The sequence below is a fragment of the Apiospora phragmitis genome (genome assembly GCF_038363925.1).
Source record: "Apiospora phragmitis strain CBS 135458 chromosome Unknown utg000008l:1.0-3514335.0:1.0-3519231.0, whole genome shotgun sequence".
In the NCBI taxonomy this organism is placed as follows: domain Eukaryota; kingdom Fungi; phylum Ascomycota; class Sordariomycetes; order Amphisphaeriales; family Apiosporaceae; genus Apiospora; species Apiospora phragmitis.
In genome coordinates, this window is record NW_027117407.1 from 3,185,808 (window position 1) to 3,460,172 (window position 274,365).

The window sequence follows — 274,365 nt, forward strand, 5'->3', positions numbered from 1 at the left end:
GAACACTCAACATTCAAGCTGCATCTCGACCCAATTGATAATACTCGAGCGTCATGATTGGCCTGTGAGCACTCCTTCAATAGATGAATAAAGTACGGGCTGTCTAAAGTTAACCTGCACTTTCCTATTACGTACATGATGGAAATAGCAATGGTTGCGTCTTTGCGCAGTAGAAAGCGACGCGAAACATGATCTTCCGAGGATCGATACAATCAACAGATCTTACCTACTACGTTAGGTACATGTAGTCATATTAGCGGTCTCGGATCTACACCGGCTCTATCCGTGCCTTTAACACCGAGACAACGATACATAAGTTGGCGTCATATATCTATCTAACACTAGGTCATGCAAGCTGTTTAGGGCAATGAATGCACTTCATATCATGTTAGGCCCATCTCTTCCATGTTCCCATCAATGCTATCATTAGAAACCTGCCCTTCATGGCTTCCATCATGCTTTTCGTATCGTCACCCTCTGCCGCCCCTTAGACATCTGCATACCTCCATGTACTTACTAAGCTAGCCTCAATAGCCTTTTCCAAGACGGCTAAGAACTCCTGGATTTCCATTCATGCCACGGGTCGGCCATGATTAATCCAGAGCATGACTGGTCCCATACACTCTATCATCCAGCTTCATTCAAGGTAGGTACGATGGGAAACCTTCTGGGAGCCTTTGTGGCGCTGCCTGTCAAGCTCCAATGCCTCGACCGTAGAATCTTGCACAGCACATGTTTGGCGTCCGTATAGAGCTTGCCCTACCGCTCCTCTTGAGGAAATGAGACGAAAACGCCATGGACCATCTCTTATCGGCTAGTTCGACAGTGCAGCCCTCGCCGGCCATCCGACACATCGGACAGTTTGCGTGCTTGCTGCCCTATTAGTACGCCCCCCCCATGTCTTTAAGTGCCTATCCCAGACAGCAGAACTATCTAGCGGGCCATGTAGAGGTGTCTTGGAAGGGCGAAGAGAGTGTTTGGGAGCCCAGACGGAAGTGTTGCCGCCGAGTATGAGCTCCGGTATCGCTGGCTTGGATTTCGGTTCATCCTCATGAAGTGTCCATGGCGATTTCACTTTCAACCTCCCGCGTCTCCCTTGCGATCTCGGTTTGTACGCCGGCATCGTCTAGCATGCCGCCCGCTTCCTCAAGATCCTTGACCAGTTTCTCAAGCAGGCCAGTCAAGCTCGAGAGTTCGGCGCGCTGCTGTTGAATATCTGCCCAGAGGCGCGCGTTGTGCGATTGCGTCGTCTGCAGCCGCGCGTTGAGCTGCGACTGGGATGCAACGAGGTGCGGCTGTAAGTGCGCGGCTAGGATAGCTGATGCAGGCAGGAGATGGGGCCTGTTCTTGGGATTAGCATCGCATCCAGTACACTTGAGGCAAACAAAGCAAGTAATCCATCGTGAACCGGGGGGTAGCAATGCATAGAGGCCCAACAGTAGTAATAAAAGCCAGATGAACGTACGGTGTGGGCGTATTGTTCTGGTCAGAACGTCCAGCCTCGTCGCGACGCAACTCAGCTTCGCTTACTAGCCCTTCAAGCTCGTTAAGCTTGTTGACAACGTTTCGACTCGTTAAGATTGAGTCAAATTCTTTCTGTTTTTCACATGTCGTTGTTAGCCTGGCCCTTGTCCCGGGTCTCAAGTATGGGGGCCCGGATACGAAGAGCATACCTTACAAAGCATCGTTAGGCGATCCACCATTTGTCGCTGCGCCGCCTTCAGCGTCGCCGGCGCACGCTCTGCAATCGTCGGATAGCAGCTGGCGAAGTTGTCCCACGTCACCTTCCCCAGCGTATGTTTTAGCGAGTCATCGAGGACCTTCTGGAAGCGGGCGGCGCGGGGCCCCGGGGCTTGTGGGGTGTGTCGGGTCGGTAAGGGTGGTGATGCCGGTGCCGTGGTAGGCCGTTGTGCTTGTGTGGACGAGGTAGCAGCAGTAGACACCGAATCTGTCTGTTGTGTGGCGCCATTGGAGGTCGATGCTGACTCTGGTTGCGCCTGCGACTGCTGGGATGTTGCGGTAGGCTGTGGTGTTGTCGTCGCGACTTGCTCTTGTTGTTGGTCGGCCTCCATGTCGAGTGCAGGTTGCGCGTAGCGCGCAATGCAGTCAAATGGGTGTGTACAGGTAGTTGTCGAGATGCCAGCAGCGCAGTGCCAGAACTGTCGCTTCACTGGGCCAGATTGGTGTTCTTGTGAATGGACTGTTGAAGATGGACGCGTTGAGTTGTTCGCGTTCTTGCGCTTATCGATAATTCTTAGGTGTATTTCTCCCTCTCCCTAGAGCTGTGCCCCACTAAGGCGCCTATGTATTACCCGCTCAACCGCTGTACAGATGTACATCAGACCCCTGAACCGTCTGGGCTAGTTTATACACTTACATGCCTTACCTATTCAGCCTACATCGTACCTGCATGACCGACTGCACCTATCTCAGGGACTCCGCGTTCTCTATACCAGTTCCCAGCTCCTATATGCGGCCAGGCCTGGTTCGGACAGGCACTACAGCAATATCCCGGCATCTAGAAAAGTGTGAGATATCAGTTTCTAGCATGTTTGGCACGTGGGACGCAACTTGACGGATTCTTCAAAAGCGAAAACGTGTGTATTGGCATTTTGATCATATCTAATACAGTACATAAATCCAGCGTGGCCTCCAATATCAACATTCCGCCCTCGGGGCCGTCGTATCTACATATCCCATAACTCTCTTTTTGTTGCGTGCGTCATTAAGGTAAACAAATCCAACAGATGATGAGAAGGTGCACCTATAGGTGCTCATCTAAACCCGGAAAATGCTGCATCAATGCAATCCAATGCCCATATCAAACGCCTAGCAATGATGCAATCTCCTGCCTGTTGTATCGGAATTCAAAAATAAACCGCCTAGGCCCTAGTCGAATTCGACTGTACCCGACGGCCGCTGCGTCCTCCTTTCCATCCTTCTCTGCTTACGCCTGTCCGCTGCCGATGTGGTGGTGGAAGCCCCGGGTGCGCCGGGCGAGGGGCTCATTGCGCTCCACGTGCCATGACTGCCGATACTAGAGACAGTGTTGTTATTGTGCAGGGGCGTCATGGGAGGAGGGGGTGGAGGGTGGTCGGGCCCGGAGTAGTATGCCGAGTCCTTTGCCGCTCGCCTCCCACCTGCGAAAGCAGGAGTTGGCGGTGACAACGGATCATCACCCTGTCGCCCAGAATGCAGGTCTGTGACTGTCCGGTTCGCGCTGGAGTCTCTGCGGTAGCGTCGGCGACCACTACTCTCCTCGCCACCTGATACGCTGCTGATCGAATTAGATCTGCGCCTCCGGTGCTCGCGTGCTGCCTCCTCCTCTGTCAACCGACGCAATGTGACGTTGCGGTCCCTATCGTCGTGGTATTTGACCTTGACACTGACGGGCTGGCTGCCAGCGCGTGTTGCGCTGCGTTCACGACGTCGTCGGTCATGTCGGTCGTCCACCTCGGATGCCAACAGACTTGCCGATGCGGCGGCCGCCGCAGCACCGCAGCGCTCCCGTCCCTTCGGCGGCGGGAGGAATGACGCCTCTGGTGCCTTCCACTTGCTGACGTGTAGCCGTCATTGACTGATTCATCCCGATGAAGAACACCGTGAGAATCAGGCGGAATAGGCGGCATATCTACTGGCATGGGAGGGCCTCTCGAATGAGACCGCGAACGAGACTTGTAGTGTGATGCGAAGGGAGCTGCGGCTGCGGCACCTGTTGGCCCCAGAGGTGGCATTGGCGGTGGCATTGGCGGTGGTGGCGGACCACCTCCGTGTCCAATGACAGTCGGACGTGACTCAACAGCGGACGAGAAATCGGAGCTGCCAGTCATGGTAGTCGCCGTGCCAGCTGGTGCAGTGTACCGGCGCGAAGGTCTTCTGCTCGGCGAACCATAGCCATCCCCGGTATACCTGGACCCATGACGACCGTCTCTCCTCTCTTCTTCATAACGAAGACGGTCTGCATCTGCCTTGGCTTCCCTCCTATCTTTCAGCTTCTTTGCAAACCAGCCCAAGCCAAGTCCCGCCAGCAGGCCCTTTCCAGCACTTTCACCAGTATCACGCTCCTCCCGTGCTCGTCGTGATGGGCTAACGTAGGATGAGTAGTCAGAATCCAGGGTACTTTCCAATCTCGAGTCGCCAGGACGTGCGTGCGATGGTCGTGGTGTAAGTGGCCTGTCAGGACGGTCGGCAGCACTCATGGCAGCAGCCATAGCTGTCGGGTTACCGGGGCCGGGGAGAATGGGTTTACCACCCCTATGGCTTCTTGTGAGGTTGGTCATCTCGTCACTGAATTCGCTTTCGGTGTACTCGGATCTGGCAGGCCGCCTATTTTTGTGGCGGTTGGGTGTATCTGTTGCCACCGACTGATATTCTTCGTCTCCATGCTTGCGACTGTCTCTGCGATCCAAGAACTTCTTAGCTAGTGCGCCAGCACCCACAACCCCAGCAGCGCCGATCAGCTTGTCCATCAGCCCGCCACCGCGCGGTGCCTCATGTTTTTCAGTGAATTTCTCGTCGACGTAGCTTGTTGACCCTCTTCGTGACGGGATAACCTCGGGGCGCCGGCTTCGGCTTCTCGAACGAGACCTACTCAAGCTTCGTTCGCGCTCTTTCCGGTCCTTTCGTCCTCTCATGAGAGCAAAGATACCAGCACCGGCTGCCAAGGGGCCCAGCCATCCGTCCTCTTTCTTTTCGGTCCGGTCTGAGGTGGTATATCGGCTCCTGCTCCTGCCGGTGCCGGCTTCTGATCTCCCCCCATAGACGGTCCTTTCATCCCAATCTCCCTCATGGCGGTAGCTCAAGACGAAGTATGTAAGCAACAGAATGGCCATCCAGATCGAGTACAAGATGAAGGTGACCTTGGGCGAGCCATATAATGTGAGGCCAAGCGGAATTTGGATCATGCCGAGGAGGGTGACGATGCGTCCACACCAACGATGAAGCATGAGCCGTAGCGAATGCTTTCGGATACTCCTGATGAGACGGCCGCCGACAGCTTGGACCAATACCAGGGTGTAGATTGCGACACCAATGCCGTGATGGGGATTGGTCAGGCTGCGGTTTGGTCCAACGGCAAACCAACCGGTTACAAATACGACGGTGGCCAGGAGAATAGCGAATATCTGCAGATAGGCGTGGTATCGAATATTCGCACCTGGCGCCCCTCTGTGAAAACGAGCCATCATAACCCCAATAGGCACAATGAAGAGGAAGACTATAGCAGCGATCACTCCATGCGCCAGGATCAGGCTGTGATACTGTGCCACTGTCGAGAACCGATTGCCCATGCCTAGTAGAGCGATGTTAGTGGCCCGATATGCCTATATGAATGGTCGGGTGGACCATGCTTACCATTGTATTGCATCATGTCGAATGGCAGGCCTTGGAGATTGGGAAGCAAGAAGTCATTCTTGCTGAAGTCCCAGGTTCCGTCGCCGACGACCATCTTGTCCGACGAGTAAGCAACAGCTCCCGGCGCCGACAGCGCATCGGTCGGCGCCATAGAGGCGGCGGCGATGAGATGTTAGGCGTCAACGTGGGTATTGTAGTGAGTGAGCCTGCTCTCTCCGGAGAATGCGGAATGCTGGCTCGAAATTGTGCCTGGAGAATTGGAATGCGTTGCCAGGTAAGTTATGCAGTGGATTCACTCACTCACTCAACAAGTCAAAGTCGGGTGTTGAGAGAGCCTGTCGGTGTGTCGGTGTTGGACTGTGGGGTAGGCAACAATTATTTGCACATACCTGCAGACAGCTGCTCTGGCTGTGTTATACAAGCTTCTTGTTATTGACGTGCCTGTCTCTGGTCGAGAGACGGCCAACTTGGAGGAAATCGATGGTGTCTCAGCCGGAAACTAGACACACAATATGCAAAAAAAAAAGATGTCGTATCCAACCTCGCGCCCCAGACTCGCACTTCTCTCTCTGCGGCCTAAACTACCATGGCGGTGGCACCCAGTCGATGGGTGGGCAGATGAATTGGATGGGTGCTACAGGGGTGCGTCTTGTGTTTCCGGGTGGTTGACACGGGAACGCGTGCCGGGGCGCTCGGCCGGACAACTCTGCCCACCACACCGCCTGCTATTTCGAGGGCCAGCACGCCAGGTCGTAAGAAAGATATGACGAGCCCAGAAGCGAAAGAAACCCTGCTCAGCATTTGCAGGCATGCCTTCCCACTTCTCACCAGCAGTCCGATGCGCGGGGGGCACCTCTGAGCTGTCAATGCACGTGGATCTAACAAAAGACCCAGCACCACACACTACTAGCCCAGCGCCGTACCTAACCGTACCTACATTTTGGCTGATGTGGTTCTGGCCAGCTGGGAAATGACGCCAAAGGGGCCGGTTTTAGGGCCCCCATCTCGACAACTGGAACTCCTAGGTTGAGTCCCTCAGTCGCTCCCAGCTGTAGCAATCATGACCTGCCCTTGACGGAACAAATCCCACACTTCAAATCGACGACGCTCTACTAAATAGTAGTTGTATTATGATTCAATAACCGCCCCTTTTTTTATCTTGCTCGAAAGTCGACACACCCCGTGTTTGCAATATGCCGCCGCCGCCAACCAACATGCGCTTACCTTTTCTCTACCCGCACCTCTTCCGCTCCTCCGTTCGGCGGCTCAGCAGCGAGTCGGCGACGGCGCGCACCGCGAGGCGGCAATGCAGTCGCAAAGGCCAGCGTAGGAGCGGCCACCTTGTGTCGCCCTCCTTTTCCACCGCGGGTCGGATACGGCAGGCCACTTTTGAGAGACATGGCAAGGCCGTCGGGCCTCTACCCGTACCTCCCGCTACCGGCGCCGCCAAATTGCCGCATCCGGGCGGTGGGCCTAAGGGGTCGACGACAAGCGAGGGCGAAGTGAACAGGAAAGATGCTCGCGTCGGCGACGCCCAGGCTCAACCGAAGAAGCCGCAGCAGCAAAAAAAGCAGAAAACTAAGACGGAGAACACCGCCAACGGATCCTCGGCGGCGGCAAAGCTCAACGAAAACAACCAAGGGGAAACGTCACCAGACAGGGCGGTAACCTAGCCGAGTCTGCGGCTGCAGCAGACAGTAACGCCGAGACTGGGAAAATCCATAAGGCAGGGGCAACAACAACGCCGCAACAGGCGGCCGCGGAAGAGACGATGCAGTCGGCTGGGCCGATGGATGCAGTGCTGCACATGCCACCACCAGGCGAGATGCACCACCCACATATTTCGACGCCACCGTATCTGCACCACTTCGACAGCTATACTTTGGTCAAACAGCTGCAGGAGAAGGGTACACCCAGGACCAGGCGATCACGCTGATGAAGGCTGTGCGAGCGCTCCTGGCAAAGCACCTCGAGACTGCCCAGGAAGGGTTGGTCTCCAAGAGCGACGTCGACAACGAGACGTACCTGTTCCGCGCCGCCTGCTCCGAGCTCAGTACCGAAGTCATCAACAACCGCAAGGCCGCTGATGAGAAGTCTCGCCAGCAGCGTACCGTACTGCAGCACGAGGTGGACATCCTCGGCCAGAAACTCAACCAAGATCTGATGACGCTTCGCGACGATGTGAGGGGTCACTTCAACGACCGAAAGATGGCCGTTCGCGAAGAGCAGAAGCGAATGGACAATGCCGTAAGTCCCCTCATCCACCAACGAACAATATTGCTCTCGAAGGGAATGGATCCAAAAACTGACATAATTGGCAGATTCAACAAGTGAACTTCGGGATTAGCGTCACGCTGACCAGCGACGCCAAATCCGAGATTGAGGGGGTGCGATGGATCCTAATTCGCAGGGCCGTCTTGGGTATTGCGTTTATGGTGTTCCTGACCCTGTTCACTTTACGGTATGCCACCTACCTGGGGCAACAGAAGCACAAGGAGATGGAGAGAAAGAAGCAGGAGGAGGAAGAGGCCAGGAGGAACGCAGGCCGCGTCGATAACGCCGATGGGCCTAATGCAGCCCAAATTTTGGCAGCGAACTGATGAGGGATCGATTTAAGTCATGGAAATTGTATGATACCCCCGAATAGACAGGAGAACATACATAGAGACATAGGGACATATTCTAGACTTTCATTTGTCATTTGTGTGCTGAAGAGCGCGCCAAAGAGGCCGCAGCGGATCATACAGAGAAGCCTCTAGCGCTTATCCAATAGAGGTATCAATCCTAGAACAATCGTCTCGTGAAAATCCAAAGTGAACATTTCCATATGATAGAAATCAAACCTGAACGCCTTCGCCAAAACAATGCAGACAACCCAGTTCCCACCGACTCGACACACATAGGTACCTACCAGCGTCTTTTCATATGGCCTGCATAGGCCATTTACATGTGTAATTAGCTAATAACCGCCTTCCCTGTCCCGATCGGCAGCATTGTCCCTGTCCACGGCCTTCCGCAGCCGCTCCTCCTGCCGCTTCCAGTGGCCGCCTTCCTCGTAGTCCTTGCTGATCTTGAGCGCGTTGCGCAGCCTCTCACTCTCTTTGATCTTGGCGTCGGCAAGCTCGTGGACCTGGTGCATCTTGAGGCCCTTCCGGGGCTCGGTGCCTTGGTTCTTTTCTTGTTTGGCGAGGAGGTCTTTGCGCAGAGCGTTGCACTGCTCGTCGATCTCGTCTTCTTCCACACTGCAGGGAGGGGGTGTTGTCAGCATCAGCATCAGGAGCAAAATAAAAACTATTGGAGGGTGTGGTCTGGGAGACCCGGCAAACTCTTACCCTTCGTCCTCTAGCTTGTCCCGCAGCTCAAATACTTTGACCTCGACCTCGCGCTTGCGCTCGTGCTCGAGAATGCCCTTGTCGGGCTGGCGCTGGCGGTGCCGCTCGAGGTCGCGTGCTGCGTACGGGGCGCCTCGGTCCCTGTCGCGCGGCTTGAGGTGTGCTAGGTTGCGCTGCACGTATCCCGAGGTGCCGCTGCCGCGCGGGGTGGAAAGGCCTACGTTGTCGGACATGGTGTCGGTCTTTGGTAGAAAGAGAGAACTGTGTAAATAATAGATAGTAAGATGTCGTCGTGGCTTCACTCCTCTGAAGCTCTGGAGTGATCAAGGTAGCGGTCTAAATTGGCAGTAATGGACGGGACTTGATGGGACATACAAAGCAAAGTATAGTGGGGTTGCAATGATGTGGTAGCGCCCGTTCAGGCCGGTTTCTTTTTTGTTCAGAAGTAATTGCCCCGCGATGACTCGCATTTGCAGGGTCTCTCGCTCTAATAAGTGAAAATCGACATGTGAGTCAACGTTCGGAGATACATAACTTGAAGCTTTCCTTGTCTTTATAAATCAGGAATCAGTCTCACTTGATCGTACTTGGAGGATATCTTCGAGAAACGAAGCAACAATAATATCCGAAAGCGGATAAACCATCCCGTTCTTTGCGAAGATGCCGGACGCAACTGGCACCACCACATCCGGCGCAAACAGTAGCTCGGACGCCGCAGCCCAACTCGAATTTCCTCCCATAACTCGGGACCACATCCTCCATTGCTCCTACGACTACTGGTTTCCCAAGTACCGCACATCATGCATCAAGTCGCGCATCATCCCACTTACACCAGACTTCATCAAGTACATCCGCGAAGACGGTATCGTGCTCGGCGACGAGGATGACCAAGACGAGGATGAGGACGAGGTGGTTTGGGAGTCGGGACCCACCAATCTGTCTACGGCACAGACGAGGTCACGATACGAACAGGCGCCCGACGAATCAGACTCGGACAGCGACGACGAGTCTCCCGAGCGCCTCCCGCCGAACAAGCGCTTCCCGGCCCTCCATCAAACCATCAAAGACACAATCGCCGAGCTCGATGGCGCCGTGGCCCCGAAGCTGAACTGGACCGCCCCCAAGGACGCAGCCTGGATCTCGACGCACCAAAACACCATCAAGTGCACGACGCCCAACGACGTGTACCTGCTACTGAAGAGTTCCAACTTCATCACCTACGACCTCGAGCACGCCTTCGACGACTGCACACCCGTTGCGGGATCGAACGGCAGCACGACGACAACCACAGCTCCAGAAGCCACCACCACCACCACCGGATCATCATCATCATCATCTCCGCCACCGCAATTCAAGCCCGTGCTCGTCCTGCGCTCCTTCTTCAACCCGCACACGGCGCTCGAGTTCCGCTGCTTCGTCAAGCACCGCTACCTGGTCGGCATCACGCAGCGCGACCTGAACTTCTACGAGTTCCTGCAGGACCTGGGGCCCGCGCTCGTGGCCAAGGTGGCCCAGTTCTTCAACCACAAGCTGCGCTACACCTTCCCCGACGCCAGCTTCGCCTTCGACGTCTACATCCCCGAGGGCGAGGGCGAGCCTCTCGGCCGCGTGCGCCTCATCGACATCAACGCCTGGGCCCCGCACACCGACTCGCTCCTCTTCGGCTGGCACGAGCTGAACGAGTGGTCGGTGCCGTCGGGCCCCATGCTGGGCACCGCTTCGGCGGCCGAAGGAGAAGGTGCAGCCCAGGACGATGTGGTTTCGGACGACAGCAACACGACGGACGAGGATGACGAAGACGAAGACGACGACGTGGTTCCCGAGCTCCGCCTCATAGAGAAGGAAGACACGGCGGCCTACAATTTTAGCTCGCCGGCTTACTCGGCTCACAAACTACCAAAGGACGTCGTCGATGCAAGTTTGGCCGGCGAGGGTGGTATGCGCGAGTTTGCCCAGAAGTGGAAGGAAATGGTCGAGTACCGAGGGAACATCGCGTCCTGGGAAGAAAAATAGCCAACCTCATTTTCTGGTAGATAGAAAAAACAAGTAGAAGAACACGAAATAGTCTTCACTAAAGAAAACAAAATTACAACAAGCTAGCTTACGCGCTGGACTCAGCACATGAGGACTTTCAATGATTTGTCTGGCAAGTGGTACTGAATAGTGCGAGGTCGCCTGTGGTTGAATGTCCTCCTTTCGAGACGGCCGTATATTAATTATAACAGAGGCGGGATGATTATTGTAGACTACACCACAGTTCCACTTCACGTGATAGGCATCGAAGGCTATAGTATTTCAGATCAATGTCATTGTTCTTATCTTATAGACACATCCATCTAACAGACCGACCACCCCAGCCAGCCGCTGCCGTCGAGGAAGAAATCAGAACCAGTCCCCTGGCTTTCACTGGCAACGGAAGAGGAAACAAGTTTCCGTCCGAAGTATCAGTTCGACCAACTGTTGCGTTCCTTCCAAGCTCGCAGGCTCCCACAGGTTCTTCGCACACAACAGATAAACTCTGTCCATGGTATACTTTCAACGTCTCGATATTTCTCTCACGTCCTAAACTCTCCCTCAATAGTCGGGCGACTTCTCAACCATGTAGATGCGTGGCTGTTCACTAGCCTCCATCCACTGCGCTTCGCCCCTTCTCCCCCGCAATAACAAACGACCACCTCCGCCAACACATGTCGGCCCATCGTTCAGCGTGAGCTACCAGATACTACAAGAAGAAAGAAGAAAGGAAAAGGAGATGAAATAAGGAACCAGTTGACTCCACACAAATTCATAATTAAACAAGAATATGTAACCCCGCCATGCCCGTAGATGCAAATGGTCGCAACTCGACCTCGCCAGCTCCATTCCATGGCTCTAACTTTTTCTTCCGCATCGGCACCAGCCCATGGTCCTAGGGCTCTCAACGCGGGCACCTACAGGGCTAGGCCCAGTTGGGAAAGTATGCGGTACTGGTAGAACATGTGTGGTTGTAGAGAACTTATTCGATGTGTTGATGTCGCAAAATGGCAGAACGGGAACACATAGCGATAGGAAATCCGTCGGGCAACATTGCCCACGCGGTGGTGTATGAGGCAAAATCATTAGCCAGATCCGTGACATTACTGGCAGCCCATACAACGGAGTAATCGAGAGAGAAATGGGTATTCATCGTATAGCATCGCATAATAATCAAATGAGTCCACAGAGACGCAAGTTCTCTTGGATGATTATATCTGTAAAACGTCAGTAAGCCAAGACCCCAAACCAAATGATACGGGTAAATGCAAGAACACTTACCATTGACGGCAGCCATGACGAAGCGAATTTGTGTTGTGTCGGTGGCGCATGTGAAATGAGTGTAGATCTGTTTCGTCTCGTGCTGGTTCAAGCTGACGAAGCGGTTCAGGATGTAGTCGCAGGCAGCGGCGTAATCATCGCCTCCCTCGTAGTCGGGGAAGTAGTTCTTCATGGGGCTGACTGGCAGCTTCTCCTTGAAGCGATCGATCTTGTTCAGGAAAAGAATGATGGATGTCTTGATGAACCACCGCGAGTTGCAGATGGAGTCGAACAGAGTCAGGGCTTCTTGCATACGGTTGACCGTCTCGTCCTCGAAAAGAAGTTGGTCGTACTCGGAGATGGCGACCAGGAAAAGGATTGTCGTGACATTCTCGAAGCAATGAATCCATTTCTTTCGTTCCGAACGCTGACCACCGACATCGAACATACGGTAGGTCAGATCGCCAATAATGAACGTCGTCTCTGTGATACCAGTTGTCTTGACACGAGACCGCAGGACGTCTTGGTCGTTGGGCATATAGTCGGGGGCGGCAATTCTTGCAATGTTATCGAAGTAGCTGGAATTCGCGTTAGTGAGGTAGTCGCCACAGCCATGATTGAACGCGACTTACTATCGTGCCGAATCGTTCAGTTGGTATTCACGCGACCGCTTGAAACAGTCCTGGACACCACGGTCTTTCCACAGCGCCTCAATGGCGTTGCCGACCTCTGGTGGCAGAACATCTCCCTCAATCTGGGCGGGTTGCATGAAGATGGTTTGTACGTGGTACTCCATTCGTTGATCCTCGAGAGGAAGTTCTAGCGACTCCATTGCTTCGAGAATGACACGCATGGACTGGACGGTGTTGCTGAAGATGATTTCCTTGAATGATTCCCTCTCGTCACGCGAGTATCCGCCCTCGTGGATGAGCTTCATCTGCTTCAGAATTGTCGACTTTCCGGATTCACCAGCACCTGTTGGACAATCGTCAGACCAAGTTCGGCAGCGGGGATGTTGACGCAGAGTATATCTTACCCAGAAGAAGCATCTTGATCTCATTGCGCTGCATCATCTTGTCGCGCTTAAGCTGGTTCTCAATCTCCTCGTTGCGGGCCTTGCCCTCCTTCTCCTCTGTGCTCATTCCGCAACCCATTTTGACGATGTGTTCGCGCTTTCGCGATGGATAAAGCTATTGCGTACGAATGAAGTAACGTGGTGGGTGATGGATAGGGCCGGTAGACTATGGCAAACGTGGAGTTAGTTAAGCAGAACCTAGATTGAAACTCGTGTCTCTTCTGCAGGATCGGGCAAGTCGATGTGTATTTCGTAGTAAGCGCAGCGAGAGTCCGGGCAACGTCGCGCCTCCGTTGTGCTGGCCAACACCCCGACTTGGTGAAAAGGGTGGTAGAACAATTCAATTGTTTCACCGGGCTGGGTTCCAGAAACTTGGCGATGCGGTTCCGAAATAGATCCGTTGTCTTGAAAGAGAGAGATTATGGTGTAGTGTAGATGAATGTGTCCGCAGCATCGAGAGTTGAATGGTCGAGGTTGGAGGCTAAGTAGCGAGTCCCGATGCGATTATGACGGGTCGCGGGAACAAGGTTTGAGGAAGGAGAGGAACGGAGGGACGGATGAGACGCTTCAAACTCACCAAGCTTGCGGCAGTCTTCTACCACTCGTTTCCCAGTAGCCGGTATTGCTCTTCAGTTGGCTGGTGATGAGCCCGAGTCAATGATGGAGGTGAGCAGTCAATCACGATAGTCGTCGACTGTTGGAACAGTAAGGGACAAGATGCATACAAGCGAAGACACACAACAACACGCAGGGGGCAAGAAGATAGAACTGCGACCAACGGACCAACCGTGAGAAAAGGGAAAAAGAAAAAAATTGGGTGGTTGAAATTGTGACGGGAAGGCCTGTCTCCCGTACCTAAGCTGGAAGGGGGGCGTGGACAGAAGGTGGATGGGTGGATGGATGTATGGATAGGTGTGGGTGGACGTGCGGACGAGCGAGGGAAGAACCAGAAGGGCAATGCTGGGCAAGGCAAGGCCAGTTCTGGCCTGGAGCAGCTAGCCAAAGGCGAGGTGGAGCACGAATTTACCTAGTGCGGATGTGTACGGAGTGTGTCCTGATTGCTAATTGCTCAGGTGCTAACCACACGAACCATCCAGTAAGGTACAGTAGGTACTGGTAGCAGTGCAACTGGCAGTGCAGTGTGCATACAGTACGGCCACTCCAATCCGGTACGGTATGTACATACACCTTGTTTGAGGCCCGGGCAGTATGCAGCGCTCAGCACGGTGTTCCTGTGGCGCGGTTACTATTGCTTGGGGGAGGGGGCGAAAAAAGAAGTCGGCATGGAAAGATTGAAACACCCAATTGATTGTTGACCTGTACTGTACGTGGACCGGAGAACGACGCGGGGCCACGCAGGTGCGATCTCCCTCAAACTGCAAGTCTGAAGTACCTGCCTGCTTCTACGGATACAGGCTAAAAGTATGCAGGCAATGTTAAAGCACTAGGTACCTACATTTGGTAGCACTGGGTGGGCGCATCTGGGTCTGTACCTGACTGACTACCGTAGCAGTTGCCGCTAAATCACGAAATTCATTAGGGGAGCTGGGTCTCGTCGGTTGCTAACCTACATGCGTTGTAGCATATTGATCAAAGATTTGGGCGAGAGTTGACAGATCGAGGGAATAAAAGGGGTCGTCTGGCCGGGGTTGCAGCTGCAAAAGTGGAGGGTGGAGGGGCGACCAGACTCAAAGCAGGCAAGGCTCACGAAAAGAAATGATGCGTGGTAATAGAGAACCCATGCTCTTATTCCAGTCGTTAGTAGCATTAATCAATACACTTGACCTCAAGTCGACCCCATCCTACCGTCCAAAGTTTTATTACAGCAGCCAAAGTCCTCCATTAACCTATCAAGCCATCTAACCCGCGACGCCTGGTCGCCTACTTGGCAAAGCTGACAGACAAGGCAGACACAGCTGACAGCTGTCGAATCTTAGCGGCCGCGATCGCTTGCGTCGTCTGGCCTTGTGGCAGCGGCTCCGTGTTGCTAATGCTCTCGCCCATGGCCGCTAACCTAGTCATGAAGCGTTGCGCCGTCGTCGTGGTTACTTACGGGAGCAAATGTGCACTTCCCGTCGCCGTGGTGAACCTGCCTTCTATGGACTGGACTCAGCTGGATCCCGTCACAAGTTAGTGCTGTGAGATACACGAGTATACTCGTGTCGTATGAAATACATCCATCTAGAGTCACATTTCCCCGGTTTGACTCGCGGGCTCTCCGTCCGTATCATTAAGGTTGGTCAGATTCGTGCGAGCTCGCAGACAAGAATAGCATATCATCGTCAGTCTACATGTATGTAAGACAATACTAAACCTTACGTATACTGGCTGGCTATATTTGGGTGCCTCTTGCCTCGGCTTTTTGGTCAGATAAGCGGAGCAAGCAAGACATGTTCTGCAAGGTGATGATTGCTTACATGGTGAGCCTCGTTTCTGCAGGAAGACTGTGTCTCTCGGGCTGCTATACAATCCAGGCGAGGATATGATATTAACCAAGTGCCCACCTATAAGGTGCTTACCAGTGACCAGAGGCTGCCTCTCGGATCTAGTAGTAAGCAAGCGACTGGGGGTAGCTCCTCAGATTTCGCCGTTGTGTTCCCAAGCTGCGACGATAAAGCCGTCCTGCAAAGCAAATCTTTTACTTGGGTTAACAACATGAAGTAGGACTTCCAGAGTGGTCCATCCACTACCTGACCTATCCTACCTAACTACTGTCTACAATATCTACTCTACTGCAGAACGTGCATCTCGGCATCTTACTACCTTAGAAAGGTTGACGAATGACGAGCCAGAAACCGGCCGCCCTGCCAGCTCGCTCGTGCCTTTCTAATAGAAGTGGTGGGGAGCTGCTGGCCTGTCAACTAACGGCTGGAGCTAACATGACAACTCGAAGGCGCCAAACATTGTGAACACACGACTGTGACTGTCCGGTATTATAGGTACACACGCGTAATAGCCAGACAGGCTGAGACAATGGCGGCGGCCGACTTTGTTGTACCTTCTTCATGCGCTGCATGTCCCCATCAGCCCCAAGGCGAGCCCACCTGCTGTTCAACGGCTGTTACTTACATGTCCAGCGCTCCAGCGACATGTTTCTGGCCAACTCCGAGTCTCCAGGTCCTCGGGTAACCTTTTATGTAGCGATTTGTCAGGGATGGAATTGAATCATTGGGACATTCAGCAGTCAGGTCCCATCGGCTATTAGGGCCACTCCATGCCAATGGTAGTCCCACCTCCAATGAACATTTTCATCCGCACGGAGACGTTGTTTATGAAATCATTCAGAGCAAGAGATACAATTGGCCGGGTCTCCGGCAGAGGCCACTTGCGTCGTGATGTCGGGTTTAATACGTGCCATCTAAGTCGGCCCATCACACTTTATTTCCGGGCTTAAACATGGCTTCGACGACGAGAATAATTCATCATCAAACGTCCTCTCCCACGTGCAATAGGGGGATGGGTTGGTTGATAAGGGATCGTCGTGATCTGAGCCCCGGGCAATCTACCGTCCTCCGTGTGATCTACCTGCTGAAGAACAGGCTTCCACTCCTCCCACTCCCCGCTCGCATTCCGCACTTGCAAGATCAGACAGGGCGTTTCATGTCTACTACGGATCATCGTGCATGTCTACGAACATCGAGCCCCCCTTGCCAATCTGACTGCTGGGGGACGTAAACCAGTCTTGACTCTTAGCGTTGCATGCGCACCTCTCCCATCTCGGCTTAGGCTAGCCAACTCTGGTCTTTCTTGAGATGAAGCCCACAAATCGGCCAGTGGGTTCTGATAGACCCCCCCTGACTGGCAGTGACACCACCGGTATTGACCAGTTTGGTCAGAAGAGGAAAGAGAGGAAAAAGAAGAAAAGAAAGAAAAGGCTGCCGCTGCCCTTGCGTGCATGGCAGGAAACGGTTCTGATAGGACAGGCAGGCCCATCTCCTGATTCTGGGACAGGTTGGCCTTGTATCAGATGTCAAGACAATGGAAGGAAATATCGGAACCCAGTACAGTACGCATGAGATTAACCGCCGCTCCATCCCGAATCAAGTAAGTACCCCTGGGCCGCCCGATGCGGCGATGCCATCCCTGACGAACATCAGACAAAGCTGGACTTTGCTGAGAAAGGGTATGTGGGGTGTTTCCCCCGGCGCAACGAAGCATTCGATTCGTGTTCTAGAATGGCCAATTTCGCTTCGCCCGTTCTGACTGGCCATTGACGCCATTGCTGTCGAGCCCGAAGCTATTCCCACATCGGCCCTGGATAATCGCAGACGGCTCGTCAGGCTATGAGGCTAGTAGTCTTTTCTCTTTTCTTTTTTACTGGAGACCTGCCAATAACTCGCTTTACTCTAATCGGGCGCGCTCTTGTCTTCTGGCTTGTCTGCCACATGGCAGCAAAAGCCTGGAGCCCTCTCTACCCGGCTCCAGTACCCGGCGTACCAGCACCGACCTAGCCGTAGGATCTCCAGCGCCGTCTCCTTAGGTAATGCCGGTCAGTCCGGAGGTGGGTAAATCAACAGCCAGTTCCTGGAGGTCCTACTTTAGTAAGTGGTCTGATGTCCAATGTCTACCATCAAATCTGCTACTCCCACAATAGTAGTTGAAACCCCCCTGTCTTCCTTCCCACTAGACATCGGGGCCGTTTCCGCTTCATCTACGCTCGAGATACAGATCGTCGTCTTTTCGTTCCCGCACACAAATGCCTGGTTGTCTTTCAGATGTCCCGAAAGAATACATCATGCGTACCTACCATTGCAGCTCCTGGCCATGCACCCATCTCCTTGTGGTACCGTCTTTTCTCAGGCAGCCGTTGCCGGCTAACGTGAGCTGAGCGACGGTTACTTGACTCAGTCTGCAAAACTTGTCAAGAGATCTCCCGCAAACAGGCGACGGGGATATGCATTCAACATCGTCCAGGTTGACGCCAGCAATATCACAAAAGATGAAAAATGATCGGCCTACATCGATACGATCCGGGGTCTTCTGTGCTAGGGCTAACGAACCGTTTGGGAACCGGCGTCGTTGCATCTCGACATTGACAAGCAATTATGACAGATCCCAAAACAGTTCACCGGTAAAGACGTCATCCTAGATGTTGACTCAGGTTGATTACTGATGCGACAAGTTGAGCAACGCATCCGGCTGTCATGCATCTTCAATGATGGGTGTTGCAGCATACGTCAAGCATTGAGGAATGGACATTACAAGGCATATCAGAGAACGACAGGTTCACATGGCTGTCCCTGTGGCGTGTTCCGAGTACATTTGTGTTGCAAATAAGGGCGACGACAGGTAAAGAACATTCAATTGGGCGAAAGCGTTCATGTCGATATCGGCATCGCGACATCGTACAAGGCGCTTATATACATGGTCAGAGTCAACAATATTGCGCCCTAAAGAGCCATATGTCCTATGTAGGTGCTTACTGAACAGTGGCACGACCCCAGCATATGAACTCGACATCTCGGGTCGCGGAACCACCCCATGTGCGCAGATACCTGTATACAACCAACACGAGTGGCATGGCCAAACGGCTCCAGCCACGCTGTTCCCGAAACCCTTTTCCTCGACGCCGGACTGTACCGGGAGCAATTGTCCGCCTCTGTGGCGGCGGCGGCGGCGGTTTCGGCCATGGCAGCTTGACTCGCCATCGTCCCAGCGAACAGGACGTTCGTTCCACACGCACTCACTCTTGCATATGGCTAATCGCCCATGGCTGACACAGTGGCGCCTTAGCCCGGACTGCCGGGGTCGTTGTACGGCAACAGTCTCGTGCCGCAAGGCTGTTGTTGGTGGGTACCTGGACAGGGTCCGGCGGGTCGGCCTTTCGAGCCTATCACCTCATTCAGATACGCAGAGTAGCTGCGGTAAAGGGACGGAGCCAGGTCCGTTACAATCGCAAGAGCCGTGCTCCACTTCAGCGTCCGCCTCCGTGTAGGCTTTGGCCGGAAGGCTGTATAGGCTTACTGTGATGGTGTCTGACAGGCTGGTAACGGGCTTTTAACATAGGTGCTCACCACTATTCCGGCTTCTGGTCAGGCCTCAGCGTCCCGGATAGCTGCGTAGCACACCGGCCAGGGCTGTCTCTTGCTCCAGTAGGAAGAGATGACCCGATAGGGAACAGGACGACACTCTCGGGAGTATGGGCTACTTCTCAATGGCATAATTAATCTATTTACCCAATCACTAAGCTTTGGTGTGGACTTCGAGCGTTTAATTAGCCGGAATGGGAAACAAGAGGCGGAATAGCCCCAGCCTTACGAACCTATCAAGTATAGTCACTCAAGAGTGACTATAACGGATGCATCATTTATACACGTTGTTATGGGTACTGGGACAACAGGGCATCTGGAGCTCATAATGTGCTAGATAGCTATTGGCCCCGAGTACATATGTATGTACATAATGTAGTTAGACGGTGAGACCCAAACGCCATGACCTAAAGACCCTCTCCTCTCTTCTGGAGCTCCAGCGCTTATGAACAGTGACGTCGTACCTGAACCGACTGATGAACAGAACCAGACTGGTGAAGGCGTTTAGCCACCAGCAACTGGGTAAGGCTATGTTTCGTGTTATTGGATCATCTACTAAAAGGTTTGCAGATCTGCCGCCGTATGACATCCTTGCATCCAGGATTAACCTATGGTAGTGGGATGATTGATAGGTTGGAAACTTGGCAGCTATTTTATTTAGGCCTAACCTCACTGGAGAATGCCAGGTACTGCTACTAAAAACAAGGAAGTAGGTTCAATGTTGTGTGTATTTATTAGTTGTGCTGCATGTGCTCAACTCCAGGCACCGTCAACACCTCGGTTTCGTGATGTTCTAACAGTTCCTCCAGGGTAATAATACTTCATCCTTATTCTCGTTGTTTTAGTTTTAGCTGTGTGGTTTGCCAATTGCCCGCACAATGACTGGAAACTCCATCCCCATGACCCGCCTGGGCGGTAACGGTGAGTAATTCCATACGATATGCTGGATTATGCAACTTGCGCTGTGCTATGCCATGACGCAATTCCAAATTTTTTACTCGGTATTTCGAAAATGATACAAGACGGGCAATCCCCAAAGGCACCGCTCATGGCATTGGAAGATACTCCTGCTGACAACCCGGCGCCGTCGCCCACCCCCATGCAGCCTTCAGCCACAGCCCCAACAACGATGCCGAGAAGGAGTACGACCGCCTGCGCGACATGGCGCGCGAGGAGGCCCAGAAGCGCAACGCCTGCTTCGACCGGGCGCACCAGGCCTACGAGCGCGGCGACGGCGCCGAGGCCAAGCAGCTGAGCAACGAGGGCAAGCGGCACGCGTCGCAGATGGAGGTGTACAACAAGCAGGCGTCCGAGTACATCTTCCGCGAGAACAACGCGACGGGCCGCGTGGCCGACGACACCATCGACCTGCACGGCCAGTTCGTCGAGGAGGCCGAGGACATCCTCGAGGCGCGCATCCGCGACGCGCGCGCCCGCGGCCAGACGCACCTGCACGTCATCGTCGGCCAGGGCCACCACAGCGCCGGCCACGTCCAGAAGATCAAGCCGCGCGTCGAGCAGGTCTGCCGCGAGCTCGGCCTACACTATGCCACCGAGGACAACGCGGGGCGCATCTACGTCGACCTCCAGGGCGGCGAGGTCGGCGGCATGCCCCCGCCGCCGCAGAAGCCATCCGGCGGGCATGCTGGCGGTGGTAGAGGAGACCACCAGCAGCAGCCTCACCATGGTGGACAGCAACAACCTGAACATGGCGGGCGGCAGCAGCAGCAACGGCCTCAACACGGCAGTGGCCGACATGATCAACCGGAACAGAAACCGGACGATGCAGCCATGGACAAACTCTTTGGAAACGTATGCAAGAATCTCAACAAATTCTGCTGTGCGGTCATGTAATCGGAGGTGTATTCCAAAGGAGAAGACACTGTCCCCTCGATTGCTCACTGGCCGTGTGGTGGGATGGTTTATAGGCCACTTGAATGATCAGATTACGAGATGTTACGGTGGTGGGAACATACATATTGCCCATGTCACAGCATAAACGGAAGTACCGCGTTTGTTTCACGATACGGCCTGTTGTTGGCAATCAAGGGAATACAATGCGTGGCGTATCTTGGCTTGGTATACCAGGCAATTTCAGTTGGAATAAGTTCCAAGATCTTGGGTATAATATATAAATCACTCATGAAAGCTACAACGCTTACAACACCGGAATGAATAAGAGAAAAAAACATTCAATGTATCGCTGAAAACTAATGGACAAATATGCCATTGGCATAGTCCCTTCCTTGTACCCTCCAAATACGCCCGACCCTTTATGGACCATCCTGGTTGTCCAGCATGGACTGCGGGGGCGGTTGACCCGGGACATCAACTTGTGTCTGCGCCTGGACTTGGTGATCCTCTGGCTGTGTCTCCTCGTACTGCAGTATGTTCCAAGCCAGTTGTTTGGCGGCAACCTCGATCATCAGCATCTGCCGCGTGCGCTTGTCGGCTGCGCGGAGGTCAGCCATGGCACGCTCGACCGTGTAGCGCACGACAGGATCCGACGACGACGGCACCGAGGCGTAGTTAAAGCCGGTGAGGGCGGCGGATGGTATCGGGGGTAGCTGGAAGGCGCCGTCGGGGGCTATGACATTGGCGTGGGCAGGAGGGTTCCTCGTTTCTGTAATGCGACCGTCAGTCAGTACGAGCGCGATCTATCAAGCAGGATGGTCGCTACTTGCCATGGAAAGAACATCTTGCGCCAGAAGCGTTGAACCAGCAGTTGGCGCAACTTCCACACATCTGACCATCGACCACGACGCACGTGGTCCAGGGACCATGGCCTTTGTGGCAGTTCTTACAGGGCACAGGCGCCATCTCTCCGGCGATGTGCGCAAACAGGGCCTCGACATTACTGCGTCGTTGCAGGTTTAGCGACTGTTCTGGCCTTCGCTGGGTAGCGAGGCGCATGCCGGGCTCGCGCGACAGTCGCTTGGCCAATGCGCTTTCCACGACGACGTTCTGGTAGCCCGAGTCGCGAGCGAGCTCCTCGGTCGTCGGCATGGAGGGCTCGGCACCCTCGAGATGTTGGTCGAGATCAGGATGCTCATGGGGGTCGACCATAGGGTTCGTGCCATTGCTAGTGAGTATGTTGGCAGCAGCACTCAGGTCCATCTGTTGCTGTTGCGCTTGCTGTTGCTGCTGCTGCTGTTGGACATGATGCTCTGCGGCTACGGCGGCGGCAGCGGCAGCAGTCTCGGCATCGAAATCATCGTGATGGTCATGGTGGTCGTGATGTTGTTCGTGAGGGTCATGAGAGTCGTGGGAGCCGTGGTGTTCATGGTGATCAAGCTGCTGTTCTTCGGGGGCTAGGTGGTGCCCTTCCTCCTGTGGTGATTGTTCATGGTGATCATGTTCGTGGTGTTCGAGGCCGTCGGGCGCATCGGGCAGATCGGGATCCAAGCTGGGGTCCTGGTTGAGGACGGCGTCATTGGGGCGACGGTTGGGACGACGAGGTGTGGCAGAAGGTTTAGTGACTCTGGCCGGTTTACCTCCACGAGGATTGTAAACCACGCCTCTATTAGTATTATTGCTCGAACTCATCGTGATGATGAATGGCAGCTGCTTGACACCTGGTTGATGTGCAATGGATTGCCAGTTGCGACAAGGGAATTTTTCGGTTGGGGGCACCTGTTGAAATCGGATAGTAAGAATGCCAACTGGAGATTGATCAGTGCTGGAATAATCCCCCCCATCACTTGGAAAGCGGGGCTGCTCCAGGAATATGCAATGGGCTCATGTAGTAACCAGGGTTAACCTTCGCATAATGGAATAATAATACCTTATTATAGCGAATTGCTGGGATAACTGCATCGTACGGGATTATCTAACGTTACTGGTTGTGGTGACTGGGGACGCCTCATCCTCCAGAGGTCACTCCATCAAGGAACAATTACCAGCGTATAAGTAGCGGCTCCTGAGCAATCATGTCCCATTCTTAACCTTCCGACTCTATAAAGCTCCTATATATATGTCCAGACCATCATCTATCACATTAGGGTCCGTCTTTATGTGTACCGTAACAGCTGATATAGAATCAATTTCGCGGAATCATTTTCAGACCGTCTAAGCCATGATCTGCAACGCAACATAAAAGAGCTTTAAAAATAGAACAAGAGTGCCCACCCGAAAATGCAGAATGCCAGCCCCAGAAAAATGAATGCAGATGTCTACAATAGTCCCGAACACGAAACGCCAGCCATCAATTCCATGACGCTCGAAAAGATATAATGATTCGCAATCTCTGGTATACATACCTAAATAAGCCCACTCCTCATGAACCGCGTTGCTCCTCTTCCAGCCCTCGCATGTACTTTACGAATTGCTTCTTATGAGTCTGTAGTCGTGGTCAGAATAAACGAATAGTATGGAGGAAACGTCAAAACCGCACAAAACGTACCATGCCAGCATAGCGTCCATCCTTCAGGACACAAATATATCGCAGACCGAGTTTGACAAAGCATTCGTAGACCAGATCCATGGGCGACTTGATGTCCAAGGCCACGGGGGCCGGGTCAATATAGGGCGTGAAGTTGGTCGGGTCACGACCTTCCTCGTCGTCATCATCATCGATAGTTGGGATATCTGCCATGAGACAGAGACTTGTGCTCTCGTCCTCAAGCTGGTCCAGAGCATATTCCAGATCTGGAGCAGGTATCAGACCCACAAGGACGCCGTTTCGGAGAATTGGCAAGCCACCATCGAGCTCGCCTGTTCGGTGCAAAGTTTCCAGCTTGGCCCGCAGACTGGATGCTGGGACCAGGGGCGAGTTGGTGATATCCACGACTCGGTGGGATCGGACTCGAGGGACAATGTCAGCGAGGTCTGATGTGAAAATGGGCTTGTGCTTGTTATCCAGGAATGGATAGGAGTTCATCTCAGTCAAGAGATCGTAGATACTGAGGGGTTCGATGGCATCCGCAGTCCACTTTGCCACAAGGATGGCCAGAGAGAACGGCAACACGTAGTCCAAGCTTCCGGTGAGTTCAAACAAGATGACGGCCAGTGTGACAGAGAGCCTCGTCACTCCGCACATGGTCGATCCAGCCGCAATCAAACCATAAACCCCCGGTTGGATACAGGAGCCGTCGGCATAGATCGGGCATGTGCCCCATAGTGCCCAATGTGGAAACCTGAGCACGATCCATTGGACGACGTGACCAATGATTCTGCCCAAGAGGCCGCCGACAACCATAGACGGCACATATATACCGGCGGGAACCTTGATACCGAAAGTGATGGTAGTTAAAAAACTCTTGATGACGAACGCGGCGAGCAATGTTCGCAGTATAGCTGGGATTTCATCGATGCTAGTTGGGCAAAGATCCAGCTCATCTCTAGTCTCGTCGTCGCAGGGCGCAGCGAGGTTGAGGAGAAGCTTAGCAACTGGAAGTTTTGTCAGAACGTTCCAGTAGCCAATGAGGCCTGTAACAAGAGCTACCAGAACGACCTCGACCATCGGATACCGTTTAATGACCGGAATCTTGCGGAAAGTCACAGCCCAGCTCCTTGAAGCTTTGATGAACAAGGCGCCAAGAGCACCGCCAAGAATACCGCACAGGACAAAGCTTACGATCTCGAAGTATTCCCACTCGGCGGTGTAACGAACCTCGAACATGACAATCTTATGAGTTCCGTATGGGTTGAGGAACTTCAAAGACAAGGCAGCAGTAATGCAGCAAAAGAACGTCCGGAAGAGCGTCTTGGCGGGAAAGAAGTAGGCCACCTCTTCCAGGCCAAATAGAACACCGCCAAGGGGGGCGCCAAAGGCCACCACCACGCCGGCAGCGGCTGCAGCGGATAACACTTCTCGTTCTTGCCATCGTTGCGGTCATATTTGGAAAACATTCGGCACGCAATATTGCCAATGCATGTCGCAATATGCACATACGGACCTTCCTTTCCCAAGCTGAGACCGGAGGCCACGCTCAACACAAGACCAGCCGACTTGATGGCCAATGTTTTGAAACCCAGAAACCCGTGCAGCACGAAACCACTGAGGATAACACGTACCTCGGCGACACCACTGCCAGCTGCTGAATAGTAGACCATTGGCGGAACGACCTCTTCCTGGGCCACATGCCCTGGGCTGGGGTTCTCATCGGAATCGTCGTCGTCATTCTCGCTGTCATCTTGTTGGCTGGGGTTGACGGCGGCCAGGTTCTCGTCAAGCGTGGTCATACGATAAGCAGACGGCACCACCGTCTTCGTGGTCAAGGTTAGCAAGCAAGCAAGGACCGAGAACAGTACAACCCCGATGAGATAAACGCCGAATTCGGTCCATTTCTCCCCGAAAGGATGGCCGCCCAAGACCTCGGACCATGAGCGCCAGTCCGTACACGGGCCGTGCGGGCAGCATCTCTACAGAACGGTCAGTAATGATTCCCATGGCCAAAATCAAAGCATGGGCAAGGCCTAGTTAGAGTTTAGCGCTGCAGCGACTTGCCTTTTCTCGGAGATACCAGCCCATTGTACAGTAGCCGTCCTTGTAATCGAAAATGGTCGTCTCGGCCACGTCGACACAGTACGCAAGTACGGCCACGAGGAAACCGACCACTGCACTCAATATCCAGCCCTGGGCGCCATCAAAGAGCACGAACAGCCGGCCCCACAAGTCCTTCCGAGCCCTCAGAGCCTTGACTCTGTAGGCGTCTGCTATGCTGTCATGTACCCAATCGGTCGAAGTAAACTGATCGTACCACACTCTTTCGTCGGGAAATAGCGAGCTTTTGGATTCGGCCATAGAGTCATGGCGGCTATCCCCCAGAGCGTGCACTAGGCGTTGGCCCCACGAGCCGTGGCGGCTGTGATGCCGCGACTTCACACTCCCCGCATAGCTGTGGTTTCTCGACAAGAAAGGCGGCCTCGGCGATGCGGCGGGGCTCTGGATGCGTATGCGCGACCTCGAGGGTCGCCGCAGCAGTGCAGTCCGCTCATCTGGCTGCTCGGACGAGGATTGCCTTCGGGACCGTACACCGCGCCGACGCTGGTAAGTGGGAGAAGCTGGGACGGAGAGGTGCTGTGAGGACTGCTGTGAGGGCGGTACCGAGTCGTACGGCCCAACGTCTTCGGACATCTTTGGGTTTGCTAACGGCTGCTTGCGTCTTAACTTGATGTGTCCTCGTTGATGGGACCAAGGGAAAGTTCAGGTGGTACCCGAGTAGGAGGGCTCGTCCAAGTTCCAACTCGGCCGCCTGCGCTCGGACGTCGAAGATTGCAGGTGTGGTGGTGGTGCAAGATCAGATGGTGATGCTGACAAGAGTTGTCTAGCGGTCTCGTCGGTTTGAGGATTGGGCAGAGAGGTTTCGGGCAGAGCAATTGATGATAGTCGCGGCCGAGACCCGCTTGAATGGGCAGATCGTGGGACCAAAGCGATAGAATGGGTATGTAGCTCAGGAATGGCAACGATCAACGAATGGCACAATCGCAATGGCGTGCTTCCGTCTATGAGCGAAGGTGTGCAGACACGATTACTGCAATTGACGGTCGCTTCTGTCTATGTAGCTTGCTCGCATGTAAAACCAAGGATACTACAGCTTACGAGTCATTGTCATTCGGAAGCCATATGTCAGTCAGGTGAAACGACGATGACAATATCCCCCCGTAAGACTATCGGATAAGAGAGGGTGTATAATCCACACGGGCAACGATAGCCGGTAGCGGGAAATAGTGGAAGGGACGATGGGGAATGTCAGATTGATGGTTGATGGACGTACTTGAGAGGACTTGAGAGGACTTGAGATGCTCTCTCTCTCTCTCCTTCGGTGCGACTGCTTGATCGACAAGTAGTGGTATGTATGTATGTCGATGTCGCAGATGCAGGCAAGTGGGATGCTATTTAGGGTAAAGGAGAAGGAGGGATTATATCATTGCTTGAGCTTGTGACGCACCCTCGAGAATTGGGGGACAATGTCGCGTTTCTCTGTCCAGCCAGATCGAAAAAAGGTGGGCTGGGACTGATCCCAAGACCCCTAAAATGCAGGCAGGTAGCACCTGGCACCTTCTGGCAGCACCGCAGGCAGGGAGGGGAGGCAACCAGGATGTGTGGGGGGTTGTTCAAGGGAAACAAACATCCCATTAGCGCATCCACCCCAAGTGCTCGCCTCGTCCAATGAGGCCTGATCCCGATGCTGCTGCTTGCCCAACTCGAGCCTAGATTCCTGCAAGTGCAAGCCCGCGCGCTCTCCGGCTCGGGATCCTTATTCTAGCTTTAACGCTGCATGCGCCCAACGCATTGGAGAGTTCACACAGGGCTTGCTTTCATCCTTTGTGAATTGCGTGACCACCTGAGGCATTTGATGTTGAGCTGAAGAGGTTGAAGGTTACTGCCGTCTACTCTGTCCTCGAGAAACGATCGGCAAGTCGGTTAGCAATCCTTCCAGGTTCCCTCCAGCCAAACTGTCTCGGGTCGAAAGCCAGTGACTAGACTGAGCCGGTCGCAAGGTGGGGGTTTGGCGCCGCCCAGCTGGTGGACGGTTGAACTCGCTGAGACACCAGACCTCTCTCTAGGACTCTCGTGCCAGCAGGCCAAGAGGTCTAGGTTCGTACGTGTAGTAGAGATCAAGGACGTCTCGAGTCATCAAACATTTCCCCAGCTGCATTTTCCATTATAACCATGGATACGCGAGCTATTGGTTGCCGAACCGTTCGCCAGGCTTTGTCCTTCGCAGGTCATATGTTGTCGAGCGACTGGCTAATATTACTGTAGCTACTTGACGCCACGGACAAACCATAAAACGCCGCTTTTTCTTGTTCATCTCTGGGTCAAACCTATTTCTACATCGACGTTTGAATATTCGCATATCAGCCATCGATTCAGCCTCACTACCCCTTATTATGTCATCGCAATCGTATGTATGTCAATTGTAGTATTGGATCTGTCGGTAATGCAGGCAGGCACCCATTGATGATGGGCCTATGGGTATGTGCGTGCGATCCCAGGCTGCACACGCCTTGTGATGCAGCTTCACACCTTACCATGTCGTATGCATCACCGCAACTTCGTTCCTGCAGCATCGCAACAAACTTGCAAGAGAAGAAAACCGCAGGAATAGCTCAAGATGGATGCCGTATCAGATTGTCTGCTTGTGTCGGTACCTCCTTATATGAAAGGTGGAAGGAAGTGCCTAGCCCTAGGTGCGGAATCACGGGTTTCTTACTCTCCGGAAAGTGGCCTGGAAGACCGGCGTTTTTTAAATGCGCAGAAACTTGATTGGTCGTACCAGTTAAAGGGCAATCCAGGGACAGCTTGGAGGTTTCATCATACGACACTGGTGCCCTCTTCGTCGTAAAACCATAACCACCCGCCGTACGGTCTTTATAGCCTGGATACGCCAGTAATACCATTGGTGTAAAATCAGAGATGATGTTCAACCTCCCCCGCACCGAATACGGGCTACCAGGGTTCTCTCCGCATCATGGTTACATTAACCAACGGAGCAACAGAAACGAGGAAGGCCGTGGTGTCACTTATTCGTGCGAATCTTTCTGAATGCCACTCGTCGCAGGCTCGGTAAGAAAGCCGATTGCTGCGGCCACACAAGCTTCTCTTACGAAACTCGGCAGCCAAGGGCCGTAAATCGTTTCCTTGCCTAGATCCCCGGCTTTTCTAAAAGGTGGGTTGACATCAACTGACTGGCGATTGGTGCGCTAGAGTGGTTGAGTGAGTATAGAAACTTTTATATAAAGTCTGGTTTGAGCCGTAGTATACAAGGAGCTTCATGCTATGACTTTCGCTTCAACACCATCCGTGAGACTGACTACTTGCCTCGGACGTTCTTTGACTTTGGAAGACTGTGCGTAGGCTTCCCTTTCTGCCTAAGGATAAACTCTGCTCGTTGTCAGATCTGAATATCCTGTTATTGTCTCTCTTTCTTTTTCGCGAGGAACTTGGTATTGCACCAGATTGAATAAGAGTACATACAACCAAATCGAACGCCAAACATGTATATCCGAGGACAACTTTCCCTGCTGGCTCTGCCCGCTCTTGCCTTGGCATCACCGGTTGCAGAGATCAACAAGCGGCTCGAAAATGGTCTAGGGAGGACCCCTGCGCTGGGTTGGAACTCTTGGGTAACACACTCACAACCCCCAATATATTCTCTTCTTCGCTCGCCATACTAACGGCAGTATCACCCGCAGAACGTTGGTGGCTGTACGTATGCAAACGCCGACACGGCCCTCAAGACCGCCAAACTCTTCGTCTCTCTCGGCCTCAAGGATGTCGGCTACCAGTACGTCAACATTGACGACTGCTGGAGCACCATGAACCGGAATTCGTCTGGCTACCTGGTGCCCGACCCCAACAAGTTCCCCAAGGGCATGAAGGCGCTCGCGGACGAGATCCACAGCATGGGCCTGAAGCTCGGCCTCTACGGGTGCGCTGGCACCAAGACCTGCGCCGGCTACCCTGGATCCTGGGGCCATGAGGCGCAGGACGCCAAGGCGCTCGCCAGCTGGTCCGTCGACTACTGGAAGCACGACGCCTGCTATACGCCTTGCAACGGGCAGAACCCCCAGACGTGCTGGGACCCCAACGTGAACCCTCGCGCCTGGTACGAGACCTTCCGGGACGCACTCTCGGACGCGGGCGGGGAGATCTTCTACTCCATGTGTGAGTGGGGACGCAACAGCGTCTGGACCTGGGGCAGCAACGTGGGCAACTCGTGGCGCATGTCGGGCGATATTGCCAACAACTGGAACTCGGTGGCCGGCATCGCCGCGACTGCGGGAGGCATAGCTCAGTACGCGGCACCGGGTGGCTTCAACGACTTGGATATGATGGTAAGATGTCCTGCTTTGGTCACCAAGGCGGAGGCGGGAGCGATCGGAAAAGTAGCTTGCTAACGTGGGACAGGAAATCGGCAACGGCGTCCTAACTGAGAACGAAGAGAGAGCCCATATGGGTATCTGGGCTCTGGCCAAGTCTCCCATCATCCTCGGCAACGATTTGTCCAAGATCAGTACTTCTTCCCTGAACATCCTCAAGAACAAGGTACGTAATAACCATGATCTACTTCTTTCTGAATAATGTGATCTCTGATACATGTGCCGTGTGAAGGCCATCCTCGCCATCAACCAAGACCCCCTGGGCAAAGCGGCCGGCTACTTCCGCCCCTCGGGCGCCGCCGCCCCCGTCAACGGCCAGCTCTACCCCTACTGGGCCGGCCCGCTCAGCGACGGCGTCGTGGTGGGCGTGGTCGCGGCCGGCGGCGCCGCGTCGCTCTCGTTCAAGTTCGCCGACGTCCCCGGCCTCGGCGGCTCCGGCTCGTACAGCTGGACCGAGCTGTGGACGGGCGCGACGGGCAGCGGCACCGCCGTCACGACGAGCCTCGGATCGCACGACATGCGCGTCTACAAGGTGGCCACCAAGACGGGCACCAGCCCCGAAGCCACGGCCGCGGCCAGTGTCTGAAACCCCATGGGGTGTGGAAGTGGAATACTACCATGATACGAATCTCAACTTATAGAGGATACCCAAGTCCTCGCACGTGGCTCAGGGAAGATTGATTCTTCATGGAATCAATAATAGGTACATAAATATGTGCGATAGGCTACCTAAGGTATATACCTCGTCAATTGATAATCATGTTGTGTGTTCAAATCCTCTCTTATATATGCGCACAAAATACGGGCTCATCGCTTCACGATTCACGATCCATTAGTGGGTAATACCTTCTGGATGGGGCAAGTGGAATCCGCTGGTCACTGCATTCCTCCGAATGATCCTTGTTCTTAGCCGGTGAACATTATGTAATAATCCAAACGCTGGATGAAACGCCACAGTACATAGCTGTTTAGCCCTTCAATGGTGAGTAAATTGTTTATCATTTTGACCCCTCTCAACTCATAAACCCCGGTTTCTCCCTCAATATATGTCCTGATTGTTGTGTGTGTACACAAAGAAGCACGATGTTGAAACTAGGGTTAGCTGCTTGGCTGGCCGCCACCAGCGTATGCGCATGGGACCATGTGGCACCATCCGACTTGGAGAGCAGTATTAAGAGCCATGATGTCGTGGTTGTAGCATGTGAGTACCTACCCCTCATACCTGGCACTGCCGTGGGCACTATTGCGAAAGGTGATACTGACCAACTACTACTAGTTGTTGCGGTATACTAGTATCCTTCACGGACCCTGCCTTTGAAGGGCATCCACACACACCACTGCGGACGCTAACAAGAAGGGCGTGTATTGCGTAGCCATCAGAGTGAGATAAAGACCAAGCCCCTCCACAGCCATCGATGCTGCTGCTGCTGCATGGTCGGATTGTACTAGGTTAACCTTTGAAAACAGGGAGAAATCCACGGCCCTCGAGCTTGAGTGGGCGCCCGCCGTGGCCGAGCTGACCGCCATCTCTACCCTGAGCGTTGACTGCTCGCAGGCAGCAGATATCTGCCAGCAGCACGGCGTAACATCGTACCCAAGCCTGAAAGTATTTCAGGGTGGCGAACCCAAGTCGACATACCTTGGTCCGCGACGGGCTTCGGCGTATGTTTTCGTACTCTTCTCACCTGCCTTGGAGATGTGCTGACGAGACTGCATAGGATCACCTCGTGGATAAAACGCGCCCAGCGACCTTCTGTATCCGAGGTTTCCTCCGAGGATCTCGAAGCTTTCAAGTCGGGCGACGAGACGGTGTTCATCGCCTATTTGGCTGCGGATGACCAGGAGTCGCGCAAAGCCTACGAGAACGTGGCGTCGCAGTTCCTGGATGAGTTCACCTTCGGCGTCAATTTCGATGAGGCAGCAAGACAAGCGGAGGGCGTGAGCTCTCCCGGTTTAAAGTGCCACAGGCACCTGGACGGCGATGTGGTGACCTTCAAGGGCAGCTTCGACGTCGATGCCATGAAAGCGTTCGTGATCGAGGCTTCGGTACGCGTCTCTCTCTCCACACCAGCCAAGCAACCGGCAGGCTGACTGCTATTATACAGCGCTCCATCATCTCCGAATTAACAGTGCAAAACCAGCAACGCTTAGTGAATGTGAGTACCACGAGAAAGAGATCTTCTCTTTACCTCCTCTAAGAAAACCCCTCAACTAATACAAAACCCCACAGCGCGGCTGGCCCATGGTCTACCTCTTCGTCGCGACGGAAACCGAGCGGGCCGAGTTCCGCAGCACGCTCCAGAAGATAGGCCGGAGCTACTACGAGTCCCTGACCATGACGACGGTCGACCCCCTCGACTTCCCCCGAGCTGCCCGCGCGCCTCGGGCTCGCGTCCTCCTCCTCTGCTTCCGAAGCGGTCAAGTACCCCTGCGGCGCCGTGCACCAGCTCTCCAAGGACCGCATCTACCACTACCCGCGCGACTACCCCGTCACCCCGAGCGCGCTGCAGAAGTGGGGGCTGGATGTCTGGCAGGGGCGGGTGAAGGCCTGGAGCCCCGACGGAGCAGACGCGGCGGCGACGGCGCAGGGGAACGAGATGCCCGGGCGCATCCGGGCCACGCCCCGGGTCTCGATTGCTAGCTTCCCGGGGCTCAACATCAGGATTGGCCGCGATGAGCTGTAGTTCTCTTCCGTCATACTCACTGCGCCGCCAGTAGGGTTCTCTATTCGGCTACTAGGTTAGAAGATGCCAGGTAGGGGGTTCCGGAGTTTAACTATTCTTGTATTGCTTCTATGACTCTTTCGTGAGCGTATGCTGATAAAGGCAATGGCGTATAGGATAAACCATTGCCTTCATCACATACGCTTATAGAAAGTTATAAAAGCAATACATAAACAGTTAAACTCCAGAACCCCCTACCTGGCATCGTCACTTTGGGCCAACGATGTCGACGATGACGTGTCCAAGGACCTCATCCTGGGTACGAATGACGAAATGGGTAGGCGGCGTGCAGAACAATGGATGGAAACCATCAAGCATCCTTTGTATATATACCGTGTATCAAAGTTAGATAAAAGCCACCTATTTGAACATTATCCGAACGAATCACTCGAGTGAAATCGTTGTGCACTTGAGCGAAACATAATTATTTTGATGCCAGACTATTGGAAACGCCGACCAATGCTCCTTTTTGATTGATCTCGCCCGCTATACAAAACCAGAGGGTATCCAAGTCTAAGTCTAATATATATATATATATATATATATAGATCCCTACCTACCTACATCAGTGTAGCAGGGGGTAGGTAGGTAGTGTTGCCGCAGAAGGCTTTCTTTAATATTAAAAAAGGGAGCAAAGCTTTCTGTTACGAGGAAAGCTTCTCCTTATCATAAGACTCCTCCGCGCGTCCACCATCGGGGTTGTTCAATGTCGTGCAGTCGTCATCGGAGCCGGACATGTTGGTGGTGACGACGACGTCGTCGTCCTTCTGGTCATCCTTCTTCTCCATCGGCTGCGAGGACGGCTGCTCCTCGCGGCCCTGCTGCATGGCGCGGAACTCCTCGAGCACCTTGGCGGCCTCGGCAGCGTACTTGCACTTCATGCGGATCCCGCCGCCGTACTTCCAGAAGAGGAAGGGGAACGGCAGGCAGGCTAGCGACAAGAAGGCCGGAATTGTGCTGGCCCAGTGGATGCCCAGGTTGCGGTACATGTCTGTGGTAAAGAGAGGGAAGGCCGCGCCGAGAAGGGATCGCAGAACGGCATTGGATGCGAGGACGGAGGCGGCGTAAACGACATACTACAAGTTGTTAGTAAAGTGTTGGCTGGATCCGAGCTGCGATTGAGGGGGAAAAATCTTACAGAATCAACCAAGTAGTTCATGAGACTGAGGAACACCAGAACCAGACCCGCGCTAAAGAAAGCACTGCCAATAATGGGAACAATCCAGTGCACGTCGAGACCATTGGTCCAGGCAAACCAGAACAGACCGATGGGAAGTAGTATGGAGCCGATGATAGCCGGAGGTAGACGGGCCTCGGCGGCGCGTTGCCCCCGTGAGCCTCTGAGACGCGCGCGTAACGCTTGTTGTCGAACATGCTATAAGTGACGGACGCCACCATGCCGACGAGAACACCGAGGAAGGCGAGGCCGGATACGCCGGCCGACCAGCCGCGCTGCTGCCGGAAGACGATGGGGAAGGCGGCGAACATCATGTAGAGGGTGCCGTAGACGATGGCCATATAGAGGGCGGTCAGCAGGACGATAGGCTCGCGGAACAGGAGCTTCCAGGGCCGTAACAGGGCAACCTTGAACTCCTGCGTGACCGTCTTCTTGGGCTTGCCGGCGTCCAGCATAGAGATATGGACCTTGCCGGTCAGCTTGGTCAGCTTCTCGGCGCGGCGGCGCAGGATGACGGGCGTGTATGTCTCGGGTACGGTGAGCGAGACGATGATCCAGAGAAGGCCAGTGAAAGCGGCCATGAGACCCTCGATCCAGCGCCAGCCGGCAGCCTCGCCAAGGAATCCGGCCGCGATGGGGCCAATGGAAGGACCGAGGAAACTGTAGTAGCACGCCAAAGTCAGCTATCGAGTCCACAAGATGACAAGATTCGCTTGGTGTAGAAGACATGTATACTTACGGTGCAGTTGCGAATACAGCCGTTGCCATGCCACGTTCGTGCGCCGTGAACATATCAGCAATGACACCACCAGCGTTGGTCATGGGCGAAGCGCCGAAGGTACCGGCGAGGAAGCGCAGGATGATCAGCGTCTCAATATTCTTGGCACCGGCCGCTCCAGCGTTGAACGCAGTCAAGGCCATGTACGTTCCGAAGAACAGGAATTGTCTGCCGTACATTTCGGATAGCGGAGCCCAAATGAGGGGACTATATCAAGTAACGACTGAGTCAGCACATGTGCCCAGAATTTGCTCTGCTACTACAACGTAGCAAGGCAGCGCAACGATGTTGTTGAAGGTTACTCACCCAACAGCGAAACCGGTAACGAAGAGCGAAACTCCGAGGATGGCGATAATGGTGTCGATCTTGAACTCGCGGATAATCTCGACCACACCTCCACTGTAGGCCGTGCTGACAAAGGCTACGGCCAAGACGGCGACGGCCTGGACCATCATGATGGACCACCTCTTCAGCTGGGAGAACCTCATGGGGTTCTTCGGGTCGTTATCGATGTAGTCGACGAGGAAGGGGTCGTCCTCGGTTCCCTTGCCGGCCCACCGCCAGGCGACGACTTCCGGGGTCACGCCGCCCTGGTCCAACAGGAGCTTGAAGTGCGATATTATGGGAGACCGCGACGTCGAACCCTGGGCCTCCACATCTCCTTGTCCGTTGCTCGGCTCCATGGCCGTTATAGATGACGACGCCGAGTCCGAGGGCGGTAGCGTTGACGGCATGGTGCTGTCGTTGTCGTTGCTCCTGCTGTGGCCTGTGTCTTCGCTCCGTATATAGAGATATCCCTTGCTTATACGTATATGCTAATGTGTGAGCGGCAGCAAGAACTAACTTGATGTATTAGGAAAATTGTATATAATAAATACAAGATATATCGGTTTGATACCAAGAAACGAAAGACAGGCCTAGAACAAGGCAGAGTGGTGCGGTACGAAGATCGGATCTCGACCAGGGAGGGGGAGGGATGGCCTCGCCATATATATCTACGGACCTGCTGACTGCCACCGGGCCTGGTATCTTCTCCCGGCTTTGCGGCGTGTTTCTTTCTTCATATCGGCGTTACCTTCCTCGCCTGAAGGGCCTGGCCTCCTGTCAAGGGTAGTGGCCCCATCTTCCATTCATAAGCAGAGTGCGGGAAGGCCATTGGGATCCATTCCGTTGTGGGCCGCGACTAGCAAGAACAGTGACCAAGATAGCACCACAAACACCAGATTGGGCTGGTTTCTGGGGCCAGAGTCAGGGCAACGGGCGGCGGGGTTGTCGTCTTGTGCAAGGAAGTTGTGCAAGGACACACCGACGACTCGAACCAACGGCCCGCTCCCTCGGCTCTTGGCTGGATGCAGCTCGAATGTCCGGCCAGATCCATGCCACAGAGGCTGCCAGGCTTGGCTACTGAGTACTAGTCGAGCCGGAGCGGCGTTCGGGGCCATGCTTTAATCCCCGTTGCAGACACAGGACACGGCCGACAGACATGGTTCGTTGGCTTATTCACGATTCAGCCTCAAACTCATCTCCATGTTTTAAAGCTGTACCACCCTCCTGGGAAACGCCGATCACTGATATACTGTATCATGTCATGAACCTTATCGACTTTTGGTCCCTTCCTCCCGCTATGCTGCAACGAGAAGAACAAGAGTGAGGAGCGAGAGCCCGCAGCAGGACATGCCAAGCCTATTCCGCCGTTCGACTACTGCATACCCAACCAGGTATTTTGCATGCAAGGATCGACATGAAAACAAGCTTGCCGGTAATCGCTATCCAGCTATACTTCGTAATTGTTTGAATGTTTTTCTGTTGTTAGTCCTCGAGACTTGAGAAAATTACTCGAGAGTTCGAATGTGTTGTGTCCTTTCCAGTATATTTCAGCTCGAGGATGATAATCAATTGAATCAGTGTACGTTTTATTTTGAGGAGCGTTAAGGTTAGCTGGCAAGCTGGTTGTCAGTGTCAGTGTCAGACTCAGACTGGTAGGAGAGTGCAGGGGTAGAAAGAGATGCTTGTGCTCTTCCTTCCCTCTTGTCCAATTTTCCCATAGGTTATCGAAGCTTCCATAAAAGTTCTATTGCTGAATCCTCCCCACTTAGTTCGGAGCATTATCCACAGTCGTGTCCTTCCCTAAATTCATGCCGAGGCACGTCGGTCTTGGAAACCACACTAAATGGAGACGAAATATTATTGAAAAACAGTGGCAGGAACTACAGGCCGAGGCACGATTTGTCAGATTCATGCTACTTGTATTTATTGATGAATGCTGTCTGTCTATACACAACAGTAACAGCAACAGCAACAGGAACAGGAACAGGAACAGGAACAGGAACAGGAACAGGAACAGGCCCGCTTCCGTCTCCGTCTCTAAATTCGCTTCGTCATCTAGTCGACTCGTCATGACTCGGCATGAACACTGGCACTCCATCTCGATCACTTTTCACTGGATGTTTGTAGATAGATAGTATGGCGGTTCGAATGAAATGTTATTATCCTAGTCATTCGTGGTCACACATTCCTCTAATCACCAAACCCGTCCCATTCGTCGTCTCCAACATCGTCCGAGTCCACTTCACTGTAGCTCTCATCTGCCGCCTCTGCGTTGTCATCTTCTGCTGCTCGATTCGTGTTATCCTGCGGCTTCTCGTGCGAGCCCTGGCTGAGTGCACGCTGCCCATACTTCATCGTTGGCATACCCACTTTGTCCCGAACGATGCGCCCATCATCGTCCCGTAAATATGGCCCGTCACCATCGTCCTCAGCTTGGTCCGGGTCCCTTGTGAATGCAGCCACGAAGAAACCCATGACCCCACGCCCGTCGTCCTTGTAGGACCGAATGCAACCCTCTGCGACATCCTCATCGCCCTCGGCGCCCTCCAGCGAACCTCTGACGGGCCATTCGTGCATGCCACGGACCTGCTGCTGCCGCTTCAGTATGCGCCAGCCGCGGCGCCTGGCCACGTCAGATTGCAGCGCTTTCAAGACCACCTGTTCGTTTTCTTGTGCGTGTATCGAACAGGTCGAATAGGTGATCTTCTTCGCAGCGGGAAACTCCATGGCGTGCTGAAGTAGGATGAGCTGGAACGAGGCCAGTGCCTCGAGGCGTGCTGACAGCTCCTTCTCCGAAGAAAGCACCGTCTCCTCGCCATCATCGTCCACCAGAACAGGCTTATCGGCATCTTTGCCGCCATCATCTGTCCGTTTGCGCTTGCGGTTCTGCTCCTTGCCCGCCTTCGGAGGCTGGGGATTGGCACCAGCGGGCTCAGGGAGGTACAGAGTTGGCAAGGAGTCTCGGCTGACGATGCCGCTGCCCGAGCAACTGGGGTCCAGCAGCAGACAGCCAACTTCTTTGTACACTGAACCTGCAGGATTTACCTTCAAGAAATCTTGACCAAACCCTATCCGTGTTATCTTGTCTCCTCCAGCGAGCTTGACCATCTTCTCGAGAGTCTTGGCCCGGCGCGGGTTCTTTTCAAAGGCAAAGACTTTCGGCTGCTTTACTGGAGCATCCGGGATTCGAGAGCGGATGATGGCTGTAAGGTGAGTGGTTTTGTTGCCGGGTGCGGAACAGGTGTCAATGGCGTCGCCATCCTCGGGCATGGCATCCAGTAAGTATGCTGGGAAGCAAGAGGCCTTGTCCTGAAGAATTACCTTGCCGGATTTGTAGGCGTCGGTTTTGGTGATCTCGAAACTAGGTGACACGGCGAGTAGGTTTGGCACGTGCTCATCTATGTAGAGACACTTTCCCCTGCCAGATATCACATCCTTGGTCGAGTGTACCCTAGTAAAGTCATTGAAGGTGCCATCAAGCTGATCTTCGAGCGTGGTCAAGAGAGTATTCACTCGCACCCAGCGGGGATACAGGTTCTCCTTCTCGGCGAAAGCTGCTTCCACCTGGTCTCGGAGAGCATCTATTGACACTGCTTTCCTCCTTAACCTCGCTCTTGTGAGCTCGGACGATAGGCGAGCCTTATGGCGCTCGACTGCGGCGCGGAGGCCATGAGTACTAGGGAGTGCAATGCCCTTCTTCGCCAAAAGGTAGTCGTGCACCAGCAAAGATGCAAGGATTGGTGTGAGCTGTAGACAAGTCAGCCAGTTATCTGAAAGTGTTAGATTAATGCCGACAATATGCAGCCACATACTTTGCGCTCAAGCTTTAGGATGCCTGCATTCTCGATGACCTCCTTGAGTACGGCACTCCACTTGCAGGTTTCCAGAGCTAGAGCATAGATTTGCTGTTGCGGCGATTTGAGATCCTTGCGGTTGAAAATGCGTGTTTTCAGATTGCCGCCAGCCTCGGGCGAAAGCGACAAAATCTCTGCCGCTTCGTGATAGAGGGACATCTCTCCAATCTAACAATCAGGTAAAGGAATGAGGTAATTGCCCATGCATGTTGAGCCTCGAGTAAGCCTCAATGCTAGCCAATCGATCGTTGCACAATTCGCAAGTAAGAAGCTTTTTTTCTCCTGATAAAGTATGTACATATGCACGTATGCAGCTTTGGTCACCTCTGCTAGACTAATATGGACTTAGATGGAGTCCTACTGCTCGGTAAAGTGATATAGCCCCGCTTTAGTATTCACCTCGATAACTAACCTCAGCCCGTTAACTCGGTGAGAGTCAACTGGAGGGACTTGGTAATCCCCAGCACGAAGTTAACGTCTCTGGAGGAATCACTTACCTTACCACATTCTGCAAGCGTACCTATTTATTATAAATTTCTGATCGAAAGGGACCTGTTTTACGCACCGGCTGATGACTCGAGGCGATCAGCACCGATCAGCACCAACCAGTTACGAGTCAGAACTGAGCTCAGCCATCCTCTATATATGCCTTTCAGATCAAGTGACGGCCTTCCATCTTATGGCGGTCAACGGCATTAAATAGGATGTGCCATGCATCCCCTCCTAGTCCTACACAGTCCTGACCGTGATATGCGAAAAGGAATCCAGCGCATGCGTTTACTCTCCAGATCTCGGCTAGGGACCGGAGCAGGCCAATATACCATGGCTTGCTGATCTTGATCTGCAGCTTCAAGATCTGGAGAGGCATTTGTTGTCCAGTGGCACATCGATCACAAGGCTGGCGAACTAGTCAGCGGCCAGACATCCTCATGCGATACCGTTGAACTAGCCACCGCCTGCATTATGGTACTACCCTACCAGTCTGATTATGAAGGCTTCTTTGAGCTTTTACTGGTTCGATGACTGACCGTTCTCCTGTCCTACCTTCCCCATCCAAGGAAACAAATTCCATTATGGCTAGTAGCATTGCTGGGCAAGCTCTTACGGTGTGATGTATATGATTTGTCACAGATCTGTCCTTTTTCCCAGTAGACAAAAAGAGACACTCAGCATAACCGGCAAGCCATTCGTAAGCTCACAAGTTCTACAGCGCAGACTAGATAGAGCTGCAGGGACCCAGTCGATATAGAAAGAGGCAGTCCTCAGTCCGAGTATCAAAATCACGGCCACTTGCTCTGAACTCCCTTGCTTTCGGGTTCTTCCTTTCTCGAACACCTACAGCCGCCGTGATGAGCAAAAATGCGCCCAAACAGTCCACTCCAATGACGACCAGGGGCGGCGTTCTTGAACACCCGCTGGGGCAAAGGTCGACCGCAGAAGCGAGCATTGGAAGAAGTCGTTCAGCAGGCAAAATACCACTTCAACCGCAGGTCACTTATGTTAGCGAGAAAAGTCAGAGAGTAGACGATCTGGAACGAGCAAAACGACTTGACCAAGAAGACTTGGATAATGGCAATGCGCAGGTAATGTCATCATCACTACCCAGAGACACATAGTGCCGCAGCTTACATGGAAAGATAAGAAATACCATGGAAATATTCTCCTCTGGCTTTCGTTTCAAAGCATTGGAGTCATATACGGCGATATTGGGACTTCTCCCCTATATGTCTTCTCCTCGACCTTCGACGGCCACCCCTCCTGGGATGATGTAGGTGGATTGATGATTCTGCATACATACACCAAGAAGACGATGGCGAAGTAGCTAATCTCTCGCTAGCTTGTCGGCGCACTCTCCATCATAATCTGGTCTCTGGTTCTGATTGTGACTTTGAAGTACTGCTTCATCGTCCTGGCTGCTGGCGATCATGGCCATGGCGGCACCTTCGCCCTCTACAGCTTATTGGCACGATCCATGAACATCACGCCGGAAGATCCGTATAACCCGCGGCATGCATCAGTGTCAGACCCCTGCCGGACAGGCAGTACCAGGTCCACTAACCAGAGACTCCGGAGTTATCTTGAAAATTCCTCTCGTGCTAAGTTTGCTCTGCAGATAATCGGTATTCTAGGTGTTTCGCTCGTCATAGCTGACGGCATCTTGACCCCGGCCCAATCGGTACTAGGCGCCGTCCAAGGAGTCTACGTTATCAACCCTGAATTGGGTAGACCAACTGTCACCGCCATCGCCTGTTGTATTCTCGCGATATTCTTCCTGATCCAACCTTTTGGGACATCTAAGCTGGGCACAGCCTTTGCCCCGATCGTGACGATCTGGCTGCTGTTCAGCTTGGGGTCGGGGATTTACAATCTCATTGTGTATGATCACACGGTCCTGAAAGCTTTCAGCCCCTACTTTGCCTTTGCTTACTTGGCTCGCAATGGTCATGAGGGCTGGAAGTCACTGAGTGGTCTGCTGCTTGCAGTCACGGGAGCCGAAGCTATGGTGAGTCCACCATAAACCACTGTGTGAAGCAGTCTGCTACCTATTTCTGCCAAAACAGTATTGCTAACGGCCCAACAGTTTGCGAATCTAGCTGCTTTCAGCAAGAAAGCAGTTCAGATATCGTGGCTAGGGATAAGCTTCCCCTGTTAGTCAATCCTTCTCCAATGCCTCACCAATCTTGCCAGCTAATCGTTGCGTATGGCAGGCGTGCTTTTCGCCTATATCGGCCAGGCAGCCTTCATATCTATGGACACAACGCGGACCGCGTATAGCAACCCATTCTTCTACACAGTACCGCCAGGAACCCTGTATTTCAGTCTGGTAATCGCCATACTTGCCGCCGTTGTCGCCTCCCAGGCACTGATCACCTCGACCTTCCAACTCTTGAGCCAGGTGATGCGGCTGTCTTACTTCCCCAATATCAAGACTGTCCACACCTCCAAGCTTTTCCATTACCACATTTATATTCCTGCTGCCAACTGGCTGTTGATGATCTGCACAGTGGCTGTGACAGCTATATTTGATAACGTAAGTTCTCCGGGCGAACAGTCGACATCTGGTGTGTTGATCAGTACGATGCTGAATTGTTACTCTCTATATAGACTACGTCTCTTGGTAGCGCCTATGGCGTTTGTGTTATTCTCGTTACGCTCTTCTCGACTTTCATGGTCGCACTGGTAGCCATATTGGTATGGCAGATTCAGTTTTACTTCGTTCTGCCCGTATTCTTACTATTTCTTGCCCTCGACGCCACGTATACCTCCGCCGTCCTCACAAAAAACCCCAAGGGGCTTGGTAACACTCACTTTCCCTCCTTTTCTAATGCTGCCCCTCCCCCCCCCCTCTCTCTCTCTAAGTATAAAACTCGATTTGCTAACACGCACATGTCCCCTCTCTTTCAGGTTCACGCTTGTATTCGGCTTTGTCCTGTCCTCGATCCTCATGCTATGGCGGTACGGCAAGGAGGCGCAATGGGCTGCCGAGTCCACCAAGCGGCTGCGGCCCGAGAGCCTCCTGAACCTCAAGCGGACGCCGCCGCACCTGGCGCGGCAGTGGGGCGGCGCGCGCATCGGCACGGTGCCGGGCCTGGGCGTCTTCTTCTCCAAGTCGGACGACGCGCGCGTCGTCTCGACCTCGTTCGCGCAGTTCCTCACCAAGTTCGCCGCGCGCCCGCGCGTCGTCGTCTTCTTCCACGTGCGCTCCCTGCCCGTGCCCCACGTGAGCCCGGCCGACCGCTACATCGTCGCGCGCGCGGCCCCGGCCAACGTCTTCGGCCCCCACAGCTACCGCGTCGTCCTCCGCCACGGCTATGCCGACCACGTGCTGCGGCCCGGCCTCGACGCCGCCATCGTCCACCAGATCGAGCGCATCCTCTCGGGCGGCGACCCGGGCAGCCTCGCCGAGCTCGACGCCCTCCGCGCCGCCTACACGGCCCAGACCGTCTACGTCGTCGGCAAGGAGACGATGCGGCTCCAGCGGGAGCAGGTCGGCTTCCGGGTCTGGATCCGACGGATGCTGCTGACGGCGTTCTTGTGCATTCTGGATAACTCGCGCGCCAAGATGGCCGACATGGATCTCGATGCTGATAGGATCGTGGAGGTGGGCTTTGTTACAGATCTTTAGCCACCCTATCAGGGGCCGTTTCCCTTTGCTCCATCGCGAGACGTACAGGTGCTACCGATTATGTTTGATGCAGAAACTCGTTTGTATATACGTGATGACGTTCAGCTAGTAGTTAGTGGAGGAAAATGGAATCTGGCTCTCGATGCTCTTTGTTGTTGACGAGGGAGATTCAGGGCTCCTGACGATGGCTCAATTGCATCTTGAACGCCTTTCTGCACTAGTATGTAATAGTTTTCGTCCATACGCGCCGTCCATTTCCAAGTCCAAGAAGTTACATGTTGACCCCCAACAGGGTTGACAAGGCGATTCGAGTTCGAAACGCCACAAAAGCACCAACGGTCGCTTGGCTTTGCTTGACCGCGCCAAAGACCGTAAAAAGATGGTTGATGAGCAACTTGGCTGCGGGCAGGACCTAGTACCTGGAACGCATATATAGCCGAGCATCACTCGAAACCACCATTTCGAACTCATGTATAATTTGCATTGAGTGATAGTTGCCAGAATCTTCTTCATTCTTATACACGCAAGTTGATCACCCATCATCATAAGAGGACGTCAAAATCTATCTATATCTATCCTACCTAGCCAATGTCTATAGTTTCCTCGGAAAAACTCCATATAAGCCCATTAATCCTCAACTCGGGGCCACCCATAAATTACCGTTTCGCTAAAATGCAACCATCGCCACAGGCACGATACCACCGCCGCGGCACCTAACCTGACGATACGGACTTTGCCCCTTGGGCAGCAGAAGGACCAAGCCCAATGCCCTTCTTGCGACCCCGTGTGATCGCCTCCAATGCCCGGCCCACCGCGTTCAAGTCGCCCAGTATAGTGATGTGCCCCCGGTCGGTGCTGATCCGGCCGCCCTTGACCAGGTCGTAGCCCGGAGGCAGCATCGCCTCGCGCGCAAGCACGACACCGTCGCCGCTGCGGAACATCAACTCATCGTAGCAGTCTGTGGAGGCAATCGCTTCCCGGCACGTTACATGGGCAGCGTAGACAGTCGGAATGTCCTTTCCGTACATGACGGCAAACGGAGGATACGAGTTGGTCTCGACCAACTCCGGTTTGTGAGCCAGTTCAGTGCGGAACTGTTTCGTATCGCTCAGCGTTCGAATCAAGTATTCCATGTTCCGCTCCTTCGACCCCATATCTCCGTTTTGCTGAGTGCTCTTCGCGTCCGGCTGCCCACTGCCCATCTGGGGTGCGATTGTTCGATCTTGCGTGACTTCGTGCCGGGCAGTTTCCGCTGCGTGGTTGTTGCGTGTCTGCGGTCCACGAAGATCACTAGCGCTGCTGTTGCCACGGCTCCTTCCGGGCATGGCCGGTAAGGAGGCAGAGAGATTCAGGAACGAGCCGAAGGGGCTTTGCCTAGTATTCCAGGCCGGCAGCGGCGTTTCGATGCTTGGACACAGGCTGTACCGGGCCCATGACTGAGGGTCGTAAAAGTCAACTGGATACTCGTCGCCAGTGTGCTTGTTGACAAAGCAGAAGCCATCCTCTGGCAGAAAGACGAACGAGGTCCTGAGCGTAAAGTTAACATGAGCCGTGAGAACCTTTTCGTTGAGCAGGACAGCATCGCCATTCCGCAACGGCCCCAGAATGTTGATGCATCTCTGAGGTGTGCCGGCGTAGATCACGCCAGCGAATAACTCCGGCCTTTGGTTCACAGCATGACGCGTAATCAGGCCTCCCAAGCTATGCGCGATCACCGTGGCACCTCTTGCCTCCGAAATGCCAGCTTGATTAGAAGGAAGCTTCTCTAGGAACGCGAGCAACTTCCTTGAGAGAAGCTTAGGACTCAATCGCCAATCCCAGCCGAAGTCCCACACCCTCAACTTTCCGTTTTTAGCATTTTCACACTCCCGCAACTTCTTGAACAGCCGCTTGGAGATATCGACGGGGCCAATGTTTTGTAGCATGCCCGAAGGGTAGATAGTTTCCTCCATCTTCTCTTCGTCCTCGGGGTCCAACCCAACCTCCAAGTTCACCTTTCTTATATTCAAGCCCACTTTGACTGGGACCCAGACTTGCCTGTTTGTCTTGGTCGACCTCAGCACAGATCCGCGGTAGCCACCCATGATGACAATATCGCCCGTTAAGGACTCCATAGCACGATCAAGCTCGGGGAACTTGCTGTCGAGCGCTGAGTTGAAACCTGGACTGGGCATACCCGGAGAGGGCGCAGGACTAGTACCCTCTAAGCCGAATATCGAGTTGCGCTTCAAAGGTGCCGGTATCATGTTGGGAAGCTGCGGCATCTTGAAGGTAGGTCTGTCCCAGCTGTCCTTGATGGCTTTTAGTCTCGAGTTAGTCTGCTCTCGGACATGTCCCCATCTGTCATCGTCTCCATAGGATGAAACCCGCGAAAGCGTAAGGTAGGGCATCGAGTCGTGCGAGGTTGATCTGCGGATGGGCCTTGGTCTATTTGACACGGCCGATGTTGGCCTGGAGTTCGGCTCCAAGCCGTTCGGGCTCTTCACGATGGGAGGACTTGTTATCCGATCTTCCGCCTGCCCACTTTTTGCGCCATTCGAAACTGACCCATCTCCCGCAGCAGCGGGCCGCGACTCTGCATTACCGTCAGTGGAAGGGAGTGCACCCTTTTCCGAAACCTGTTGTTTCGGAGTAGTCCCAGAAAGAAAAGAAGGCGAAGTTATGTTGGAGAAAAAGTTAGTAGGCAGTGTGATGCTAGGGAAAGCCCCGCGGATCCTTCTAAAGGTCTCGGCACCGGTGGTTGTCGATCTCCGTTGAGGGCTCTGGCCGAAGCCCCCGTACCGGAAAGGTTTCGACGACGATTCGCCCTCGACAATGTGCGTCCTAGGTCCAGCTTGCCATGGGGAAGGGCGCTTCTCAATCTCTGTTGGCTGGGATGGTATTTGGCCAACGGAGAAGCCTCTGTTATGACGGTTGGGCGCCTTGGCCAAGCCCGTCGGTGTGGCGCTTGGGTCCGAATGTGCGGGTCCCTCTGAGGTAGCTGCTCGAACCTCTGGCGCCGAGTCCCCTTCCATCATGCTGAAAAGCCCACCGCCCTCGAGCCGATCCATGGCAGCCGCCTTTTCCGCGGCCGGAGTCTTGGGCGAGGTCAAGCGGGTGACGGCGGGGCTCAAGGCAGGCTGTATCATGGACTGAGCATCATCGGGGTCAAAGAAAAGAGGATCGTCCTCGCCGCCGCTATCCGACGACGAGGACTGAGGAGGCGGTCCCCTCGAGGGGATAGCCAGGCCTTGCGGCTCCCTGCTGTGGTTCAGGTTGGCATTGGCATTGCCATTGCTATGGGGCGGCAATGCCAGCGAGGCGTCGATGGTGGACATGGTGGCCATGATGCCGGTTTGTTTGCATTCCTCCTCCCTAGACAGCGATGTTGCGAAGCCAGGCAAACCCACGGTGTAGTTGTTTGTCAGAAGGACAAATTGGTGATTGATGGTCAAGAATAGGAATCCATTGGCAATCTTGCCAATAGTTGGTCCGTTGTGAACCCGAGGCAAAGCAAGCTCTGGCCGATGGAGGGTGTCCACTGGTAGACAGGCGACTAATGAATTACTTGTGGTTCGGATATGCCGGGGGGATTGGCAGATAAGAAAGCGTCTCTTTATAGAAGGAGGGAGTCAGGGGAGTCAGGGACGGTGTCACGAGTGAACAGAGCCAAGCCAAATAATCCAAAATACACCTTGTTTTGTTCATTAAAAGAGGAGGGTAATAGCCATGGGACTCAAATTAGAGGAAGAAGTACTTAGTGTGTGTGTAGTTAAGGCAAGGTAAGTAAGCAGGCCGGTAGACGAGCAATGGAACATGAAGGAGTAATGAGAAAGTCAGACCTGCCATGGCAACTGCCATGGCAGCAGCTACCGGGAAGTAAATAAACAGAGTTCCCAGAGGCCTGAGCTGAGAAAGAGATGTACTTGTCGATTGACGGCATTCTTCCAGGGTACCGTATGGTATGGAATACAGCTGATTCATATTCCTGTCCGTCTGCCTGTCTGTCTGCCTGTAAAAGATACATGTCTGTAGGTTCTGGATGCGAGGAACCGGGTTGTGCTCTCTTGCATTGCCCCCACGTTGCAGCAGCTAATAGTTAACGAACTAGTCAGCAGTTGCTTGACTGGCGACAAGCAATGCCACAATCCCCGTCGTAGCGCATAGCCGTATTCTACTAGGTTAATATGTAGTAAGCTGAACCAAATCCCATCAATTGCTTTCAATTGGATTCTTTTGGCCGGCTCCGCGCCCCCTCCCTTTCTCTTGCACTTTCACCTCGCACTACATTGCTTGCTTGTTAGAAAAAAAAAGCGCTACATGATGGACTCGGGCAATCCGGGGTCTAGTGTCGATATAACCTCTCTCATCTCTCTAAGCAATGTACATGCATACCATACTACATACTGGCGGCCCTGAATCGAATCAATCGGACAACAAGGAGAAGAGGCCAGGGTTTCCGTACTTGACGTCATTCTGCCGGTACCTACCTAGTCTCACACCGCACTCGCTCGCGTCCCTCGCCATCGGTCGCGCGCGCCTCCGCTGCATAAGGGATAATAAATAAGACACATGCAAGGCCGCCACCTGCTCTCCCAAAAGCCAGCCCCTTTGCCGCGCCGCCGGTACGGTAGCGGACAGATCATGACGCCAAGACTTCGTCGTCCCTCTTTGAGGCTCGATGCATGGTACGGACTATTGATTGATGATGTGTCGGAGGACAACGATCTCCCACACCCTCTCCCCGCAAATATGCATCCTGCAGCCCTTTCAGTCTTTCCAATTGGCTTTCGTTTCTTGCCATTGGATGAACTAAGCAGAACCGTTACATGGACTGGGCAGTCTCGCAGTGCAGGCAGACTGACAAGCTCAGCTAGCAATTAATACTGATGCCTGGCGAAGCAAACCCTGTCGAGACGTCAGACCGACCGACCGAGGTGGGGGGCGATCTCGGGCGCTTCTAGAGTTTCCTTTCGTCCCTGGCAGCTGAGCGATCCTACCTTGATTCCTTGTTCAGAGCACATCCAAGTATGCAGGAACATACGGTACATTACCAAATCCTAAATATAGCGTGCGTGCTTGTTTGCATAAGTCAAAGGTATACTATTACTTGTATGTGCAAGTAGCTGTTCTACATAGACCATTCCGGGTGTCCCCAATCTCCTCATTCCATGGGGACCACACCACCGGCATAAAAGACCACCGTGCTGGCGTGGCAGAGCAAGCATCCACCGTCCGTGGCACAGGGGCCAGTGCATCTTCAATTCGCCCATTCTACGGTCCACTCGGATCCATCCAACGGTGGATTGAGACGTGTTAGTTGCTCAAGTCTAAACGCCGACGGTCTTTTACACAGAGTACATGTATTCGTATTCAGCAAACGATGGCAACGAGGGTATGTGACTGACAGCACGATGCAGTTCATGAGAGTGATACGGTTGAGGAGATTTGTAATATCTTCTTGTGCGATTTTGTACTATGTACGGAACACAATGGGGGCAAAAGTTTTGCGTCGCAAGCACGACGAATGCGGCATCTCTAAATAACGCAAAGGCAATGAATGCAATGCAATGCAACGCAACTCAACGCCGTGCCACGTCAAACGCAGGAAAGATAGAAGAAGCTGTCCTCCTTCAGCTTCGTGAATCACCTGAGCGACAAAACTGTTCGTTCCGCCGCCATATGTGCACTTTTGTGTCTCGAAAAGACCTCGCTCGCTTGCCCAATGCACCTTAATGTCTGAATCCTTTCATGCATGCCACCCTCCCAGAAAGTTTTGCGAAGAACGCCAGTCTATGTAACAAGAAAGTACCTTATCGTGTGTCAAATTTCAATATCGTAAAAGTCGAAGACACCAAGAGCGGCTTTATGGCCCCCGACGAAAGCTGAGACTCGGCATAGCCAGCCAAATGAATATTGGCTGTATATATGCATCGTAGAAAAGGCTCTGAGATGTTTTCTACCTGAAGCCAAAGGCTCCAGGTCCATCGTCGTCACTCGCTTTAGCCTCGAGACTTGCGAGCTCCCTTGCCCTTTTTGGGTGCCGGTGGCGGCGGAAGCTCACTGTGAAGGTGGCCCAGCTCTTCCATGGCCATCGTATTCGTCCAGTTCTGGCACCGGAATGCCGCCGGCTCGGGTGAAGGCTGGTTTTTGGCGCGAGTGCTCATGCGCTTCGACTCTTTAGGAGGCTCCTCCTTCTCTGCCTCCTTCTCTGCCTCCTTCTCCTCGGGCGGGGGTCCGAGATACTTCACCCTGCTTTCCATGTTGGCCACGATTTTGTCCTTGAAAGCCATGATCTCCTTGCGCAGCTTGAGCTCATTGTAGCCACGGGGATCAAGCCAGTTCAGCAGCTGGTCCACATCACCGGGATCCGAGTAATAACCCCATTGGGCGGCGTTGAACACGCTGGTTCTGCCCTCTTCCATCTTCTTGCGCTGGGGCACCGTCACCTTGAACTGTGCTTTGTACTCGGCCTGTAACTTGGCCGGAAGGTCGATATAGCCTTCCCGCTCCATGTCGTCGGGCCCTTGGACCCATATGCAACCGTTGGCGTAAGCGGCCTCGGCCGTGGAGCTGTTTGGTAGACCACCGTACGGCATGCCGTTGCGTTCAAACCAGTAATACCTGTTCCAGAAGCGATCCTTGCCCAGTACCCGCGTGCGCCCGCAGTCGGCCTCGCGGAGATCGTTGTCCAGGGTGGCGATCTCCTCCTCGCACTGTTTGATGTACTCCTCTTTCTTCTGGATGTCCTTGGTGACCTTGATGAATTGCTTCGACTGTTTCGGCATCTTGGCGGCCAACTCGGCCTCCTTTTTCTTCTTGGCCTCTTCTGCCTCGCGCTTGCGCTGACGCTCAGCAGCTCTGTCGCCGCCGCGCCGGAGACTCCGGCGACCGTGGGCCTCCTCGTCACTATCGACTGCCTCCTCACTAGGCTCCGCTGCGGACTCATCGACATCTACCACCTTAACATCTCCGTTTGTCTTGGTGTCTTCTTCCGCCTTGGGCGACTTCGGCATGTTGTTAGGGAGCAGAATCTTCCGCTGGTCATTGAGTGGCTTAAGATCCTCAATACTAGAAGGGCGTCAGTATAAGATAATAAATACCGTTTTTATAAGAGGGGAAAAAAGAGTTGGCTTACGCTTGTTTTCTTTTCCTCTGCCAGTCGATCTTCTCTTTCCGGTAGGTCGTCATCGTCTCGGCGCATTCTTCCATGTACTGGCGCACGGCCTTGGTCTGGATTGTCAACATGCAAATGATCTGAAGTGCCTGTATACGGAGATTCAAGTCGAGACTGCCGTAGTGCTGGCGCACTGTATCTGAGACGGCTCAACATCGGCAGGGACAAGATGACTCAACAGCTCCTCGCAGATTTCGGTCTCGCGGGGTGCTTTGGATAGTTGGTGCAGTAGGCCAACCATGATCAGCTGCCAGCCGCCGTCTTGGAAATCCCGGTTCTTGAGGTGCTCGACCCAGTCGAAGTCAGCCAAGGCTTGGGTCGCACGATGCTTGATGGCGGGCTCCTTCTCCTTCTCCTTTTCTGCAGCAGCTGCCTCGGCTTGTATCCTTTCCGCTTCGGCTTTAGCCAGACTACGTCTTGTAGTGCGACCAGACGGTTTGGGTTCCGGCTCGGGCTCGGGCTCCGGACTCGGAGCCGCGCTCTCGTCTTCATCCTCGTCCTCGTCCTCCTCATCTTCGTCGAGTTCCGGGAGGTTCACTTGGACTTTTCCACCATCGGCCTCGGACGAGACGATATGTTTGAGAACGGCACAATGGACCTCGGTAAATAACTGGCAGGGTGTCTCGTCGCTAGCCACCTCCATTGCCTCCACGAAATCATCGAACGTGAACGAGTCGAGCTTGAAGATTTCACAGTAGACGTTAAGCGTGTCCCAGGTTTCCAACAGGGGCCCAATAGACTTCATGAGGATCTTGTCATTCCGAGCACCACTGTCCACAACACCCTCCGGTGGATCGTTGCACAAAAACTTGAGCGCGGGTCGGACATAGTCGTCGCGAGGCTCGAGTTGCAGGTCTTCGATGGGATACTTGGGCGGAGGAGGCGGCGGCGCCGGTTCGGGCGGGATGAAGACGGGAGGCGGCGGCGGCGGCATGTTGGTCCGGAATGACACGGGGAACTGGAAGGGATTGTTCCGGCAAGTAACCTGGCTCCCTACCAACAAATACGCCCTGCCTGTTGCCTTTCGCGGGAGGCAAGAGTGGCATCTCGGGAGACGGATGGCCATGCGTGTGTTTTGTCGCCTTGGTAGTATGGCTCTTCGGGGCGGGCTTGAGTTCGGGTAGGCGCGCAGGGCCAAGATTGTGGACCGACCCATTGCCGTTGGTCATCTCGGGCCAATGGTTGGGGATATGCGCCTTCTTCTGCGCCTGGTTCTGTTTCCGTTCGAGGAGCTTCATATCGTAGCGCAGATGCGGAGGAACACGGGTATCGATGTGGTACTGTTGCGCAACGTCATGCTTGACGAGCCAAGGTGCGCCGTTCCATGCCTCCCGTGTGACTGTCTTCTTGATGAAGGATCGGATAACCGACTTGGTGAAAGCCTTCTTATCCCGGTGGCAATGTTTGTCGTCTACGACAGCCTCTTCGTTAGGTCGGCCATCAATGCTTGCAATATATCGTATGTAGGGAGGAATAAGAGTTCCGTCTGGCGCAAGTCTGCTCCCGAATCTTGTTTTGTCTCGGACCACGCCCGTCACTCGCTCTCCGTTCATCAAATGGATCGTCACAGGCTCGCCGGGGTAGTAGTCGTCTTTGAACTCTTCGTAGATCATGTCGACGAGATGGTCGATCCTCGAGAGGGTCTGGAACTGAATGCGCCGGAGGACAGGACCCTTGATCGCTTCGGGGAAGGCCTGGTCGACCTCTTGTGCGCCGGCGAGCTGTTCGACGCGGTTAGACGGTCCCAGTCGCGTATCCCAAGATTGGCCGGTTGGAGTAGATAGTTGCGCTGGGACTGAACATACCTCACTCTGGAGCGCCGCAAAGAATGTCAGCCCGGAGTGGCCAGTGATCTGGCAGATGAATCGCGGCTATGGAGGTTGTCAGTATCGTCATGCGCGGCGCTTCGAACGAGGGTTCTATGTACTTGGGTGTAAAAGTCCAGGCTGGGCGCCAGTTAGCAATGCGTATACCTAGACTGCACTCGATGCGCAATGGAGCAAATGCAACTCACCGGTTCAGGTAATCTTCATACGAGGTGAAGATCTCCCCCGTTTGCGCAATATGCCAAACCTGAGGTTGCGTTAGTCCTGGCTCCCGGGTTGTACTTGGCTCCCAAAGTATAGAATTAAAAAGGTACCTCTGTGGACTCATCTTGGAGAGTGGGCGTCTGTACGAACTGCACCGGTTTTCGTTTGAAAAGCACCTTTTTGATCAAGTTAGAAGCAGTCACCGTGGGCGATCAGAGAGAGTCGCGTCGAGACATACCATGTTGGTGACAAGGAGTGGTGGCAGTCGCGACCCCGGAGGGCAACTAAGTTGCAATTTTGAGCTGCAAGGCTGAAAGTCAGCCTTGTGACTTATAAGTCACTTTGGTAAGTAGCTCGGAATGGATGTCTTGGGAGGTTGTAGAGGTAAAAAAGTGCAAAGGGCATGGGCGTGGGTGGAAAAGCCGGTAGCAGTGTTTTGGTCAGGAATTTGCGGATCTCGGGAGCGGTCCAACCAGGGTGCTAGTAGGTTGTGATGTGTGTGTTCTCCGGGTGGGAGGGAGGATGGGGAATACTCACGAGGCCGGAAACGCGGTCAGGACGAATCAAGACGCGTCTAGACCGGTGTAAGTGGGCTAAATCAGGTGGACGATGGCCGCTGCAGAGGTTCAGGGGACCGGCGGGAGTCGCATTGGACTTGCTGGCGGGTTGGTCGGGCGAGAATGTTGGTTTGTGGGAAAAATAAAACTATGTAAGTAGGGGAGAAGTAGGTAGGCAAGGTCGGAAGTAAGTAGGTTAAAGAAGAAGAGGTAGACAGAGACAATGCCGGGAGCCAATACCTTAGCCCTTTCATCCCTACCCCCCCTGCTAGTGGGGCGGCTTCTTCTCTTCTTCTCTTTCGTCCCACTTAATACACCGAGACCACCTCCCCATCTCCTCGAGCTCCTTCTAAGCATCCTGAACCCCCTCGTCCGCTTTTCACCCACGTTCTTATAGTCGATCGACTCGCCAACTCCCGGGCATTCGAACGAGCCTTGAACCGTTCCTTTTGCTCCCCGTTTGCCTCAGCAACCCTTCATATCTGGTAGTCAGGACTCGGGGGTCCATCAGAGGTCCCTCAATCCTCGACAGGCTTCTCCTCCAGGGGGCCACCCCATGAGTAGGTAGGCCCTCTTCGACTTCATACGCGTCGGGATCGTGTTGGAATGGGCTAGGTACAATATTCAGCATCCGTGACTATATCTACTGCAGCTTCTATCGCTTCCGTCACCACCTTTTGGAGGGTCTTGCGGCATGCTATAGGAGTAGCCTATACATTCATTTCACCACCCTCCCTTGCCATATGGTAGATGGGATCATGTGCAGGCCATTTACTGTCTGTCGATGCAAGTTGAGGCTCGTTAGGAACCCCCATCGTGTGGATTGCATTGATTTTGTTTGTTGTTTCCGACATTTCTCGACATGCGCCTGCCTCCCTTGAAAAGAATTGGGGCCTCTCGCGGGACTGGCAAAGCTGGTGCTTTAGTCAGGCAATGAGGGCCCAAACCTTGACCCTCCCTAGCAGCAGGCCTGCTCCATACGAAACCTGCTGCAACCCATGCCCAGATCCAACTCACCATGACTCTCTCAACGGGAGAGATCAACACCATGATATACTCGAGTGTCAATCTATACAGAGGAGTTCACATATTCCATTAGCTCCTATATCACCTTCCGTATCACATTATCCCCTGTAAGCAAACAAGGAGCTTTGGCGAGACTGGTTTGTGTCCGTGTTTGATGACACTGGAGTACCAGGAACATACCCATTTCCCCCAGGTACTCATATCATTGAATGCACGTTCTATTGGGTATGAGTATCTACTTATCTATGCAGTCTTGCCGAACCGCCATGATGATGTCTATGATGTGAAATACACTCCCATGAAACCCAGCCAGCTCCCCACGACTCCCACGGCAGAGTAAGAGCTCATGAACATTAGAGGCAGGAATTCGTAGCGATTGCCAAAGACAACCTGATGGATCAGGGAGCAGTAAACAATCAACGGGATACTTATTGCGATGTAAAGCGTGCTGAATCGGTCAAACAAAAAGAATCTTTGCCGGTTGGAGGCGGGCGCCAGACGGTCAAACATGACAAGGAACAACATCAGCCAGAAGATTGTGTACACGGTCTTGAGAGGAAACTCGGCAGGGGTAAACAGCAGCGGGAATAAGGAGACATGGCCCGCGACGGCTAGAGGACGAAAAGCGCTGAGATGGCGGCGATCTCTCAGCGCGATGAGACTGAAAGGAATGATGACGAGAAGGATGGCCTTCTCGTGTACATGCCATCCGAACAGGAAAGACGCATAGCCGCATAGGGTGACCGCTCCGATGAAAGCCTCCCATGTCGGCCGCAGGAACAGTTTGGTAAGCGGAATAGCTTGGAAAAGGAGAGTGAGGGCGAAGCATATGCGCGGCGTGACTTCTGGAAGCACGGCAAACGAGGTATCACCGACCAGGCCTCTGGTGACGCTCTTCAATGCTTCTTGATTGACAGAGAGCCCAACTCGTGGCGCAACTAAGGATGCCCCGTTAGAAATGGTTTTCTTCTGGAAGAAAGCTGTACTTGACGATACTTACCGGTGATCAGAAGTCGATCCATGAAAGAATACATGGCCCACACATTTGGCGCCCAGTAGGCATGGCAGAGACCTCGGGAGAAAGGAAACAGTCTGCTCAGGATCTGAGGCATTTGCCCCTTCAAGGCAAATGGCCCGAAGCTAGCCCGAGGATGGCGGCGATACCAGATCCTAGCTTGACACAGTTGAAGAACTGGATCTTGTAGATAGATCTGGGGGACAGACAATAGGTCCTGAGCAGGAAGGCAAAGTATGCCGGAGCCAGGTAAGCATATATGTGCTTCATACAGAGCAGCGCCGCGAAGACCAGGCCGCTGACAAGGAGACCTGACTTGTGCCGAGCCAGAACCAGGGATGCAATCAGGACCCCATACATGCAGCCGTTGTACTGGAAATGGATGTGATCAATGATGAGAAGCCCGGGCGACAACAGAATGGAGATGGCGGCCGCCTGTGCAGCTCGCCTCGAGATTCCATGGGCTGAGTCGATAAACCTTGGCACACTGTAAGTCGTAGCTTTTCGGAGCAGGCGGGGATATGCTTACATCTGGAGAGCATATAGCAGAACCAGCTCGGATACAATGACGGTGAATCTCTGGAAATAGATGGTCTGCCAGCTATCGTATTCCAGGTTGTACACCCGAAGCATCGCGGGGTGGACCAATTTGGCGACTTGGGACATGGCCCACTCGAAGTAGGCGAAGAAAGGGGGATAGTCCAGAGTCCATTCTGAAGTCTTGTCATAATACCAATCCCAAATTGGCAGGCTATGGGTGATGGCTAGCCAGTTTCGATGGACCTCAAAGTCAGTAGATTTGCTTTCGAGTATAGCGAGTCAGCTTGCTTGTGTGCTTAAGAGGAGGAAGAGGTGAACCTACTAGGCAGGGAAGAGTAGGATCTTCAATGCGGCTGCGACAACAGCGCATTGCCCCAAGGACGGATGAATCTCAGTCATGATGATAGTGTCATTGAAGAAGGCGCTATCTAGCCAATGGACTCTGCTCAAGGAGCTGGGCACAATTCGATCAGTCAATCAACTGAGGCAGGGCGACTTGGCTGGGCAACTTCTTTTTTCTGGAGAAAGCCCCCAAGTGACACTCGTCGTGGGTTTGTGGGTGGTGTTGAACAATTCACAGCTGGGACTGGAGGTAGGTCGGGATCAATAATCGCCGACCGACAGGGGCTGGATAGGTAGCCTGCAGGCAAGGGTACACTTGTTTGTACTTGCATTAGGCTGGAATTGGAATTGGAACATTCCAAACTTGGTGCATGTGCTTCCCAAATTTGGATCACAGCTACTAAGTACCTCTTATTTACCCCAGATAATCGATCAATCAGGCCAACTGTCTCAGCTCCCAGCCAGAAAGTACTTCCCTGTGCTAGTCCACGACGGTTCCTGACAAGGAGCAGGTTAGGTGAAAAATATATTCAACAGCTTTAACACTCATTGCCTACCTAACTGTCCTTTAGGTAGGTAATCTAGAATTTCAAACGTATCTTGCATTTCCACATATATGTAGGTACCCAGGCCATCAAAGGCAACAAACAACTCGATCTGCTTACTGGAGTGTACATCAAATGGCATGACAAGCTGGGCGCTTCGGTTGAGGTCAGACCAGTCAGCTACTCGGCTCAATTACGAGCAAAGTGTCCTCAGCCCATCCACCTTTGCTACATACAACAAATAAATATCTTGCAGGGGTCTAAACATAAAACTGTCCAGTCCTTGGGATTCAACACCACCACCACCCACTGTTCCCAGAAGCGATTTGTTGTCGTTTTTTCAGTTGCTCTTCTTTTCCTGCAGCTTCTCCCGAGCTTCATACTTTCCCCCCTTTTCTTCTTAGACGGTGCTGGATCACCATAACCATGCGCCCAACAGCTCCCTCGGTGCTAGCTGCCTGCCTGGCTGTAGCGGCAGGCTCAGCAGAGGCCGCACAGAACTTCCTTGTAGACAGCCTCAGTTTCGGCTATAGTGGAAGGTAAACAACAGAACGCAGAAAATGCCTGTGAAATTCTTTTTTGGACGTCTCGAGCTTACCATTAGTGCGCGCTCAGGATAAACCCCCAAGGCCAGCAATCGGTACCCGGCTTCTCCTTGCAGGGACAACCTAACACCCCCGAAATCCTCTCCAACAAAGTCATCCTCACCCAGCCCTCGCCAGGAAACGCCCGAGGAGCCGTGTGGGGCGATAACCCGAACCAGTACACCCAATGGGTTGCCGACGTCGACTTCCGCGCCAACGGGCCCGAGCGAGGGAGCGGAAACTTCAACATCTGGCTCGTCAGGCGCGGGGCGCAAGATGTGGGGTCGGCGAGCATCTACACTGTCAACCGCTTCGAGGGTCTGGCTCTGGTGGTGGACCGCTACGGAGGAGGCGCGGGCATGATCCGGGGGTTCTTGAACGACGGCATCACCGACTACCGAACACAGCCCAGCGTCGACAGCCTGGCGTTCGGCCACTGCGACTACAGCTACCGCAACCTGGGCCGGCCGTCGCAGATCAAGCTGCGCCAGAGCCGCAACAGCTTCAAGGTCGAGATCGACGGCCGCCTCTGCTTCGAGACCGACAAGGTCAGCCTCCCGACGGGCTACAACTTCGGTCTTACCGCGGCGAGCGCCGACAACCCGGACTCCTTCGAGGTCTTCAAGATGGTGGTCATGACCGAAAACTTGGGCGCGCAGGGTGAAGCTCCTCCCGCCCAACAAAACCAGGGTCAGCAGCAAGAGCAAGTCGTCGTCAACCGGGGCGGCTACAACAGCGAAAAGAACATGCCTCGGGGAAGTGGCAACGGAAACGAGCCCTTTGACGATGTCATCCCGACCAGTCGCCCGACTCGATCACCAGCACCAAGGCCCAGTTCGCCGACCTCCACAACCGCATCCAGAGTATCAACCACCACCTGTCGACCATCTTCCGCACCGTGGCGTCGCACGGCACCATCGGCGAGACGCGCCACGAGGAGACGTCGAAGTCGATCCACGACGTCAAGATGCTCCTGGCCAAGCTCGACCGCCTGGATGGCCTCCAAAACCAGCTGAGCACGTTCGAGCGCGACATGAACAACTTCCGGAACGACATCTCGCGCAAGATCTCCGACTCGGAGGCCAACATTAAGCGGCTCCTGGGCGACTCGCACGGCACGATGCTGGAGCACGTGGCGGTCCAGACCACGCCGCGGCACGGAACCCTCATCTTTGTCATCATCGGCACTCAGATCATGTTGGTCGCGGCGTACATCCTGTACGAGCGAAAGAAGACCTCGCCGAAGAAGTACCTGTAGACTGGTAAATGATACCCCCCTGAGAAGCTGGGCAGAGAGATAGACAGAGCACGAGAAAAGAAAGTCGCATGCAGGTCACAGCCTAGAGATGTTGTTTGTATATTTGAGGATGTGGACGAGACGATGTTTTATGGCAACGAGGACAACTCATGATCTATATTTCCTTCCCTACATGAGCACAATCGAACATACAAATTTCAAATCTGGTCCACGTGCGCGAAAGCGAAAGTCTGCTGTAAAATGAATGCTGGGTTGCCTTCCAATCTGTGACAAATGTGATCACCACCGACTATAGAACTTCTGCATGCCGAGATATGACAACGTTACAAAATCAATCAGACAATGTGCCCAAACCCCGCGTGATAACAATAAGGAGAGCTGCAAACCATAGCAATGCCCCCCTGCCATCCGTCCTCCCCATCATTTCCCATTGATGATCTTCAGCATCTCCTCCCCCTTGGGCGCCGTCGTCAGGTTCTCGTACCCGTCCTCGGTGACCAGGATGCAGTCCTCGATGCGCACGCCGCCGACGCCCCAGTAGCGGTCGAGCACGTCGGTGTCGATGTAGCGCGCCAGCTCTGGCTTGTTCAGGTAGTACGCCTCGATATACTCGCGGCAGAAGTAGATGCCGGGCTCCACCGTCACGACCATGCCGGGCTCTAGTGGCCGACCGAGGGCCGCCGTAGTTGTAGTAGTAGTAGTAGTAGTAGTAGTAGTACCTGCGGTGGCGGACGACTTGATCATGTAGACGAGGTCCTCGCGCAAGACGATATCCCGCTTGTTCTTCCTGCCGCTGCCCACGGTCCAGGGGGAAACGGTCGACATCAGCCTCTGCTTGCCGGCCACGTCGTGGACCTCGAGCCCGACGTGGTGGCCCAGCCCGTGCGGGAAGAAGGCGCTGCTCACGCCGCTCTCGAGGACCCTCTCCACCTCCTCGGCGGTCGCAGCGTCAACGTTGTCGTCGCCACCGTCGCCGCGGCGCAGGATCCCCAGCTCCAGGAGCCCCTGGGTCGCGACGCGGTGGGCGTGGAGGTGCATGTCGCGGAAGCCGGTGCCGGGGGCGATCATGGCGATGCACTCGTCCTGCATGCGGGCGACGACGTCGTGGACGGCGCGGCCCTCGGCCGTGAAGCGGCCGCCGACGGGCAAGGTGCGCGTCACGTCCGAGGCGTAGCACGCCCACTCGGCGCCGGCGTCGAGGACGAGGTGCTGGCGGCCCGCGATGGGCTGGTCGTTGGCGTCGTAGTGCAGCGTGGCCGCGTTGGGGCCGGCGCCGGCGATGATGGGGTACGATTGCATGTGGGCGTTCTCGGCGACGCACGCCCGCACGAAGGCCGCCTCGGCCTCGCACTCGTTGGCGTACTGCCGGAGCCCCGCGCAGACGGCCCGGTGCGCCGCCGACGAGATGTCGTTGGCGCGGCGGATCATGGCCACCTCGTAGTCCGACTTGACCACGCGGGCCTCGGCCATGGCCGGCATCAGGGAGCTCGTGTCGATCTTAATGGTGGGCTTGAGCAGGCCGAGGCTCAGGGACTTGGGGATCTGCTCAGCGCGTAGCACATAAAGAGAACAGACCTCGCCCACTGTAGAATTTAGATAGTTGGGCAGATCTGCAATGTACTTCACATTGTCCAGGTCGGACTTGTCGAGGCATTCCTCCGGCGTTGGCGTCGTGCCGAACCAAAGGATCAATGAAGGGGGTGTGTAGGGTATCCAAAGGGTGAGGTTGTCTGCCCCGATATCGTACGTGACAGCGCAGCCCGGGAAGTTAGCGCCGCTCATATAATAGAAACTGTTGTTGTCTTTTCAGTATCCGAATTGATGAGTCCTTAGGGGGGGACAGCTTACAATCGACGCTGCCGGAATGGAGGGCCCATGTCAGAGTCCTCCCATTGCGAGACGCCCTTGCCAGGCAAGTAGACGAGGCCATTTTTGACGCCTAGCTGTCTGGTGACCTTGTTCGCATGCTCCTTGGCTACAGTAATGAACAGCCAAGACGCGTTAGTTGCCTGCAATGATGAGACCCGGGGAGCATAGCAATACCGGCAACTTACCTGGATATTTGGTACTCAGTGGTGTTCTGAGTTCAATGGCACTAGACAATGTGTTGGTTAGATCAGCCAAGCTTCGTCGATGCTGATGTTTTCTGTATTGCGCAACCTACAGGGCATCGAACTCGTCGATGGAGACAACATCGTAATTAACAGCAGCCTCCATTCTTGATACCTACCTGTCGGAAGAGGGTGATGGGGTGAAGGTTGACTGAAGGGTGGCCCGCCTGACAACACAGAAGCTCCGTCTGTCCGATCCAGTATCCGCAAGCAAGGAAAGCAGCTCTTCCTTTGGTGATGGATAGTAATTGAAGTAGATAGAGAACGGGAAATGCCTAGCCAAAGGACTATATCGATGTAAGATTCTGGATTGGGAAGGTGGCTTTGCGATTGGATGCTTTGGTTCAAGTGCTTACAAGAAGCCCAGGTCCGCTTTGGAGACGACGTTCAATGTTAGGCTTACCTAAAGTACCATCAGACACCTGATCGGCCGGGGTAAATCGATAACATTAGTACAGTATCCGTACCTGCATTTGTATTCCAGGTAACCTCAACTAATAATATATTAATAATGAGCATTATACCTTAAGTAGTTACGTATTTAAGTATAAAGAAAGATTAATATAATATAATAAATATATCTATAAGTTTCATATCGTCTCTATCTACTATATTACATAAGTAACTTATATAAGGTCGCGGATTATGCCGGCCCCAATGCTTGAATCGTCTTCTCGTACGCATGGGTCGCTGCTACTATCCCCTTCACTTCCAGAGGCTCGCAATCAAGAACGCAGTGACGGTCTGAGAAGGCTTATATTTCAAATGCCAGGACTCAGTCTCGTTAATTAGATGAAAACCAACCAAATGGCTACAAGACAAACAAACCCGGACTGCCAGCCATGATGCGATGCCACCTATGCCTTTATCAGCCCTTGAATCGGCCGGCGCGGGTCTATGGTACACAGTATTACATCGTTCTTAGCAATCCACACCGAACGAGGCGCAACTTCCGGTCGTCGCCGATTCTTGATGTTCAGTCCCCAAGACCGTCTTCACAGTATTTGTCGGGGGCCATTCAAGCAACGTACTGGTAACCGTGCTTCTCTTTATGCCACGTATCCTGCGCACGCAACCGCCATTTATAGATCGTCAACCGTTGACGATATCGTGTATGCCCTAAATAAAATGTACATTGGCCCCGTTTCCCCGAGGTGTCGTGCCGGCCATATCAACCGGTCAAGCACCCCAACGATCCGCCCGGGTTGCCACCTAACTCCAATCCCCGTTTTTGTCAAATCGCTGAGGGTATCTATATGCGCTCCATTCTAGTCCAGGTGTGGGAAAATGCCAGACCATGGTGTGTTTGCAAACGTCTCCAGCGTCGTGTCATGTTGTCGGTTTTGCGCTGCCAGCTGCCGTTGCTGGAGGCTGGATAGGCGCTGCGCTGGCGGGGCTGGGGGAGGTGGCCGGCTGGGTTGCATCGGTACAAACATCGGATCGGGATACATCTGCGAGGGAAAGTCGAACATCGACTGACTCTGCGTCTGCATGAGGTAAGGGGAGTGGGCCCATTAATTGGCCCTCGATGCCGTCATAAGGACCCGCGGTGTTGAAGTACTGGGACGGATCTGGGGCGTGGCTGACAACCGGATTGAGTGAGGGGCTCATGTGTTGTTGGAAACCAAAGTCGGCTCTTGGCTGATGGGGGTACGCAAGAGGGTCCTCCGGAGGAAAACACCATACCTCCCAGTCTACTCAGAGAATTCATGTCGCCAGGTGTTCCATGGTGCATGTTGTGGTGCGTTTGCTGATGCATGCCGTTGGTAGAAAATGCATCCACAGTGTTACTAGTCGCCGATGCCAGTTCCATGGGCGACATGGATTGAATCGTTGGCGAGAAGTTCGATGAACTGAGATCCTGCGTTTGGATACCCCCCATGACGTCGGGGAACATGTGAGATGAGCCCGGTCCAACTGACGATCTAACTGGCTTGGCCGAGCCACTTCTTGATCGGCTGGTGTCGTCTTTTCGACGGTGTGTTCTCGTATGCAGGACAGGTGGCGACGGGGTAGCAATAGCACCGCCTTTTACGCCAGGAGCCGAACGCTTCTTCGAGGGCACCGAGGGCTTAACTCTGACCTTCTTCAGATCGTCGGGAAGACCATCGAAAAGGATCTGGGACATTTAGTAGAGGCCTCCATGAGGACACCAAGAAGAGACAAACTTACATTCAGCGCATTGCTAATACGATCCGCCGCCATGCTCTTCGGTGCAAGCTTGCTGATCATCTCCCTTCCCGCCGTAGCGTCGGCCATAAGATCCACAACACCGGGCTTCTCCTTGTTTTCCAAAATGAAGAAAATTAGGGATATAATGGCAAAGAACTCGGTGAAGAACGTGAACCAGTAGGGCCCAACTAGGGAAACCTGCTTCCGCATCTCGGTTCCTATCTGCATGATATTGCGGGCAACACTGATGCCAGCTGCGCCGCAGGCATATGCGCGGTCATCGACCTTCTTGCCTGCCGAGATCCTCGGGGAAACGTAGTGTAGGAACGGTCGATATAGTACCATCTGTACGTGCGCGTAGGCAAAACGAAGCAGGTTTCGGACCCGCAGAACCTCTTCCGTACCCGAGGAATTCGGCCGCCAGGCAACAGGAAGTTCCTCGTACCATTCTTGGAGCTTCTTTTCCATCTCTTTGATTTTGGAGTATTTGATCATATAGGATGCACTGGATTGAGTTCCGTCTTCAACACTGTCCGTTCCTATTCCCTTCAAAGGGTAGACTTGACGTATGATCTGGCTCAATATGTCCATCAATCGGGCATGTGCGTTGAAAGCCTCGAAGAAAGACGGCGTTCCAGGCGGGACGGGAAGGATGCCATCTTTCGTGATATACTCGTCATTAACTGCCGTCGGTAGTAGCTGGTCAACGTCGTCGTCATTGAGAAGCATGGGAAATCCGAGCAGTGCAGAAACATAGATGTCCAGCTGTCGGCATACGTAAAAGACGCGTCGTCTTGATTCTGTCTCGATGGGATCGAATTTACGATTGGACAGATTGCGATGTAACCCCATTCGCAACGCGGACCGTAATGCAATCCCAACAAAGCCATAGCAGGTGCTCAGATTCGACATGGACTGTATGAAGAAGATCTGGAACAGGAGCGCCTGGAGTGATGCCAGGTCCCGACACTCCGTAGGATCATTCAATAATATTCTGGCTGAGGTATAGTATTTCAGGCTGTTTAAATTGGGTTAGCAAAGAACAGGGAAGATACTGCAAGGGGTTCCCATACCCTTGTTCTATAGCCAGCTCATAAGGCGCAGGTTTTCCTTTCGAATCCTTCCCGTCCGGCACATTATACAGACACCCCAGAGCCATGACAGAGTACGCAAGCGCCAGATTTTTGTTGTCCTCGCGGTCGTATTCGTGAGTAGGCTTGGCGTACAGACTCTCCAGCATGGCCAAAAATGATGGTATGTGAACGATGCGCAACAGGCATGTCGCGTAGTTCAGGGAATAGTTGCATAGAGTCCTCGCAACCTCGAGTGGAGGCATATCGTATATATTGGTGCTTGTAGTCGGCATATCCCAACGCGAACTCATCGACGACCTCGGAGAATCGAGCCCAAGTATATTACCGGATCGCCGGCCGCGGGCATGCAGAGGGGCTTGGTAGTCGCGGCCCAGAAGCGTACGAAAGTGATCCTTCATTCTTCGAAAGAATACCGCGCCCGAGGAAACACCGTGGAAGTCGTAATCACCTTTATCATTGAGGTCAAGCGAGCCCAATGTAGGAATCATGGACATCAGCTGTCCGCTCAGCATCGACGAAGAGCTCGACGACGTGTCGTCCAGCACAAGCCGTTGCCGCTGTGTTCTAGCCTTGTCTCGCATCCGAAATTCCTGTTGCACCGAAGGATCGAGGCTTGGATCGTTGAGATCCACATCGGGCATGAACTTGCGAAGCAGCATTTCTGCGCGCTGTAGCTTGCTCTCGAGGGCCTCAATGTATTGGGGCGCGGGATTCCTCCGCCGATTGGAGGGCTTGTCGTAGGTACATTCTGCAGCCGGGGTCAGCGAACAAGCTACAGGAGAAATAGACTCAGAAATGGAAAGCAATCACCATAGCTGTAAACCTGACAGTGTGTACACGGCTGCTTGCCATCGCATCTATGCAACCAAGGTTAGTATATGAGTGCTCATGGCGTTGGCATTTGGCGCGTAAGCTGGAGTGTGCCGCGCATCGAGCGCATGGCCCTCCTCCGAGCCGCCTCCGGGCTGTGCTGGGCCATTTCGTGTTGACGTACTTGATCTTCTTCCTCCGACACTCGTCACAGGCTCGTGTGACCCTTCGCCGTTTCTGCAGTGGTGCTGACGGGGTTTCGCCGGTATCGACGCCTTTGCCCTTCTGGGCAGACTCATCTGCGGATTGGCCATCGGAAAGATCCTCGACATCGGACAGGTCGAGATCCGGGACATCGACATTCTCGCCTTTAATGGGGGATTCGGGGACAGAGGCGAGAGTCTGCGAGTGTTGCGATGAGGGAGGCATGACTATCGTCGGTTGGGTGGGGGTAGCCGTCTCCCTCGAATGACGGTTGGTGGGGTTGTTGGATCGTCCTTGGGAAGGCGCGTCCTTTGTGGGATGCTTGACTTCGTATAATCGACATGAGATGCCTCCCTAGCATCATGGACAGGAGTGCCGCGGGCCTACAATCGCAACCTCCCGCTCATGAGAGAGGCAGAGGAGGACCGGACTGCGATGGTAGGTACCCAAATGAATTAACCGGGGCCGATTACCCGAGACCACTGTTCAGTCAGGTAAGGGAATTACTGGAGACGGAGAAGTTTTTGGCTGTTTTAAACTGACCCAACACCGCCGCACATTGCAAAGAACGCCCCTAAAGAACAAGCAGATATGAACAGGGTACAGTGTGTGTTTGCGTGAGTGAGTGAGGGTGTGAGTGTGAGGAAACTAGAGGTGTGGTTGGGTTTGGGTGGTAGCGGAACAGGTGCCGGTACGAAAGAAGTGTCGTCGATTGATTGAGAAAGAAAGACAGTAGTGTGGTAGCGGTAGGGGTAGGTTCGACGTTAGGTAGCAGGTAGTGGAATGAATAGGCCAGGCCAAAGTTGGTCCCAATGGGCGCGGCTTCGACGTGTGGGCGGGATTGGAGACAGGGGGGATTGGAATTGAGATATGGAGCGGACGGTAGTAGCGCAGGTCAATGTGCGATTACGTAGGTAGAGAGGTAGGAGTTAAACAAACCCCTTGTCGGCAGGAAGGGGATCAATCGAATCTAACGTATGGGCGTAGATACAAAAGCCAGGGAGATGGGAGATTCAGGGCCTTGAAACAACTTGCGAGGTACGTAGGTAGACCACTTTCGACCTTGTAGGTTAGTAGACCCAGTTCATCTTGCAGGGGGGTTTGTGCAAAGAAAAGGGAAGAATGAATAATAAGTCCAATGAGTGCAGTGGTATGCAGAAGAAGTGGTAAAATGGTATGGATGAGGGATGGAGAATTGGAGGTGCCGTATCAATGGCCCAACATCCACGCCACAGACCACAGGTACATACATACCCAGCTACCTACATACCTCACCTGCAGGCATGGAGTCGACAGCGTACCTCCTTGCAAGCAGAGGATGTTGCTGGCCCTGGCACCTGGAATACGAGTCAAGACGACCAGTCCAATCGATACAGTGCAACTGATCGGTTACGCAGGCTAGTGGCGGATATCCCACCGTAGCCCTGATTCAAACGTCGATTCGGGGGATTCAGGTACGCTTAGCTCCAAAGTGCCCGGCTTGTCGATCGGCATTGATGTAATGAATTCTCTGTGGTAGTCTCAACTCTCAAGAATACATGTATCCATTGAGCAACATGGACCGTTTTTGAAGCTGGTCCTAGCCATATCCATTATCTCCGCGGCGCCGGGTGCTGAGAAACCCGCACTGCCGCACCGTATATGCACTGTCGCGCGTTCGCTCCCCTACTGTACATACTTGGAGTGCGGTGGTGGTGGACCAGAAGGGGTTCTGAGTTCTGGCCTGAAAAAAAAAGATAGCGGGGGAGAACAAGGAGTTTGGAGTCTGGGAGTCCGCCGCCTCCGCCTGTGTAAGCCGCCCAAAGAGGGGGGCACCCATCCTGAACTGAAATCCCCAGGGGTAATTTGTGGTGCGTCACTGTCAGACTGTCCCGTACTTGGTCGGTTTGCAAAGGTCATCTTCACAGCCTCACCATCCATCTCGGTCCAGTCTTTTGAGAAATGGGTTTCACGGTGACAAGAGTTGGTCCAGTCTTTCTAGGTAGATATGCATATGGGAGTATTTCCGGGCAGACTCTTTAACGCAGAGAGAGCCCCCAGCTATGGCAAAGCGAAGCTAATAATCAAAGCACGACATTCTTCACTTTGACTTGGTATTACATTTCGTCACTACTACTGTCGCATTTTAGGCTGGCAGGAGTGGCTTCTATTTTCGGTGGCTCTGCCGCCGATAACAGCGCTCGCGTTCGCTAAAATGTCGAACCTGTTCCCTTTCCTATCACGCTTTGCGCTGGCCCGTAACCTAGGTTATTTCCGTACGCCTGTCAGAATTTACTTATGTACTGTCGAGCCGCCAGGCAAACCATCCATCATATTAGTGGCAGTTAACTAACTCGGTCTATCGAACTCGCTGTACTTTGCCTCGCGAACCGCAAAAGCCCAACACGTTAGGGGCGATAACTGCCGGATGCCAACCAATGCTTGTGTCGTAATACGCTCGTCAATACCATCATGGTAAAGTGGATCTACGACACGGAGGCCTCGAAGCTCCGAAAAGCAGATCGATCTCATCAAGACTTGACCAGTATTGACGAAGATGCCAAACCTCATGATAATACTCGAGCGGTGCTGAATACGCGATGGCCGACCTCAGTTATAAGCGAGTGGCGTCCCCAAAAGCTAGGGAGGCAGCTGCAGCTGAAGACTGGCTGACTGGGCTTATTGTATTGCTTTTGTCACCTACTGTATGCCACTACTGTACTACTATGCTACGGGGCAAGCGTCAATAATGAGGCGCAGATATGTGAAGTTGGTATGTAGCGCGTCCTCCAATGTTAGGAAAATATCAAGCCAAGACTTTACCTGCGTGCTTCTGCGTGCCTTGGCGCCATCTTGGTGTGGGCTATGGACCAGGGTGGTGTGTGCCGGATAGCCGGATTGTAGTCTCATCTTTCGGTTTCGGTGATCCGGTTGGAATAGTGGAAATCCGGCGCATCATCGCAGCATCTCACAGTCGGGTGGCACGCCGCTGTCCGCCTGTGACCATACGTACAACATCAACGGGCGCCGTGTCTGATGAGCGTTGGAAAGCGGATTAACGGCCCTGGCCATAGCCAGAAACTCTGGAGCTTATCGGCCAGGGCCGGGCCAGCCAGCATCGGAACAGCTTTTTCCTGGCCGGTTCGCCTTGGCTTCGGATATGGCATACTGCAGGTCATGCCTTGGTTATCCGACAGTTGCCATTGGGCCAACCAGAAGTCAGAAAGCTGACGCAAGTCTTGAGACGACGCTCAAACCTGCCGGAACTGACAAACTGTACTTGTACGCGCTATTGCTTGGGACGACTTTCCTCCTTACTGGCTTTGCAGAAGACCCCCAAGTCTGTCCGTCCACCACATATTAACTGGGGCTTCTTGCTCACAATCATACCACAATATTTTCCCTAATTTGAACTGGGACTCTAGCTAGAATCATGCAGGTGGTAGGCGACTCGAGAGTTCACTCTGCTGCAGTGGCATCATCGGGTTTGAGAGGGTTCTGTGCGCTTAAGCGCGGAAATCTAACTCGCTCAGGGGATGCATGTATGTGTCAAGAGAGCTCCCACGCCAGGTCTTGCTCTACTATGTAGCAACACCAGAAGCGCCTAGTATCATACTGAAACTGAAGAAAACGAGGCAGTATTGTGAAACTAAAATTGGATTGCAAGTGCTCATGGCAACTAGATGACTAAGTGTGTAACCATAGCATTGATAGGTAGGGTGCTAAAGGCAGCGGCTGTGACATGAATGAAAGTGATTCGTGAGGGGTTATGGTCAAACCGCTGGCTGCCTTGTGAATGAATGGCTTTTCTTTTTCTTCTTCTTCTTCGCCTCAACAACATGTCTCAAGTCGAATCTTCACAGTCGTCGCCGATATGTGAATTCTACGTGCAGTGAAGTACAACTCAATGGTGTGGCTGAGAAGAAAGCTGAGGTTGACTAATCCCCCACACATACCTGCCTAGGCTGCTGGGCTAGGCAGTCGAGAGGCTGAAGCTACCCCTCCATCCCGAAGGCGTGAGGCCGCATCGGCATCCTCCTACGCCTCCAATCCCCACCTCAGCTTGTCTGCCTTGCAGTCTGTCAATTAACTAATACTTCCTACATACGAACATAGCAACATTGTAACACCTTGAGGTGCAGGCCAAACACCGACACCAACATTTTTTACTTTGTGACTCCTTTCCGACAGAACTCCGACTGTTTCCAGCAAGTCGATTCGCATCTGACGACCCATCTCCCAACCCAACTACATCCATCCCGACTCCACGGTTTTATGATAGCTGTTTGGCAGTGACCCCGTCGCGGGATTGTCTAGTAAAAATGGCGTCCGCTGATCCTATCCTGCACTTCTTCACCATTATCGAGAGCCAAGGTGGCGTCATTGTGAAGGGTAATTTCTATCCCACTACTCTTCCCCGGCAACCTCTGGACGACTTGAGCTGACACCACCTAATAGAGACACCGAAGCTCGACCTTGACCTTTACATCGCCAATTACAAAGGTATGTAGATCATCAATGTGCGCCAGTCCAGTACCTCGCCCTATGCTAACATGCCTCATCTTAGGACGAACTTGCTTCGACCGACTGCTCCTGATTGGACGCAGCTCTGTGCCACTATGCGTCGACGCCCTCAAAGCTGCCATTGCCGAGGCCAAGAAAGGAAAGGATGTTCAGAGATACCGCGACGCATGGGAATGCATTCGAATCGCTGCCCCCACTGAGCCCGAGTCTCAATGGGATCCAGCATGGGTGAGAAGACAGACAGGGCGAACAAGATGGAGACCGCTCGGTTGGAGGCTGAGCTCAAACAGTACAAGAACAATCTGGTGAAGGAGAGCATCCGGGTAAGAAAGTGCTATTGTGGATTGGAGCGTCTAGTGCATATGCTGATATAATGAGCAGATTGGTCTGTGTGACTTGGGAGAGCATCTGGAGCAGATCGGCGATTTGGGAGCTGCATCAGATGCTTACCTCCGTATGCGTCCTGAAGCCAGCACGCAGGCTCATATTGTGGGTGTTGCTAAGCACCTTATTGGCATAGTCCTCCAGAGACGCGACTGGCCGAGTGTGCTAGCAAACGTCGGCAAGATGCTGACCGGTGGCATGAGCGACGAAGAGCAGAAGGCACACCAGCCGTTCCAAAAGCTGGTGACGGGCATCGCAAACTTGCACTCCGACAAATTCTATGAGGCTGCCAAGAGCTTCCTTGAAGTCGGCGATCCCTCTATCTGCCAGGGTTGCAATGACATCGCAAGTCCGAACGATGTAGCCACATACGGTGGCTTACTGGCTCTTGCCTCGATGGACCGCTCAGAATTGCAGTCCCGGGTTCTTGACAATTCCAGTTTTAGGAATTACTTGGAACTGGAGCCTCACATTCGTAAGGCAGTCTCCATGTTCGTCAACGGCCGATACTCGGCATGTCTCGCCATCCTCGAGAGCTATCGTGCCGACTATCTACTGGATCTTCATCTCCAGCCGCATGTACCTGCGATCTTCTCAGCCATTCGCAACAAGTGCATTGTGCAATACTTCATTCCCTTCTCCTGCGTCACATTGGACAGCATGAACAAATCTTTTGCCAAAACTGGCGAATCTCTGGAATCAGAGCTCATCACCATGATTCGAAGCGGGGTGCTCCGGGCCCGTATCAATACCATTGACAAGGTAATCGGACCCAAGCACCATTTGTTCCTAAAGTAGATACTGACTTATTCTTAGCTCTTGGTTGCTGTCTCAACTGACGACCGAGCTGAAATGCAAGCGAAGGGGCTTGAGATGGCTAAGAATTATGTGAGAGAGGCCCTCGAGCGAATCCGTCGAATGAACATCGCTGCCGCCGACCTTGAGGTGAAGGGAACGCGAAAGGGTGTGGGTAATATGTCCAGTATCAGTGGTGAGACCTGGTTTGATGATACACGGCGGCAGTTGAGCCAGGGCGAGAGTGCCGCCGGGTAGAGAGTCCTGGGCCGATACAAAGGTTCACCATTGGATTTGGTATTTGGCAGTTAGCGAGGCAGTACGGGCGTTCAGGGGCGTGGATAAACAAGGCTTTGTGAGAATCGATTCACGTATGCGAGACTTTGGCCAGCCAGTACTCGGGACTTGAACTCCATGGGCCAAGTCCGCCTGTTGGGCTTCACAAGATGGAGCATGAATACATCTAGTAATATGAAGTTCCGCCATGACTTGTGGCACTTGGAACACCAACTTCCCCTATCATCGGACAACACAATAAACTGTGATTGCGTCTTTCTCCCTATCGTTGAGAGACAATTGGGTCGCCATTCATCAGTGCTAAGGAAGTGATACTATGTGGTCAACGAGTCCTGGGACCAAAGATAGCTTTTTGTGAATAACCAACCCAGTCCGACTTGTTCTGTGATCAATATCTCAAGATATCGAGCCGATTACTGAATTTCGTCGGCACCTTGTCAAACACTTATCAAGATCACACACGAGCTACATCAGATAGTCCTCCGCAGCATCAACCGGCCAGCACGTCGCCACCAGATCGCCTTCTCGGTTCTTCTCGAAGGACAAGACGACCGAGGCGCCAAACTGCAGCGGGTTGTTCTCCCACAGCACCACATCCTTGCTAGGCCGCAGCCCTAGAATCTCCTCGGCGTTCTTCGAGACCAGCCGGACGGCCTCGTGCTCGCTGAGCCCGGCGTACTTGGCCGCCCAGGCCGCCTCGAGCGCCAGGCTCTGGATTCGGGAGTCGCCTTGGGGTACTGTTTTGGTTTCAGTCAGTGGAGCGAGAATCACTAGAAATGGGGCTTGACCAATGAAGACTTCATGGCACCTGAGGTATCCAGGATGCCTTTGGGAACGAACGGCGTATGAAATGGAGACGGATTTGACGGTTATGGGAAAGAGAAACATACCATCTCCCTTCACCGCGACGGCATAGGACACCTGCCTCGCTCAACACGCTCGCGGGGCTGCGTGTCAGGGGCGGCCCTACGAGGTAGTCCTTACCCTCCCAGGTCGCGAAGCCTGGTCGTGTGTCCGAGAGGATGACAGGTATCCCAGCATCGGCAAGTTCGCTGACGACCTGTACAAGAGATAATGGTATGTTTGTCAGGTCATCATTTCATAAGTAGATGCTATGCTGCCTTCTTGGGATGCTAGGAGCAGTATCTCCCGCATGTACACTTACAAGAAGCGCTGCGTGTCCGCCGTTCAGAACGATGTTGACGCCTGGAAAATCCCTCTTGATCGCGATGATTTGCTGAGTAGCGGCCTGCATAATGCGAAGAAAGCCGTCAAAATCGACGTCCATCCCCATTATCGGGGTTTCCAATCTGGAAACGTGCGATGTGAGCACTTACCAGATTCACCACTGATACAAGTAATGACATACGCCCCTCCGCCACAAGCCCGTACGCGCTCTCATTAGCCTTCCCCTTGTTCTCCAGTAGAATCCCCCTAAGCGTCTGGATGGCCTGGCTAACGCTCCCCTTAGCTTTGTTTGCGTCCCCAATGACTACATGCAAGCCTACGTCGTCGCGGAATATCTCACCGTCGAGAAAGGTCCGTGTGCCACTGGTCTTGAGGCCGGCCGACACGCCTTGCAGGATCCCGTCCGATCCCAGCTCGGGTGGCGTGATCACTCGCGTGACACCCCCAATGCGCGCACGTGCGAACCCCTTGCCGTCGAGGTAGACACCATATTTGGCGTGGTCGATGGAGGCCGGATCCCGCACCTCCTTGACCGAGGGCGCCCCGTTTCCAGTTGACTCTTGGGCGGCGATCTCCTTGAGGCCGATCAAGTCAGCCAACGCCGTTAGGCCGGGAAGAAGATGCCCGTTCTGTAACTGCACGTGCATGGGGCGGTCTTCAGCAGTGGCGACTGAAGCCACGGCTGTTTTGCAGGTGTCGTGGGTGTCGAGACAGGACAGTTGGCCCTTGTCAATGACTAAAGTAAGATTCCCTACTTCCCCCGATGGTGAAACGCCCCTGGATAGCTGAGGGTAGTTGTCCAGGAAGGACTCCCGGATGCCTTGGATGACGAAGCTCCGGCTCTCTTTCTTTGCCGAAGTGCAGAAGTCCTTAGCTTCCCTCTCTGACTTCCGGATAGGCATCTGCGGTACGTCAACAGGAGCTAACGGCGCTGCATGCACTTCCATCGACGACCCAGTAGCCTTTTCCACGTCTTCGGACTTGAGTGTGGCAACACCGTCGATAAATACCTGCTGTGGAGTGGCGCCGATGGATAATGGATGGGAGTCCCACTATAGTCAACGTTAGGATAGATATCGCTTGCGTTCATGTATGCTTGAATATCCCCTGATATTGGATCTGGCCACGGTTTATAATGATTATATCTGGAACCGGCCGGATGCTTGTATGATGGATATCGCAGGAATGTACTTACAACAGCTATGTCGGCATCATATCCTTTGCGTAAATAACCAACCCGGTGCGCTACATCAATGGCCTTCGCGGGACTGAAGTCACCGCTTGTAGTGCTTTCTCAGCTGGGAGGTGAAATGCGTGACCGATAGCTGCTTGCGACCTGTACAGCTGTGAGCGTAACATCCCCAACATAGACGAGTAATCAATCATACAAAACGTATTTTGCGTTGGTGCTTTCGAAGAAGTGATCCTACTTGGAGTCAGGTCCATGTGCTACAAACAATAAGCAGCTGCAACTGTTTCCTACCGACTTATACGCAACAGGAACTCCATGCTTATCAAGGATCGCACCAGCGTAGAGGTTCGGGTAGTACGCTTCCTGTTTGTATAAGGAGATCTCCGCGAAAGTTGCGATTGTAATGTTACTGTTATCAGTCTGTCAGCACGTGTACCGTCACCTCCTACAATACAGCTTGCAGCGTGGAAAACTCACTCTCCGTATGCCTTCAGCATCTCGGGAACTCGCCACGCCTCGATGGCGTGGTGGAACGCGCGAACCCGGACGCCGAACTCTCGCGTGACCCGGAGCATGGTCTCCATATCGTCCGACTCGTAGCAGTGGTTGTGCATCGCGATCCGGCCGCGCAGGAGACCGATGGTGGACTCCAGCTCGAGCTCTTCGGGATAGTCTCCTACGTGCTCCCGGAACTGGGTCTGCTCAGCCGTGGTGCGTAGACGCGCCGCCGCCTCGCACCACGCATCCTGCTTCTCCATCATCTCCTTGGCCCGGCTCAGGTGGCGGCGTAGGATGTAAGCCAGGGTGAAGCGCGCGTGGTCGTACGACCGCTTGGGGTTCTCGCCGCAGGCGAACTTCATGTACCGGTGCCGGTCTTCCATGGGGACACCACGCTCCAGCATCTCCTCGACCACGTACTCGCCCGTCTCTCCCGACTTCAGCACATTCTTGACCACGGTCCCCTCTCCGCCCATGGTATTGGCTGAGCCGGGAAGTATCAAGCTGGTGGTGATTCCACCCGAGGCAATGGCTTCAGTTGATTTGTCGAATGCCTTCATTGAGTCGATGATTCTCAGAAATGGCGTAAGTGTCCCGAACATGGAATTGATTGTTAAATAGGGTTTTAGTTCACCGCGACGCCAACTTATCCGTGATGAGCCTGGCAATTAGACGTACCAGTATTATCCTCACTGGCTGACGTGCCCGGCCACGACCCGGTCGTGTGACGCGAGTGCATATCCACCAAGCAAGGCGTCACATATCGACCCTGAAGGTCAAACTCTTTGCCCCCCGGGGCCCTCGAGTCTGTACTGGAGGCCGGTGTGACCGAGTTAATGAGACACTTGGAGAATCTAATATCGACAGGGCCCGAGACGAAAGATTCCCCGTCGAAAAGAGTCGCGTTGCGCAGGACGATAGTCTCGCCTTGCCCTCGGATTGCATTCCATCTCGAGTTCGTCTCCCTGGTCTCCGGAAGGGGCTCGGCTGGTTGGCCATGGCGGGCAGCACATGCCTTCAAGGCCGCCTCGAAGTTGATGGGCGTTGGCGGCGAGGTCAACCCCTTGACCGGCGAGTGATTGTGAGCCCCCCTCTTTCAAGCAATACATAAAGATATGAAATGCCGAGAGTGAGAATCAAGGCAATCAAGACCGGGACCGAGCAGGCTTTGTGCAATCTACGTCTGAAGCGCGGATGGCGATGATGTGCATAGGTTTCTGCCTCGTACGGCGGCGGTGATACAGACAGGCACTCTTCATTCTTGGTTGCCATGAATTCGCTGGCCCTTTGGTCTCATTCGAACGTTAAACCCGAGGGACGTATAGTTGTGTATTTCGTAATTGGTCGAAACTTAAGCTGCCAAATCAGTATTCCCAAAATCAATAGATTAGGCGTCAATAGCAGTGCCTACAATGTCTCCCGTTGTATGAAATCAAGATGTCTCAACACATACTCAGTGTAAGTGACAATTGTGTTTCTTCGATACGTGCAGAGCCCTGTGAAATAACCAACAGGCTGACGCACGCCATCGCCCGATACTCTGAGTAAATCACAGCCCGAACAAGTAGGAGCTAATGATTCCCTGCATACACCCATGTACATGACCACGACGAAAGTGCGTACCGCAGTTATGACACGAGCTGCACTGAAGACCAAATAGTGATTATAAGGGGAATCGCTGGTTACGAGTATGAACTTGGTATCAGAAAGGTGCATAATTCATGTCGTGGTGATTACAAGTCCTCTCACGAATCCATCGCTCAAATGACTTGATCCAGTCGACATACGTGACTACATACGTATATGGGCCAATAGGCATTGCCCATGCAAGCCCAGCGCTCATCACCCTACGCTTGACAGGTTCCCATACCTAGGGGAACTTGATTCCATAGCTGCTATCAATAGTCTTGATTTTCTCTACCGACCTCTGGTAGCCGGGCTCCTTTTCCATTCTGTCCATCCAAGCCCAGAGCTTGGGGTACTGCTGCTCGGGCGGCTGATCCCATCGGCCAAACGTGCTGAACTGGTCCTTGGCCGTGACGAGACCAAATGCGAGCACGATGTCCGCGGCGCTGAGCTGGGTACCGCACATGTAGTCGCCGCCAGAGGTCGTGATCTGCTGCTCGAGGAAGGCAAGATGCGTCTTGGCATTGGGGAAGATGAAGGCGGAGAAGATCTGGTTCGCGATCATGGTGGTGAGTGGCCGCACGAAGAACGGCACCTTGGGGCCTTTGAGATTACCCAGCACCATGGCCATGATCAGCACGGGCATGAGGCTGCCTTCGGTGTAGTGCAGGAAGTACTGCCAGCGCATCCACTGCTCCGTCTCGCCGCCTGCTTTGCCCTCCTGGCCCTCGCGGTAGCGCGCCGGCATGAGGGTGCTGGCTTTGCTGTCCTGGGCGAAGTGCTCGCAGAGGTATTGGGTGATGAAGCCCGTCTCTGCCAATACAATGGGCTCGGCGCCTGTGGTGGCGGCATCCGCCGGCGTGATGGAGATGACGGGTGACTTGCCCAAGGCATGGATCTGTTTCAGCTCCGGAGGCGCAAGCATGGTATCCTTTTTACGGTGGAAGAGCTCAAGCTCATAGTCCAGCTCAAGCTCCTCCAGCAGCCAGAGGATGCTCTGGGCTCTAGACTTTTCTAGCCTGCCAAGTGTCAGTTCCTTTTCCAGGCTTGACGACAGGGATCCATTACCAGTAAAGCTTGATCTTGGGCTGTGCCATGTTGTTAATGGTGTCCTGTATTAGTTACAGACTATGTGATGTGGTTCAAGTTGACAAGGAAGTTCTACCAATCCTATGATATGCACACATAGAGAGGGGAAAAGATGTGATGTTACAGAGACCTGAAGGTCAACACCTAGGGCGTAAGCAAGTAACCAAGCCGGAGGAACTCAGCAGATCATATGAAGTTTCGCAAGAGAGACCCACCAAAAGTACTAACTTACAAACAAGCCTCGGTAGATATCTGCATCTAGCTAGGCGGCGGCTGCTCCGTCCGCACCTAGGCACCTGTCGATTTTGCTTTTTGTCTATGATGTAGACTTACATGCCGATCATACGATTTTGAAGAAATGGCAAAAGGGCCAAAGGGCACGGAGGCGCCTGCTTGCTTGCCAGCCGAGCGACCTGTGTTGCACTCCTCCTGGGCTGTGCATCAGAATCAGATCCGATTAGTTGTTGAAGTTGTCGCATGCTTCCATGATCAGATCGAGTGGGGAAACCGCAGGCCTGCAGATAGATGGGATGGATTGAGATTGACCCGTCTTACACATACAACTCTCAGGGATCATTTAGCTTAGTGCAGCACTATTCTGACGATATGTCAATCAGTACTCTGTGCACTGATTTTATACTGATCGGTACTGGCAATCATATCACCTGATTTTTGGAGGTGTACCGGCCCTGGTTTTCACACTCAGATTATCCATGTTTTATCCAGTTATACAGTTGCTCTGTGGAGGCCACTAAGCTAAATGATCCCTGAGTATTGTAAACTTGTACCTACCTAGCTGAGTACTTAGCTGCGCCACCGACACCGACACCACCTGTGGCTAACAGCGAGGCTGAGGCTTGATCCGAGCGCCTACCAACCACCACCACCAAGCTTCAACCCGAGCAGCTGCGGAACCTCGCAACGAAGTCGTCGCAGTTCACGAAACCGCATAGCATAACACCACACCCAGTGCAAGACGATCAATCAAAGTTCGTCAAGATGGCTGGCCTCAAGCACTACAGTACGCAACAACATGTCCATGATCTCCAATTGGACCGTACGCAGACAAGCTGACAATGCGCCTTTACAGAGATGTCGATGGACCCGGCCATCCAAAAGCTGGGGAGTACGTTCTCGCCCTTTCCCCGAACCAATTGAAGCCTACGACGAGTCGGACGGATGCGGAAAAATGGGCGCCTTCTTGGCAGGATGCGGAAAGGAGCTAACGTACGGCTTCAGACATGACCACGAACCGTCACAAGTACTTCCGCTTTAACCCGCGTACCGCCCGCCTTACCATCATCTACGCCATGGTCGTGCCCGCCATCTTTGGTGTCATGGCATACCAGACAGATGTAAGTCTTTTCGACCCGGTCCAATTGCTTCACTCGAGGCGAAAAGAAGTCTACCCATGGATATCTGACCGACGACGTATTCTTACAGGGCCGGTGGGATATCCGAGCGAAGCGGAGGGGTGATGTGATTTCTGAGTACTAAACTTGGAGGAGCCGGGACCATTAATACTGGGAAGATCAGACTACAGAGAAAGGCACTGTACATATTAGAGGCTCACTGAGGGGCAGAAGCCGACTAGCATTGAACAAGCAGATCTGCGAATATTCTCACATGTGAAGGTCGTCTTGCAGACTGTACAAATCGACAATGTTGCTTCGTCGAAACACAAATGAGCCGAATCGCCGGTTTGAGTGTTTACGAGACCAGGGTATTGTGACAATTATGACATAGAGGGCCGTCCTTCGTTTTCTAGCCCATCAACTGCCGCACATCCTCCGGCGGCCATCTGACCTGTGCAAAGGTCAAACACCGCTTGATACTCTGTAGAAACTTTCGCGTAACTTCGTCACCCATGACATGACCCCTTTCGCCATTGTGTAGCTTCTCTCGGGCACTGCGCTCGTGGATACCCACCATGGTGACACCGATGGGCCAGGCCGCCTTGCCGATGCTCAGGCGCAGGTAGCCATCGTTGGCGTCGACGTAGCGGCGCTCCTGGGCGGCCTGGACGATCTCGACGACGGGCTTGAGCACGTCGTCCTCGAGCTCGTTCTTCTCGAAGCGCCGGAACAGCGGCACCATGTTGTCGCGGCTCTGCGTCATGGCGCTGAGGGCGGCCTTGCTCTCGAACGTGTCGCGCCGCTCCTCGCGCGCCAGCGCCGCCTGCCACTCGCGCAGCACCATGGTGAAGTACGACGCCAGCTGCCGGAACAGGTACCGGCGCTCCTCCTTGTCGGCCGGGATGTTGGCGTCGGCGATGCGCATGTCCTTCTCGTCCACCAGCTGCAGCGTCGTCGGGATCGGGCCCCGGCTCACCACCGTCGTCAGCTTGCGGTACCGCCGCAGCCGGCCCTTGTGCGTCTCGCCGAACAGCGTGGCCGGCTCGCCCAGCTCCCGCAGCTTGGCCAGCAGCTCCTCGTCGGGAATGTCTTCCGTGCCGTCTTCGGCGGCGTCCGTCGCTTCTGCACTGTCTTCTTTCCGCACCTCCGGGAGCCCCAGGCGCTTCCTTCGTTGGCGCTCCTCCTCGGCGGCGGCCGCTTCGCGCCGCCTCCTTGTCTCTTCCTCGAGCTTGCGTCGCTTCTCCGTCTGGATGAGGGCTTCTTCGGCGGCGTCCTCCTCGCGTTTGCGTTTCTCTGCGGCTTTGAGGGCGCGTTTCTCTTCCAGGGCTTTTTGTTCGGCGAGGTAGGCAGCCTCGCGTTGAGCTTCGGCTTCGGACCGCCTTATGTATTTCTTGGATTTCTCTTCAGCGGCTGGGGCCTTGGCCTTGGCAATTTCCTTGGACATGAGAGAGGCGAAATCCATGCTGGGCAACCGGATTGCTTGTAATTTGCTGTATCAGCCAAGAGGTTTTGCAAATCGGGCTCTCGAAGTAGGGTTTGTAGTTGGCGTATTCTTTTTGTTGATCCAGAAGTTGAACAAGATCAAGTTGGATGTTGGCCTTCTAGAACATTTGCGTGGGGTAGTTGCTAAGGCGTTACTGGAGATAGGATAGGCCAATTGGCAGTGATTTAGGCAACTTTACTGCCATTCGATTAAGGTTTCCAGGGTCAAGATTCAGTGGGACAGTGACAAGCTCCTCCCCAACCTACCGGCTCTAGCGCAGCTCCAGCATTAGTAGCTCCAATCCCAACTATCAACTCTCGATCCCGAGTTCAACCTGTCCCTTGCGCTGTTCATTTATTCATTTCCCCAACCTCATACGTACTCTCGCGAACCCCTGGGGCGCTTGGGAAGGAAGTGTCTTTGCGTACATGATGACTTGAAGCGATACGTCCTTTTTCCCCTTTGGCAGCAGAGGAAGCAGGCGCTGCGACTTGTATACAGAAACAAAGATGGACCATCGCGACAAGCCTCCATTCGCATTACAGCTGTTCTACCGAACCGGAGCATTTCACAGGTAAATACCCCCATAACAAATCCATTCAAGAAGGCTTTCTAAATTTATACGCCTCTTCAACCGGCAGGCCCGACGAATTCTCTGCGCACCACCTTCCGCCGCATCTCACTGTCCATACTTGGAATGACTGCACGCTCCTCGAACTCGCGCACCACCTGGCCTCGGCTCCTTCGTTGTTACTGCCGGAACCCGCAATCGGCACACGCCTGGCCTTTCGTCTTATTTTCCCCGACACGCGTAGCGGCAATGGCGGCGGTCCTTCCATCTACCAGCCATCCGGCAGCGGAGGTGGGCGGTTCATGGTCAAGGACCTCGGCAGCCTCGTTATTGGGGACGGCGGACCGGGTCTAGACCTAGACGATGCCGAATGCGCCAAGCAAATTGATTCGAGCTCTGACGCGGACAAGACGCTTGCGGATGCGCGCTTTGTTGTTGGGGATTACATTTCGGTGGCCATCTTGCCCCCGCTCGGCGATGGAAGCGTGGCGCCAGCCAGCAGTGCGAGAATGGGACGCGGTGCCGGGGCTGGAGAGGCGGGCAGAGTACGTGATCGGTTCTCCGGGGTTGGAGGTGGCCCAGGGAGAGACAGGGAGAACGGATTCGGGGGTGGTGGACGTCCGGGGAGAAGCCGTGGAAGAGGAGGAGGCCCAGGAGGATCGGACGATTTCGGACGTGGTGGAGTGCCTATGGGCGAGTGGAGGAGGGGAGAGAAGTTGCCAGATGCGCCCTCAGCTGGACGAGGTAGGGGCAGAGGGCGTTTCTAAGGGGAATGTACCGACTCTTATGCCCCTCTTTGGGACATCCCTTGAGGCGAGCGTTGCATCAAGACCCGGACAGAAGACCTGCAGGCTGCGATACCTTGTATCGAGGAATGGCCTTTTGAGGCCAAAGCTTTATGAGCGAAGCGCAAATAGAATATATGCTAAAGGCTATTGAAGCAATATCGATACAGCGGGACCATCGAAATCACCAAAACGCTTATCTGACCGAAGCTCCTGATGCACAAGGGATCTTCTGTTGTTCTTACGGCATATTCAAACCACCAAAAAGCCAAAAAGATGAATTTTAGGGGTCTTGCCGGGGATCGAACCCGGGACCTCTCGCATGAAGCATCAGGGTGAACCCTAAGCGAGAATTATACCACTAAACCACAAGACCGAAACCCCTTGAATCAGGTTCATGGTAGCGATGTGCTTATGATCATTTGTAAAGCGGTGGCAGGATGGTCGACCAATGGCCTACGACCTTTGGCTTATGCATTTGTGGTGGTGGGATCGTCGACGACAGGATCAGGCCATTGTGGGTTGGGCCCCTGGATGAGCTCCTCTGGATTCACTAATAGGACGCACGTCTCAACTACGCAGGTGCCGCCTTGAGACATCTGCGAGCCAGAGGCATGGCCATGTGCGCCTGCATTATATCAGATCCGAGCCGACTTTTCAGCTCTATTTATTTCGAGACATGGTTACCTGTGGTATAAGTGATGAGCAGGATACCGCCATGGGAAGTAACTGACACCACCTACGAGTTAAGCGAAGGGGTCATCAAGCACCAGTGAAGGTTGTGGGGGAGAAAGGACGACCTGGCGAAGGGCGTAATACTGCGTCTTGACAGAAGTTCTCTGTGGAGACACTGTATGTCTACATACAAAGAAGAGTCCATGTATTCATTGTATCTTGGACCAGTAACAACCTCGGGGGTCAGGTGCCGAAACCCCAGACGACGTGCAGCAGAGCGCCAACGGAGAGCCCCTTTTCCGTCCAGGTTTGTCATGATTTTAGCGACGGAAAGGAAGACCCTGCAGAAAGAGGGCTTTCCAGAATATGCTATGCTTAACCTCGCCAGGAGCTCAGATTAACACGAAACTAAACTGCTGGCCATAATATATTATATCCGAAATGGTCCAAGGTGTTGATGATATCGATGGTGATGATGCATTTGAATGTAACCAGGGTTGGTCGGGGGTAAGCAATTTTTGGCCAGCTACATCTCGAGAGATCGAATTAACAAGCTAACTGCTTACTGTTTGGACTTCGGTCCTTGGTATACAGCAAAAATTCTTATAGGTCAGCCCGGCAATGGATGTGAGAGGCCATGTTATTATCGACATGATTTCTTGCCGTGAAGCCTCCATTCTACGTTGGATACTTGTGCCAGCCGCGAGCATGCCATTCTGTTATTCAACATTCCCCGCGCGCTTGGCGATCAGCCCACCATCGTGGAGTATCCACAGCCAGTATCTACCAAGAACTCGACCATACAAGAAATGAGATCCGAATCATCCGCATCAACCCAGGCCAGCGGCAGGACGACGTCTCATGCCAATTGGAGACAGTTTCTTTAGACGGGAAACCAAAGTATGACACTCTGTCGTACACTTGGGGAAGTTCCAAGGATACATCAACGATATATGTCAACGACCAGCCGGTGAGGGTTTCCGTCAACTTGTGGGACTCTCTACGAAGGGTCCGCCATGCGCACAAGGCCATTACTCTCTGGGCCGATGCTCTTTGCATCGACCAGTTCAATGAAGGCGAGAAGAGCCAGCAGGTGGCCATGATGGGCCAGGTCTACCGTCAAGGCCGCCAGACATGGATCTCCCTGGGATTGCCCGACGAGAACTGGGCCAACGGCCAATGGTCGCCGAGTCCGATCGCCGACAAGAATGGAGGGCGGCTGATGCGTCTCGTGCGCGGCATTTGGAGGCTCTCTGGCATCATCTCGTACTGCACCGGTCACGCCTGTCGCGGCTCAGTGTAACTCACGTCTCCGACGCTGTGCGGCTGATGGAGAGCTTGGAGGCGAAGAAGTTGGATGAGAGCTACCAGAAGGAAGGGGACATGGCTAAGTCCATGCTCACCTGGCTCGCCACGCATGAATACTGGACGCGGGTATGGGTGATGCAGGAGGTTGCATTGTCCCGCCAGGACCCTATCTGCCTCTTCGGCCAACACCGCATCCCACTCCTCTCTCTGGACTCGGTCTTGCTGAACTGGCGGGACGGGGGATGATGCCCCTGACAAATTGGGGAGAGGGGGGATTGAAACCCGAGGAGCTTTCCGCTGTCATCGTGAAACTACCCCCGGATGTTAGCACCGGCATCAACCGCGCCCGCGAGATATGCATGCTAAGAGACGAGCTATGGACATTCAGACCTAGCAAACGGCCACCGTTGGCTTTGGCCCGGACCGCCCAGCTGGCAAGCCACAGGCGCACAAGCAACGCACACGACTACATCTATGGACTTCGCGGTCTCTTGTCTTCGGAGGACCAAGAACGCGTACCCGTCGACTATAGACTCCCCATCCCAGAGCTCTATGCCTCCGCCACCAAGGTTATACTTCAAATCGACAAGTCGGCAAGCTTACTTGGTGCAGCAGTAGGTATAGGCCGGAAGAACGCACATGGGTTGCCATCTTGGGTACTAGATTTCAGCAATCCCGTTAGGCTCCCAGCCCTCCGAACCGACAGTGGAATATACGAATTCCCTTTAGGGCAGCCTTCAGGTGATCACCGTACCCTCTCCATCAAGGGCTGGTACCTGGGGAGTCATATTATCAAAACGCTTGCCCACGGACTTACATCAGATGACATAGTAGATGAGCTGGGTATGGTGTATCGTCGAGGAGGTCGGCAAGCCTTCGAAAAGCGGGCCACCGAGATACTCCGCCATCTAGTTGGTGTCGGTGTTGGGGCCGACCCCAAAGCAGAACTCTTGCCGTTCTTGAAGCTACTGACGATGCCCTATTACGAGACCTCTCTTAAGGAAGGAGAGCTGAGAGGTACACCTACCGATCGTCCACTTGACGAAGCCCTTCATGAGCTAGAACGCTCCGATGTAAGCCTGTCGGTCCGACTCCTCCAACTCAGTCGCGAGGCACTTCAAAACTCGGCGACAATGGCCGAAGAAGTCGTTGCGGATCTCCAGTCACAACTGCGGGAGATCAAGCTGGAGACACTGTCGCTATATCATACCAAAGTACTGTTGCTATTTCAGTACAGACAGAGAGGGTTTCGGGGCGACAATGGGCTGCTGTTCCATACCAACGAAGGGCGGATCGGGAAATGTCGAGGCAGTGTCGAGCCAGCTGACGAGATATGGGCATTGCCAGGTGCAAGAACGGCCTTCGTTCTCAGGCCTGTCTCGGGTGGACACAGCCCGGCTCCGAGCACACAAAAGAATGCGAGATATCAGCTAGTTGGTCCATGTATCTGCGAAGGTCTGACCGTTGACCGCGACGATGCTCCAAACCATACAGCGCAGTGCATAGACATAATCTGAGAGAGAGCTACGGCGAAATGTGTGGCGCATCGACTCGCTGTATACACATGTATTCATAAAACTGTACTGCACAGATTCAACCCCTTGGCCTAATGAAGGTTTGACTAACGAAGTCGTCAGGCCCTTGTCCGGGAAATATTGTATGACCTATTCTACTTCATTGATTATGATATTCACTTTCACGTCATAAGGGAGAAAGTCAGAGGATTGATCCAGGTAGGGTATCTTATTTTGTACAACATCTTGGTCCATATTTACAAGAGAAACAGATACATATACAAAAGCGGTATCACAGTACGGAGTCCACCGCCACTGTCATCCTAAGTGCGAATGTGGCCTTTCTTCATCCAGCCAGTGATTTCACGTCAATTCGTACGGAGCCATCCACAAGTCGACGAAGTGTTTACTTGGACAGGGTCAGGAGACCGGGGCGGTAGGGCAACAGGTCGTAGTTGCCGCCGGCCTTGGGGTCGCGGCCCTGGTACAGGAGCTGGAGGTTGCAGGGGTCGATGGTGAAGGTCTGGTCGGCGTTGCTGCGGATGATGTCGCCGTGGCTGATGTCGTTGGTCCAGGTGGCGCCGCTGTTGGCCTTGCCGGCGAAGGGGGCGGCCTCGGAGCCGGCCTGCTCGGTCCACTTGCCGTCGAGGGTGGGCGAGGTGAAGGAGCGGAAGTAGCGGCCGTTGGCGCCCTGGGCCTCGACGATCATGAGGTATTTGTTCTGGCCGGCGACGGTGTAGACCTGGACGGCCTCGAAGAGCTTCTGGGTGGTGTCGCTCATGATGATGGTGGAGGCGGTGCCGAAGTCGCCGGGGAAGTTGCCGAGCGGCATGCTGGCGCGGTAGATCTTGCCGTTGTCGCCGCAGAAGAACAGGTACATGTTCTTGTCGTCGCCGATGACGGTCTGGTCGATGGCGCCGGTGCCGCTGTCGGCAATCTTGCCGCTGAAGAGCGGCTTGGGCTGGGACCAGCCGTTGGCGTTGGTCGGGTCGCTGCTGGTGCGGTAGCTGAAGGTGGTGGGCCCCCACTGGTGGGCCAGGATCCATGTCTTCTTGGGCGCGAAGTAGAAGATGGTGGGCGCGACGGCGGAGCCGCCGGTCATGGCGGTCTGGGCGGCGCCGGCCATGTCCTTGAAGTCGGCAAAGGGCGCGAAGGCCATGGAGCCGTAGCCGGTGCCGGTGTCGTGGCTGGAGGCGTAGACGAGGTGCTTGCCCTCGTAGGGCACGTGGGTGAAGTCCTTGAGGGCGGCCCAGCCGGCCTTGGGCTGGGCGAGGGGCCCGCTCGACGTCCACTTGTAGGTGGAGGGCAGCGGGCAGCTCTCGGCGCGCGTGACGCAGTCGGCCGGGGCGGCGTCGGCGAAGGAGGCGGAAAGAAGGGCGGCGACTAGGCCGGCGTTGGAGGCTTGGAACTTCATGGTGTGTGGTTTAAAAATAAAAGGTTCAAAGGGTGTATGGTCTTCTCCTGGAAAGATCTACAGAAACGAATGTAATAGGAAAGAATGGTTATGGCTAGGTTCGCCGGATGTAATTGGTCAAGAATATAAACCGAGAGTGGTGAGAAGAGCCAACAAAAACCGAGCTTGGCGAGCGCAGAGTCAAGTTATATATCCGTACCTACTTAGTTTATTAGCTAGGCTTTCCAGAGAACCGCCATGTTTCATTTTACTACTACCTGGTCGCAGATGAATGGATGGATGGATGCGTTCGTGGACCGGGGGCTGAGGTGCGTCTCCACAGGATGTCAACCCGGGATACGATGTGTCGGTAGGAGTGGGACGTGATCTGATCGCACCCCCTACCGGACCGGATCCAAAAAGATCCCTGTCGCTCATCCATTTGACGTGCCAAGTATCCCGAGTGACGAGATGGTTTTTCCGTTGAGCAGATAGCAATACAGCGAGTCAGACTGAAGTGGACACGTCATATCGCATACATTACTCTTCTGGCAGTAGGCCATGATCATGCAGGGCTCACGATGCAGGGCGCTTTAGTGTCGGCAGCATGGCAGTTCAGGACCCGCCTACCGGGGCCGGGAATTCCTGCTGGTCGCGGTTAATTGCACCGGTTTCAAGTACAGAGAAAGTAGCGGAGATACCCATCCCACCAATCATGGCCGAAACTGAGCATTCTCCGCCTTCCAACGGCGGGCCTAGCATATGCAACCGAGATACTGTAATTACCTCACGACTCGCCAACCGCTGTCACGAATTAATTAAATCCGTGGTTCCAGCTCCCCGGCTCCCCTGCCCCCCTAATGGAGGCAACTGCCGGGCCTGCAAAACAAGACCTCCAACCCAGCGGCTCAGCGAGGCGAGGCACGAGTGTGGGGAAGCATCGGACGATGGCTCGCCTGATTGGGCTTAGACGCGCGCCGTTCCGGGCGTGGTGCGACCAGGGGGAGGATTGGCCCGGTTGATGTGCCCTTGATTTCCCGAATTCTGGATTGTCGGGGGATCAATGCTGGGCTGCATTCTCCCGTCTCTTTCAGGCTTCGTTGTTTTCCAATCGCAGAGTGCTCTGGAGTGGCACAGTCTACGGCGAAGACTCGGGATGAAGTTGAGCCACTGGAAACAAGTCTAATAACAGGTTGCGATCTTTCAATGTGAATTCTCCGAATTCATCAAGCGATTCGAGTTACGCACGGTTTTAATGTTTGATATCTACACTTTCATGGCTATGTACCTTTCCACACGCAAGTATTTACAATAAGAACAAATAAGGCGATTCGGGTGTGAAGGGTTGGTTCATTTGAGGACCCCCTTTCTGTTCGCTCCTGGCAGTCATCGATACACATGATCGCATTGGTAAAAGCCAGTTCGGATTTTCTGCATAAGGTGGTCAGTTGGAGTACATACTTGGTAGCAAGCATTTTGCCAGGATCATGGACTTACACAAGATTCCAAACCACGTCAAAGCCTCCGTCTCGTTCGTCGGTACGACGTGGCCAAAACCGTGGCCCCAGATGCCCTGGAGACGATCGCCATAGATGTACTTGGTCAGCCGGGCGCCGGGCGAGTTCTCGATGGTCTGCTTGGCGGTCCCCGAGTAGCCGAAGATGCCAGACCATTCCTTGATGGATTCGTTGAAGCTGTTGATGTTGAGAGTCTTGTCGACGTCGCCGTGGTAGACCTGCATCTTGGGGTACACGCCAGTGTAGCTAGGATACATCTTGTGGACCTGAGCCGCCCAGTCCGCCGGCGACTTCTTGACCTGACCACCTGCGCACTGGCTGTTCCATCCGCGCACCGAGCCGGTGCGGAAACAACCCGCCGGTTCGCCACTGAACTCCGAGGCGGCAGCGAACATGTCTGGATACACGGCAGCCATTACTTGCTAAAAACGGTTGTCCGAAGGTCAGTATGTCGACCTAGTACCAAAATGTAGTATCAGGAGAAAGAAAGCCAAGGGAGACCACTAACCGTCATCATGGCGCCCGAGGACTCGCCCGTCACGTAGACGCGGCTGGCGTCGCCGCTGTACTTCTGGAGCGCGTAGCGGACCATGTTGGCGAGCCCGGTGCTGTCGCCGCCGCCGTCGTGCGTGAGCGTCTGGTCCGACGAGACGTCCCAGCAGTCGCCGTCCTTGGGCGTCTGGCCGAAGACGAGGACGAAGCCGTGCTGCTCCGCCAGCTGCCCGTACTTGGTGGACCCGAAGAAGGACGCGGCCGTCCAGGCGCACGCGTGCAGCACCAGCACCACGGGCGGCTTGGCCGCCAGCTTGGCCGGCACGTACGTGAACATCTTGATGCCCGACGGGTTCTTGCCGAAGTCCTGCACCTGCGTCAGCGCGCCGGCGCGCGGCGCGAGCAGCGGCTGCTCGGGCGCGGGGGCCGCCGTGGCCAGGCAGCTGAAGACGGCCGCGAGGGCCGCGACGAGGTTCATAGACCGCATCTCGTAAATAGGCTATATGCAGATCTTGGGTGGTTCTTCGGGTGAATGTGTAGTGAGTGTGAATTACCAGCTGGAAAACGAATGGTGGTGCAGCAGGAAGCGACTTATGAAGAATAAGGCGGAGAGCTGAGATATGATATTGGATGAAGCTGGTGCCAAGTACCGATGATCTTCGGCTGATATGCCCCGGACGATAATCTCCCGTTTTGGAGAGATGGCCAAGATTCTCCGTCAATAGCGCATGCCTGTCCCCTGAGGACTTTATAAAAAAACCGACCAGAAAGGCCGCGCCTCCTGGCGCAAGGGTCCCTGGTGAGTGGTGGAGAAACAACCAGGTCGTGCAATATATCATGAAACTGCGTCCTATAGTGGCCCTAGCCCCCTGAGGATTGAGGGATGAACTCCTCGATCCACCATCATGCTTGGTGGACAGATCCAGATCCACCACCATGAGATCATTCACCGCTGTGTAGGCTCATTGGTTCCCAGTCATAGACCGCGCCCAGTCAGTTTACAGTCATTCTGTTGTATTGGATCGTGATGCTACCCATGTTTTCCGACTCGAAATTGTTTACTAGTCATTTGCTCGTTAACTGCATTCCATGTTTCTACTGGGTAATTCAATGACTGAGTCATGAATAGAGCCGAAACCAAGACGTCGGAGAACTTCTCCCCCAACTTCGAGAGCCGAATGGCTTCAATCACAAAATCGAATGTGGGCTCTGCGGCTCGTGAGCTGTAGAGCCAGCAGCCAGCGGGCGGCCAATGAACCCATCTCATCACCAACCTGATGTACTGGCCTTGCGAGTCTATTACCTGCAGAGCTGCGTTCACTTGCTTCGTACGCGCTTCCGTTCGTTGATCCTTCTCTATCTTGCCGAGCAAGGTTCAATCCGGCAAGCGTACAAGTGAGCCAACCACTGGATTCCAGAAGTGCCCTTGGTATAACCACTATTCCCTAGAAGCAACTCAATTATCTCGATTCGTCCATGCTCGGCGCCGCCTTCGATGGCAGTTCTGCCGCACATACGGGCACCAGGTGCGCTACGGTCGGCACCATCATTGCGAAGCCGAAGCTGTTAGCAGTTTGACTGTTTCTCGCTGTTGATACCCTCGACCAAGTCAAGCAGACGGTGTATGAGCTGCGGATCAACCGAGTGCTGGCGGACAACTAATACGTCCATTTGATTGGGATTGGGGAGATCATGAAGCAGAAACTCCATTGTACCCCAATCAGTTCCGATTCCTAATGCCAAACCTAGGAAAGAAGAGCCTCTGCACAGAGCACAGTCGACTAGGGAAACAATATCTCCCACCTAGGTTCTTCTGTAAATACCGCCAATCTTATTGTAAGTACGATGATTGCTCCATTTTCACTCTCCAATGGTACCAGGGTAGAAACGATCGCCTCGTGTCTCGAAATGTCCAAAATCTTTATGCAGCTGAAGAGTGTCAATGCCTTGAAGTGAGACAGAAATAAAGCAAGCGGCTTGTTTGTGTTCATGGAGACGGAGAAATCTTCGATAGGATGTCAGCAAAGCCGTATCAAACTATTATATGGTCGGATACGCCTATAGCGATCAAGCTTTATCTGAAATTACAACCGTGGCAGGTCTGGTGTCCAGACCAAACTAGTAGGGGTGCTCACCGAGTATACTACATCTGATGGCGGCTCCGGGCTTGGCGGCGCGCATGAGTACAATGCCTTGATGTAACTGGTTGGGTCTAGAATGCCATGCCTGCTACATAAACTTACTACGAGTTATAGGGCTTCGTCCATGGACATGTTAATAATTCCGGTGTAGACCGAACAACCTACTTCTTTTCCGTTATATTCTACAGAAGGTTTTTCTTCCGTCAACTTACAGCACCTGTTTTATACAAATAGGAATGTATGCCTCTCAGGTCCGGTCTACCGCCATCATCCTTATCATTTTGGATTTAAAGAATAATCTCTAGACAACTACCTATATTGATTACTTACTTAGTCATTGAACACATTATGACCGAGTTGATATATAGTTACAAAGTAAAACCCCTTTTTATTCTTAGCCTTCCACCAGGGGGTTGCGTGATAAGTCGAGACGTCGGTTTGACTATCAGGAGATGCTGCACTCTGCCCCCGCGGAAGCCGAACACTACCGCCCTTCAAATCCCGCGCAACTTTGATTTCTTATTTTAGCTTGGGTGGGTGGTTTCATGGCTAGAATTGCCTTCGGTCTTCTTGCGTCTCCATGATGTGTGAACCCTTGATAGCAAGACCAGCCTAGCTGTGGATTGCGGTGCTTGCCGTGAATCCCTTGCCTCAGTCATATCTTTCAGCGGTTTCAGCATATATCACTCTCTGGCCAAGATGACCCTCCGGCCTCTATCGCAAGTGAGTAGATAAAGGGGAACCCATGAGACTATTTGTGTATGTGTAAAAGTAGCCTAACCTTACTAATGATGGTTGTTCGAAGCAATGGCAAGAGTCCGACAGAAACTCAACTCCAAACTCGTTGCAAGTACCGCCTCGACCATGCCCCCGTGCGACACAATCAGTGCCAAGTATATTCAAAGGTCGGCTTGGCTCGTTTCGAAGAGCATTGTCCCCTTCTCCTTCTCCGTCACTTGCTAGCAGTATAGTCGATGAAGTGAAGGGGCCAGTGGGGTTAAACCTCCTATATGAGCCCTCCGAGCCCCTCCTGGAATTCGTGTTTGTAAGTCAGCGACCATGCAGCATTACGGATGTGGTCACCCTACGGATCGCAAAGCTTCCAGGTTCATGGTCTCGGTGGAGGGTCGAGGAAAACATGGAGTGCTACCGAGAACCCCGAGTCATTTTGGCCGCGCGAATGGTTGCCATTCGAAGCCGGATTCCACCAGTCCGTATGCATAGCTTTGGCTATGATGCGGACTGGATGTCATCTCAGTCAAGCTCCCTGACTATTCACGATTTCGGCCAAGCACTCTTGGCAGACTTGTCGACTTCGCCCCAGATTAAGAAAAACGGCAATGTCAGTTGCTCAGAGCTTTTGGACCGTCTAGTTCATCTACCACCAATGAGCTGACACTGATATGTTGCAGACTCTCATTGTACTGATTGCACACAGCATGGGCGGCTTGGTAATCAAAAAGGTTGTGCCTACTTAATCTGAGACGAGACAAATTGTTAAAACTGACAAACACTCCGAACAGGCCTACTTGCTCGCTACGTGCGATCCGCATTACAGGAATCTGGCCTCACGAATAAAGAGTATTTTCTCTCTCGCAACACCTCATAGGAGTGCGGATTCCGCGAACCGCTTATCTACTCTGCTGTCCATTAAGGGGTCAAAGGCATTTGTCAAGGACTTGATACCCGATTCGGGCTCATTACAGGTTTCGTCACCGCGTTCTGTTTTTACCCAATCATTGCTGATAATCTCTAGGCAATCAATGACGAGTTCCGGCATGTGTGCACCGACTTACACCCTCTGGTCGTTATTCGAGGGGGTAGCAACATCGAGCGGGCCGACTTCTGTTATGATCGTGGAAAAAGAATCAGTGGTATTGGGTACGTTACGAATCATCAATGTATCAAGCACCTAGTAGGTAAACTGACTTGAGAATCAGGACTTCCGGGCGAGCGAACTCGGTACATCCAGGCGGATCATGGGCATATTTGCAAGTTTGGGACACCGAGCGACCCTAATTACGATATTTTGCGTGACTGCCTCCGCACTTCGATCAACGAGGCCCAGCAGAAACGTAAGTGTCTAGCCTAAAGTAGTGTCTCTTGTTGAGTAACTAATGATCCGCCTTAGCTGCCTCGGAGAGGAGTGAAAATTATAAAGTCCAGATGAAGTCGATATCTGAGGCTTTGGAGAACACACAAAAGCCGGAGATGGATCTGCTCGCGGCCGTCGATCAACGGCATGAGGAATCTGGATCATGGCTGATAGAGCATGAGAGCTTCAACTGTTGGCTCCATGGCCTCGAACTGCATACTCCCAGGACCCTTTGGTTGAATGGTCCACCTGGGTCTGGAAAGTCGGTACTCGCAGGCCACGTCATCGAATTTCCTGGAGTCGAGTAACATCGGTTGCGCCTACTTCTTCTTCAAGAGCTCTGATAAAACCACCATCTCCCAGCTCCTTTTGTCCCTGGCATTCCAGATGGCCGAGTTGAACTCCGAGGTGCGGCGCGCATTCCTCAATCTATCGAAGGACGGCGGGCTTCTCAATAGTCTTGAGCCTTCGGTTGTATGGAATACACTGTTCCTTGGCAAATTTTTGAAGATCAGCTTCTCCCAGACCCAAGTATGGGTCATCGACGCACTCGATGAATGCCCCAGCCGCCAGCTCAGCTCGTTGGTCCAGATGATCTCCAAGATCAACCCTTCATCATCCTTCAGGTTTTCCATCACCAGTGGACCTAGTGATAGCGTCGAGCGGCTCTTGAACCAGGAGAAAGTGAAGAGATTCGAGATACATGCTGGCCGTGGCGAGTCTCTGGAAGACATATCTGCGTATCTCCATTCAAGGCTGTCACATGTTGTTCCGTCAAACGGCCAAAGCGGCATAAGCGAGAACCCCATCGTTCCGCAGATACTGGAAAAGCCCAATGGTGTTTTTCTTTGGGCCTCACTCATCGTTGCAAGGCTGCAGGATACCTACACACTGGAGAAGATGCATGAGGTGTTGGATGAGGTGCCTTCGGAAATGAACGGGGTGTATCGCCGTATTATTGGGTCTCTGAAGGGCTCTCCGAACGTGCCCCTTGCACAATGCATGTTGAAATGGGTAGTGTGCTCCCCGCAGCCACTTTCAACGGATATCCTCATTGAGGCCGTGAGGTTGGATATTTCCCAAACGTTGAGAAGCTCAGACACGATACCTCACATATGCGGTAACCTTGCGACAGTCGACAACAGATCCAGAGTTCAACTCATGCATCAGACTGTCAAGGAGTTCCTGATAACGCAGGAGTCGGATAATTTTGTTAGATGGGACGAATACCACTCTCAACTCGCAGCGAAGTGTCTTGAACATCTTATTGATTCAAGATTTTCTCTTCTAGGCCTCGTCGTACGGTACAGCCAGTCGCCGTTCACACATCCGTTTTCGATGATTACGCCGATAGTAACTTCTCATATCATCTCTCTCATGCCTCTACAAATCCAGGTCATGGCCTACTCTCTCTACTGGCAGCGTTTGCCAAGGACAATATTCGAGCATGGATCGAGAGAACCGCTAGAAGAGGGAGGCTATCAGCTTACCAAAAGTGCATTGAGGACGTGAGAAGGTTTCTGCGCCGCTATGCGAACGACCATTCTCCCTTGGATATAGGGCATCAAATGGTTTCCAGAGTGGTTGATGACCTTACTCGACTCCTGGCCATCTTTGGGCCGAACTTGGTTGAAACACCACCAGCTATACACAGCCTCATACCGCTTCTATGCCCTACCACAAGCTTCTTCCATCAAACCTTTGATACTCAGGCTCTACAGCGCCTTATATGCAACTTCAATGAACAATGGGACGAGCGGATCTCTTCCTTGTTGTTTCCTAGGCGAGCCCTATGCGTGGCTTGTAATGACCGGTATCTGGCTATTGGCTCGACAAACGGCAAGATCCATCTGCATCGCGCTTCCATATTTGAACTAATCACTATCATGAATCATGGAGAGCCCGTTCGACGGCTTGCATTCGGGAACACTTCCAACCTCCTCATGTCTGGTAGTCCAAGGAAAGTGGCTTTATGGGACAGCGACAACACTCAGCAGTGGATCGTCCCCGTCTTGACAGTGCCTCTATCTGTAGGTTTCAGCTACAACGATTCTAAGGTCCTAGTACTGTCAGGGATGGAGTGGTCAGGGTCTTTCGAAGCCTCGATGGACTACCGCTAGAGTGAATCCCTATCCTTGACGATAGTGCGGACTCAGATTCGGACTCGAGTACACATGGCGGCAACGGAATGGCGGCGACCATTGTCCGACTATGCCCTACGCTAGACCTTATGGCCGTGTCATTCCGCAACTCCCACTTGACACTTTGCTACATGGAGACGGATGAGAGTATTGGAAGGTTCGAAAAGGAAGGATACGAGGGCTCAAGGCATGCTCCTCAAATACTCGATGTCGCTTTCAGCACCGCACAGCAACTGAACCTCGCCGCCATCATATACCAGGACGGCGAGGTTGTAACGTTCAGTACCTTGACACTGCAACAAAAAGACGCACATCAGCTTCATTGCCACATCCTGGCCACTTCCACCGATGGGAGAACGCTTGCTGCTGGGGGTAATGACGGGGCTATTTGGTTGTTCAACTTCGAAAACCTACGCCTGATTTATTGGATATCCTCCCTCGACGAGCGCATTATAGGAATTGGTTTTTCTTCAAATAATACTCGAGTTTTCGACCTTCGTGGCAGCAGCTGCAACGTTTGGGAACCTTCCGTCCTGATTCGGAAGGACTTTGCCGACGACAGTTCTAGAAGCTGAAGATCAAATACTACCCGTGCAGGAAACCAAGTTCACTCGACATTTCGAAAACGGGACGGCGATTACTATCATCGCGCAAGCCAGTAGCTCAAACTATCTCTTCTGTGGACGTGAGGATGGCAGCATCGCCTACCATAACATGAAAACAGGGAGGAGATTCGAGGCCTTCCAGTTTCATGCGCGGTTTGTGGCCATCACGCAACTGGAATGGCATGCCAAGACGCAGACACTTTTCAGCGTAGACATTTCTGGTCGATGTATTGGAACGCTATTTTCTTCATCGCCATCAGATCAGCTGCAATTCAAGTCTCACATATTTAATCATCGAGTGGAAAGCACAGCACAGCAGGCACTCGTGAGGACAGATGCAACTGCTTTCTTAGTCTCCACATCCGTGGGTGAGGACGTCTGGCGTTCCGATACGGGGTTATTCACATCATCGAAACACTCCAAGGATGGTAGCCAATGGCTTATTCACCCAACGGATAGTTCCAAGCTGATTCTCCTAAGGGGTGCGGACGTGAAGATGTTCAGCTGGGCAACGTTGGATGTGCTAGTGGAATCTTACGAATCGTCTAGAGCACCTCACATAGGCGCCTACGTAGCATCCAGTCAGCCTATCACCTGGTTCTCCCGTCACGAGCTGAAATATATCCTGTCACTGGTCACAGACACTCTGGTCCAAGGATCCGCTTTATGCCTAGTGGATCTATCGAACACTGTTCACGAAGGCACCGAGAAGCTGACTATCACCTTGTCTAGCATTGGCCTACCAGAGGTGAAATTCATGTTTGGATTTCACCGCTCCGACCTGTACTTCCTGACTAAACAGGGCTGGGTCAGTTCTTTGAACACAAAACATCTTCCTTCAGTCAAGTCATACACACGGCACTTCTTCATCCCCTCATTGTGGCAAGTGGGCAGTGAACTTGCCGGCCGTGTTCTTTCTTCCAAGAGCCTTGTTTTTGCATATAGAGATGAATTGGTCATCTTCAACAGGTTCCTGGAATTTGAGGCGAAAGTCGACCTGAGAACGGAGGAGCGAGGAGGCACTTCCTATTTGTAGGCATAAGTTTGCCCTCTTTTAGACACAACCAAATTGTACGCCGAAAGAATTACATACCCCTTTCCCTCGTTCCTGTTGCCAATATGCAAGCGGCCAGCCGGTGTTTGCATGGTCGAGTGCTACTCTGGGGCTAAGACACGTAAACCTGAGAAAGACACTCCATGTCAACCCTGCCGGAGCTCGCAGAGAAAACCGTATTCGAGGCCGAAAAAAACCTGCATCCGATCGCCGAGCTCTCATCGTACCCATATCAAGATCGAAACATGACGGTTGAAGGGATTTACCCTGAATGGGAAATGCGGACAAAAGGGGCGTAACCCACAATCATCGGACCTCAAATAGAGCTCAATTTTCAACGCTGTATAGGAGACTTATGTTCTGTGGCACTCGCTGCTGTCATATAGACTTAGGACATATACTGCCATACGGCCAAATTCTAGCACATACGACCACATCCTGCTGAAAGCTAGGGATCCCGTCCGCTCTCCCATATATAAGCAGCAGAGAGGTGTCTTACTTATGGGAGAACGGAACTTGGACGGTGTTAAGGGGCTAAACCTTTTACCCCGTACCGTTTTCCTCTCCGGCTTCGTGAAACGACCGTTCCTTTATACCTTTAGTTTACTATTTCCTTCTATAGATTAAAATTCGACCTAGCCCGGTATACGTGTAATAACTTATAGCCCGCCTTAATTAACGGCTATAATATTATTTAAAAAGTGGCCTCGATTACGTAAATTAGTATTACAACCCGACTTAACCATGCGGCTAAGACCCCACTCGCCGGAACGGAACTACTATACCCCGACCAGGTTACGACGTTATAGCTACCGACCGTACTACTAACTATACTAATATAAACTCCCCTATATTATAAAAACGTATAAATATAATTACAAAGATATTTTAAATAACGAAAGAATAAACCCGACTTAAGAAAGTAGCCAAAAAGGGATCACGTAACGATAAGCGATTAGACCACCGCTCTAATAAGTAAGCTAGGAGCGACGGGATCATAACGCCTTTAAATAAACTATTAAAATAGATTACTATAATTTAAGGGATAGATTACCGTAAGTTAATAATAGGATTACTATAAGCTAGCGGACGACCTAATAGATTAATAAAAAAACGAATATATAATAATAAACGTTTTTTATATATTTTATATAAATACTTTTTATTTTAATAATTAATTTAAATATTAATTTTAATTTATTAATAAAATAAATAGTTTTAATAAAACTATTATAAATATTTTTAAACTTATATACCTTAATTACCTTTATTCTTATAAATTATTACTTATTATATTAATAAAAGCGATTTTTATTATACGTTTAAATACTTTTTCATATTATTAATATAAACCCTAATATATCTTACTAAGTTTTTTTTAAAATTTAAATAATATTCGTTATATTTTAATTACTTTTATTTTTACGAGTTATTATTTAAACCTTTAAATAATAATATTATAAGAATTATATTTATACTTAGCCTTAATAACACTATTTAATAAAAAAAAACTCTTATCGCTACCTTTAGTACCCTTTAACGAAACCTTATTATAAACGTTAATAATAATAATAATAATAACGAGCCTATACGATAAGCGTTAATTAAACGAATTAAAAAACTCGAATAAAAGAGCGCTAATTACTAATATTATTATATCGAGCTCGAAAAAGAGCGTAACGAGCTCTTAACTAAGGGTACTTTAAGATAAACACCTTATAATATCGATAAGCTATGCGAAAAGGTGCGTCTTCTTTATGTAGTTATTAATATTATTTAAACCCTTATTATATTAAAAAAAAGTATAAAGATTAATATGTTAACCCTTTTTAATAGAATAAGTGAAAACTTTCGAAACTTTTTTATTTAAATTAAAACCTATTAGCGATTTTATAAAAAAATATTTTAAAACTTTATTTAATAAGTTATTTATACTACCTCGTTTTTTAAAAATAAAATACTCGTTTAATTTAAACCCTATTTAAACGAACTCGTAAAAAACGATTAATAAGTTAAGCTATACCGTACGGAGGCATAACGCATCTTCGAAAGTTACGACGGCTTCGAACAAGCCTTTAAGTCACTTTTTCAGGACCTTAATAAAAAGCGACAGGCGGAAAGGGAACTTAAGACCTTTAAGTAAAAAATATTAGCCGCTTTTTATACAGCCGAGTTCTGGCGTATTATAACTCGATTAAATTATATCGAAACTATAAAAATTATAATATATTATTAAAGATTAAAAAACGACGTTAAGAACGAACTTAGCCGGCTTAACGCCCTTAATAACTTTTTTTCGTATATAAAATTTATTATTAAAATCGATACCCGTATATATAAGTAACGCTATAAGAAGTAAGGCGGGTTTTAATAATAAATTAATTAAACTTTAATTAATACCGGGTAATTATAATAATATAATTATATATTATTTAAAAATATTATAATATATAATTATTATAATAAATTTATAAACCTCGATATTATTAAATACGATAAATAAGGTAAGAAATTACGTAATATTTATTATAATTATTAAAAATTAGGATATTACGTTTAAAAATATTGAGCATTAAAAAAAAACTTTTAACGAGTTTTAAAAAAATAATATATTAATACTATTAAAATAAAAAATACTTTTATAATAATTATTAAAAATAATAATATTATTATTAAATACGGTAACCTATTTTAAATAGCTTGCCACGATAATAGGTATACCTCTTATTTAATAAATAAAGAAAGTACCGAATAATTCCCTAAAGCTCTGAAAAGCGGGAAAAACTATAACTAAAGCGTCGCGATAATATAAAAAGAATAACTCCTTTTTTATAACAAAAATAGCGATTTAATAAATAATATTATAAGTTAATTAAAATAATTAATAAACCACGAATATCTAATAAATATGTTAATAAACGAGTTAATAAACGAGATTATTAAATTTAAAAACTTTAAAACCAACGGGTGGTTAACTATCCCTAGTATCTTTACCCCGATTTAAAATATTTACGCTAAATATTTATTACGGCCGGTTTTAATTAAAGAATTTATAATAATTACGTAATAAAGGACGATTTATAAATCTCTTTTATATATAAAAAATATTTTACGCTCTTATAGATCTCGTATATATATAACGCTTATATAAAACACCTCGCGGAGAAGTTCGAATACGAATAGTTCTTTTAAAGGATTAATAAGCGACCTATTACGTAACCATACCCGGATTATATTATTAAAAAAATCCGAATATTAATTCTAAACGGATAATACGCGTACTTGTTAATATAAAAAAATTTACAATAATTACGATAATATTATTTAAAAAGACGAAATTAGAAAAAGTATTTCGAAAACTAATACTTTAAGTACGCCTAGGAAAAATCGCGAACTTATAAACGTCTAAAAAAAAGCGCTTAATATTTTTAAAATATATAGGTATATAATTAATAAAAGAACCCCTTTATTATATTAAAAAACTTATAAACCGTTTATAAATTACCGCGAACTTAATAAACTTTTAAATTATTAAAAAAACTTAAACCTTAAATATTAAGAATAGTATTTCGTACGGGGAAAAATATAAAAACACTTCTACTAATATACCAAGAAGCGCCTTATAAAGAACGGAGAGAATAACGGCGACGATACGAGGATCGATCGTAAGATATCGTTAATAATTTATAGATATAGCGTTCGAAAAATAGACGCCGCCTATTATAAAGGGGATGATAATAAGCGGACTAAAACAGGTCCCTATACTAAATAACAAATAATCAAGCTATTTATAAGTATATTATATTAATACTAAGCGTAAAAAAAGTTTATATTAGAGCGCTACTCGATAACGGAGCGTAAAGAAACTATATTTCATTACGAATTATTAATTACCTTAAATTTAAATAATAAGAAAAAAACGCCTTATACTGATTTAAAACCGTTAATAAAAAACTTATAACTTATAACAATAAAAAAGTATAAAAAAAAGTTATAAACTTTTCAATTAATATTAAAAAACGTTATAAACGAATTACATATAATATTACGGACGTTATAAAATATAATATAATTTTAAAAATACCTTAATTATAAGTAAATAATTTTAAAATTAATTAAAAAATAGGTTAACTTTAATAAAATATATTAAAAAAAGGTTAATTAATAGGTAACGGTTTAAAAAGCGACCCCCTAATAAACTTAAAGTTTTTAAAATATATATTATTATTAAAGAGCTTAAACTAAACGTTATAACGATTATATTAAAAGAGTACCGGTAATTCGAAGCTTTTTTTAATAAAAAATTAAAAATAAGCTTACCGCTTTATATACAGTAGAATTATAAAATACCTTTTAAAAATAAAAAAAAACCCTTATTTATATTTATATATAAATTTAATTAAGAATATAAATAAGTTTTAAAAAAATATATTACGGAAAATCTCGAGAAAAGAATTATTTAACTATTTATATTACTAGCAGGCTTCCCTATCCTCTTCGTTCTAAAAAAGAACAAGGATAAAAAACCTAAATAGCGCATATATATTAACTACTGGAAGCTTAACGAAATTACTATTAAAAACCGGTACCTCCTACTTTTAATCGGCGATTTATAAAATAAACTATTACATATTAAAATCTTTATAATACTCAACCTTTTTAATATATATAACCTAATCTAAATTAAAAAAGGAGAAAAATAGAAAACCGCGTTTCGAATTAAGTACGGCTATTTTAAATATTAAATTATATCGTTTAACTTAATTAATATATTAATTAACTTTTAAACTATAATTAATTATATTTTATAAAAATACCTCGATAAGTTTATTATAATATACCTTAACGATATCCTTATTTATTTCAAGAACGACGAGTAATACCGAAAATATATAAAACTAATATTTTAAAAGCTATAAAACGCTAACTTATTAATTAATTTAAAAAAAAGCGAATTCTATTAACGATCCGTTACTTTCATAAAATACATAATATTCCCGGGCGAAATTTAAATAAAACCTTTAAAAATTTTAATAATTAAAAAGTAGCCCACGCCTATAAGCGCTATAAAAGTTAAATCTTTTTTAAAACTAACTAATTATTACCGGATTTTTATCCCCGGATTTAATAGAATAGCGATACCCTTAACGAATTTAATAAAAAAAACGAACTATTTTAATAAATAAAGAAAAAAAACGAAGCTTTTTATAATATTAAAAAACGAATCCTTAACGAATTAATACTTCGCGTAATAAACTTATTTAAACTTTTTAAAATCGAAACCGACGTATTAAATTATACGATTAAAAAGTAATTAAATTAACGAAATAATAACAAAAAGTCGCACCCCGTCGTATTTTTTTTAAAAAAGCTTAACGAATTAAAACTAAACTATTAAATTTATAATAAAAAGTTAATAATTATTATTAAAACTTATAAAAAATAGAGATATTATTTTAACGAAATAATAAAACTAATTAAAATTTATACTAATTATAAAAACCTTATAACGTTTATTACTATTAAAGAATTAAATAAATAATAAATATAATAGTCCGAATTCTTATTAAGATTTAACTTTATTATTATTTATTAAAAAAGTAACGAGAACGGTCGCGTTAACATATTAAGCCAATAACCGGATTATTAAGAAGAAATCCCGCCCGAAACGCGAATAATCCTTATTTATAACTAAAACGGCAACCTCGTACCTTTAAAATAATTAAACGTTACGAACTATATTTAATATAATAACGAATAAGTTACTAAATTCTAATAACTTAATTAAAACTTCGACCCCGCGAATTACCTTAAAAATTACTTCGAAAACCATAACGGTCTCGCTTTTTATTAAAACAAGATCTATATCCCTAAATAATACCGCGAAGATTTTATTTAAAAATTCTATAAACACCTTATATATAGACATTAAAAAATATTTAAAACCTAGAAAAGGATCATTAGATAATTAGACTATAAAAACCTTAAGCCGATCGTGATTAAAATAATTAATAAGTACGACCTTTATAATAAAGCTAAAGCCGCTAAATATCGATTATATAAAGAATTATAACCGATCTTATTATTAAATAAAATATAAAAAACTATTATACTTAATTTTATTATTAAGCTATTCCTATTAAAAAAACCCCTAATTAAAATTAATTACGATAATATCTTAATAATTATAAATAAATTTACGAAATATACCTACTTCTTACTATATAAAAAATCGAGCAATATTAACGATTTAATATATACGTTTTTTCGAATAATTATTAATTAATACAGGCTACCCGAAATAATTATTTCTAATAAAAATAAGCTATTTATTATTAAGTTTTAAAAATCCTTAATAATATAACTCGGCATTAAATATAAACTATTTATAACTTACTACTTTTAAACAAATAAATAAACCGAGCGAATAAATTAAACTTTAAAATAATATTTACGTTATTATATTAATTACAAATAAAATAATTAGGTATAATTATTATTAATAACTTAATTCGTTTATAATAACGCGAATAACGAAATTACATATATATTATTATTTCGAATAAATTACGAATATAATTTAAAAATTATTAAAAAATTAATAAAAAAAGAATTAATACTAATCGCGACTATTTAAATCGAAAAATTAAAAGAATTCTAAATTACGCTATAATAAAACCTTACTTTCCTTTAATAATAAATAAAAAGATACGCCGATTAAATAAAAGTAAAAAGATTAACCTTTAAAAAAGGAGAAAAAGTTTACTTCTTATAATAAAATATTAAAATAAAACGATTAAGTAATAAATTAAACTTTAAAAAAATAAAACTATTTAAAATTATAAAAGCTATTTTTAAAAACTAATTATTAATTATTATTATTTAAAATAATACGGATATACTTTATATTTTATATTTTATTATTTAAATTAACGGCCAAAAAAACCTTAATCGATATATAATTAGAAGTCGAAATAAATTAATATAAGTACAAAATCGACGAAATTATCAATAAAAAAAAGGAAAGATAAAGCTTTTAATACCTCGTTTAGTAGAAAGGCTACTTATTAGAGGATAATATTTAAGAACTTAGGAAATACTTGGCGAACGCCGCGGAAAAACTTTAAAAGTTTAAAGAGGAGCTTTCCCCGCGGGGACCGACGGCTTAGGCTCGGGGAAACTTATTAAACTAAGGAATAATTAATTAATATTTTTAAAAATATTTAAAGAATATAAGTTATTAAAAATAAAGTTTTTTTAATTAATAATCAAAGGGGAAATATTTTTTTTTATTTAGTTCTTATATTTCTTAACGAAACGCTTCTAAACGCTTTTTTATTATAACCTTTTTTTATATAATAAAAACGAGCTAAGTAATTTAAAGCGATAAATAATTATATTTATAAAAAGAATAAAGTCTCTTTTACGTTTAATTTTTCCGTTTTTAATTTTTTTTATTAAGTAATTAATTTCGTTAAAGCCGATATAATAAAGGTATTATTATAAAAACGACTAACTTAAATATATTTCGAATAGCGAAACAATTTCTCGTTTATATAATAAGCTAAGTTTTAACGAAAATAACGAGTATAAAGTATGCTAATTAAGTTACTTATAAATTCCACGTTAATAATAAAAACTAAACGCGCGATAATTTTCTTAGACCGAGATTTTTTAATATAATTAATTATAATAAATAAATATTATAATAAAAAAAATAATAAAAAAGGGAAACCTATTATAACTTAATAAGGCGAGAAATTAAGATATTTATAAAATCGATATTTTAAAGATAAAGTAATTAGAAAAAGGAGGATAATATTATAACCCGACTTAACTATACGGTTAAAACCCTACTCGCCGGAACGAAACTATTATACCTCGACTAGGCTATAACGTTATAACTACCGACCGTATTATTAATTATATTAATATAAACTCCTCTATATTATAAAAACGCGTAAATATAACTATAAAGATATCTTAAATAATAAAAGAATAAACCTAACTTAAAAAAGTAACTAAAAAGGGATTACGTAACGATAAGCGACTAGACCACCGCTTTAATAAATAAGCTAAGAGTAACGGGATTACGACGCCCTTAAATAAGCCACTAGAATAGATTACCGTGATCTAAAGGATATATTACCGTAAGCTAATAACGGGATTACCGTGAACTAGCGGACGACCTAACGGATTAATAAAAAAGAAAACGGATATATAATAACGAACGTTCCCTATATATTTTATATAAATACTCTTTATTTTAATAATTAATTTAAATATTAATTTTAATTTATTAATAAAATAAATAACTTTAACGAAACTATTATAAATACTTTTAAACTTATATACTTTAATTACTTTCGTTTTTATAAGTTATTACTTATTATATTAATAAAAGCGACTTTTATCGCACGTTTAAATACTCTTTCGTATTATTAATATAAACCTTAGTACGTCTTACTAGGTTTCTTTTAAAACCTAGATAACGTTCGTTATAATTAAGGATAAACTATTATAAATAATAATATATTAATCCTTTTAAAGTAGGCGTATATTTATACGCCTGCTCTAGAGCTTTTACCCTCTCGATTATTTAAAGGGCGCCTTTTATTAAATAGAAAAGTGCGAGTACATCGGAGGTTTTAAATAAGGATGTTCCGGGCCAGCTCCTCAAGTAGGGATTTATATTATAACTGTTAAATATAAGAGTGTATTACCGGACCACTAATAATAATGGTATAAACCTTACCTTTTAGTCTAGTGGGCAGTTTAATAATAACAGGCATAATAAAGCATAGCTCTATAAGTTAAGTTAATTAATATAATTAATTTTATATTAAATAATATTTATACACCTTATATTTATAATAAGCATTAAGAGCATATAAGTAAGCGACTTTAAAAAGAGGTTAAAGGTAATATTTTTATATAAACTAAAGTATAACCGCTAATCTTTATAAAGGCTATTAAAAGTAATAATTTAGTTGTCTCTTTTTTATTATATTATTTAACCGAGATCTTAATTTTATTAATAATCTCGAGATATTAATATAAATCGATTAAAACCACGGGTTATTAATATTAAAACTACTTTTAAATACTTAAAAAAAGAGATATATATTAATTAAATTTAAACCCTTTATTTAAAAAACTTATTATAATAAATTAATAAGTGCTTAATTATACCTGCCTTTTTATACACTTTTTATAAAAAGATAATTAAAAACTTGTCACGGGCGGTATTCACGTAACAGGATAGGTGCGGCGATACTGTTAGATAAAAGTACTGGCACATGTCCGGAACAGATGAACCTTATCACCGGACGTCCGAACACGGACGTAGCAGGCAGCAAGGAGGAGGGCATATCTTTGATCAAGACGGACAGAATAGACAGATCAATCAAGACAACAATAATTACTCAATGCACGTCTGACGATTAAGAGTCTCATTCGTTCTAACCCGATTGGGTGAACCTGGTCAGACCCTACACTAGCTCAGCCGAGACAGGAGGTCGAGAGTTCGAACCCCAGTGTGAGCAGAAGCGCCGCACCAGAATTACATATATATATACTATTACTATTATCGGGGTTCAGCTTCTGTCAGACGTGTAAAGTGATGTATTAATGTAGCTTGTACGTGTCTAGTCTGGTCTGGTTGTTCCAGTACAAATGTGCACCTGTGGAGCCAGATCGGCTAATTCTCGGCAAGTACGGGCAACGTACTGCTACTTCCATCTGACACACCCCCTCAGGTCCTTTCCAACACCCACACCCCATCACCTGTAAGGCATGCTGTAGCTGTCAGACGTGAAATTGATGTATTGCTCTGGATTATCCCTGTCTAGTTCTAACTGGCTGTTCCGGTACAAAACTGCACCTGTGGGGCCAATTCGGCTAATTATTGGCAAGTTACGGCCATGTACTAGTACTTCCATCTGATAATATCCGGGGCCTAATGATGTTATATTAGCGAGAGAAGATATGGCCCCAGGGAACGATATACACCGGGATACTCCTAATCGATATCCACCTTATCTAATCCGTATGTATTAATAAGAGCGACGACGGCAGTAGTAAAAACCTCACGGTTGTCGGGCTGGGTCGCTCGTCGCAGCAAGCTGTACGTGTCAGATGGAAGTACTAGTACATGGCCGTGACTTGCCGATAATCAGCCGAATTGGCCTCACAGGTGCAGTATTGTACCGGAACAGCCAGCTGGAACTAGACACGGACAATCTACAGCAATACATCAATTTCACGTCTGACATGATCACACCCTTAAGCCAACCCTTTTCCCGTAGTCCGTCTCGTATAGCTCGAAGAAACAGTACGAGGCGAGGGACAGCTGGTTGCAAAGGCGGCAGAAGTCATGCAGCTTGTCGCGAAGGTCGGCATTATCGTAGCCGAGGTCCTTCACGACTCCATTGTGTGATCCTTTTCGCGTCAGCAGCGCGGCGGCGAACTTAGTAAGCGGTTCCAGCTTGCTGCCGCGGAAGGGGGTCCTAAGGAACAGCAGGCCAGCTGTAGCTTCCAGGACGCTCTTGTAGTCACTTTCTCGACTGGCATGAAGAAGGCCCTGCTCGCAGCTGTTAGCTATTGCAGATGATGCAGGGGTCAACGTACATGTTGGATCACGTTGCCGCCAAGGCTGTGTCCGATGAAGATGATGGGTCGGTCGAGGCAATCGGTGCGGAATAAGGTCAGATTGGCGACGAGATCCTCACCGCAGAGACGGAGGCGGGTCTTGGGAGCGTCGGCATGCCACTTCGAGTTGTAGTTGTATGCGATGATGCGCGCCTGTGGCACTTGGGCTGGGAGCATGTCGCAGTCTCGCAGCCAGTGCACCGGGCGGGGCCCGTCTTTGCAGATCCACGACCAGTCGACATTGGCCCCCAATCCGTGTACGGCGACGATACTGCGCTTTCTCAGCTATGCCAACTATGCCATTAGGGGACAACTTACTCGACTTGAGTCGGTCCTTTGGACGGATCGTGATAGAGGATCTCGAGAGCGGGTCCGGATTGGGGCGCGGGAGACGTCGAAGCTTCTTCAGCGGGGCCGTCGCGTCCAGGCTGGGGAGCCCCGTCTTGTGGCAGGGCGCGCGTCGCTTCATCGCGCTGTTCTTTCCTGTCGTAGAGATTAGATCCACCGATCGAGGTCGATTGCTGTCGCTCCGTGACCCGCTGGAAGACAAAGTAGGACGTGACTGTAATGAGCCCAATGACAAGCAGAGTGACAGGGGTGCGCTCCATTGGTAAGGACGGATTCCAGGGCGCAAAATGGTGGTTCAGACATTGATTCGGCAATTCGCAATCCGGTAGTTGTATTACCCGACGTTTCACTATCGCTGTGGCCTAGTGTAGACGATATGGAGATGATGTGTGTAATTGTATTCTTAGGGAGCAGGCTGCTATAAACGACGAAAGAAGGAAAGTCAGCAAGGAGAGGCTACAAGAAGCGATGACTGGGTCGCTCTGCGCAGCCCGCTGACCTGTTCAGCTGGCTACGAGCGGACGAAGCCCTGCGTGTTGGCTTATCAGACCTGTTCCTTTGACTGGCTCTGATTGGCCATCATGTTACACCAGACATTCCGCCGATCGCTGCAGAAAAGCAGTCGCTGGCTTATCCTTTATATCAGGTTCGAAACATTTGGGATGTGATCGATTCAATGGCATACCCAATTTGGGTCAACTATAACCAACCATATCTTTGGGCTTTAGTGGAAATGCGCGGTAAATGTCGGAGTGGCTCACGAGGATGATATAAGTGCTACCTCTTCGTCCTAAAGGCTGGCAATCTGCTTCACGATTGCTTACTAGCTTATCGGGCGTGGTACCTAAAGTGGGATAGCAGGCTCTCAGTTTGGGATCGGAGATGGCCTTCTGTGCCGCTCTGTCAAGCCCTATACCTGCTGTCCGTTTCCCAGCACGACTGGACGATTGCAGCAGTCGAAACCAGGCAGATTACGCTTCGAAGTCCCCACGTTCAGCCAATTGGGTGAGGCCTTTTGGATTGCCCTACCCATCTAATCTTTGCTAATCCATGTCGCCGATCTTCTATCGTGTCCGATCGTTAAAGCCGATGGCGCTTCGGCACACCCTGCCAATCTTGTCTTGCTAACTGAACGAACAGACACTGCAAGGGCAAAAGGCTGTTCTGCGGTCGAAATACTGGACGTTACTCCGCGCCCGCACACCCAGCCCTTTCCTGTACGTTTATTACGGTGTCTGGCCGCCACAATACAGTCAGAGTACCTGGTAAAGTGCAACCAGCTGGGGAGACACGAAGATCCCAGGTACCGTTCCTTATCCCCGTGCAGGCTCGGCGGGTCGGGTTGACAGGACGCTGACTAGGTCGCGCCCTTCTAAACGCGGCTCCTCAAGGACGCGTCGACGCCGCACCAACTGCAAGTGCTCCTGCCCGCCTTGTACCCGAACCGGACCCGACGATGCCGACCTCGCGCCCCCGAGTCTCGATGACTTGGCCTATCTCGAGAAAAAGTTGGGACTAGGCCCCCCGAATTTAGCTAGCGCACGTGCCAGTAAAGTCGACTGTGAGGGGCACAAGTCGAGCGTAGCATTCTGGATACAGTATATTGAGGCTCAGGGCAGCTGCCACTGGTCATCTTCTACGATGGTCTTTATAGGAAACCGCCCCGATCCCAGACTGCCGCGGCAGATATTGCCCTGGGGTGTTTAGCGCAGCACGCGTTAAGTGGAAGAGCTACATAGCTAGATCTTAGACGGCAGATTGGAACTAGGCTGTAGCCATGCTACCTATCGTCGCGTTATTCGTAAATATCCGAATAGCTTCTATTGTCTTCCTAATTGTGATATTCGTGCTACGCCGTAGTGGCTTAGGCAAGCTCGTTATTAACCTTATCGTCGTATCGCTGAAGCCGAGCTTTGTTGATATGGAGTGTGGTTGGCCATGTCTACATCTAACTTCCTATAAGCCAGCCAAAGACATAAATAGTCGCACTCCCTATGAAGTTGCTGAAGTCCGAGAACAATGATTTCCCATATCTCCAACAGCAGTGCTTAGCATCACATTACTGCATTGGAGACTTTTGGCAAGCAGATTGTGATTAGTTGTTCGACTTGATAAGAGATCTAGAAAACTAGGCAAGCAGGCAGTACTTAAGTAGAAGCAAAGATAACATATTATACGATACAAATACTTCTATACGTTTAGAGGGACATCTAGCTCTTTCTGCGCTCTTTGAATGACACGTCGAGCTTCGTCTTGCCAGTCTTTCCAAGGAATGCGCCTAGAGCCTACCACGAGATAGGTTGATCTATCCGTAGTAAGCCAATAAATATGCTCTTTAAAGCTTCGCCGCAGTAAATCTTTATAGATTGATTCCATATAGAGTTCGAGACTTACGGACGATAGAGATAACTTACTAGTAAGTATCTCTATAGCCACCCGTCGGACTATAAAGTAACCATCATTAAGCTTCCCTGCGATGGTTTGAAGGATCTCGTCGCTGAGTTGAGGCTGGCCTCTAAGTGCCGTAATAGCCGCCCGTCGGACGCCAGAGTCTTCATTATCGAGCTTCCCTACGATGGCTTGAAGAACCTCGTCGCTAAATTGTCGCTGACCTTGGAGTGCCGTACTAGCCGCCCGTCGGACGCGAGATTCTTTATCATCGAGCTTCCCTGCGATAGCTTGAAGGACCTCGTCGCTAAGTTGTCGCTGACCTTGGAGTGCCGTAAGAGCCATTTCTCGGACGCGAGAGTCTTCATTATCGAGCTTCCCTACGATGGCTTGAAGGACCTCGTCGCTAAGTTGTCGCTGACCTTGGAGTGCCGTAAAAGCCGCCTCTCGGACGCGAGAGTCTTCATCATCGAGCTTCCCTACGATGGCTTGAAGGATCTCGTCGCTGAGTTGAGGCTGGTCTTTGAGTGCCGTACTAGCCGCCTCTCGGACCCTCCAGTCTTCATCATCGAGCTTCCTTATAATGGCTTGAAGGACCTCGTCGCTGAGTTGTCGCTGGCCTTGGAGTGCCGTAAGAGCCGCCCATCGGACGCTCCAGCCTTCATTATCGAGCTTCCCTACGATGGCTTGAAGGATCTCGTTACTAAGTTGTCGCTGACCTTGGAGTGTTGTAAGAGCCACCTCTCGGACGCCCGAGCCTTTATTATCGAGCTTCGCTACGACCGATTTGAGGATCTTATCATTTAAGGTATTCGATTGCCGCTCTAGCAGACTTAGAATAGCAAGATCTAATTCCCGAGAAACACTGCGTTCAAACCAATGACATGCTAGAAGATTAGCACTAGGTGGTATAATCGGACGATGCTTCAAGGACTGCAAAAGGACAGTTCTATCCTCGTCTGCTGAATCCAATGCTTTCTTCAAGGTCAACTCTGAAAGTTCCATTTCGCATACGAATTGTGATTCTTTGGCCAAAGCGCATTCAAATAATACCCACTTTGAGAGTCGATCTTCCCTTTTTTCTCGCATTGAAGAGAATGCTGATGCGTTACATGACGGCACCTCGCTTAAGCAATGCATCACAAGCCGTTGATGTACAGAGCCAAGGAGGTCGCGCGGTTCCTCCTCGATTTCCATAAAGAAGCGTGGCGTTTCAGGATCGTTCTTGGGGTTGAGCAAGCCGGCCACAAAGCGCCAGAAAATGTCGTAGCGAATATCGTACTTATGGTCCCGAAGAAAAGTAGCAGATTCTACTTCTTTCACCTCGTTGTTCTCCCTATGGCAAAATTTGAGACACCGGAGTCGCTTCTGATCTTTCCATTGCCGTACAAAGTACTGCGCCGCAAAGTACTCTTGGTATGTCAGATGCAGGAAGTGGTAATTGCGGGAATTTGACAAAGGGTCTGAGGTTCGTAGGAAGGAGAGACGGGGTAGTGTTTTCTCAGGTAAAACTCTCGAATTGGGGAGTTGAAATTGTTGAAATTCCTCAGACACGGCTCTACAGTCCTTCGGCCAGAATTCAATTATATCGTTGATTAACCCAGTAAAAGCCAAGCCTTCAAGGAAATAGGTTTCGCCGGGGACGATACTCTTGATCCCATCCATGCCCTCGTGTTTGATATGAGACCGGGCTATAGGCTTTCCTCTTATGCTCCGTTTCCAGCTTCAAGATATCCTTTTTCCATAAGCTTTCCGCTATGGCTTGGTAGACAGCGGTCATGGTATCCAGTGTAGACTTTGAATGGAGGCCGCTATCACGATCATTCCAGACGAAACAGAGCGCATCCAACTGAATCGGTATCCGGACGAGACCCTGCAGAAGTGGACGGTGTCGAAGGAACGAATGGAGACTTTTCGCCCTTTCCCTACCAGGCTCATTCGCATCGGGTGCAGTAAAGACTTGCTCGATATAAGCCCTTACTTGGTCCGGAGAGAACCCAATGGTTTCCAATTCAAGGTCGAACTCGGTCAGCGACTGTGTAAGTGACCCGTGCGGGCGGGATGTCACAATTACCCAAGGTAAGTTGAGAAGAGATCTCAAGAAATAATTCATCGAGTTTCCATTGTCGTCCAAGATATCGTAAACTTCATCCAAGCCATCGAGAACAAAGAGGCTAGCCCCATACCTGGTCGGGTCTTTCATTGCCTTCTGTAGTTCACAGGCGAGAGCTTTGCCGTCGCCTTCGGAATCCATAGAAAAGTATTCCCTGAAAAGCACGCCTTCTAGGATATCTCCTCCTTAGGCTCGGTCTTCAGATTTCGTAAAGGCAGCCAAAGAACGCGGGCGAACTTGTCATTCCATCGACCATGGTTGATGAAGTCGTGGACAATCTTCTTGCATAATGTGGACTTTCCAACGCCAGCGCTTCCTCGAATGAGAACTCTTTTCGGTTTTATCACAATCTCGTTGTTGATTTGGCGCTGGTCAAAGAGGGCTGGCAACTCGACCTGGATATTGTCCTTTGGTGTCTTAATCTTAAGCCTGGTAGCGAGGGAATTCGCCGAAGACTGTAACGAAAGATCCTTTTCGCCGAGCTGCTTAATAATGGTGAGATTTATATAGCACTGTTCCATCGGTAACCTCTCGCCCGAGAGTCGCTCAATCTTGAGACAGTCAGTGGTGTAGTGTTTCTCACGTATGTGGGCATCTGCCCTGTCGATCGGCCGCGAGTGACGAATGTTGTGGAGGATCGTCTCGATTTTCCTAGCGACAGAATCGTAATTTGGATCATCGGGACCTTCGAACTTATTCATAAGCGCATGGCTTCTTTGAAGGGCCAAAGGGTGTCCGATAATATCTAGAGTACCAGAGCCACTGTCGACTAGCTAATAAACGTTAATGCTTTTCTTAATTGATTGAAAAACTACCCTTACCGGTTTCCTTTTAGATAGACATGCAGGTAGCCAGGGGAAGACTTTGCGCGGGAGGCTCGTATTACCAGTCTCGTAAAAGGCGGCTAGATGGCGATCGAGTTCTTCGGTCATACAGAGCTTCGTGAAGCTACGAACAAGTTCCGTTAGGGTCTGGGTTGATTTGACTTCCTGGAGCAGTTTGGAGACCTTGCTATCTCGGATGACAGCCCATGTTCTCAGACCCAGCTCCGCCCAATTAGCGACGTCTTTAAATGAAGTGCCACGAAACGGCGTTGCGAGAAAGATGATGCCACGTGTCGCCCTTCTGACAGGAATGTATTCGTTATCAGCTATTAAGAGCGCCTTCATCAAAAGGATGCCGCCCAAACATGATGCGATGAAGAGAATTGGTCGTTCCTTGTCTTTGTCGCGATCTGCCGCCGCTTGAGGTCGTCCATCGACGCCGTCGAGTAAGAGCCGAGCAAACTCGACCAATTCTTTTTGGCTGTAGTTTGGATTTTCAAAGAGGCTGGATGGCCAGTCGCACATGAAGATGCGAACCTGTCCAACTCTACTTGGGAGCATATTTTCGTCAGCGAGCCAGTTTACATTGGGTATCCCTCCTTCGACTTCCAGACCCACGTGTCTGGGGACTTCGTGTCGAGACCGTGGATGGCAATGATGTCGACATCGGATTTATTGTCGCTTGTTTCCGGGGGATAGACTTGATAGAGACGGAAGCCCTGTGGCTGTTGTGCGGAGTTGGTCGGGCCTTTCGCAGCCGAATGATCGAGAGGACAATCGTGCGGCGATGATACTGAACGAGCATACGCGAATCTGCGAACGAGGGTGTACAAGGTAATAATCCCTCCTGCGAGGAGGATGGTGAGGCCGAACTTGAACGGATCCATGGCGTCAGATACTGGCAGAGCACAACGTCATGTGCTAGTGCAACGGTCCGTCACCGTATGTGTGGATTTGGTGCCGTATCAAAACCGGATCGCCGGGCGCAATGTACGTGATGGGATTTGGGTAGTGTTGAGCTTCCAAGAAGACAAAACTAACAATGGCTGAAGAAGGAAGTACAATATAGGAATCGTGCCACAATTCGGACTGGTTTAACAGCAAGCGAGGTTCTGCAGCCACACCACAGCACAGAACAACCCCCAGCCTATGGAGCTTTAACTGATGCTCTACTTTTCGGTACTGTGGTAGTTCAAAGCTATTAGCCATATAATTGGCAGCAGGTAGGCACAGGCATACTATGAGACACCGTCGCGGGTGATTTGTGGGTGAAGTAAGTTCTCCCCTTTGCTCTACGTCACAGGAGTAGGCACGCTCGCAGACAACGAGATTCTGGCGCAGTTCTGATAGAAGGGAACAGGTTTAGTGGAGAGAAATGAGAACATTCGAGGTAAGTCGTTTTAAGATATTGAGTAGCGTATCCGGGTGAGCCTCGGTAGGTCGTAATGAAGTGATATAGCGACGGAAACACACATACTTGATTGTAGCAGAAAGCAAGTGCTAGCTGGAAGCTAGATTCTGGGGTCAGCATCGCCGCCAATTCTATTGATTTCGTGGCGGCTGAGTAGCATCACCTGGAACTGGTCTTGTCGGCCTAAGGCTGCCGGCTTTCCAGCGCTTAGACAACTTTGTGCTCTCATTGGCGGAGATGCAATATACCTGCATTACGCTCAAGCTAAATATGCACAGCGGCATTCAGCTTGCAAGGAGTAGAATCACCAAGTCTGGCCCTTCCCGGCCTGACCTCGTGCCGCGCCATCCAGGTCGCTGATTGGAGCTGTCGCACTTTGCATACCGAAAGTGCAACTATCTGGCTTGTGCAGCTGGTCGGTTGAAAGGGATTGCTCCGTCGCGTGAGGGGGAAGCACGATGTCTGGTGCACAACACCATTCGCGATGAGGGAGCCTGGAGTTTCAGCCGCACCACGATTCGGACAACCCCAGCCAATCGCACCGAATCGTCCAGGATAAGCCGTTGTAAAATATGCTGCCGCGCAGCTTGCATCGTAGTTCAGCCAATAGCTCCCGATATATAGATGTCTTGCACAGCACCCTGGAAAGGACGAGCACTCCTTCCGTTATGAAGAGTTTGGCCTGATACCCCGTCCAGTCTACCACCCTCTCCGTTGGGGTCTTCCCAAGGCCGTAAGAGAAATCGAACCACTCTTGATCATTTGCCATGAAAGCCACTTGCACTAAGGCGACTTATACAACGGGTTTCAGTCGTTGAATTAGCGACTTAGTACATGGTGAAGCAGGATCGCCATGATGGCTAGGGCCGAACTCTTATTCAATTCTCTGGAACCACAGCAGCAAGACACGATTAAGCAGGCCTGAGATGCAGTCTTTCTGCTTTGGGTGAGGCCCTTCCTCATTTGCATGATTGGGTAATGGATTTGAGGCTCTTATTCTTTCTAGGCGAGGCGTATTTTGGGTATATGTCAGGTATATTTTTAATAGGATGTTAGGAGAGACCCTGAAGAATCGTCTCGCCGAGCTATTTCGAGGCTGTGCAGACGAATATATGTAGAAGATGCGGCTTCAGAGTCGTAAAATGCATGTAAAGTCTTCAGATGGCAAGAAGGCAGGCTAGAGAAAGCTACCCAGACATGGGCGACTTCCAGGGTCTCCATGGTCTCCATGGTCTCCATGGTCTCGAATGCTCAGCCGGCTGCAGGCTGTATGCCGAGTCCTGGATAGTTGGTGGGTGTGGTGCAGAACAGGGCCATTGGCTAGGAACGAAATAGAAAAATACAGGACAGAGCGGAGAAGGCCGGCTTCAGTCCCTGACTGTTCCTCGTACGGTCCTGCCAGTGAACTTCCGAGATTCCCAACACACCAAGATAAACCAATCGCATTATAACGGTGAGCAGCCGTAAATGAACTTGATCATAGTTGGTATATACCATACGGAGACACAATTCAAGCTGTTCTTCTCTGCCTCATTCCCACTTCCCCAGGATTTGACAGTTTGAATAAAGGGAAATATAGTCGCCGCCACCTTTCATACTATCTAGTTGTAAGGTATAAGTGCATGTTGATTACTAAGCCGTAGGAAGGTAACTTGCACTTGTGCGCCTGCAGTGCTCCTTGTAAAAATACAAGATCAGGTGTATAGGCGCGTTTCCAGTCGAAACATGCCTTTGTTGGGCTGAGCCTCGAATGGTCGAGGTTATGCTGCATGTGGGATCCTAGCGTATTAAGGCACAGCCCGGGGCGCCATCTCGTATATGCGACCTTCTTCTCGTCGGCATCGGCTTGTTGTGGTAGGACAGGAGACGTCATTGAGGCTGTGTTTTTAGGAAGGCAGCTTCGTGATCACTGTCGGCTGAAACATTGTTCATGCAGAGGCCCTGATATAAGCTCGACACTAGCCAGGAAGCCTATCGGATGTGCTTCTGCGCAACCACCCACTGCGACATACAAGAGCCGCTGACCTAGGGCGACGCCAGCTGAGGCCAGTCTTTTCGCCCGGGAGCCTTGCCAGCGCAACAACGAGTGCAGCAAGGCCACTAGATGGCCACAGTGAGACTTGGGGGTCTGGCAAGCCGGTAGGTTTATCGAAAAGGTAGCCTTCAGCGGTGGTGCACAAGGTGAGCAAAATGCGTCTCTGAAAACGACCATATGAATTGCGGGTGGTGCTGGACTCGCTATTGCTGAAGTGATGCACTCATTGTAGACGAGCGTTGAAGGCAACGAGGGTGTGCGAAGGCAATTAAGCGACCGTGGCAGCGCGGAGTATTGCGTTTTAATAGTCGGTCACTGTAGTGAGTCGAGAATAATAAATTAGAGTTATTATTTAATGGGAATTGCGTTCTGGAAATAGAAAATCCAAGGACGCCCAAGGTGACCATCAGTCAAGCGATGTGGTGGAGCAAGCCATTCAAAGGCTGGGTGTATGTTTATCAGGGCGTCTGGTTCAAAGTTGAGCGTAGTTGGGCCACTCGAAGTAGCAACGCCTACGAAGCGAAGGTACAAAGAGAAACGGTGGGAAAATCTAGGAACCGAAAATGGCACGATACGGTGCTAAGCACCGTTCTGGTCCGTTTCGCTTCGATTCGGCTGGTTTTCTATATGGTCCGTGCGGCGGTGCGGCGTCTTCCCTTTCTGGAACACTTTATTATATAAGGTCGGCATCCGCTCTCTTTATAAATAAGAGCTTAGAGAGGTCTCTTATTATTAAAAGAACGGAACTTAAATAGTATTAAGGGGCTACACTTTTTACCTCGTACTGTTTTCTTTTTTAAGCCTTATAAAATAACCGTTCTTTTATATTTTTAATTTATTATTTCTTTTTATAGATTAGAATTTTATTTAATCCGGTATATATATAATAATTTATAACTTATTTTAATTAATAATTATAATATTATTTAAAAAATAACTTTAATTATATAAATTAAGGATAAATTATTATAAATAATAATATATTAATTTCTTTAAAATATATATATATTTATATACTTATTTTAAAGCTTTTACTCTTTTTTAATTATTTAAAGGGCGCCTTTTATTAAATAAAAAGGTGCGAATATATTAAAGGTTTTAAATAAAGATATTTTAAGCTAGCTCTTTAAGTAGGGATTTATACTATATTAAGCATAATTAAATAAATTAATTAATATAACTAATCCCACGTTAAATAATATCTATATACTAGTCACGTAATCGATTTAATAGATGAGACAAGGTTTTAATCTAGATGATTCTATGGAATTATCAACGAAGAAGGAAAAGGGAAGAAAGAAGGCTTCGTTGCTGGAGCTTGATGTGGGGCCTTGAACAATGAACAATCGAGCTGTACAATCTTAAGCAAGGTGTTCACCAGCTTCACTGGCGCACTAGCGTACAGAGGGATGCTATAATGAAGATCCTCGGTAAGCGAGACGCTGCCGCTATTTTGGATTTTTAACAGGCGTATTTGTGCAATAAAAGCAACGAGGAGCAACTTAAAGCTAGCATAGAACCGACGTCTGGATAAGGCCTAGGCCTTCGGTCGGACGATAAATTGACCCTCATCATCATCATCATCATGTCGGTGTTTGTGTCAAATAATCCAGTGCCGTAGAAAACAATCAGACTGTTGAATGGACTGTACGTACGTACGTGGGTTGGGGTTCAGACGGTGCTGTATTGGTTTATTCTGTTGGTCATGTCTATCTTCTATGCTAGCTGCGAGGGGAATCGCATTCCCCTCTTCATGCGACAGAAGGGGGTTAGTGCACGTGGTCACGTGGCACCCCTTTTGGAGTAACATGGACAGCCTTAGTTCCGGCTGTTCCAACACAGACCGAAGCAACAAGCACATGCAAGGTTAAAAACACCTACGGCCCATATCGCACTCATTTGACGCTAGCGCTAGCGAATCAAATTGATCCCCACACAGCGGAGCGAGTGCCCACATCAGAAGCCAGGCCATCAGTTAAGTTCTTTGGAAGACTTGGCCAGCCCGCCCTCGACGCCCAATTGTTGACCCCACCACATCAGCAGCAGTTATCCGAGATCAATAAGATCCCCGCCTCCCCAGCTGATAGCACCGACTGCAGCCACACACGCCTTCTTGGCATCACTACCGCCATTTGCCCGGCAGCATTGCGATCAAACCCACCATGCCTCTTGGATGGTATTTGGCCCAGGGTCTGTACCCTCTGGGCCCGGATAGCAGCGATGATGACGAGGGTCCGTGTGAACTTCCCGATGGCCGAGTCGTCTGCGGTCCACACGGCTTGGTTGTTTGTGGGAAGTGCTGCAGTGACTACAGTTTCATGGATGAAGACGTGGACGAGGACAAGGACGAGCACGAGGCACACAGTCCCGCCTCACTTCCTCTTGGGGGTATGCGCACGCAATACCCGTCTACTAACCGGGTCCTTGCTGATCGGAGTCCACCCCCCTTTAGCGGCACGGAGAAGAGGAGAGGCACCGGCCGCGCATTCCCGACCAAGTTCTGTCCCCCGTCTCCGACAATCACCCCAGCAGAACTATTCGCGGGCAGGCGTGCTTGGATGCGAGCCACTCGGTCAGTTACCCCCTAGCTTGGGAGGATTCATTGACCAACTATGTGTGAGATGGACTAACACGATAAGTTAGATACACTCATCGCAACGACCCGGGCATGCTACTACTCCTCACCGATGGCGCATGTCTCAATAATGGCCTAGCCAACCCCAAAGCCGGCTGGGCATTCGTGCACCACGCAGGAACTGGCACTGACGACCCAGATGGCGTTGCACAAGGCCGTCTGGAAGCCAAAGGCCCATTCGGCGACGACGCTATCCAGAGCAGCAACCGCGCCGAGCTTCGCGCCGTAATCGCCGCTCTGCGTTTCCGCCACTGGGTAGGCGAGAACTTCCATACGGTGGTCATCGCCACCGACTCCGAATACGTGGTCGAGGGCTCTACTGTCTGGGCGAAGAATTGGGTCCAGAATGGATGGAGGACCAGGGCCCGCGCGCCCGTGAAGAACTCGGACCTGTGGGAAATGCTCCTAGGCGAGGTAGAGAGATGGAAAGAAGAGGGCATGGACATTCAGCTCTGGAGAATACCCAGAGAGTGGAACGGCGTCGCCGATGCGGCAGCAAAGAAGGCAGCCGAGGGTCATGATGTAGACAAGTGGACCGAGATGATCGGAATGGCCGTGTAATTATAACTAAGGCGTAGTAGTCATGATATCTGCCTCCACACTTGTGCCGCTAGACATTGGCATTGATATTGTCGCATGCTAGAGCAACTGCCCCAACCCGACAGCAGCTATATATTCAAGAATATAGCTATCTACTACAGCGCGTACGCCATCCGACTATGAACTGGATTTATCGGGCTTATGCGAGGACGCATCGGCGGGTAGCCTATCTGTATTACAACCGGTAGTCAGTCCATCTGGTGGGAGCGAGCAATCAAAAAGGTTAGATATACGTTTATCAGGGCGTCTGGTTTGAAGTTAAGAGTAATTGGGCCATTCGAAATAGTACCGCCAACGAAGCGAAGGTACAAAGAGAAACGGTGGGAGAATCTATAAATCGTAAATGGCACGATACGGTACCAAGCACCGTTTTGGTCCGTTTCGCTTCAATTCGGCTTTTTTTTATGGTCCGTACGGCGGGTGCTGGGTCTTCCCTTTTTAGGATACTTTGTTACATAAGGTCGGCGTCCGCCCTCCCCCTAGGTAAGAGCTTAGAGAGCCGAATTAGTACTAGGGTCGGTGACGACCTGGGAATCCTCGGTGTTGTATGTTTTATTTTTGTCGGGTCGTGGAGTAGCTTCTGCGGACTGGCCAGCTACCTCTGTATAAGCTAGCAATGGGAAGACGGGGCCGCCCGTCCCTAGCAAATTTCCCCAGGCCCTGATAGGCTGTAGGTCTACCTAGACTGGTAGATTTCAACATTCGTAAAACTTCTGCCTGGGGCGCAAGTGCACGTAAAGTGGTGCTCTATCCCAATGAAGATACGATCTCTGCGTCTCTAACCAACCTAAGCTCTGCTCGTCCAGTGTCACGTGGAAGTTCCATAGCAATCGAGCCAAGATCTGACGGAACTCAGCGTAGGCCAAACTGAAACACATAATTTGTTAACAAGTTGTGTGCAAGTGATTCTTATGCAGAGGTCCAGCCGATAGGAAAGTGAGGAGATTGCCGGACAACATTGAAAGATGGTGGAGAACTCACTTCATGCCAATACAGTTTCGCGGGCCGACAGAGAATGCGTTGAGACAGTCGCGTCGATCTCCTGCGAACTCCTGATCGCCCAACCATCGCTCTGGGATGAAGTGTTTGGCCCGGCGGAAGTTGTGCTCGCTGAGGTACATGGCGCGTTGGGGTATTCCTATGATCGTCTTCAAGAGAGCCTCTAGTTAGATACTAGGGAGCAGTGGGAAGTGGAGGGGTGTAGAAAGGGCGCGCAGCTGTTGGTTTGGGCAAAACTCACTTTCCCCGGAATGAAGTCCCCAAGTATTGTATTGCCCTGGGGAGGAGTGATACGCGGTTGTGCGTTAGGACCGGGCGGGTACAGCCGCAGCGTCTCCTGGGTGACGGCGCCCAGGTATGGAAGTCTGGCAACGCTGTTGAGGTCTGCGATGGCCTCTTCATTGACGAAGGCGGCGCAGATTTCAGCTTCGAGCTTGCCCATGGCCTGAGGGTTTGTGGCCAGCAGGTACACCGCCCCCGTTAGCGCCGTGGCCGTGGTCTCGGAGCCCGCCACGGTCAGGACTAACGCGTTGTTCACGATCTCGTTCCGGCTGAGTGTCTAGCACGAGGAGAAGCGAAGGAAGGGTTTAGTTAGCTTGAAATGACTTCTTCGAAAGATCAACAACTCACGCGCGGTGAGTCCAAGGTCGATGGATAAGGAAACCTACCATCTGTCCTTTGCCGGAAATCATAGCTTCTATGAAGTCGGGCCTTTGGCTCCCCGTCGATATGCGCTTGGCCACCCTCTCGGCGGAAAACCGTTTCAGATCGTCTCCCAGCTGGCGGAGCCTTTTGGGAACAAGAAGCGGTAGAATCGAAGGCAGCACAGGAAAGCGCCTAAGAGCGGCGCCCACTGCCCCTGTACGCAGACTGCCAAATATCATGGCTATCCAGGGGTGCATGGCGGATCCTTGTAGGCACCCGAAAGGCTCGCCGAAAGCCAGGTCGCCAATGATGTCAAAGGCGCAGTAATTGAACCAGCTTCCAACGTCTATCGCCGCGCCGCCGTCCTGGGCTTTTTCATGCAGCCGGCGGATCAGCAGGTCGACGTAGCCACTAATAAGACTCTGCTGCTGTGCTATAGCGCGCGTCGAGAAGGCGTCGGCCAAGACGTACCGCATGCGGGCGTGGTCGGCATTGGACGCCCCCGCTATGTGGCCGTCGTCAGGGGGGCAGAACCACGGCGCTTTGGGGTTTTCAACCACGTCCCGTTGCCTGCCGTTGATGGCGTTCCACGCCTCCGGGACGATGTACGAAAGCTCATCGGGGCCAACGCGCACTATCCTCCCATATTGATTGTGCAGCTCCAGAAGGTGGGAGTGGGACTGCCCGGAGCAAAACATAACCATCCAGGGCAACTGAGAGATAGCCCATGTTCTAGGGCCGGGATATCTAGCCAACGGATGAAACCAGAGATAGTATGCCGGAAGAATCACTGCATAGTAACATAGAACCTAGTACTTGTCAATCTCAATCTCACTAAATCATTTTGGAATTATTTGCAGGATCTTGTAAGGGGTCATACAGTCAGTGCAAGCTTCGCCCAGACTCCTGTCCAGTCGTATGGTCCAGACTCGCCAGTCATTTCGATTAACAATAAGAAGATTTTAATGCCAGATGGTCAATGAGGACGGTTCCTTCGCAGGCTCAGATACTGGTTGACTCGGCTTTGCCTTTCTTATTTAGTAAAAGTGTTTATCCACCTTCCATGCAAGTCACTGCTGGGATATCGAGTCAATTGGGGGCTATATGTAACTACGATGTGTGAAAGCTCGGGCGGGATCACACCACTGCAAAGGTCCGCTGTACGTGTATCTCCCCAGATTGCTCACCAGGTGAGTTTGTGCGTGGTGGACGAGCATCCGCCTCCACGTCGATACCACTTTCTACATCTGCCCCGAATAGATTTAGAGACCCGGATCGGTTGGCCTTGGCACTGAGCGGAAGCCATTCATGGCCTTCATGCCCACCACCGCGTTTGCGGACAGTCCCGCCTATCGTCACAATTGTCGGGCCCGGGGCACCGTCTGAATGTGCTGCACTCCCCGAACGGGTGCTGTTGCTGTAGAGAAGCGATAGCTTGGAAGCGAGCTTCTCCAGGAAGGGGACCCTGGGAAGGATAGTGCGGTACACGGGTGCACAACAGCAAATGGAGTTGGTCAGCATCTGCACCGTCACCAGACAAAGATATGTCAAGTTGAGAGCTGGCGAGTTTTGGTCAGCACTGACATAGCTGGTGCGATGAAGGGGTTGACCTACTGATCGTTCCGTAGGCTACGATTATGCTGACAATATCGATAACGCCAGTCCTGTCATGTTAGACAGTTAACACCCGTTCAATGATACCAACGCAAAGGAATTGGTGACACATACAGTCCGCCTAGTAGAAACAAGATCCTCAGCTTCCACTTGGTACTATTTGACATAATCAAGCTCCGTACCATCCAGATGGCCAATCCAAGCATCACAAAGGCAATGGCGGCGTTGACGGACTCGCCCGCTGCGAGCAATATGGAAGGGTCAATACAGCCCTGCGGATAGGCAGGCGTCCACAGGTTGGAGACCGGTATGCAGAACATGCACCTTATGAGGAAGATGGCCAGGAACCAGGCGATCTGGAGTACACCCAAGGCGTAGACCCAGTATGCGAAGACACGGCTGACGCTGAAGATACGGTGATAGAGGGCCAGCAGACTCAACTTGGCGAACGTGGGATTGACTGGAAAGTTGAGTTGCATGACGTAGCCGACCTAATTGATGATATGTCAACGACAGATGGCCATAGTTAGTACTCGGCGTTAGGGAAGGGAAACACACCTTTGACATAGTGACGAGTTCACTTGGACTGAGAGCCCCAGGCTTAAAGCGGTCCTTACCGCCCAAGATGAGAACCGCTGGTTAAAGGTCAAGGGTATTAGCTAAGACACCTGGCACTTGGAGGATACTGAAGCGGCGATATTGACATACTCCATAGGGATAGAGCCGCGTGTACCCAAAAGGACAGCAGGGCCACCAGGGCAAACCAATCTTCTAAGTTGACTTTTCGCCCGCTGCGCTTGGTGTTAAAGAAGCGGAGCGTTGTGGCGAGAGTGCATATGGGGATGGTCAGAATGCAGATGAGAAAGACGGCACCCTGGAGGGGGTCGACGAAGACGTTGAGTTCTGACATGAGGCTGACTGCGCTGAGTGAAGCAAGGGAGCTACCGTGGATTGCCTGGATGAGAGGGACAGTATTCGGAGTTTGTATTAAGCCAGGACTATGCTCTTGCGCTGGGGAGGATACTCGTAAATATGAATTAATACTCAACCCTTACGGCCAGGCCAGGGGTGATCTTTGCTAGGTGGAGGTAAAAACAACCTACGTCTGATTGGACGCGGGTGGCTGACTGCGGCAAGAGAACCAACGTTCAACACATTACACTGCATGTATAGGTATTAAACAGCCTGCATGCAGACTACGTACATACTATGTACATGTATATTTGGTGGATGGATGTAATTACGAGGTACATTGCCTGGACGTATTTTCTCTTTTGCCCCAGCCTGTAAGCGAGACCCAGCACTTCGGAGTTTTGGCTGTGTACTCCCTTAGGAGGATTTATACGGCGGAGTGATGGTTACGCAAAATAGAGACCAGCCTGATTATTTCTTTGCCCCCTCAATTGTCCTCGCAATCAATTTCCCATCGTCCATTCGATTCGAACAAGCTGGCCAATTTACTAAAGCCGTCCGAATTTTTGTAGCGAACGCGTGCAAATCAATTAGCAAATATCGTCACCATGTCTGACACAATTACGTCTTCTACAATAAGGGCGTTGCCTGAGTCCATCGGGCTTAACACTTCATCTTTGTTCATCTTTCTGGCCACCTGTGGTGGAGTAGCCTTGCTCCTTACCCAATTCGGGGGTTCAGTCTCTGAGGGGACAGCAGCTCAACAGACGCTTCGCGATCCTATCCCGGGCTTGTATAACACACTGCAATTCATGTTCAACAACTACAAGTTCATGACGCGGGTCCAAGCAGCGCTGCAGCGCAGCCGGGCTGGTGTCCTTCGCTTTTCCCTTGGTCCCAAGGCCGTGTACCTTGTGGCGGGCCAGCAGAACATCCGCACCGTCTTCAGCAGAGATCTGGTGCACGACATCACCAACCAGGAGCAGATGACACGCTACGCTCTGCCGACCCTGTACAAAATGAACGCGAGCGAGGTCCGTCGCTGGGAGGCTGACCGCTCCGGTGTTACCAAAACCCCAATCTCGGGGACCGAGGACGTGCCGTCTCGCCAACGCCTGTGGTATAATTATGAGCACATCTACGCCGAATACCTTGGCAGGCCACAGTACATGAGACCATTGATTGAGCTATACAATCAAAACCTGGATCGGCTGCTCGACCTCTACCCGTGGGGGAATGGAGTACCGTGAGCGTGCAGAAGATATGCCGTAATGAGGTGACTCAGACGTTAGTCAATACCTTGTTTGGTCCTCGCCTCGTGGAGCTGAGCCCCGACTTCGTCGACCGTCTATGGGCGTTTGACGAGCAGGTATTCCAGCTCGTCATGGGCCTGCCAAAGTGGCTCAATGCAAAACCCGCCAAGGCCCATGATGCCTACGTCAGCGCCATTGAACGTTGGCTGGGAGACGTGTCGGCTGGCTTTGATTGGAAAGCTGCGGAAGCCGACTGGGAGCCTCGCTTCGGCGGCCGGGCTGTCCGTGAACTATATCGCTGGATGAAGGAAACAGATTGGAGGGATGAAGTCATTGCTGCCACACTGGGTGCCCTGGCCTTTGCGTAAGAAGCTTCCCAACAGTCCCTGTTCCATTGATAACCACTAACTAATGGATGCAAATCGTGCAGGCTCAAATCTAACAGCATCCCGACCACAACATGGATGCTGATGGAAATCATCAGAGACCCCAGTCTCTTACGAGCAGTGAGAGAAGAGGTCGCGACAGCGACTGAAACGGACCCGGCCACAGGGAAGCCCATCCTCGACAACCAGAAGCTGGTGGCGCTGCCGCTGCTGCAGTCCATCTGTACCGAGACGCTCCGGCTGCGCATCAATTTCAACATCATGCGCGACGTCAAGCAGCCCGTCGTCCTGGACAACGGCGCCACCACCGTCGCCCCGGGCTCCCTGCTGCAGATGCCCATGATGGTGGCGCACTACGACGAGGCCGCCTGGGGTGCGGCGGGCCACCCGGCGTCGGAGTTCTGGGCGGAGCGGCACATTCGCTACGTCGACGAGCCCGAGGCAGCAGGGCGCGTGCGGAAATTCGCCATGGCCGGGCACCCGACGGCGTGGTTCCCCTTCGGCGGCGGCGCCAATGTCTGTCCCGGCCGCCAGCTCGCCAAGTACGAAATCTTCACCACCATCGCCACCATCGTCTCGCGCTTCGACCTCGAGGTCGTGGCGTGGACCAAGGCGGACGGGTCGACCTCCCCGCGGGCGGCCGAGAGCGATTTGCGCTACTGTGGGGGGGGGCCATGCCCCCAGATCGGGACTTGAAGATCAGATGGAAGCGGATTCATTAGTCCGGCGACGACAGGACAGTCTGGACATGGTACTCATTTGGGTAGAGGTATGCCCAAGTGTGGTACTTCCTTGGTACATTACGACGTAGGCTGCAAGAATGAGAGTTTTGGATGGAATATCGCATATATTGCATTAATATATGGAGCTTCGCTAGACGAGCATTTTGGCTTGTGTAACTTGTTGATTGATGCAACGTCGTTTCACCAAGATTTAAATGATGAGTGAGTGACTCGGAAGGATTGATATGTAGGTTGTGCTGGCAGGACATGTTCGAAGTGGTGTGTTTGGTAGATCATTGCCCAATAGCCTGGCTGCTATTGCTGGAGAGGGTGCCGTACTGCCTTGAGGGCCGTGATCCAATTAAAGATCTGCGCGTCAGCCAGAGCGGTTCGGCTCGCACGACTTGATGACGTTGGCGTGAAGAGTAGGGGTCATAACCAAAGAACGTATGTATGTATGTATGTATGTAAGAAAATACATATGCACCAACGTAGCAGTGAAAGAGGCATGGATGGCTGATGGGGAAGCTCAATGTGGAGTTCCGAAATGAGAACCGCGGACCACCAGCAGATAAAGCCGGTATGTAGCCAGAGTCTATAGAGGCCACAGTTAATCACCTAGTGACCTATCCGCCGTTTTTTTATGAATTAGTTCAGTCGTGGTACTACCGAGCCTTTCCTCAGGAGCGAAATGGAAAATACCATGGCTACACCCAAAGTCCAGACGGCCATAGTGCAGTCTTTAAGACGGCCAACGTCGGCGTCCTCCCTGCCTCTGACGGTCTCCCATACGGCAGCAGTTCCGACGCTGTCGTCAGACCACCATGTCCTCGTTCGCGTTCTTCGCTGCGCCTGATATCAGCGTCCCGGCGGAGTGGATCCACCTCTTTAAGGCGTACCACTTTGTTACGCAGGCAGTCGACGATCAGGTCCTGTTTCTTCGTGATCCCCTAAAATCCTCCCCTGAGTGGAACCCCCCTCCTATCAAGAAACTTGTCATCGTCGGCGGGTCGACGGACCGAAGTCTGCATCTGGTGGACTGGTTCCAGTCCAAGATTGGCCCCAGATACGCGACAGGGTGCCACGTGTTCAGGACGTTGGTAGATGTTGATTATGATAATGTCGTTGACCTCGACACTACGGTTCTGAGTCTCACCGAGCTTGATAAGCCCGTTTTTCAAGACATCGTACCCAATACATTCCTGGGGCTGAGAAACCTGTTCGAGTCGGGAAAGAAAATCTTCTGGGTGACGAGCGGGCGCCTCGAGAGCGAGCCCTACTGCAACATGACGGTAGGATTCGGACGCGTTGCTGTCAACGAGTCGCCTGACCTACAGCTACAAATGGTCGACCTTTCGAGCCTGGAGTTGGTCGACCCTCGGGATTTGGCTGCGGCTTTCTTACGCTTCTGTGCCGCGGAGTATCTCGACAGTAACATCCTTTGGTCGGTTGAACCGGAACTCGTAATGGACAAGACTGGACGTCAACGCATTCCAAGACTATTACCGATATCCGAGTTAAACGATCGGTACAATTCTGCCGAACGAGCTATCGTCCGCGACGAAAATGTTGGCGATTTACCTTTCATTCTTTTGGAAGGCCCGGACGACTATGTCATTAACTACATGTCGGCCTCGAAGTCCCCTGGTTTAAAACTGCTTAACGATGCGGAGAGCTTAATAGAACTACGCATCGTTCTCGCTACCATGTTTGCTATCCGGACACCCGTCGGCCATAGGTTTCTCGTATTAGGGACACGAACATCGGATGGCGCTTCGTTTCTGACTTTGATCTCATCACTCTGCTCTCTCGTCACCGTGCCCAGAGAGTCGGCTATGTCCTTCAGTATAGCTCCGGGCTCCGAGCAGTGTGTTCTTGGAGCAGTCGCTGCTCGCCTGGTAGCTGGAGACGTGCTGGACCCTGTTTGCTCCGGCCAAACCGTCGTTATCCACAACGCCGCGGAGAGTATACGCCTTGCTTTCATGGCGGAAGCTGCCAAAAGACACATTGAGATCATCTTCTTTACTGATTCAAAGCCCAAGGAGGATAACTCAAGGATTATATGCGTCGACCTCCCGGAGTTTGTCACGAGCCAGGAATTAGGCGAGCTCATTCCGGCCGAACCAGCAGCGTATATCAATTTCGGCTCCTTAACAGGGAAGGATACTCTCCAGGCCGCTATCGCGTCGTTTCTACCGCGATCCTGCCGAATCGACACGGCTCAGACCCTTTTCTCATCCACCGGTACCCAAGGTCGACCTTCATTGGCCTCACTTGTCGGGGGCCTCTTGGATGAAGCCACTAGAGGCTTCCAAGACGTCAACTCAACAGAAAGCATTCAAATATCAGACTTCCCGTTGGTCAATCTTGCAAGCCTAGTCCGCGGATCAACGCTCAAATTACCACTGGCCATACTGGACTTCAGGGATGAGGTTCTCCCCGTCCAAGCCAGTAGACTTGACAAGCAGGACATGTTCAATGGAACAAATAGTACATACTGGATTGTTGGGATGACGGGAGCCCTGGGGGTCTCGCTCTGTGATTGGATGATTTCGAAGGGTGCCCGAAACATTGCCTTGACCAGCAGAAAGCCAGACGTTGCTGTTGAGTGGGTTGAGTCTCACAAGAAGAGAGGTGTGACTGTGGCGGTTATGCCCTGGTATGTGGATCCCAATATTAAGCTGCTAATTGTTGTCAAGGAGCGGTGCTAATGTCTCTGATCTAGCGATATCACCATCGAGAACGATCTGAAAGTAGTCTATAACAAACTACGCGAGGCTCTACGCCCTATTGCCGGTGTGATTAGTGGAGCCATGGTTCTTCGCGATGTCGCCATTCGTAACATGGAGTTCGAACAGCTTACCGACGTCACCCAGCCCAAGGTTGGGGGGTCCATTCATCTAGATCGGCTGTTCCACGCCACACCCCTTGACTTCTTCGTCCTGGTCTCTTCCGTAAACTGTGTGATCGGCAGCTGGGGCCAGGCCAACTATGCCGCCGCCAACATGTTCATGTGCGGGCTGGCGGCAGCCCGGCGGCATCGCGGGCTCCGCGCGTCTGTCGTCAACGCCGGCGCCATCATTGGTGCTGGTTACATAGAGCGTGAGTCGAGGCGCGCACTGGACGCTATAGTCCAGAAATTACACATGATGCGGCTTTCCGAGGACGACTGGCACCAGGCTATATGCGAGGCCATCGACGCGAGTAGGCTCGATTCAGCTCATGGACCCGAAATAACGATGGGCCTCTCACTTGTGCCATCTGACATACCGGTTGGGCCGACATGGTTGTCTAATCCAAAGTTCGCTGGGTTCATCTTGGATGTAAAGCCAGATGCCGCAAAGAAAGAGCATTTTGAAACGACGTCTTCCGTTGAGCACGCGCTCCAGAGTTGCGTTTCAAAGCAGGACCTCTACGATACTGTGACAAGTAAGAAACACCAGCCAACCATTATATCAGTGTACAATAGCTAATGCTTCAGACCAGAGGCCTTTGCTATGCAATTGCGCGTTATGCTGCAGATGGTCATGTCGAATGACGATCTCATGGCTTCACGTAGCAACGAGATCGGATTGGACTCGCTCGTGTCCGTAGACATCCGGTCATGGTTCCTCAAGAACTTCCAGGTCAACATACCGACCTTGAAGGTCATGGGAAACAACACGATGGCGAGCCTCGTTGAGTTTGCCGTCGAGGCTATTATAACCAGCAACCCGTCCCAGATCGATTCGGCTTCGGACACCAACATGGACACGAGCACTACGACGCAAGATAATGATAGTTTGAAGTCGCTTGAAGAAAGCTCGGAAGCCCGTACAACTTCCGAGTGTGACAGTCCCGCTTCATCGCCGCCCATCAATTGGGCCTCCGAGGCAGCCCCTCAAGCCACATGGACCTCGGTCTCTTACGATGCCTTTTCTAACCCACCATCAACTACCCCCAAGGTAATCGTCCTTACCGGTGTGACTGGTCTTCTAGGTCGTTGCCTACTCAAGCACATCCTTCGGTACACGGTCGCTGCCAAGATCCATTGTCTCGCCGTACGTGGAGTATCAAGGCGTTTGCATAATAAGGAAATGCTCATGGATAGTCGCGTGGAGTACCACGAAGGGAAACTTGAAAACCCCCTCCTCGGGCTGTCGGAGGACGAATGTCGCTCCATTTTCACCACTGCAGACGCCGTCATCCATATCGGCGCGGACACCTCGCACACCAAGCCCTATTCCGACATGCGGGCTTCCAACGTGGGCTCGACGAGAACGCTGGTCGAATTATGCCTGCCCCGGCGTATCCCTTTTCACTACGTCTCCTCGGCCGGCGTGGCCATCTACCAGGACCAGGCCGAGTTCCCCGAGATCTCGCTCGCTGCCGCGGCGGCGGGGGCGACGCCGCCCACCAGTGGGACCTTCGGCTACGGGTGCACGAAGTGGGTTAATGAGCGCCTGTTGGAGCAGTTGCACGCGCGCGTCGGCCTTCCCCTGTACATCTACCGCCCTCGACGATCCTGCGCGAGGGCGCCGACGCCGACGCGACGCGCCACCCTCACGCCGCCCTCGACTGGGTCAACACGCTGCTGCGTTACATCCGCGTGCTAAGGGCCGCGCCACGAACGGCGCACAACCGGGGCGCGCTCGATCTTGTGCGGCTTGAGACTTGCTGCCGCGATATCATGGCCAACCTGCTGCAGACCGGCGAGCAGCGGGAAGAGCAGCGGCAGCCCCAGTATGTGCACTCGGCAGGCGACGCCGTCCTGGCGGTCGATCGCCTTCACGAAATCGACGTGGAGGCTGGCGGGCAGTGCTACGACGTCCTCTCCATGGGGGAGTGGACAAGGAGAGCAATGGCGGCGGGCATGCACCCAGGTGTGGCGCTCTTGATTGAGCGCATGGATGCGCCGGAACAGGCTAGCTATCCGAAATTACTAAGGGCAAGAAGTGACTAGAGCTTCAGAGCAGATGAAGCAGTAGAGAATAGAACTTTCGTACATGGTCGTTTGTCTGTTTGTTCGTTAAGGCACTTTTGCTCAATTAGATAAAGGCCGTGTTTCGGGGGGGGGGGGTTATTTAATAGACCACTATACCCTTTTCAAACAGGTCCTCCCCACTGTAAATAGATATAAGTGGAGAGCCAGTATTCATTACCAAAACTGCATCTACCTCCTACGCGGTTAGGGTTAGAATAGGGGTAGTGTCACGGGCGGTGCAGGCGGACAGGATAGGCACAGTAACAACAGGTTCTATTACTACAGTCTGTCTAGTTGCGGTAACGAATAAGACAAGGACTTAGCTCAAGGAGCTGTAATACAGGATCCGAGATCAGGACGATGTTTATGGCCATCAAAGGAAAAGCTTATCTGTTGAGCTTTTCGCCCATTCCGTGCGACCAATCTCTATTCCACGCATACCAGCGTGTGCGCAAACCTTCTCAGTGTTCCAGCGCCGTGACAACAGTTGTGCTAGGCATTAGCACCTGGCCAGGCGCTGATACTTAGCGCTAAAGTAAGGGGTCGGATATGGTGCAGGCCGACCGATGGGGGTGTCCGTAGCGTGACAGTCCCTATGTATATTAGTATACAGATTGACCCATATACGTCTTAGTAGAGACATTAGCGATAAGATCAATACAGAGACCAATAGCGAAACCGTTCTATCCAAGGACCTACTACAGAGCGCGTGCGGTTTCCAACAATTATAGCCTCAATGCCTCGCATTAAAGGGGAATAGCAGCGACAGCGAGGGTAATCTCAGTCCCGATGGACTCGTTTCAGCGAGAAAGGCAGCCATGCCTCACCACCAGCCGGCGGGCAACTACTATCTGTCCACCACCATTACAGGCTTCGGTTCTGACACAAGACATCAGCATTGCCTCTAGGGCGTACGGATGCAAGGCATCAATCAATATTCTTGGCTCGGAGCCTGTTTGCCCATTCACGCCAATGAGAAGACCGCGCCGTAGTGGCACAGGAGCATCGGAATGGATCCAGCGCACCCCGCCTCTTTTGAGTAATCAGTAATCCGATAATAATTCTTCCGAGAGGTCAGCAGAAACGAGGAGAGACGAAACGGACGATGCAGGCCTGTAGAATGGCACCCAAGACTCCGGATGTAGGGGTATCAAATAGAGCAAGGCTGTGAACGAGGAGCCGCATGTGATATTATTATTCAGTGTTGCCTACTTTCGTCGGTTCTTCCCAGCACTTGGCGACCGATCCATATGCGGGCCTAGGCAGGGATAGATCTTGGAGCCCCCGCCCTTCGTGATACTGCAAGGGAGTGGAGAGTGGGTGTGGTGACTACGCCTGCGTTAAAGGGATTAGTGTGCCGTTACGCCCCGACTAAATCTAAATGGCCTCCGTTTTCTGCCCTGAAGGCCCCCGGACTCTACACTACTACACTACATCCATTCGACCAGAAACCAAGCGCATGTCACTGAGGTCGACTTCGCAAAACCTTCGGTTGCTACAACATATAGCTCCTTGAGGTCGCCTTAGTATGACCAACTAAGTGTAGACTAGTCCGCGACTGCTCTGAAACTAGTGAGTTCTGGGACGCCGAAAGTGTTCATCTGTGTTGCGACTGGCAGTCAGACCATCTGGTGGGAGCAAGCCATTAAAAAGGTTAGGTGTGCGTTTATCAGGGCGATTGGTTCAGAATTGAGCCTGATTGGACCACTCGAAACAGCAACGAAGAGATGGTACAAAGAGAAATGGTGGGGGGATTCATGAGCCGTAAAGGCCGAGGTACGGTGCTAAGCACCGTTTGAGACCGTTTCGCTTCAATTCAGCTCTTTCTGTATGGTCCGTGCGCAACGGTGCTGGGTCTTCCCTATCTGGAACACTTCGTTGCACAAGGTCGGCATCCGCTCTCCCCCAGACAAGAGCTTAGAGAGCCGAATTAGTACTAGGGTCGGTGACGACCTGGGAATCCTCGGTGTTGTATGTTTTTGGTTTGTCACTTTTTGCCCCAAGCGTCTCCAGTATGGAACACCGCGATGCGCTGATGTTCGTCAGCTAATTATCCGTTGGTAGCAGTCCCGAGATGCGATCATGAAGTTGCTGAGATCTGCGATATGATGTTCACATGGGTTTCGATGTTCTTCGCTCCATGTGAGATCTGGTTTTGGTGGAGCTGTTCCCCACCACGATCCGACTCGGAACGAGAATTCCGGCATCAACAGTATTGCTGTCGGGTGCGCACCAACTGTCATACTTCTTGACTTTCCCCGTGGACATTGCTGTCCTGGACGAGTCGATAGGAGTTTGGCAATACATCGTGCACGTGTTCAGTAACACACACATCCAAGGTGTCTGCGTCTGGACACTTCAGATCACTTACCTGATGAACTTACTGGTCACTTGAGGATGCGCCTGCCGAAAGCAGAATGCATGCACCTTTCCCAAAGGGCAATTGCAGTAACGTAACGTGTGGTAACAGCATTGACTTCGGGGCCTGTCCTCCCGTGCCACCCCTGCAAAGCCAACTAACACCTTTCGACCGAACATCGTGAGATTTGCTTGTTAACCATCCAGGTATTTAAGGTGAACCCAAGACAGGTTCAAGTCTCTTCAGTCCTCAGTCCATCAGCACCCTTTGGTTGCATATATGTTGTCCCTCTGACCCTGGGCAGCAGCTCTGAAGTCCGACTACTACTAGGCCATACACCTACCCCGCAATCCAACCCGCCCCGGGTATCACACCAACCTCAACCCATCAGCCAGAATGGAGCCCCGTGTTGTTATCCCCATTGACAAGAACTGGGAGTTCAAGCAAGTCGACAATGAGAACAGCAAGTACTTGCCCGTCTCCCAGTTCCCTACCCACGTACATCTCGACCTTCTCCACCATAAACTCATTCCCGACCCATACATTGGGAAAAATGAGCTGGATGTCCAGTGGATCGGCGAGTCCGTTTGGGCCTACAAGACGACCTTCACGACTCCAGATGGGGTCTCGTCTACGTCCTCCAAAAAGGCAGTTCTGGCCTTTGACGGTCTCGACACTTTCGCAACCGTGGTCCTGAATGGAAAGACTGTTCTGGCATCAGAGAACATGTTTATCCCCGAGCGCGTGGATGTCACAGATGTTCTGGTCAAGGAAGGTGACAATGAGCTCGTCATCACGTTTGACAGTGCATACTTGAGAGGTTGGAAGCTCGTGGAGAAGTACCCTGATCATAAATGGGGATGCTGGAATGGCGATAATTCCAGGCTGGCCGTACGGAAGTCTCAGTACCACTGGGTAAGCTGATCCCCCCCTTCGAGTGTGTCAATATTGGGCTTAATTGACAAACAAAGGGATGGGACTGGGGACCGGCTTTGTTGACATGCGGACCTTGGCGACCTGTGCATCTTGAGGTCTACTCATCAAGACTCTGGGACTTTTGGCTAGACGTTGATGTGGAACAGTCGCTCAAGGTTGCCACAGTCACGGCACACACATCAATTGAGGGCAAGGCCGGTAGAATCCGGTTCGACGTCGAACTCAATGGCCGCGCGGTGGCTGCTCAAGAGGTTGAAGGCACGGATGCCACATTCCTCATAAACGACCCAGAGCTATGGTATCCTGCCCGTTACGGGAAGCAACCGTTGTACACTGTGAAGGCTACCTTGATCCATGACGGACACAATGTCGACTCTATTGAGAAGAGGATCGGCCTCAGGAGAGCTCAACTTGTCCAACGGCCACTCAAGGACCAGCCCGGTACGTCGTTCTTTTTCGAGATCAATAACATCCCCATCTTCTGCGGTGGCAGTGACTGGATTCCAGCCGACAACTTTATCCCTCGTATCAGCAAAGAAAGATATCACGACTGGGTCAAGCTAGTAGCTGACGGCAATCAGCTCATGATTCGAGTTTGGGGCGGCGGCATCTACGAAGAGCAAGCATTCTACGATGCATGTGATGAGCTGGGGGTCCTGGTATGGCAGGACTTTATGTTCGGCTGCGGGAACTACCCAGTATGGCCGGAGCTGCTCAAGTCAGTTGAGCGTGAAGCAGAGGAGAACGTGAGAATGCTCAGGCATCATCCTTCAATTGTCATTTGGGCCGGGAACAACGAGGACTATCAGTACGCTGAGAGCGTCAATCTCACATGGGAAAAGGAAAATCATGATGCCGAAAGTTGGCTCAAGACGGACTTTCCAGCTCGATACATCTACGAGAAGGTTCTCCCTGACGTATGTGAGAAAATGATACCGGCTACCTACTATCATCCTGGAAGCCCCTGGGGAGGGGTCGATACCCACGATCCTACCATTGGCGATATTCATCAGTGGAATGTTTGGCATGGCACACAGGAAAAATACCAGAACTTTGACAAGCTTGTCGGGCGCTTCGTCTCCGAGTTTGGCATGGAGGCCTTCCCCTCGGTAAAGACAATTGACTCCTTCCTGCCGCTGGGCAAGGACGACCCGGACAGATATCCGCAATCCTCCACCATCGATTTTCACAACAAGGCCGACGGTCATGAACGTCGCATAGCGCTGTACCTTGTCGAGAACATGCGCTATGCGCCCGATCCACTCGAGCAGTTCGTTTACTGTACGCAGTTGATGCAGGCCGAATGTCTTGCGTCAGCATATCGGCTCTGGAAACGCCAATGGAAAGGCCCCGGGCGCGAATACTGCGCGGGGGCGCTCGTCTGGCAGATCAACGACTGCTGGCCCGTGACCAGCTGGGCTATCTGTGATTATTACCTCCGACCGAAGCACGCTTACTATACCGTCAAACGCGAGATGGCGCCGCTGAGTGTCGGCATGACGCGACGTGAGCACCGCTACCCGAAGGATAAGTATACACGTGTTGATGTCGACGTGAAAATGCAGATCGAGATCTGGGGATCTAACCTTATGCTTGAAGGCATGACTTTCGACTGCGTCGTCAAAGCCTGGGACGTCGAAACGGGCAAGCAGAGGTCCTGCGAGACGGTTGCTAAGGGCAAGCTTCTGCCGCCGAACAGAAGTACCGAGATTGCCGCTCTCGAGGTCCCCGCATCTACGAAGGCGGACCAGGCGCGCACCGTTGTTGCAAGCTACCTCATAGACGGAGATGGCAAGCAGCGTGCGCGCTACGTGAACTGGCCCGAGCCGCTCAAGTATCTGCATTTGCAGAAGCCCAAACAGCTCGTGGCTGAGCTCAGCGACGACGGCCAAAGTGTAGCTGTTAGTGCCGAAGTACCCGTCAAAGGCGTCGCGCTAGAGTGCGAGGATGACCATGTCAAATTCGAAGACAACCTCGTCGATATTGTCCCAGGTGAGACCTTCACGATCGGGGTCAAGGGTGCGAATGAGTCTACGGTTATCACGACACGGTATTTGGGCATGATCTAAGAGAGGCCCGGAGGGCTTCAAGGGCTTCGGGGTCACGAGAAATGTACTTGCGACGGAATTGATGTGAAGGAAGGCGGAGTGTTGATACATCACAACCCATTCCACACCAGCAGACGTAGTTTGTAGACGCTCCTTATGTCAAACTGGATCCATAACCATGTAGCCAGATCCCCTACCACCACACAAGCAGTCATGCACCCCTCAGCACATATTTTGAGGAGTTCACCCGACGGAGTGTATGTACCCTATCAGCGTATCGAGTGAGGTCATTTGCTGTACACGTTCTCCGCTCGTCATCACCTGTCGCATTCCAGATTGCCCTCAAGGTTCTCATGATTTTTGGATTATTAATTATCTTCGTTATATCATTTTGCTATTCGTTCTGACATGAACCAATCAACTTTAGTTCCTAACTTTATACCTTCTCATTGGGACCAGCGATCACGATCTTAATCACTTGACCCTCCTTGACCTTCTTAAAGGCGTCCTCGGCTTTCTGGAACGGCACGGTCTCGCTGATGAGCTTCTTGACATCTACGCGGCCGGCGGCCACCAGGTCGACGGCGAGTCTGTAGTCGCCGGCGCCGTAGCGGAAGCTGCCCTTGCACGTCACCTCCTTGAGGCACATGGCCATGATGGGGAAGGTGATGTCGGCCTTGCCCATGCCGCCCTGCAAGTAGGTGCCGCCCATGCGCACGGTGTGCAGCGAGGCCTGGATTGAGGGCTCGGCGCCCGAGGCGTCAATGACCACGTCGGCGCCGGCGGGGCACCCGATCAGCTCCTTGATGTTGCGGGCGTTGTCCTCGGCCGCAATACGCTGTGACACGTATGTGTGCGTGCTGGCGAAGTTCTTGGCGAACTCGAGCTTGGACTCGACAATGTCGACGCTGCACACCTTCGTCGCGCCGAACGCCTTGGCCACGGCCGCGCACAGCAGGCCCACGGGCCCCGCGCCCATGACCACGACGGACTGGCCCGGGCTGATGGCGGCCTGCCGCGCGATGTGCACGGCGACGGCGAGCGGCTCGATCATGGCGCCCTCCTGCGTCGAGACGTTGTCGGGCAGCTTGTAGCAGAAGTCGGAGGGCGCGGTCCAGAAGCCCGTCAGGGTGCCGTGGTAGGGCGGCGTCGCGGCGAAGCGCATGTCGGGGCACAGGTTGTACTTGCCGGCAAGGCAGGGGCCGCAGCGGCGGCACGGGTAGCCGGGCTCGAGGGCGACGCGGTCGCCGGCCTTGAGGCTGGTGACGGCGCTGCCGACCGAGACGACGGTGCCGGCCGACTCGTGGCCCAGCACCATGGGCTCCTTCACGACGAAGTGGCCGATGGCGCCGTGCTCCCAGTAGTGCACGTCGGAGCCGCAGATGCCGGTGTAGTTGATGGCAACGAGGACTTCGTGCGGGTCCTTGGACTCGGGGACCGGCCGTTCGGCGAAGGTTACGTCATGGGGCTTGTTGAGGACGAAGGACAGGTTCTGTGGTATTCGAAGAATGGTTTAGTCGTGACGATCAACCGAAGAAGAGTTTTAGCAGCTCGCAGCTTACGCTTGCAGATTTGGGATCCATGGTGCTATGGTGTTATTCTACACGAGGTTGGAGTGTTGTTTCAGCAAGGATGAAGTTCGGGTTCTGCTCGGGGGTCGAGTTGGAGGGGTAATCACGGCGGAGAGAGATTAGAGTTCACGCAAGCAGGAGAAGATGAGAGGATGGGAAGAGTACAGGATGCGAGACAGAGATAGAAGAGGATATAGACCAATTCAATAGATATGAGAGGGAGGAAAATCAAGAGGTCAGTAGGCCCAACAGTCAGCCCACAGGATCAATGTTATCAGAAGACAAGAGAGGACCTAGACTGCTCTCTCCCTCTGAGCCTGTTTTGCCGCCCCAATGAGACGGAGCGAATTGGAACTGCATCCACCGCAGACTGGACCGACTGGACAATACAAGAACGAGTCGGGCACACGAGAACGAACCACTCAGGCACATTTGGCTTATTGGGGTGGGAGCTGGAGTGGGAGAGGGCTTGATTAACCGGATGTTCAGACAGACGATGAATTCATTCGATGGAGCTGTGATGTATGGGATGGAGCTCCCTCGACACCTCAATCGGCCTCGGCACCACCAAAACGCGGGGCTGGAGCAGAGGGAAAGTCGATGGTGATGGTGGTGCACCACTTGGGAGCTTCCCCGCCGGCTACCCGCGAAGAAGAGGAGCTTGAAGGAGCTCGATGACGATTTAACCGGGTAGCTTAGCTTTCTTGGTGGCATTTTAGCCGGGCCAATGAGCAGCCACCAGGTGGTGCTTTTCTTTCTGGCCTAGGTATGTATGAAGCGGTATATAATGCATCAATTCCACTACCTCTTTCACATACGACCATATCCTGCTGAATACTAGGGATCCCGTCCGCTCTCCCATATATAAGCAGCAGAGAGCCGAATTAGTACTAGGGTCGGTGACGACCTGGGAATCCTCGGTGTTGTATGTTTTGTTTTTGCTGTTTGTTTTTGCCCATACAAACCACTTGGTTTTATCTGACAAGACAGGAGTCGTGGTGAACCTTGACCGCAAGCGATCGTGTTGGTCGTTCTTCTGGCTGAGATGTTAGGTTGTGCGGATGGGACTATCATGCAGAGTGTCTAGGCCCCTATGTTGTCTGGTTCGGTATGAAAAAGGGGGATGACTGGAGATAGTCGGTTCGATTACTCCAGACGCTCTGCGCATACTTTGGCCTACACCTTTTATTGAGCGCCAGATCTACTCGGTGATTGTACTATTGATTGACATCTCTAGAGCTTTGGACCGGAACGAGATACGAAGGACGTGAACAAGACCGTAGGAGGGATCGATACAAGCTGGTAAACCTCATATCTCTACCTCATGTTCACACAGTACAGCTCACCGGCATCTTGCTGGTCTCAGCGAACACAGTCACATTGGCTTCATCCCAACCTCACTATACGCTGTGGAATCACAACCTTTTTGCAATCGTACCAGACATCCTCAGAAACGCATGAGTTTCTCGAGTTGTACGATACAACAACATCACCAAAGGCAGAAGGGGGCCCAGGAGAAAACTATCATTTCGGAATGAAGAAGTTGAAAGTCTGAGCGACATGTGCCCCCTGATAAAGGATGGGTGCTCGTAAGCTCATCAGAAGATCACTGAAGCGTCCAATGGCACTTCAAATGTGAGTTTAGGTAACCGGACTTGCGAAAAAGCCTGACGCTATCTACGGAGGTCGCCTTCAAAAGAACTGAACCCCCCCCTGTCGCCAAGACGACCTTAGAGGCCGTCCTGTCAGCTGGCGTTACACTGTGTAATTAATACCGTACCAGAGCGCCGCTGTATACAGTTTCTACCTTGAACGTGGGTTTTAATTGGTCAAATAATCCTTATCTCATTCCGTACGAGCTGGTTAGTTTTTTACGGTATACTGGCAGCTGGTGCACAGCTGTGTCAAGGAACTTGGCGACAGGGAGGGGGGGGTTCAGTTCTTTTGAAGGGGACCTCCGTAATCGGGGGTATAATCACGAATGTGGCTTGTTGGCGGACGTTGGCGTGTCGACCAACGACGTGGACGTTGGTGGTGTGCTGGTTGGTCTTCGTTGTTGAACTTGGCTTAGTCAGCGGCGGATGTACAGTATTGAAGCTTGCACAAGTAAGGCTGCGGTGGCCGCCGTTGGCTGTCGCACATACCGTCTTGTGTGGATCTGTCTGGGCAATGAATCGGGCGGGAATAAATTGCTGAGGCTCTGCCACGCAGCAGACAATATGCATATAACCCACTCCAGGCTGCCAGGCACCGCGGCGTCAGACGACGCAAGCGGTAAGATAAAGATCTTATTACGGGGGCCCTTTTTTGACTTCAGCCAAGTATGCAGCTACACAAGATTGACGTCGGAGGTCGTCGGAGGTGGTGGTTGGCGTCTTTATTCTCATTTGGAGAATCGAAAGATTCTCCCAACTTTTTAAAAATATTTTATTTACTCCGTTGATACTCCGTACTCGATCACGCAATTGCGTGAGTGCCAGCACGCACGCAGCCTGCCCATTGGCTCAGCCCATCCGGCAACGCAGATTCCGAGGCGCTCTAGTCTTGACTCTTTAGCCTAGTGCCATTGAGAGGCCGGCGCACGTCAGGCCTGCTGGCTTCCGCGCAGGCAATAGCAAATGAAATGGTCAGAAATGGCGCAACGATTGATTGAGGAAATATTACTACATACTAACGAGAGACCCTGGTCTGCTGCTTGTGACGCCTGTGGCCACTGACCACCGACCCTGACACCCTGACTCTGCTAGTCGGCCACTGCAGCGCCAAGACTCCTACCGGACGCGCTTCACCCCTGAATTGAATTCTGCCCTGGCCCAATGGCGATTAGTTGGAGAAGGTGGGGTTTGGGATAGATCGCCCAAGTCATACGATGATTGGCCTGTCGATGGAACGTTTCTGGAAAGAGTCGGGTTTAATGCAGTGCGGAAACATCTGTTTCTACTTGTCAATCGCGCGAGGTTATGCCAATTTAGCTGCGCTGCTGGGCGTGTGGCAAGTCCAGGCGCAATCTCGCAATCTCCAAAGCTCGGCCTCAAGCTCGGTCGGCGGTCAAGACCAGGAAAAAAGCACGGCTTTCCGTGACTCTCCAGCAGCTGGTATTGCCGATTCCACTTGTCACAGGTCCATTCGAATTGGATTGCAATGCTTGAAACCCGGAGGAACGAAGATCCGCTAGCAAAGATGGGACTCTGGATGAACTCATCTTATTTTCCTGCATATACAATTCCCCTCCTCCCCCGTCCATGTTGTTGAAGATCCAATTGACTTTCGGTGGCTAGCCCCTTAGCTTAATCTAATAGTTCGCGTCCTCTGTTTTTATTTTATTTTTTACCCTACCTTTGCTTCCGCCACGCCCAAGTAGATCCCTATCCCTCCTTCACCACCCATAACCTTGTCGAAACTTCAGCGAAAGTGTAATACTTCAGGCCAGGAACTCCAAACTCTGTTTCCCTGCGCGCGCGCACTCTCCTGCACCTGCATATTCAGCCACCATGGACAGCATCCTCGAGTTCCTCGATCCCCTCGTGCTGGACAAGGCCTGGGCCTATGCCATGCCGCAGACGCTCATCTCCCTCAATCAGACCGACAGCCTTTACCCGGAGCTTCACGATGCCTCCTTGCCCGCCATCTCGGCCTGGGCACGCGACAACATCTACCGCCAGATGATCTCCATATACATTATCACCGCCATTGGCGCCGCCGCCATCTACTTCATCTGCAGCTTCCTGTCCTACTACCTCATCTACGATCGCCGCCTGGAATACCACCCGCGCTTCCTCAAGAACCAGGTCCGACAAGAGATTATATCCTCACTATGGGCCATTCCCTTCATCGATATCATGACGCTGCCAATCTTCCTCGCCGAGGTCCGCGGCCATAGCCGCCTGTACACCAACATTGACGAATACGGCTACGGCTGGCTGTTTGCCTCGACCATTGCGTACATGATCTTCAACGATGTTGGCATCTACTGGATTCACCGACTGGAGCACCACCCGAGTGTCTACAAGTTCCTGCACAAGCCTCACCACAAGTGGATCAGTAAGTGCCGGCACATCTCCTTCCCAGGCAAGCTTCCGATGCGCAGCAACTGACCGAAAGACAGTCCCGACACCGTGGGCCGCCCTGGCTTTCCACCCCATGGATGGCTTCTGCCAGTCTCTGCCGTACCAGTGAGTTCCTACAGCCATAGGGCCCCGAGCCTGAGTTCGGACTAACGCGCAATACAGTGTTTTCCCCTTCGTCTTCCCCATCCAGAAATACCTGTACCTTGTACTCTTCATCGTGGTGCAGATCTGGACGATTGTGATTCACGATGGCGACATGATTACTGGCCATTGGACCGAGAAGTTCATCAACAGCCCGGCGCACCACACGCTGCACCACATGTACTTCACTGTCAACTACGGACAGTACTTCACCTGGTGCGACAACTACTTCGACTCGCACCGAGCTCCCCAGCCCGAGTTGGACCCCATCCACGATGCGCTCAAGGTGATGCGCGCGAAGGGCTTGGTGGATGAGCAGGGCAACCCATCCCGAAGAAGAAGAGTGAATAGGGCTCTTCATTATCACGATTTTATGACCGCTGCTTAGCAGAGCTGCATTGCCTTGAAATAGCGTCTCATAGAAGAACCATACATACATGGAGAGGGAGACTGCGCAGCCTCTCCGCATAGATGTACATATATACAACTTACAAGTAAATTAATGCCTAATACAAACATATACACTCATGTACCAATTTCTGCAACACGCGTTTCTGAACGAGCACATCTGAATGTCCATCATGATCATGTAAAAGTTGAGTGTTGTACAGTCAAGTAGAGTCATTGGTGGTACACTGGACGAGAGCACGACGGCCACTAATCCGATCGCAAGACGACAGCCCACACAAGATGAAAAAGTACAACCTCATCGGGCAAGATGCAACTGATAATCGGCGTCCACTTGGCCCCCCTCTTTCTTCCAGAAGGTCCTTCCTCCCGCATGAGTGAGTGAGTGGCTCACCGACTGACCCAAGCCGTTGGGTTTCTGCGGCGGGCTGGCGGGGTTGAGATTTGAGAGCCGGATACGAATACGACCCGACATAATAATGTGGGGATCGAACGCCTCAAGCTTTGGGACCTTTTTAGGAGCTTTTGGGAGCTTGGCCATCGTGCCACGCTGGTTCCGGTAGACAGCTGACATCGGCCCATTGACACCGGGCCTGGAAATTGCCATAGATCCGGAAAGGAGCATCGGTGAGGCCATCATTCGAGGCCTTTGGACAGGTGAGGACGTAATCAAAACCTCGGTGCAGCGCCGGCTCACCAGTACATTTGCAACTGCAATCATTATCACAGTCGAGTCTCCCAGCTTTCTACTGTAGTTTCCTCTCCCGTCGCACACTCAAGAGGACCAACCAACCATCTTACACGCAGACCCACCCACTACACTTGTGTCCGTCACCATCACTTATACTAGTACGACCAATTGGCGTTGAATTGGCAAGGCGAAACGGCACCGGCCAGAGCTGTCATTGACGCCATCTTGCCGTCCCCCAAACACACTTCCACCGAGTTCGACTTGTGACACACGCACACACACACGTCCACCATGAACCGCCGCACAGCCACAGAGACGGCCGCGCCACAAGTGGTGCTACCCAAGGACAAGAGCAAGAACCGGGTGCACTACCAGGAGGAAAAGGACGCGCTCGACGACAAGCCCAAGGACTGGTACGTCGACGTGACGGACTCGGAGGCCGAGACGCACCAGGCCATGCTGGTCCAGTGGATCTTCGTCTTCGTCGTGCTCATCGGGAGCATGTACTGGTACTTGGGGGAGGACATGATGAAAATGCTGCAAGACCTGATTTGAGAGAGAAGGAGAGAGAAGCACTATTACTAGCGACAAGCGATGGATGGGACGGATGGGTGTATGAAATGATTTTGGTTGTTTCCGGCACGGCGCAGAGGAGGCCTGCCGATGATGAGTCTACCCCAGTAGATCTGCTAGGAGGAAAGACTGGGACATATGGGAGACCGGGCGCGCTCTCTACCATCAGAAATTGGGCAGCTCTAATGTTTATTAATAGACTAATTAAACCCTCACATGTCATGTGTCGTTTGTGATTTCCCCCTTTTCCTACACTGAGCAGACCTGTCTTCGCCTTCGCGTCGCCCATAGTCGGCAGGCAAGTTCGGTGCGATACGGTACGACGGCCAAGGCCAACTGATTCCGTTCCTATTGCCCCGCTTTAGGCCTTGGGTACGGACTTGGCGAACCTAGGAATACCTGCATGTAGCTATGTACGTAGGTTACTTAAATGGTATGAGCCGAAAGAAAGGGTCCAATTCAGGGCTCAGGGCTCTGTAACGGCCTGCCGCTACTTAGCTCGTGTACCGTCGTGCTAGCTCCCGTCGCAGCCGTTTGATGAAGTCATGACGTCCAACTAAAGCTGTCGTCGATGGTTGGTTCCATTTCGATCCTTCTTAGATACGAATTCTCGGGGGTCTGAGTTTTGGGGGTCGGATATACGAGCTACCCCTTCTCGAGGTCTGTGAAGGTATAATAGGGGTAGCTCGCATATTTTGTTTTGGTTGGGCCCAGTGACCTACCATTACGTGCCCTGAGATGTAGCTGAGATGCTCAAGCCCAGGTGGCTTGGACATTGGGGATTCGAGCTCACTCACCTCTTCAGTTTGAGAAACCCCACGCTGGGAAGACCGCGAGTAAGCCGCAGACCGAGGAAACGTTTCACGGTGTTTCAATGATGGCCCGGCAATTGACCGTTAACATGAGTCGCCTAAGTTTCTAGATCTTTTCTTTTTTTACCCCACCGGTTTTCCCCCTCCTTTCGGTTCTTCCGATATCCTCAAACCACACCACCGCTTCATCGTCAACAGTCGAAGAGTGGTGAGAAACGCCCACACCATTGCAAGGGCAGCCTGCATAGAGTCTTCGGCCTGGCCTCTTGGGAGGTATACTTACTTGAATCATCGCATGCCGTAATACCCCGGTCCTTGACGAGATATGCCCCACTGGTTCGGAAGGACCCCCCATGCGGGGTGAAACGATCGCGAACACCGATGTGCTTAGCCCCTGATCGTTGTACGGCCAGTTCTAGATTCTAGAATCGCGCCTCCTTTTTCTCCTTGGTCGCCGGTGGCCCGGTATAGATCCTACCCGCTCACACTGTACTGCGAGCGCGTAGGGCCCAATTGATACAAATGCTTGACCAAACGCTCGAATCAGATCAGGACGGCTCTATTCTAAGATGTCACCAATAGCTGTACCGGGAAAAGCAGGACCAGCGCACTTCTTCCTGCGTATCGTTACTATGACACCATAAAGTCGGCAATTAGAAGCGACAATGTACTGTGAGGTGGCGACACCCGAATGTGGCCATACGCTTTTTCTTGTAATGGGCAGTTAGAACAGGCCCCGTTGAGATAGCCGGGGAGAACTACAGCAGTACAACGGCCGATCGCTGTCCGTACGCTTTCGGCAACGCATGTTCAGGCAGGTCGGTCCCGACGATGGCAGCGTAGATGGCCTCGATATTGCAACTGTAGCCGAGGACCTGGACCGAAAGCTCCTTGTCGATCACCCGATCATAACGAGCAGCCCGGGCGAGGTTTGACCATCCACTTGGGGTTCTACGCGATCGTAAGAGATGACTTTCTGATCGTGTAAAGTCGACCAAGCTCCAGCGCCTACCGGATAGTCGTGTCTCATCATGGTCATGGTTTGGGACTCTATTAAATTACCCAAGGGACTAAACTGGACGCGCATTCACTCAAGCGGCCAGGATCAATCAAGGGCGGAAACGTGTTTGGGTTGGCCTCAGCCTCCTGGGGAAGTGCTTTGGTGTTGTCCAAGGTAAACGCCTTGGGAGATAGGAGCATGACAAGGCAGCAGTGCAGCGCTGAATCCTCGAGCGGGGTCTATCGATGCCTGATGAGGAAACAAGCTCAAGCAAGATGGCCTTGTCATCATTCGCTCGGTTACCTAAGTAAGCACGCTGCCAACCAATGTGCCACTTCGCCCGCACGCAAAGATGAGACGAGTATCTGGCTCATCATTGTTGTCTCCACCTCCAGCAGCCCAGCCGTCTCCTTGATCTAGAGAATGTCGTCGTCCACCGGGGATGAGCTTTGCGACGCCTGTGCCAAGCTCGACCTGTACTCGCTCTTCACCGGGCCACGCCACTATGTAGGGCGTCCTGAGCTGAACCCATATGGTGTTGCTCATGTAACAACGCTTCTCGGCGTTATATCAAACACTAAATGTCCACTATGTCGCCTGATCAAGCACGACTTACATACGCATAGTGCTTTTGACCCAGCATACTATCACAAAGAATGCGATCCTGCAAAGATCCAATGCTGCCTTCGGGCGCTTCGCGCAGACTACCTCGAGGACACCAGCTACCAAAACCCCAGCACCCAGGAAATGATGGCAACGAAGCTCCAGGTTCGCCTGGTTGGTAGCGATACTTGTTCCTGGAGAGAATTATCTTGCATGAGCCGAATCCCCTTAGGCTCTGGGATACGGCTTTTGTCTCCCGAGTCCGTGTTTCCTGCACGTCCATTGCTCAACGGTTTCTGCGCCATGGGCTTAGAAAGGGGCCTCAGCCTACTGAAACAATGGATCGGGACATGCGAGACTGATCACACCGACACTTGCCAGTTCAATCCACTAGATTGCATGCCCCCCGGTATGGGCCTGGACTCCATTCGAGTGATTGATGTTCGCGACAGGAGCTTGAGAGCCTTTGATCCCAGGCTCATCAAATATGCAACGCTCAGCTACGTTTTTGGGGAAGCTGGAGATGAACACCTCAAGCTCTTGGAAGCACTGTAGACCAAGGAAAATGGGGGGGGGGGCTCTCGATGTCATTGCCCTCTCGTGTGCCTGGCATCATTGAGGAGGTCATGATGGTATGCAAAAAGCTGTCAATCTCGTACCTGTGGGTAGACCTCTTGTGCATGCACCAAGCCAACCCAGACAAGAAAGCCACGGAAATCAAATCTATGGGTTATATTTACCATCTTTCCCATATCACAGTTGTAGCCGGCTCTGCCTGTTCCAACGGTGCGCACCTTGCCCCGGCATCTAGTTTCGCCCAGGATAAGCAACAGTCGGATTCGAAGCAAAGGATTGAGACAATTGGGGACAGGCAATACATAACATCACTGCCCTCAATCACGCACCAGATACTCTGTTCGGCCTGGCCTGACAGGGGCTGGACGTATCAGGAAGGTCAAATGGCCAGGAGGATAGCCTTTTGGGGGGACTTCGATATCTCATTTCTGTGTGGTTCTGGCCACTGGAGGGAATCCACACATTCCGGGGATTTCGGCCACGATGTGAAGTTCCCTGGAGTAGACCTGCGCTCGAAAGGCCGCTATGTGCTCTCTTCCTATACATGGCTCAGACAAACCAAATGGCCTTTCGAGGACTATGAGAGTATAGTGCAAGCATACAGTCAACGTACACTCTCTTTTGAATCGGACCGTCTCGAGGCAATTTCTGGGTGTCTCACCATTCTTTCACATAGCCAAGGCGTCCATTTCTTGAAGGGGCTGCCCACGGTTGACTTCCACTATGCGTTGCTTCGGACTCTTGGGGAATACGACCACCGACGTGAGGGATTTCCGAGCTGGTCTTGGGCTGGATGGTTCGCACTGAATCAGTCGCACTATGTATACCCGTACGAGGAGTTATCCGGGTCGTTAAATGTAACGCATGATGGAACGTATAGCTCCCAGAATCCGGAAACTAAAATCATTGAGCTGGATGGTCTCCTGGTCGGTTCAGGGGTTGGGCTCGCGCATAAGAAGAACAGATATATGCAAAAACTGGCCCGGCTGAGCGTATACGAAGCCAGCGGCGACCTGGCTATCGAATCGGAAGTCGTAAGTTTCTTTGTTCGCATCAAGGCTGACTCATCGCCACCAAACTATGACCTCGCATCGAAGAATGGTTGGGGCGTAGTACCATGCGATTTCGATAGCACAGAGGGTCAGTATCCGGCAGACTGGGAGATAGACAAGGAGTACCGCACTCCCAGGGCCCGGTTCTGCTTACGAAACGTCTCCGGAGACGTTTACCCCATCCACTTACCGCCGTTGAAACAGCGACAAACCTTTGTGTTAGGTCTACCAAACACGCTTCGCGGATCTACACTCACGTGGCTGCTGACCCGGGGAATCGAGCTGGTAAAGGTCGTGGAGATCGAGCTTCTGGAAGGTGCGGATGATCTGAAGCTCCTTCACCATGTCTTGTGTCTTGGCATCGATAGGAATGACGGCCACCCCGACCACGCGCGGAGGATGGGCATGTTTTGTCTACCCAAGGAAGTATGGGAGAAAGCAGGGCCTGAGAAAATGTCGGTGAAGTTCCGGTAATATGCCAATAAGGAGGTCAGCCACCCCAGTGAGATAAGGGAGAGGATTAGTTATTTCGTTCCATTCGAAACCTTGCTGCTTGCTGAGGTACGTATGTTCTCGGCGTTCTACCTTTGGAGGATGCAGTCATCCTGGAACCTGATTGCGGATGTAGCAGGCTTTTTCCATACCACATTCTAATACAGCAACAGCTCCCGGGTTATATTACGAGGCTGTTCATCTCCCTTTTAATTCTCCAACTGTTATTCTCTTATTTATAATCTATATATATATATATATTGGTTACATTGCCCTATACTATGCAACCATACAAAGATAGCCAGTTGATGCTCTATTTTGCTTACTTATTTATGTTAGTAAATGCCTCCTATCACTTATTACTCAGGGGAAGATGGCGGAAAGGAAAACAACACCTTTCGTCATCACCCTCTATGTTCTCCACCATTGTAATAGGCTATATTTGTAGTTGTGATCGATGATCTATCGGTACCAAGGCAACTAGACTCGTACGTGGATAAGGATACGAGCCTCACCAGTAGCATGAATCGTGTGCTACAGGCTTAGGAACCGACTAACGATCAGAACGACTTCTGTGTGGTGTTTCGGAACCCGCCGTAGCTTTGACTGACTTGAGTCAATCAGACGAACCCTCGATCTGGTACGCGCTGTCGAGGTCTCCTTGCAGTGATGGGATGATGTAATGCCCTGCTTCAGTGCTGAATTATCTGCCCTTTCCCGTTCATGAAACTCGCAACATATACTGACTGGTGATGAGTGACTTCTTGGATGATGCACACAGCTTCGCAGAGCTGTAGTAGTTCAACCGCTTGGCAGGCTGTAGCTACAGGACTAGACGGCGCAAAAAGCTAGAGAGGAATGCAGTGGTGTGTGCGTGTGTGTGTGTGTGTGTGTGTGTGTAGCAGTCCAAAGTCCAAAGCGGAGTTAAGGTTGACAGGGTAAATCTAAAAAAGGGGGCTGACGATGCTGCACGCCACCAAGCCGCTTCACTTTGTTGCCGATCAAGACGACGCAGATGAATGACTGGCATCTGCAGTGTCATCAAAACGAAATAAACGAAACAATTTCCGCAATTATCCCTCTTCATCTTCCCCCAATGTTGTTGCTGTTGTAGTACCCCAACCCCGTCCACCATTGTACGTTGATGATGGACTTTTCTTCCGAAGTTTGGTCATGACATCATGCCCGCCGCCCAAATGCATCGCAAGCATGTACTATTTCTGCCCTGTTTCTGGCTGTGTGCTTCAGTATACACCGAGACGGCGGTGGCAGATTCCGTCAAACGTCGCCTCAACTCGCAGCTCTGGCATGGGGACGAACCCCTCGTAGCCCGGATTGGCGGCATCATCATCGCCTTACTAGCAAGCAGCGCATGCGCCGCCTTCTTCTGTTCGCCCTCCGTCACAACCCGAGATACGAGTGCAATGCTCTCTGACTGACCCCCGCTACAGTATTCCGACTGGTTCAGGTGAGGAGCTGGCGATTACTCCCCCTCATGGCTGGTGTGAGCTTTCCTTGTCGCCCTCTCTCGCGGATTCCACTGCATACAAGGATCAAGCTGACAGCTTCTTGGTATACTACGATCGATAGACCTCCTATTTATCTACGTCGACTCCTTCATCTTCATTCTGGGCTCGGTAATTCTACAGTATGCCTTCGACCCTAGGAACGACAACCACTGGTGCGCATCAGCTACACTGCTGTGCATCTGTGGCTACCTGACCGGCAAGGTGCGTCCTATACTACTATTTATACATCGTTGGCTAAGAAACGACTGACGTTTTCACATGTAGCTGGTAAGAGCATTCAAGGATTCCTTGGGCGCCTATGTTTTGCCTCGAAACCCCGACTGATTGCGACGTACCAGTTGATATACCTTTTCTTCTCGGATCGTGTGGTTAGTACATGCTCATTCCGTTTTCTTCACAGTCCAACACTGACAAATCTTTACTGGAAGCATATCGTCCGAGGCTGTGCTACTCCGCGCTTGCGATCCAAGTTCTATATAGTGAACAACTTTGGAGCAATACGTATGACAACCCCATATTATCGCGGGGGTAGTACAGTCTACTGATCGGTGATAAAGTCATATTCGGGGCCTTCATGGCGGTATTCTTGGTCTAGTGAGACATCGCTTATCTATCTTGCCCGTACGACATACCAGCGGCCATACTAACTGGTATTTCTCACAGTCGCTTCAGTCATGTCGAGGATGGCGCATGCATCATCGGTATAGAGCAGCGAGCTCTGGTCATCCCCGTCGCCTTCGATGTGTTCGTGAGCGTATGCATTGGTCACATAAGCTATGATTGCGCTTGGAAGACTCGCTGATAAGAGACGCTCAGATATATCTCAGTGTCCTGTTTATAATACCCCTCATGAAAGGAACATGGAACGTTCATTTCGAGCTCAGGGGTAGGACGATGTCTTTAGGGACTCAGGCAATGATGGCACATTCTGCAAGCGCAAGGCTGAGGAGGTTGGCTACGAAGAGTCTCATTGGGTCATGCGTGACCCTTACGAGCAGCGGGTCGTAAGTTTGGCCTTGCGTCAACTTCTTGAGCCCACGTGTTGATATACTGCTGACTTCTATCTACTGTAGGAATCTCATTGCTTTGCTGGTCCTCAACGGCGAGCCAGCATGGCTATGTCTTATCTGTTGCAAGGTTGACAGTACGTTATATCGCGCTTGTATGTGCACAGCGAACTCGGACGCTTACGCTTTACTTCTAGTTCTCGTCAACGCGTTGGTAATCTTCTGGATCACCTCGACCAGGGATTCTTCCGCCTCGGCCAAATCTCTAGGGACTTCAACAGGACCCCAGTGCTTGACTTCCAGGCTTCTCACTGTGCCAGCAAACCAGCCTGAATCGGATGATCTAGACGTCTTGGCGCACCCGGGACATGCGTGGGTCCCTCCGCCGAACTCGGTCTCAGGTTCCCGGCCTAACGACCTGTCTATCGACAACATCTGTAAGTCATGGTATACTATGCAACCTCTACCAAACTATTCCGAGATCCCTAGCACCGAGGTGCGCCCGAACCTCTGTGTGCATTACTAACCCATGGAACATTATAGTGGACGGGATGGTGAACACCGATGACTTTGTACGGCGCAACGACAGATCTCCTCGTGGGAAACAGAATGGCATGTATACCGAGGGCTTGGAGAACTTGCGGGAGGAGGAGGAGGAAGAGAAGAGGGAAGACCCGTGGTATTGCTCAGTGCCGAACAGCAATGCGGCGGCGTGCACAAATACCCATGCATAGTAATATTTGCTACACCTATTTCCTTCTCAGAGTAGATTATTTTAGCTCTTATCCTGATCGCCATTTAATTGCTAATGTTTAGTTGTTATGAAGATTATTGCGAGAAAATCCCAAAGGAGTGATGTTTAGGTAGAGCATTGTCCCCTTCTCTACTGCAAAGCGGTGCATCCGGTCTCTCGATCAGTCCTCGCTGCCGACGCAGGCAGGGCTCATCTACAACCCGGACCGACACTAAGTTAATCGACGCGAGCTACTGCATGATCCTGGTGTATTCGTCGCAGTTAGTATAAGTAAATAGGTAGGTCTTTCTTTACCCAGCCGTGATGTCCGTCCTTCGTAATATAGCCACTTCACAAAGTTGAGCAGTATCCAAGGAAATTTGAGGATTTCTCTCTGTCTCTCTCTCTCTCTCTCTCTCTCTCTCTCTCTCTCTCTCTCTCTCTCTTTGTGTTCTCCCTCTCTTGCCACATGCTCTCATATCTGGTCAATGACCATACCGCATACGGTGATGTGCAAATGTTGGGAGATATCTCTCCGCACTTCTCTGCAAGTCTACCAGACTCCAGATGTATCTAGATCCTTCTATAGACACGCTGTCCACTTCTGACTAGGTCTATAAAGACCCAGCCTTTATCCGGGCTTCAGGAGATGGATAGCCAAGGAGATCAGACAATACACTCCTTCACCCCACCCAACAGCAAACTTGTATACATTAGTGCCATTTAGTTATAGTGTAATACGGTACAGTACGATCAAACTTGGCCTAGTATCTATTGATAACATATTAGTAGCCAATAAGATGGAATTTGCCAAAGCAAGAATTCGGCTTCCTTTTCTTCATTAAAACCAAGCCCCAAATGCATGTCACATGGGCTGTCAGGCCCCTCACTCTTGCCGGTGTCTAGGCTCTGGGGGCCTCGATGGATAATTGGCCTCGCTAAATGAGCTCGGTGTCGTGTCATATGCAAGAACGTGGCCAGAAATCTGCGTTCTCGGTCTTCTTCCCGGTAATCTGGTAGACCAGTGTAACTATCAAGTTAATCCGGCAATCCAGGAGACAAAGTCAAGCGAGGTACGGAGACGAGACGGCTCACAATGATCAAACTGGACAGTGGAATGATAGGCCTATCATGCTGCAAGAAAGATCTCTTCATAACGGTTGTGATGCTCAATATGGCAGTAAGTATTGGAGAGGCCGAACCGGGTTTCCAGCCAGCTAATGGACGAAACAACCCGACAAATATTTCAACCTGGGTCCTAGGTTTTCTTCACCTCAAAGGGATGTCTTTGGCTTGCTATGGTGTCTCATAGAAAAGAATGTCTAAACGTGTACTGGTACCAAGTAACATCGTAGTCCCTTATAGCCATGGTTTGGCATATTACGGCCCCTTCGTCTGACTCGGAACATTGCCGGCTACCCATGTGTCTTCTCATGATTCTCTCCTTGTCGTGTAAGACGCTTATCTTATTATTTTCTCGATACATGGAGAACTTCACGCCAAATCCTAATGTGCCACTGGCAGGCACTACCAGAGTCGCCACGCCTCATGGGCTGACGGCCTACGTTTGGTCAGCCATCAGTATCGCCACCATACTTGTCAGTCTCTGCGTCACCGTATGCTACCAGAACGAGTTAGAACGGACAACATCTGCATTATCCTTTCTTGGAAGTGCCTCCTCCCAGTGGCCATTATTCAGATGGATTACACGGCATACTGAAGTGCCGGCCGGATCGCTCTCGGAGCAGACACAACGTAAAATCTGGAGCAGATGGTGAGGTGGTAGTTCCCAAAATGAAGCTACCCCGGACAACACTGTGGCGCATCAAGGGGAGCTTCCTAGCCCTCTTCTTCAGTCTTGTACAGCTCATCCCTGCTTTCCGGCGCCTTTGGTATGCCGTAGCTATCTTCACAGCATTTGGTGTATCTCGCGTGCAGCCCACCCTCCGACTACTTCTGCGCTGCTGAGCAATGTCCCCACAGGCACTCGGATCTTCCTGGTATGAAGCCGATCAATCTGACTCCCATGATCGAGCAGGTGCGGTTTACGCAGGGAGCGATTCAGCAGCAAATTCGACGTCATCTTCTCCACCTCTGTTGATATCGTATACGACTTGATGAACATGACACTGCCTCTGGCCCTTCTCCCGAAGCTTCAACTTGATATTCGTCGGAAGGCTGGACTGGAATTTGTTTTCGCCGTCGGCCTTGTCATAGTCTCGGTTCCTTGCGCTCGGATGTCGTAGGTTCTCGCGGGTGACCAAGTGGACTGGTTGGATTGGCAGTCTGGGGGCTCTGTCGAGGCCTCGACCTCGGTGGTGGTGGTATGTCTCCCGCCACTCCTTATTGAATTCTGGCCGGGAGGTACTCATGGCGAAGAAGTCGAGCCAGAGGGATGCCAGTCACCCGCTAGATGATGGGTGTAGCCAAAGCAGTTTTCATGCCACCATCGTGGCAGAGACCATTCCCCTTATGATATCCAGGAAAGCAAATACACACCCATGTGAACGGAAGGATCTACGTGCAAGAAACATGTGGTCTGCGGCATGACACTAGAGAAGTCGATTTCGAAAGTTCGTCGAGAAGGTATGATGAGGCACGGGTCATAAAGGGGGCACGGATAATTTTAGCAGTAGGTTGTTGGGGAGGCTGTGATGAAGAGATGTGATGAGCTGGGATGCCTATGGATGCCCGTCACTTAGCATAAGTTCATGACTAGGATATTCAGATGACCTTGTTTCATCATGCAAGCTCGAAGCGTTCTCCCGGTTGCGTGTCGAGCTCCGCTGTAGGTTTCCCACCATCCTGCGTGGTTGACGGCGCCTCAGCTGCGTTCACCGCCGGCGTAATCAGAACCTTGTCATGTCCACGTTGATCATCAAGTTGCGCAGCATCCCTGGTCTCTTGGTATGGCGGTTTCTCATACACTCCGCCTGTACCTGCGCTTCTACGGCGCCGTAGGAAGAAGGCCAATAGAGCTGTGATCAAGAGCGCGCCTCCGCCCGACACCAGCGCCAATGCCAGCTTTCGCGCCGGTACTTAACCCCCCAGCATCGCTGTTGGCCGGATCCGGCGCGTCAGTCTGTTGTGTGTCCGAAGACGTGCCAGTTGTGGTCGCGGTCGGGGCAGCTGTGGATCCTGTAGTGGTCGAAGCAGAAGTGGTCGTGGCTTGTTTGCGGATGTAGAAAGATGGGGACACGAAGGGCTGGCTGAAGTCGGTACCGTACACGATGTAGAGGTAAAACTGATTTTGTTCCCATTTGTTAAAGCCGTATATGGCGGGCCTGGGTGTCCAAGTGTAGCTTGTTGGGTAGTTGGGGGAGTTTGCTGTATGAGCAGGGTTAGCAAGCCGCTACTTGACGGAAGGAAGCAGTCCAAAGACGTCGCGACATACATATCAGCCATTTCACCGTCACGTTGCTGCTCGAGTAATACCCGAGCGACAAAAGGGAATAGGCAGCTGTGCCCCCGTCCATTCCACCTTGACTTTCCCGCCGGCGTGGTAAATGTTCTTTCCGTCCTGGCCGCCGGGAGTGATGAAGGTCCCCGCGGCTTTGACAAGTGGCAGGAGCGATAGTGTCAGCGACACAAGAAGAGAGAGAAGCTGCATGATATGGTGTGGCGGCTCTCACGCAAGAGAGAGAGAGAGAGGCAAAGAGGAAACGAGAAAATAGAAAGAGAAGGTCGGCGCCGGTCGGTCAGCAGCAAAGCAATTCAGAGGAAATCGCATCGACCCTTTCCCACATTTTCCCCCGGCCAGCAACTGCCTTATCCACCGTAATAAGCCAGCAGGTTAGGTAGTGCCTGGTGTCAGTGTAGCGTCGTCCTTTGGATGCTTGTTAGTTTGATCATCTCGGCCCCGGCACCCTGGCTAGATATTATTAGCATGCAGTTTTCGTGTAAGAGCAGCAGCGTCTGTCGTGATGATTGGTGGGCGCAGCTTTCCACCGACCAGGGGGCTGGGTCTGTAACGGGGATGATCCCACTAAGGCTCAGCCCAAGCCGCCAAGCCCAAAATAGCGCCGCCCTACTATATTGCAGGGAAAGGTGACCCCGAGCAAAATCTCACAATTCAGTGAGGAGGGTATCCATTTTCCCGGGTGCATCGCCACTTGTATCGCCGCTACTATCCGACATTCCACTAGTGCACTCGGACAGACCTAACCTACACACTATTGACTAGTGACTAGGTATTGTTCGAGCTTTCTTAGTCTCGGCACGAACGATCCTAGACTCTGACTTCCAGAACCATTGTGGATACGACGACATGGACCCCTCGCCTGCCTTCAGCCGTCTTAGTAAGGGTGAAATCATACTCATCACAAGGCGTCTCAGGCCTGCTCGGGTCGGCCACCGCAAAAGAGGCATTGCAGTGGGGGTTTCACGTACGCGGTATCACCCGGGATCCCTCGAAGCTGTCAGAGTTGAAGGCAAGATTCGACAATGACTTCGGAGAGGGCAAGTTTGAGGTCTGCTGCGTGGAAGATATCACAAAACCCGAGTCTTACGCACCGTACTTACCCGAGGTTTCGGGCGTCCTTCACATCGCCAGCGATGCATCATTCCGGCCGGCTCCCAGAGAGACCATCGATGGAACCGTCGCCGCCACCGTGGGCCTCATGCGTGAAGCTGCCAAGTTCCCATCCGTCAAGGCCTTCACCCTGACTTCTTCGCGTGTCGCTGCGTTCAACCCGCCAACGCGTGAGGAGCGCTTGCGGGTGGCATCCAATATGTTCCTGCACGACGCCGCCGAAAGAGCCCTTGCCACGCCGGCCATCGATCCAGACCTGCCAAGCCTATCCTATCAGGCAAGCAAAGTGGAAGGCGAGAAGGCAGCGTGGGAGTTCTACCGAAACGAAAAGCCCGGTTACGTTTTCAACGCCATCTTGCCCGACTGGGTGAACGGCACGCCAGTGAACCCGCGGCTCGGGTTTTACACCACATATACCTGGTTAGTCGAGTTGTACAACGGCCTGTACGAGCCCACCAGCATCTTCCACGTCTTCACCAATCCGCCGAGCACATCCGTCGCACTACGGGACGTGGCGCCGCTGCATATCATCTCGCTGGCCGCCGGGGACGTCGCCCAGGCCATCGTGAAGGTTGACTCTGCCTGGCAACCACCGGAGGGGTGTGTCGAGGCTATGCCTCGTAGCGATATCACGGTCCCGAACCAGCGGTTCCGAGACTTGATACAGAAGTATTGCGGTAGACCGTTGATTAAACTCGATGAGGCCATTGCCGAAGTTGTTCATGCCAGCAAGTTGGCTTGAGCGTACTTTTTTTTGTTATTAATGCTTCACACCATACTCTAGATGAAGGTAGTCATCCATTCTGGCTACTAATAATCCTTTAAATATTTAGTATTACTGCTCGTCCTGCTTACCTGCCGGTTCTAGATTGGTCTCCAGCAATGAATACTACAACGGACTACTGAGGACTGTTCTATCCAGTATTTCTTCTATGGGTTCTTCGTTTCTCTTTCAGCTTCGATCGATGTCAAGTTAATCCAGCAGAAACGAGAGACTCAAAAAGAGCAGGTCATCCGCAAAACTAGAAACCTGCCAACCCATGTGATTACCATGGATCGATAAAAGCTTGAGTATTGCCTCCACAATGGCACAGAATTCGAACAATTCTCTCTTTAACTCTCTCCGATTATGGGGACTCAGAGACCTGCATATAAAAGGCTGCCCTCGCTCCCTCTTTCTTCTGCTTGGGTCGAGTCCTCCCACCATCCCACACCACACCCATCCACCGTCTGGAGTGGAGGAGTTGAACCCCAAAGCTGCAGCCTACCACTCGGCCTATCACTCACAGGTACAAGGGTATTGATGGAATTGGACTTTGGGTCATATTTCAGTCGTCTTTGCTCTTTGTTCAAGTTCGACTCCGTGCAATGTCGGCTACTAGGCAGAAACACCAGTTTTTCCCCCAAGAATCAGGCTCTTATTTGAGTATCAGGTTACCCCTAAGTGTAACAAACTCAAAATGAGAAGCATTATACCCAACACCTTCCAACCTCTGAGAAACGAACCATTTGCCATATATGAGTTCCAGGGATCGACCAAAGCTTAAGAGAAGACTTCCACATGATGGAGAACCCCCGGGTGTCCCTACCTACCTTTCTCCGATGGGGACTCGGAAAAAATAATATATAAGAGTTTTTTTCTTCTTCTCCTACGCTCACTTGTCAACTTGATTGTTACATACACACCACATACAAACCTCGCATTATCAGCCAGCTCTGACAATAATCTTTTCTTCAGAGACTGAATCAAGAGTGATATTTTGAGATTGAATCAATTCTCCATCTCTTATTTCAAACACCTTGGCTTCCGAGAAGCAGCCGTTCTGCCTTTAACAATAAAGGCTGGCCCTCTTGTATATATCCACAGACGACAACCAATTTCTACTACGTCCCCTGCAATATAGCACCAGGACATCAGACAGTTGATCTGCCTACGCTCAAATTCTCAAGGAGCTTCTATTCACGCCTTAAGTGGCTATTGGAGACAAACCCATTGCTGGGTCTAGCTGCACATCCTACACAACACCTGAAAGACATTGTTTGAGCCCAGACAAAGACTTTCTTCTGAGAATCGACAATCTGTATCCCGAGGTACACCAGTCAAGATCAACCACAACAAAGTGGCAAGAGCTTCGATCACAACCACCTCGACACCAATTCAATTTGGTTCAACAAAGTCAAAAAGATCACCACAACAGGCCACATACACCATTCACCTCCAACCAAATCACCGTTTACCCACACCCAACTCCAATCATGGACTGCATCATGGAGAATGCCCCATCTGCATTGACGATGGCCTCTCGCCGGTTTCCTATGAGAGAGAACGTGCTCACATGTCCCGAATGTCCAGCTGCACACGGGTACGAAATCATCGAAGAGTTCAAAGATGGTGACTGGGTATGCACCGGGTGCGGCATGGTGGTAGAAACGATCATCGACGACGGGGCAGACTGGCGGTCATTCGCCAATGATGACGGCTCCGGCGGCCCCGATCGCTCGCGTGTCGGAGGCCAAGCTGGAGAAGAGCTCTCCACCATCATCAGCTTCCAAAACAATGCTAGCAGCCTAGCCAAGGCCCAAAAGCGAAGCAAAGATGCCGAAAAGGCTTCCATATCGGTACAGAGGGGCTATTCCAGAATCAACGACTTCTGCGAAAAGCACGGTCTGTCCACGGCGATCAAGGACCAAGCGAATCAGATGTACAAGCTGACGCAGGACGCACACGCATTCCGCGGCAAGGCCAAGCAGGAAGCCTTGCTGGGCGCCCTCGTGTTCCTTGCATGTCGTCAACTCAAACAGCCACGCACCTTCCGAGAGGTCCATGCGTGGACCAACAACCCAAAAAGGTCATTATATCGACCTTCCAGTCACTTCAAACATATTTGGCGAAGGAGGGGAATTCCAAGATGGCGAAAGGCGCCCCTGCCAGCACCGGGGGCGAGCAGTCCAGCACGAAAGCCGGGAGGGTCAAGGAGCCCGTGGCCCGTTTCGTCTCGTTCATGGAGTTCAAGCGCCCCTTCATTGTCGAGACTACCGCAATGAGGCTGGCCGAGGAGGCAGAGACGATCAACACACCGTTCGACGGCCGTGCCCCCACCTCACTGGCCGCCGCCTATACCTGCATAGCATCGTGGCTGGTGGGAGAGCCGCGCAAGTGCAAGGAGATCGCAAAGCGCTGCAGTGTTGGTGAGGCTACTCTGAGAACTATCTTGAAGTCATTTGTTGAGATGAAAGACCAGCTTGTCGACCAGACTTGGAAGGGAGTCGATGCCTCGCGCTTGAAGGACATCATGGAACGGTAAAGGCACAAGATGGCCTTGTCCACCTTTCCCTGGCGGCAGGCAACAGGAAGGTGGGTTTCCCTGGGAAACAGGCGACCACCATGTGTTCAGGCGAGGCTAGAAGGGTGGTGATAGCGTGATGTCGGGAATGGGTTGGAGAAAGTGCTGGAATCACATGGGATTTCATGTATGGCCACGACGGACCTGGGGTCTACGATGGCATAACATATGGATAATATAATGAGAAATGAAATAACGAACCCCATGAATCAACGCGGTAGCAGTTCAGACTCAACAGTCGACATTGTGACAGACAGGCAAGGCAGGTACTTCCCCAGTTCAAAAATCGGTGCAAGTGCGGGTGCTGGTGTCCGCGCGAGAAGGCAGCATAACATGTTCCCATAATTACATAACCAAAAACGGAAAATATTTCCGTTATGCAATATGCAATCTCGTATGCAAGGGACCGTACGACGGTATCTAGGAACGCATCTGAATGTAATCTGCTGTTTCGTTTCGTTTGGACCTTAATGGCCTCCGTAGAGAGCGATAATATGAGAATCATGCCTCGATGCGACGCTCGCTATTGACTCTCATTAGCCCCAACTGGCTTGCGCGTCCATCGTGCAATTGTGATGGCTGTATGAGTGCAGCATCGTGCCTTTCAATAGTGCATCACCGCCCATTCTCGTTTGAGAATGGTGCTATCGTAACATGATGGCCGGATCCTCTCGCCTATCCGACATCACTACAAATACGTTCATGTCTTCTGCTTACATTGGCCATCATCAGCACTCACTCAGTACCTAATTCATTGATCAGCCACGCACTCTCTTGAACAATTGCATCGCTCCAGCCTTCCAATATCCACCAACCTAATCACAATGAAGGCATCTTTCATCCTCGCATCCGCAGCTCTTGCTGCTGCTCAGGGTAGTTTCCCCGGCGTCCCTGACTGCGCTGTAAGTCTCCCACGCCCCCATGCATCCCACGTTGACCCGCCGACATTGACCTAACCCTCCCAAACAGGTCGGCTGTATTAGAGATGCCCTCCCCAAGGTCGGTTGTGGTCTAGACGACAAGGCCTGCCAATGCAACTCTGACACCAAGTCCCGCATCACCCCCATCATCACCCCCTGCATGTTCGGCTCTTGCTCCATGAGGGACCTCTTGAAGGCGCAAAAGGCCGGCGACGCACACTGCAAGAGACTGGGCTACAGGTCCGTTGCTGCCCGTGGCGAAGACTTCTACGGCCTGCCTCAATGCGCTGTAAGTTAACTTACCCCCAGCGTACACACACATCCCGGAACCGCCCTGGGATCCTGGTACTAACCTCGCCTCGCCCGCAAACAGATTCCCTGTATCAAGGAGTCCCTGCCTAAGGTTGGCTGCACTGTAGGCGACATGGCCTGCCAGTGCAACGATGACAAGCAGGCGGCCCTGACCCCCATCGTTGCTCCCTGCATGCTCAGCTCTTGCACGTCCGCTGAGCTCTCGCAGGCCTTAGAGGCCGGCGTGGAACAATGCGACGCCTGGGCCAGCCAGCCGACCAATGCCCCCGAAACCACCAAGGCTCCCGAGTCTACCAAGGCCAAGGAGACTAGCAAGGTCCCCGAGAGCACCAAAGCTGAGGAGACCACCAAGGTTGTCGAGAGTACCAAGGCCGCCGAGGAAACCACCAAGGCTGCCGAGACCACCTCGTGCGATACCACCGCCAACGGATCCTCCAAGCCTACCGAGACGCCCGCTCCCTACCCCACTACGACCATCTCGGCCAGCGTAGCTGTCGTGACTAGCAAGGAGACGGCGACGGCCAGCGGCCACGGTGCGATCCCGACCACGACCACTCCTTCGTATGTGCCCGTCGCTGCCGCGGCCACCCAGGGTGTCGCGAAGCTTGTCGGCGGAGTTTTGGCTGGTGCTGTCGGTATTGTCGCCGCTCTGTAAGTGGACGAAAGTCCATGGTCAGAACCTGTTCGGGGGTCACATTCCCCGTCTCATGTTTCATGGGTTATATACGGGAGTGCCATGAGGAGTAATGGATATGGATAATATGAGATGCATACCTTCGATTCGTTTGGGCATCTATACTTTGATGCCTCCTGGTAATTTATTAGTTAGCTATTAGTTAATTCACATAGACTTTCGTTTGACACCTCGCTGAGATGATGGGCCCCGTAATGGGGACAAAAACAATACATATGATGATATGAATATGCGGTTTATTCTTTCTGGATGTCCCAGTACCACCAGCGTCGCGCGGTGTGAATAAGCGTTGGTGATGATCGTTCCGAGGATGGATGATAAGCATGGTGTAGCTGAATTTGCACCCCAACTAGTCACCCATGTTCAGGCTCGTCAGGAAACTAGCTGATGGCGCAAAGAACGTCGTCCCCGTAAGCGCCGCCGAGTAGTCCAAGATTCGATCGTGCATGCCGGGCGGAACCTCGACGAACATGCGCTCAAGCATCTTCTCGACCACCCACAGCCGCCGCGAGTAGCCGATGAAGTAGGTGCCGAACTGGTCTGTTCCTGGCCACCCGAACGGCATGTTGTCCCGTAGAATGTCGTGCTCTTCGCCCGTCTGCTCATTCACGATGGTCGTGAGCGTCTTGTGTGCCTTGGGCTGCGCCGTCGCCGTCACGTCGTCCAGCTCCTCGTTGGTCAGCTTCGTCCGCCCGATGACGGACGCCTGTTTCTCGGTGCTGAGAGAGTTCCACCGCGCCATGTCCTGTAGGTACTTCTGCACCACGACGTATCTTCCGCCCACCGCCGCGGACGTTGCGAAGAAATCAGTATATGCCGAGGCATTGTTGCCGTTGTCACCGGGGACCAGAACGTCGGATTCCGCAACGAGCACCGATTATGGCAGCGACGCACCCACCGGGTTCGCTGTTCCGTCCACAAAGCCAAGGAGGTCTCGAGCATCGAAGTAGCGGAAGCCTACCGTCTCGTCGACGACCTCGACCACGCGGTCGTCGCCCCTACCCAGCGAATCCAGCAGCTACCGCTCGAACTCGAAACACAGGTCCCGCCGCTCTGCGCGGATGTGAAACAGCAGGTCACCGCGCGTCGACGCTTTGCGGCGCGATGGGCACCCGGTGGCGGGCCATCTTCTTCTGCTGCTGGCAGAGCCTAGTAGTAGACAGTGGTCGTCCTTGGCGAATTGGGATCCTTAACGGCAATGATCCGTAATCGTTTTCCTGTATCCTCGCGGCGCGACATTTTACAGATGAAGACCAAGGCGAGGAGTTAGGGCTGCTGGCGATGATAGCGAGTCTGTTGGATGCAGCGGTCCCGATGAAGCCGTAGCTTCTTCCTGGGGCCGTTATGTCTTATAGAAGATGACAGCTTCTGGAACATCATTACCGGAAACCTGGAATTGCTACCATGCATTAAGTGAGTTCCAGAGTTGCATCATGGTCTCCTAGGTATTCGGACTGACGAGCATATCCCCATACCCCGCTCATGCAAGGTGCTGATAGAGTTTCCGCTGGTGGTTGTTGGACCCATCTATTTTGTTCGATACATATCCTGTCATCCATCATTGTCACAGGCTGGTCGCGCTGCTAATTAGGGTGGCCTGGGATGGCATTCGCCTAGCAAGCAGGTCGTTCGAAAGAGTGCTGCTCATAGAGCATGTAGAAAGAAGTGAGGCTTACATCCTTGCCCAAAGCCCGAGGTGCCAGAGGTGCAGGCCACAGTGCAGGCCCCCAGTAAGCAGCCCCTCAGCGGCCCCCACAAGGTAAGGCGACCGACCTGCACTTGCCCTGTTGCCCTGTTGCCCCACGCTGCTCCACATCTATGTACCTTATCTTTAGGCGGGGAAATAGCGTTTGCTACTTCCTTCAAGTGGTTGCCTGCCCAAATGCGGCTATTGCTGCTTGTGCAGGTGAGGTGATTGGCATTGATCGCTCTCTTTTTTGGTGCAAACACATTCAACATGGCCGGCCTTCATTATCATCTTCTCAACTGATTCTAGGGCTTGCTAGAGTACAGGAGTCATCCATTCTGAGCCCATCTCGGACAAGTCAACTCTAAGCCCCCAGTGGTTAATATATACATCTTCCCATACCCAACTTCCCTCTATTTCGCCGCCTGCAGCACTGAGGCCTAACATCTCCGGCCTTGAGAGCTGTGCAAACGAAGCAACCCTTTCTAGCTACATTGCTCAACCTCGATTCGTCCATCTCTACGTTAATCCTATACCGCTTTCGCCTCACTGCGATGCGACCGGGAATTAGCGCCATGGCGCCCGTCGTGGCGAATCAGCCTGACACTGACAGTATTGCCGATGACTGGCAAGACATCACCAATGCTACTACCGACGATACTTTCTCTTTCGTCTCCTTGAGCATATCCGAAGACAGCCAAGATGAGGATGACGGTGCCTCCAAGTCTAAGACATTATCACTTTCGCCGCGCAATGCTGATGCCACCAAAGACCCTACCAAATCAAGTCCCACTTGGACATCAGATGAAGAAAGTGAGGGAGAAGAAGATCTCGAATGCCTCGGTGATGTTGATAATGCTGAGGGCAAAACAAAAAGTGCAGCAATGCCAGAGTCTACTTGGTCTTCGACTGCGTCCATGAATCAGATATTGGACGCAGACTGGAATCCGCCCTATCTCTTGAAGGTCACGACGTCGCTGGGGAAGCTCATTGGCGAAATCATGAGCGCCATCAGCTTCCATGGCAACTTCTCACCACTCGAAGGCACCAAAGAACTACGAAGCGAGTGCGGTAGAGTCCGCGACGCTCTTAAGACGCTCGAGCCCATCGTGGAAGGGTACTCGAAACACTGGGATACCCACCAGACTAGTGATTTGCCTCTAGACCCCGGACTTTACGAGTGGATGTCAAATCTCCGCATCGAGCTACTGGGGTTGCAACGCCTGCTCCAACGTCATATTGGTGAAGCCCATTCCGCATCCAGCGCCGACGACGCTTCTTGGGGTATCTCCAAATACAAGTCTTCCCTGGTCGAGTCCAATGCTGCGATAAGCGGGTTCATTCCCATTCTGCAGGCTGATTATGACGAGTTCCACGCTGCTAACCTACACATGGCACCGACCAATGGTTCGCCAGCGGCGGGACAGTACGAGACTCATTGGGGCCCGGGAAATGATGCATCTGTCTCGCGCTTACGGCGTGAGCTGTATGATCTGAAGGATGAGATTGATTCCTCCCAAAGCGAGTTCTCCGCCCTCGTCCAGCGACAGGCTGCGGCTGTGGACTTAGAGACTCTGCAGAGCCTTGCCAGATCATACGCTCTTATCAAGGCGGGCCTCGGTACGATGCTATCCAATCATGCCTCGGAGTGGCTCGACTACAGTATGGCTGGTGGGATCACGTACCACGAGTTTTGCCAACTTAACCCCGATACCATTCGGTCGCTGATCCTCCAGCTTCGCGATGTCCGCAACAGCCTCGACAGCGAACGGCGCAGTTTGATGGCCAGATATATGTACGACCCCGATTTAATACTTGACGGTCCATATGTGGAGGACAAGGAGCGCGACGTTCAGACGTTGATAGCTATCCAGGACACACTTTGCTCGTTGTTGAGAATTAAACCTCCATCCCAAGAACGAGCACCTGCAGAACCCGAAAATTGAGCCATAGTTATTACGATAATGTAGCATGATTCATTTAATCGGATGACCTTTTATCTGCCTTCGTAGGTATGGCCTCGGTGGTCACCTGGGAATCATCCATTACAATCATGATAACGACAGGCAATGGGCAAGGTTGGAGTTAGGGTTATGTTTCATGTCCCCAAAATATAGCTCACAGTGCAGGCGCTTAATAAACTGAATGTCTTGAACGATGATGTACTGCAGTCTTTGTTCGGCTTGAGACTGTACCTGTCAAATCGGCATCAGCAATCAGAAAGGTCAAGCTGAGCATTGATATTGTAGGATCGGGACAATCTGCTCTTTTTCCTGCTCTTCTTCTACATGACCCCTAGCATGTGTCTACCTCATCTCGTCTCCGACCCGAATCGCTAACCTGGGTTCTGGAGCAGTCGCTTATACATTTCTTTCCTTTGGCTTTTTTCCTTAGAGCGATACTGCATGCATACGTGCTTGGGGTTTTCATAGTCAACACCCGTTACCACCCAAACGGGGAACTAGTAGTGACCCTCGACCGTCAATGTTCCTGTCTTCGTTATCATGAACTCGTTAATCGCCACGTCCTTCCCACTCTCCTTTCCAACCCCGCTATGCTTGATGCCGCCAAATGGGGCCTCGGCCGATGAACAGTTGCCCGTGTTCTAGATGTACGCGCGAACGCACCATGTCAGCATCCACAGTTCGGACCCGTCATGACTGTATGCATGAATGTCTTAGAGGAGGGAAACTTACAAGTCCTATCATGCCTGCCTCGAGCTTCTCGAACATACGCCACAGCCGATCGACGTTCTTGGTGAAGACGTAGCTCGTCAAGCCCATGGGCGTGTTGTTGGCGCGCTTCGTCACCTCCTCCTCCGTCTCGAAAGCGTATATGGCCAGCAGCGGCGCGAAGACCTCCTCCTGGCTCATGGCCATTTCGTCGTGCATGTTGATCATGATCGCCGGCGCCATGTAGTGCCCGTCCGGGTGCCCCTCGACCGCGTGCCGCTTCCCCGTGCCCAGCACGAGCTCCGCGCCCTGGTCCAGCGCGTCTCGGGCGAGCTGCTCGGCCTTGTCGAGCCCGCGGGCCGTCGTCAGCGGTCCCATCGTGACGTCTTCCGACATGCCGTGCCCGACTCGGATGGCGGACGCCGTCTTCTCGACGAGCGCCTTCACCAGGGCATCGTGGACCCCGTCCTGCACGTAGACCCGGTTCGCCGTGACGCAGGCTTGGCCCGCGTGCCGCCATTTGAGCGCCATGAGCTGCTCGACGGCCTGTTCCAGGTCCGCGTCGTCGAAAACGATGAAGGGACAGTTTCCGCCGAGCTCAAACGTGGCTTTCTTGAGGTTGGGTGCGCACAAGGCCGCGATGATCTTGCCGACGCGCGTGCTGCCCGTGAAGGTGACCTTGGCCACGGCCGGGTGCAGGCACAGGGCCTCGGCGACGGTGGGCGTGTGCTCGAGGCTCGTCGGCACGATGTTGAGGGCTCCCGGCGGGAAACCCGCGCGCGCCGCGAGCTGGGCCAGGGCCAGGGCCGTCAGCGGCGTCTCGGGCGACGGTTTGACCACCATGGTGCAGCCGGCGGCCAGGGCGGCGGCGGCCTTGCGCAGCAGCAGCGCGACGGGGAAGTTCCAGGGCACCAGGGCCGCGACGACGCCGACGGGCTGTTTGATGGTCAGGGCGCGGCGCCCGGGCACGGCGCTCACCACCGTCGCGCCCTCGACGCGGTCGGCCTCGCCCGCGAACCACCAGGCGAAGCTCAGGGCGTAGTCGAGCTCGCCGCGCGCCTCGGCCAGCGGCTTGCCCGTCTCGGCGACCAGCACCCGCGCCAGGTCGTCGCGGTGCGCCTCGATCTCGCGGTGCCAGGCGTGCAGCAGCTTGGCGCGCTGCCGCGGTGGGGTCTGGCGGTAGGTGGCGAAGGCGATGGCGCTGGAGTGTACTGCGGGCTCAATATCGTCGATGGTGCTGTCGGCACTGTGTGCCCAGGTCGTTCCGGAGCCAGGATCCTGTACTGCGAAGGTACCGCCACGCCGTGCCGGAATGATTTTGCCGTGGATGTAGCAGCTGGCTTGCTGTACAAGACTCTCATCGCTGAGTTGGAAGGGCAGCTGGATGGCTGTGGTTTGCTTGGTGTCCGGCATGGTGACTGAAGTCGACGTCAACCATGCCCAGAATTGGTGAACTACTCCTCGAGGTGAGCTGGAATCCGAATAGGCCCTATTTCTGGTGATTTGGCTACTCGAATATCTTCAATCAGATGACACGGGTTGGTACCAGTTGTTTGTCGGATGAAGCCGATGACGTACATCCGCCATCCCGTCGTCCTACTACCAAGGGGAATGAATGATCAGGTGGAGCAACTGGAGAAGGTGCGGGGGATCTCCACAGCGGGAAGGACACCATTTTAGGGGCCGTCGTTAGGATCAAGTATTAATTTCTTGAGGCTTCGATACCTGCACCGTACCTAGCTGCCTAGCAACAGTGAGTGAGGCCTAATTCTTGTATTGATGTTCAGTAATCGTAGAGGCCAGCCAAATCAAAGACAATCAATACATGACTTGTACCCTTACCTAGATACCATTTTCCACTCCAAAGTATTGTCGAATCAGCCCGTATGCCTGATATGATCCAGTGCCCATCTCACACACAGCGGCCACCGTCCACCTCAAGATTGACTCCCGTAATGAACGAGGCCTCCTCACTTGCTAAATAGCAGCAAGCGTTTGCAACATCCGCTGGAGTCGAGCCACGACCTAGTGGCACTACAGATAGGAACCCCTTCCGGTTCTCTTCGGTATCCGGTTTGCCTAGGAACAGATGAGTCCTGCTCGCATTTGGATTAGTTTATTATCGCCATGTGTGCAAATCTGGTGGGGCATTGGAGGAACTTGCATTCCTGTGCTCCCCACGACAGGAGATACCGAGTTGAACCGAATCTGCTTAGGCCCGTATTCAACCGCCATAGTCTGTAGCGGTCAAGTTAGTTTGATGCATTGCTGTGTTTGGGATCAATAGCAATCAAGCAGCTATGCGCCCTCTGCTTTTATGACAGTAGGGGGCTTGGGGCTCGCTCCATTCTCCGCCCGCACCTTGGTTGCATTGATGACAGCCGCCTTGGACGCATTATACCACGTCAGATTGGGTCTTGGCCGCACCCCCGCCGTCGACGCGATCTGGATGAAGCAGCCGGGCCGCCGCTTCTCGAGGAAGTACGGCAGGAGCACGTCGGTCGACAGCCAGACCGACTTGACGTTGACGCTCATGACCAGGTCGAAGTCCTGTTCCGTGACCGTCTCGGTCGGCTTGTTGGCGTACGTCATGCCGGCATTGTTGACCACTATGTCGAGCCCGCCGAACCGGTCGATGGCCGTCCGCAGTAGCGCCTCCCAGTCCGCGCGCCGCGTTACGTCGGCGCGCACAAAGTCGCACTTCAGCTCGGCGGCCGCGGCGTCTCCCGCGTCGTCGGACAGGTCTGCGATGATGACCTGGGCGCCCTCCTCGACGAACTTGGCGGCGATGCCGCGGCGAAGCCCGAGGCGCCGCCCGTCACGATGGCGACTTTGAATTGGAGACGGAGCTGGGGCGCCATTTCGGGTCACAGTGTTTGATGAAAATTGAGTAAAATGAGCTTCAAGTATCGATGCGTACCGGCAAGGCTCATCCAACGCTAAGCATGGGGAAGAAGAAGAAGCCGGCAAGACTTGTTCAGGGTTTAAGCTTCAAGATGATAACCGCTCTCCCTCCCAGGTGGAGACTTCACACATTTCGGATGACAGCTATGGGATCGATCGATCAATGCCGAAGCTCTCAGCAACGTGCAGCTAGCATGCGGGGTGCATATCCGAAAGTCCGTGGCTGCTGCGGGGCAGGGGCAGGGGCAAGAGCAGGGGCTAGAGACTACAACGAACATTCGTCAGGGTGGTAATGGTTGGTCCGGACCCTGTCCACCGGAGACGTCTGAGCTGGTCCGTTCCTCATATTTGTAAGTACTGTAAGTGCATGTGGTGGTACCAGTTAGAGTTCGGCACCACCGCTAACGGTATCGAATGTCACATATTGTACGACGTGGTAATAGTAGCGCGCGGCACAAAGCAAGACATGGAAATGGTCATCAAACATTACCCCGCCCTCATCGGAGTTCAGGTACTATAGATACAGCAAGCAAGACCAGAAACAATTGTCCGTGGTGTTGTTGCTGAGTGTTATGATTCTTTTCACCTCTCTTCTTTTCCAGACTCACCGTTTGGTAAATAAATCCCATCAACTTTGGCCTTTAGATTACCGGCTATCTATCTATACATAGTCAATATGCCATCCTCCATTCCTAACGATATCTACCAGTACTCGCTTTGGCCCGCGTTTGCGGCGGGACTGAGCAAGGGGGGCCGCGAGTGGCCGACCTGATTAACCACGGAACGTACGGCGTTGGAGTCTTCGAAAGAGAGCTCGGACTCCTCCCAGAACGGCGGTGGAGGATCCGGCGCGCTTCCTTTCGCGACGCCACCCAATGAAATGGTCCAGATAGAAGGCAAGGCGTACAGCATTGCCTACGACGGGACCGTGCAGGAGGCGGAGCCCCGCGCGACGCTGCCCTACGCCATGGTGACCGTCTTCCAGCCCACGCAGCGGGTGGAGCTCCACTCGTCGTTCACGTTGGCCGACCTGCGGAAGGTCGCGTGGCCGAATTCCCCTATGCCCTTCCGGATCACGGGGGCCTTCCGCAGCGTCCACACGAAGCAGGGCCTGTACGAGGAGGTGGAGGGGACGATATTCGGCTTCATGATCCCAAAGTGGCAGGCGGCGGTCAGCGGGGACGAGTACTCGCAGATGAGGTTCATCGACGACGACCGGCGGCAGGGTGGCGGTAGCGTGCTGGGTTTCGAGGCAGGAGAAGGCGTGTTGTTGGAGTCGGGTGGGTGCGGACGTTTTCATCTCGGGTTCCCTCAAAACGAGTTGTTCAATCAGCTGAAGTTTTAAGCACATTTCTACTTGGCGACAATTTCCAAAGCAATCGGATTAATTTCGCACAATTTTCTTTATTCGAAGTAGAAGACAGCGACTAATGTGTACCAACCATATGAAAGGAAAGATATGGGATGGAAACCCGGCATGACAAACACCATCTCTCGTTTTCAATATTACCACTTGACACCTAGGAAGAACCCGTCCGAAGATTGAGCAATCTTAGTCTTCAAAGGAAAAGCAGTCAGGGGAACAAAATAAAGTCATCCGAGCGATACTCGATTCTTCTAGGCCTTTGCGAAGTTCTTCCTATGTATCCCTTGGCCTCCATTACTACATCACTGTCAGCATTATAAATATGTAGCTGGGACATGGCAACTGACTTTGGTTTTCCAGCTTGTTTTGCCTGCTGACGGAATACCTGTGTGCTTCCGGGTTGGTGCAACAGGCACAAAAGGACTGGGCCGATGATGGAGGATCAAAATCTGGCGTAGAGAGCCGCTCTATTTCAGGTGCCCTTGGTGGAATGGTCGCCGAAACGCCCCTCTCCCGTGTAGTTTGCTGCCGTCGACGGCGTCGGTTTGGATCTCTGCTAGACAAATTGATGACCTCGACAGCAGGATCGAACGAAATCATCTTGGGCTCCTCATGGAGTTTGTTCTGGCTGATTGTGGCATGGCTCCCCCTGGATCTGTGATGTTCGCTATGCTGCCGCGATACCTTTGGCTGGAGGGCGGTGGCACGTGACTCTACCCCCGGCTCTGGGTTGGACCACTTTCTCACTTCTGCTCTGGATTTCAAACCAGCAGCAACCGCGGTTGATCTCGCCGGAGCATACGAGGTATCATGCATCTGTAGGTGGTCCAGAGACGATTGTCCGTGCCGTCTTATTGGTCCTGCAAATGAAGCATCTCGGCATCCCTCCCTTCCATGAATATCGACCATTCCGCATAGCTCCTGGGTACTCTGTAAGTCCCCATAGCATCACTGAAAGGCGACGAAGTATCTCGGGGTGCATTCATGTTAGCTTCCTCAGGAGTCTCAACCATTGCCTAGTATAAGGGGAGTTCCCACCAGGCTGGTTCTGTGCACCGCCAACCATGTGATGCACCGGCGTCCTATGCCTCTGGAAGAGCAGAGAGTCATAGTGCGGGAAAGGTGTGGCCCGGTATGCTGCAAGTCTATGTTAGTTTCGGAGCGCTGACATGGCGGGTGCGTAGGCGGTAAGAGACATACACGGGAGGGACGCCATAACTAGTATCAGATAGTTTTCAGGGGGTCAGGGGCTGGGGATTTTGATGCAAGTGGATGCAATCGATGGTTGTGGGAGTCTTATCGATGGAAACAGAGGATTCTGTATTTTTGATAGATGAAGGAGGAGAAGATCAGAAAAGGAGGGTAGAGGAGGGAAGGGGGCTTTTAAAGTGATAGACCCTTTTATGACCTGAGGTCGAGCCAGCCAATCAGAGCTCGCAGCGGCTTCAACCCCTGCTCCATCCTTCAACGCCCACCACCTGCCTATCAACGTCGGCCTGAACCCTCCCCTTCAAGAGACTATTTCCATGGGTTCGGGGTTTACTCTTCATGCATCTCTAGTTCAACGGAAGCTACAAGACGTTATCACACCCTACATACACTGGTGCACATCGAATAGGGGCGAAACGAAAACAGGTCCCTGCGCTGCCATCCATCATCCTTGTAATATATGAACTGCGTATACTACATATCATCAAACGTAGTCCCTTGAAACAGTAGAAATATGCATAAAGTCTGTAAGAGGCCTCATAATACCGCCATTGTGCGATGACAGCATGGGGCACAACCTGGATACTGCCTCTGCTTTGACGTGAAGATGTCAGGTCTTCTGAGGCAGAAAGTTCGCATAACCGGATTGCTTTATGACCCTCAAGTACTTTGTGTAGTACCGGAAACGCAAATACGTTCTAAGCAGGGCAGTGGTGCTTGCTCTTCTGCAAGTGGTTGTTTCATGGAGCTGGAAATCCAGCCCCTGTCTCCCACGTGACTCACTCCTGTTCTACTCAATAACACTTTATCTAATTGTAACCCTATAGTGGCAGTTGCATCTTTGTATTTCCTGGCAAAGAAAGTTAATTTCTACCTCGAATTCTTTCCCTTTTGGTATACTCATAACTTGAGCTTCAATGTTCCGTCGAAAACTCAAGACAGTCAGCCTCATCAGCAAACACCAAACAGCAAACCTTGCCTACAAACGACATTGTCGAGGAGAATTGGTTTTTTATTGCTGACACACGGATTTCATATCACAACACCAAGAAATTTAGGCGGTTTGATACACATTGATCTACATGGGGTTACGTGAGAGCACGAAGAGCTGAAAACCCATGCCACAGATTATAACCGACGCCCTGGTTCACTTGAGTCCCATATAACTAGTTGGTCTGCTTGTTCTGCCTCCTGCTCATATCTAATTAGTACATATATCTAGAAGTGACAGCTTTGTCCCCCTGGATAGCAAGCTGCGCATGGGAGAACTGTAGGTCTTCTTGCTGGTTCATGAACTTGGCACGCTTCTTGTTGATAGTCCCGTATGCTGAAATGAGGATGACCGCAGCAATGATGCCAGCCGTCACGAAGCCTAGCTCCAAAGCGTGGCCCAGCGCATAGTGCGGCGAATCCTTCTGTCGGTAGAAGTTGGACGCCATGGCACCGCCAAGGTTGCCCACCCCGATCTGGATGGCCATCCCGGCACTGCGCTTGTAGCTTCCAGCAAGGTTGTTGCTCAGCCACGCAATGTTCCCGGGAACGCCGAATAGATGGCGCAGGCTGCAACAAAAACTCCGCCGTAAACCACTTTGGGGTTGGTCGTTGAGATACACCTGCGTTACGTATTGATGGTTAGCCCCTGTTAACTCGCAATATTACAACCGAGCCGGACTTACATGGCAAAACCAACCACCATCATGAGAAGGAAGAAGATCACAAAGGGGCTTCGTTTCCGAATCCTGTCTGATACGTACGCAACAATCACGGCGAGAACGGCAGCTACGATGTAGATCGGAACTGTCATCAGTTGCGCCGTGCTCGACTTGTAGCCAAGGTTATTGACTATGCTGGGTAGGAAGAGACTGATTCCGTAGAGCGGGCATACGATCTACCAAGTTGTTAGCCTCGAGGCCTCGTCTGCAGGTCGCTGCAATACTTACACCCCAATAGACGATGACGTTCAGCCAGATCTGCCAGTCTTTGAAGGCATCCCAGATATACCGCCAGTGGAACTCTTCGGACTCAGCCACCGCAACATGGCGTTCTCCCTTATCACTTTCCTTCTGCTGGCCATACTTTAAGCGAAATACGACAAAGGCTCTTTCCTCCTCGGTCAAAAAGGTGGCTGTTTCGGGGAAATCGTATAGGCAAAAGAACGCGCCAGCGGCGACAAGGACCGTAACCATGCCCTCTAGGATGAAGATCCACCGCCAGCCCTCTAGGTTGCCAACCCCGTCCATCTTCGAGATGGCGAAGGCGAGGAGACCGCTGAAAGCCCCAGCGATGGAAGCGGCGGAGAAGAACATGGCTTGCCTCAGCTGTATCTCATGGCGGCAGTACCACATGGTGAGGTAATACTAACTGTCGTGTCAACATGACGATCGCAGAGAGAGCACAGCCCGCAATTGGCCAGGCTGGAAAGGAAGACTTACCGCGCATCCAGGATAAAGGCCAGCCTCGGCGACGCCAAGGAAGATGCGCGCGGCCAGAAGCCCCTCGTAGTTTCGCACGATGCCCATGAGAGTCATGACGGTGCCCCAGGCGACCATTATCATGGGAAGCCAGCGACTGGGGCGAAACTTCTTGAGCAGCAGGTTGCTTGGCACCTCGAAGAAGGCGTAGGGGAAGAAGAAAACGGTCAAGCACCAGTTATACTGACCCCCCGACATTTTCAGATCATCCTGTAGTCCTTCAATCTTGGCGTTACCGATGTTGCCCCCTGGACAGCATTCTCACTCTTAGTAGGAGTCATGGTGACGTGATGTGGGCACGCATGGCCAGGCACTTACGGTCGAGAAAAGAAAGAAGATAGAGAACGGCCAGCATAGGGATTAGTCGCATATCCATCTGGGCATGGAAATTCAGTCTCTCCATCAAGGATCTGTCGTCAGGGAACAGATCATACCTTGCGCAGGATCTTCTTTTCGTCAAGATGCGCAAATGATGCCATGGTGGTGCCCGGGGTTTCGGCCATAGCGTCGATGCGGTCCTTCTCGGCAACCTTGGGGGATCCGTGCTGCGGGTGCTCATGATGCGAGACCTCAAGCTCGCCGAGGTCCGGCTTCTCGGACGGCGGAGAGGATGACATTATTTTGTGTGATTGTTATATCATTGGAAGAGCCAGCTGGTTTGACCGTTAATAATGGCTTGGGAATAAGGGATGTGTCATAACAGGTGCAGCATCTATATAGTAGTACTCGTGGCAGACGAGCTGAAGGTATTGCTGGGAACCCCTAAAGTCCGACTACCTGCTGGGGAGCCTACATAGACTTAAACCCTGTTTCCCCCACACTTTAGAAGGATTATCGTCAGCAGCGTGCGGGGAAACCCCCATCACGGCATTTGCCAAGGGAGTCGGGACACTCGAAGGTCCACTTCGAGTGAAGTCGACTGGTCATCCTCGCGGCTTTTCGCTGGTCAATCTACCGAGGGTGTCGTTGGGTCTTTGGAAATGCTGCGGAACCGGTCCGGCCCAGAACTATTAGCCCAGAACTAAGCTTACCTCATCGTTCATTACGTCTAGCCTCAGCATGATCCCGAGATTGTCCGTCGTCGCAATCCAAGCATAGATCCAGTCTTTGTCTATTCCACTGCCCAAATGCTCTTGGTATACGGGTCGTGACACTATTTTGGCGCGTCTTTGTCAGGGGCATATTCGGCGATCCTGTTCTGTTTCGACCACTCAGGTATACAGTGACGGAAAATAGACAGCTTAAATCCAAAAACACAGTAACGCAATCTTGTTTCCATTCGGAGTATATACTCCTCTATTCTGGGAAAGTAGGGCATTCTGAAGGTGTCCCACGCCACAAACAACTGAACCATGCAGACCCCCTTTCTTGAGCCTTGCTCGGTCCTAAAATTTGCATCTACACATTGGCCCCTTCATATTGAGCTCGTTGTATATACTGATACCTCAGAATCGTGCCAAGGAGCCAACAACTGCTCCCACGAACAGTGTCCCTTGGCGAGGCCAAGCCCGGTGGAGATAAATATTCCTTCTCTAAAGAGACCCCAAGTCCCATTCATGGCTGAAACGGGCTACCGCCACGGCATCGCTTTACACCGGGGCGTAAGTAGATTGCTAACTGCATCCTGTTATTGTTTGCATGACAAAGTACCCCCGAAAAGTACCGTTAGAGAAGTATACTGCAGTATGACAGCCATTCTGTCTGCAATGCCCAGACTTTCACCGTATGTAGACATAACAATACTCGGAAAGGTGGCGTTCTCATGTTTGCACGTCGTGGAACTAGTCGACGCATCGTATCTTGGCCGATGACTTCATCGCAATACTATTGCGATGGAGAACGCACGTAAGCAGCAAAAGCAGTAAGGCTTGCTTTGCCGAATCCTGCGCCAGCCGTATATGACATAGCTCAATCATCATGCCATAAAACCCGTTCGAGGGAACGAGCGATGTTTGCTTACTGGAGCCCACGAGTAAGTAATCGTACTTCTCCGTGGTCTCTGCTCTGGTACTGACTCGGCGAAAATAGAACAAGCTGCCTTCCTCATCATCCTTACATACATGCTAGGGAGTGCCGGGTCGATCTCCTCAAGCAGGCTCGTGTTGGATGTAGGTAGACGTGGCTCAGCCCAAACAAGGTATCCTCTCTGGATTTCAGGGATGGATTGGGTCAAGTGCTACAACGCAAGTCAAAGCAGTTAGGAATTTGCTGAAACCAGTATCTCGTCTACATGGCCCGATCGAAAACTGCGATGCAGAAAAAATTGCGAAGTATTCAGGGGGGCAAGAGGAAGATAAGTAGAACAAAACGGTGCTGGTGTAAGTCAGTCTAGCTCGCCAAGTTAAACAGAAGTGACTCCCGAGGCGGGGGGCCGGATTCGAGGCCGGATCCGCTGGCGAAAGTACCATGGCTGAGTGCAAACCGTCAGATATATCTGGGATGAGCTAAAAATAGCACATATGCACAGTCTTTGTTTTTTGGTGTAACGGTAGGGTTCTTAAAGTTGACTGCGGGCTTGGACCAAGCTAAGTAAGGGATGTTTGGCCCCCGTGCCGGAGGAATACGACTCCTATTTATACGGCGCATGCTTACGGTTGATCCGCTCAACACACCGGGGGCTCTGCAAGTACCTCCATGCATTCGCACGGCACGGGTAGTACAAGACACATGCACAGCCTGCATACCCTTGTCTGGGAGGCCTTATAAGTGAATCTGGCCCTCGAAAAAGAGAAACGCGATCATGAAGCCGTTCGTCCACTTTGAGAGAAACAAAAGTGTCGACCAATCCGTACATTCTTCTAGTTAATAGTTGCGTTTACCCAATGTGATTCAGTTTCTAGTGAGATCTCTTCTTTACAGCCTTCCTATCTTACGAGTTACATTATATACAAAATGTCGAAAAGGGGGTCACCCATTGACCCGGATGAGGTTCTGCAGAATCCAACCTTCAGTCGATCCATCGGTTTCATACAAGACGTTCAGGCAAGCCATGCATTGATATCTCAGATGCCACATCTCGAGAGCGAGTTCTGACGCCATATGCAGAAACGATTTCAACGAACACCCCAAGTATACAATGAGTTCCTGAATGCCTTCAGCGAACTTCATGGGCCAGGCCAGGGAACCGAGAGCGCAGACTTGGGAAAGGCGGTTGCGGTCGTTCATGGCAAGATGAAAGCGATATTCGAGAACCAACAAGATCTATTGAGGGAGTTCGAAACGTTCTTACCGGAGTGGTATGATGACAGACTCAAGACAGAGGACAAAGAATAGCCGGCCAGAGGTGTACATCGATCCTGTTGGTCACATCACCAACTTCACGGCCAGCATGAGAGAAGGAAAGAGATATCTTCATAGATGCGATCAGATTTGTAGTCTTGCCACTTTCATCTTCCACTTACTTAGTTGCACATTCTTGGGGAGAGATAGCTGGTTGAAGATGTGAGTGCGGACCTGCATTTAAGTACGTAACAGGCCTGCGGAAGACCCAATTCGAGACCCGCTCACTTCAGAGCCTACATACAGATAAATCAATATCTCATACGTAACATGGATGGTGGTCTATGCTAGGTCGCTAGCCAGCGATGCTAGCAAATTAGGCACAGTAATCGCCACCAACGAAAAGCTAGAAGATTCAACGTTTTTTCAGCTGTACCGGTTATAACATCAAGGAAGCCTTTCGAGTTTCACGATTGGTATCGTGTTGCAAAAGCTGAAGCACAGTTGATGGCTAGTAATTACGCCTTATTGCGACATGCCGACGTCTGTAATTAGGCCGAGTGAGTGATGACTGAAGGCCACTAGTAGCGTGCTGATTTCCTTGGGCTCATTTGAGAGTCGGGCTCTATCTAACATGGACGGAAGAAGGCCTTCTACTCCGCAGAACACCGATGTATCAGCGAATGCCAGACCCTGCGCCCCTGGGGTTCCGAGGAGGAAACAAGGAAGGCAGCGTCCGGCCTTACGGGGTAGGTAGTGCTCGCCTATTGCTCGCGTGTCTGACGTGTGAGGTGTGAGCAGATCAATGCGGCTCAAGATCCCAAACGGTCGGGTGCTGCTCCACTGAAGCTGGCAGTTTTCACTGATGAGAACAAGCGCGCCCCATCAATAAGTAGTGCCCCTGTCAAAATATTATAGCACTAAGGATGGCGTGATTGGGCCCATCAATGATGAATAGGAAAAACTCCGTTCGTATAATGACCCGAAGCTCCCAGTCCCTTCTCCTTGCATCCAGCCAGCCAGCGTCAGAGAAACCTTACCAGAGACCGGGACTGGTACTACGGAGCCATACCATGTCGAGCCATTCCACGCACTCGGTAGAAGCGCCGGGCGCTAGCCCGGTGAAGCATTCCATTTTCCGCTCCGTGCCATTCCAGATCACCGTGGCCTGCGGTGTCTCCTTTACAGCCCCAGGCATGTGGGATGCTCTTGGCGGACTCGGTGCTGGCGGTGCTGCTGAGCCCTATGCAGTCTCTGCTGCCAACGCCATCGTCTATGGATTATTCGCGATACTGTGCGTCGCGGCTGGCGCCATCAACAACCGGATAGGCCTTCGTTACGGTTTGGCGCTGGGCGCCATAGGTATCCCCTGTACGGTGCTGGACTGTACACCAACAACGTCAACGCGACTACATGGTTCATGTTGTTCGGGAGCGCCCTCTGCGGTATCTCGGCTGGGTTCTTCTGGGCCGCCGAGGCCGCCATCATCATTGGCTACCCATCTCCCCAGGACCGCGCCTTCTACTTGGCGATATGGCAGACGGCCAAAGCGGCCGGGCCAATTGTTGGCGGAGCTATCAACCTGGGCCTCAACGCGAACAAGTCGTCTTCGGGATCGGTTGGCTCCGCTACATATATCGTCTTCATCGCCATCATGTGCCTCGGCTTCCCGATTGCGCTTTGCCTGAGCCCCGCGGACAGGGTGTGGCGCGCAGAGATGGGACCAAAGTCGTCGTTCATAAACAGCCAACCTGGGGTGGCGAGTTCAAAGCCGTCTTCAAGCTGATGGCGTCGCGTCGGATCTTGCTGCTGATGCCGGCCTTCTTTATCAGCTACTTTTACAACGGTTTCTTAAGCACGTGGTTAACCACGTACTTCACCGTCCGAGCGCGGGCCTTCTCGTCGTTCTTTACCAACTTCGCCGGCATCTTCAGCTCGTTCATGATCGCCGCGGTGCTTGACCGGCAGGCCATCTTCATCAAGACACGTGCCAAGATGGCATTCTCTGCCACCGTGGTGGTTCTTATCGGCACATGGATCTGGGCCATCATCCTGCAGAAACAGTTCTATGACGCAGAGACATCGCCAGTATTCGACTGGTTCAAGGGCGGCTTCGGGAAGACGTACGCCTTGGTGTTTTTCTGGACCTTTGCCGGACAGGCGTTCCAGCAGTTCCTCTACTGGCTGGTCGGACAATATGCGACCAACTTGTCGTCTCTGTCGCACCATACAGGAATCCTCCGTGGATTCGAAGCGCTTGGCCAGACCGTCGCGTGGGCGTAAGTTACATGGTGCTGAGCCCCTACCGAGTTGATGATTGCTAATAATCTTGTGCAGTATGCAAAGCCAGGGCCATGCCAACCACTTTGTCAGCATTGGCCTTAACTTTGGCATTCTACTCCTCGCTATTTTCCCGACATGGGTGGTGCTTTCCGAGTTGGAGCACAGCCATGAGGTGCAAGTGCCAGAAGTCAACCTGGATGAGGGCCATGTCTCTGACGACAACCCCAAGACACTCAAAAAATAGAATTGAGTGCGGCCTAGAGTGGCCTGGGACGATTGTGCTTCAACAGCACTGAGATAGTATCAATTAATAAGATTCGAACAAAGAAGCCCGGACTTGTGGGAAGAGTGAGCTCATAAGCATAGCGTGACTCGACCGAATGCAGCAAGTCTAATAAAAGGAGGAGTGCAGGAGCCTGACTGTGCCGTGTAGATGAATTAAAGTGAAGACCTTCCTAGGTTAGCCACCGTGGCTCAATCTTATTCCTATCTAAAGTTCTTGCGATTAGATAAGTAGGTATAATGTAGATAGTGGACAAAGCACCTAACCTAAGCCACACTTTCCAGGCAGGCTAAGTACCTACTAACCTTTCAGCCCCAGCACCTCCAAAACCATCCATGTTCGAGCTTGCTCCTGGTTTTTGCGGTTGCGGAATTCCTGCTCTGGCCAATCGAAGGCAGCGATACGGATGCTAATCCCTAGCTCAGCTGTCAGCGCGCGTCTCCTACCACTTCAGCGCTGTCGAACCTTCCTTACCCAACCATCACCACCATCACCGGACGCCAACCTCTGCTCACAACAATTTACCATTGCCATTGACTACCATTACCATCGCCGTTAATCACACCTGCACATCCGTTGTCCTCAGTCATTGCCACCTTCACCATGGGCAAGAAGAAGCGCGGCCATCCCGATGTCGAGGAGATCCTGGCGCGACCCTGGTGCTACTATTGCGAACGAGATTTCGAGGATTTGAAGTTGTTGATCTCCCATCAGAAGGCCAAACACTTCAAATGCGACCGTTGTGGGCGGCGCTTGAATACTGCCGGTGGTCTCTCGGTCCACATGAACCAAGTCCATAAAGAATCCTTGTCACACGTCGAAAATGCTCTCCCCAATCGTCAAGGGCTCGACGTCGAGATTTTCGGCATGGAGGGTATCCCCGAGGATGTCGTGCAGCAGCATAACCAGCGCATCATCCAGAACTTCTACCAGGCTCAAGCCGATCGATACGCCGCCACTGGTAACCCTTCGCCCGGCCAGGGTTGCAAGAACCCTCCCAAAAAGCTCAAGATCGAGAATCCAGACGACATCAAGAAGCGCTTAGCCGAACATCGCGCCCGTATTGCCGCCCTGAAGGCTGCAGGAGGAGCACCTACTCACACACCGCCCGTTGCTGCGCCAGATGGCCAGAGTCCAGCCCAGAGCGCATCTCCCGGTACATTCGTACGTCGCCTTGTCCCATGTTCAATCATTGCTATCGTAAATTTGCTAACAACCTCTCTCACAGAACTCTCCATTTCCTCCTCCTGGAGGTCAATATCCCGGCTTCCCTCCTCAAGGCGCTCCCGGATTTTCTCCTCCCCCGCAATACCCCCAGGGCGGCTTCAACTACCCTCCCTCCAACCTTCCCTCGCGGCCGGGATCCAATCTTCCTGTGCCTAGTGGCCTCCCCCTCGACCAGGCCAACCTGGTTTCCCTGGCTACTCTCCCAATGCTTCGACGGTCGACGAGTTGGTGGCAAGTGCGTCAGGTCAACAGGGCGATCACATCGACCAGATGATCCGCGATCTCGAGCGAGGAGGGGGTCCTGCCAGTAAGGGCGACTCGGCAACCCCTGGCGCACCCGCGTCGGCAGAAGAGCCGGCGCCTGAAAAGAAGAGCAAGAAGGAAAAGGACAAGAATGTCAGGATGGTATACGACGATGAGTTGAGCCCGGAGGAGAGGATGGCTCTTATGCCCAGATACGCTTTCGTGCCGCAAGCGGCATGAGGGCGTGGCCTAGAAGAACACATTGTACCATATATTGTGCCGGGGGTGTTGAGGCGTTGGTAACGCTCGTGGCACGGGAATAATGGTGCCGAGATCAACAGCGCACTGCCTGAAAGGAATACAGCTATGTCGGCGATACAGGCCACAAGTCGATCTGGGACTGCGCGACTATGCATCCATCAAGCCATGAGTTTCCTCATTCCGTCCGCTTCTCGGGCTGGAAAAAGAATCAATTCAATAACGCGTCTTGAAAAGCTATGCACACCGTGCGTATACTTTGCAACGTCCCTCTCCCAGAGACGCATCTGCGTGATGTTGTCCTGCACTGACCATTGGCCCGTCTTAGGTGAGCATCAACTACTGGCTTCGAATTGTGGTTGTGCCGCCCCTAGTAGGCAACGTAAGCCGAATCACACAGAATGAGCCAGATTGATAACAACCTCTTGGGGTCTTCCAATCTCGGAGATAGATGACCCTGCTCGTTGTGACCAGCAAGGATGCTTGTATGATGTTCTAAGACACCCGGAAACCTATGACCTGAAGCACAACCAGGATATATATCCGATATAAGTATGTTAGTTACTGCTCAATCTTTGCGTACCTCCGATTACTTTGGGCCTGTATCATAATTACTAAAAACATAATCGTATATCTGTGTCCTCATGAAAGCTCAGGGGTCGCTTTGATAATCATCTCGATCACCACTCAGCTTCATACCGACTGCGCCTTTCCCAGAATATCATACTTATTTTACCCCAGTCACTCACTATACTTGCCGGATATTCGTGGTTTTGCTCATGTCGTGCCAGCATTGGGGCGGCTGGTTGATTCCATGTCAAAGAAAGCTGACATCGATCCTCCCAGCCCACTTCTTCCACTTCTTCCACTTCCTTCCATCGTTTCGACCAACTCGTGGATTCCGATGGGAGTACAGCCATGCCCGCCGACGCTTCACACATTCAAAATCCCGGTCCATTGAATAGACCTGGTAGCCCGGTCTCGCGGCTGCTTCAGAAGCCCATTCGTGCCTTGGAGGAGTACGAGGAGCTTCGCCATGGCGGTCACTGTGCCTTTGTTGCCCTGGATTGCGAATTTGTCTCCGACGTACACTGGGATGCCGAACCCGATCCTGCAAAAGTCTTCGCATCCCAGGCTCCGACCGAGGTGGGGCTTGCATTCGCCCATGATTCTTTCCGGCCTACTGCTGCTGCTGCTGTCGCCGGTACTGAGACAAGAGAAGAGCCCAGTCTAAGAGACTTCTGTCGTGAATATCGCGTCGAGGCCCTCTCAATTAAAGTCCAGGAGCCTTATCTCGAAAAGCTCCAGCAGATCGCTCAGAAGCCCCCGGTAGGAGAATAAGGGCCGCGGCAAGCTTCGCGAGGACTTTCGATTTGGTGGCACGGAATTCGTGCCTGTCAAACAGGTCGAGGCCCGGGTTTGCCAAGTCGTCAAGCAATACCGCGACAGCAGGCCCGGTGCGAAAGTGGTCCTGGTAGGTTACGCCCTAGATGCTGACTTCAATGCCATGCGCCAGGCTTTTCCGGCGCTGGCCGACCTGTGTGACGGCTTTCTCGATCTGAGCACCGTCATCCGTTCTTCCGTCTTCACCGCGGCAGCTGTCATCGAACCGCCCGGCCTGCGGTCGCTGCTCAAGCTGTTCGGATACCCCCAGGACGATTACGGCCTTAGTGAGAGCATATACCATAATGCGGGCAACGATGCCGTCAAAACTTTGGCACTGCTGAATGATCTGGTCATGCCCGATCATATTGAGACCCTGCGGCTGCGCCAACAGATTCCGCGCGAAATCCTATTGTTCGATGATTTGAAGCTTGAAGATGCTAGGAACGTCGCTTTCGTTCGGCCCGCAGATGGCCTGCTTCTACCTACCGCGCTGGATAGTGTGCTAAAGTTGGCTATTCTCGCCCTTCCGTACCGGCCTCAAATGGTGGGTATGCACAAGCAGCTCAAGAAACTGCCGGGTTCTGCGGAGAAGATCCATGTGCTCCGAGGCTGGGTGCGTTTTGGCTATGCCGAGGATATGGAGGCCTTTTTCGAAGAGAAAGATCACATAATGTATGAGGGTGCGGAGGTCAGAATCGTTCCACGAGGCGCTGCAGCGAGCCATACAAGAAAAGCGACTACTGGTCTGAAGGCTGGCCGACCTCATGAGACGAACGAGATAGGAAGTCCTCATGAGAGTGAGAGAAAAGCGGAAGAAGACCTACTTCTCCCTGGGCTCTTCCAGTAAACCTGTCGTATTGCTCGACTTCATTGGTGGAGGGCATAGAGACTGAGTAAGGTACTTCAAGGGTCATTGCTGCGGCTATAGAGCAAACGGTATCGGCTGCAGTCTCGCTGCCCTTTACCCTAGCTCACTGACGTTTAGCCCTCAACCCGGTCAGCTCGGGACTACAGGCTGAAACATCTGACTACTGGATTCCCTATTCCAGATTTGCATGCGACAGTGGACGTCGCCTGGATATCCTGTATCCATGGAAGCATCTAATAACTGTCTCTACTTCATCCTGGAGTGGCTGGAATTCTGCGAAATCTACGTTGGACCAGATCGCTTACGCTTATATCTGCGGAATGTGATTTAGCCTCTCAGAATTCCTACTACGAGGCACATCTGAACAGTCCTATGTATGTGCTCCCCGATTTCCCGTGGATAATACACAAGCATCGTCATGATGCAGGATAGTTGGCACTGATTGGTTTATAGGCTCGCCTGTTGCCTGTGGTTGTCGGTTGGAGCAAGCCGATCCCTTTCGGGGAGTGGGGGTTGGGGCACCCTGTCTGTCCATATCGCATCCTTGACAAGATAGGATACCTCCCGATAGCTTTATCTTCAACCCCGGAATTTGACCTATTGCCACGCGATTAGAAGCTGTACGCCAAGCTGTCAGCTCTCCACTATCAGAATGCCGTGCCTATCCAGAGTCTTCGTTGCGAACAGGCCCCGGTCGGCGGTCGATGCCAATACTATCTATTCCTCCAGACCATATCAGATAGGCCGCGAAATGGCAATGATGGCTGTTTCATTCGTCATATATGATACCTCAGTGGGCACTTACCTATGAGTCTGGTTCGCCGTCGCTGGTGGCCCAGCAACCATCTCGGACGTTCTCCCATTGTCATCGTCACTCCTAGCCCGTCAGCGCAGTGGTGACAAAGTTTGATAAGCGAGACAGGATGGTTCATTTCCCCAGTAGGCACGCCATCGCGGCGCCTTTCCAGTTCGCCGAGGCTTTTCGCGATTTCCTTCGCGCCCCACAGACAGCAGATGGACGAGAGCAAATTGGCAACGAGAAGTGGTCCAATCGCGATCTCGAGCCGACACACCCCGAGGAGCGAACATGGACGGCCATGAGCCTTCCCATGTACTGGTTCACTAACATGTTCAGCGTGACAGGGTGGAACGTCGCCGCCAGTCTGATCGCCATCGGTCTGACCTGGCAGCAGGCCTTCATCTCAGCCGTTCTCGGCTGTCTCCTGTCTTCGCTCGCCATCATCTTCATGGCGCGACCCGGCGTCATGTACCACGTCGGATACCCCATCATCGCGCGGGCGACCTTCGGCATGTACGGGTCGTACTTCTTCATCTTCATCCGCGCCGCGGTCTGCATCATATGGTACGGCGTACAGAGTTTCTACGGAGCGAACCTCATCTTCGTCTGTTTCCGCTGCATATTCGGCGACCTGTGGGCGAAGTGGCCCAACGCTCTGCCCGCTTCAGCCCATGTCCCCTCCAAGCAACTGCTGGGCTTCTTCATCGTCTGGGCTGCCGAGTTTCCCTTTGTGGGTTTCTATCTTTAGCCCTCGGAGACGCACTCGACGTATGCTGACCAGAAGCTAGATGTTCATTCACCCCACCAAGATCCGACACCTTTTCACCGTCAAGGGAATTGTCATGCCGATCGCTGTCTTTGGCTTCTTTGGCTGGGCGATGGCGAATGGTGCTGGGCTCAGCGCGCTGGATGCAGCTAACAAGGCAGGGGAGAAGGTCGCTGCGACTACAACACTTGGCTGGGCTGTGATGGTACGAAACAGCACGTCGAATTGATAACGGGGACAAGTGTGCTAAACTGTGAGCAGAACGGCATCAACGTCATCTTGGGAACTCTGTCGCCCATGCTGGTGAACCAACCTGATCTGGCACGCTACTGCCAGAAGTCGTGGCACGCCGGCGCGCTGCAGGGCATCATTGCCTTCTTGGCCAAGGTTCTCGTTTTTTTCCTTGGTCTGGCTAGTACGGCGGTTCTTACGCCTACACTAGGAAAGGCCTATTGTAAGTTGTCGCACTCTTGCCGGGAGTGAGTCGTATACATCAGACTGACACGGCCCAAAGGGAATCTGTGGGATTTGCTAGATGCTATCTTGGATCATTATTGGGGACCAGCGGCCCGCGCCGGGGTCTTCCTCGTGTCTCTCAGCTTCCTTCTAGCTGTCATTGCCACCAATTTTGGGTCCAACTCGATACCGTTCGGGGCCGACCTGACCGGGCTATTCCCCAAGTATATGACCATCAAACGTGGGCAGATCTTGTGCGCGATTCTCGGTGTCGCCGTCGTGCCCTGGGAGCTTCTTGCCAGTGCCCAAGCGTTCCTGTCGTTCCTTGGCTCCTACAACATCTTCATGGCGCCACTCTGTGGAATCATTATTACGGACTACGTGTGGGCGAAAGCTGGCAACTACCATATCCCTTCGGCCTACGACGGGACGAAACGCAGCGCCTACTGGTACTGGGGTGGGGTCAACTGGATCGCAGTCTCGGTAAGCAACAGCATGCCTGTAAACGTAAACCACTTTCGGGCACAGACCGGCTTATTCTGACAATTTGCGCAATAGGCTTGGGTCGGTGGGATGGCGTTTGGACTTCCTGGGCTCGTTGCGCAGTACCAACCGCAGGCAGTCAGTCAGGCCGCCAAAGACCTGTACAAACTTGGGTGGATTATCACTTTTGCGGCTGCCTCGATTCTCTACAGTATCATGACGCTCTTCGCCAGGCCGCGTATTTTGCCTGCAGGATACGAGGGTCTGCCGCTCTCGTTCGAGTACATGGCCAAGAACGGCCGAGAAGGTTTCCTGGATGGTGAAAGGGACGGTGTAGGTGTTGCAGTGTCGCCGGTCCTGACAGCGGCTGCGGACAGTAGCAAGGATAGGGAAAAGATCTCCGAGATGACAGTCTGAGTGGAGAAGAGGCCGATTCGTAATAGGAACCAATTAAGTAAGTACACATAGATGAAGTACACACTTTGTAATTCACGAATGATGTCTCCAGTAATGAAGGAGTATGATGGAGAGCTGGAGAGCCAAGCGGGGCCTATTCTGGGGAGGAGGGGGGGAAAAGGAAACGTTCATGACATGGTAGGTAGATACTTGCCAGAGAATTCCCGGTGTCCCTGTGTTCCGACGCAACAACATGCACCAAGTAAGGACCATCTATTACATACATGACTTCTATCCACGCTCGTTCGCACAACCCGAATCCTACTCGAGTCAGACACCCGACACTAGTGAAGGACACCGACACGCCCACTTTCGGGGTACCGACCGATAACCGCTCCGATGGGGTCACTCCAAATCGTCGCGGGAGCCCATCCGATCACGGCTCCCGATTGACGTATATGAAAGGGGGCTTGGTCATGAAACCTCCCCTCTCGTCTATCTGTACAAACGTGCGCTTACCATGGAAGGGTATCAACTTCCAGCCACGCAGGTGCTGGCCAGGTTCAAAGACGGTTCTCTGACGGTGGAGGAGTATGCGCGCTCCTTGCTCTCGAGAATACAACAGCGAGATGCGACCGTCAAGGCTTGGGCTTATCTAGACCCCGAATACGTAATAAAGCAAGCCAAGGCTCTAGACCAGATGCCGGCGGAGCAGCGGGGACCCCTACACGGAGTCGCAGTCGCCGTCAAGGATGTAATTTACACAAAGGGTAACAAGTCCCTTCATAAGAGGGTATGCTGCGCTTACTGTTGCTTACCAAAGTGTGCTTGGGCAGATATGCCCACTCAGTTCAACTCACCCATCTATGAAGTCCATGCGCCAAAGCTCGATGCGGCATCTGTTGCCATACTCCGCCAAGCCGGCGCACTGCTCCTGGGTTCGCCTCGCCCCCTCTCGCCTTCAATTGGGCGGGCCATGGCGCTGACAGAGCACCACAGGAAAGACCACCACAACCGAGTTCGCAGCCACAACGGTGGGACCGAAGACCAGCAATCCGCACGATCCCACCAGGACGCCTGGCGGCTCCTCCTCGGGATCCGGCGCCGCCGTCGGCGATTTCCAGGCCACCCTCGGCGTGGGCACGCAGACGGGGGGCAGCACCATCCGCCCGGGGTCGTTCAACGGCATCTACGCGTTCAAGCCGACCTGGAACTCCATCAGCCGCGAGGGCCAGAAGATCTACGCCCTCCTGTTCGACACCCTCGGCCTGTACGCGCGCAGCGTCGACGACCTCGAGCTACTGGCCGATATCTTCGCCCTGCACGACGACGCCCCGCCGCCCGAGGCACCCTTCCGCGTGCAGGGCGCCAGATTCGCAGTGCTGAAGACCATGGTGTGGCCAGAAGTCGGCGCGGGCACCGCGGCCGCGATGGACAAGGCCGCGGCCTTGCTGCGCGCGCACGGCGCCGAGGTGGAGGAGATCGAGCTGCCGCCCGAGTTCGACGATATGCCGCACTACCACCGCGTTGTTCTGCACGCCGAGGGCCGCGTCTCCTTCCTGCCTGAGTACCGCACCGCTGCGGACAAGCTGCACGGCTTCCTCGTCGGCCACGTCGAGAACGAACACAATTACACGCGTGCTGAGCAGCTGCGCGCCTGGGACAGCATGGCGGCGCTGCGTCCCAAGATGGACTCCATAGCCGCCGGATACGAGGCGATCATCACGCCGAGTGTGCCGGACGAGGCGCCGGAGGGGCTGCAGAGTACGGGGAGTGCTAGTTTCTGCAGCATCTGGACTGTAAGCGAGCACCGTACTATTTCCTAGATGATATCGTAAATGGCTAACCACTTGGGCAGGGTCTGCATACACCAACTGTGAATGTCCCAGGGTTCAAGGGAGAAAATGGTCTGCCGATTGGTCTAACACTTGTAGCCCCCAGATACCATGACAGGCATCTACTCGCCGTATCCAAAGCTGTAGGTGAAATCTTTGAGGCCGAGGGTGGCTGGAATCGGAACTCATCCCTGGGCGTCTAGCACGTACCTGGACACTTACGAGAGACCTTGTTTGTTATACCATACCTGTCTTTGCCAAAGTACGCGCAGAAATGCCTAAATGGAATGAGCCGGTGCCACTGGAAGGTTACACATATTAATATAGAAGAAGCGGAGAGATGTGACGGTGGTTGGAGACTCAATTCCGGATTTGGTAATTTAGCCACGGCATTTCCATGTTCGTCTTCCGCGTGTGGCTTTGAAGAACCCCTAGAGCGATATAAGTAGCAGGGGAGACTCGAAACTTATTGAAAAGCCAAGACTTCCTCCCAACAGTGAGACACCTTGGTGAATCTTGAGGTCTGCAATGATGTTCATCGGTCTGACTACCACGAAAGCCCTCTGGGCTCTGCTCTCGGCGGCATGTCACATTAGCCGGGCATCGGCGCAGTGTTCCCGCGACGAGCTCCTGGCCACTGCCAACAGCTACCTCGAAGCGCAGGTCAGCGGAACGACGACCGGGCTCCAGATCTCGAGCGACAACTTCACCTACATGGAGAACAACAAGAAAGCCGATATCGCCAAGGGCCTGCTCAGTCAGCCCCTGAAGCTGGACCTGAACCGATCCACGGCCGACACCGTCGCCTGCGCCAGCTACACCATGTTCATCTCGACGACGGGCGCGAAGCCGTACGTCGTGGGGGACGCAGATCCGGCACAGCCCGGGCTCGACAAACGGCACGGGCGGGGCAACTATTACCATGATCGACACGGTGCACGCGACGACGGGCGACCTCTTCTTCAACGCGCGGCAGACGCTGTCCTACATCCAGAAGGAGGACTGGAGCCCCATCGCGGACGCGGCGCGCCGGCCGGGCCGCGACGCCCTGCGCCACGCGGGGGATGCTTATCTGGACATGTGGACCAACGCGACGGCGGCCGACTCGATCCCCTGGGGCACCGACTGCGAGCGGGTCGAGGGCTCGATGCTGACGCGGCCCTGGACAGACGCTCCCCACGGGGGCAGCGCCCGGGTCAACGGGAACCGCCGGTACGTCATCGACGAGGCCGTGGGCTCCGTCGACGTGCTGTGCGAGTTCAGTTCGCTGGGGGCGTGGCCCGACAGCCACGAGGTTCGCATCGTGGACGGCAAGGTCAAGTACGTGCACACCATTACGGTGATGCACTAGGGCCCGGTTTTGAAAGGGGTTCGTGGGGCAGATTGGAAGAGTTATTTACTAAAAGCCGACATGATGAAATTGGTATTCGATGGTTTTCACTCTCCAGGTATATTGCCTATACTATCAGCCACCACTGGCATCTACCACGTGAAGATACAATACGCATGAGCAAGCAAGGCATTTGTACAATATACATTGTAATAACAATCGAGGTGATATGGCTCCCTTCCTGGGCTGACATCAGTCCAGCCCAGTCAGCAAGGCGTTTTTAGCATAGCACAGTGAACCCCCTTCTTGAACGTAGGTTGATATGAGTTTGGTGTCACATCTGGTAGTCACGTTGCACAGAGCCATGCTCTGGAATTCCCGCTTGAGTCCGCATCAGGCTTCAAACAAAATCACCAAACCCATCGTTCACTTACTCAATGTTTCCCGTCTTACACCGAGTTCAGGTAAAGGTTGGAAGCTTCCACCTCCCTCAACCACAAGCCCCAAGGCCTCATCACCGTGTCGCTCGCCATGGTCTTGGAGGCCTCGGCCTCCTCGGGCGACAGGAATTTGATGGGCTGCAGCGGGGCGTCATTGCGGCTATGGTAGGCCGCTTGGGTCGTCAGAGCCGTGGTCTGAATGGCGGCGTTCTGGGCGGTGTAGACGGCGCGGAAGACGGCCTCTTCTATGCCGCCCTCGCCCGCGACGGCGGTGAAGCCGTGGCCCCGCATCAAGACGACCGTGGTGGAGTACTTGAACTGCTGGGCGAGGGCGGCGCCGAGGGCCTCGGTGCGGACCAGCATGTCGCCGCCGCCGGTGGTACGGGCCGAGGCGATGTCCCAGACGGGCGACCAATGGCCGAGGAAGCCCGCCATGTGGTAGCACGGCCGCAGCGGCACGCCGTTGATGGTGTAGGGCAGGACGGCATCGGCGTGGCTGTGGACGACGCTCTGGATGGAGGGGTAGGCGCGGTACAGCTCGCTGTGGATGTGGCGCTCGGCGAAGCCCTTGGGCGCATGGTCCGGGTGGACGGGCGCGGCGTCCTTGACCCAGTACTCGACCAGGTCGCGAGACAAAGTGATGGTAGCCGGGGCGGTGTCCCGGGACATGATGAAAACATCGGGCTTGAAGGGGTGGCGGACAGAGAGGTGTCCGTATGCGTCCAGGACGTTGTGGTGGTGCAGGATGTGGCTGCCGCTGATGAGTTTTCGGTGGATGACGCTCAGAGCGGCGGCTTCGAGGGCTTCCTTATCCATCATGACAATTGATTCGGCATGTCAATGGAGCAATGAGGGGATTGGATGAGCTGGCAGCTAAGTGGTGCATCGCCGCCGCAATTGTGTAACCTGAATCGTTATCATGTGACATGGCCACCAACCGTGCCTCTCTCTACTTTGCACGTGAGCAATGAGAACTTGCACTTGCATCAATTAAACCAAATAATGCCCAGAAAGAAAGGGTTTGCTGGATATCGTATGGTCGAATCATCAATACGACCTACAGAAATTGGTTATGTGCCCGTACCGCCCGTTCGGTTCGTTCGCCATGTTCCGAACTGGGCAGTGTGCGACTCAAGCTGCAGGCTCGCCAAGCCGAGCCATGTCTTCGCCAATCCGCCCGAAACTGAAAGCAAGCTCGCCCCCTCTAGATGCTCCCAGCAAGAAGCAAGAAGCAAGTCGGATGAGAATGTTTGAGCAAGTATAAACATCCCAACTCACGATCCGGCGCTGTGGCTTGGCGCTAACGGGTTTGGCCCGACAAGCTTGCAGAAGCCATCGGAGCGGTTGAGTGTATCGGAGCTTGGCATCACAGAGCCTACACCAGGTCTGGGTCTGGACCGTTTGTTCCAATGGAAGATGGCTTGGCAATCACGCCTTCTCTGTTACACCGTTCGGCCTCAGCTGCTATAGCCATATGTATGTACAATGCCGCATACGGTGAGACGTGCAAGTTCCTGGCAGGGGACAAGTATATATAATCCTCAGCGCGCCCTCTCTTTCTAGGCAGTCCCGCGCCTACATAATACACCACTCAAGACCAACCATTCACCATGCTCCCAGTAATCTTCCTCCTCTCCAGCCTGCGACTCTCGACGGCGCACTTTTCCATCGAGTATCCCACCTGGAGAGCCGACACTCTTGCCGAGAACACAACATACGATCAATGGCGGTACCCATGTATGTCAACTCATCCATCCATTCTGTTTCTGCAGCCGCAATGAGCCCATCCACTGATGTATTTCGCGGAGAAGGCGCTGGTGCCGCCCCCGGTGCCGCCGGTAGGACAGACTGGCCTATGCAGGGAGGATCCGTGGCCTTGGGCCTGCACCACGAATGGACCTACCTATTCATCAATCTTGGCCTGGGCACCAACGCCAGCGCTTTCAACGTCTCCCTCACACCAGAGTTCGTCAACGTCACGGGAAGAGGCACCTATTGCATCCCAGCCTTGCCGCTTCCCGTTCAGCCGCGTGATGGCGACAATGCCACCATCCAGGTCGTCACCTCGGGCAAATCTGGCTCGGCCCTCTATAACGTAGGTTTCCGCATCGACAGTAATGCGCATTGTTCTTGGTGGCGGACTAATGGTCCTGTTGACAGTGTGCCGATGTCACCTTTCGCTCGAGTGCCCAGCCCTTGTCTGGCGACCAATGCAAGAACAGCACTGGCATATCCGCAGACTACATTGGACAGGCGTCCACACCCTCTGCTGGCTCGCCCTCCAGTCCCACTTCCACTCCCAAACCTCCTGGGAATGCCACTGCGGCAAAACAACTGGACGTGGTCACAATGGCAGGCATGTTCGGTTTGTCCATGGTATATGTGCTTGTTGTAGGGCTATAAAATATTCGAAGCATCAACAATATGATGCGACCACACGCGACGACAAGCAAGGGTATCATTTAGCAAAGGACTATAAACATGTATATAATGGGTATCGTGAAAATAAGTCTGAGATGGTGTGGCAGAATCCTTGATCATCAGAAAAGTAGGGTTTCTGAAAAGTCTTCTGTGGCGTACATATTACTTCATTTATCAAGTGCCGCGTCTCTAATAAGTTCGGACATGACCTTCGCCATGGTGATTCGCTGGCTTGGGTTGGGTGTTAACATTTGCGAGACCAGCAGGTGTAACTTGTCTCGCGAATTCAGCTTGGACTTCGCCTCGTTCACCTCGTTCAGCCACTGCTGCATTTGGGCCACGGCAGACACTCCTTTGCTGTTATGGTGGTGGTGGTGGTGCGACCTTCGGTTGAGATCGGCAATCATCCAGTACAGCTGCTTGGGATGTCCCTGGCGACCACGGGCGTCGGGGAAGGTAATCTTCTTGAGAACATACAGCATAGTAACACCCAAGGCCCAAACGTCCGAGGGGCTTCCACGCAGCCTCTGTCCGATAAACTCGGGAGGGACGTAGTATGGTGTGCCACCATTCGTCGCCGCATCATTCGTACGTGTTGATAAACCAAAGTCGCATAGGACTGCGCCGCGGTCCCGGGAGTATAATATATATTTGCAGGCTTGATATCGTTATGAACGCGCCTTCGTTGGTGTACGTAGTTCAGGGCCCCCGCGATATCTTTGAGGATTCGGACCGCATCGGCACGATCGCCCGTGAAGATGTCGGTTCCTGCATCCCGCCAGACGCCGCGAGCCGCCAGGTCTTTACCGTCTACATGCTCCATATATAACGACAGGTATCGCGCATCGCCTCCGTACAGCTTCACGATGGACTCGTGTTTCAGGTCTTCCTGACTCCGGTACTCGCGTAGCCATACGTCTGCCTGGCGGATAACATCCCTATGGGAGTCCTGCGGTTTGGCGTTGTTTGGCCCGCGCGTTTTAAGAACTTTCACCGTGATGACGCCGTCAGGAACCTCGGGAACCTTGGAATGTTGAGCAGTAAAAACGGAGGAGGCTGCCGTGGTAGCAATCTGATCGCGCTTTGTCAACTGATATTGGTCAAGCTCGAAGCCACCCGGGATTGTGATGGTTTCATCCTTTTCCACTTGCAACAGGGCTTGACCGCCCGGTATCGCAACTTCTGTGGCCGTAGCAGCATTGGGCAGCGGGAAAACCAGAGGCTCTGCCACTGTCCGTGGATAGAACACGATGACACCGTCGTTGTTGGCATTGGTGTGCCCGCGACCAACAGTCCGCAGTCTTTTCTCCACGGTGGCCTCTCCGTCGTCTTCCTCGGAGAAGGATCTCTTGACCGATGAGTTGAGGCCATCAGAACCACTAATGGTAGCTGAAGAGAGATTGGATGGTTCACGAGGAACCCAGACTGATGCAGCGCGTTTCGTCAATATTCTGAAGTCGATGACAGCCGTCCCATAAACACTTAGTCTCCATGAGGCCGGACATAGCTCCTTGGTGGTTCCGGGGACCAGTTCTTCTTCGAAATTCGCATCGTCATCCTCTTTCTCCACAAGCGACAACTTTGCTAGAGTAATAGGGACATCCGAGCGGTTGTAGAGTATTTGATTGTCGCTGGCTGGGTCGTAGTAGAGCTCACACCAGATGGAGGGCCGTGTCTCGTCCACGCCACTTTCGCCAGGTATCCGCAGTGCGAAGTTGATATCCTTGGAGGTCTGAGTCACCGCCAACACTGTAGTCTCGGGCTTCTCAGCGGCCGCAACCTCGGCGCGGAGAGCAAGCCATTTGCAGTTGTCCGACCCGGGACTCACGGAGCGGCTCCTGGTCAGTGGTCGCACCAGAATTCGAATTCCTTCGTTGCGATGTTTGTCATCGATAATAAGCTTGTCCAGAGGGATCGAGTCATCTTCGGACGATCCCAGATCCTCGGGGACACGGATACTATTCTTGAGCCGGCTATCTATTTCCGCCTGAGAGAAGGGCTCGGTCCTCTCCTCGGAATAGTAGTATTCGCCCATGGTAAGGCAAAAGGAGCAACCGAGGCCTTTTATGGCATAAGGGTATGTATATAATAGTATAGAATGGAGATTGGGGTTCTGGAGTTGACGATAGGCAGGAATATGCTGCAGATCTGGTGGTACTGAAAGGGAAAGCAGGAAACTTTGAACGACGAGATGCCAAAGAAAGGCGCGAGGCCCCTTTGAAGCTCTTCAAATGGCCGCTGCCACTATGTAGAGAAGACGGCGTCAGGTGGAGTGTCCTCAGGGCGTATTCTTGGTGAACACGAACCCGGAACTTTGGAGTCATGGTAATCGTCAGGAGTTTGGTGCGGCTGATCCCGCGCTGGAGTCGTCTGGCTGCCTAGCAATGCTGTAGGGCAGACTGGTCTTGCTCGCGCAGAGTGCGCCAGTCACTTTTTAAAGGGCGCGCGCGGACGGGGTGGTACGAGGATACATCTCACGTCCATCTATGTATAGCCCTGATCACAGTCCAGCTTGGCATTCCGACTGTAAGATCGGTGGGACATGCGTGCAATTGAGACGGTGTCAATCAAGTCATCGGAGCACAGTGACTCCACTGCTTGCTGCGCCATTTCGGAAGATAGGCAGAATGCCTCGAGGTTGGCTGAAGAGGGAAGAGGTGGGTAAGCTGAGCAAAAATAACCCCGTCATGATGGCAGCGGCTGGCTGTGCATGAGGTGCAGCCAGCTGCTCAGGATGGTGTCACTTTACAATGTTCGCCTCAAACAAACATCTCCCGTGACGGGCCAGCGGGAATACAGGATATATAGAAGAGAAAGTTTGCATATTGAGCACGCAGTCACAATTGGGCTCGCCAGAGTTCTCGGTAGCCATACATGCATACATGCGTGTAGCACTCTGGCAGAGTCTATCTGGCCCAAGAAAAATGCGACAAGAATGGGACCAGCAGGAGGAAGGGGGTGTGTCCGAGTGAGGCATCGCAATCGCCAGTTTGCCCGACAATGGCGTCAGAGTCAAGGCAGTACGGAGTAGGGACAGGGACATTGGCAAGACACTCGACTAACCAACCGCTAACAGATGTAATTACGGCCTCAAAACCGAGTTATTACACTGGTAATGTTTAATCAAGTGCCCATGTGCTTCATGGTATTCGGTTGTTATGTGAGCGTTGCAATATATCGAACTTTCGTAGCTTTTGGTCGAGGTAGAAACCAACCACATCGTCTTCTTCTGCTGATTGAGAACGTAGCCGGGCTATTCATACACACCGCGCCGTGGCTTGCCAACTTGCGTAGTCAGTGGTGGTAGGAGAGCGCGAAGAGGAAAATCGTGAAGGCCTTAAAAAGAGGAGGGTGTGCCAGCCCTGTGCAGGAAAATGCAACCAACTCCAGGGATGCTCCAAGGATGCTCCAAGGATGCGACGTATTTCCAATCATGGGGGCAACTGCAATTGGCAGATCGAACCACTAACCTTTGGGGCGTGAGATAGATCCCTGCCCTGGCATCCGATTGATTGGCCCAGAGGAAGGCCGCTAGCAGTCTAGGCTCAGTAAGCCTGTGCAGCGCAGTCCCGTGGGCCGTGGCTGCTTGCTTGGACCCAGTTTAGGCCTGAACTCTCAGGCAGCGACATGGAGGGTGTCTGAGAATGGGGACCCAGGCTTGCCCAACTTCGTTGAAACCGCTCCCGGCTAGGCTGTTCTGTGGTCATTATCTCCCCCATCCTCCCCCATTTCCCCGTCAACAAAGGTTCGTCAACGTTCGTCAGTCACAAAGGGTTCCTCAAAGGCAACGCAGGCGAAACCACTATCAACCACCACTGCTGCCACTTCCAGCCCCTAGCCAACTTCTTCTTCACTGAACGAACACTGCCGAAATGGACCTGATGGCCTGCATCTAGATCGATGGATTCCCTACGAGCCCGCTTGAACGACACACGACACCCTGTATACCATAGCTGTAGCCATCACGACGACCACGCGCTGCGCACCGCACCCTAGCCCGTCTTTCCCTTTCCAGTCCTTGTTTTATTTTTTGATTTTTATTTTTTGTGCCCTTTGGAGTTCGATTGCGCTCTTGATACCCCCCCGATAGACATAGAATGGACGACGAACTAAGTTGGTCATGGCCCGCTTGGAAGTTCGGAATGAAGAGGACGACCTCTTCTCCAAGCTCCACGATCAGTACAACACTTTCCAGTCCACCATTCAAGACCCTGAAGCCTTCCACCATGATGTGTACGAGATCTCAAACTCCGCCAGTACCTCGGATGAGTTCCACCGTCTCCTGGCCGACCGCAGAGAGCAACGCCTTCGCGAGCTGAACGACGGCCTCGAGTCTGCCTCTCTCGAAATTATCGCCAACCCGAGGCTCATTGGTACACATCAGTGGCAATACGCCCTCCAACTGTTCCGGTCCAAGTCGCTGGACTCACTGGTTAGATACTTTGCATCCTACCTCCCGGACGACCATCCATGGCGCCAGTCGTACTCCGACGACGATGAGCAGAACAATGGTGATGCGCGAACAACCGTGTCTTCCACCGATTCTGCTGTTTATGTTGTTGGTGACCACGACCGCAGCTCCAGCAAGCTCTTCTTTGATGATGGCGACCATTACTTCATCACTGACGAGCCCCTTGCCATCGATACGTCTGTTCCTGCGAGCCATCTCCCCCCTTCCCCCCAATCAATGACCATGTGCTCTGATTCTTCGGCCGCTTCGCCTGTGAGCGACGATGCTCATCACGAGTACAGCCTGGCCACCTTGACTCCAGCACGGACTCTGTCCTTCTCGGGGTCCGAGTCTGATGTTATGGCACAATCCGGCCTGCTCCCGTTCGAGCATGACTATGAGGAGACTTCGCAACCTGACGATAGTCCGGTCACATCAGTTTCTGACATGTCGGAGTCGAGGTTCTCTACCGTGGAACTCGGACAGCAGCGCCATAAGCACGACTTTGGGCATGAAGCTATCACGCCTGCAGAATGTGAAGGTTCGGTCGAGGATTCGGTGGAGTCGGACACACCGAGGCCACGTAATGAAACACCGACAGACTCGTATATGTCTTTGAGACCTTCGAGGTCGGTAGCCTCGTTACGTGGAACACCCAGCCTCTATGCACACGTACTGCAGGAGTACGCTCGGTCCTCCCGTAAAAATAGGCGAGATGGCAGTCCTTCGAGGACTGTCAGGCGGAAGAGCCCCGAACTCGGACGCATACAAAAACCACTGCAAGATCCAGTAAGGGTGAGGCCCAAAGGTCGGCAGAGGAATGATTAACGATATTGTGAATTTTGTAAATATGCTACGATGGCACTGTACATAGTCTAATGCCGGAGAGATCAGTCTAAATGCTGGTTCGCGTAATCACCCTCGTCGCCGCGTGATACCACCCTGAACATGTATCATGGCCATTCTTGATGGTCAAGCTAAGATTTATGCCACCATGAGGTTTGGATTTGCATAGGGTATTTGGGTAGCACAATAAGTTCGGTACGCCAAAAAGGCAAGCCTGCAATCAACCCCCATCGCAGGCAGTAAGGCCATGAGATGAGCATCGCGATCATATTTGGACCTACATGGCCATGGTTTGGTGCTGTCAATATCAAATTCGGCCAAGTCCAGGTCGATGGGGTACAGCGCCTGATAAGGCCCCAAGGTCCCGTACAAGCTAGACCCCAGCGCCGAAGGACCCTGCCATGGTGGGGTAGTCCTGGAATCCAGGCCTGCTGGTAGGGCTGGCTGCTCTTCTGTGCGCCAACACATTACCTACCTAGAAGATGACCCTGTACGGAATTAATGACTTCAAACTACTGGACTTCGGGGGTAAAGTTCTACATTGAAGGCAGGTCGTGAGGTCATTGGCTTTCAGTAAGCCTGGCTTGGGAAGATAGGAAGCCCCAAGCATATGAAAATGAGGTCATAAGCCAGGAAAGGGCCTCTTTAGTCTTTGTATGGCTCTCCCACATGCCTAAACAAGACTATCAAGGTGTCCTCGGCTACTTTAATGTAATGATGGCTTTATATCATCATTATTATCCATACTGTGGCATTCTGAAGTGATTATTATACATATAAAGTATCGCAGTACACGCAGTGAAAATGTCCAATATGTTATCCATGATCTACTTGTTCCTCATCTCGCTCAAGAATTCCTTTTCCGCTGGTCTCCGAAGTATCAGTGCTTCCCCTTTTTAAACGACGACAAAGCTCTCGAATCCGTACCCGAACCGTACATTCCCTCAGTCACTGCGTCGGAGCAGTTGGTCGCCGGAGAAGACAGCACGAATAAGATGGCAGACGGAAACAAGGAAACGCTTCGAGAAAAGGCTTCCAAGAAGCTTCACGGGCCTGATGCTAACCCGATATGCTGGGCGACCCTATCAGTCTCAAGGCCGAAAGCAGCCCGACGAATCCTACCCCGGACGAGGAGGGAGCTACTCGGTCGCCATCGTCTAGCAGTCCCAGCGGAGGTGGCTCGGAAGCTCACGACAAAGAGAACAAGCAGGACAGCCGCAGTCGTGGAGAAGAGACGTTACGTGAGAAGGCGGCCAAGAAATTGAACGGTCCAGGGGCGAACCCAAGTCAACTGGGAGACCCTATCAGTCTCAAGAACGAAACGAGCGACCACATACCCAAGCCCGACGAGACAGGAGCCGGGTACCGAGAGTCTAAACTATAGTCAATCATGGTTCACGAAATCAGGATTATGTTGATGTACGCTATATTTTGGGCGTCTTTGCTGTTTACTCCGAGGCGGTTGTCATGCCTCATGGAAGATAGTCAGCTAGTAGGTCATCAATTAATTACCAACCTGCGGAAGTCATGAATCCAGGCGATATCATCCATACTACCGGCCATGGCGTGTGAGATTCCATTTATTCTTAATCATATTGGGGGAGGTTGCTAGCGAATGCTGGGGAATTTGGCAGTGGCACTGCTAATAGATGCAGATGGCGTGATGTGCTTACAAACAACATGGAAAGTTCACAGTAATGATCAAGTAGCATCAGATAAATCTCTTCGATAAATTTCCATACATTGTATGCACCCTTAAGTGCAGCCCGGCATAGACAAGATGGGTACGAGACGCCGTCCTTAAGATATCTGCTTTCCACTGCTAATAACACCTGACCGGAATCCACGTTCTTACTCCAACCCGTCTACTCGGCATTTAAGAAGTCCCAATCTGGGCGTACTCAGTTGGTCCACAATGTCTGTACGTCATGGGTCCCCATACTGATAACCTCTCCTGCTTTCCCATCACTGACACTTCCATTCGGCGGTAGAAGGACTTGGGGTATCAAAAGGATGGTAAATTTGTCCGTCCTGCATCGACTTTTCGCAATTTCATCTCCAAGGATCCTGCCTCGCAGTTCCCAGCTGAGAAAGGCCGATATGCGATGTAAGGAAACCGAACCTCCGATGAAATCTCTTCGCGACTTACCATCATATTCACAGTTATATCAGTACGGGATGTCCTTGGCTAAGTAATACATCATGGTATCCTCATGTCGCAAGTAAACTCAAAACCAACCCTTCAAGGCCCATCGCACCCTGATCGTACGCGGACTTAAACACCTCGAAGACATCATCGACCCCCACCTTGTTGGCAGTCTGAAGCTCCCTGTCGGATGGGTTTTCGATGGGACTTTCGGCTCATCTACCGAGGACCCCCTGCTTCCAGGCTTTACCGCCCTCCGCCAACTGTACGAGCTGGTCGAGCCCGGCTACAGCGGTCGCGTCACCGTCCCTGTCCTCTGGGACAAGGAGTCGGGCACCATCGTCAACAACGAATCAAGCGAGATCATCCGCATGTTCTACACCGAGTTCGACGACTTGCTTGCGCCAGAGTACCGCGAGGCTAACCGACCTGGTGGCGGTCTGTTCCCGGAGCCCTTGCGGTCGCAGATCGATGAGCTCAACGAGTGGGTGTACAGCACGGTATGCCATTTCCCCGCGTTTCGTCTTGCCCTCGAAGCGTATATCGTGGGTGGTTAATACTTGGCTATCCGCAAGCTTGCTGGCAATTCCCCTTTCAAGACATTAGTCGTCTAAAGGAGCACGGCTAATACGGAGAGGTGATAGGTGAATAACGGCGTCTACAAAACGGGCTTCGCCAAAACCCAGGAGGCATACGAGGAGAACTTGTATCCGCTCTTTGCGTTTCTGGACAGACTGGAGGCCATCCTAGCATCCCACCCGAAGCAGGCCTTCCTCTTCGGTGATCATATCACTGAGGCAGACGTGCGGCTGTACACCACGTTAATACGGTTTGACATCGGCTACGTACCCGTCTTCTACTGCAACCTCAAGACCATTCGCCATGACTATCCGCATCTACACCTTTGGCTCCGTCGGCTATATTGGGACCAGGGCCCAGCGACAGCGGGTGCTGCATTCCACAGAGCCACAGAGCCGTGGATCAAGTACTATGGCGAGGGCTACGCCATAAGTCGACAAGTAGTAGTGACCCCAGAGTCACCTCTCATCATCCCCAGGGCCCCGTCGGTTCTAGTAGAGCCCCTGAAAGAGAACGAAAAGCTGTGATTAGCTCGATCGGTTGCTTTTTCTTTTCTTTCGAGAAATTATAGCCACAGCAATACCGATATGGAATGAAACCAAAATACTGCTGAACTATACGAACTGCGTACTAGCTTGTACACTGATAACGTGTGTCCGTTGGACATTTTCGGGGAGGGGGCTGACAAACACAGCTTTCAAGATATTTGACTGCTAAGGATTTCCCAAGGTAAAAGACCAGTTGGATGTCTGGTGGCTGGCTGATCACCATGGCATCACTTTACGGCCAGTCTATTCCTGTGCTTGCAGAGTACCTATTGGACTCCTCAGCTATGTTTGGCAGGTCAGCTGATTATGCTGATGAAAAGGGTATCAGCCACATCGACTTGCTTAGCTACCGCTTAGTTCATGACCAGAGGCCGTAGATCATATGTTTCTTCTGACTTTCCAGCGCCCAGACAGGAAGTCTAGAGAGTCGCTTGTCTAGCTTTGTGGTCCCCCGTGGCGGTGCCAGCCTAGGCAGGCACTTGGGCTTCCTCCACACTCAGGATGATATCAGTATCGATAGACCAAGAATACTAATCATCTCGGTAATCTCACGTACCTACTTGGCAAATGTGCTTCAGGCAGTTCCAGGGTGTGATCAACATGGATGCTCTGAACTCCGGCTTTACATGTGAAGGGACCTGTCCGTTGTAGTTACTTGTATGTCGATGGACCTCCCAGATGCCTTCCTGTCTAGTTTTAAACATACCGTGGTGAAAAGTTGGACCAGCCATCATGTCAAATGAATGTATAGTAAATATATGTTTCATAACAGAGAAGTGCATTGTAGGGCTATGCTTGGGGCCTAATTGGAAATGCCAAGCATCCGAGGCTGATTTCCTGTTCGTTCATGCCACACTTTTCATCGTTGTTTATTGCCGCCGAATTCGACCGACATCGAGGCCAGATTGGCTTTGGGGTCTTCACACATTCCCCTCCTAAACAACGTATGCCCAGGTTTCTCAATGAAGATTTTCCTTCCTCCAACTGGTAGCACTAAAACGCCTCAAGATCAACGAGGTTTACGCTTTGGTCTTCGCAACAGCTTCCTGGTACGTTCCCAATTTACGGCGTGCCATATATTCGTTCAATCACCGAGGTCCAACATCCGACACAATCATCACACCCCAGGCAGCCCACACATCGTCCCCATGGAGTAGTCATCCACCTTACTGGCATCAGACTGCGGAAGACGATCAAACAATTCTCAGGGAAAAATCATGGTACACGAGCTACAGCTTTGAAGAAGAAACTATGTTTCTTCATAGTAGTTTGTGTAACTTGATGAGAATATCATAAATAGACAGAGAGAAAGGGGGAGGGATTTTGCATGGCGGCGTTCAGACCGAGTATATCGCTGCTCTACTGCCGGTGGTGCTTGATACCATAACCAGCGCTCTCTAGACCTTCCTCCACGCCACCAATGATCTATAGATCCAGTGAGTTCAACATGGGGAAGAAGGTGACTGTCTAAAACATGACAAAGCAGCAAATGTGGCGCGTTCTAGAGTCTTCGTCATTGAGTCAAGTGAGGCCCCTTAATCATCATCATCTGCATTCCCGTAAAATAATCTACGTTCACGTAGACTTACCACAGCAACACGTCTTTGGAAAGGATAATTAGCCCTTCATAGGTCCAGACGGAATGTATCAGGTTTGTGATTGCCAGCTACCATATGATGTATCTAATTTTAAGTACCCCTTTCGCCCCCTATGACGAACCAAGACGCCAATGTTGAAGCAGTAAGTCCTGCAAGCCATAATGCATTTCAATACTGCTAATCAGTCAAGGCTGACATAGTTGGAGCTCCTATTTTCCGTCATAGCCACCCAGTAGAGAGTGTTGGGAGCCCCCAATGTGCAATAGAGAGCCAGAGAGATCGACTGGACGGAATCTGGCACGAGTGGTAAAATCCGTACATATGGTACTTACACAAGCCCAAAGTGACAAAGCATGGTACTGTATGCAAATATATTACCAGATGCAACTTGGTACACTTCTGCCCCAGGAGACTCGTAGCTTACCCCAGGCATATATTCCAATCATCCATCAGACATAACAATACGGACATCCATTCAGCCTAGGGTATAATCAAAGCGTGTAACGTACAAAGGAAGAGAAGAATGTGAAAATAGGTTAGAGTTTGTGGATGGCGAATGGATGTTGTCACACTGGGCAGGAACTCGTCGACGAGAAAAGGTGCATTGTGATTTCTTTGGCCGTATATGATTGTGCATTTCCCCTAAGGGTCCGCTGACCAAAGCAAATGACCAGCTGTGGTGATTGCAACCAACCCGTGGTAACCTCAAGTACTTTAGGTAGACAATACTTCCTCCTAGGCCGAGTTCTCCACAGTCGAATCACTACCTCCCGCCCAAAGCACTCTCTACCTAACCTACTCACCACTCTATTCACTCTCATCCCCTTCGTCCTGCACAACAAACAAGATCAAACTTGAACCAAGTAAACACCACATAAAATCACGACCATCATCCACCTCGCAACCATGACTCCCGAGCAAGAGAGAGACATCATCTTCCTGGTCATGATGAAGACCAACCCGAAGCTTTCTGGTGGCAACTGGAACGAGATTGCACCCAAAGTTGGCTTGGGCTCCGAGATTGTTCGGTAAGTTGATCTATCCTTTTGCTGTTTCTGTCCTGTTGGTCAGCGACCACTGGTTGCCAAGCCGAGCCACATTCGGGCTCCCTGTCGAGCCGCGACCAGCCGCGCCGGGGCTATGTCCTATTTCGAAGACTTTGTTGTGTGCCTTGGGCCCACGACAACGAGGTTCACGACATTCTGTTCTCTACCTGTAACATGGACTTCCCTCCCTCTATGCACCTGCTTTCTTACCTCTACCTCTCAATGCCACCCGCCGGGTTTTTCTACTGTCTTCATCACACGCCCTTTCCCGCCCTCGGCCTCGAGACACAGCAACCATGACGGCCCCTATGAACAAAGACGAGAAATTCATGGCGGTGACCTTGATCATGGCCCTGAATCCCGCACTGGGGCCAGATGACTGGATGCCCCTCATTGACTGCATGGCATCGATGACCAAGTACAAGGATGGGCAAGCTGTTTCTACTTTCAGGATTTTTCTACGATTCCATCCACCCCATCAGCAAACAGACCTTCCCTGCCCCCATCGTGTACCCTCCCTCTCCCTACCTTCCCCGGCCACAAGCCCGCTTTTTGTTTTGTCTCGAACTATTCGGCACCTGGTTTATTTTCTCTGCATCTACCACCGCCGGGATCAAAACCTCGACATTCTCGTCACATTCTCTTCATTGACTTGACCTTCCTTCACTTTGCACTCAACCCTTCCCGGAAACCCAGAGTCCATCGCCATTCTCTTCGCAATGCATCCCGACCTACTTCTTGTCATGACTATCATGCAGGTGAATAATCCCACCTTTGCTGTGACCAACTGGAAGCAAATCGCTGCCAATGCCAACCAGCATCCCGCCTATGTGAAGCAAGTAACTAATACTCGATCAATACCCTATATCATGTTTGCTTTTATTGATGCGGAAACATCATGTTGTTTCACTCCCCCCGAATCTCATCTTCAAGAATGCAAAGCTGACCAATACCAACCCAACAGGAAGAGGTTCGCCGCCTTGCGTAAGGAGTTCTTGGAACATGAGGCTAGCAAGGGAGCCGCCAGCACCCCCGCTGCTGCCTCCCCCTCCAAGAAGGCTACTGCCTCTCCCTCCAAGAAGCGCGGCCATACCAACAAGGCTGCCGAGGAGGACGATTCCGAGCCCGAGGCAACCCCGGCCAAGAAGCAGCGAAGCAGCCGACCCTCCAACAAGGGAAAGGCCCCTGCCTGCCAAGGTTGAGGCCGACTCGGACGAGGGTGATGAAAACGAGGTTAGTCTGCATCCATGTTCATGTCCAAATTCGTTGCTATGACCTGACCACTGAACTGATGAATATTCCACTCGCGATTAGGTTTAAGCACCACCCTTCCCTTCTCCCGTCCATCATGGGTAGCTCGTTCATATCGACGACCGCATGTCTCATTGCAGCAGGAACAGACATCGATATATCCACTGGGGATACTTGGCTCCGCAGAGAAACATTTGGTGTCTTTTCGCCATGGATATTCATGAGATTATGAGATTCTGGAAGTAGGCTCAGAGAGTTGATGCATGACTTTGACTAATACAAGTCCACATGACCTGAATCTCCCCCCCCCTGCAGTTGTGAGCCTTTCATAAAAGCTAATTCCAGTATACCGTAATGCTCCAGTCTCGATGCCCCCTCCCACCCAAGTCTGCTGTTGGTTTTCTATTCAAATGCTAGGACCTACTGTCCAAGCTAGATGCTGCAGTACTTGCAACAGTGCCACCATGATACATTACACAATCATTTCGTCATCAGCTTCAGAAAGTCTACTGAGGGCATCATATCAGGCACCTACCATACTTTCGGCCCGATTCGTTGTCATCTCGTACATAAAGGCATATATCATTAAATCTCCATGGCTCGGGACGGTAACAGTGCCATCGTACGGCAAACACTCGCGCTGCAGAGCATATGAGAGACACCTAGCCTCAACAGCAAGCGCCCCAGGAAGCGCCTTGCAAGACCATCATGCTGCATACTGCCGCTTAGAAGGAAATGGAATCATCGGTGAAAGCCATCAATTCGAGACTTTTCCGGGTGGCCACCATGGCCCAGGCCTATCTATGTAGGTGCCTAGGGCTGAGCTCCGAGGGGCACGGCGCCGGCTGATGACGGCGGCGATTGATTGCCAAGTCACCATGGCGTCCGTGATGAAGATGAAGATCAACCATGTTGCCTGGCCTCAGAATCCCGAAAATATGATAGCTGCAGGACCTTATGTGCAAATGTAGGCTTGGCAAAAGTCGGTAGCAGATTCACAGAAAGCTTGCTTGAATCAGGTACAGAAGCGGGCTGGCTGGGGTGGATGGGACGATGGGCATGTCTATGGTCCAAGGGTGGTTGGCCACTGCGACGCTGGACAGCGGGCAGGCAGGCGGGGAAAGTGTGGGAGGCGGGCGGGCGGCAGGCAGCAGAGTTCAGTTCAGCCCACAATGGAGATAATGATCACAGGAACAAAAATAGAACTGACGGAGAGAGGAAATTACAAGCAATGTATCTGGCGAGAGAAAAGACCCCTGTAGCTGCCCCATGCTTTTGTTTTTATTAACCATTGCATGGAAGTTCTCTGTCACATCACCACAGTTCGGGACCGGCGCACAGAGCGGCGCAGGCAGTTATGCTTATTCGCCTGGCTGGATCAAATGGATTCCCACCCCGGCCATGGCGCAGACCCTTCCACGAACACACACCATCAGGATGATGATCGATCTGATCAGCAACCGTCCACCTAGAGCTAGCCCGAGGTTTCACGTAGAGCCACACAGAGGAGATGATGAAGGAGAAGAAGAAGAAAAAAAGGCCGTTTGGTGGACATTGTCAGCCTTGTACGAAAATAGCTACACTCACTGCACTAGAAATGAAGCTAACCGAACCTTAGCGATGGGTCATTGTCCCGACAGCCGACAGACGAGCTGCGCGTGTGTGGCGTGGCTGTGCCTGTCCTTTGTTCTGTCCAGTATCATGACTACAGTACTCAGGAACGGCCAGAAAATTATTATTGGCCTATCCATGACAGACAGCCACGATAGATGACAGATCCGTTCGGGTGGGATTGCTATGCCATGCCACGTAATCGTAATCGACTGCCCACTTTCTTCTGGTCGCAGTGGATCATCTGCAGAAGGGGTGGGAGCTGGGCTTGGGCTCTCTACATTTCATTCAGTACTGTACAATCGAAAACAATTGCACCGCATCTTCATGTTTCAATCGATGCCGATTAACCTCCGCCATGCTGCCCATCTGCGTACCCCATTGTGGCCTAAGGTAGCCAGCTAGCTTGCAGGCTTCAAGGGCCGACAGATGGGCCAGAACCTCGATGCTCTATGTGTAGGGGAAGCGGTCGCCGACCACGCTGGAGAAGGAAGAGAACCCCATCCAACAGCCCCGTATATCATATAAGGCTTTGCCACCAAGTGTGGAGTATATAACTCTTCTAACTCGATGGAGCTGAGCCCTAGCGACGTAGCTGGGCAGTAGAAGGGTGCAGAGGCAGAGGCCAACACAGACCCGTTGTTTGTAATATATGGACACGGTCAGCCGCACGCAGGCTTATGCACCTCTCTGCACCTCTCTCTGCAGGCCACTGGATACCACTGCTGCACTGTACTTAGGGTTATGTAGCAAAAGAAAGAAAGGAGCAAGACCGTTGCGGTGGTGGCTGGAAAAGCGTCATCTCACCAGCTGTCTCGAGTATATCTGCCAATCGCGACGATCCTGCGCTCGTTCCATTGGACAAGCGAGTCTTGCTAGACGCGCGAGGGTGATGGGTGACGGGACGGGAATATTTCTGCACTTTGCTGGAACCAGACTAACCTAGAAGACAAGAATAGCTCCAAGTCGATATTAGGGCAGGTACTGTATATTCCCACCTGCGACTAACCATATCCAGACAAGCCATCGCGTCTAGGCACTATTTGGGACGTGGACCTGATGACATCTCATGGCAGCAGTAGTGTCTGGGGACATCCCGGCGAGGATGCTCCAGCGACTCTCGCAGTGCTCGACCAGGGTCTCGCTAGCCAAAATAGGCTGTCTGGCCGTCTCCCCAATACTCGTCCAGATTGGCGCAGCTGCCGAGCTGCTTTCCCCCTTGTTTCGTCCAGAAGGCACCGGTCTTCTCACCTAGGCCTGCTAGCCGCTCCCTCTCATCTCTCGCCGTATATGCTACCCCCCTTCTGCCAGACTCTCTGCTTTGGCTTCTTCCGGGTAGGCGGGCGGATCAAGGAACTAGCCAGCACCGCCACAGAGAGAGAGAGAGAGAGAGAGAGAGAGAGAGACATGTCTTTGGTCTTGGGGTAGCAGGCATAGCATTGGGCCATGCATACATCTGATCTGATGTGCGCATACCTACCCTACTATTCACCCTACCTCAGCTAAGCCCTGAGTGTGGAGACTGATGATCCGGAAATCTCAAAATGGACCCCTTCAAGACTGGCTTTTGCCGCAATGGTTATTTTCCAGCCTCTCGACTAGAGCGGTCAGAACCGCTGTCCGTCAGAATGTGTAACGTTAACTGATGACCCGCGTTACTCCAGTCGATTCATAGGCCTGCCCATGTTCCTGCAGGAGGCTAGTTCGGATGAGAGGCACGATTGAGCCATTACTTATATCTAGACCTGACCCCCATGGCCAAGTACCTGGGGTCTACTATTCCGAGCCGATGTCACTTACCTTCATTCCGGACTCATCCCGTACTTATCCAGGACAACTCCTCCGCCCCTTTCCCATCTCCCACTTCCACCAACTCCGTATACCACCACTCAGACCAACTGCTTCCACCATGCCGGGCTCCTCTCGATCGCCAAACCCAGTGTCATCGCGATGCAGTCGCTCCCAGACCATATCGTACGCAGACCTCATGAAACCCGACGAAGACTGGACCAAGCTTCCAGATGCTTCGGAGCGGAGGAAGATCCAGAATCGTCTTGCTCAACGAGCATACAGTAAGTTCCTCCTAGAACCCGCCCGTTCCGGCTTCCTGCTAAAGTCCGCTGCCCAGGACGCAACATGCGAGACAGGACCAAGGAGGTCGAGAAGCTGAAGAGACAGCTACAGCAGTTTCAAGAAGGACAGGGACGAAGAGGCACACCTCCCTCCGAGGCCGAATCGTCCGTCTCTGGCGCGAGCAGCCCATGCAGGAGCGACACGACGCATTCCACCCACTCGGACGCTGCGACGCCACCCATGATCACGGCATCCGACTGGATGGGGAACTACCTTTGGTCTCAGACAGCCGAGGCACAGCAGGCCCATGGCCTGGGACTCATGAACAACGGTCCTCAGGCTCCTGGCTACGACGCACCGTCTTTCTTCCCTTCGGTTCCTTCTTCTCACGAACCGGCTGTCAGCTCAACACCGCCCGTGGGTTCGCGAAGTCGTGCCGTGTCGACCTCATCCAACATGTCGTCTCCTGACAACTACCCGCAACAACTGCGCGGCAACGTGCCGCCACACCTATCGTCGTCATCCAGGGGGCCCAGCCCCTCCAACGCCTCTTCACCGTGGCCGCAGCCTCAACGGCACGACAGCTACGACGGCCTCCATGTTCCCGTTACCTCGGCGCAACCCAGCCCCCTGCTTGTGGACACATGCGCGCATCAAGGCCACATGCTCGGCATGCCTCCCGCCGGCTACCATCACATGTACTCAAGCCGAGAACACTTGGGGGTGCCACGTCCTGAAGCGGCCTTCTCGCTCGACGACGACATGACACCGACTGCCACATACCCCACGCCGCCCGACACCGACCTGGCCTGGTACCACAGCAGTCGATCTGACGCCAACATGACGGGCCGCGCACGCAGCCCCTCAGCGGCGTCATCGACGTACCAATCCAACATGAGCATTGGGGATCAGCAGCAGCAGCAGCAGGCACCGCCCGGTCTGCCCGGTCTGCCCGAGACGAGCGCGCCACTTCTGCACCTGGCGGTGGCGGGTGGCTCGATGGATACGCTGCGGCTGCTGCTACAGCGCTACGACGTGGCCATCAACGGACTCGATGCGCAGGGCTACACGCCGCTGCAGCGAGCCGTCATGACTGGGCGGACGGAAATGGTGGGGGTTCTGCTGGAGCACGGGGCGAGCGTCGAGGGAACCAAGAGCGAGACGCAATAACAGGTTGCTTGCCGTGTTTCTTGGCTGTACATATATACGATTTTACGCATATTTTTTTCTTCATGAGAGCGCTGCATGAGGTACAGTTGGCGCATTGTGATGTCTTGGTTTTTGTCTTTTTTATCTGACTGTACATATATTAGAATCTACATTGGCTCCTCTGCATGGAGCGAGCACTTGACAGCTATTGATATTGATGTTTGCATTGACCATGGATCTGTAGAGTGCATGGTCCAAATTCGGGGGTGTTCTTCTTTGTTCCTTATACTATATACCTTATACGCGCCTCGGGTGCATACTTGCACCATCTTGGCTTCATGAGCTAACCAGCAAGATTGGTGTGCCGATCTGGTGAAGACATGGAACCAAAGGCTCGAGTCAGATTACCATTCGATGACCCTTGTTCTCGTGCCGAGGAGAAGGGTGAGAACCTAGTTTAGTTAGTTGTGCTGGTAGGGGACCCAACGACAATGTCATTGGCGAAGGGGTCTGGACTTTCCTGGGACCTGTCAGTGTCAATGCAGACCTCACACATCAGACGACTTCCACGCCCACATCACTGTCATCACATCATCACCTTCCACTCAATCACTCACCGTCCCTATGCTAGCCGGAAATGGAAGCTGCTGACACTGTGGATCGTCAGAATCAAGGGGGGTGCCGTAGTCGCTATACTTGTATGCTAATCACAAGATCAAACCACTATCCCACCCTGTAATTACCTCGAGTTCTAGCACTATTCTATCCTGGCCTGGCCTTCACCGGAGGCTGGCTGCACCCCTGTAGGGCTGGATCGGATTTGCTTCTTTGCACAACGGCCGTCGGACCAGGCAACAGGCAGTCTGTGCTGCTTCTGTTTTTATTCCTGTCGCCCCGGCCCGGCTCAGAAGGACCCGCGCCCGCCCGTCCACCGTCAGAAATGACATATCTATACTGGTCATCCAAGGCGGAGAACAAGTACTCAGCCCCCCGTCATCCGGGTAATGCCAGTCAATCAATCATGCTGGAAGTAAGCCGTGGTGATGGTGCTTGCTTTGGGCACCTGAAACTCAAGTCGCACATGTTTCCGGCATGTCTAGCAAATCATATGCCGCCGGTCAGGGCTTGCTGTTCGATCCATGGGGAACTCGAGCGGCACCTGTGGCTGTCTCCCCTCGCCTTCAGCTGCTTATCACTGCCTCCGTACTGGCCGTCATGTTCGGCTCGATGAGCCATCGAAGCTCGGCTGCAGCCCACGGTCAACTCAGATCTCGCGTGGTTTACCACCAAGTCGCGGCTTGCTCTGCTGGCACCACGCACACCTGTCCTCGTTCTGCCAATCCCACTGGCTTCTTAGTCAAGGTAGACAAGCCTGACTGATGTGGCCTGTACGAATGGAGACTATTCGGCGACTTTACTCACAACCCCCATAAACCATATCCATCCGAAATGTCTCCGCCAAGGGCATATAAAGGGAGCATGCACGTCTTCGGTGCTTGCCTGAGATGGACAGACCCCAAGATACCATCTCCCAGGACTATAAATCAAAGCCATCAGAGCCAGGACACAGACAGCACACTCCTAACATGGAAGCCAGGTCTATAACCGAGCGGAACCGCGACTTCTTCGAGTGAGTTCCCGGCTGACAACATCGTTGGTTCAACTGGCGACTGACCACTTGTGCATAAATAGTAAAGGTGCCGAACAAATATACACCATCCCTTGGATCCGTGACCTGGTGAGCCAAATCTCGGGGTTCCTTTCGTCGCACCATGAATGGCTCGGCATCCGCGCGGGTGAGGGCCCCAAAAGGATGATATCACTGGTAAGTAACACCCCTCCCCCCCCCTCACTTTGCGAACGGATCTATGCCCGTAAAAACCAATGCTAATCAGAGGCTTCTGGTCGCCACAGCCGCTCCTTGACTGTTTCGCCGCCACCCGGTGCATCGATCTATCTGGCGCCATGGTCGCTCAGTATAACGCCAACGCCTCAGGCCGTGGTCTGTCGCCTGGCCGAATGCTTGCTATACAAGGCGATCTGCTCTCGCCCGACGCTAAGGAGAACCTAGCCGACGACCCGAACTGGACCGGTTTCGACTTGATCGTCATATCCATGGCGCTGCACCATGTCACTGACCACGAGGCCATGGTTGCGAAGCTCGCAGCACGCCTCAATCCCGGCGGTACGCTGGCAATCGTGGACTGGGTTTCGAAGCCGGAGGGTCTTTCGGGGGAGGAAGAGCTGGCCATGAAAACACATACGTCGCATGGGACGATTACGAAACATGGATTCACGAGAGGGGAAATGGGAATGTACCTGGCGAAGGCCGGGCTTGTGGAGTACGACTTCACCGTCGCAACCAAGTGCCAGATGCCACCCGAGGCCGGGGGTGGTGAGAGGTTGGCCTTTGCCGCGCGGGCGAGGAGAGTGTCTTAGTCGAGGCTACCTTCAGAATCACCAGTTCCAGCCTATCCAAATCCTAGAAGAATGAATTCCTCAAATGACACTCATATCGTTGAATGTGTGGGACCTATGCTGTATGATATGAATGGGGCGAGGTCGAGCACCGGACGAACTTGCCCAGACCCCCTCCGACTTTCGGCGCCTTGTCCGGCTAGTCACGGCTGGACCCACTCGGCGCAACCCCCCCACCACCAGTTCTCAACCCTCAGTCAGTGACGTGATAATAATTCCCTGTTCGTTCTTTTCTCGATCCCTACAATACTACCTGCCTCCCCTGCATACAAAGAAGCCATGGCCCCTGTAAACCTCCATTTCGCCAACCTGGCCTTCATAGGCGGCGGCAACATGTGCGCCGCCATCGTCGGCGGTCTGCTGGCCAAGGGCATCATGCCCAAGGACCGCATCACCGTCTCGGAGCCGTGGGAGGTCAACCGCCAGAAGATGGCCGACCTGGGCGTCCAGACCACCACCTCCAACACCGACGCCGCCGGCGCCGCCGACCTGCTCGTCCTGGCCGTCAAGCCCCAGGTCGCCAAGGCCGTCTGCCAGGAGCTCGCCGCCTCGTGGGCCGCCCGCCAGGAGCTGCCCCTGATCGTCTCCATCGCCGCCGGCATCACCCTCGACAGCTTGTCTGCCTGGTTCACCGGCTCCGACGGCCGCGCCCCGCACGTCGTCCGCGTCATGCCCAACACCCCCGCCCTGCTGGGCGAGGGCGCCTCGGGCCTCTTTGCCGGTGCCGGCGTCACGGCCGCCGAGAAGGACCTGGTCACGGCGATGCTCCAGAGCTTCAGCAAGGCCACCGAGTGGGTGGCCAAGGAAGAATTGATCGACGTGGTGACTGGCTTGTCCGGTAAGTAATTGATCGGCGGATGGATGGTGTTGGACCTTCACCTAGCCCTTGCCCCCTCTCCATACACAGTGGGGGGGAATAGGAACGAGGAGCACAGCAGACTGGGGTGGCTGACACATACTTGTGCAGGTTCTGGGCCGGCATACTTCTTCGCCATGGTTGAGCACCTAGTCGCCAGTGCCAAGGCACAAGGTCTTTCGGAAGAGCAAGCTATGCGCTTGGCAAAACAGACGTGCTTTGGCGCCGGCAAGATGCTCGTAGAGTCTTCCGAGACTCCCACGCAGCTCCGGAAGAACGTCACAAGCCCTAAAGGCACCACCGAGGCGGCGCTGAAGAGCTTCGAGGCTTCCGGCTTCGAGGGCATTGTCGACAAGGCTGTCAAGGCTGCGAGCAGCCGCGGTGAGGAGCTGGGCAAGATTCTGGGCCAGTCATGAGAGACTGGTGGTATTTGCGAACTGCTTGCACAATTTCTCTGTCCCATCCATTGGCACTTGTCGAGAAGAAATTGCTGTACGCGCAGTGTTGTATGATGAGGCGACTGACTACAAATGGCCAAGAAAGGAGCGTCACGGAGTCGGCACCACAATGCACTCTAATCTATGGTCAATTATGGCTGGAGCGCCGGAAAAGATTAAGCGACGATGAGGGCCTCAAGAGGCTGGTAACGCAGGCGCAAAACCCACCCCCTTTTAGGGAGAAAGAGGAGCGCCAAAGAGAAATAAATCATCGAACATATGAGTCTCACTTCCAAAATCCACTGCAGCATGATGCGTAAGTAGGATCTCAGGTCCTCAGGTCGTCAAATCATTAAATTACTCCATCAATGCAGTTTGGTTTTGCAAGCAATGCCTAGCCTTCGTGTGACATCAAAAGACAAGTCAATCCCTGGATTAGAATACACCCTCCTCCCATGAATCTGCCGAAACCCATTCGCCGTCTCAAGGTACCACCTGACCTAGGCTCATCGGCCCATGCGGATAACACCAGCGGCCACCAGTTTTTGGATGTTGGATCGGACCGAGGGGTTCTTCATATGCTCCTGAAGAGCGGCAGGGTCCGACTGAGCCTGCTGAAGAATAGCCTGCATGACAGGGTCTTGCATTATGCTCATAATCTGCCACCGAATATTAGCATCATCATCACCATCACCATCACATTTCATCCATGTGGATAAGCGTGACTTACCTCGGGATCCTTTTGCAGACGCTCTCTCGTCTGCTCCTCGGTCTCGTTGTCTCGGGCCGAGTACATGGCTTGGATGGCCTTCTCCTGCTGTTGGGAAATCTCACGGGCGTTGGCGCCATTGTGGTGCTCGTTGTCGACTTCTGATGCCTCGGTGCAGGCATCCAGGCACTTGGAGTACTCGCGCATGCCGAAGTAGACCTGAGCCTTGCGAATGTAGGCACGGATGAACTTGGGGTCCTTCTTGATGGCCAAATCACAGTCCTGAAGAGCACTGGGGAATTCAAAGAGCTTTACGAACGCAGCCGCACGGTTGCTGTATCCGCGAGGGTCCTCGGGGGCGCACTTGACCATTTCGCTGTAAGCGGCCACAGCACCCGGGAAGTCTTGCTCCTTGAACTTCTTGTTACCTTCCTCGCGGGCTTCCTCGGCCTTCTGAGGGTCAATGTAGGACTTCTTAGCGGCTTCGATCTTATTGCGCTCGGCAGTGCGCAGCTTGGTGTTGACCTCCGGGGTTCGGTGTTCGGTCAGAGACTTCTTGTAGTTGGCAATGGCCGCATCGGCATCACCCATCTTCTCGTAGGCACTGCCAATGCGAGCGTACGACTTGGCGATCATCTTGAAGTCGGCATATATCTCACGGCCTTCGTCGATAGCCTTGGTGCAGGTATCAATACAGGTTTGGTAGTCGCCCTTTTCGAAGTAGGCGGCGCCTAGGTTGTTGAGGGTAGGTGATGTCCTTGTAGAGGTCCCAGGCGGCGCTGTAGTGTTTGATGGCCTCGTCGAAGTTGCGCTTCTTGTAGTTTTCGGTACCCGCAGCCTTCTCCTTGTCAGCCTCCGCCTTGGCCTTTTGCTTGGCCAGCTGCTCCTCGTCTTGCGCGGGCTCGGGCTCGGGCTCGGGGGCCTTCTTCGGCTCGGGCTCCGTCTTGGTCTTGGTATCATTCGGTACCAGGTCGGGCATGTCGACATCCTCGGCCTCGTTGGCGCTAGAGGCGGGTGCGCCGGCACCACTAGGCATATCTCCGGGAGCTCGGACATCCATGTCGACACCCATGGCAACGCCAAGAACCTGGATCATGCGCGGGTCACTGAATAGGTCTTGGGTGCTGGACGGGTCTTGCTGCAACTGTTGGACCTTGGCCATGAAGGAAGGGTCGGAGAAGTAGCCGCTTGTCTTGGGGTTGTTCATAAGCTTCTGCATCAGGTTGGGGTCCTTGAACATCTGGCCCATGCCGCCCAAGGGGTCGCCACCCATAGGGCCGCCAGCGTCTTGCTCCATGGCGCGCTGGACGCTTGCGAGGGAGGACTTGAGGCCGGCGTTGTTGGGGTCGTGCTTGAGACCCTCCTCGTAGGCATCGTTGGCAGCCAACAGATCGCCCTTGCCGTGGAGAGCGGTGCCCTTTCGGCTCCACCCCCTCGGCCAGTCGGGCTTGAGCTCTGTGGTCTTGTCGGCATCCTTCAGGGCATTGTCCCAGTCCTTCTTGGAAGCGTAGGCGGCAGAGCGATTGCTGTAGAGAACGTGGTTGCTACCATCCAGAGCGATGGCCTTGGTGAAAGCGTCGCTAGTGTCAAAGACAGGTCAGCCAAGAGAAAGGGTAGGGGTTGGTTGGTTGACTTACACAGCCTCATCGAAGTTCTTGTCGGCGATGGCCTTGTTGCCAATGGCCTTGAGCTCGTCGGCAGTAGACATGTTGGGCAATGTCGTCTGACTCCGTGTTGATGTGCGTATTTCTCGAAGATTGGGTAATCGAGAAGTCAACAAGATGATCTGTTTGCGATCGGGGAATGAGAGAGAGGAAGAAAATGATCGATGCTGGGCGGCAAGGGAAAGGCAGGCGGCAGGGCCCCGAAAATAAATCTGTATTGCGCGGGACGCCTAGTTGCTAGGTTAGCTTGGGATGGAATTGCAAGCTTGGGAGCTGCTGTTCCAGAGCTTTCCACAGCGGCATCGAGACCCTTCCACTGCCCGCGGGGGTCGGGTTGGTCGGTCGGGATTGGCTTAGTTGGCGGGGAAGAATGAATGCACTGCACTGCATGCACCTAACATAAGCAAACAGGTACCAAACCATCAAGTACCTACCTACCTACCTTTGACTGTGGCGGTGCACCTAAATCTTCTTATCTTATCGGGCTTGGAGGGGCTCCAACTTTTTTTACTTGGATGCTTATGATGCGCGGCAGCTGCTGCCTTCACCACCACTCACACAAAGAAGCCAGCCTCGTCGCATTGTGTAATGCAATACCTCGTAGCCGCATGGCAATCATTCGTGTCGGACTGCTAGCGCCCACATATCTCCTACCACCATTCGATATTGCCCTCTTCCGCTCCCTTCTCGCCACAACAACCACCACTTTGACTCAACAGCCACCCTCCCCTCGGCTGAGGCCGACCACCAGTCGCCAACATGGACGACAAGAAGGAGCTGCTTAAGGATCAGCTCTACCAGGCATGCGAGGAGAAGCTCGAAGGGCCCGACGTAACCGCCTATTCTCGCTCCTTCTCCCAGGACGATCTGCAGAGTCTGAGCATATGTCGTGAATTGAAGATAGACCTCAAGGCCCTCATGGGCCTGGTCCAGTCTCTGACCAACGACCGTCGCTTCATCCCCCTCCAGTCGGCAAGCGGTCCCGTATGGCGCCTGCGCCCCGAAGAGGAGGCCAACAAGTACCGCGGTCTCGAGAAGGACCAGGTCTTGGTCTACAGCTGGATCGACAATGCCGGCGGCGAGGGCATCTGGCAGCAGACCCTACGGAACAAGACCGGCATCACCCAAGACCAGCAGTTCAAGAACATCCTGAAGCAGCTCGAGGCCAAACGGCTGATCACTAGTTTCATGTCGGTACAGAATGCCTCGCACAAATGCTGGATCAAGGCTAGCATCAAACCAAGCATCAAGGCGACCGGGGGCCCCTGGTATGCCGACGGTGACCTGGACGAGTCCTTCATCAATATCCTCCTCAACGTCGTCTTCGATTTCATCAAGGACCAGGGCAGCTATTCGACCCGCGGCACTGGGGGTACTGCCAGAGGCGCAAGCACTAGTCCCGTATTGCCCAAGAAGGTACTCAAAGGAAAGGAGAGCGAGGTTGCCGTCGCCGCCCGGGGCAAGAAGCGGGATGCCGATGCTATCACCAACGACGATGAATCCACCCCGCTCAAGGCGCGCCGCAGCAACGGCCAGCAGCGCATCCTGCTTCCCATGCCTGCCGGCTACAGCAACTACATCACCTTGGCCGAGATCACCGAGAGGATTGCCGCTGCCAACATTACCAGGGGCACCAAGTTGAAGGAGAGCGATGTGAAGCAACTACTGGACGTCCTCATGTACGACGGTCGCATAGAGGAGATCAAAGTCGGGCGCCGTGTCGGCTACCGTGCCGTTCGCATCTCCAAACACGACCCGTCAAATTTCGTTCCAGGCAGCGTGCCCTCGTATGATTTGCCCTCCAATGGACTGACCGAAGCTCCTTGTGGCCGTTGCCCTGTCTTTGAACTGTGCGAAGAAGGAGGTCCCGTGTGGGCGGGCGGCTGCGAGTACTTCGATGGGTGGCTTGCATAACACGTCGGGCGGCGAACAACCGTCTTGCCTGGTCTGGTCTACCTACGCTTCCTCAGGGTCGATGTTCTCTCCCCGTGGACTGCAAATTTCGGCTCCGCCGTGAATTATTATTCTTCCTATTTTTATTGTTTTTTATTGCATTGCGTTGCATGGTCAGACGTTTGGTGGGTAAGCATGTCATCAAGAGGCAGACCTCGTTTGACGAGAGTTATAAATGGCAGGAGTTTGGGCTGTGATGAGAAATTGCTATTTACTGTCTAATAGAAAGGCCGGCAGGGCTAATCGCCTTGAAATACATATACCCTTGTCACAATCGTCACACTTGTTATGCCCACTTTCGATGGACTTCCCTCCGTGTAGTTTCTCTGTGTTCAATTTATCCAGGGGACAGCTGTGCTGGGTTGGTGGCGTTAACCTAGCATGGCCGCACAAAAGTTGAACTACAGTGAGAGATTGCATTCTCATTACACGAAGCATAATTCACGTGCAACAGTCAGGATAATACTCATGTTGCAAACATCTTGTGATTCAAGGCTACCTAAGCTCAGCACCACGAGTTTTGCCAGACCATCCCCTATTAGATCTGACGCGTTGACATCGTTCAGACCCTTCAATCACCCTGCGAGGCTTTTTGGTTGACCATATGAACATGGCGGGAACGCAATCATGTGTAGTGTTACACGAGAGGAAGGCAATGTATGTGCTAGACTTAAGCCTCACCGCTGTTGACGATGGTAGGGCGGGTGTTGTACTTGACAGTGCCGCTCTGGGATCCAGTAGCCTCCAGGGCGCGGACAACGTCCAGGGACGCCTGGTCGGCAACCTCGCCGAAGACGACGTGGCGTCCGTTCAACCACGAAGTGACAACGGTGGTGACGAAGAACTGGGAGCCGTTGCTAGAATTTTGGTTAGTCCGTCATTCGGGCAAGCGAGCAGTTTACTGCCATGTAGGATAAAGACTTACGTGTTGGGGCCAGCGTTGGCCATGGACAGCAGACCGGGCTTGTCGTGCTTGAGGGTGAAGTTCTCATCGGCGAACTTCTCACCGTAGATAGACTTGCCACCAGTGCCCTAGATTACAGAGTGAGTACGAGAGTCAAGGACAGGGGGATGGTTGTACTCGGGTGGTGTACTCACGTTGCCACGGGTGAAGTCACCACCCTGGAGCATGAACTCGGGGATGATGCGGTGGAAAGCAGAGCCCTTGTAGCCAAAGCCCTTCTCACCGGTGCAGAGAGCACGGAAGTTCTCGGCGGTCTTGGGGACGACGTCGTTGAAGAGGTTGAAGTTGATGCGGCCGGTCTGCTCTACAGTCGGGGACAGTCAGTATTAGCAATTGGGGTTGGCCGTACAGGAATTACGCGATGCGGGGTTTGAGCTTGGAAGCTTTGGAAGCTTCGCTCGAGAAGGGCGGTAAAGGTAAAGCACGGGTGAAGACGACAACAGGGGATACTCACTCTTGACAGTACCGGTAGGGCGGCCACCCTCCATGACGGGGCCTACTACATGTCAGCATCGATGCGATTATCACCAAAGGACCTGCGGGTTTATTTACCCTCCCACTCGACTTCGAAGAAGCTGTTGGATGAGGGATATGTTAGCCGACGAAGAGCCAGAGGGACAAAACAAGACGTCATGCCGGCATGGGCAAGACGTGCTCGCGGCAGAGGGAGTCGAGGGGGCAGAGGGGCTTGGACTTACACCTTAGACATGTTGGCGGATGAAGCAGAGAAGAATCTGATTCGGTTGAAGGAAGAAGTTGTGGATGGGGGAAAAGCTGCCTTGGGTGCAACAAACTTGAGAGAAGATGTTGAAGGTCGATGGAGTTGGGAGAAAGTAGAGGAAAAGGTCGTGAGGCGGGGGGTCAGTCGAGAAGCCATTTTCTTGTATGGAAAAGCTGTTTCGGTTGCTAAGGCGGGGCAATCCTGCTGTTAGTACATGAATACATCACAATCGATCAATCAATGTCCCCTCCAGCTTTCCAAGGTTCGAGTGGTTCCAGTGATTCCAGCACTCATGTCATGTACCTGCCGTACCTACTGTACCGCTACTTGTACAGACATTGACCGTAAAACCCGTCCAGAATAGTGGGGGGAGGGGGAGGAGCAGCAGGAGGGCAGGAAGGCAAGGACTCGGGGAGGGGTGAGTGAGCATGGAGCATTGACAATGCGTACATAGGTAGGTAGGTACTTTATGTATCCGCACTCCCGTCAAAAACATACCCCGCCTTCTCTACTCTGCCGCCATCGTCTGCTTGATCAATCAACTGATTCTTGTTGTACAAACTTGACGGTGATGCCCAGAGGAGCTGCTCTGCTTTTGCCAATTGTTGCCTCGGAAATCAGGCCGGATTGGTCATGCCCTCCGTATTTGCCTCAGGTTCCCATCCGGACGGGGTGCAACAAAAATAACTGCAGCTGCTAGCTTCGAGGCTTTCCGAAGAGCTCTGCTTTGCTCTGCTAGGGGGCTAGGAGGTACACTCGATTACCCCTCGATTCAAGTACCAAGGTACTAAGCATTTGAGCGACCAAAAGAGAGACCTGGTTGGTCCTTGCAATTGCTTCGGGGACCCCTCTTCTGGCGTCAGCTTGCAGCAAGCTCGAGAGCCATCGGCACCATCGCCATACCGGCAACACGAGAGAAGGGGGAAACTGACAAACTCAATGGGTGGCTGGGAAATGACGCTGTTTTCATCTTCGTCTATCGTGCTAGTAGAGGGGGCAGCCATTGGCCTAGCCATCGCTTTCTGGCAAGTTGTACTCAGTGGTACACGCATCGCATCGACTGCCAGCTTGGTGGTCGAGCTAATCAGAGTGCTGGAGCACGGTGGCCCCTCTCCTTCCCAGTCTGCTTGGTGCAAGGAGCCAAGGACGCACGCGTGTACAGCGAGCAAGCAAGCCCGTGTTGATGCCGCATGCCATGCTTACAAGCCATGAATGGTCAAGCCAGAGGTACTTAGCAAGGCAAATCCCGCGCACTCGCGCACACAGCAGTCATCATAGGAACCAGCGGCTTGAGCATGCTTTGGGGAATCAGGGCAATAAGAGGGAGCTTCTCGCCATGATATGGTTGCCGCTGGCAGCTTGGCCGGTGGCAAGCCGTCAGCCGCAAGACGGATGGATGAATCGATCCCCCAGGCTCACCGCTGCTCCATGGCAGTATCGAGGGATTCCAGTTTGCGTCCAGCTCGAACGAATAAGGGTGGGAAGAGGAAAATATGCTTGCTGCTGGGGAATAAGAGGACACGACGGTACCAAAGAAATTATTGGACATACCTTCTGAAAGATGCGGCCTCGGGTAAGGATGAGTCCGGTATATGCGGGAAATCTATTAGAAACACAGACTAGGTATACAGGTCCGAAGAGTGGTTGATGTAAGGTATATTACACAGGACGATGATAGATAGTAGTTGAGATGGGTTGATGATGCTCTCCCGGCCAAAGTGACAGAAACTTTTTAGGCCCATGTTGTCTGTGCACTCGTCTCCCGTGTCCGCCCCGGCCGCCGAGCACCTACTCACTCCCGCAATACTCAACTAAGTCTGCACAACAACGACAAGACAGTCAAGATACAATGGTTAAGGGCGGTATTCCGACGGCTCGTCGACTCTGTGCTGATGCGCATTTCTATTTGCTGCACTTCATAAGATTGATATTATGTCTTCCACATCACCTTGGGTTGGTTGGGGCGTCGAGGCCAAGTACAAAGTTGATCATCAAGCTTAGGTACGTACATAAAGTATGAAGCAGAGCAAGAAGCAACTCGACTCATCGGAGACACAGGATCTCGTTGCACGGCTGACACCCGGTGACCAGAAGTAGAAAAGAATAGAGCAGACAAAATAAGGCTTCATTTAATTATTACTTATCACATCAAGTTGTCTGTCATGTTAGCAAGTCACCCCTCAGGGTAAGGTTGCAGACTTCCGCTAGCTGTAGGTACTCACCGTGAGCCCCAGCTGGCAGCCGGTTGGCAGACCTGCAACCTCCAGCTTGGACCTGCCAACCTACACCTACTCGAATGCCCAAGTGGCCTGAAAGCCAGTTAAGCTGCTGATCCAGAGTTGCCTACTTCATTCACATTGTTCACATCCAGGACGTGGTGCAAAGCCGTCGCACCCCTTTTCGCCAAGATGGATCTCAACAACTTGCAGAGCACTATTTCCAACCTGACCTTGTACGATCTCAAGGCAGGCGTGCGCAAAGTCCAGAATGGTAAGTGATTGATCCCGAGACCGCGGTCGGGGCCGAATGCTGATTGACCGTCGCCCTTAGCTGTCATGAACTACACGGAAATGGAAGCCAAGGTGCGCGAGGCAACGAACAATGAGCCATGGGGCTCCTCCTCCTCCTTGATGCAGGAGATTGCCAATGGCACCTTCAACTAGTACGTAGTATACTTATCCTGTATTGTTGCCCACGGGGGCCAGGGGGGCCGCTCATGGGAGCCCTTCGCCAGAGGGCAAACATCGCTAATGCATACGCGCCATTACCAGCCAGACGCTTAACGAGATCATGCCCATGATATACCGACGCTTCACCGAGAAGGCCGCCGAGGAATGGCGACAGATCTACAAGGCACTCCAGTTGCTCGAATACCTCATCAAGCACGGCTCCGAGCGCGTAATTGATGATGCACGAGGCCACATCACCCTCCTCAAGATGCTCCGCCAATTCCATTACATCGACCAGAACGGTAAAGACCAGGGCATCAATGTACGAAACCGCGCAAAAGAGCTTGCCGAGCTGCTGAGTGATGTAGAGCGGATTCGAACCGAGCGCAAGAAAGCAAGAACCAACAAGGCCAAATACACTGGTGTCGAGGGCGGCTCCATGGGCGGCTTCTCCAGTGGCAGTGGCAGCGGCAGTAGATATGGTGGATTCGGTAGCGAAACCGGCGGCTTCGGTGGTGCCAGTGCTGGGTACGGTGGTTACTCCGGCGGTGTCTACGGAGACGGCGGCGGTTTCGGTGGTCAAGAAGCAAACGACTATCGAGAACCATCGCGGCGCGCCGAGCAGTTCGAGGAGTACGACGAATTCGACGACGACACGGGCGCCGCATCATCACGCGCCAAAAGGTCGGAGAGGACCGAGAGAGCCGGAGTGAAGAAGACGACACCTGCGGCGGCGCCCCCAAAGAAAGCCAAGGAGCCCGAAGTCGATCTATTCTCGTTTGACGATCCCGAGCCTGCACCATCGGCCTCGGCTGCTGCTCCACTACCGGCGGCGGCGCCTTCGAATGGATCTTCGGCGCTGGCTTCGCTATCCAATGATGATGATGAATTCGACGACTTCCAGTCGGCTACTCCTGTCCCGGCGGCCCAGTCTTCAGGCGCCTCTAGCGCCTTTGCAATCCCGCCCCAGATGGTCACGTCAAGCGCACAGTCGACTGCTCAGTTCGCTGCCCCCCAGCCCGTTTCCGGGCCTCAGAATGCCAATATCAACAGCATGATGTCTGCCATCTCCCCTCCCCCTCAGTACGAATGCGGCGGCCGGGCCCAACTACTCTGCATTCAGCACTCCTGGCAGCAGTATCATGTCGCCCCAGGCCTCGAAGCCTGCGGGATACCAGCCGTCGCAGCCCAACTATTTCCAATCCGTACAGGTCGGTCAGGCACCGCAGCACACGGGTTCCTCCCTGTCGGGGTCATCTAGCATGGCTGCCGCACCTGCCGCTACAGGCATGTCGGCGTTCAACAAGCCTGCGGCAACTCCGTCAGCTAAGCCTGCTGCGAGTGGTGATCCGTTTGCCAACCTATGGGGTGCTGCAGGCGGCAATGTCAAGAAGTCTAACACCCCAGCGTCGGGGCCCAAGTTGGGCCAATTGGCCAAAGAAAAGACTAGTGCGTCACTTTGGGGAGCGCCTGCGGCAGGCACACCCAAGCCAGCGCAGCCGACTTCGGGGGCTGCTGGCTCAAGCGCGGGTGGCAGTGGGCTTGATGATCTGCTAGGTTAAGGTTAAGCCCCAGTACAAGGTGGCATGGCAAGTTCCCTCGGCGTGCCATGGAAGGGGAGGGGGTAGGTAGAATGCGTCTTGCAGCTGGGGTTTAGATGGAAAGAAGACTAGTAAAGGGATCGCTGGTTTACTGGTCAGGCGATGACGTAAATGCCGGTGAATGTAAGTTTGATGGATACCGTACCGTCCTTCAAGATAGGCGTCTAGGCGTAGCAACAAAACTGCCCTTTTTTTCTTCTTCTTGTGATGATACGAAGCTGAAGCTCGGGCCAGAGCCATATGTGTGACACGCAAGCTTTCTTGGACACCTGCCCGGGATTAAATCAACTGCTATTCCATTTTCTCGGCGAGCACATTCACTGGTGGAGGCGGTTTATGACAGGTATGTTACGAAGGCCTCTCTCTATCTCCTAATGATTCGCACTCGTCCCTTAAGAAACAGCATGAATGGTGTGAAATGAAGCGTCGGGTCGTCAGGTCTGCGCACCTACTTCGCCTCATCCGTCGCAATCTCGTATGCAGTTCCATTTGGCTGCAGGCGGCCAGACTGGTGGCCATGAAACATGGTGATGGTGGCAGAACGAATGACGGGTCAATAGAGCCAGCAGCTCTTGGCAAATGCAGAGAACCGAGCTAAGCAGGGCTTTCTTGACCCGCCGGCGGGCCGCGTCTGGGAAACACTCAAGCACTATAGATGAAGTGCAGGGCAACGGTCAAGGAGCCAACCAGATCTGTCCGATCATAAGGCTCGCCGCGCCTGTTGAGACGACGATTCGGGCCACGGCCGCTCTTAATTGGCCCTTACCGGCAGCAGGCCATTTCTATGGGGGACCAGCCGGGGACGCGTCCGGTATGCCAGGATTCCAACCCGACTACTAAGCGCGGTGTCAGGCGGCCGCTCTGATTGGTCCACGCCGGCGCCAACTGCAACAGCTCCCAATATCAACTCGGCATGATTGTCGATCGACTAGCTCAGCTCATGTCCAAAATAGCAGCGCGACAGATGGCGGCTCAATGTTTAGGTAGGCGCGGCGAGGATGGTCTAGGCATCACAGGAACGGCCAAGGTGAGCAACTAGGTTAGTGAAGCAGGTCAAGCAAGGGGAGGACCAGAAGGAAGAAGAACAGCAAGTACATATAGGGAGCCGAGATCCCCCCGTTTAGGAGAAGAGCTTTGTTCTCTCATCAAGCAATCCTACCATCATCCTCTCTCACGACTTTCCTTTGAGTCTTTTCCTACCTGTCTTTCCTCTGTCTCGGTCTCGGTCTCGGTCTCGGTCTTTTGGGAGGGTTTTCCTATCATACATACATTGATCTTTGGTTTTCCATCTGTCCCATCTATCAACACACAGTCGATCTGTCTGTTATACCTGCTGCCCTGTCCGGAACCCTCTCGCTACCGTTCGGTCCGCTGCTTTTCCATTCCTTCGCTCCCGGTCTCGAGTCCGGTCCTTCGACCAAGTCCCGTCCACTTTCGCTTGCCATAGCCTTGCCCACGGTCTAGCACCGTCCCTCGTTCAATATTTCTTCTCCACTGCTTCCGACAGCTGCCATTCCCAAGCCGCGGCCGCACTTTCCTTTGCGTACCGCCCTTAAACTGAACCAGCCTCGTCCCAGACTCTCGCTCATCACCGACTTCGAGAAGCCGATTCCCCTCAGAATGCGCTTCCAGGCTCCTCAGCTCGGCGCTCTGGGCGTCACCTTCACCGCCTTCCGCGGACTGCAATTCGTCTCACTCGTAGCCATCATTGGCCTAACTGCCAACTTCATCAGTGAGATCGTTTCCGCCCGTCGCGATGCCCCCGACGTTCTCGTTGGGACACTGGTAGTGGTAAGTCTCCAACCAACGGACCAGGCGCGAGACAATACGACTAACACTCAGCAGTCTAGCATTGCTACACTCTATGTTGCCATCTCGTACATTCTGTACTATGACGGCCTGCTCCCACTCCTCATCTCTGCTGGGCTGGATTTCGCACTGACGATTGCCACCATCGTCGTAGCCGTCACAGTCGGCAAGCCCCTATCGATGCTGACATGTGAGGTGCTTCCAGAAAGCTCCCCGTCGTCTCTGGCCGCAAGTGTCACATATGTTGCCAGCACGCAAACTCAAGGTATCACCTACCGGAATGTCTTGTCCAAGGCCGTCAACTACTTTGCCTTTGTCGCCATTAACCAGCCGCACTGCTACGAGATCAAGGCCGTCTGGGGATTGAGCATCGCGCTGTGTGTGCTCTTTGCTTTTAGCGCCATTGTCTGCGTCGGCCTCTGGCGCCGTGTGAAGGTTACAGTTGCCCCTCCCAAGGACATCGAAGGCTAGGGACACGCGGGCGCTCGGGGGGTTGTTGGATCAAGGGGAGATGTAGCTGACTACAGAGAGAAGGGTGTGACATTCGAATTCGTTCCGCCGCCCCCGCCGCCATCCAGTCATGGTGTTCGTGGGGCTTCTGGGCTTTCAAGTCCGATTCTTCCACCTTCTCGCAGCCTTGGCACCGGCACCGTTCGGCATGCCGGCCCGGCTTTTCATCCGACCTTGGTACATCAATCTCCTGCAGCGCCCCAAGCAGCCCAGCAGGCACCTATCTTTCGGTCCATCGACGAGGATATCGATCCTGTACCTGCCCCTCCGCTGATCGTTCATTCCCGCAATGCCAGTCGGGGCCGTTCCCTGACTGCAAGGCAGAGTGCTGTCACAATGCCGCCCATTCCTGAATCACCTACCGGCCTTGCACCTCCTAATGCAAACTCACCGACAGATGACTTTATCCCCATCATTCACCAATGCGGGCCAGGCAAGATCCAGACAAGAGCCTTGTTTCCGCCCGGGCCGACCAGGGGGGTAGCTAAAGATGACGAGGATGAGGGCTTCACGCCTATAACGCCGTCCCCTTCAGATACTTCTCCGAAATCGCCACGAAGGTGGTTAACGAGTAGCCCTCGCGATGTTTTGGGTATTCCCGTGAGCAAAGTCTTCCTCGCGCGCAAATTGCGCAAGAGTAACGATGTCGAAGATTTGGAACCTCTGAGTCCCCGCGAAGCACCTACATCATCATATCCACCTGTTCCAGCAGTGGTGCAGGGGGCGAAGGAGCGTAAGACAATATGGGGGTTTGTGGAAGGGTGGTGGGATCTTGGGCTATTAGATCGTGGGAGGAGCCTGAGGAGGAAGTAATGTATTGATTATTGTCGTCGTGGTTACCCTGGGAGGCTCGAAAATAGTTGCGGTAATAGCTTAGCTGGAATGGCGTTTGATTTTTTACGATAGTATAAGATTAAGTAAATTATGAAGCCTTGACAAGAAAACGAGTTGGGTATCCTTGTGGTAAGAACGAAGTCTTTGGACCTCCGCTTATTAGGTAAAGACTCCCTTCTTAAGGCAGGTAACGGGACTATCTAAGCCTCTCGAGGCTTATAGACACCGATCATCCGGATTTAACCCAGCCTCGAAATGCTCGTAAAACCCGCTATTTTATTATATTTTTAATAAAATTTAATAAATTAACGACGCTTTATATTTTTAATAAAATATAATGAATTAGCGACGCCTTTTAAAAATAAAATAATAGTTTTATAATAATATTTTTTAAAAAGTTATAATAAAAGTAAAGAAAAATATTTCTTAAAATTTAATTTTTTTAAGTTTTTTATAATTGTTTAATATAAGTTAACTATAAACTTTAAAAATTATATAATATAAACTATAAAAACTTTATTTTAATATTATATCTTTATAGGTTTTTTATAAGTTAAATTAATTTATAAGAAAATTTTTAAAAAAAAAGTTTATTATATATAGAAAATTAACTATTTAATATATAAGCTTTTAATAATTAATAATAAAGCGATTATTTAAAAAATCTCCCTTTTTTTAAATATTATATTAAGTTTAATTTAATTATAATTGATATATAATAAACGTTATTTAAGTTTTTTTTAAAAAAAAAAAAACTTAATAAAATATACTTAAGTTTAAATTAATAATATAAAAGAGTATTTAAATATATAATAATAAAAACGCTCTATTATAATAATAAAAGTAATAAAATACGCGGCTTTAAAAGCGATAAAGAATTTTAACTTTATAGTATAATTATTAACGTTTTAATAAATAACTGAATTATTTTCGAATATACGAGCTTTAATAGTGAATAAAGTATTAATAATATTTAATAATTATAGTAAATAAAATAAATAAAGAGGTATATTAAGCGTAATATTATTATTACTTTTATAATATAATTTAAATTATATTAAAATATAACTCTTATAGCCGTTAAAGATTAAAAAGCGATAATAACCTTTCGTTTATAGTTTAATATATTTATTAAAGTATTTAATTTAATTCTAGCTTATTTCGTTATTAGTTTAATTTTTAATTTTTTTTTAATTATTTAATCGCTTAATAAATCTTATTTATAAGTTTAATTTATAAAGTAATATTAATTTTTAATAATTAAAAACGGCGGGATATATTAGTTCTTTAAATTAATATATTTAATAGCCGTTAATGAGTTTTAATTATTAAATTAAACTAATTTCGCTTTTTTATATTAATTAATACGTATTATAACGAGTATTAATTTCATTATATTTAATATAAAGCTGGTTTTATTAAAATTATATATATATTTTATTAAAGATATTATATTTTATTTTAATATTTATAACTAGTTTAAATATTTATAAAAAACCTTTTAATAATTATATTAATAGTTTATTTTAATTTTAAAGTTTAAGTTATATTTAATAAATCGTTTAATTTTATATTTATTAACGTGTTTAGCGTTACGTAATATTTAAAAAATTAACTAATTTTTTTATTAATAATATTAAAATATATTCTTTAGATATTTAAATTAAATATATATTTACGAAATAATTTCTTTAATCGAGTTTAATTTACATTATAAGTATTAAATTTTATATTATTAAGTTTAATTATAAACTTAATAATATAAAGTGGCTTTAAAAACGTTATATATTATTATGGTAACTTTTTTACTTATTAAATCTAAAAGTTTTTACATTATATAAATTATTAAAACGATCTTTTTTTAAATAAATTAAGTATTATAAGTATAAAGTTATTATATATTATATATAATTAAAGTTAAAGATTAATAAAAGTAAACTATTTAATAATAATTTATATTAATTAATTCTTAAATATTATAATAATAAATTATTAAAAATTTAAAAAGTTGTTATAAGAATTAATTTATATTAATTATTTAAATATAAACAAATATAAAAAAAAGTTTTATACTTTAATAATTATATTTAAAAGCTATATAACGTGGTTTATTATTAAGTCGGCTATATTACTAAGTCGGCCACTTTTCTTACATCTCACTATTTTTATATAAATTAATTTAACCTTAACACTTTAAGTTAATTAAAATTATTCTCTATTCGATTCGCTGCTTAATTTTATATATTTTTTATATATTCGCGTATTATAACCTATTTCGCCGTAGATATTAAAGCGCCTTTTACCGGTCGCCCTCCGTTTTAACGAACCCCCCCTTTCGTATTTATTAGTTATTAAACGCTTCCCTTTTACCTTCTCGTTTTATAACTTTTAAGATTCCCATATAATAAGGGCTCTTTTAAGCTAGACGCGCGATTTTTTAACTTTCCGGCGTTTAAAAAGTATTAAATTAATCTCTTATAAAGTACGTATTTAATCTTTTATAAAGGTTATTTTATATATTATTATGTATATAATTTTCGTTAACTATTTAATTTATAATATTTAAAATTAATATTAAAGAGCTTTTTTAATAAATAAAAACCTTATTTTTAATAAAAATAAAGTATTTAAAGGTTATAAGTATAACTCGTTCTCGAGCGCGACGAGCTAAGTATAAACGTTTAAAAACGTATATTTAATTTATTAACTATTTCGTTTAAATAATAAAATATTAACTTAAATATAAAATTTAAATTTAATATTAATTTTTATAAAAATAATAAAATACGCGGCCTTTAAAGTGATAAAAAAATTTAACTTAATAATATAATTTATCAACGTTTTAATAAATAGTTTAAATTTTCTCGAATAAATAAGCTTTAATAGCGAATAAAGTATTATATTTAAAAACTAGAGTAGATAAAAAAATAAAGAGGTATATTAAGCGTAATAATGCCGTTATTTTTATAATATTTCTCGAATTTAGTTAAAATATAGCTTTTATAACCGTTTAAGATTAAATAGCGATAAAAGCTTTTCGTCTGCGCTTTAATATATTTATCGAAATACCGAATCTAGTTTAAGCTCGTTTAGTTATCGATTTAATCATTAAAAGTCGGTTTAATTACTTAATTATTTAATAGGTCGTATTTATAAAACTAATATATAAGGTAATATTAATTTTAAACGATTAAAAACGGCGGAATTTATGAAGTTTATAAATTAATATATTTAATAGCTATTAATTATTCTTAATTATTAAGCTAAACCGATTTCGCTTTTTTATAACAATCGGCGCGTACTACGACGAGTATTAACTTAATTATATTTATTATTAAGCCGGTTTTATGAAAATTCTATATAGTTTTATTTAAAATGTTATATTTAATTTTAATACTTACGATTAGCGCGAACTAGTTAGAAATAATACTTATATTTTTATAAAAAACTTTTTAATAATCATATTGACGGTTTATTCGAGTTTTAAAATCCGGGTTACGGTCGATAAAACGTTTAACTTAATATCTATTAACGCGGTCGCCGCCACGTAATTTTAAAAAGATTAGTTATATTTCTTATAATATTAATATTAAAAGGTACTTTTTAAATATTTAAATTAATTATATAATTACGAAGTATTTCTTTTTTAATTAATTTAATTTATATTATAAATATCGGATTTCGCGTCGAGGTTCGATACCGCGGAGTTAGTCGCCTAAAATAGTGCGGTGGACGGCGTACACTTTCGTAGTAGCTTTTTAATTAATTTAATTCGGACCTTTTCACGTCGCTTAAATTATTAAAACAATACGATCTTTTTTTAATTAAATTAGTATTAGAGTTATAAAGATATTACGTATTAAATTTAATTATATAAATTAGGAAAAAAGTGACTAACTTAATAATAAATTACGTTATATATATATAAAATGTTTAATCTCTTATCTTATAAACTTCTTTTATTTAATTAATTTTAAATTTTATATTTATTTAATTAATTTTAAGTTTTATATTTATTAAATTAAATTATTTATTAAAGTATTTGTATATAAAATATAATACTTTTAATAAAACTTAATTTATTATTATTTTTAATAAAAAGATATTATTTAAAAGAAACTATTAATTAAAAAAAGAAATATAAAACTTTAAAGAATTTATATATAATTTTTAATAAAAAGATATTATTTAAAAGAAACTATTAATTAAAAAAAGAAATATAAAACTTGAAAGAATTAATTATATATAAATTAAAAGGTTATTATATAATTATAAGCTATAACTATAATAGTACGACCTAGCTTAATCATTCGGCTAGACCCACCTTCGACACGGCCCTACGATGCCCCGAAGCGCGTACGAAACCTAGCACAAGGAACTGCCCCGCGGGACAGTACCTACGAATCCACCCACGATGACTAACACCACGATAACGGACTACGCCTAAGGACGACCCAACGTAGAATGGACAGTACAGGATAGACAGTAGAGGATGGGCAGTACTAGATGAACAAGTAAAGCTAGATAACTAACGGAGGGATCACGTGACGATAAGATAAGGCGTAGCTTAGCGGAGCGACACCGAGTAGCTTAGCGTTATTTAATTAGGTAATATTAATTACGATTAATTAAAACTAAGTGATAAAAAAATTAATAAAAAAAAAGTGAAATATATAATAATAATCGTTATTTATATATTTTATATAAATATTATCTACTCTTATAATGAATTTAAGTATTAATTTAATTTATTAATAAAGTAAATAACTTTAATAACTTTATTGTATAAATATTTTTATTTAATTACTCTTTATATTAAAAAATACGCTTTATAAGTTTATAATTTATTTTTAAACTTTTAAAATAATAAAAACAGGGTATATTAGCGGTAAAATTATTAAAAGTAATATACTTTTAAAAAAACCCGCTTATAAACTATTTTAAATTTCGATTTTTTAAATATAATTTATAATAAGTATATATTATAATATAAATAAAAAAGAAGAGAACTTATTAAATTCGGTAAAAAAACGATAAGAAATAATACTTATAAGAATTAACCGATTTAAAGAAAAGGAAATAAAAAAGTTTAAAGCTAATAGATTATAAAACTTTAAATATATTATTTAAAATAAATTACTAATTAATAGTATAATTTTAAAAGTATTTATAAGAAATAAATAAATATGTAATTACGAAATATATTTTATATAAATTTATTTAATTTTAATAATTAATTTAAATATTAATTTAACTTATTAATAATTATAACGATTTTATTATATAAATACTTTTATTATTATTTATTATATTAATAAATCGTTTATTTCATTATACGTTTAAGTAATTTCTTATATTATTAATATAAACTTAAGCATATTTTATTAAGTTTCTTTTAAAACTTAAATAACGTTCGTTATAAAAAAGCTAAGGCTATAGCGGTGAAGGCTTAAGCTATAGCGGGTAAATACCGTGGCGAGCGTTAAAAGGAGCTATTAAAGCGCCGTATTAATATATTATAATAGTTAATATAATATTAACGTTTATATAAAGCTAATATAATAATAGCGCGCTTTTAATTAATTTAATTTCAGCTTTTATATATCGCTTAAATTAGTAAAGCGATTTAATTTTTTTTAAAACAAAATTAATATAATATTAATAAAATTATTACGTATAAAAATTTAAAAAAAAGTATATTAATCGTAATTAATTTTATAATAAGCTTTTAATAGCTTTTTTTAAAATAAAAAAAAAGTATTAGCGTAGTAATAAAAATTAAACGCGGATAAAAAAAGAAGCGAACGAGAAGCTTTTATTACTCTATTTTAAGTTAGCGAAGCTGTAGTCTTAATTTACCGAGGCGGCTAGTCGCTTACTCCGTATTTAAAAAATTCGACGTAAAGTAAAGGAACGAGGTGTGGATTTATTAAGCGGGGGATATAAAATCTAAACGTTAAAAACGATATCTTTTTTATTTTAAATAATTATAAAAGATATTTAATAAATAACCTTTAATATATAAACGTTTTAATTAATATAAACTAAGGGTTTTTTAATATAAGTAATTCTAAAAATCTTAGTTTATTAATTAAGGGTCTTTTTATTTAAACTTTTAAAGTTTTATAACGATATTTTAAAAAATTTTCTTAAATTTTTATTTAATTTTTAAGTATTAATTTTTAATTACTACCCTTTTTATTAAACGAGGTATTAAAAAAAATCTTTTTAATAATTTTACTTAATTTATAATTTATATAAACTTGTTTTAACTTTAAATTATATATTAATAGAAATATTCTTAATTATTAGTTTTAATAATAAAATAATAATAGTAGTTTTTAATTCGTTTTTAAAATAACTTTTATAATTTTAAATAATTTGAAATTTTTAAAAACTAATTTATCGCTTAATTAATTTAATTCTAATATTTTATTATTAAAAGTAAACTTTTCTTTCCCTCTTTAAAGGTTAATTTATTTTACTTTCTTTAATCGCTATATTTCTTTTCTTTACTTTTTTAAAAAACGAGGTTTAATTATAAAATAATTTATAATTATTTTAGTATATATATTAATAATTAGTATTAATTCTTAGTTTAAAGGGTTTTTTAATAATTTTTAAATTATATTAGTAATTAGCTTAAAATAATAGTACGTATTATTTTATTATTTATATTATTATAAATAAACTATATTATAAGTAATAATAGAACTTAATTATTTTATTTATAATGAATATAATAATATAAATATTCTTTTAAAGTTTAATTTATTTATTTAAAGATAGTAAATTATAAATAACTTATATTTAACGCCGAGTTATATTATAAGTAATTTTTTAAACTTAGTAATAAATAGTTTATATTAATTTAAAGTAATTATTTCTAATAACTCGTATTATTTAATAGTAATATAAAAGAATATATAAGCTAAGTTATTAATATCGCTAGACTTTTTATATAATAAAAAAGAAATTTACTTTATAAATTTATTTATAATTATTAAAACGTTATTATAAATAACTTTAATTACGGGTTCTTTTAATAAAAGTAGTTTAATAACGAAATTAAATATAAGTAATTTTTATACTTTATTTAATAATATAATTAATTATAATTCTTTATATAATTAATCTTTAATAGCTTTAACTTTATTATAAAGGTTATATTTATTAATTACTTTAGTTATACTTAATTTATAGTTTTAATAATCGAATTACTTAATTATTTATTTTAAAGTTTTAAATATACCTTAGTAATTATACGCCAGGTATTCGTAGAATTCTTTAATAATATTACGATCGGCGGGTTAGTCCCACGCGGGGTAGCACTTTAGGCGTAGAATTAGACAGAAATGACCGTCTAGTCATTTTCGAAGCTTTTGCTTTATAGCGAAGTGGTTAGTCTAAACGCACTGTAATAAATAAATTAATTTCGATATTATTTAAGGATATAAATTTTTATTATAGTAATAAATAAAGCCGTTTTTTATATAAATAATTTTATATTTAATATATAACTTAAATATATTATAATAATATTAAGTTTTCGTTTTAGTTTTCTATTAAAATAGGTTTAGTCTTAAGTAGAACTTTTTTTTTAATAATCGAGTCGTTAGCTTAATACATCGACGTAATTACTTTTATTACCCTTTTAATAAATAATAATAAAGTTAAATGTTTAAAAAAATCGATTTGTTATATTTATTATTTAATTAACTCTTTAATAATATTTATTATAAACCTTTATTAATTTCATTATTTTATTAAAATAATATTTTTATTTTTTATAAGCTTTAATAATAATTATTAACCCTTTATTAGAAATTTAATAATTAAATTTTAATTTATTTAACTTCTTATTATTATCTCATTAACTTAGCCACCCTTTAATCGTATAATTTAAACCGTTAATTTTAGCTTTAAAAGGTTTTATAAAGCTTATTATACGAAGTATTAGTTAATTAAAATACGCTGTTTTATAGCGTAAAAGGCTTCGACTTTTTTCGTTTATTAAAATAATTTTTCTTTTTTCGTTAAGTTTATTAAAGTGTTATTAATTTATTAAACCTAGGGCTTAAAATTTAATAATAATTAATTACTTTTAAAAAAGATTTTACCTTTATAACACTTATAAGCGTAAGCTACTCTTTAATTATTAAAAATTTTAAAGGTTTAATTTTAATTTCTTTAAAAGATATTATATATTTTACGATTATAATTAATCGTTAACATGGTTTATTACTAAGTCGACTATATTATTAAGTAGGCCACACTTTTTATATTTTACCACTTTTATATAAATTAATTTAATTTAAACTCTTTAAAGTAATTAAAATTACTCTTTATTTAATTCGCTACTTAATTTTATATACTTTTTATATATTCACCTATTATAACCTATTTCGTTATAAATATTATAGCGCCTTCTATCGGTCGCCCTCCGTTTCGACGAACCCCTCGTTCCGTATTTATTAATCGCTAAACGCTTCGTTTTTACCTTCTTATTTTATAGCTTTTAAGATTCCTATATAATAAAGGATCTTCTAAGCTAGACGCGCGATTTTCTAATTCTTCGGCGCTTAGAAAGTATTAAATTAGCTTTTTTAAAGTACGGATTTAATTTTTTATTAAGGTTATTTTATATATTATTATATATATACCTTTCGTTATTTAATTTATAATACTTAAAATTAATATCGAAGAGCTTTTTTAAAAAGTAAAAACCTTATTTTTAATAAAAATAAAGTATCTAGTCGTTTATTAAGGGTTGGACGGCGTTTAGGGGTTATAGGTACTAGCCGTCCCTAAACGCGACGAGTTAAGTATAGGTGTCCGAAAACGTATATATAGCTTATTAATTACTTCGTCCGGGTAATAAAATATGAAACTAAATACGTTCAATTTAAATTTAATATTATTTCTTATAAAAATAATAAAATACGCGGCTTTAAAAGCGATAAAGAACTTTAACTTCGTAATATAATTTATTAACGCTTTAATAAATAGCTTGATTTCTTTTAAATAAGTACGTTTTAATAGCGAATAAAATATTTTATTTAAAAGCTAATATAAGTAAAAAAGGTAAAGAAATATACTAAGCGTAATAATGCTATTATTTTTATAATATTTCTCGAATTCGGTTAAAATATAGCTTTCGTAACCGTTTAAAATTAAGAGGCGATAAGAGCTCTTCGTTTATATTTTTATATATTTATTAAAATACCGAATTTAATTAGGGCTCGTTTCGTTATTAGTTTAGTTATTAAAAATCGGTTTAATTATTTAATCGCCCGGTAGGGCGTGATTACGAAACTAATTTATAAGGTAATGTTAGTTTTATAAATTAATATATTTAATAATTATTAATAATTTTTAATTATTAAGTTAAATTAATGTCGCTTATTTATAACGATCGGCGCGTATTATAATAAATATTAATCCGATTATATTTATTATAAAAACGGTTTTATTAAAATGTTACATATCTTTATTTTATATATCGTATTTAGTTTTAATATTCGCGATTAGCGCGAACTAGTAAGAAATAATACCTACATTTTTATAAAAAGCCTTTTAATAATTATATTAACGGTTTATTATAGTTTTAAAGTCTAGGTTACGGTTAATAAAGCGTTTAATTTAATACTTATTAACGCGGTCGCCGCCGCGCGATTTTAAAAAGAAATTAATTATATCTCTTATAATACTAAGATAAAAAAGTAATTTTTAAATATTTAAATTAATTATATAATTACGAAGCACTTATTTTTTAATTAATTTTAATTCATATTATAAATATCGAATTTCGCGTCGAGGTTTAGTACCGCGGAATCGGTCGCTTAAAATAGGTCAGGGGACGTCGTACACTTTCGTAATAGCTTTTTAACTAATTCGATTTAAACTTTCTCGCGTCGCTTAGATTATTAAAATAATACGATCTTTTTTTAATTTAATCAATATTATAATTATAAAGATATTACGTATTAAAATTTAATTATGTACGTTAGAAAAAAGAGTGGCCTACTTAATAATATAGCTGACTTAATAGTAAACTATATTAATAAAATTCGCTTTTCTTAAATTAATTAATACATTAATCTTTTATTATTTTTAAAGTATTAACTTTAAGTATTTTTTATATTACTAATTATTTTTAAAATAAATTAAAATATTATTAAAGTATATTATAACGAAATTCCTAAAATACTCGCATAAAATATAATTAATTAAGATATTAATTAAATTAAATATTATAGTTTAATATTTAAAATATTCGTATTTAATACGAAATATAGTTCTTTACTCTTTTTTTAATACGAATTAAGTTGTATATATTAAAGAAGTTAAGTATTAAAAACACTTTAACGTGTATTAGTTTATTTTATAAATTATTAATTAAAAAAATAAGCATTAGTTTTTAATAATAATTTTATTAAACTTATAATAATTAATATATATATATATTGTTTAAATTTATCGTTTTTACTTTTTTTTAAAATAAATAAAATAAAGATGCTTATTAATAATATAAAAAGAGGTTCTTTTTTTTAACGATTTTTTATAATTTTATTATATATAAAGCAGTAAGCTTATTTTTAAATTTTTTTAAAAAAAGCTTTAAATCACTAATCTGTTTTTAATTTAATTATTATAATATTTAATTTAAGTTTTTAAAAAGTCGCTTTTTAAACCGTTATTTATTAATTAAGCTTTTTTTTATATTTATTATTTATATAATATATTTATAAATATTTCAATTATTTATTATTTAAGATAAAGACTTTTTTAAGTTCGCTTAATATTTTTTTATTATATTTAACGGCGTTTGTTTTTTAATTAATATCTTTTATAATTAAACGTCGCATCGTTATTATTTCCCCCCTTTTTTTAGTAAAGTATTATTTAATACGCCGATAAAGGTGTTTTTATACCTTTCCTCATGTGAAATATTAGCTTTAATATTTTAAATTTAATAGTTTATTAAATTCGCCGAGGTTTGAAGCTATTTTATAAATTTTTAATTATAATAAAGAGGTTTTATTATTAAGTATATACTTATATCTTTTAAATATATTAAGTGTTTCTCTTTAAACGTTATAAACTCGCGATTTTTTTTTAATATATTATAAGTACTAATTTTCGAAATATTTCTTTTGAATTTATTTTTTTAAATAATATTATTATAATTTTTATAAGTTTTTTATATTAATAAATACATTTATTATTTACTTAATATAAGCGTTTAAATTATTAAGATAATCTACTTTAATTAATTCGTTAAAAAATATTTATTCTCTAGTTTATTTTATAAAGTATTTAATATAAGCGTTATATATATATAATATTTATAAAAGAATAAAATATATATTATTTATAAGCGAGATATAAAATTCGTTATTTATAAGATAGTTTTTATTAACTCTTTAATTAAATTTTATTATAATAAGTATTTAATATAGATATTTTAAGTTTAAATAAAAATATTAAAAATAAATAATTATTTATTAATCTTTAAATTTAAAAGCTTAAAGATTTCGTTTATAAGTTCGTTTTTTAATATACTTATTAGTTATTTATAACTTATAAGTTATTTTTATTAACTAGTTATATTTTCGCTATCGTTATATATTAAAGTAAGTTTATTATATATTATTATAACGCTTTAATTATAACTTCTTTTAACTTTAAAAGCTTAAAAAATTATATAATTCCCTCTTTATTTATTAAATACGTGGTGTATTTATTATTATAATTAATTATAGCGTTACTTTTTTTAATAGTTATTATAAGGGTATTTTCGATTTAAATAATATTAATATATTATTCTTTATAAATCTTTTAAAAATTAATATTTATAAGCGTAATCCTTTAAATTTTTAATAGTTATAGTAAATAATATATTTCTTTTTATTATATATAATAATATTCTTGAACTATATATTAATATATTAATATAAGTGTCTTATTTTAACTTAAACTCAGCCGTATTTATATAAGCGTATATTGATTTTAATAATAAGTTTTCTATATATAAGGAAAATTTTAAAGGTATTAAGCCGGCTAGATTTATTATTAATTTATTCTTTTAATTTTAAATAATATATTATAGTTTTTATAACTTTAATATAGTTTAATTAAACTACAATACGTTAACATTCGACGGTATAAAAAACGGTTAATCTTTTTTATTTAAAAGTTTTAAGTTCTTTTATAGCTTATTATTTCTTATTAGAGTTTTAACAGAGTGATTTAAAGGCGTTTTTAAAGCCGTTATAATTTTCGAAGATCCGTTATACCTCTACCTAGTATAGTTCGACTTGCTAGTCGGTTTTTACGAGCTCGTATAAGTAGGGTTTAAACTAGGCAAGCGCCTTCCTTTTAAAAAACGAGGCGGCGTGAAAAACCCGTTAAGTAGCGTTATAAAACATTCTTTTATAAAACCGTTAATAAGCCTTAATTTATAAAGAAGGTTTAAAGATTCTCGCTCGTTTTATTAAAAAGTGTCGACGTATTAATTTTTATCTCTTTTTTAAATATAATTAAGATTTAAATAATATTACTAATAATATAAAAAGGCGTACTTTTTTATATAACTTACTAATATTATAAAATATTTATTTTAATACTTATTTAATAAAAAGTTTACTACGCTCTTTTTAAAATTAACTTAATAAAGTTAATAATTAACGTTTTTTTCTTTAAGGTTTTTAATTTATTTAATTAAAGCTTATTAAATAAAGTTATTATAATTATTATTATTATTAATTTTTATAATAAGGTCTTATAAAAAAGGTGTGGAAAGTAATAATAAAAGTTTTTTATTAAATGAAATAAGTAAGTTTAAATATAAATAGAATTTTTATAAAATTATTAATTAAAGGGTTAAGTAATAACTTATAAAAATAAAAGTAATTAAAATATAATAAACGTTATTTAAGTTCTAAAACACCTTCATATTTAAATTTATATTATTAATATAAGAAAATATTCAAATATATAATAAAATAAATATTTTATTAATATAATAAGTAATAATATTTTAAATTATAATATATTAATAAAAGTAATTAAGTAATGTATTTATATTATAAAGTTATTAAACTTATTTATTTTATTAATATATTAAAGTAATATATAAATTAAATATTAAAATAAAAAAGTTTAACGTGTTTTATTAATAAGTCGGCTATATTATTAAGTCGGCCACTTTTTTTTTCTAATTTATATAATTAAACTTTAATACGAAATATTTTTATAATTATAATACCGATTTAATTAAAAAAAGATCGTATCGTTTTAATAATTTAAGCGATACGAAAAGGTCCGAATCGAATTAATTAAAGAGCTGCTACGAAAGTGTACAACGTTTTCCGAGCTATTTTAACCGACCGATTCCGCGGTACTAAACCTCGACACGAAATTCGATATTTATAATATAAATTTAATCTAATTAAAAAAGAAGTGCTTCGTAATTATATAACTAATTTCTTTTTAAAATCGCGCGGCGGTAACCGCGTTAATAAGTATTAAATTAAACGCTTTATTAACCGTAAACCGGACTTTAAAGTACGAATAAACCATTAATATAATTATAAAAGGCTTTTTTACGAAAATATAAGTATTATTTCTAATTAATTCGCGTTAATCGCGAATATTAAAAGTGAATACGGTATTTTAAATAAAAATATATAGAATTTCAACGAATATAACTTTATAATAAGTATAATCGAGTTAATACTTATTATAATACGTACCGATTATTATAAAAAGGCGAAATCGGTTTAATTTAATAATCTAGAATAATTAATAATTATTAAATATATTAATTCGTAAAGTTAATATATTCCGCCGTTTTTAATCGTTTAAAACTAATATTACCTTATAAATTAATATCGCGAATATAACCTACTGGGTAATAAATAATCAAACCGACTTTTAACGGCTAAACTAATAACGAAACAGGCTTAAACTAGATTCGATATTTCGATAAGTATATTAAAACGCGAACGAAAAGCCCTTATTACCTTTTAATTTTAAACAGTTATAAAAGTTATAATAATAATATTATTACGTTTAATATATTTCTTTATTTTTTTTATTTTTTAAAATTTTTAAATATAATATTTTATACGTTATTAAAACGTACTTATTTAAAAGAAATCGAGTTATTTATGAAAGCGTTAATAAATTATATTACGAAGTTAAAGTTTTTTATCGCGTTTAAAACCACGTATTTTATTAATTTTATAAAAAATAATGCTAAATTTAAATTTAGCGTATTTTGTTTCATATTTTATTACCTAGATAAGGTAATCAATAAATTAAATATAAGTTTTTAAACGCCTACGATTAATTCGTCGCGTTTAGAAACGATTTATACTTATAACCTTTAAACGTTATTTAATATTTAATTAATAATTAAATACTTTACTTTTATTAAAAATAAAGTCTTTATTTATTAAAAAACCTCCCCGATATTAAATTTATATATTATAAATTAAATAATACTAATAAAATATATATAGTAATATAAAAAATAAATTTTATAAAAGATTAAATACGCATTTTATAAAAAGCTAATTTAATACTTTTTAAACGTGAAAAAATTAAATAATTACGCGTTTAATTTAAAAGAGCCCTTATTATATAAAATTTTTAAAGGCTATAAAATAAAAAGGTAAAAAGAAAGCCTTTAATCTTATAATATACTTCGAATTATACCGAAATAAAGCTCTTATAGCCTTTAAGGATTTAAAAGCGATAATAACCTTTCTTTTACGACTTAATATACTTATTAAAGTATTTAATTTAGTTTAAGTTTATTTTATTATTAATTTAATCGTTAAAACTTGGTTTAATTATTTAATCGCTTAATAAATTTTTTTAATAAGCTTACTTTACGGTATAATTTTAATTTTATACAATTAAAAATAGCGAGAGATATTAGCTTTATAAATTAATATATTTAATAATCGTTATTCATTCTCGATTATTAAGTTATATCGACTTTATTTTTTTATAATAATCGGCGCGTATTATAATAAATATTAATTTAATTATATTTATTATAAATCTAGTTTTATTAAATTATATATATTTTTATTAAGGATATTATATTTCGTTTTAATATTTATAACTAGCTTAAACTAACTAGAAATAGTATTTCCACCTTTATAAAATATATCTTAATAATTATACTAACGATTTATTTAAGCTTTAAAATCTAAGTTATAATTAATAAAGCGTTTAGTTTAATACTTACCGACGCGCTCGTTATTAAGCGACGCCGTAAAAAGATTAATTATATTTTTAGTATTAACTATATTTAAAGGTACTCTTTAAGTATGAAATTTAATTCTATAATTAAGAAATAACGTACTTTATAAACTAATTATATATATAAACGAATTAAATACTTTCGTTACTTTATATAATAAAAGTATAAATTAACTTTATTATAACGTATGAAATTAATTAAAACTATTTAATATTCTTTTTTTAAATATAATTATATTATTTTAATAAGTATACGTATTATACTCGAGCTTTTTATAAATTCTATAGCGTTATTAACGTGTTTTAAGTATTTTTATACGACTTTTACGCTAGCGCGATTTATTTTATATTTATTTATTAATATTCTTTTAAGACTATAAGCTTTTTTAAACTTTTTCTAGCTTATATATAAAGTACGTTAATCTTTTATTTTATAAATGTTTCTTTTTTATATAACGACGACGGCTAAATATATTATTTAATTTTTATAATATAATTACTTTAGTTTTTAATAAAGCGAGCTAATATATTATTTATATTATACCTTTTATAATCTAGTTAAGCTTAATTAAAATAAATATCGAAAAGTTATTTTAATATTATATAATACGGTTCTTAACGTATTTAATTTAAGATTAAACTTTAATCGAGTTATCTAGAGTTTTAAATTCTTTTAAAGAATAAATAAGCTAAAAAACATTCCTAGAGTTGTAAAAGTACGTAGCTTTATCTTTAATTATTAAATAATACATTTTAAATTCTACGAGACGAGTCCTATTTTTTAAAAACCTCCCTATATATTTAAAACGATAATAGTCGCCCAGAACGCTTTTAAAAACGCCGATAAAAAGTCTTCCTATAAAATATAAGTAATATACGCTTATATAAAACCCTTGATTTCTTTCTTATATAACTTTTTTAACGTATAAAAAATAATAGATATTAAAATATTAAATTTAGTCCTCGCTTTTTTCGTTTATAGTTTAACCGTGTTTAATAACTATAATAATTTAATTCTTTAATAATAAGTTATTTTTATATTAAAGAAATAAGTAGGTTTTTTTTAGTAAAAATAATATATAAAAGGATAATATAGCCGAGTAATTTAATATTTAAAATTATTATATTTATTCGCGATTATTTTATTATATTACTTTAAGCTTTTTATATTAATTAAAAGTAGTCACGGTTTTTTTAAACGAGTTTTAATTTATAAAAAACCGGGTTTTATTAAAATTATACATATCTTTTTTTTAAATCCTATACTTATTAATTATATTTCGTATAAAAATAAATTATACGTGATACGCGTCGAGATTTTTATAAAAAACTCTTTAATAAAACGCGTTCGAAGGTTTAATTATTATTATATAAAACTCGAGGCTTAATTAATATTAACGCGTCTAGCGTTATATATATTAAATAATTTATTCGCTATATTTTTAATATTATTTACTCGAAGAAGAAACGATTACGAGTTTAGCTTAAATATATATTATATAACTAATTACTTTTTAAAATTATAAAGTTATTAAATATTAAAGTTTAAATATATAAGAAAATTAAAAAAGTAGTTTAAAAAGTAATATAATCCGCTTAATAATAAACTACTTACTTATATTTTAAAAGTAATTAATATTTTATTTTTTAATTTTATATAAATATAATAAAAAGCTTAAAAGATATTAACTTTAATAAAGTTATAAACTAAAATATTCTTTAATAAATAAATAAAAATGTTAGTTTTTTCTTCGTTTTTATATAAGTATTAAATTTTTAATAATTAATATAAAACTTTAATATATTATTCACCTTTTTAATTAAAATAATGAATATAATTTTAAAAAATACGCTTATTTTAATAAAACCTTTAACATAATTCATTATTAAATAAGTCGTATTATTAAAAAGTTTAATATTTTTATTCTTTTATATTTTTATATAAGTTATTTTAATTATAGCACTTTAAATTTATTAAAATTACTCGCTATTTAATTCATTACTCGATTTTATATCCTTTTCGTATATTTATATATTATAGCCTATTCCGCCGTAAATATTATAGCGTTTTTTACTAGTCGCCCTTCGTTTTAACGAACCCTTATTTTCGCCTTCGCTGGTCGTTAAATGCTTTTTTTTTTACCTCCTCGTTTTATAGGTCTCATTATTTTTAAATAATAAGTAGTTTTTTAATATTTAAAAGAGGTTAAATTAATAGCTTATAAAGTATAAATCTCTACGCATATAAAAGTTATTAAATACGTTATCAGGTTTATACTTTTTATTATTTAATTCTTAGTGTTTAAAATTAATATTAAAAAGCTTCCTTTATAAATAAAAACTTTATTTTTAATAAAAATAAAATACTTAATTATTTATTAAAAGTTAAACAACGTTTGAAAGTTATAAATATTAATTATTTTTAAATATAATAAGATAAGTATAAGCGTATAAAAACATATATTTAGCTTACTAATAACTTTATTTAAATAATAAAATATTAAACTAAATATATTAAATTTTATAAAACTAATAAAGACTTTTAACTTTATAATATAATTAATTAAAGCTTTAATAAATAGCTTAATTATTTTAAATAAATACGCTTTAAAAGTAAATAAAATACTATATTTAATAGTTAAAGTAAATAAAATAAATAAAGAAGTATATTAAGCGTAATAATATTATTATTCTTATAATATACTTTAATTTCGGTTAAAATATAGCTCTTATAATTACATTTTAAAAAGCCATAATAACCCTTCCTTTATAACTTAAATATTTATTAAAGTATTTAATTTAATTATTAAAAGTCGGTTTAATTACTTAATCGGCCGGTAAATTAAATTCGCGCGTTTAATTTAAAAAGAAATATTAGTTTTAAATAATTAAAAATAACGATATATATTAGCTTTATAAATTAATATATTTAATTACTATTAATTACTTTTAAGTATTTAATTAAATTACCTTAGCTTTTTATATTAATTAATACACGTTATAATGAATATTAATCCGATCACGCTTAGTATAAAGCTAGTCTCGTTAAAATTTTAAATTCTTTTATTAATAATATTATATTTAATTTTAATATTCATAATTATTTTTAAATAGCTAGAAATAGCTTTTAAATCTTTATAAAAAGCCTTTTAATAATTATATTAACGATTTATTCGAGTTTTAAAATCTAGGTTGTAATTTATAAAGCGCTTAACTTAATACTTATAAACGCGCTCGCCGACGCGTAACGCGGGAAAAAAATTAGCTGTGTTTTTAATATTAATTATTTTAAGAGGTATCACTTAAATATTTAAATTAATTATATGCTTAAAAATAATAATAAAACTTAAAATATATTTTTATAAAATAAATATTTTTTATAAGCCTCTATAAGCCTATAAATTCAGTAATTAAACTACTTAGCCCACCGCTACGCTCCGAGCCCTTTTAAAGCTCGGCGCGGTGCCGGCGCGGCCTTTAGTGGTTAAATTAACGTTTCTCGAAGCGTTTTAATAGTATTATAGCTTAAAAATCGCCCTTATAATAGCTTGTTTTAAATAAAAACGTAAATAATACTTTAATATATATTTATAAAATTTTAAAAGACTTTATTACTTTTTAATAAGCTATTTAAGCCTATTAAAAAAGTAATAGCTTTATTAACGTTTTAACGCATTATTTATTACCTTTTTATACCTTTATTTAAGTGTTTTTAAAAAAGTTTTTATATTATTTAAAGGTTTAAACTTAAGAGATTTATTTAAACGAGATTTTCGCCGCTTTAAAATATTAAGTTAAATAAATCGCGGCCTTTTTAAAACCTATAAATTTTACCGCTATAATAGTTTTAAACTAATCTTTTTTTTTTTAATATCTCGCTTTAAAGTAAGTAGTCATAAAGTAGGCGCTTATAAGCGTTAATAACGGCCGGAGGAGTAAAGCTTCTTTTAGTCGCTAACACGGTCCGTACTTAAGTTATAGCTTTAAAGGTTACTTGTTAAAAGTACTTTATTAAAACGTACGAACGAGTGATTATTAGTAAGCTATATACTTCCTTAAGAAACGACGAGAAGATTATTAAATCTTAAACATAGGGTATATTAATTAATAACCCTAAGGCTTTTATTAATTATATTAATAACGCTATTTATTATACGGCTATTAAACCTTTTAAAGCTCTAGGGCTTTTAAGAGCTCTAGTTTTAAAGGACTTGAAAGACGTCGAGATAATAAACGCTATTAAATCGGCATTCTTTAAACTATATGCCGATATTTAAGTTTATAACGCTATGTTTTTAAAAATAAAAAATATTTAAATATATATAGTATTCATTTTTAAAAAACTTAAATTGTTAGTCGAATATATTAATTATTGAGTAAAATATATTAAAAATTAAGTTATAATAATTATTTCATTATATAAAATAATAGTTTATATTATTTTTATAACTTTTTTTAATTTTATAAACCTTAAAGAAATAATCATATAATTATAAATATTAAATACTAGCTTACTTTGATATTTTAAAATTATTTATATAATTTGAACAATAAAAAATGTTATTAAGTTTATTAACTCGATTATTATAAAATTTAGTTATTTTAAACTAGCGAAGTAATTAATTTATATTAATTATTTTTAATTAAATAAAAGTTATAACGTTAAGCGTTATAATAAAGCTTATAAAATTAAATAAAGTTTTAAATATTAAAAATATAATTATTTTATTATTTAATACGTTGTTATTTATAATATTCATAGCTTTTATTTAAACTTTTATAATTTAAAAAAATACGACGTTTACTTTCTTTATAACGTATTAAATATATTAATTACCGGAGTTAATATAATAATTAAAAAATAAATATAAATATAAAAAATAAAAGCGTTAAAAAATTACCGAGGTTTTAAAAAATAAGATTACTTATTAACTTATTATAAAAATCCTAGTATTAATATTAATTATCACCGTTATTTTCGTTAAGACTTTTAAATATAAAAGCTTTTATTAATAAACTTTATAATATAAAGACTATTTTTATTAATAACCTTTAAAATATTACCACCGTTATTATTATTAAATATAATATTAATTATTTTAAAACTTGTTATTTTAATATTAAGTACTTTAAACTTAATTATTTTAAAAATTATTTAGAAACTACTCTTTTTAAACCTTATTATAGCTTTTAACTAAACTAACGCCTATTTAAATAATATTATTTAAAAGCATTATTATATACCTCTCGTCGCCGCCGTAGCGGTAATAAAAGCCCCGGAACTAATTACCCTCGACCTGGTTATAACACCCTTAAGAACCTCCTCTATCAATATTAAGCTTTAAATACCTACCGAACTTATTATATATCTTTTAATATTTACGGCTCCTTTAATTAAGCCTTTAGCTGCGCCCTAATAATGTCGAGTTTAATTTTAGAGAATAAATAAAAAAGGCCCGTAAGAGTCTTTATTACTAGAATACTTGAACTTAATACCGCGAGAGGCTTAGTGTCGATATAAACGACTAACTCTCGAACTCGACCCTCTTCGTCAGCCTCGACGGACCTAGAAAGAAGCGGAAAAAGCCTTAAACTAGCCCTTTAAAATATTAACGAAGTTTATTATTAACCTTAAAACTATTATTTATTATAAGACTATTTTTTATAAATATAAAATTATTACTAAGGCTTTTAAACTTTTATTAATATTTCGTTAAATTAAAAAGCGGAAATAACTTTAAATAAATAATAAAAGGTTTTAATTTATTACTTTTAATATTTAATTTAATATATTATAAGTATTATATTTATATTATATAGTTTATAATATAATATATAGAAAATTAATAATAGTTTTTGTTAAACTTTAAAGCTTTAAAATATAACGTTATTATTATTTAAAAACCTTAAATTATCTTATAAAAATATAATAGGTATAACTTTATACTTTTTATTTTCACGCTTTAATTATTAAAGTTATAACTTAAATTATTTAATGTAGCTTTTTTTATTAATAAGTAATTTAATTAATTACGGAGTTTATTTTCTAATTATATTAATAATATAATTATTATTTATAATATTATAAAAGTATTTAACCTAGCTTTTATTAATATTATTTATATTTATAATATATATTATAACTTTTTAAAAAACTAGCCGGTTTATATTTTTTAAAAGCTCGGTATTATTTTTCATAGCTAGAAGGTAAGTTACTTTATAACTAATTACTTTATTATAAGAGACTTTAATATAAAAAGCTCGTAATAAGCAGCCGAGGACCTAGGTGACAAGGGCTCGGCCCGCTAGGGCCTCCCGTACTTTAAGGAATTCCTAAAGGATAAAGCCTTAAATATAGTACTGCTACAGGGGACCATCACCCGCGAAGAAGGGGATTCGGCCTCCACTATTAACCTATTTATCTACCACAGGGTAACTGCTAGTAAAGTGGTTAAATACAGGCATGTAACGAGCTGTACCACGATTCGAATTACTAGCTTATTTATATCATCCTTTAGCTGCAACTAATAGAGGCCCTTTGAAAACCCCGCCGAAAGCTTTAAAAAAGCACGCCGGTAGACGTATTTTATACTAAACTTATATCTAGGTTACTATAGCTACAGGGTAAGATAATTAATAAATAAATAATTAACGCTTTAAGCGAAATAGTTTAAGCTTTATTAAATATTATAAGAAATACGATACTTATAATAAACTTAATTATTTAATATATTATAGACTTTTTAATAAAGTATTAAATAAGGTTTAAGTAAATTAATTAATTATAAAATAATTAATAATATAATAAACTCTTTAAAGTTAAAAAAGTATGTCGAAAGGCTCGTAATTAAAAAAGCCTCGCAATATTAAAATTATAAATAGTATTTTAATAAAATTAAATAAATAAATTTTATTTAAATTATATTAAAGTTTATAAAGTTTTATAATAATATTAAAAGCTTAAAATTAAAAAGTTATTTATTAAAACGTTATATTTATTATTAAATAATAAACTATATTTTAAAAGTAAATAAAAGCGTTTTATATAACTTTTCTTTTAACTTTTATAATTATTAATATATTAACCCCTACTTTTTTATTAAGTTTTAAGACCGAGATTTTTTATTCGCTTTTTATTTAGAATAAAGTATAATAGGCTATTTTTAACCCTTCCTTTTAACCTTCTCGTCTTATAGTTCTTAAAATTCTTATATAATAAAGGCTTTCCTAAGCTAGACGCGCGATTTTTAATCTCTCCGACGCTTAAAAAGTACTAAATTAACCTTTTATAAAGTACGTATTTAATCCTTTATAAGGGTTATCTTATATATTACTATATATATATTGTTTATTATTTAATTTATAATATTTAAAATTAGTATCGAAAAGCTTTTTTAATAAGTAGAAACCCTACGTTTAATAAAAATAAAATATTTAATCGTTTATTAAGGGTTAAACGGCATTTAAAGGTTATAAGTATTAATCGTTTCCGAACGCGACGGGCTAGGTATAAACGTTTAAAAACGTATATTTAACTTATTAATTATTTCGTTAAAGTAATAAAATATTAAACTAAATACGCTGAAACTAGATTTAATATTATTTTTTATAAAATAAATATAATAAAATACGCGGCTTTAAAAGCGATAAAGAGTTTTAACTTCGTAATATAATTTATTAACGCTTTAATAAATAACTTGATTTCTTTTAAATAAGTACGCTTTAATAACGAATAAAGTGCTATATTTAAAGACTAGAATAAGTAAGAAAAATAAAGAGGTATATTAAGCGTAATAATACCGTTATTTTTATAATATTTCTCAAATTCGGCTAAAATATAGCTTTCGTAACCGTTTAAAATTAAAAGGCGATAAAGGCCCTTTATCCGTTCTTTAACATATTTATCGAAGTACTAAATCTAGTTTAAGCTCGTTTCGTTCTTAGTTTAGCCGTTAGAAGTCGGTTTAATTACTTGATCGCCCGGTAAATTATATTCTCGAAACTAACTTACGACGTAATATTAACTTTAAATAATTAAAAACGGCGGAATATATTAACTTTATAAATTAATATATTTAATAGTGGTTAATTCTTCCTAATTATTAATCTAAACCGACTTCGCTTTTTAATAACGATTGGCGCGTATTACGATAAGTATTAACCTAGTTATACCTATTATAAAGCCGGTTTCGTTAAAATCTTATATATCTTTATTTAAGATGCCGTATTTAGTTTTAATATTCGCGATTAGCGAGAACTAGTTAAAAATAACACCTATATCTTCATAAAAATCCCTTTAATAATCGTATTAACGGTTTATTTAAGTTTTAAGGTACGGGTTATAATTAATAAAGCTTTTAACCTAGTACCTATTAACGCGATCGCCGCCGCGCGATCTTAAAAAAAATTAACTATATTTTTTATAATATTAATATTAGGAGGTATTTTTTAAGTATTTAATTAAATATTATAATTATGAAGCACCTCTTTTTTAATTATATTGAATTTATATTATAAATATTAGATTTCGTATCGAGGTTCGGTACCGCGGAATTAATCGCTTGGAATAGTTTAGGGCACGGTATACACTTTCGTAATAGCTTTTTAGTTAATTTAATTTAGATATTCTTACGTCGCTTAAATTATTAAAACGATACGATCGTTTTTTAACTAAATCGGTATTATAGTTATAAAAATATTACGTATTAAAATTTAATTATATAAATCGGAAAAAAGAGTAGCTAACTTAATAATATAGTCGACTTCGTAATAAACTACGTTAGTTTATTTATATTAATATTATTATTAATAATTAAACCGTTATTATATTCTTTACTTAATTTATATATTTATTAAAATAATAATTATTATAATAAATATTTTAATAAATTAATTAAATTAATAGTTAAAGTATTAATACTAATCTTTAATATATACGTTATTATACGCCTTATATTATAATAACTTTTTAATTATAACGTAGTTTATTACTAAATTAATCAAGTCGGCCACTTTTTTTATATTTTACCACTTTTATATAAATTAATTTAACCTTCACGTTTTAAATTAATTAAAATTATCTTTATTCGATTAGTTATTTAATTTTATATCTTTCTTATAGGTTCGCGTATTATAACCTATCTCGTCGTAGATATTATAACGTTTTTTACCGGTCGCCCTCCGCTTCGACGAACCCCCCGTTTCGTATTTATTAGTTATTAAAATATTATTACGCTTAATATACCTCCTTATTTATTATATTTACTTAAATCGTTGAATATTATATTTTATTCGCTATTAAAGCACACGTATTTAAAAAAAACTCGAGCTATTCATTAAAGCGTTAATAAATTATATTATATAGCTCTAGTATTTTATTATTTTTAAAGCCGGATATTTTATTATTTTTATAATAAATAATATTAAATTTAAATTTAACGTATTTAGTTTAATTTCTTATTATTTATATATAATAAATTAAATATACGTCTTTAAATATTTACACTTAGCTCGTCGCGTTTAAAAACGATTAATACTTATAACCCTTAAACGTTATTTAACTTTTAATAAATAATTAAGCATTTTATTTCTATTAAAAGTAGGGTTTTAATTTAGTAAAAAAGGTCCTCGAAATTAACTTAAAATATTATAAACTAAGTAGTAAAAGCATAAATAAATTAGCTTATAAAATAGCCTTTATACGAAATTAAATATATATATTAAAAACGTTTAATTTAACCCTTTTAAAGCGCCGAAGAGTTAAAAAATTACGAGCTTAACTTAAAAAAGCATTTATTATTAAAGAATTTTAAGCGATATAAAACGAGAAAGTAAGAGGGAAGTGCTTAATAATTAATAAAGGCGAGAATAAAAGTTCGTTAAAATAGCGAGCGACCGGTAAGAAACGTTATAAACCTTATAACGAAATAAGTTAAAATATATAAATATATAAAAAAGATTTAATACTAAGTAAATAATTAAATAACGAGTGATTTTAATTAATTTAAAGCATTATAATTAAATTAAATTATATTAAAAATTTAAACGAAATTTAATAAATAATATAATTCTCTTAATAATAAACCACGATATAAATATATTAATATATAATATTATTATTTAAGTTTATAAGTAAGCCGGCTATTTTTTTAAAATAATATATTAATACATTTTTAATAAAATACTTAAAACTATTTCTATAACGCTTATATTAATAATAATTTAATTTATTTAAATAATAAGCTTAATTATTAAGTATATATATAAAATATAGTTAAAAACTTTTAAAAAGCGAATGTTTAAGCCGATATAATATAATATAAGTCTTATATAAAATAGATAAAGTTCTTTAATTTTATTATTAATATTAAGAAGGTTTTTATTATATAGTTTATTATTTTAATTAGTTATAAAAAAGCTTTTAATTAATTAAGAAAATATAAACATGTTTTTATTAGATTAAAAAGTTATTTAATACACGCTTTAATATTAACTTATTTTTAATATAATTTAAACACGAAAATAAAAAACCACTAATATTAATATAATAATTATTAAAATATAAATATAAAAACTTAATAATAAGTAAAAGCTAATTTCTTATTAATATTATATACAATACGAAATTAAAATATTTTATTTATAATAAAGAATTATTAATAATAATATAAATATTATATTATTAAAGATTTAACTAATTGATTTTTAATAATTAAAACTTTTATAAGAGTTATTAATTATAAAGCGTTAAAATACTTTAAAATAAAATCATTATTAAATTTTAAATAAACTAAATAATAAGAATTCCTTTTTTAATATTACTTTTATATTATTTATAAACTTGTAAAGGTTATTAACTCGCGACGCCTACTTATTAAAGATTTAAAAAACCGAAATTAAACTTAATAAAAGTAAACGCTATTTTAATTAATTAACATTATTATTAATTATTAATAAAAAATATAAAAAGTTTATAATATATTACGTTAAATTAAGCGGCTAAAATAAATATTTTAATATAATTAATAATCGTTTCTTATTTAAATTTAATTTAATAATATTAAAAACTTTAATTATTTAATTAATTTACGAAATATATCTTTAAACTATTTTAACTTGTTTTAAATAAAATAAAACCTATATTTTAATCGGCGCTTTATATTAATAATTATATATAAATAGGGATACTAATTAATATATATTAAATCATATAACTTATAATATTAAGAATACTTTAAAAATTAAATAAAATAGAAATAATATTTTAATAATTATTAACCGCTTTAATATAATTATATAATTAATAGCTTATATTATAAACGTTATTATAAAAAACACCGCTTATATATATTATAATAATCTGTTTTATATATATAAGTTATTAAAAAATACAACTTTTAATTAAAATTTAAGATTAGTAATTAATTTTATTAATAAAACTTTCAAAATTTTTATAGTTCTTTTAAACTATAAAATAAATCGATATTATAAATAAAGATTTTAATTAAAAACTTCATTTGTATAATACTAATTAAAATATTTTCTAAACTATTCTATAAACTACTAAATCGTAGAAAATAAATTATATATTAATTAGATTTTTTTTATAAAATAAATACTAAATAACTTAAACTTATTTTTAATATATATAGACGGCTAATATTTATATTAAAATGGTTTAATAATATATAATATATTAAACTAATAAATATTAAAAAGAACTCGATTTTAATATATTTATAAAATAAACCGTAAAATAATTATTAATAATTAAAATTTTATATTTATTCTTAAATTAATTTAAAATCTTAATAATATTAATAATAAATTAAAATTTCTCTTAATTTATATGATATATTTTATTAAAATTAGAAAAGGTTATTTATATAAATTAAATTTATTTATATTAAAAAAACTTAAATATTATATATTAATTATTTAAAGGAAATTTTTAATAAACCTATTTTTAATTAAAATAACTATAACTTTTTAAATTTAAATAAAAACCTACTTTTAAAAATTAAGAAACTAATTATATATTATTATTTAAACTATATTATAAAACGTTTTAGTATTAAATTTTATAATTTTATAAATAAAACTTTAATAAAACTAAGTTATTAAAACCTTTAAAAGTATAGTTTAAAATTAATAAATAAGATAGTTTTAATTTAAATCACCGCGATAATAATAAAATAATATTAATTTAAAGTATTAAAAAAGAATAAAAAAAGAAATTAAAATATATTTAAGTTTTAAATAAAACAAGTTACCTTTTAATTAAAACCGAGTAAATATTATTTTATATAATTAATTAAATTATAAATCAAACTTCTATAAATTAATATAATTTATTTAAGTTATAATCGAGGGTATAATTTTAGTATTTAAAATATACCCGTGTTTAATTTTAAATAAGCCCACGTTTTTATATTATTTTAAATATTATTATCATAATTAAATCTTTTTTTCTATTATTTAAAAAGTCTAGATTTAATAACTAAGCTTTATAAACGTAAATTTTAAAAAAAGGGCAGTATTATAATATAAAAAATAAAATAATATCGATATTAAAGTAAATATAAAATAAAAGGTATAAAATTAATTATATAAAGTAAGTTTATAAATTAAGATATTTATTATTTATATAAATAGCTTTTAAGTAGAATTTTAAAAATATAAAACTTTTTCGATTTCTTTTCTTATATTTTAAAATAATTAATTTAAATTAACCTTTATAACTACTTTATTAATTTTTAATAATATACTATTATATCTATAACTGTTTTAAATTAATTAAAATAATTTTATTAATGAAAATTATTACGCTATTTAAAGTTTTAAATAATATAAAAATATATAAATAAAGTATTTTTTTAATTAAATTAATTTTAAACACTTTAATAGTTTAAGATAGAACCTTACATAATTAAAATATTAATCTTTAATATATAAAATACTTATGTTTTAATAATATTAAATTTATTTAACTCTTATATATTATATATATTCTTAATTTATTTTAATTATTTTTAAAAAGTTAATACTTATTATAAATTTAATAATAAATTAATAATTATTTAATCCTTTAGTTTTTTATTAATAAATAACTTTAATAATATATTATTAAGGGTTTATGAATTTTATAATATTATTATTAAAATTCTTATTACTTGTTTATAATAATATTAATTAGTTTTATTTAATTAAATTAAAAAGCGTAATTTAAATAAACTTATAAGATTGAGGCATAGTTTATATTATTATATAAATATTATCTCGAGGTATTTATGTTAAATATAAATTATTATTATAATACTAGTTTTAATAATTAATTTATAATATAATAAGTTTTATTATAATAAATAAAGTTATTATTTTAAATAAAAGTAAACGTATTAACGAGCGAGGTCGAGTTATGTTTAATACTTTATAAACGTTTTAAATTATTATAACCTCGCTTTAAAAATAAGTATTAATTATATTATTAAAATAAGTTATAATATTATCTCGCTTTTTTGATTATTTTATTTTTAAAGCGGCTAGTTACTATAAATTATTTAAAACTTATTACTTTTTTATTACTTTTTTATAAAATTTTCTCCTTTTTATTTATATTATAATACTTATTCAATATATTAAATTAAAATAAAAAACGTTACGCGTTAAAGTATCTTAAAATTAAAAAAATTTAAAGTTATAACCTTTTAACTTAAGCAATTTTTAAGTTTTTATTAAATAGATATTTTTATTATATATATTATAAGGTTTTTTATAAAACGATTTTAAACGATTTTCCTTATTATAATAAATATAGTAGACATTATTAATCGAGTTATAATATAAAGCTTTTTATAAAGATTTTATTAAATATTAAAATTAAACAAGTTAAAAAAAGTTATAGTTTAAAAGAATAAAACGGGCGGTTTACTACGGTATTTCCTATATCGAAAAGCTAAAACGTAAAGAAGCAGAAAAAGAAGTTCGTTATGAAGCAGCTATCGAGCCGACTCTAGTAATTATTTCTACGTTATTTTTTAACTTCGTATTTAATTAAAACTAGTTATATTTAAATATTTTATAAAGCTTTCGATATTAAACGATTTTAGTCTTGTTTTATAATTATTAAAGCTTTTAAATAACGTTCTTTAAATACTTTTTTTTATTAAATAAGTTATTAAAATCTTCGTTTAACCTTTTATCTTTAATAAATCTTTTTATTTTATATTCGTATTAATATATTTAATTATATATTAAATAAAATATTTATAACCGCTAGTTTAACTAGTAAAATATAAAATATATTCGTATTATTTTAAATAATAATAATTAATAATTAGTGTTTAAAATCTAGTTTTTTATATAATCGTTTAATTTTAATATTTCGTTATAAAAAGTAAACCTTTTTCCCTTTTTAAAAATTAATCCTTTTAAGTTGATTTAATTAACGTTTTTCCTTATTTCTTATTAAAAGAAGGTAAGGTTTTATTATAAAGTTGTTTAAAATCCTTTTAATTTTTTAATTTAAATAATTACGATTAATATAAACTCCCTTTTTTAAAGCTTACTAATAATTTTTAAGTTATACCCGTAATTAATTTATAATAGCGAATAAAGAAAAGTTAACTATTTATATTATTATAAACGAATTATATTATAAATAAAAATAAAACGTAGTTATTTTATTTATAATTAATATAATAACTTAGGTATTATTTTAAAGTTTAATTTATTCGTTTAGTTTATTTATTTATTTAAAAATAAAAAGTTATAAATAGTTTATATCTAACGCTAAGTTACGCTATAAATAATTTTTAAATTTTTATTAATAAATAACTTATTTTTATTAAAAATAATACTAAAGAATATATAAACTAAGTTATTTATATCGTTAAACTTCTTATATAAAAAAATACGTATATTTTATAAGTTTATTTATAAGTATTAAAATATTATCGTAATTAACTTTAAATAAAAGTTCTTTTAATAAAAATAATTTAATAATAAAGTTAAGTATAATTATTTTCCACCCTTTATTTAAAAATAAAATTAGTTATAATTCTTTATATAATTAATAATTAACGGCTTTAATTAAATTATAAAAACTTTAAATTAATTATAAACTATACTTAGTACGTAACTCGAATATATTATAATAATATTAAGTTTTTATTATAATATTATATAAAAGTAGTTTTAATTTTAAATAAAACTTTTTCTTAATAATTTAATCGTCGGCTTAATATATTAACGCGATTATTATTACTACCCTTTTAATTAATAATAATATAATTAAATTTTAAAAGAATTTAAATTCATATATTTATCGTTTATTTAATCTTTTAATAATAATAAATATTATAAAGTTCTTATAACTAATAATAACTTAACTTAGTTTTATTATCTTATTAAAATAATATCTTTATTTTTTACGTCTTAATTATAATTATAAACTCTTTATTATAAATTTAATAATTAAGCTTTAATTTATTTGACTTTAAAAAATATAATAAAATATAACTTTTTATTATTATCTCGTTAATTTAATTACCCTTTAATCGTATAATCTAATACGTTAACTTTAATTTAATAAGTTCTATAACATCTATTATACGAAATATAAAGTTTTAATTTATTAAAGATTCCCTACTTTATATTATAAAAGGCTTTTACTATTTTTTATTTCTTAGAATAATTCGTATTATTTTATTAAAAATATCGCTATTTTTTAAAAACGAGAATAAAAATTATATAATAATTTATTAATATTAAAAAAAATTTAACTTTTATAACGTTTATAAATATTAATTACTCTTTAATTATTAGAATTCTAAAAAGTTTTATTCGATTTTTTTTAAAAATATATAATATTTTATAAATATACTTAATTATTAATAATAGTCGCTTATTTAAATTAATTAAGAAATTAATACTTTATAACTTTTAAAATATTAGCTTTATATCCTTTTTATATTACTTTTTATTTTTAAAATAATTTAAAATATTTTCTAGTTATATTATAAATAATATATTAAAGTATTTTAATAAAATTAATTAATTATAACTTAAAAATTAATTCAAATATTAAAATATTAATTAAATTAAATAATATAACTTAATATTTAAAATATTTATACTTGATACGAAATGCGGTTTTTTATAATTTTTTTTCTTTAATATAAATTAAGTTATATATAAGAAAAAAGTTAAATATTAAAAAGATTTTAATATATAATAACTGGTTTTATAAATCGTAAATTAAGATTAAATAGTATTGTTTTTTAATAATAATTTCGTTAACCTTTTAATAATTAATATATATACGTTATTTAAGTTTCTTATCCTTGTTTTTTTTAAACGAATTAAATAAAGAGACCTATTAACGATATAAAAAGTCGTATTACTATTTTCTCGAGGTTTTCCGTAATGAGTTCTTTTAAAGTTTAGTTATATTTTCAATTAAATTTATAAATAGATATAAAAGTAGGTTTTTATTTCATTTTATAATATCTCGTAATTTTATTATATATAAAGCGGTAAGCTTATTTTTAGCTTTCTATTAAAAAGGGTCTTATATTACTAATACTTTTTTAATATAATTATTATAACGTTTAGGTTAAGTTTTTTAATAATAGTTCATAGTTTAAATATTTTAAGTTTATTAAGGAGCTTTTTTTAAACTCCTACTAATTAATTCAAGCTTTTTTAATATATTTTAATATAAATAATTTATTTTTATATTAAATTTAGCATAATTTATTTATAATTAAAATATCTTTATAATGTTTCTCGATTTTAATTAAAAGGTTCGCGATTTTTTTCTACTTCTTTATTTTTATAAATTATAAATTCTTTATTAACGGTTTTAAATTAATATCACGCGTTTATTCCTTTTAATTTTAACCTAAAGAAATTAATAATTTATTATTAATATAATATATTTATAAATTACCCGATTATTTATTAAGTAATATAAAAACCTTTTTAAGTTCGCGTAATATTATTTTTTTATATTCCCCGGCGTTTATTTTTTAATCGATATTCCTCGAGATAAATAATAAACTCTTATAATTAAACGTTATATCGTTACTATTTTTCTTTTCTTTTTTAAGAAGGTATTATTTTATAGGTTAATAAAAGTATTTCTATACTTTTCCCCGTATAAAATATTTACTCGAGATAAAGTTTTAAACTTTCTTAATTATATAATAAAAGTATAAATATAAAATAAATTATTTATTATTTCTTTAAAAGAATTATTTAATCGTAAATTTCTTTATAATATATTTAAGAAAAGCATTATATATATACGATATTTATAAAAATAGAAAATATATATTACTTATAAACGAGATATAAAAATCGTTATTTACGACGTAATTTCTATTAACTCTTTAATTAAATCCTATTATAATATATATTTAGCGTTGAAAACTAGCTTTATAATAAGTATAATTACCTTAATACTCGTTATAATACGCGTAAATTAATAGAGAAACGAAATTAATTTAATTTAATAATCGAAAATAATTAACGGCTATTAAATATATTAATTTAAAAGGCTAATATATCTAGCCGTTTTTAATCGTTTAAAGCTAATATTACTTTATAAACTAAGCTCGCGAATATAATTTATTAAGCGATTAAGTAATTAAATTAAGTTTTAATAATTAAATTAATAACGATATAAGCTTAAATTAAATTATAAATAAAAAGTTGCTATTAATTATTAATCTTTAATAGTTATAAAAGCTATATTTTAATATAATTTAAAGTATATTATATATATCCTTATTTATTTTATTTATTATAATTATTACTCCATTTATTACAAAAGTATATATATTAAAAAAATTTAAACTTATTTATTAAACTATAAATAAACTATCTTATGAAGTTAAAGGGCTTTATCGCTTTTACGACGGCGTATTTTATTAATTTTATGAAAATTAATATTAGATTTAAATTTAATACATTTAGTTTAATGTTTTATTATTTAAATAAAGTGATTAAAAAGTTAAATTTACGTTTTTAAACGCTCATACTTATCTCGTTACGTTTAAAAACGGCTAGTACTTATAACCTTTAATAAACGATTAACTATTTCTTTTATTAAAAATAATGTTTTTATTTATTAAGAAAGCTTTTTAATACTAGTTTTAAATATAATAAATTAAATAATAAAAAGTATAAATAAAATAGCTTATGAAATAATTTTTATACATAATTAAATATATACCTTAAAAAGGTTAATTTAGCTCTTTTAAAACGTTAAAGAGTTTAAAAAATCGCTAGTCTATCTTAAAAAAACCCTTATTATTAAGGAATTTTAAACGATATAAAACGAGAAGTTAGAAGAGAAGCGTCTAGCGATTAATAAAGGCGAAAATAGGGGTTCGTTAAAGTAGAGGGCGACCGGTGAAAGGCGCTGCGGTATTTATGACGAAATAGGTTAAACTGCTTAAATATATAAAAAAGATATAAAATTAAAGAGCGAATTAAATAGCGCGTAATTTTAATTAATTTAAGATAATATAATTAAATAATAAGTAATTTTAATTAATTAAAAATATTATAATTAAATTATTTTATATAAAATTATAGAAATAAAATAAAAATAAACTATTTAATAATAGACTATGTTAAAAATTTTATAAATGTAATTATTTTTTTATAAACTCGCTTTTTCGAGCTATTTAAAAAGTTAACGTTTCGAAACTTTATAGGATTATAATAATATATTATTAATATTTATTTTTATTTTCTTAAGAAATTAAAATATTATTAAAATAAATAATAATAAACTTATTATAATACTTTCGTAATATATAATTAATTTTATTTTAAAAGCTAGCTAGTATATTAATTAAGTTATAAAGTATAAATAAATATTTAAAGTCTTTATATTTTTCTTAATTTTAATAAAGCTTTATATATTAAGTAACTTAAAATCGTTATAAGTTTTAATTTTATATAATTTATTACATAGGTTATTAATAAAGTAAATAAGTTAATAATTTTTTATAATAATATTATTAAGCTTTTAATAATTAATATATAGTTTTTATTTAATCGTCTTGTTTTTACTTTATTTTAATATAAAGAATATAAAGTATTTAACTAATAACGTAAATAATTATATATATTTTTAAAAGCTTATTAATATTTTTAATTAAGTCGATATATCAGTATAAAATATAGCTTTTCTTTTAAATCGTATTTCATAATTTTAATATATTTATTAAACTAGTTTTATTTTTAATTCTTTATTAAATAAAATATTGAACTATATATCTTTATTTATTATTTAAATTATAATATTTATTTTAAGCTTTTTAATAATAATATAAGCTTTAAATATTATAAGCTTATTTAAAGAGTTTTTTTAATAAAACGTTTTTTAAAGGTAATAGTTTCGGTTATATTATTTAATTTATTAATATTTTTTCACTCGATCGTTAAATCTCGCAATTATAATATCGCGCTAAGTTAAGTTTTAATTATTTTAAGAAATTATACGAGTTTTCATTTATTTTTAAATATATAATATAATTATTATTACTATAAAATATATTAAACATATTATTATTATTATTATTTATAATTATTAAGGTTAGCTTTTTTAATATTATTAATTTATTATTTATTAAAGACTTATTAAAATAATTCCTAAGTTTTTAAAATTATTAATATAATATATAACGTTTTAGTTTATTAACATTAACTCGAGGTTTATTTAGTTTAAATCTTTAGTTATTTTATTTATATAAGAAGTTATTAATTTTAACGACTTATTTAATATAACGTTAAATATATTAACTAGAGTTTTTTTTAATTAACTTCATCTTAACTTTATTATATAACTTTATATAAAAAAAGGCTATTAAAGCGTTATTATTACTTTATTTTATTTTAAAAGCGATTTATTTAAACTTAACGATATATTAAAAAAGGAATCTATTTTATCGAAACTATATAAATATTTATTTTACGGTTCGATTTTTATCGAGATTTTTAAAAGTAGCCTTTATAATTCTTTTTTAAAACTTAGCGTATTATTAAAAGATTTTTTTAATATTATTTTTATTAGTCGCTTTTATGAAAATAGTCGAGGTAGTTTTATATAATAAGCTTAAACTATACAAGGGCGTTTTTTTTGAATATTCTATAATTTAAAAAACTCTTTTAGTCTAATAATATTAATATAAAACTATATATAAGCTTTTATTTAAATAAAGAAATTTTAATCGTTATTATTATAAATATCGTAAAATAAAAGTAAGAAGAGCTTAAACTCGTTATTTCGAGCTATTAAAAGTATTATAATTTATTTAATACGGTAGGTATTTCTTTTACGAAGTTATTTTAATTAAAGTTTTAAGCGATAAATTATTTAAAAAACCTTAAGGGTTTTAATAAAGTTTATTATACTTTGATTAAAAGTTTAAATAATGATTTAAAAAAATTAAAGTGATTAAAATATAATAACCTAAGTTTAATTAATTTAAACGAAATAAAAATTAAATATATAATAAATACTAATAATAATTTAAATTAAAATCTTAAATAATATAATTATAATAGTTATAAAAGTTATTAATATATAACGTAGTTTATATTTATTATTTTTTAACTTTAATAAATCTTTATTATATAAAAACTTATTATTTATACTCCTTAACTTATTTTAAGTATTAATTATTCTTAGACGTAATAAGTTAAAAGTAAACGTTTAAAGATATATACTTAGTTTATTAATTACTTTTTTTAAATAATAAAAAACTAAACTAAATATAATAAACGTGATTAAAATTTTAAAAGAAACCTAATAAAATAGTTTTAAGTTTATATAAGAAACTATTTAAGTATGCGGTAAAAAAACGCTCCGCTAATATAATAAGTAATAATATTTAATTTAAAACATAATAATAAAAGTATTCGAATAAAGGTATATATATAAAAGACTTATTAAAGTTATTTATTTTATTAATAAATTAAGTTAATACTTAAATTAACTATTAAAATAAAAAGTATTTATATAAAATATATAAGGAACGTTTATTAATATATAATTAGTCTCTTTTTTATTAATACTTTTTAAATATATTAAATTTATTTAAAATCTTTAAATACGAGTCATTTTATTTATACGTAACTTATTCTTTAATTTAATCATATTTAGCTTATATATTCGCATTATTTAATTTAGATTATTTATAAAATATTAAGTTAAGGTAGTTTTATTAATTATTATTTAATAATATCGCGGGTATTAATATTATAAGTAAAGTAATAAGCGTTTATAAGAGAGGTTAAGTTATATTTAAAGTCTTATAAGTATTTCGAGTTATTTTAATATTATTTTAAATGTAGGTTTTAGCCGTATAATTAAATTAAGCCTTAATATTATTTACTCTTCTTTATTAATTTTATTTTTAATATAAAAATAATAAATATTTAAATTATATCGTTATATAAAGTTTTATAAGTTTCATTTCTTTTTCTATTACTTTTTTATAATATATATTTATTATAATATTTAATTATATTATAAAATATGATATATTAAAATATCTTAAAATTCAGCGTTATAATATTATATTAAGTTTATTTTTATAACGTTTATTTTTATACCTTTTTATCTTATTATGAATTTTTAAGTTAACGAGTTTAAAAAGTTTAATATATTAAACTTTGTTAATTAAAAATATATATTTCATATAATTAATTATATTATAATATATAATAACCTTTCATAATTTAATTTAAAATTATTAACGATATTTATTTCGTTTTAAAAGCGATTTAAGTACTATAAGAAAATAATTAAAACAAGCGGTTATAAAGGTTCGGTTTTTTTTTTAAATAATAAATTTATAGTTTAATAATATAATATATATAATTCGTTACGATTAATTCTTTATTAAGGAATTAAAACGTATTAAACGCATAAAAGCGAAGAAAAAGCCTCGTTATAAAACGGTTATTAAGTCGGCTTTAAAAGTTAGTGTTATATTATTTATTAACTTATTCTTTAATTAAGATATAATATATTCGAACATTTTATTAAAGCCGTCGTTATTAATTATTTTTATTTTTTAACTTGATAAAGTTTTTAAGTAACGTTTATTAAATAGATTTTTTATTAAATAAATTATTAAAAGCATTGTTTTATTTTTTATTTATTAATAATTATTTCGGCTTTATGTTTATATTAATTTATGTAATAAAATATAAAATAATTTTATATTATTTTAAATAATTTTAATTTTTTAATGTTTAGTTTTTTTATTTAGTCCTTTACTTATAATATTTCGTTATAAAATATAAACTTTTTTTATCTTCTTTAATAATTAATTCATTTAAAAATATTTAAGTAGCGTACTTATTTATTTTAGAAAATAATATTTTATTATTAAGTAGTTTAAAGTTTGTTTACCTTTTTAATTTATATAATTATAGTTAATATTAATTCTATTTTTAAAAGCTCTTTAATAACTTTTAAGTTATACTTATAATTTATTTAAAATAACTAAATATACTTAACTTTATTATTTATATTATTATAAACGAGATATTTAATAAATAATAATAAACCTTAATTATTTTATTTATAATTAATATAATAATATAAATATTATTTTAAGCTTTATTTATATAATTAAGAAAATAAGTTATATATAGTTTATATTTAATGCCGAGTTATATTATAAATAATGCTTAAAGTTTAACGGTAAATAATTAATTTTAATTAAAAATAATCCTTTTTAATAACTTATATTAATTAACGATAATATAAGGAATATATAAGCTATATTCTTAATATTATTAAATTTCTTATATAATAAAAAGTAAATATATTTCATATATTTATTTATAATTATTAAGATATTATTATAATTAATTTTAATTAAAGGTTCTTTTAATAAAGGCATGAAATTAAATACGATTATTTTCTAAGCTTTATTTAATATTAAAATTAGTTATAATTATTTATATAGCTAGTATTTAATTATTTAACTTTATTATAAAAGTTATAATTAAATTAAAGTTTCTATAATTAGATTACTTAAGAACTAATTTTTAAGCTTTAAATATACCTTAATATTTATACGTGAGGTATTTATTACTATTTTTTAAAACTTTTAAATTTATTCCTTATAAAATTATATTTAATATATAACTTAAGTATATTATAATAGTATTTAGTTTTCGTTTTAATCTTATATTAAAATAATTTTAGTCTCGAATAAAACTTTTTTTTAAATAATTAAGTTATTAGTTTAATATATCGATACGACTATTTTATTACTTTTTTAATAAATAATAATAAGGTTAAATCTTAAAAAGAATTTAATATATCATATTAATTATTTATTTAACTTTTTAATAATAATAAACGTTATAAAGTTCTTATAACTAATATAAACCTTTATTAATTTTATTATTCCGTTAAATTAATATCTTTATTTTTTATAAGCTTTTATAATAAATATTAATTCCTTATTATAAATTTAATAATTAAACTCTAGTTTATTTAAGTTTTTAAAAATAATAATAATAAAGTGTAATTTCTTATTATTATCTTATTAATTAAAAACTTTTTAATCGTATAATTTAATATATTAATTCATTTTAAAAGGTTTTATAAGGTTCGATATGCGAAGTATTAATTCGTTAAAAATTCGCTCCTTTATATTATAAAAAGCTTTTACTTCGTTTTTTGTTCATTGAAATAATTAGTCCTTTGTTATTAAATCTAGGAATAAGCATCCGGTAATAATTAATTAATTTTAAAAAAGATTTAACTTTTATAGCGCTTATAAGAGTAGGCTACTCTTTAATTATTAAGAATTTTAATTGTTTTATTTTAATTTATTTATGGGATATTATGTATTTTACTCTTATTAATACTAATAAAACTCGTTTTTTAATTTAATTAATAAACTAACGTTTTATAGTTTTTAAAGTATTAGTTTCATATAATCTTTATATTATTCTTTATTTATAGAATATGTTAAAATATTATAAAAGTATATTATAATAAACTAAATAAAGTATTTAAATAAAGTATAATTAATTATAATTTAAAAGTTAAATAATATATTAAACAAACTTAATTAAACTTAACTATATAAGTTAATACTCGAAATATTTATATTTAATATAAAATGCGGTTTTTTATTCCTTTTTTTAATATAGATTAAATTATATATTAAAAAGATTAAGTATTAAAATAATTTTAATATATAATAGTTTCTTTTATAAGTTATTAATTAAAAATAAATGATATTAGTTTTTAATAATTAAGTTTCTTATTTTTACTTTTTTTAAAATAAAGAGGATAAAGAACCTTATTAACGATATAAAGCGTTATATAACTCTTTTTTTAAAGTTCTTTATATTATATACTTTTAAAACTTATTTATTCTTTTAATTAAAGTTATAGATTAGTATAAAAAGAAGTCTTTTTCTTTTTTTAAAGGTATTTTATAATTATATTTATCGTTTATTTAGTTTTTTAATAATAATAATCGTCGTAAGGTTTTTATAATTAATATAAACATTTACTAGGTTTATTATTTCTCGTAAGCTTTAATAATAATTATTAATTTTTTATTATAGATTTAATAATTAAGCTCTAGTTTATTTAGTTTTTTAAAACCGAATATAATAAGGTGCGACTTCTTATTATCGTCCCGTTAATTTAGTTACCTTTTGATCGTATAATTTAATATATCGGTCTCGATTTTAAAAGGTTTTACGAGGTTTACTATATAAAGTATTAGTTCGTTAAAAATGCGCTCTTTTATAGCGTGGAAGGCTTTAGTTTCTTTTTTCGTTTATTAGAATAATTCGTCCTTTTTTACTTAGTTTATTAAAATTACTATTATTTTATTAAATCCGGGGACAAAAGTTTAATAATAATTAATTGGTTTTAAGAAGGATCTTATTTTTATAGCGCCTATAAGCGTGGGTCACTCTTTAATTATTAAAACTTTTAAAGGTTTTATTTAAATTTACCCGGGGAATATTACGTATCTTACGAATATAATTAATTATTATTAAAATTCGTTTTTCTTTAAATTAATTAATAGGTTAGCGTCTTATAGCTTTTAGAGTATTAGCTTTACATGCTCTTTATATTACTCCTTATTCTCGGAATAAATTAAAATATCGTCGAAATATATTATAACGAACTTATCGAGGTATTTATATAAGATATAATTAATTATAACTTAAAAATTAGCTAATACTTTAATTAAACTAAACGGTATAGTTTAATATTCGAAATAATCGTATTTAATATAGTACGCGGTTTTTTATTTTTCTTTCTTTTTAATATAGATTAGGTTATATATGTTAAGGAGGTTAAGTATAAAAGATATTTTAACGTGTAATAGCTTATTTCATAAGTTATTAATTAAAGGAAAAAAGTACCGGTTTTTAATAATAATTTCGTTAAGCTTTTAATAATCGATATATATACGCTATATAGATTTCCTGTCTTTGTTTTTTTTAATACGAAGAGGATAGGGAAGCCCGTTAGCGATATAAATAGTCGTATAACTCTTTTTCGAGGTTTTCTATAATATACTCTTTTAGGGCTTATTTATACTCCTAGTTAAGTTTATAAATTAGTATAAAAAGAGGCTCCTTTCCTTTTTTTAAAGGTATCTCGTGATCTTACCGTATATAAAGCGGTAAGCCTGTTTTTAGTTTCCTATTAAAAAGGGCTTCGAATTACCGGTACTCTTTTAATATAATCATTATAACGTTTAGCTTAGATTCTTTAATAATAATATATACTTTAAATATTTTAAGTTTATTAAAAGGTTGCTTTTTAAACCGTTATTTATTAATTAAACATTTTTTAAATATATTTTATTAAAATTATATTATATCTTATAACGTTTTTTAATATTAATTAAAAAGTTCGCGACTTCTTTTTATATTTCTTTATTTTCGTAAGTTATAAGTCCTTTATTAACGGTCTCAAATCGATATAGGGCGTTTTTCCTTTTTTATTTAAGTTCGAAAGAATTAACGATTCGTAATGAAATATAATTTCTTTACATTCTATTATTAAGTAATACTTTAATATAAACTCTTTTTATTTTTATTATTAATATAATATATTTATAAATATTTTAGTTATTCGTTATTTAATATAAAGACTTTTTTAAGTCTGCCTAGTATTGTCTTTTTATATTCGTTGGCGTTCGTTTCTCGGCTGATATTTTTTTAAGTGGGTAATAACTTTTTATAATCGAGCATTATATCGTTATTATTCTTCCCTTTTTTTTTAATAGGGTATTATTTAGTATATTAATAAGGGTATTTTTATACCCCTCTTTATATAAATTGCTAGCTCTAGTATTTAAGATTCGAGTTTATTAAATAATTTAAAGGTTTATTAAGTTAGTTAAAGCTTAAGGTTATTTTACAAGTCCTTAATTATAATAAAGGGGTCCTCTCGTCGGGTATATACCCGTACGTCTTAAAAGTATAAAGCACTCCTTTTAAACGTTTATAAGCTCGCGATTTTTCTTAAACGTATTCGAGGTATTAGTCGAGATATTATTTTTAACTCCGTTCCTTTAGGTGGTATTATCGTGGCCACCGTAAGTCTTCTTATATTAATAATTACACTTATCGTTTATCCGGTATAAATGTCTAGATTTTTTTAATAATATGGTCGAGGTGTGGGTACGAAATGAGTTGTTTACCGATCCGTCGAGGAAACTATCTATTCTCGAGTTTCTCCGCGAGGTGTTTAGTATAGGCGTTATATATACACGATATTTATAAAAAGGTAAAGTGTATGTCGTTCGTAAGCGAAATATAAAAATCGTTATTTATGGCATAGTTTTTATTAACCCTTTAATTAAAGCCTTTTAAAATAAATACTTAACGCAGGCGCCTTAAGTCTAAGTAAGGAATATTCGAGATAGCTAATTATCCGTCGATCTTTAAGTCTTAAGGCTTAGCGATTTCGCTTACGAGCTCGTTAGTTAACATTCTTATTAATTATTTATAATTTATAAGTTACTATTATTAATTAGTTATTCCTTTGTTATTATTAAAGTCGTCGTACGTCGAAGCAAGCTCCCTACGTATTATTACGACGTTTCGGTTACGGTTTTCCTTAGCGACGAGGGTTTTAAAAAACTATCCGGTTCCCTCCTTATCCGTTAAGTACGTAGTATATCTATTATCATAACAGGTTATTTAAAATAATTTACCGTAATTAATCGTAACGTTACTTCTTTTAATAAATATTATAAGGGTGCTCTCGACTTAAGTAACGTTAATATATCGTTTTTTAAAAACCTTTTAGAAATCCTTCCTTAAGGATCGATATTCTCGAGTATAATACTCTTATTTTTAATAGTTATAATAAATAACGTTCTTTTTTTTATCATGCTTATTATATTTAATAACGTTAAAGTTTATAAGTCCGCTATAATAATTATACGTAAAAATATTTCTAAGCTACGCGTTAATATATTAACGTAGGCGCCCTGTATTAGTTTAAACTCGGTTACTCTATTACTATAAGCCGCCCTACTTCTCGCGACGGCGTTCGTATAAGCGCGTATCGATTTTAATAATAAATTCTATATACGAAAAGAAATGGTTAGGGGTATCGAGCCGGCTAAGCTCGTTTTAAACTTCCTCCTTTAACCTTTAATAATATATTATAATTTTCGTAATTTCCGTATAATTTAACCGGGTTATAATACGTCGGAATTCGGCGGTATAAAAGGCGGCTTACCCTTTTTATTTAAAAGTTCTAAGTTCCCTCTCGGCTTATCGTTTCTTATCGAAGTCTTAGAAAAGCGATTTAAAAGCGTCCTCGAAGCCGTCGTAACTCTCGAAAATCCGCTATACCTCTACCCGGCATAGCTTAACTTACTAGTCGTTCTTTACGAGTTCGTTTAAATAGGACTCGAATTAAACGAGCGCCTTCCTTTTTAAAAAGGAGGCGGCGTAAACGACTCGCTACGTGGCGTCCTAGAACGTCCTTTCGTAAAATCGCTAATAGGCCTTAACCTGGACAAGGAATCCTCGGAAATTCCCGCTCGTCCTATTAAAAGGTGTTAATGTATTAATCTTTATTCCCCCTCTAGGTACGATAAGGGTCTAGATAATATTAGCGGCAGTATAAAAGAAGCGTATTTCTTCGCATAGCTTATCGATATCGTGAGATATTTATCCTAATACTTACTTAATTAAGAGCTCGTCACGCTCCTTTTTAAGTTCTACGTAATAATATTAATAATTAACGTTCTTTTATTCGAGGTACTTAATACGTTTAGTTAATTTTTATTAAATAGGGCCGTCGTCGTTATCGTCGTTATTAACTTTTATAACGGTATCTCGTTAAGGAACGCCGTGAGTAGTAATAGAAGTCTTTTTTTATCAAGTAAGGTAGCTAAGTTTAAATATAGATATAATTCTTATAAAGCTATTACTTAAAAGTTTAAGTAATAATTTATAAGAATAAAAGTGATTAAAATATAATAAATATTATCCGGTTTTTAAAAAAACCTAATAAAACGTAACTGTTACAACCTGGCCCAACTATACGGCCCAGAACCCACTTCACGGCACGGGCCTACGATAACTCGAACCTCTGCATAAAAACCCAGTATAACTCTAAACCCCACTAGTCAGCGAAGCCCCACTAGTTAACGAAACCCTACCAGTCAGCGAGACCTACAACGATCAAGCTACGACGATAATTAGCACCACGACGACAGACGGCACCCGACGCGGCTACTCTAGGATAGCACGAATTAAACAGTACGAAAAGGATAGTACGAAATAGATAGCACGGAATAAATAGTACGGAAACGGATAATACGAAATAAATAAGCTATAATAGGATAATATTAATTACGTAGAAATAAGATATAAATATATTAGATCGTAAATATTTAATACGAACCGAAGGGAGTGTAACGAACGCTATCAGGGGTCTAAATAAAAACCTGGTAAGACGTACCGAAGGGTTTATATTTAATAATACGAGAGAATATCTAAACGTACGATAGAAGTCCGCTTTTATCGATATAATATATAATAGCTGTAAGAATAAAAAAGGGGTAATTAAGGTACGCTTAATTTAAAAATATTTATAATAAAGTTATTAAGGCTATTTATTTTATTAATAAATTAAATTAATACTTAAATTAATTATTAAAATAAAAAATATTTATATAAAATATATAAAAAACGTTCGTAGTTATATATCTAATTCCTCTTTTATTAATCCTTTTAGACCTTGTGGATCTCCGAGATCCTCGAGATCCGGATCTCTAGATCTTACGAGATCCCGAGATCCGTTACGTGACCTCCGCCCTTAGTTTTTTTTTACGAGGATGTTTATTCGTCTTATAATTATTCGAGGGCGGTATCGTGTTAGGTAACGGTTAGTCGTAAGGTATAAGCGCGTTTATATTAATATAACTAGCGGTTTTATAGGTATTAATAATATTGTAGCCTAGTCGGGATATAATAGTTCCGTGCCGGTAATGTGTAAGTTTAGCCGTATAATTAAGCTAGGTCGTAATACTATTCTCCCTTTTTTAATTACTTTATTTTTAAAGCGCCAGGTTTTATAAGTACCCTTATTTCTTATCTTTTTCGGGTTTTTAATAAATTCTTTTCTCTTTATTTTTATTATAATATTTATTTATTATAGCGTTTAATCGTATTAAAAAACGTTGCGTTCCTCGTTTTCGTATTAAGAAAATAAAATAGTGTAACGCTTTAGCCCTTGCTTTGTTTCGTAATTCCGTAGAGATGCCGGACGGTTATTTTTATTATATTCGTCGTAAATTAAAATACTGCGCTTCGTCGAACGATTCCTCTCGTTATTTTTTTTGCGTTATAAACTATTAATCTAGTTACGATATGTATTTTTCGGTGTTTACCTTCCTTATTACCGCGGAGTAGAACGTTAAACTTAAGGCGGAAATCGAGGCGTTGGAGGATAAGGTCTCCCGTCTTCGTAAATAGAAGAAGCTTTGGTTCGATAAGATGACCCGGGCTATCTGTCGGGGTATTTCGAGCGTGGAAGAGTTGGAGCGTGTCGAACGTGAGGAGGCCGAGGAGGAGGCTCGTCGTAAGGTAGCGGCCGAACCGTCGCCTAAGATTACTCCTATGCTGCTATCGGGCTTCTCTTTCGACTAGGACGAGGTGTACCTTAACGTTTCGTTAGAGCCGTCGTTATTAGCCGAGTTTAGGGTTGTTCTTTAAACTTTTAAAGTTTTTTAATAGCGTTTTTTAAGTATCTCTTAAGTTTTTAAGTATTATTTTTTAATAGGTATCCTTTTTATTAGACGAGGTATTAAAACCCTCGCCTTTTTTTTCGTTTATCGATAACCTTCTCGACTTCGTACTCGTATTAATTTATTTCGACTTCTAGTTATATATCGATTTTCGTGTTTTTAAGGGCTGGTTCGAGTAATAAGATATGAAATATAGGTGTATCCGTATTATTTTAAGTAATAATAATCGGTAATTAGTTTTTAAAATAATTTTTACGATTTTAAATAGTTCGATCTTTTTAAAATCTAGTTTATCGCTAAGTCGTTTAATTTTAATATTACGTTATAAAAGGTAAGCTTTTTTTCCCTTTTTAAAGGTTAATCCCTTTAACCTTGTTTTATTAGCGTATTTCTTTATCCGTTTTTTAGAGAAAAGTAAGGTCCTATTATAAAACAGTCTGGAGTTCTTTTAGTTTCTCGACTTATATAGTCGCGGTTAGTGCTAGTTCTTCTTCTAGAGGTTGTCTAGTAATTTCCGGGTTGTACCTATAGTTCGTTCGAAATAATGAGATACGTATAGTTTCGTTATTTACGCTATTATATACGAATTATGCTATAAGTAATAGCGTTACCTAATTATTTTATTTATAGTTAATGTAGTATTATAAATATTATTTTAAAGTTTAGTTTATCTGCTCGGTTTATCCGTCCGTCTAGAGGTAGTAGGCTGTGGATAGCTTATACTTTACGCCTAGCTATATTATAAATAACTTTTAAAACTTAGCGGGAAATAGTTTATTTTGGTCGGAAATAATCGTTTCCGGCAGTCCGTATTAGTTAACGACGGTTTTAAGGAATATATATGCGAGGTTATTAATATCGCTAAATTCCTTATACGGGAAGAAGTAGGTATACTTCGTAAACTTATCCGTAATTACTAATATATTATTATACTCGACCTTAATTAATAATTCCGTTAATAAGGGCAGCTTAATAACGAAATTAAGCGCGATCGTTTTTTATGTTTTATCCGGTAATAAAATCGGTTATAGTTCCTTATAAGGTTTATACCTAGCGGCCTTAGCTTTATTATATAGGTCGTATTCGTTAATTACTTTAATTATAAGGGGCTTCAGGTTTTTATAGTCGAATTGCTTAGTAATTCGCTTTTAAGTCTTAAAGACTCCCTGGTATCTGTACGCGGGGTGTTTATCGAAGTCCTTAATAAAATCTTCACGGTATTACTTAAGGATATAGATTTTATTTCGGTAAAAGATAAGACCGTCGCAGTTTTTAAAGTAATCCCTAGCGTAATAAACGAAATTAGGGGTTCGGTTTAATTACTTAAACTTAGTAACCTATTCGTTATTATATTAAACGCGGTTTGTAGCGTTTAATTATTATAACGGTACAAGGTTACCGTCTTAATCCTATTTAAAGATAGTCCTGGTTTCGGGTAGGACTTCCTCTTAATAATCGGGTCGTCTACTTAATACGTTGGCGCGACCGTTCTCGTTACCTTTTTAGTAAATAATAACGAAGTTAAATTCCGAAAGAAATTTAAACTATCGTACTTATCGTTTATTTAGTTCTTTTATAGTAATAAACGTTATAAAGTTCTTATAATCGGTATAAACCTTTACTAGTTCTACTATTCCGCTAAAATAATGTCTTTATTTTTCGAATACCTTAATAATAGCTATTAACTCTTTATTGTAAATCTAGTAGTTAAGCTCGGGTTTATTTAGCTTTTTCGAGAAGAATACGATAAGGTGCGACTTCCTGTTATCGTCCCGTTAACTTAATTACCCTCCGATCGCATAGTTCGATACGTCGATCTCGACTTTAAAAGGTCTTGCGGGATCTGTTACGCGAAGTACTAGTTCGTTAACGATCCGCTCCTTTATAACTTAGAAGGCTTTTTTCTTCCTTATCGGTTTATATAAATAGGGTGTCTTTTTTAGTTAAGTTCGTTAAGGGTGTCGCTATCCTGCTAAATCCGGGGACGAAAATCCGGTAATAGTTAGCTAGTCTTAAGAAGGATCTGACTTCTATAGCGTTTATAGGCGTCGGCTACTCCCTAACTGCTGCTACTTTAGAGGATTCTATTCGGATCTCCCCTAGGGATATGACGTATCCTATAAAGGTGACCTGGGTCTAGTGGAACACGCTCTTCTCTGGGTTAACTAGCAGGTTAGCGTCTTATAGCTTCTAGAGTACTAACTTTACGTACTCTTTATATTATTCTTCGTTTTCGGAGTAGATAAAGATATCGTCGAGGTATATTACAATGAACTTATCGAGGTATTCGTGTAAGACATAATTAATTATTAATTAAAAGCTAGCTAGCGCGTTAATTAACTTAAACGGTATAGCTTAATACTCGAAATATTTATATTTCGTTCGGAACGCGGTTTTTTATTCTTCTCTTTTCTTAATACGCATCAGGTTATATACGTTAGGGAGGTTAAATACTATAAAGATTTCGGCGTGTAATAGCTTATCCTATAGGTTACTAATTAAAGGTAAGGGGTACCGGTTCTTAATAATGATTTCGTTAAGCTTTCGGTAATCGATATATATACGCTATTTAGGTTTCCCGTCCTTGCTCTTTTTTTAAAATAAAGAGAATAAGGAAGCCTGCTAGCGATATAAATAGTCGTATAACTCTTTTTTCTAGGTTCTCCGTAATATACTCTTTTAAGGCCTGTTCGTATTCCTAGTTAAGTTTATATATAAGTATAAATAAGGGTTCCTTCCTATCCTTAAGGGGTATTTCGTAATCCCACCGTGTATAAAGCGGTAAGCCTATTTCTAGTTTCTTATTAAAAAGAGCTTCGAATTACCGGTACTCTTCTGGTATAATCGTCGTAACGTTCGGCTTAAATTTTTTAATAATAATATATATTTTAAATATTTTAAGTTTATTAAGGGGTCGCTTTTTAAACCGCTATTTATTAATTAAACCTCTTTTTAATATATTTTATTAAAGTTAGCTTATTTTTTAATTAATTTTAAAATTATTTACCCGTAATTAAGGTATTTTTAAAATTATATCGTATCTTACGACGTCCGTAATATTATACAAAATTCGTTTATAGCGTTTTCCGAGGTTGACCGGAAAGTTCGTAACTTTTTTCCGTACTTCTTTATTTTCGTAGGTTATAAATCCTTTATCGACGGTCCTAAATCGGTATAAGGCGTTTTTTTTCTTATTATTCTAATTTTAAGCGGTTAACGATTCGTAGTGAGATATAGTTTCTTTACGCTCCGTTATCGAGTAGCGCTCTAATATAAACTCTTTTTATACTTATTATTAAGATAATATATTTATAGATAACTCGATTATCCGTTATTTAATATAGGAACCTTTCCTGGTCCGCTTA

The 274,365-nt window shown here is 46.5% G+C and overlaps 82 protein-coding genes across 82 annotated transcripts; 47 read left to right on the forward strand and 35 right to left on the reverse strand.

The window, feature by feature from the left end:
* Positions 1 to 1,049: 1,049 nt before the first annotated feature.
* PG994_009412 (uncharacterized protein) lies at positions 1,050 to 2,072 on the reverse strand (the record flags this gene model as incomplete). Its single annotated transcript, XM_066860821.1, has 3 exons — positions 1,050 to 1,341; positions 1,466 to 1,596; positions 1,674 to 2,072. The coding sequence occupies 3 exons, from the start codon at positions 2,070 to 2,072 to the stop codon at positions 1,050 to 1,052; spliced, it is 822 nt and encodes a 273-aa protein (XP_066714410.1).
* An 817-nt stretch (positions 2,073 to 2,889) lies between these two features.
* On the reverse strand, positions 2,890 to 5,503 carry PG994_009413 (uncharacterized protein; the record flags this gene model as incomplete). Its single annotated transcript, XM_066860822.1, has 3 exons — positions 2,890 to 3,552; positions 3,636 to 5,290; positions 5,353 to 5,503. 3 exons carry the CDS (start codon positions 5,501 to 5,503, stop codon positions 2,890 to 2,892), a joined length of 2,469 nt encoding a protein of 822 aa, XP_066714411.1.
* A 1,063-nt stretch (positions 5,504 to 6,566) lies between these two features.
* Positions 6,567 to 7,952, forward strand: PG994_009414 (uncharacterized protein; the record flags this gene model as incomplete). The annotated part of the gene is made up of 3 exons (XM_066860823.1): positions 6,567 to 7,000; positions 7,083 to 7,599; positions 7,674 to 7,952. 3 exons carry the CDS (start codon positions 6,567 to 6,569, stop codon positions 7,950 to 7,952), a joined length of 1,230 nt encoding a protein of 409 aa, XP_066714412.1.
* A 359-nt stretch (positions 7,953 to 8,311) lies between these two features.
* On the reverse strand, positions 8,312 to 8,917 carry PG994_009415 (pre-mRNA-splicing factor cwc-21; the record flags this gene model as incomplete). Its single annotated transcript, XM_066860824.1, has 2 exons — positions 8,312 to 8,594; positions 8,685 to 8,917. 2 exons carry the CDS (start codon positions 8,915 to 8,917, stop codon positions 8,312 to 8,314), a joined length of 516 nt encoding a protein of 171 aa, XP_066714413.1.
* A 427-nt stretch (positions 8,918 to 9,344) lies between these two features.
* On the forward strand, positions 9,345 to 10,697 carry PG994_009416 (uncharacterized protein; the record flags this gene model as incomplete). Its single annotated transcript, XM_066860825.1, has 1 exon — positions 9,345 to 10,697. The coding sequence occupies one exon, from the start codon at positions 9,345 to 9,347 to the stop codon at positions 10,695 to 10,697; it is 1,353 nt and encodes a 450-aa protein (XP_066714414.1).
* Positions 10,698 to 11,870: 1,173 nt separating this feature from the next.
* PG994_009417 (putative G protein alpha chain) lies at positions 11,871 to 13,111 on the reverse strand (the record flags this gene model as incomplete). The annotated part of the gene is made up of 4 exons (XM_066860826.1): positions 11,871 to 11,914; positions 11,979 to 12,535; positions 12,590 to 12,932; positions 12,994 to 13,111. 4 exons carry the CDS (start codon positions 13,109 to 13,111, stop codon positions 11,871 to 11,873), a joined length of 1,062 nt encoding a protein of 353 aa, XP_066714415.1.
* Positions 13,112 to 19,939: 6,828 nt separating this feature from the next.
* PG994_009418 (uncharacterized protein) lies at positions 19,940 to 20,915 on the forward strand (the record flags this gene model as incomplete). The annotated part of the gene is made up of 2 exons (XM_066860827.1): positions 19,940 to 19,982; positions 20,167 to 20,915. The coding sequence occupies 2 exons, from the start codon at positions 19,940 to 19,942 to the stop codon at positions 20,913 to 20,915; spliced, it is 792 nt and encodes a 263-aa protein (XP_066714416.1).
* A 419-nt stretch (positions 20,916 to 21,334) lies between these two features.
* Positions 21,335 to 22,607, reverse strand: PG994_009419 (uncharacterized protein; the record flags this gene model as incomplete). Its single annotated transcript, XM_066860828.1, has 2 exons — positions 21,335 to 21,677; positions 21,742 to 22,607. 2 exons carry the CDS (start codon positions 22,605 to 22,607, stop codon positions 21,335 to 21,337), a joined length of 1,209 nt encoding a protein of 402 aa, XP_066714417.1.
* A 730-nt stretch (positions 22,608 to 23,337) lies between these two features.
* On the reverse strand, positions 23,338 to 26,139 carry PG994_009420 (chloride channel protein 3; the record flags this gene model as incomplete). Its single annotated transcript, XM_066860829.1, has 5 exons — positions 23,338 to 23,400; positions 23,464 to 24,878; positions 24,959 to 25,268; positions 25,384 to 25,478; positions 25,539 to 26,139. The coding sequence occupies 5 exons, from the start codon at positions 26,137 to 26,139 to the stop codon at positions 23,338 to 23,340; spliced, it is 2,484 nt and encodes an 827-aa protein (XP_066714418.1).
* Positions 26,140 to 29,006: 2,867 nt separating this feature from the next.
* Positions 29,007 to 30,477, forward strand: PG994_009421 (glycoside hydrolase family 27 protein; the record flags this gene model as incomplete). Its single annotated transcript, XM_066860830.1, has 4 exons — positions 29,007 to 29,135; positions 29,205 to 29,846; positions 29,920 to 30,057; positions 30,124 to 30,477. 4 exons carry the CDS (start codon positions 29,007 to 29,009, stop codon positions 30,475 to 30,477), a joined length of 1,263 nt encoding a protein of 420 aa, XP_066714419.1.
* A 497-nt stretch (positions 30,478 to 30,974) lies between these two features.
* Positions 30,975 to 32,575, forward strand: PG994_009422 (uncharacterized protein; the record flags this gene model as incomplete). Its single annotated transcript, XM_066860831.1, has 5 exons — positions 30,975 to 31,096; positions 31,359 to 31,553; positions 31,610 to 31,937; positions 32,122 to 32,283; positions 32,315 to 32,575. The coding sequence occupies 5 exons, from the start codon at positions 30,975 to 30,977 to the stop codon at positions 32,573 to 32,575; spliced, it is 1,068 nt and encodes a 355-aa protein (XP_066714420.1).
* A 683-nt stretch (positions 32,576 to 33,258) lies between these two features.
* On the reverse strand, positions 33,259 to 35,303 carry PG994_009423 (multidrug resistance protein; the record flags this gene model as incomplete). Its single annotated transcript, XM_066860832.1, has 5 exons — positions 33,259 to 33,690; positions 33,753 to 33,954; positions 34,005 to 34,451; positions 34,531 to 34,776; positions 34,876 to 35,303. 5 exons carry the CDS (start codon positions 35,301 to 35,303, stop codon positions 33,259 to 33,261), a joined length of 1,755 nt encoding a protein of 584 aa, XP_066714421.1.
* A 1,783-nt stretch (positions 35,304 to 37,086) lies between these two features.
* Positions 37,087 to 38,909, reverse strand: PG994_009424 (uncharacterized protein; the record flags this gene model as incomplete). Its single annotated transcript, XM_066860833.1, has 2 exons — positions 37,087 to 38,643; positions 38,709 to 38,909. The coding sequence occupies 2 exons, from the start codon at positions 38,907 to 38,909 to the stop codon at positions 37,087 to 37,089; spliced, it is 1,758 nt and encodes a 585-aa protein (XP_066714422.1).
* A 1,190-nt stretch (positions 38,910 to 40,099) lies between these two features.
* PG994_009425 (uncharacterized protein) lies at positions 40,100 to 42,876 on the forward strand (the record flags this gene model as incomplete). The annotated part of the gene is made up of 7 exons (XM_066860834.1): positions 40,100 to 40,333; positions 40,375 to 40,518; positions 40,588 to 41,253; positions 41,332 to 41,398; positions 41,459 to 41,781; positions 41,856 to 42,109; positions 42,156 to 42,876. The coding sequence occupies 7 exons, from the start codon at positions 40,100 to 40,102 to the stop codon at positions 42,874 to 42,876; spliced, it is 2,409 nt and encodes an 802-aa protein (XP_066714423.1).
* A 713-nt stretch (positions 42,877 to 43,589) lies between these two features.
* PG994_009426 (uncharacterized protein) lies at positions 43,590 to 46,202 on the reverse strand (the record flags this gene model as incomplete). Its single annotated transcript, XM_066860835.1, has 1 exon — positions 43,590 to 46,202. The coding sequence occupies one exon, from the start codon at positions 46,200 to 46,202 to the stop codon at positions 43,590 to 43,592; it is 2,613 nt and encodes an 870-aa protein (XP_066714424.1).
* Positions 46,203 to 48,857: 2,655 nt separating this feature from the next.
* On the reverse strand, positions 48,858 to 52,303 carry PG994_009427 (Imitation switch two complex protein 1; the record flags this gene model as incomplete). Its single annotated transcript, XM_066860836.1, has 8 exons — positions 48,858 to 49,926; positions 49,994 to 50,088; positions 50,148 to 50,990; positions 51,040 to 51,903; positions 51,960 to 51,978; positions 52,047 to 52,105; positions 52,173 to 52,238; positions 52,301 to 52,303. The coding sequence occupies 8 exons, from the start codon at positions 52,301 to 52,303 to the stop codon at positions 48,858 to 48,860; spliced, it is 3,018 nt and encodes a 1,005-aa protein (XP_066714425.1).
* A 1,618-nt stretch (positions 52,304 to 53,921) lies between these two features.
* PG994_009428 (ALG8 glycosyltransferase family ALG6) lies at positions 53,922 to 55,599 on the reverse strand (the record flags this gene model as incomplete). Its single annotated transcript, XM_066860837.1, has 5 exons — positions 53,922 to 54,583; positions 54,646 to 54,819; positions 54,870 to 55,138; positions 55,190 to 55,462; positions 55,523 to 55,599. The coding sequence occupies 5 exons, from the start codon at positions 55,597 to 55,599 to the stop codon at positions 53,922 to 53,924; spliced, it is 1,455 nt and encodes a 484-aa protein (XP_066714426.1).
* A 914-nt stretch (positions 55,600 to 56,513) lies between these two features.
* PG994_009429 (concanavalin A-like lectin/glucanase domain-containing protein) lies at positions 56,514 to 57,929 on the forward strand (the record flags this gene model as incomplete). The annotated part of the gene is given in 3 exon segments (XM_066860838.1): positions 56,514 to 56,626; positions 56,703 to 57,459; positions 57,474 to 57,929. The coding sequence occupies 3 exon segments, from the start codon at positions 56,514 to 56,516 to the stop codon at positions 57,927 to 57,929; spliced, it is 1,326 nt and encodes a 441-aa protein (XP_066714427.1).
* Positions 57,930 to 58,349: 420 nt separating this feature from the next.
* On the reverse strand, positions 58,350 to 60,146 carry PG994_009430 (uncharacterized protein; the record flags this gene model as incomplete). Its single annotated transcript, XM_066860839.1, has 3 exons — positions 58,350 to 59,721; positions 59,778 to 59,978; positions 60,094 to 60,146. The coding sequence occupies 3 exons, from the start codon at positions 60,144 to 60,146 to the stop codon at positions 58,350 to 58,352; spliced, it is 1,626 nt and encodes a 541-aa protein (XP_066714428.1).
* Positions 60,147 to 61,308: 1,162 nt separating this feature from the next.
* Positions 61,309 to 64,545, reverse strand: PG994_009431 (Activator of stress protein 1; the record flags this gene model as incomplete). The annotated part of the gene is made up of 7 exons (XM_066860840.1): positions 61,309 to 61,453; positions 61,521 to 61,674; positions 61,739 to 62,159; positions 62,213 to 63,230; positions 63,286 to 64,054; positions 64,117 to 64,163; positions 64,301 to 64,545. 7 exons carry the CDS (start codon positions 64,543 to 64,545, stop codon positions 61,309 to 61,311), a joined length of 2,799 nt encoding a protein of 932 aa, XP_066714429.1.
* Positions 64,546 to 69,047: 4,502 nt separating this feature from the next.
* PG994_009432 (COP9 signalosome complex subunit 1) lies at positions 69,048 to 70,005 on the forward strand (the record flags this gene model as incomplete). Its single annotated transcript, XM_066860841.1, has 2 exons — positions 69,048 to 69,146; positions 69,202 to 70,005. 2 exons carry the CDS (start codon positions 69,048 to 69,050, stop codon positions 70,003 to 70,005), a joined length of 903 nt encoding a protein of 300 aa, XP_066714430.1.
* Positions 70,006 to 70,764: 759 nt separating this feature from the next.
* On the reverse strand, positions 70,765 to 74,449 carry PG994_009433 (uncharacterized protein; the record flags this gene model as incomplete). Its single annotated transcript, XM_066860842.1, is given in 10 exon segments — positions 70,765 to 71,036; positions 71,221 to 71,359; positions 71,465 to 71,548; positions 71,637 to 72,539; positions 72,683 to 72,755; positions 72,766 to 72,812; positions 72,971 to 73,088; positions 73,157 to 73,750; positions 73,879 to 74,270; positions 74,285 to 74,449. 10 exon segments carry the CDS (start codon positions 74,447 to 74,449, stop codon positions 70,765 to 70,767), a joined length of 2,787 nt encoding a protein of 928 aa, XP_066714431.1.
* Positions 74,450 to 75,047: 598 nt separating this feature from the next.
* Positions 75,048 to 75,900, reverse strand: PG994_009434 (uncharacterized protein; the record flags this gene model as incomplete). The annotated part of the gene is made up of 2 exons (XM_066860843.1): positions 75,048 to 75,822; positions 75,872 to 75,900. 2 exons carry the CDS (start codon positions 75,898 to 75,900, stop codon positions 75,048 to 75,050), a joined length of 804 nt encoding a protein of 267 aa, XP_066714432.1.
* Positions 75,901 to 76,891: 991 nt separating this feature from the next.
* PG994_009435 (uncharacterized protein) lies at positions 76,892 to 77,389 on the forward strand (the record flags this gene model as incomplete). Its single annotated transcript, XM_066860844.1, has 4 exons — positions 76,892 to 76,913; positions 76,983 to 77,018; positions 77,132 to 77,247; positions 77,336 to 77,389. The coding sequence occupies 4 exons, from the start codon at positions 76,892 to 76,894 to the stop codon at positions 77,387 to 77,389; spliced, it is 228 nt and encodes a 75-aa protein (XP_066714433.1).
* Positions 77,390 to 77,656: 267 nt separating this feature from the next.
* PG994_009436 (potassium channel regulatory factor) lies at positions 77,657 to 78,709 on the reverse strand (the record flags this gene model as incomplete). The annotated part of the gene is made up of 1 exon (XM_066860845.1): positions 77,657 to 78,709. The coding sequence occupies one exon, from the start codon at positions 78,707 to 78,709 to the stop codon at positions 77,657 to 77,659; it is 1,053 nt and encodes a 350-aa protein (XP_066714434.1).
* Positions 78,710 to 79,239: 530 nt separating this feature from the next.
* On the forward strand, positions 79,240 to 80,068 carry PG994_009437 (uncharacterized protein; the record flags this gene model as incomplete). Its single annotated transcript, XM_066860846.1, has 2 exons — positions 79,240 to 79,304; positions 79,372 to 80,068. The coding sequence occupies 2 exons, from the start codon at positions 79,240 to 79,242 to the stop codon at positions 80,066 to 80,068; spliced, it is 762 nt and encodes a 253-aa protein (XP_066714435.1).
* A 1,134-nt stretch (positions 80,069 to 81,202) lies between these two features.
* PG994_009438 (uncharacterized protein) lies at positions 81,203 to 82,064 on the forward strand (the record flags this gene model as incomplete). The annotated part of the gene is made up of 2 exons (XM_066860847.1): positions 81,203 to 81,248; positions 81,538 to 82,064. 2 exons carry the CDS (start codon positions 81,203 to 81,205, stop codon positions 82,062 to 82,064), a joined length of 573 nt encoding a protein of 190 aa, XP_066714436.1.
* A 133-nt stretch (positions 82,065 to 82,197) lies between these two features.
* On the forward strand, positions 82,198 to 83,586 carry PG994_009439 (uncharacterized protein; the record flags this gene model as incomplete). The annotated part of the gene is made up of 1 exon (XM_066860848.1): positions 82,198 to 83,586. The coding sequence occupies one exon, from the start codon at positions 82,198 to 82,200 to the stop codon at positions 83,584 to 83,586; it is 1,389 nt and encodes a 462-aa protein (XP_066714437.1).
* Positions 83,587 to 83,989: 403 nt separating this feature from the next.
* Positions 83,990 to 84,997, reverse strand: PG994_009440 (alpha-L-arabinofuranosidase axhA; the record flags this gene model as incomplete). Its single annotated transcript, XM_066860849.1, has 1 exon — positions 83,990 to 84,997. The coding sequence occupies one exon, from the start codon at positions 84,995 to 84,997 to the stop codon at positions 83,990 to 83,992; it is 1,008 nt and encodes a 335-aa protein (XP_066714438.1).
* A 1,117-nt stretch (positions 84,998 to 86,114) lies between these two features.
* PG994_009441 (Acetylxylan esterase A) lies at positions 86,115 to 87,472 on the reverse strand (the record flags this gene model as incomplete). The annotated part of the gene is made up of 3 exons (XM_066860850.1): positions 86,115 to 86,146; positions 86,474 to 86,915; positions 87,002 to 87,472. The coding sequence occupies 3 exons, from the start codon at positions 87,470 to 87,472 to the stop codon at positions 86,115 to 86,117; spliced, it is 945 nt and encodes a 314-aa protein (XP_066714439.1).
* A 2,727-nt stretch (positions 87,473 to 90,199) lies between these two features.
* On the forward strand, positions 90,200 to 95,003 carry PG994_009442 (uncharacterized protein; the record flags this gene model as incomplete). The annotated part of the gene is made up of 12 exons (XM_066860851.1): positions 90,200 to 90,340; positions 90,385 to 90,468; positions 90,539 to 90,577; positions 90,650 to 90,666; positions 90,736 to 90,837; positions 90,883 to 91,007; positions 91,067 to 91,201; positions 91,258 to 91,487; positions 91,585 to 92,471; positions 92,513 to 93,289; positions 93,367 to 93,824; positions 93,925 to 95,003. The coding sequence occupies 12 exons, from the start codon at positions 90,200 to 90,202 to the stop codon at positions 95,001 to 95,003; spliced, it is 4,074 nt and encodes a 1,357-aa protein (XP_066714440.1).
* Positions 95,004 to 105,297: 10,294 nt separating this feature from the next.
* Positions 105,298 to 106,279, reverse strand: PG994_009443 (uncharacterized protein; the record flags this gene model as incomplete). The annotated part of the gene is made up of 3 exons (XM_066860852.1): positions 105,298 to 105,603; positions 105,651 to 105,942; positions 105,990 to 106,279. 3 exons carry the CDS (start codon positions 106,277 to 106,279, stop codon positions 105,298 to 105,300), a joined length of 888 nt encoding a protein of 295 aa, XP_066714441.1.
* A 1,950-nt stretch (positions 106,280 to 108,229) lies between these two features.
* On the reverse strand, positions 108,230 to 110,661 carry PG994_009444 (uncharacterized protein; the record flags this gene model as incomplete). The annotated part of the gene is given in 3 exon segments (XM_066860853.1): positions 108,230 to 108,304; positions 108,465 to 110,075; positions 110,095 to 110,661. The coding sequence occupies 3 exon segments, from the start codon at positions 110,659 to 110,661 to the stop codon at positions 108,230 to 108,232; spliced, it is 2,253 nt and encodes a 750-aa protein (XP_066714442.1).
* A 29-nt stretch (positions 110,662 to 110,690) lies between these two features.
* On the reverse strand, positions 110,691 to 112,231 carry PG994_009445 (nacht nucleoside triphosphatase; the record flags this gene model as incomplete). The annotated part of the gene is made up of 3 exons (XM_066860854.1): positions 110,691 to 111,293; positions 111,342 to 111,891; positions 111,930 to 112,231. 3 exons carry the CDS (start codon positions 112,229 to 112,231, stop codon positions 110,691 to 110,693), a joined length of 1,455 nt encoding a protein of 484 aa, XP_066714443.1.
* Positions 112,232 to 116,952: 4,721 nt separating this feature from the next.
* On the forward strand, positions 116,953 to 117,986 carry PG994_009446 (RNase H domain-containing protein; the record flags this gene model as incomplete). Its single annotated transcript, XM_066860855.1, has 2 exons — positions 116,953 to 117,362; positions 117,434 to 117,986. 2 exons carry the CDS (start codon positions 116,953 to 116,955, stop codon positions 117,984 to 117,986), a joined length of 963 nt encoding a protein of 320 aa, XP_066714444.1.
* Positions 117,987 to 118,720: 734 nt separating this feature from the next.
* On the reverse strand, positions 118,721 to 120,609 carry PG994_009447 (cytochrome P450; the record flags this gene model as incomplete). The annotated part of the gene is made up of 5 exons (XM_066860856.1): positions 118,721 to 118,892; positions 119,007 to 119,185; positions 119,266 to 119,583; positions 119,693 to 120,478; positions 120,550 to 120,609. 5 exons carry the CDS (start codon positions 120,607 to 120,609, stop codon positions 118,721 to 118,723), a joined length of 1,515 nt encoding a protein of 504 aa, XP_066714445.1.
* Positions 120,610 to 120,806: 197 nt separating this feature from the next.
* On the reverse strand, positions 120,807 to 122,193 carry PG994_009448 (uncharacterized protein; the record flags this gene model as incomplete). Its single annotated transcript, XM_066860857.1, has 4 exons — positions 120,807 to 121,134; positions 121,398 to 121,774; positions 121,842 to 121,918; positions 121,992 to 122,193. The coding sequence occupies 4 exons, from the start codon at positions 122,191 to 122,193 to the stop codon at positions 120,807 to 120,809; spliced, it is 984 nt and encodes a 327-aa protein (XP_066714446.1).
* Positions 122,194 to 122,803: 610 nt separating this feature from the next.
* On the forward strand, positions 122,804 to 124,530 carry PG994_009449 (cytochrome P450; the record flags this gene model as incomplete). The annotated part of the gene is made up of 3 exons (XM_066860858.1): positions 122,804 to 123,436; positions 123,481 to 123,812; positions 123,879 to 124,530. The coding sequence occupies 3 exons, from the start codon at positions 122,804 to 122,806 to the stop codon at positions 124,528 to 124,530; spliced, it is 1,617 nt and encodes a 538-aa protein (XP_066714447.1).
* An 850-nt stretch (positions 124,531 to 125,380) lies between these two features.
* Positions 125,381 to 129,498, forward strand: PG994_009450 (Polyketide synthase; the record flags this gene model as incomplete). Its single annotated transcript, XM_066860859.1, has 4 exons — positions 125,381 to 127,215; positions 127,282 to 127,985; positions 128,043 to 129,022; positions 129,070 to 129,498. 4 exons carry the CDS (start codon positions 125,381 to 125,383, stop codon positions 129,496 to 129,498), a joined length of 3,948 nt encoding a protein of 1,315 aa, XP_066714448.1.
* A 2,776-nt stretch (positions 129,499 to 132,274) lies between these two features.
* On the forward strand, positions 132,275 to 134,883 carry PG994_009451 (Beta-mannosidase B; the record flags this gene model as incomplete). Its single annotated transcript, XM_066860860.1, has 2 exons — positions 132,275 to 132,793; positions 132,850 to 134,883. The coding sequence occupies 2 exons, from the start codon at positions 132,275 to 132,277 to the stop codon at positions 134,881 to 134,883; spliced, it is 2,553 nt and encodes an 850-aa protein (XP_066714449.1).
* A 415-nt stretch (positions 134,884 to 135,298) lies between these two features.
* On the reverse strand, positions 135,299 to 136,445 carry PG994_009452 (sorbitol dehydrogenase; the record flags this gene model as incomplete). Its single annotated transcript, XM_066860861.1, has 2 exons — positions 135,299 to 136,354; positions 136,425 to 136,445. The coding sequence occupies 2 exons, from the start codon at positions 136,443 to 136,445 to the stop codon at positions 135,299 to 135,301; spliced, it is 1,077 nt and encodes a 358-aa protein (XP_066714450.1).
* A 3,479-nt stretch (positions 136,446 to 139,924) lies between these two features.
* PG994_009453 (uncharacterized protein) lies at positions 139,925 to 141,029 on the forward strand (the record flags this gene model as incomplete). The annotated part of the gene is made up of 3 exons (XM_066860862.1): positions 139,925 to 140,474; positions 140,539 to 140,605; positions 140,663 to 141,029. The coding sequence occupies 3 exons, from the start codon at positions 139,925 to 139,927 to the stop codon at positions 141,027 to 141,029; spliced, it is 984 nt and encodes a 327-aa protein (XP_066714451.1).
* Positions 141,030 to 142,031: 1,002 nt separating this feature from the next.
* PG994_009454 (uncharacterized protein) lies at positions 142,032 to 142,295 on the forward strand (the record flags this gene model as incomplete). Its single annotated transcript, XM_066860863.1, has 1 exon — positions 142,032 to 142,295. One exon carries the CDS (start codon positions 142,032 to 142,034, stop codon positions 142,293 to 142,295), a length of 264 nt encoding a protein of 87 aa, XP_066714452.1.
* A 2,253-nt stretch (positions 142,296 to 144,548) lies between these two features.
* On the forward strand, positions 144,549 to 145,283 carry PG994_009455 (uncharacterized protein; the record flags this gene model as incomplete). The annotated part of the gene is made up of 1 exon (XM_066860864.1): positions 144,549 to 145,283. One exon carries the CDS (start codon positions 144,549 to 144,551, stop codon positions 145,281 to 145,283), a length of 735 nt encoding a protein of 244 aa, XP_066714453.1.
* A 29-nt stretch (positions 145,284 to 145,312) lies between these two features.
* On the forward strand, positions 145,313 to 146,830 carry PG994_009456 (HET-domain-containing protein; the record flags this gene model as incomplete). Its single annotated transcript, XM_066860865.1, has 1 exon — positions 145,313 to 146,830. The coding sequence occupies one exon, from the start codon at positions 145,313 to 145,315 to the stop codon at positions 146,828 to 146,830; it is 1,518 nt and encodes a 505-aa protein (XP_066714454.1).
* A 2,465-nt stretch (positions 146,831 to 149,295) lies between these two features.
* Positions 149,296 to 150,118, forward strand: PG994_009457 (uncharacterized protein; the record flags this gene model as incomplete). The annotated part of the gene is made up of 4 exons (XM_066860866.1): positions 149,296 to 149,381; positions 149,451 to 149,521; positions 149,582 to 149,821; positions 149,928 to 150,118. 4 exons carry the CDS (start codon positions 149,296 to 149,298, stop codon positions 150,116 to 150,118), a joined length of 588 nt encoding a protein of 195 aa, XP_066714455.1.
* A 1,793-nt stretch (positions 150,119 to 151,911) lies between these two features.
* On the forward strand, positions 151,912 to 152,534 carry PG994_009458 (uncharacterized protein; the record flags this gene model as incomplete). Its single annotated transcript, XM_066860867.1, has 3 exons — positions 151,912 to 152,009; positions 152,156 to 152,339; positions 152,364 to 152,534. The coding sequence occupies 3 exons, from the start codon at positions 151,912 to 151,914 to the stop codon at positions 152,532 to 152,534; spliced, it is 453 nt and encodes a 150-aa protein (XP_066714456.1).
* Positions 152,535 to 153,064: 530 nt separating this feature from the next.
* PG994_009459 (uncharacterized protein) lies at positions 153,065 to 153,727 on the reverse strand (the record flags this gene model as incomplete). The annotated part of the gene is made up of 2 exons (XM_066860868.1): positions 153,065 to 153,444; positions 153,553 to 153,727. The coding sequence occupies 2 exons, from the start codon at positions 153,725 to 153,727 to the stop codon at positions 153,065 to 153,067; spliced, it is 555 nt and encodes a 184-aa protein (XP_066714457.1).
* Positions 153,728 to 154,384: 657 nt separating this feature from the next.
* PG994_009460 (uncharacterized protein) lies at positions 154,385 to 155,390 on the forward strand (the record flags this gene model as incomplete). The annotated part of the gene is made up of 2 exons (XM_066860869.1): positions 154,385 to 154,415; positions 154,453 to 155,390. 2 exons carry the CDS (start codon positions 154,385 to 154,387, stop codon positions 155,388 to 155,390), a joined length of 969 nt encoding a protein of 322 aa, XP_066714458.1.
* A 1,514-nt stretch (positions 155,391 to 156,904) lies between these two features.
* PG994_009461 (transcription initiation factor IIB) lies at positions 156,905 to 157,953 on the forward strand (the record flags this gene model as incomplete). Its single annotated transcript, XM_066860870.1, has 2 exons — positions 156,905 to 157,468; positions 157,543 to 157,953. 2 exons carry the CDS (start codon positions 156,905 to 156,907, stop codon positions 157,951 to 157,953), a joined length of 975 nt encoding a protein of 324 aa, XP_066714459.1.
* An 863-nt stretch (positions 157,954 to 158,816) lies between these two features.
* On the forward strand, positions 158,817 to 159,879 carry PG994_009462 (uncharacterized protein; the record flags this gene model as incomplete). Its single annotated transcript, XM_066860871.1, has 3 exons — positions 158,817 to 158,894; positions 158,962 to 159,201; positions 159,286 to 159,879. The coding sequence occupies 3 exons, from the start codon at positions 158,817 to 158,819 to the stop codon at positions 159,877 to 159,879; spliced, it is 912 nt and encodes a 303-aa protein (XP_066714460.1).
* A 388-nt stretch (positions 159,880 to 160,267) lies between these two features.
* Positions 160,268 to 161,045, reverse strand: PG994_009463 (putative iron-dependent peroxidase; the record flags this gene model as incomplete). Its single annotated transcript, XM_066860872.1, has 3 exons — positions 160,268 to 160,691; positions 160,809 to 160,916; positions 160,999 to 161,045. 3 exons carry the CDS (start codon positions 161,043 to 161,045, stop codon positions 160,268 to 160,270), a joined length of 579 nt encoding a protein of 192 aa, XP_066714461.1.
* Positions 161,046 to 162,180: 1,135 nt separating this feature from the next.
* Positions 162,181 to 163,551, forward strand: PG994_009464 (uncharacterized protein; the record flags this gene model as incomplete). Its single annotated transcript, XM_066860873.1, has 1 exon — positions 162,181 to 163,551. One exon carries the CDS (start codon positions 162,181 to 162,183, stop codon positions 163,549 to 163,551), a length of 1,371 nt encoding a protein of 456 aa, XP_066714462.1.
* Positions 163,552 to 164,066: 515 nt separating this feature from the next.
* On the reverse strand, positions 164,067 to 165,690 carry PG994_009465 (uncharacterized protein; the record flags this gene model as incomplete). The annotated part of the gene is made up of 2 exons (XM_066860874.1): positions 164,067 to 164,210; positions 164,302 to 165,690. 2 exons carry the CDS (start codon positions 165,688 to 165,690, stop codon positions 164,067 to 164,069), a joined length of 1,533 nt encoding a protein of 510 aa, XP_066714463.1.
* A 499-nt stretch (positions 165,691 to 166,189) lies between these two features.
* Positions 166,190 to 166,512, reverse strand: PG994_009466 (uncharacterized protein; the record flags this gene model as incomplete). Its single annotated transcript, XM_066860875.1, has 2 exons — positions 166,190 to 166,373; positions 166,481 to 166,512. The coding sequence occupies 2 exons, from the start codon at positions 166,510 to 166,512 to the stop codon at positions 166,190 to 166,192; spliced, it is 216 nt and encodes a 71-aa protein (XP_066714464.1).
* Positions 166,513 to 166,575: 63 nt separating this feature from the next.
* Positions 166,576 to 167,138, reverse strand: PG994_009467 (uncharacterized protein; the record flags this gene model as incomplete). The annotated part of the gene is made up of 2 exons (XM_066860876.1): positions 166,576 to 167,021; positions 167,057 to 167,138. The coding sequence occupies 2 exons, from the start codon at positions 167,136 to 167,138 to the stop codon at positions 166,576 to 166,578; spliced, it is 528 nt and encodes a 175-aa protein (XP_066714465.1).
* Positions 167,139 to 168,061: 923 nt separating this feature from the next.
* On the forward strand, positions 168,062 to 168,526 carry PG994_009468 (alpha-acetolactate decarboxylase; the record flags this gene model as incomplete). The annotated part of the gene is made up of 1 exon (XM_066860877.1): positions 168,062 to 168,526. The coding sequence occupies one exon, from the start codon at positions 168,062 to 168,064 to the stop codon at positions 168,524 to 168,526; it is 465 nt and encodes a 154-aa protein (XP_066714466.1).
* Positions 168,527 to 170,961: 2,435 nt separating this feature from the next.
* On the reverse strand, positions 170,962 to 172,844 carry PG994_009469 (uncharacterized protein; the record flags this gene model as incomplete). The annotated part of the gene is made up of 6 exons (XM_066860878.1): positions 170,962 to 171,316; positions 171,433 to 171,644; positions 171,697 to 172,113; positions 172,189 to 172,475; positions 172,546 to 172,603; positions 172,662 to 172,844. The coding sequence occupies 6 exons, from the start codon at positions 172,842 to 172,844 to the stop codon at positions 170,962 to 170,964; spliced, it is 1,512 nt and encodes a 503-aa protein (XP_066714467.1).
* Positions 172,845 to 176,519: 3,675 nt separating this feature from the next.
* PG994_009470 (MFS general substrate transporter) lies at positions 176,520 to 177,973 on the forward strand (the record flags this gene model as incomplete). Its single annotated transcript, XM_066860879.1, has 4 exons — positions 176,520 to 176,740; positions 176,776 to 177,148; positions 177,193 to 177,725; positions 177,784 to 177,973. The coding sequence occupies 4 exons, from the start codon at positions 176,520 to 176,522 to the stop codon at positions 177,971 to 177,973; spliced, it is 1,317 nt and encodes a 438-aa protein (XP_066714468.1).
* A 642-nt stretch (positions 177,974 to 178,615) lies between these two features.
* Positions 178,616 to 179,722, forward strand: PG994_009471 (uncharacterized protein; the record flags this gene model as incomplete). Its single annotated transcript, XM_066860880.1, has 3 exons — positions 178,616 to 179,176; positions 179,241 to 179,423; positions 179,492 to 179,722. 3 exons carry the CDS (start codon positions 178,616 to 178,618, stop codon positions 179,720 to 179,722), a joined length of 975 nt encoding a protein of 324 aa, XP_066714469.1.
* A 936-nt stretch (positions 179,723 to 180,658) lies between these two features.
* Positions 180,659 to 181,973, forward strand: PG994_009472 (uncharacterized protein; the record flags this gene model as incomplete). Its single annotated transcript, XM_066860881.1, has 2 exons — positions 180,659 to 181,069; positions 181,146 to 181,973. The coding sequence occupies 2 exons, from the start codon at positions 180,659 to 180,661 to the stop codon at positions 181,971 to 181,973; spliced, it is 1,239 nt and encodes a 412-aa protein (XP_066714470.1).
* A 944-nt stretch (positions 181,974 to 182,917) lies between these two features.
* On the forward strand, positions 182,918 to 184,915 carry PG994_009473 (uncharacterized protein; the record flags this gene model as incomplete). Its single annotated transcript, XM_066860882.1, has 5 exons — positions 182,918 to 183,523; positions 183,582 to 183,764; positions 183,821 to 184,013; positions 184,074 to 184,498; positions 184,574 to 184,915. 5 exons carry the CDS (start codon positions 182,918 to 182,920, stop codon positions 184,913 to 184,915), a joined length of 1,749 nt encoding a protein of 582 aa, XP_066714471.1.
* Positions 184,916 to 185,414: 499 nt separating this feature from the next.
* On the forward strand, positions 185,415 to 186,932 carry PG994_009474 (uncharacterized protein; the record flags this gene model as incomplete). Its single annotated transcript, XM_066860883.1, has 3 exons — positions 185,415 to 185,832; positions 185,894 to 186,693; positions 186,753 to 186,932. The coding sequence occupies 3 exons, from the start codon at positions 185,415 to 185,417 to the stop codon at positions 186,930 to 186,932; spliced, it is 1,398 nt and encodes a 465-aa protein (XP_066714472.1).
* Positions 186,933 to 187,260: 328 nt separating this feature from the next.
* On the forward strand, positions 187,261 to 188,080 carry PG994_009475 (uncharacterized protein; the record flags this gene model as incomplete). Its single annotated transcript, XM_066860884.1, has 2 exons — positions 187,261 to 187,580; positions 187,612 to 188,080. 2 exons carry the CDS (start codon positions 187,261 to 187,263, stop codon positions 188,078 to 188,080), a joined length of 789 nt encoding a protein of 262 aa, XP_066714473.1.
* A 428-nt stretch (positions 188,081 to 188,508) lies between these two features.
* On the reverse strand, positions 188,509 to 189,315 carry PG994_009476 (uncharacterized protein; the record flags this gene model as incomplete). Its single annotated transcript, XM_066860885.1, has 1 exon — positions 188,509 to 189,315. One exon carries the CDS (start codon positions 189,313 to 189,315, stop codon positions 188,509 to 188,511), a length of 807 nt encoding a protein of 268 aa, XP_066714474.1.
* Positions 189,316 to 190,109: 794 nt separating this feature from the next.
* Positions 190,110 to 190,902, forward strand: PG994_009477 (expression library immunization antigen 1; the record flags this gene model as incomplete). Its single annotated transcript, XM_066860886.1, has 3 exons — positions 190,110 to 190,236; positions 190,311 to 190,594; positions 190,660 to 190,902. 3 exons carry the CDS (start codon positions 190,110 to 190,112, stop codon positions 190,900 to 190,902), a joined length of 654 nt encoding a protein of 217 aa, XP_066714475.1.
* Positions 190,903 to 191,087: 185 nt separating this feature from the next.
* PG994_009478 (Map kinase kinase skh1 pek1) lies at positions 191,088 to 192,955 on the reverse strand (the record flags this gene model as incomplete). The annotated part of the gene is made up of 2 exons (XM_066860887.1): positions 191,088 to 191,459; positions 191,513 to 192,955. The coding sequence occupies 2 exons, from the start codon at positions 192,953 to 192,955 to the stop codon at positions 191,088 to 191,090; spliced, it is 1,815 nt and encodes a 604-aa protein (XP_066714476.1).
* Positions 192,956 to 195,040: 2,085 nt separating this feature from the next.
* On the forward strand, positions 195,041 to 196,198 carry PG994_009479 (uncharacterized protein; the record flags this gene model as incomplete). The annotated part of the gene is made up of 1 exon (XM_066860888.1): positions 195,041 to 196,198. One exon carries the CDS (start codon positions 195,041 to 195,043, stop codon positions 196,196 to 196,198), a length of 1,158 nt encoding a protein of 385 aa, XP_066714477.1.
* Positions 196,199 to 197,285: 1,087 nt separating this feature from the next.
* On the forward strand, positions 197,286 to 197,600 carry PG994_009480 (uncharacterized protein; the record flags this gene model as incomplete). The annotated part of the gene is made up of 1 exon (XM_066860889.1): positions 197,286 to 197,600. The coding sequence occupies one exon, from the start codon at positions 197,286 to 197,288 to the stop codon at positions 197,598 to 197,600; it is 315 nt and encodes a 104-aa protein (XP_066714478.1).
* Positions 197,601 to 198,418: 818 nt separating this feature from the next.
* On the forward strand, positions 198,419 to 199,468 carry PG994_009481 (uncharacterized protein; the record flags this gene model as incomplete). The annotated part of the gene is made up of 3 exons (XM_066860890.1): positions 198,419 to 198,421; positions 198,464 to 198,862; positions 199,007 to 199,468. 3 exons carry the CDS (start codon positions 198,419 to 198,421, stop codon positions 199,466 to 199,468), a joined length of 864 nt encoding a protein of 287 aa, XP_066714479.1.
* Positions 199,469 to 201,993: 2,525 nt separating this feature from the next.
* Positions 201,994 to 202,433, forward strand: PG994_009482 (uncharacterized protein; the record flags this gene model as incomplete). Its single annotated transcript, XM_066860891.1, has 2 exons — positions 201,994 to 202,115; positions 202,244 to 202,433. 2 exons carry the CDS (start codon positions 201,994 to 201,996, stop codon positions 202,431 to 202,433), a joined length of 312 nt encoding a protein of 103 aa, XP_066714480.1.
* A 452-nt stretch (positions 202,434 to 202,885) lies between these two features.
* Positions 202,886 to 203,335, forward strand: PG994_009483 (uncharacterized protein; the record flags this gene model as incomplete). The annotated part of the gene is made up of 2 exons (XM_066860892.1): positions 202,886 to 202,972; positions 203,102 to 203,335. The coding sequence occupies 2 exons, from the start codon at positions 202,886 to 202,888 to the stop codon at positions 203,333 to 203,335; spliced, it is 321 nt and encodes a 106-aa protein (XP_066714481.1).
* Positions 203,336 to 206,904: 3,569 nt separating this feature from the next.
* On the forward strand, positions 206,905 to 208,238 carry PG994_009484 (uncharacterized protein; the record flags this gene model as incomplete). The annotated part of the gene is made up of 2 exons (XM_066860893.1): positions 206,905 to 207,067; positions 207,124 to 208,238. The coding sequence occupies 2 exons, from the start codon at positions 206,905 to 206,907 to the stop codon at positions 208,236 to 208,238; spliced, it is 1,278 nt and encodes a 425-aa protein (XP_066714482.1).
* Positions 208,239 to 209,803: 1,565 nt separating this feature from the next.
* Positions 209,804 to 210,656, forward strand: PG994_009485 (NADH-ubiquinone oxidoreductase; the record flags this gene model as incomplete). Its single annotated transcript, XM_066860894.1, has 3 exons — positions 209,804 to 209,847; positions 209,910 to 210,042; positions 210,132 to 210,656. The coding sequence occupies 3 exons, from the start codon at positions 209,804 to 209,806 to the stop codon at positions 210,654 to 210,656; spliced, it is 702 nt and encodes a 233-aa protein (XP_066714483.1).
* A 318-nt stretch (positions 210,657 to 210,974) lies between these two features.
* Positions 210,975 to 211,967, forward strand: PG994_009486 (pyrroline-5-carboxylate reductase dimerization-domain-containing protein; the record flags this gene model as incomplete). The annotated part of the gene is made up of 2 exons (XM_066860895.1): positions 210,975 to 211,533; positions 211,663 to 211,967. 2 exons carry the CDS (start codon positions 210,975 to 210,977, stop codon positions 211,965 to 211,967), a joined length of 864 nt encoding a protein of 287 aa, XP_066714484.1.
* A 527-nt stretch (positions 211,968 to 212,494) lies between these two features.
* Positions 212,495 to 213,333, reverse strand: PG994_009487 (uncharacterized protein; the record flags this gene model as incomplete). The annotated part of the gene is made up of 2 exons (XM_066860896.1): positions 212,495 to 212,647; positions 212,719 to 213,333. The coding sequence occupies 2 exons, from the start codon at positions 213,331 to 213,333 to the stop codon at positions 212,495 to 212,497; spliced, it is 768 nt and encodes a 255-aa protein (XP_066714485.1).
* Positions 213,334 to 213,385: 52 nt separating this feature from the next.
* PG994_009488 (heat shock protein) lies at positions 213,386 to 214,405 on the reverse strand (the record flags this gene model as incomplete). The annotated part of the gene is made up of 2 exons (XM_066860897.1): positions 213,386 to 214,277; positions 214,335 to 214,405. The coding sequence occupies 2 exons, from the start codon at positions 214,403 to 214,405 to the stop codon at positions 213,386 to 213,388; spliced, it is 963 nt and encodes a 320-aa protein (XP_066714486.1).
* Positions 214,406 to 215,120: 715 nt separating this feature from the next.
* Positions 215,121 to 216,275, forward strand: PG994_009489 (uncharacterized protein; the record flags this gene model as incomplete). Its single annotated transcript, XM_066860898.1, has 1 exon — positions 215,121 to 216,275. One exon carries the CDS (start codon positions 215,121 to 215,123, stop codon positions 216,273 to 216,275), a length of 1,155 nt encoding a protein of 384 aa, XP_066714487.1.
* A 709-nt stretch (positions 216,276 to 216,984) lies between these two features.
* Positions 216,985 to 217,987, reverse strand: PG994_009490 (Peptidyl-prolyl cis-trans isomerase; the record flags this gene model as incomplete). The annotated part of the gene is made up of 6 exons (XM_066860899.1): positions 216,985 to 217,171; positions 217,240 to 217,346; positions 217,413 to 217,582; positions 217,733 to 217,774; positions 217,831 to 217,853; positions 217,977 to 217,987. The coding sequence occupies 6 exons, from the start codon at positions 217,985 to 217,987 to the stop codon at positions 216,985 to 216,987; spliced, it is 540 nt and encodes a 179-aa protein (XP_066714488.1).
* Positions 217,988 to 220,407: 2,420 nt separating this feature from the next.
* On the forward strand, positions 220,408 to 222,230 carry PG994_009491 (uncharacterized protein; the record flags this gene model as incomplete). Its single annotated transcript, XM_066860900.1, has 4 exons — positions 220,408 to 220,489; positions 220,550 to 220,661; positions 220,771 to 221,727; positions 221,753 to 222,230. 4 exons carry the CDS (start codon positions 220,408 to 220,410, stop codon positions 222,228 to 222,230), a joined length of 1,629 nt encoding a protein of 542 aa, XP_066714489.1.
* Positions 222,231 to 223,889: 1,659 nt separating this feature from the next.
* Positions 223,890 to 224,549, forward strand: PG994_009492 (uncharacterized protein; the record flags this gene model as incomplete). Its single annotated transcript, XM_066860901.1, has 2 exons — positions 223,890 to 224,060; positions 224,115 to 224,549. The coding sequence occupies 2 exons, from the start codon at positions 223,890 to 223,892 to the stop codon at positions 224,547 to 224,549; spliced, it is 606 nt and encodes a 201-aa protein (XP_066714490.1).
* A 375-nt stretch (positions 224,550 to 224,924) lies between these two features.
* PG994_009493 (uncharacterized protein) lies at positions 224,925 to 225,401 on the forward strand (the record flags this gene model as incomplete). The annotated part of the gene is made up of 1 exon (XM_066860902.1): positions 224,925 to 225,401. The coding sequence occupies one exon, from the start codon at positions 224,925 to 224,927 to the stop codon at positions 225,399 to 225,401; it is 477 nt and encodes a 158-aa protein (XP_066714491.1).
* Positions 225,402 to 274,365: the final 48,964 nt, after the last annotated feature.